The sequence below is a fragment of the Motacilla alba genome, chromosome 2 (genome assembly GCF_015832195.1).
Source record: "Motacilla alba alba isolate MOTALB_02 chromosome 2, Motacilla_alba_V1.0_pri, whole genome shotgun sequence".
NCBI classification, from domain to species: domain Eukaryota; kingdom Metazoa; phylum Chordata; class Aves; order Passeriformes; family Motacillidae; genus Motacilla; species Motacilla alba.
The window spans coordinates 151945048-152195414 of record NC_052017.1 but is presented as its reverse complement, the minus strand read 5'-3'; the positions used below and the strand labels follow the sequence as shown (position 1 = coordinate 152195414).

The 250367-nt window shown below is 52.3% G+C and overlaps 15 protein-coding genes across 55 annotated transcripts; 8 read left to right on the top strand and 7 right to left on the bottom strand.

Annotated features, from left to right (window-relative positions):
- Positions 1 to 11565: 11565 nt before the first annotated feature.
- On the bottom strand, positions 11566 to 28836 carry THUMPD2 (THUMP domain containing 2). Of its 9 annotated transcripts, XM_038128699.1 has the most exons (13): positions 28781 to 28836; positions 26283 to 26456; positions 25635 to 25767; positions 24064 to 24479; positions 22835 to 22912; positions 21259 to 21311; positions 20866 to 20953; positions 20639 to 20753; positions 20444 to 20550; positions 20241 to 20312; positions 19380 to 19494; positions 16535 to 16652; positions 11566 to 15007 (listed from the first exon to the last, which is right to left on the bottom strand). In XM_038128699.1, the coding sequence occupies exons 2-13, from the start codon at positions 26379 to 26381 to the stop codon at positions 14557 to 14559; spliced, it is 1845 nt and encodes a 614-aa protein (XP_037984627.1). In that variant the 5' UTR covers positions 26382 to 26456; positions 28781 to 28836; the 3' UTR covers positions 11566 to 14556. The 9 variants fall into 9 exon arrangements, 8 of the variants coding, with proteins under 8 accessions (XP_037984627.1, XP_037984628.1, XP_037984631.1 ...); XM_038128700.1 differs by lacking the exon at positions 28781 to 28836 and having other exon boundaries at positions 26283 to 27508; XM_038128703.1 differs by lacking the exon at positions 28781 to 28836 and having other exon boundaries at positions 25635 to 25735; positions 26283 to 27508.
- Positions 28837 to 29211: 375 nt separating this feature from the next.
- MAPK15 (mitogen-activated protein kinase 15) lies at positions 29212 to 41578 on the top strand. The gene is made up of 13 exons (XM_038128707.1): positions 29212 to 29333; positions 31981 to 32079; positions 32342 to 32371; positions 34487 to 34577; positions 34700 to 34830; positions 35443 to 35606; positions 36535 to 36674; positions 37082 to 37139; positions 37913 to 38050; positions 38272 to 38377; positions 38792 to 39095; positions 39347 to 39489; positions 40805 to 41578. Exons 1-13 carry the CDS (start codon positions 29265 to 29267, stop codon positions 41009 to 41011), a joined length of 1680 nt encoding a protein of 559 aa, XP_037984635.1. The 5' UTR covers positions 29212 to 29264; the 3' UTR covers positions 41012 to 41578.
- A 49-nt stretch (positions 41579 to 41627) lies between these two features.
- On the bottom strand, positions 41628 to 68292 carry FAM83H (family with sequence similarity 83 member H). 7 transcript variants are annotated; one of them, XM_038129139.1, is made up of 7 exons: positions 67462 to 68292; positions 66487 to 66670; positions 63732 to 63858; positions 49951 to 50411; positions 48420 to 48584; positions 47993 to 48117; positions 41628 to 45856 (listed from the first exon to the last, which is right to left on the bottom strand). In XM_038129139.1, the coding sequence occupies exons 4-7, from the start codon at positions 50395 to 50397 to the stop codon at positions 43204 to 43206; spliced, it is 3390 nt and encodes a 1129-aa protein (XP_037985067.1). In that variant the 5' UTR covers positions 50398 to 50411; positions 63732 to 63858; positions 66487 to 66670; positions 67462 to 68292; the 3' UTR covers positions 41628 to 43203. The 7 variants fall into 7 exon arrangements, with proteins under 7 accessions (XP_037985067.1, XP_037985066.1, XP_037985064.1 ...); XM_038129138.1 differs by lacking the exon at positions 63732 to 63858 and having other exon boundaries at positions 67462 to 67612; positions 68040 to 68292; XM_038129136.1 differs by lacking the exon at positions 63732 to 63858 and having other exon boundaries at positions 67462 to 67600; positions 68040 to 68292.
- Positions 68293 to 70293: 2001 nt separating this feature from the next.
- SCRIB (scribble planar cell polarity protein) lies at positions 70294 to 184614 on the bottom strand. Of its 23 annotated transcripts, XM_038126351.1 has the most exons (47): positions 184259 to 184613; positions 164920 to 165037; positions 164658 to 164736; positions 163169 to 163258; positions 162442 to 162498; positions 158937 to 159000; positions 157339 to 157413; positions 156992 to 157136; positions 156564 to 156682; positions 155448 to 155647; positions 152627 to 152793; positions 151953 to 152077; positions 149396 to 149521; positions 148599 to 148823; positions 147505 to 147822; positions 144870 to 144932; positions 128237 to 128326; positions 127040 to 127117; positions 125289 to 125603; positions 124550 to 124630; positions 119724 to 119972; positions 119059 to 119169; positions 116183 to 116359; positions 115286 to 115402; positions 113512 to 113700; positions 110428 to 110547; positions 110137 to 110193; positions 106190 to 106246; positions 105434 to 105517; positions 99664 to 100050; positions 98063 to 98131; positions 95987 to 96037; positions 94026 to 94067; positions 93094 to 93222; positions 90896 to 91009; positions 89469 to 89516; positions 88818 to 88983; positions 87261 to 87426; positions 85779 to 85868; positions 84880 to 85053; positions 80190 to 80354; positions 79359 to 79498; positions 78738 to 78775; positions 77655 to 77729; positions 75478 to 75529; positions 75300 to 75333; positions 72344 to 72481 (listed from the first exon to the last, which is right to left on the bottom strand). In XM_038126351.1, exons 1-46 carry the CDS (start codon positions 184418 to 184420, stop codon positions 75329 to 75331), a joined length of 5769 nt encoding a protein of 1922 aa, XP_037982279.1. In that variant the 5' UTR covers positions 184421 to 184613; the 3' UTR covers positions 72344 to 72481; positions 75300 to 75328. The 23 variants fall into 23 exon arrangements, with proteins under 23 accessions (XP_037982213.1, XP_037982270.1, XP_037982252.1 ...); XM_038126285.1 differs by lacking the exon at positions 75300 to 75333 and having other exon boundaries at positions 70294 to 72481; positions 184259 to 184420; XM_038126378.1 differs by lacking the exon at positions 77655 to 77729 and having other exon boundaries at positions 184259 to 184612.
- Positions 184615 to 187951: 3337 nt separating this feature from the next.
- On the top strand, positions 187952 to 190698 carry CCDC166 (coiled-coil domain containing 166). The gene is made up of 3 exons (XM_038128517.1): positions 187952 to 188205; positions 188347 to 188637; positions 189252 to 190698. Exon 3 carries the CDS (start codon positions 189272 to 189274, stop codon positions 190112 to 190114), a length of 843 nt encoding a protein of 280 aa, XP_037984445.1. The 5' UTR covers positions 187952 to 188205; positions 188347 to 188637; positions 189252 to 189271; the 3' UTR covers positions 190115 to 190698.
- A 4555-nt stretch (positions 190699 to 195253) lies between these two features.
- On the top strand, positions 195254 to 197728 carry LOC119697494 (erythroblast NAD(P)(+)--arginine ADP-ribosyltransferase-like). The gene is made up of 3 exons (XM_038128323.1): positions 195254 to 195351; positions 195961 to 196740; positions 197311 to 197728. The coding sequence occupies exons 2-3, from the start codon at positions 195996 to 195998 to the stop codon at positions 197394 to 197396; spliced, it is 831 nt and encodes a 276-aa protein (XP_037984251.1). The 5' UTR covers positions 195254 to 195351; positions 195961 to 195995; the 3' UTR covers positions 197397 to 197728.
- A 3471-nt stretch (positions 197729 to 201199) lies between these two features.
- Positions 201200 to 203989, top strand: LOC119697489 (NAD(P)(+)--arginine ADP-ribosyltransferase 2-like). Of its 2 annotated transcripts, none has more exons than XM_038128312.1 (3): positions 201200 to 201275; positions 201979 to 202763; positions 203572 to 203989. In XM_038128312.1, the coding sequence occupies exons 2-3, from the start codon at positions 202013 to 202015 to the stop codon at positions 203655 to 203657; spliced, it is 837 nt and encodes a 278-aa protein (XP_037984240.1). In that variant the 5' UTR covers positions 201200 to 201275; positions 201979 to 202012; the 3' UTR covers positions 203658 to 203989. The 2 variants fall into 2 exon arrangements, with proteins under 2 accessions (XP_037984240.1, XP_037984238.1); XM_038128310.1 differs by having other exon boundaries at positions 201226 to 201352.
- Positions 203990 to 205978: 1989 nt separating this feature from the next.
- LOC119697328 (NAD(P)(+)--arginine ADP-ribosyltransferase 2-like) lies at positions 205979 to 208975 on the top strand. 2 transcript variants are annotated; one of them, XM_038127998.1, is made up of 3 exons: positions 205979 to 206116; positions 206872 to 207645; positions 208055 to 208975. In XM_038127998.1, the coding sequence occupies exons 2-3, from the start codon at positions 206904 to 206906 to the stop codon at positions 208138 to 208140; spliced, it is 828 nt and encodes a 275-aa protein (XP_037983926.1). In that variant the 5' UTR covers positions 205979 to 206116; positions 206872 to 206903; the 3' UTR covers positions 208141 to 208975. The 2 variants fall into 2 exon arrangements, with proteins under 2 accessions (XP_037983926.1, XP_037983925.1); XM_038127997.1 differs by having other exon boundaries at positions 206064 to 206193.
- A 3883-nt stretch (positions 208976 to 212858) lies between these two features.
- LOC119697001 (NAD(P)(+)--arginine ADP-ribosyltransferase 2-like) lies at positions 212859 to 214375 on the bottom strand. The gene is made up of 3 exons (XM_038126972.1): positions 214180 to 214375; positions 213625 to 214119; positions 212859 to 212932 (listed from the first exon to the last, which is right to left on the bottom strand). The coding sequence occupies exons 1-3, from the start codon at positions 214373 to 214375 to the stop codon at positions 212859 to 212861; spliced, it is 765 nt and encodes a 254-aa protein (XP_037982900.1).
- Positions 214376 to 217656: 3281 nt separating this feature from the next.
- Positions 217657 to 219232, bottom strand: LOC119697763 (NAD(P)(+)--arginine ADP-ribosyltransferase 2-like). The gene is made up of 2 exons (XM_038128963.1): positions 218482 to 219232; positions 217657 to 217716 (listed from the first exon to the last, which is right to left on the bottom strand). Exon 1 carries the CDS (start codon positions 219230 to 219232, stop codon positions 218483 to 218485), a length of 750 nt encoding a protein of 249 aa, XP_037984891.1. The 3' UTR covers positions 217657 to 217716; position 218482.
- Positions 219233 to 224461: 5229 nt separating this feature from the next.
- On the top strand, positions 224462 to 226240 carry LOC119697852 (NAD(P)(+)--arginine ADP-ribosyltransferase 2-like). The gene is made up of 2 exons (XM_038129190.1): positions 224462 to 225221; positions 225921 to 226240. The coding sequence occupies exon 1, from the start codon at positions 224462 to 224464 to the stop codon at positions 225218 to 225220; it is 759 nt and encodes a 252-aa protein (XP_037985118.1). The 3' UTR covers position 225221; positions 225921 to 226240.
- A 4955-nt stretch (positions 226241 to 231195) lies between these two features.
- On the bottom strand, positions 231196 to 233226 carry LOC119698235 (NAD(P)(+)--arginine ADP-ribosyltransferase 2-like). The gene is made up of 2 exons (XM_038129926.1): positions 232803 to 233226; positions 231196 to 231979 (listed from the first exon to the last, which is right to left on the bottom strand). Exon 2 carries the CDS (start codon positions 231943 to 231945, stop codon positions 231196 to 231198), a length of 750 nt encoding a protein of 249 aa, XP_037985854.1. The 5' UTR covers positions 231946 to 231979; positions 232803 to 233226.
- A 1427-nt stretch (positions 233227 to 234653) lies between these two features.
- LOC119698231 (erythroblast NAD(P)(+)--arginine ADP-ribosyltransferase-like) lies at positions 234654 to 237177 on the top strand. 3 transcript variants are annotated; one of them, XM_038129923.1, is made up of 3 exons: positions 234654 to 234773; positions 235633 to 236407; positions 237116 to 237177. In XM_038129923.1, exons 2-3 carry the CDS (start codon positions 235667 to 235669, stop codon positions 237146 to 237148), a joined length of 774 nt encoding a protein of 257 aa, XP_037985851.1. In that variant the 5' UTR covers positions 234654 to 234773; positions 235633 to 235666; the 3' UTR covers positions 237149 to 237177. The 3 variants fall into 3 exon arrangements, with proteins under 3 accessions (XP_037985851.1, XP_037985849.1, XP_037985850.1); XM_038129921.1 differs by having other exon boundaries at positions 234683 to 234773; positions 235368 to 236407; XM_038129922.1 differs by having other exon boundaries at positions 234684 to 234773; positions 235383 to 236407.
- Positions 237178 to 240965: 3788 nt separating this feature from the next.
- Positions 240966 to 241715, bottom strand: LOC119697000 (NAD(P)(+)--arginine ADP-ribosyltransferase 2-like). The gene has a single exon (XM_038126971.1). It carries the CDS (start codon positions 241713 to 241715, stop codon positions 240966 to 240968), a length of 750 nt encoding a protein of 249 aa, XP_037982899.1.
- A 5163-nt stretch (positions 241716 to 246878) lies between these two features.
- On the top strand, positions 246879 to 247637 carry LOC119696999 (NAD(P)(+)--arginine ADP-ribosyltransferase 2-like). Its single transcript, XM_038126970.1, has one exon. It carries the CDS (start codon positions 246879 to 246881, stop codon positions 247635 to 247637), a length of 759 nt encoding a protein of 252 aa, XP_037982898.1.
- The last annotated feature ends 2730 nt before the right edge of the window (positions 247638 to 250367 follow it).

Genomic DNA, 250367 nt, shown 5'->3' with positions numbered 1-250367 from the left:
CCTCCCCTCCCTCGGCAGCCGTCCTTCCCCCGCCCCCCCGGCGCCCAGCTGCGAGGGGCGGGGCGCTGGCTCGGGGGGCTGCAGTACCGCGCTGTGTCCACAGGGCGGCAGCACTCCCGCCGGCCGCAGCCGGGGGCTGCCGCTCGCCTGGAGGGAAGGGGGGGCAAGAACAACAGGTGCGATCCCCTTCGAAAACTCATCAAAAATAAATGCCCCAAAAAAACCCGCACGAAAACTAAAAACACCCTGCCTTTAACCAAATAAAACCTCAAAACACCCTTTCCTTAAAATTATATTTAACTATTTTTTACATTTTTCAGATTCACATTTACATTTATAGTGTATATAAAAGTACAAATTATTTCTATTCTATATTACACCTATTGCTCATACTTATTTATATTTAAACTTTTGTATATATATCTATACATTTGTATATTTAGATTTAAATATATTTAGATTAGATTTATATATATATATTTCTAAATTTAGATTTCTATTCCTAAAATACATATGTTCTTTAAAACGAAACCCCTGCCTCTAACCAAAATCTGTACATATTTTTAATATTAATTATAAATGATAAAAAAACCCTGCCTCTAAACAAATAAGAACAAAAACCCATTTTATTTAAAAATATACTTAGTTTTATATTTATATTTTCCATAATTATACTCACACTTACATTTCTTTAATATTCATATATTTGATTTATAGATACATATATATCATAATGTAATACTATAGCTACAGTATGATTTACATTATGTATTTTATCAATTTCTAAGACTTAGAATTTTCTCCCTTTTATATTTTTCTATATCTTTATATATTTATGATACAGGTCTATATTTGGATTTATATTTTTAATCAGTATTTCTTTTTTTATTATTTATAGTAAAAGCCCTGCCTATAACCAAACTTTTTTTAAAAATCCCACCGTTATTTAAAAAAAAATAATTATTTTTATATTTCTATTTTTTCATATTTCTATTCACATTTATATTTTATAGTGATGTATTACATTTGCAGACGTAAATAGCATATAGCAAAATATAATTATATATATTCTAAAGAATATATCTATTTTTAATACTTATAATATCTAATTTTATTACTTATATTAACTTAGATTTTATATATGTATTTGTTCTATATTTCTATACTTAGATTTCAAGTTTTATAATTGTTATACATGTAAAATTAAAAAGCTGCCTAAAACCATAAAAAAAACAAAAAACAAAGCCTTCATTTTTATCCCTATTTAATTATTTTTATATTATATTCTTCATATTTATATTCAATTTACAATTTGTTATATATCTTATACGGATATACTATAGTTATCGATCTATTATATATTACACATAATATATTACAATATAAGAAGATATATAGAGTATTATTGGTAATATGAAGTGTATCTAGTTCTGTTATTTTGTATTTATTTCTATTTTATGCTTTTCTATATATCTTTATATATTTATAATATATTCCTATTTTTACATCGTTGACGTTGCTGTTTATAATCTGTATTTCTATATTTTACATAAACATCTAATGGACATAAAACATTATAATATCTTCCTGATATAATACAAAGTTATTTATGTTGCATGTTCTCTTTATTTATATTTATTTTATTTCAATTTTATATCTTATATTTATATTCCCATTTCCATATTTATATCTCTGTTTTGCTTATTTACACTGGTATGGCTGGGAGGCGGGGAGACGGGACAGGACGAAAGGGGACGAAACGGGAGAGGCACGGCATTACTATTATGATTTAAATAACACCCCTGCCTCTACCCAAATGCAAGCCAAAAAGAACCCCTTTCTTTTAAACAGCATTTTAGTTTGAAAACATGCCCTATTTTTACATTGCCATTCCCATTTCAAATGTCTATGGATGGGTAGTGCTGTCTGTAGTCTATATTAGGTCTCTTCGGCTACACTCGGCTGTTCTCGACAACACTCGGCTATGCCCCGCTCTTCGGCTGCACTCGGCTACGGTCGGCTATTATCGGCTCTTCGGCTAAAGCCGGCTATTATCAGCTGCACTCGCTCTTCGGCTGCACTCGGCTACCGTCGGCTACACTCGGCTCTTCGGCTGCATTCGGCTGCACTCGGCTCAGCTGGATTTGCGCGCCCTTTTTGCCGCCATCTTGAGAAGGTCAAACCAGTCCGCGACACGCCACGCTCAACAGGGCGGCTAGGAGGGGACCTCGGCAGGGAGATAGGCGTTTTTCGCCAATGCCTGTCACAAACCCGCCGAAATACGCCCGCCCGCGGCGCCGCTGAGCTCACAGCCCGTCTCCAAGGTACCCGAAGCGCCACAGAAAATCCCGCTCGCGCCGCGCCGAAGCCGGTGTTCCGTTCCGGCAGTCTAGTAGACGGACCGCGGTCCTCCGATTTGCGCGCCTTTTTTTTGCCGCCATCTTGAGAAGGTCAAACCAGTCCGCGACACGTCACACTCAACAGGGCGGCGGGGAGGGGACCTCGGCAGGGAGATAGGCGTTTTTCGCCAATGCCTGTCACAAACCCGCCGAAATACGCGCGCCCGCGGCGCCGCTGAGCCCACAGCCCGTCTCCACGGTACCCGAAGCGCCACAGAAAATCCCGCTCACGCCGCGCCGGCGCCGGTGGTCCGTTCCGGCAGTCCAGTAGACGGACCGCGGTCCTCCGATTTGCGCGCCTTTTTTGCCGCCATCTTGAGAAGGTCAAGCCCGTCCGCGACACGCCGCGACCGCCCTGCCGCCCGCCGCCGCACACAGGCGTGCCCGCCTAGCGCCGCTCGGCCGCCGAGCGCCGCTCGCCTGCACTACCGCGCTCTGCCCACAGGGTGGCAGCACCGCCGCCCGCCCCACCCCACGCCGCGGCGCTGCCGCCGGGGAAGGCGGCAAAAACCGGCAGCTGCCACCGCAACGGGAGCCGCCCCCGGCAAAAAATCCCTCCAGAATCAATGCCCCCCCGACAACGCGAAAGGAGAAAAAGAAAAAAAAAACAAAACCCTGCCTCTACCCAAATGAAAGCCAAAAAGAACCCCTTTCTTTTCAACTGCATTTAAGTTTGAAAAAACGCCAAATTTTTATATTTACATTCCCATTTCCATTTAAAATGTCTATTGATGTGTAGTGCTATCTGTATTCTATATTACATCTCTTCCTATCCCTTCTATTTATTTATATTTTATATTTCTGGAAATATTTTTTAAATCGTGATTATATGTCTCTCTATGTAGAACTGTGTAACACTATCAATATCTGTATTATTTAAAATAAAATAATTAAAATAATCAATTAAAATAAAAAACCCCGCCTCAAACCAAATAAAAAGCAACCCCCCCCCCCCTTGATTTAAACCATATTTTTTAGAGTATTACATTCAAGGTATTACTTGTAGTATAGTGGAAATTTTTTAGGCTATTACATTTTTCATAATTATATATTCATATTTCCATTTATATTTTTTATTTATTATGTAGATTATACATGTTATATAAAATACCTTTTAATATATTTTTATATATACATAAATATATATACATATATATGTACATACTATTCTTAGATATCTCTCTTACTTCTATTAATTCATAGGTAATATTTATAGATATCATTATAGATATATTTGGATCTTTGGATTTGTATTTTTAGATTATTTCTATTTATGTTACTGAGTAAAAAACCTGCCTATCAACTAATAAAAACCAAAAAAACGCCCCGTTTATTTTAAACTGTATGTCATTATTTTTATATTTACGATCTATAGTTAGATATTTTTGCGTATATAGAATAGACTGTGTTTTGTATATGTTATACCAGGTTACAAGAACATACTATATATTACAGTTTGATTTGTTTCGATTCTTATGTTTACCCTTATAATGTGATCTTTTTAAATGGATATTTCTTTCTATTTTAAACTAGATATCGAACCCCATAAATTCACTAACCTAACACATCAGAACCACAAAAATACTGCACCCTCCTCGGCACCGCCACGCGCTCATCCCAGCACAACACATAAAAACAGAGCCTGCTCCTGTTGCCAACAGAGCAGAGATCCCACAAGGCTTCCCCCGATTAGAAACTCAAACAAACCCATCTATAAAGAAATGTAAAAATCCCATTAGAGCTAGCCCAAAACCTCCGTGCTTCCTCATCATAAACTTCCTCCTCAATCAATTTCTCAGAAACCCAAAAAACTCCAATACACATCCAAAAGGAAAGAACTGCTAAGAAAAACAAAAACCTGTACAAAATAAATCAAACCAGCTCCCTAAACTCCAGACTGTACAACTGACCCTAAACATTACTAAAAAGACCCCCGAAGCTCTACCTTTATGCTAACTCACAAGTAATGAACAATAATCTGTAGAAATAATTTTAAATTTAAAAAAAACTAATGAAAAGCATAAAAAAAATTCTAAGCTATTAAAATGTCAAAAAATATCACTGCTAAAATTTTAAAAAAATATATACTGCCTATAAACACCCACCATATAAATGCTCCTGTCCCCAAAAAGAAAACTAAACCCCCCCCCCACCCCGCCCATCGAACCAGAAATAAATCGAAACGTGCGAGCAGTAAAACCCTAACGTTCAAGAAGCACGCCCTATCCCTTACCATACACCGGCTACACACAACATGAAGCAAGACAATTAATTCTAAAAACCACCTTAAGCCACTACGTAAAAAAACCTTTCAAAAATTAAAAACTGCAGGTAACAAAAGCCATCCAATCACTTAAACACCCAAAACTCCAGCAGCCGAGCTGCCCCTACCAAATCTCTGTGTTTATACCTACGATAAACAAAGCCAAAATCCCAGCAATACATCTCAGAAGTCTATTAAAGAAACCTGTTGAAATTAATTCAAATACAAACCAAGCCATCCACAGAGTTATCTTCACTCAAAAAACAAATGACACAGAGTTAACAACACCAAAAAAGAAGACAACACACCGTACACCACCAAAGAGTATCACGTTGAAGGAAAAAAAAATAAATTATTTGGCTTTTTTTCAAACTAACTTCTTTTATTAGCTAGAACTAAAGCTTTCAAAACTCCATACGTATCGCAAGCAACGTGCAGTTCTGGTTTCTCCCCGTACACTCTTTGTACAAAGGGCCTGGGCACAGCACAGGGCCGGGATTCAATGGAATGAATGCATCCCCCACGACCTTTCAAAGGCTCTGGCTCCGGCACCGCGGCTCGCAGATCCGGACTGCCGTGCTCAGCTACCCTCGCGGCCACGTTCAAGCACAATCCACCAGATTGCTCAGAGAATTCCCACTAAAACTCAGCTATAATCACTGAGCAGAAAGTCCTTTGGGGTGCTGCTCCATCTCTCAGCTGCTCCGGGCAGAGGGAAGACGGCTTCTCGTCACGCACGGCAGCAGCAGCGATGGATCCTGGAGGTGGGGGGGGGAGGGGGGGGGGGGGGGGGGGGGGGGAGGGTTGGGGTTTTTTTGTGGATGTAAAAAAAAGGGTAATGAAATTAAACCAGGTCTGATATAAATGTCTTGAAGCGCCATTCGAGCTTCTTAAACCCAAGAAAACCGTTCCGATTCCTGAGTCCGGTCTTCCGCTGCCTCCTCGCTCTTTGCGCTCGCAGCCCGTTGCAGGAAGCTCTGCAGCCTTTCTTCCCCATCCTGTGTTAGAGAGGGGACAGCTATTAGGGGCACGCACACGCACAAACGGTCTTCAAAAAGATCAAATGCCTGCAGTAAAAATTACATAAGTAATATCCTCTCTCAAACTGCTCAAGAAAAGGGAAACTGGAGGTTTAATGTCCCTCTGAGGGATATGGGATAAAATCTTCCCCCTGAGTGTGCACACAGTAATAAAATACTGATTTTTTGGACCAAACGAGGTAGGTCTGTATGAGACCTACAGCTCAGGGGGCTTTCACGGCTCCCGGCGATGAGGACTGAGCACAGAAGAAAGTTAAAGATGAAGTGTTAGTCCCCTGAATTATTGCCCTGATGTAGGGGGTTTTTTTGTTGTTTTTTTTTTTGTTTTGTTTTGTTTTGGTTTTTTTTTTTTGGTTTTTTGGGGTTTTTTTGGTGGGTTTTTTTTTTTTTTTTTCCCCTGCTAAGAGACATACCAGCTTCTTCCCTTTGTTTCTGGGTTTCCAAGTCACCCTGTAATTCGTAACCTGCACCAAGCTGACACGGCTAAGTGAGGAATCCGGCTGCTGTGCTCCAAGCCACGTGTCCCTGGCGTGACGGGAAGTCAGGAGTACAGAAACAGCTGTGGAAGAAAGGTGAGAGGAAGATCAGAACAGATATGCTCCTAGTTCCCCACAGCATTACCGAGCCAAGCTGCTCGGTACCTCCAGGACTATGCTTTAAAAGAGCTCCCTAACTCTTTTCCCACCTGGAGTAGTGGAAAAACAACATCTCTACTCGCAAGAAGGAATGAACCATTTTCCTGAAATTGGACCCCTCAGATGCTCTCGCTGACCAGCAACAGGGATCAGCAGCCAGGCTCAAGTGGAGCTGGCTTTTAAATAGCACACATAAACTTAAATTAACAACAAGCAAAAAAAATATCCCTAACACAATAAACCCCAAAAGGCCTCAAACTACCAAAATAAAAATACCACCTAGTAAGAAACGTGAAGGCAAAAGAGAAACGTAACCAGAAACACTATCTCCCAAAGGATCCGTAACAATCAAACATACGCTCCGATCAAACAATCCAAAGAAATAAAAGCCCTGTAAGATAATAAACAAGAATGCGACTATAAAGATTAAAAACCCCTCACCAAGTAACTACACGACACTACCTCGAACCCACCGAAACAAACGCTGCATACTCAAGCTAACAAAAGGCACCACCACAGAATCCAAAACCTAACTTCTACTTCATGCTACGACCCATAAAACCCACGGTAAACCCTAGAAAACGTCATAGCGGGGGGGGGGGGGGGGGGGGGGGGAATTAAAAAAAAAAAAAAAAATCCGACCACAAAACTGAATTCAAAACAACCTACTCATCAACACCTGACCCGAGAACCATAACATTCGAGAAGTGCAGCACATCCCGTACCATCCACCAGCTGCAAACAAAACAAAACGATACAATAAATTCCTAAAAGCCGCGTCAAAAGCAGGACATCAAAGACCTTTCCAAATCGCTCCCCGCGCTCCCGGCGCCGGACGGAGCGCGGCTCCCGGCAGGAAAGCGGCTCCTCCGGCGGCTCCTCCGGCGGCTCCTCGGGCGCGCAGGGGCGGCGCCGCGCCGGGAGAGCCCCGGCCGCTGCGCCCTGCCCGGCAGGAGCCGGCCCCTCATCACGCTCGCGGCTCCCACCTGGGTCGGCTCTCGGCGTGAAGTCGTTTCATTTCGGCTTTTGGTCTGAACCGGTCTCGTTTCGGCTCCTGGGCTGAAGCGGGCTCGGTTCGGCGAAAGTCGGGGACGATCGGCTTTGAGGGGAAACTCGGCTGCGCGCGGCCACCCGGGGCTACCGCCGGCTCTCGGGCTGCACTCGGCTGCGGCGGGCTGCACTCGGCTGTTCGGCTGCACTCGGCTGTTCGGTTGCACTCGGCTGTTCGGCTGCAGTCAGCTGTTCGGCGACGCTCGGCAATCATTGGCCAAGCTGCAGTGTCCCGCCCTTTCTGCCGCCATCTTGAGGAGGTCAAGCCCGTCCGCGACACGCCGCGCCCGCCCTGCCGCCCACCACCGCACACAGGCGTGCCCGCCTAGCGCCGCTCGGCCGCCGAGCGCCGCTCGCCTGCACTACCGCGCTCTGCCCACAAGGTGGCAGCACCGCCGCCCGCCCCACCAGGGGGCTGCCGCGCGCCGCGGCGCTGCCGCCGGGGAAGGCGGCAAAAACCGGCAGCTGCCACCGCAACAGGAGCCGCCCCCGGCAAAAAACCCTCCAGAATCAATGCCCCCCCGACAACGCGAAAGGAGAAAAAGAAAAAAAAAAAAAAAAAAAAAACAACCCTGCCTCGAACCCAATAAGAACAGACAGAAAACCCCAAACGCCTTCTTTCAAAGACTATTGAAATGGATTCTATTTCAATATTTTTTTCAACTTTATATTCACAACTATATTTATAATGTACACTGAGGAATAATGTTTATTTATACATTTATATGTATAGATTCCTATTTATATAAAAACTGGTATTTTATCTTACATCTATTCCTATTCCTTATATATATTTATATACTTTATACCTACCTCTATATATTGATCTTATATTTCCGTATTGAGATTTTTATGTCTGAGGCCCTTCTGTTATGATTTCAAATAAAACCCCTGCCTCTACCCAAATGCAAGCCAAAAAGAACCCCTTTCTTTTAAACAGCATTTTAGTTTGAAAACATGCCCTAATTTTACATTGCCATTCCCTTTCAAATGTCTATGGATGGGTAGTGCTGTCTGTAGTCTATATTAGGTCTCTTCGGCTACACTCGGCTGTTCTCGACAACACTCGGCTATGCCCCGCTCTTCGGCTGCACTCGGCTACGGTCGGCTACACTCGGCTCTTCGGCTAAAGCCGGCTATTATCGGCTGCACTCGGCTCTTCGGCTGCACTCGGCTACCGTCGGCTACACTCGGCTCTTCGGCTAAAGCCGGCTATTATCGGCTGCACTCGGCTCTTCGGCTGCACTCGGCTACGGTCGGCTATTATCGGCTCTTCGGCTAAAGCCGGCTATTATCGGCTGCACTCGCTCTTCGGCTGCACTCGGCTACCGTCGGCTACACTCGGCTCTTCGGCTATTATCGGCTCCTCTCGGCTACGCCCGGCAACGCTCGGCTCTTCGGCTGCATTCGGCTACGCCCGGCTACTCTCGGCTCTTCGGCTGCACTCGGCTGCACTCGGCTCAGCTGGATTTGCGCGCCCTTTTTGCCGCCATCTTGAGAAGGTCAAACCAGTCCGCGACACGCCACGCTCAACAGGGCGGCTAGGAGGGGACCTCGGCAGGGAGATAGGCGTTTTTCGCCAATGCCTGTCACAAACCCGCCGAAATACGCCGCGCCCGCGGCGCCGCTGAGCCCACAGCCCGTCTCCACGGTACTCGAAGCGCCACAGAAAATCCCGCTCGCGCCGCGCCGGCGGTCCGTTCCGGCAGTCCAGTAGACGGACTGCGGTCCTCCGATTTGCGCGCCCTTTTTGCCGCCATGTTGAGAAGGTCAAGCCCGTCCGCGACACGCCGCGCCCGCCCTGCCGCCCGCCGCCACACAGAGGCGTGCCCGCCTAGCGCCGCTCGGCCGCCGAGCGCCGCTCGCCTGCACTACCGCGCTCTGCCCACAAGGTGGCAGCACCGCCGCCCGCCCCACCAGGGGGCTGCCGCGCGCCGCGGCGCTGCCGCCGGGGAAGGCGGCAAAAACCGGCAGCTGCCACCGCAACGGGAGCCGCCCCCGGCAAAAAACCCTCCAGAATCAATGCCCCCCCGACAACGCGAAAGAAAAATAAAAAATCGGCCTCTAACCCCATAAGAACCAAAACAAAACCCCCGTTTTTTAAAACAATATTTAAATGTATGTTGGTTTTATATTTTTCATATTTATATTCACATTTATACTCACAATGTATATGGATGTATACTGTTTATTTATATTCCACATGACATCTGTTCCTATGACGCTATTTATATTTATATTTTTATACATATCTCTATATATTGATTATATATTTCTATATTTAGATTGATATTTATATAATGCTTATATTATTTAAAATAAAACCCCTGCCTCTACCCAAATAAAAACCAAAAAAGTCCTTTTAAACTGTATTTAAATTTTTCATATTTTTATTCACATTTGCATTTAAAATGTATATTGATGCATAGTATTACTTATAGTCTATATTACATCTCTTCCTATTACTTATAATTATTTATATTTTATAATTCTATTATATCTTTATATATTGTTAGAATATTGTTATATTTAGAATTCTATCAAAATATGTCTATTCCTAATTTTTAAAATAAAACCCCTTCCTTTAACCACATTAAAAAAAGACCTTTCTTTTAACCTATAATAATTTTTAATACTATATTCACATTTGCATTTAGTTTTAATTAATATATTTATAAATATATAATATATATCAAAATGTAATAATATAAATTATTATTTATAGTATAGATAATATGTACTAATACTTATATTTACTTAGTTTTACAATTTTTATCTATACCTTTATTTATATTTCTATACTTAGATTTCTACCTTTATTTATACTTATAATTTTTATAATTAAACTCCTGCCTATTACCAAATTTTTTAAAAAACCCTTTATTTTAAACTACATTTAAATGTTTTTATATTAATATTTTTGATATTTACATTCACATTTACAACTGGTTATTTATTATAATATATTAATGTACTATATTTAGATAGACAATATCTATGACATGTTATTATAAGATACATATAGTATAATTTGTATTATGCATTGCATCGATAGAAAGGAAAACAAAGTTAGAAATAGTGTTAGAGATAAAAAGAAGGAGAAAAAATAAGAAATACAGTTAGAGAGAAACAGAGTTAAAGAGGAAAGGAAATAACATAAAAGTTAAATGGAAAAAGAAACAGTTAAAAAAACAAGTTAGAGAGAAAAATAAACAGAGTTAAATATAAAGTATATAGAGAAAAAATAGGGAAACAGAGTTAGAGAAACAATATATAGAGGAAAAGAAATAGAAGGAAGTAGGGAAATAGTCATAGAGCTAGAGAAGCAGAGAGTTAGAAACAGTAAGAAACAGAAACAGACTTAGAGATGCAGTTAGAGACAGACAGAAATAATGTGCGAAATAGAAAAGTGAAGTGAGGAATAGACTGAAAAGTAAGGTGAGAAGCAAAGCAAGAAATACAGTGAAAAAAATGACTGAACCACACGAGGCTCAGGCAGGCAGGCAAAGGAGAGGCCCTGCCGCGACGCCGCTTCGTCCTCCTCAAAGCACGTGCGTAACCGGCCGCCATCTTGGGAAGGACGGCGTCACCCGCGCGCCTGGGCCGCCATCTTGAGTGTGGCATTTCCCGTGGGAAACGTACACGGCGCTCATCATCAGGCAGCAGCAGCGATTGCAGTCCCAGCCAAGATCTCCAGCTGTCAGACAGAAAACCCTCTGAACACTGATAGTTATTTCTATTGCCTTCACAGAGATACTTTCTTCCATTTTCAAGCCTTTAAATTATATACATAAAAGTTATATTTACATTTTTAAACCTTCTGTATCAATAATTACAATTTCTTATAGTCCAAGATCCTTGTATACAATTCAGTAGATACAGGCTTGTAGTTTCAAATCAATTTTTTAAAAAAATCTTTTTATATAGAGATAAGGAAGTTTAAATATTTTTTTGCACTAACACAGTCCCTAAACTTCCAAGCATTTTTGGGCTGTAACCTCCTTTTTTGGGAGGACCCCACCTAACCCCTCTCACACTCTACTCACCTTCTCCTCCACTGCATCTTCACTCTCCCAGTGACACTGGGGTGCCCCAAATTACATCATCACCCCCCAGACTCCCTCTCCTACCCTTTTTACTCACCCACAAAGGAGGCACAAAATGAATGAAACCAGTCCAAACAGCAGGGTGTTGCTTTAATACTGCCATTTACATACATACAGCCCCCCTCCAGAAGGGGTCTCCATATAATTTCTTATATTCTAAAATCTTGTATAGAACAGATTTTAAAATCCATCTATATACAAATTAGTGTTTTTTTCTGTATATAAAAATGAGAAACGTTACAGGTTTTAATACATAAATGAGTATGAGCAGAAATTCTGTATTTCAGACACGCTGATGTTGACAGTTACAAAAGCACAGTGTGCCAGTGATAACATGACTAGCTATATTTAATAATAGGATATTTTGAGTGGCAATATGTAACAAACCAAGTGTGTGCCATAATCTGTTATTAAAAGAAGACTAATTATAATCTGGTAACATGCAGCTTGGGATCTAATTACCTCACTTCAGGTTAAATTACAGTTCCTGACTGTAAAATCCCTGATAAATCAGTTTTAATCTATTACTCTCCTCAAGCTAAAAGAATTGTGACAATATAATGGCATTAACATTTAAAATTATATTATTGCATATATAACACAGAACTTTATCCAATACCAAAATGTATTGAGAATCTATTAACATTTAAAATTATATTCTTGCATATATAACACAGAACTTTATCCAATACCAAAATGTATTGAGGATCTATTTAGTCTGCTTTTATATATTCAGTGAATACAGCGCATTACCATAACTGTACTGTTGCTAAAATATAATTGTAATGTATCCAGTTTCTAGAGAGTGTATATCATACAAGAACAAATATTTGCAAAGGTCCGGGTTCACTTTTAATTTCTTCCAAAGAGCTGCATATATTTTAGTATTTTGAATACTGATGTAAAAGTACGAATTTCTTTGTATTTGTAGTTGACTCGCTTTGATAAAATATAGAAAACTTTGCTTGTCATTCCTCAGAAAAAGCGTTTTGTGGAGAACAGCTCTATTATTTTTGTATGACTTCGATATATGATAACGTGTGATCCAGGTGATTACAGAAGAATTCATCTATACTTACAGCAAGTCTCAGAATTTCACACATACATGCTTCTTTAGGACGTGTTTTTCCACAGAACGGGGTTTTTTTGGTAGTTTTTAAATGTGTCTGTAGTTCAGCACCAAAGAAACTTAGAGGGAACACTTGGAAAATTTTCAGTGTTGATATGACTACAGGGCACACATCACTATGTTCAGGTTTCGTAAGTGTAAACCCCAAAACATCCAACAACTTCAAAAAGCAACAGACTGAAGACATCACTTCATTGCCTCAAAAAATGCAGTACATACAAACACAATGAGAGTCGATGTGACATTAGCACTGCAAGTGCCATTTACATTCCTTTTTTGTTGGTGTTGCAAGACTAGAAAAATCAGCTTTCATACAAAAAAAAACAAGAAGGGACCAAGAACAGCCATAGGACATCAGTAAAGGCACTACAATACACAAACAGAACTTGGCAGGACAACACAAAACCATCCGTCCACGTCTCATGGGCAAGGTAACAAAGGTCTCACAGCTGCAGGTGGGCAGCACAACATGGCCTAAGCTGCTTTCTTCTAAAATACCAAAGCAAAAATTCTCACCAAGACATTTCTAAATGTTTTTTGGAAGCACAATGGTTGAAGAATACTGAACCACACTAGATAAATACAGTTAACCAGAGTTCAAAGTAATTGTTTGTAAAAAAAGTAACAATTTCAAACTACAATTACACATTATTCTTTGATTTCTTCCATACGCTCAGTGTTAAAAAAAGGCAAGCCAAGTGAAACAAAAACAAAACTAGAAACTAGAACAAACAAAAACAAACCTCCCCCCAAACCCTACCCTTACATAACAAAGTTTGCTTTAGTCGAAAATGCTGCTGAGTTTCAAAAGAAAGTCTTTATCATATACTGCATGGCCACAAAAATACACATTAACAACTGCAAAAATACACATTAACAATTTAAAGACAGAAAAGTGTGTTTTAAAATGCAAATATAGTCCCACTTTATACTTTTCTCAGTAAAAAAACTGGAGAGAAACAGTGTTGAAGTCAACAGAATAACATTATTAAACCAAACTCTGCTCTTTTAAGGTGATCTTCAGTCAAAAGCTTGACACAGAAACATACAGAAATTTATTTTATTCTAATTGTCCCTTCCCAAAAGGCCTCCAGTGTTCCTGCAGATTGACATGGCTTACGACAGCAGTGAGAAATCTTTATGTTTAGTTCTCACATAAAATATGCAGTGATTTTTGGGTTTTGCTCTCTCAGCCTTTGTACAAAGACTGCTAAAACCCAAAGGAGAGAGTGATTTCAGTATTGCCTTGGGCCCTTTCTTTAGTGCTGGTACAGTTCTAAAAGCCCTATTTTGATGAGAGAGAAGAACCAATAGAAAAGGTACAGGAAAGAATAAAAGGTGTCACAAAAGTCCAGGAGAGAGGGTGAGAGGCAGGGCAGGGAGGACGGACCCAAGACACACAAACCAGAATTGGGGCCCACGGCCTGGGACTGGCTGCAACTCCAGCTGCCACTGCTGCTTCTTCTCCTTCTGGCCTCCCTTCCTGCTCAGCATCTCTGGAGGCTCACCTATCCTCCACCTAAGAACAACCTGAACACTAAGAGTAGTTAGAATAGGCAAAGCTATAGCTTAAATATTACTTTAAAATGAATAGCTGGAGTGCACAGCCCAAAAATCATGGGCTATCACATCTGGGTTTGCAGTTCTGCAAATCATGACTTTCTCTCCTACCGAAACGCCTCCAAATACTGAGCAGCTTTGCCTAAACAAGGATTTGAGGACTCTGCCACATTACAATACACTATATCCTCTTTCACTGTATCCAATACAGTAGAACTGGCATCTTCCACCTCTCCTAAAAAAGAGACACAACAGCACAGTGCCTTAGGACATCCCAAGAACGTGAGGCAATCTAAGGATGGCAGTGGGTGTGTCTGCATCAGCAGAGCCCCACTGAGGCCTGCTCTGCTGCTCCTTAAGCACTGAAGTTCCCTTCAGGCCAGGGCCAGACAGCTCCCAGTTCCAGGGAGTGTCCCAGTACTGGGACAGTTCCTAGCCGCAGTTCTGCTGCTCCCAGCAGCAGACACCTTCCTGTATTTGTGTATGAAAGCATCAGTCTTGCCCAGGCTAACGGCATAGACACCCTCTGGCAGCAGAGACCCGAAATGTCTGCTGAGAACAGGTTCTCCACCCCCGTGGGCCAAGGAGGAGGAATTCCCATCCACATTCGGGGCTGCTCCACTGTCACCATCAGCACAGGCCTCAGCAGGGTCACCTCCAGGACACCTGGTCAATCCATCCATGGCTTGTGCAGGGGCTCCTTTGCTGTCACCGTCAGCAGAGGCCTCAGCACAGCCACCTCCAGCACACCTGGTCAAACCATCCACGCGTCTGTGGAGCTCCTGGCTCAGCAGCAACACCAGGGTCCCTCCAACACGAAGCACTCTGGCAATCACAGGAAAAAGAAAGGTTAGGTGTTGATCCCTCCTGGTATCCCTTTGCCAGTGCAGAACTTTGCCACTGCTGACGCTTCATATGCCACCTGTGTACAGTGAAACACCTGAGTGTGTCACGACTCAACTCAGTGAGCTGCACCTCCAGGAGGAATTTAAATCCCCGATCTTCTTACCTCTTTCTAAATGGGAGAACAGGGCTCTGTCCTGACTCCAAAACATTTCTGATGTTCTTTAGCAGTTCTTTCCATTGGGTTAGCAGGGAAGAAGGACTCATTTTTTACCCTCCTCAGCATTCTTTCAAGGATCAAGGCCACCATCAAGCCCAGGGTTTTGGAGATTGCAAAGGAACAATGTCCCAGTGCAGCAAGGGCTGCTCAGATTAGCATGGTAATTGTGAAACTGTCCATTCCTTTTGGAAACTTCAAAAAACAGCCTTTTGGAACTTTTCCTGTTTCACTGATCCTTAATGGCTTTCAAACTCAGGAAGCAGAAGAAAATTCATCAATGTTTGCAATTAATTTTTCTAGGTATATGTCCAAACATTACACGTGGTTTTGAAAGAAGGGAAAAAGAAATACTCTCCTGACACAGTTTACAACAAGTAGTTTGAACAGCTTTACTGGTGGGGCCCTCATGGCCTCTTCCTCGTCTCCACTTTCTTAAGGGAATATTTTACTTAGGATGGACCAATAGAGCAAGTAAGGCCAGAAAACAAGCACAGTAAGGTTGCCACACCATTCTGTGGAGCCACGCAACCTTCTCCATCACCTTCTCACCACATTCCTGCATTGGCTGAGTGAGACCGACACCTGCTGAAGAGCAGTCCTAGAGAAAGGGCTTCTTTTCAGGCAAGAAGTAGAGAGAAAGATGGCTTGACCTGTCTGTTAGCAGCAGTCCAGCTATCAGCTTGGGCCAACTCTGCCACCAAATGACACGGTGAGAGATGAAAGGACACACCTAAAACCAGTCCAGGCTGCTAGTAAGGCATTCCTGGATACCAAGGACAATGCATGCCCCTTCTTCTAGTCTGAGATCCTTCCTGCCAAGGCAGGCTGGTCAAAACTTGGCTGTGACCTCAAAAAGGAGGCTGTGAATTTATACAAGCAGGCCTCAACTGGAAAAGGATTACACTTTTATTTGCCTGGCCATGCTTTGACTTTGTCCAGGTACGTCTCTCCTCTTCTCTCCTCTTTCTCTTTTCTGCCACACTGAAGTGTGGCTCAGCAACATTTCCCCATCGTGCCTTGCAAAGAGCATTTGTGAGCATAGCTCCTCCCTTGTGAGCATGGGATCCTCCCTTGGCAGCTGTGCTGCCGTTGGCACTCACAGCTGGTGAGACACAACACAACAGCCTCCAAGGGACAAGTAACGGGCTGAGACCTCCACAGCCTGCACAGGGTCACACTACAGAGCTGGAGACTACGGAATAAAGCAGATCTGAAGCTGGCTGAATGCTCAGATCACAAACCACGAGGCACTTGCATCAAACCCCGAGTGTGCCAAAGGCCACACGTACCTCTCAGTTTCCTGGAGAAGAGCTGGTAGGAGCTGGGCATCACTCGTGGTCTTGAACTTCTTCCCAAATGGAATATCTGAAATAATGCTGTCAAAGCTTTCTGAAGGCAATGGCAGTGCTGCAGAATAAAGGCAGGTCTTTATTTATCTCTCACTGTGTGAAAAATGCACAGCAGCTCTGCCCCTGTTCCCCCTTCAACACTGCCTGCCAGCTCTTTTTGGGCTAGGCACATTCACATAATCCACATTTTGGATTATGCAGATTCACAGCTCCTTATGCACTTGCCCTCACAAACTTCATCATGGAGACACCACCCCTCTGCAGACTGGGAGGAGACAAATGTGTGGCAGCACCGTTCAGTCTGCAAAGTCTCTGCTCCGGAGGATGTCTGCCCTTGCAGCAAGACTCTCCTAGGGCACTACATGGTCCCAATTAACTGCTGCCTCTCAACACCCAGTACATCTTAAACATGAAAATCATTGAGGAAAACACAAAAGAGCTATGTTTGTGAGCACTTTACTCAGTGCAAATGTTCAAGTGCACGTGTATGAATGGCAAGGAGCCACCTTCAATTCCTCCCCATGCCCATTTTCTCCCCCCAGGAATCTGGTTACAGCCAGAATCACTTGGACCCTGTCAGAGCTCATGCCTTTGAAGGGTCACCTTAGAGCTTCCGCATCCCAGCTGAAGTCAGCTCCCCTAAGGAAGATGCAGCACTGTACCTGTGGTAATGAAGGCTGGCCGTGTGCTAGGCTGTGCAGGCCAGCTGAGACCCCTCCTGAGACCCTGGGGGTCCTCCATCCCATGCCAGGCTGTGCAGCCAGGCTGGGATCCCTCCTCAGACCGTGGGAGTCCCTCCATTCCGTGCCAGGCTGTGCAGGCCAGCCCATGCTAGGCTGTGCAGCCAGGCTGAGATCCTGGGGGTCCTCCATCCTGTGCCAGGCTGGGATCCCTCCTGAGACCCTGGGGGTCCTCCATCCTGTGCCAGGCTGGGATCCCTCCTGAGACCCTGGGGGTCCTCCCTCCCGTGCCAAGCTGTGCAGGCCAGCAGGCCTGGGCCCTGCACAGACCCTGGGGTCCTCCATCCCTCAGGGCGCTCGGAACTCACTGCACACAGCCTTGGGCAGACAGCAGGACTAAAGACTTCCAACAGTCCCTCCTCACCTAAACTCTGCTGAGATTCTATGCCAACTGTTTCTACAACTAGCTGTGTCGGAACCCAGGACTCTCCTCTGCGTGTCCTGGATGGCCAGAGCCGCTGGCAGGGGGCTCAGAGACCCTGGTATGCAGCCAAAGACACACGTGGGGTTTTGATCTTAGCCCGTGGAGCAAATTACCAACTCTGTATGAAGAATTACAAGCCACACACACAAAAGTTTAGATAGTATAGTAGAAGTAGTCACGAAGTAAAGGGTAGGATTTCTGAGTGCTGTACAGGGGGGTTTTAAGCCTTGTACGCAGGGGTCCAAGTTTTGTACATGGGGGTCAGGAGATCTAAGATGGAGGGACTTGGGTGTGCCTTGTCCTCTTTCTTTCTCCTTCCTAACCTCCATGTCTTTGGTGATGTTGGCACTCACAGATTGGTTTAGAGTAGAAAGTCACCATTCAATATAGATAGTAGGTATTGGAGAAAAAGCATAAACATGTAGTACGTAATATATGATATAAAAGATAGCACCAGCCCCCTGAGAGGGCAGTGTGCCTTTGTCTGAGCTGCTGAACGGGCCACAGCAGTTCAGGGAGAAGAATCTTTTAGATAACCAACAATAAACTACCTTGAGAACGGACAACAGAAGACTACTGAGTCTTTCTTCGAAGGCACGGGTTGGAGGAGGGACTTTTCCATCTTTTGGGGTCATCCCAATCCGGGGGTGAAACCCCACATAGCTGGAGATGTTTCCTGAACCATTCTTGGGTCAACACTTGCAGCACAACAACTATTTGTTGTTGTGTATCAATTTTATCTGCAAATGAAAGGACATGCCACCTACAGCCCTGCTCAAGACATGCAGAAGTAACAGCTTCTGATCAGTGAGAGAGACACCAACTTGCTCAGTTTAGAAAACCTGACAGCTAAGTACCTTTCATTATCCTAGAAACCAAAGTAAAACACAGCTTTTAAGTGGGAAATAAACCTACATTTTTATAAAAAAATCAATATAGTTTCTTACCATTCCAGTAAGAAATAAATACTTCAAAGTAAAAAAATATGCTAACTTCATCACTCATATACAGGGAAACTCAGCCAGTTTGCCTGTCATGGATTTCATACAGGCATAATTTAGCCTCAGACTCTGAGGTCCAGAATAAGGTAATGAAATTATTTCCTTCTCTACAGAATAGCTTGTAAATCAAGAGCAAACAGACTCCCTCTTACAGGAGAAAGGAACCATCATTCAAAATACTCCTACTGGAAAACATGAACAATTCAGCTCAGCTTAATGTGTCCTAACCAATACTCACCTGGTAAATCTAACTTACAGGCTGCATTTCATTTAGATTTGTCCTGGCTGTGTTCCACTAAGATACAAAGAACTCTCACATGGTACATATTTTTTATGGTATGGTGGAGGAAAATCACATATTTACCATGAAGAGAGACCACTACTGTTCATGGCAGACAATTGTAATTTTTATTGTCTTCTGCTGACTTCATTCTTACCAAAGTTCCAGGTGCAGGCAGCAGGGAGGAAGTACAAATAATTATCCCTCCACTAGCACTAGCACCAGAGTCACCACCCAGCTATTTGTTGGGAGTTAGCTCTGCAACATATCACCTCAGGAGAACCTACCTGTACAATCCCAGAAACACAAAAAAATCCACCTGGAAATCCCACAAACATACCTTTCACAGAAGCTTTCAGCAGCTCAATCTTATCCACTAAGCCTGCAGTTCTGATATTGCCATCTGCACCCTCTAACTGCGAGTCACTTATATCAGCACCCCAGTAACAGGCTTCCTGTCCAGAGAGAGAGAAAAGTAGTTTTGTGAACACTCCAGTTCTTTACTTCATAAACCCTTCTCAAACTGCCTTGTTGCACAGCTCTGGCAAGACAACTCCCTTCCTGGGACATCTGCTGTTGTTACACAAAGCAATTCACAATTCAGAGAGTGGAGGAACAGAGGCAGTATGTGCTGTTTCCACTCCTTTAATGTTCAGAAATATTAATGTTCAGAAGCATATGTTGTTTCCACTCTTTAAATGTTCAGAAATATTAATGTTCAGAAGCACATGCTGTTTCCACTCTTTAAATGTTCAGAAATATTTATGTTCAGAAGTATGTGCTGTCTCCATTCCTTTAATGTTCTGGTCTGCTCAAGACACTTGAAATGACAGAAATTCCAAGAGCATGTCCTAACAGCACGACCCCAGCTAGGTACAGCCAGGCCCACTGCCCCTAATGCTGATGATTGTCCCATGACACCAACTCCTCTGACCCCAGAACAAGCCCAGGAAGCTTCACAAGCTTGTGGCTGCTTCACACAAACCCTGCAGTGGGAATCACCAGCTGCATCAGCCTGCAGTACATATTCATCTAGGGGAACCTTTGTACTAAAACGCTTCTAGCAGCTGCCTAGAAAGATTGGTTTGGTTTCACCTTTCCAAGCAGCAATGGGCTGTGGCCTAACAGGCAGAGAGAAAACCCTGTCGCAAAAGTACCAGTTTCCCTGCAGAGGTCCAGCAGCTGGGACTGGGATACTCACAGGCCACTCCTTGGCAGCCTCCAGCAGGATGGTTCCTAGCCCACACATAGGATCCAGCACAAGGGCACCAGCCTACAAAAACAGAGGGGTTACTGCATCCCCAGCAAGATAGACTCCTCATCCCTCCTCAAAGGGATGTACATAGTCCCACTGAACACAGCACAGGTTAACAAGAATCTCTGGTAATCCCTGGCCAAACTCACTGGTAAGGGAATATAGTGAAAAGCACCAATAGCTTCACTGCAGACAGCCCTGAGGAGACATTCAGGAGGAAATATTACAAGTGGACTGCAGACAGATATTGGTACCACTGTGAAAAGAGATCACATTTCCTTGGAAAACAACACCAAACAATGTTTCTTTTTTTCACTGTCACAGAACAGCAGAAAAAATCTTACCACTTAGACTTGTATCTGTACAAGGATTATCAGCTCTGTTGAGAAGCAGCTGACACCTGGCTGAACTGCAGGTGACAGCACACTCATCACAGGCATGGCAGACCGTCCACAGGCACCAGTAAATGGAGCACTGAAATCACCCCACTCCTCCCCAGCCCCAGACCCTGTGAGCAGCACCCCATTCCCTTAACTCAGGGCCCATTTCTTCGCAAGGAACATTCACTGACCCTGATTTCAGCCAGAGATGCCATGGCCCATGCCACTGTTGACCGCAGTCCTGCTGTTCTGATATACTCTCTGTTTGCTAATGGAAGCCTGCAGACAGCAAAAAACCAAACAAGTTAACTAAAACAGCAGCAGAACCACCCAGAAAAGCCCGTGTAATGTCAAAGAACAAATGAACTGGACAGATCTCTGAGAGACAGAGAAGTCTGCTTTTAACCATAACTCACTGCAAAGTCTGGTCTGTGTGTTCATTTAAAACCCAGGCAAGATTACAAGACTAATCTGACAACAGTCGTTATCAAAACAAAAGATAAATACTCATGGTGGACAGCAAGAATTACAAATGCTATCTGTTTTGATACTGCCACGACAAATCCAGTGGGGAGAGCACTTACCTGAAAAGAGGAATGCCCACGACAGAGTGAATGTCATTAAGATGTACAAAGATCTAGAAGAGGAAAAAAAACCAACCCCAACATTTTAAAGTCTCAAACTGACACAACAATAGCTTTAACTCATTTAAACCAGACATAGATGCTTCCACAAACTTCTGATTTCAGTTTTTAAGAATAAAAATGGATACTACAAACAATAACGATTAATTGGAAAAAATCCTACTAGATTATCTGAATGCTGCTTTACAGATGATTTAATGCTTAATCAAGCTGAGGGGTATTTTGTCAGCCAGGAATCCATCAGCAAGCACTTGAATTTATAAGGGGGCTTATTTTTCCTTACCACAGCACAGGAATTTTTAGTTATAAATCCATTTACTACAAGTGGGAGAATATTATTCACTGTATACTAGCAACAAAATAATAAACATTTTAAAAACACCAGCTAAACAAAAAACCCCAAACCAAACCCCACCAAACAAAAAAAACCCCAAAACAAACAACAACAAGCAGCTGTAGGCAGCTACAAGAAATTGTTCTGCTGTCCCATAGAGAACATGCCAGAAGACTGAGCTCCCCAGCACATATTGCATGACTGCAATCCCTGCCCCCAGGAAGCATAAAGGGAAACACAACACTGCTGGAAAATCCCAGTCCTCAGCACTCGAACAGCTTCAGAGCAAAAATCTGGGCAAGAGCAGGACGTGCACGTGAGCCTCACCAAAGCTGTACATAGTACATAGTGCTCAGTGTGGGCACCAGTGCCAGGAAATGAGCTCCAGAGTTTCTGCAGGTCTGGGATCTCTCAGCATCAGAGCTGACAGCAGCTTCCACACACCAAGGGCAGGGATGGACAAACATCCCTGGAGAAACACTCCTTGTCAGGATCAAGGAGTCCTCTGGGAGGCCTCCAGGCAGCTGCACCAGCAAGGGTGCACAAAGGGAGCTGTTTGCTATTTGTGGAGGAGCCTTCCCCCAGGCCTTGTCTGTGATATTCTCAAGTCCAGCTCCTTGAGAACAGCCCGTGCCGCCTGCGCCCTTCCCCTCCAGAGGCAAACAGACACCCCATGGCTCAGGTGAGTTCCATTGTCACAGACAGAGTCTAGCAGTCTGCGAGGGTGCTGGATCCGGAAACTCCTCCTCTGGAGATCCTTTCACAGACATCCCATAGCTCAGGTGAGTTCCACTGTCACAGACAGAGTCTAGCAGTCTGCGAGGGTGCTGGATCCGGAAACTCCTCCTCTGGAGATCCTTTCACAGACACCCCATGGCTCAGGTGAGTTCCATTTTCATATAGTCAGAGCCCAGCAGTCTGCGAGGGTAATGGATCCTGCAACTCCTCCTCTAGGGAGCCTTCCCCTCCCATGCAGGCAGACCCAGCCAGGCTGGGGTTCACACCAGAGCTCTGGAAGGCACACACACACCAGGGCCACACACATGCTGATTTTCAGGTAAATTCAGCAGCAGGAAGACCAGCAGGGACCGGCCATGTTCCGATGTGCAAAGGGAGCAGAGAACCAAACCAAAGCTGTCAGGGTGAGTCTGGAAGCATCCTCAGGCACACAAGCAGCCCTACCTCCAGGTCAGGGTCCCGCAGATCAGCATGCCACCCGCATTGCTTCACCAGTGCCATGCCAATGGCTCTTCCGACCTCCTACGAGGGGGAGAACAGTCACAGGTATGAAAAAACACAGAACTGGGGAAACTGCAGAGCACAGCCTCAGATGCACAACCCTCAGAAATCCCGGGGAAGAGTCTACGCCTGAGAGAGTAACTCACACAACTCACAGCAAAAGAAGTACAAGAGGGCAGAGCAGGTGAGTGAGGAGCAAAGCAAACACAGCACAAGGCAAACAACCAACACTCAGCTGCAGCAAGAGAGGAGAGGCTGAAGTTCCAGTCCTGACCTAGTCACAATAAAACATTCACTTGAGCTGGACTTGATCCTTGTGGGTCCCTTCCAACTCAGAATATTCTGTGACTGCCAATATTTTGGAATTCTTAATCACACACACAAAATACTTCCAATGGCTCTAAGGCAGATTACCCAACAGAAAACCTGCAAATGCACAACTACAGCTCACAGTTTTAATGCTTTCATTACATATAGAAAGCTCTGATTACCTTCAGAGTATAGGTTCAAACATAGCACAAATTTAGGCAAACAACCTCACAGAGAAGGTCATGTGCCTTACCTCACCAAGGTACTAGCTTTAGTAGGAAAAAAAATCTAAACTACTGACACCTTCCAGTAACCTGCCCAGATGGGAAGAGGGCTGAATGCAACAGACCCCTGGAGGACTGCATGCCACTATTCTTTCCCAAGGACCAAGCTTCATCTCTCCCAAGACACCTAGGGCTGTATTCCTGAAGAACAAATTCTCCCCAATACCCAACCAGAGGCAACTGAGGCTGTGAGTTCTGGCTTCTACCCCTTTGTCCAGACTGCACAGCTGAGAGGTGTCTGGCCCAATGGTCCTTGCAATGGCCCTTCAAGTAGCTGTAAATTATCCAATCACTCCTCAGCCTCCATGGGCCCAGAACCTCAAACTCTCATCTTTGCTTTTCCTCAACAAAAGGTATTGATTAGAAAAACATGAAGGTAATAGTGCACAGAAATCAAAAACAGCATTTGTATTTCCACTTGCTTAAGGTGAATGCAGGTTAAGGGCGTTTTGAGAAAATGCAGAAAAAGCTTACATCAGTTTACTATTCCAGAAGACACAACTCAACTGGAATGACAAACAAAGTACACATCTCTGTTCACCCTTGGTGAATTCTTTTAAAGGAGGTACCTCAGCATACCTGTGAAGTCAGTATTCTGGCAATGGCTCCACTGCAGCGACATGACACTCTGAAGCTGAGGCCAAACTCATCATTGGCAGCAGGACCTTCTCCACTGCCTCTGGAAGGCAATTCTGAGGAAGTCCTGCTCTCAGTCCAGCACTCCTGTTTGCTCATTCTGTCTGGTGCCTCACAGGTCTCTCCAGCTCCCACCTGACACTCCTCAGAGACAACTGCCCTCACTTGTTCTGTTTTCTGCCTTTTACTTGCAGTATTTGTCTCTTCTTCTGACTTTCTCTTCAGAGCCAACGTGTTTTCTTGAGAGCCATCTTCTGTTTTCCCCTCGTGTCCATGAAGCTTTCTCCAAACAGAGATAATATCCAGCCAGTATTTTGGGTCCTCAATGACAAGGCTTTTAATCTCATGAAGCATTTTCCCTGGAAGAAAAAAAAAAAAGAAGTTTTGGGTTAAGTACCTCAGCCTCAGCCTTTCACTTCCCTAGGGACTGAGAACAGCTGTTTACAGGAGCTGTGTTCAGATTTCATTCACGTGTGAATCCAGAATCACGGGCACAGCTGAGCTGTGAGCACCCACCAGGAGCCACAGAGGCACCCCTCTGACTACCAGCTCTGCACAACCAAGACTAAATTACACAAGGGTTGAATTCTGCACAAGAACTCAGCAGCTGTAGAAAACCAGAGCACGTGTGAGAGTCATTCCCAGGGACAGAGCACCAGCCTACCATGCCACCCTCCCCAGAAAGCACTTGGCCCAGATTTAAGCGATGCAGAACACTCTCCAGAACTGAAAGACAGATACAAACATTAATTACTTTGAGTCATCTCAGGCACAACCAAGTTTATTCTTTCAGAAAGAAAATTTCTGCTTCCCATTCATCACTGTGCCTTCAATCCTGCAACACACACCTACACTTGTGGGCAGTCCCAAGCTAGCCACAAGAGAGGCATGAGGAACAGAGAGGCCAATTCACTTAAATACATCAAAGCTGGTCAAGGAAAAAAAAATAAAGGTCTTCCTAGTTTTCACTTAAAATCTCAGAATCATGACCAAATTTCATCCTCACAGCTGAAAGTAATCTCCCAAATAAAAATCCAGAAGCAGGCAGATATCAATCCATCTAACTTGAAATTCTCACTCCAACACTGACAGAGAGCATGACTCAAGCAGCTGAGACTTAGAAGGAAACTGCGTACTTAGGAGTAAATTGACACAATATAGAGGTCAAGATTCACTTAGTTTAACAGAAAATAAGACTTGTTAAAATAAACACAAGAGATCCAGGACTGAACTTGGGTTTTTGGGTGGGGTATTCTTCTCTTTTTTGGGGCTGGGTGGGGGAGAAAGTCTCTAAAACACACATATACACTCAGTGCTGGCAGAATACAGGCTACAAGGTAGCTATTGAAAACAATTTAAAAGCCCTTTTCAGGTCAAAAACATGTTGAAAACACACGTGGGTGAAAGACGCTAAAGAATCGGTAACTGCCAATCAGAACTACAGCCACCAGTAAAAAAATAAACACTTCAGATGCTATAACCAGGACTCAAATCAAGGCTTCCCGCGTCCGTACCTCTGTTTCCGGACACCGGCAGCGGGCTGTGCTTCTTCAGCAGCAGGAACAGGCGCTCCCCCGACCGCAGCTGCCGCAGCTCTCCGGGCCCCGCCGCCGCCCTGAAGAACACTTTTCCCGAGACGCAGTCCACCTCCGGGGACAAAACCCGTCGGACCCGGCCGGGCGGCTCCGGGCGAGCCCGCCTGCAGCCCCGCGGGCAGCGCAGTCCCGGCTCCCTGCGGATGAGCCCCTCCGACCCCGGCCAGCCCCACGCGGGAGGCGGCATAGCCCGAGCCGTGCTCGCCGGGCTCCGGGCGCGGAGCTCCCTGCTGAGCCGAGCCGGACCGGACCAGACCGCCCGGCTGGTCACTGGCTCCGGGCCCCGCTCACCCGCACCGGGCCGCCGCGGTGGTCACTGGCTCCGGGCCCCGCTCACCCGCACCGGACCGCCGCGGTGGTCACTGGCTCCGGGCCCCGCTCACCCGCACCGGGCCGCCGCGGTGGTCACTGGCTCCGGGCCCCGCTCACCCGCACCGGACCGCCGCGGTGGTCACTGGCTCCGGGCCCCGCTCACCCGCACCGGGCCGCCGCGGTGGTCACTGGCTCCGGGCCCCGCTCACCCGCACCGGACCGCCGCGGTGGTCACTGGCTCCGGGCCCCGCTCACCTCGGTGGCGCCGAGCCGCGCCCGCACCTCCCGCGCCAGGAAGGGCTCCATCCCGCGGCCCGCCGTGCAGAAGAACCGCTCGGGCTCCGCCGACGACATCTTGGCGAGGCGGGGCCTGCTGGGGGCTACCGGGGGCGTGGGCTAATTCAGTCAGTAGATTAAATTAAAAATTAACTTAAAAAAATAAAATTAATTTAAAATTAATTAAAAATTCCTAGTTCGCTTCCTACACAAATCCATGCTGTTATTTGAGTAACTCCCCTTTCACTCAAACAGGACAGTGCAGACTTGAACAGCTTTCTGCTTTTGAGAAGTTGCTTTTGCCGTGATTGACAGCTAAATCTGTGTGAGTTTTGGGAATTACTAATGGAGAACAGAGTTTTCATCTGGAGTCTGCAAATGCAATATGCAATCAGAAGGAACTGAAGCATTTGGAGAAGACAGAAACACAAGATTCCCACGGAAAATTGTCAGCATAAATGTCTGACAATTACTCATTTAATATTTTCGTGCAGTTGTGTGTATTATTCAACACACAGGACTCAAATAATGTAAAGTGAATGAAAAAAAGGTAATGAAAGTGTAAATTAGCACCCACTCCCTCTCCACAATAGTATTTAATAAACAGCCAACAGGTGTGAAAACATTAGATTGTATTGTTCTTACTAAGTTCAGTATATTCAAATACAGAAATATTTTCTGGACTGTTTAAAAGCTTACCCAGGAGAAAAAAACCAGAAAAATCACCATGCAAATCCTCCTTTAAAATTCATCATCTTTAACAATCCATAAATTTTCACTACAGTAGGTTAAAGTTTCTTCTTGAAATAAAATTTAAACATCAAGTTAAGAAAGAATTAGAAGCTTGAGCAGAAGCTCATACAATACAAGGGTTCTTCTCATCACCACCATCCACAGGACAGCACAACTAAGTCACTACTGTCCACAATCTAATCCACAATTGTCACAACTCAGACCTGAGCTTTGGAGTCTGCTGCTAAGTGCACACACAGCTTTATGTCTCTATGAGCAGGATAAGGCAGATAAATGTATCCCAGTAGACAGAAACAATACAGCCTAAAGGAATTAGTGAGGCCCTTCAGGAATCCTAAATGAACATTTAAAACTAAACCAAATGCAATTTCTTAGAAATCATGGGCTGAGAGTGTGAGATACAAAGCTGTGTTTCGTGTCAGGTACACACAGGCAGCATGTGTGCTTGTGATTGTAATATGTGTGGAAACTGATCATGGGACAATTAAAGGATGAATTCCAAAAAAATAACTGAGGGAGTAAAGCATGGAAGAAGGCCTTTGAACTTATCCTTTGTTTGCAATTAACTTTTATAGCATCTGAATTAAAGCTTTAAGGATGTTGCTGCTGGACAGGAACTTTTTGCACGTAGCTAAGCATTAAACAGCTTTGCAATAATAACCTTTTGAAGTATAATTTTAGAATATTGCTTGTAGTAAGGAGCTTTGAAAATATAAGTTTAGAATATATGTAAAGGAAACATGCTTATCTCAACACCTTAGCAAAACAGTAAAAAGCAGCTTGAGAAAGGAAGATGAACATCAACCCAAGGATTGATGGCTTCGACCAAGGGAAGCTGGACATCACTGTTATGAGATTTATAGTCTTTGCAATTAAAAGGTGGACACACATCTGGAGTCTGGACCGCACCAGCTGGGAGGCCTCTTTCTTCTTTCGGAAGTCGGACCCCACCATCTGGGAATACTCCTTTCTGGGGTACATCCTGAGAAAAACTAACTCACAATAGTGTATAGAATTGTGACGTAAAAATTTGGAATAGAAACTGCTGAAAAAAGCTTATGTGCACCCCTATAAATATCTGTACGCCCCAACCATCGGTGTGCAGCTGGAGGGAAAACTTCCCCCACTGTACCCAGCGCTGTTTTGCTCATACTTTACCACATTAATTAATAAATTGATTGCTGCTTGAATATTGGCCTAGTCAAGCTTCTTATTTATAACAAGAGGAATAAGCCTCTTTGTAAAGAGTCAGAATTCATTATTATATAAAGGACACCTGCACACAAAATGAATGATGTCAGTGATGGAAGCATACACCAGCAATTTCAAATCCCTGCATGACTGAAGATGCCAGTTCACGAACAAATCTGAAGATATATCTCAAATAAACATTTACAGTCAATGCAAATCCATTGCACTAAATCCTCATTCATAATATCCTCGTTAAAAAAAAGTCACAACATAGTATCTAGTGAGTGCATTCAGCTTGGCAATTTTAATTTCAACCCTCTGATTCGGACATGGATCAGAAATCTTCTCTACCTGCTACAAAACACAAGGAAAAAAAGCAAAACTCTAGAGAATATGACAAGTGTTAACTCTTAATGAAAAGTGACATTAAATAAACTTTAGCCTGCCTCATCAGAAAAGTTGGAATTGGGTGGGAGTAGGGAGGAAAAATCAAAATTGAGGGGGAAAAAAATCAAAGAAGTATCACGGTTTACCTTGGAAAGGACCTTAAAAGTCCAGTCCCATCAGCCACGGCAGGGACACTTCCCACTGTCCCGGGCTGCTCCAAGCCCCATCCAGCCAGGCCTTGGACACTTCCACGGGTCCAGGGGAAGCCACAGCTGCTCTGGGCACTCTGTGCCAGGGCCTGCCCACCCTCACAGGGAGGAATTCCCGCTCAATACCCCATCCATCTCTGCTATCTGGCAGTGGGAAGCCGTTCCCCTTTGTTCTGTCACTCCAGGCCCGTGCCCCAAGCCGCTCTCCGGCCCTCCCGGAGCCCTGCGAGGGCCTCCCCTCGCCTTTTCTTCTTTTCTTCTCCTCCTCTCTTCTCCTCTCCTCCACCTCCTCCCCTCTGCCCACGCCTCTGCCCTCAGCGCCCGGTCTCTCGGCGCCCCCTGCCGGGCCCCGCGCGGTGCGCGCGTGCGCGGTGCGCGGGGCCGTTGCCATAGCAGCGGGAGCCAACAGGGAGGCGCCGCCATGAGCCCGCCCGAGGTGGAGCCGCTCGTGGGCCGCAAGTACGAGATCAAAAGGCGCCTGGGCAAGGGGGTGAGTGCCTGGCGGGGGCTGGCCTGGGGGAGCTGCGGTGGCCTGGGGGAGCTGCGGTGGTCGCGGGAGCTCCGAGGGCCCAAGAGAGCTCTGGCGGCCCGCGTGGAGTTCAGGGCGCTGTAGAGCTCCAGGCGGCCCGGGGGAGCTGAGGGCGGGTTTGGGAGTTCAGGCGCCCTTGGGAACTCTGTCTGTCGCTCAGGGCCCGCTGGGACCCAGGGGAACTCCGAGAGACCCTAAAAAGTAAATAGTAAAATACATCTGAGTCTCAAAGTACATTCTCTTTGTGCCTGCCAAATCCTTCTACATTTACTGTAACCCCATCACTTCAGATCATGCTGCATCAAGTAATATCTTCTTCATAAAATGTATTTTTATGCGTAAGCCAATGGCAATTTCTAAGATTTATTTCCTCAGACAGTCTCTAAACCCTCCCGAGTTATCTGCTTTACTATTCTGGCAGCTCTTTGCTACCATTTGCGTTGATATGAGTAGTTAAGTATTTCCCTCATTATGTTCACAGAGTCAAGGAGTCACTGAGGTGGAAAAGCCCCCTGAGCCTGTGGAGTCCAGCTGCTCCCTCAGCAGTGGCAAGGGCACCACTGACCCCTGTCCCCTAGCGCACATCCACGTGGCTGTTAAATCCCCCCAGGGATGGGGACTCCCCTCTGCCCTGAGGCAGTCTGTGCCAGGGCTGCACAGCCCTTTGCAGAAGAGTTTTTTCCAATGTCCAACCTAAACCTCCCCTGGCACAACTCGAGGCTGTTTCCCAGTAGCCAGCAGGGTAGTACTGTACCACTTACCTGAGGTACTTGTACAACTGTTTGCACTGCCTGATGCGTGGGAAGGGTCCTGGTGTCATGCTCCAGGACCAGACAAGTTACTGGGACACCTCCTTGATGTCCTTACATGAGCGTTTAATCACTAGAATCATACATTGCTGCTCTTTTGCTTTGTACAAGTATTTAAACAGTAAATGGGCATTTCTGAGCAGGATGTGATCCCTTTGTGCAAAGGTAAAGCAGCTCCTAGGCTGTGGAAAGTCCAGATTCAAATATATGGCCTAAAATAAAAAAACTGGATCTGTACCACAAGTGAGACTAATCATCATTTGCAAGTATCACAGTCATGCAGAATAAGGAAAAGTCAAGTAGAAGTTCCTGTTCCCTTAACAGACAACACAGCTTTTAGTTGAAAAAAAAGGTTTAGTGTTGGACCTGACAGTGCTGTGTTAGTGGTTGGGCCCAGTGGTTTTGAAGGGCTTTTCCAACCTCAGCAATTCTGGGTTGCTGTCACTACAGACTTTGGTAAAAAGTCTCTCTCCATCTTTCTTACTGCCCCCCTTTCAGTTCTGAAAGAGCACAGTAAGGTGTCCTTGAAGCCTCTTCTCCAGACTTAGCACCCCAGGTGTCCCAGCCTGGCTGCAGAGCAGAGGCCTCCAGCCCTGGGGGCATCTCCATGGCCCTTCTCTGCAGCTGCTTCTCTGCAAACTGCTCCGTGTCCTTCTTGTACTGAGCAGCTCCGAGCTGGATGCATTGCTCCAGGTGGGAATCTCACAAAAGTCAAATGCAGGGAAGAATGATCTCTCTCGACCTGCCAGCCACAGCATGGCTGGTACAAGCCAGGTGCCATTGGCATCTTGCCACCTGGACACACCTGGGCTCATGTTCAGCCACTGTCACCAGCACCACCAGATCCTTTCCAGCTTCCCCAAGCCTGGCATGTTTCATGGGGTTGTTGTGACCCAAGAGCAAGACCCTGGGCCTGTTGACCGGTGTACCACTGGCCTCAGCCTATCCATCCCATCCCATCCCATCCCATCCCATCCCATCCCATCACATCCCATCCCATCCCATCCATCAGTGCAGCCCTTCGAGGTGACACTGTCACAGAGGGAGATCAGACTGGTCAGGCAGGACCTGCTGTCACAGCCTCGCTCCAGCTGGGCCCGATGCCCTGGTTTGTGGGATCCTGGCTGTCCCCCTTTTGGTGCATCCCAGGACTTGGTTGGCTGTCTGGGCTGCTAGTGCCCATTGTCAGCTCATGGCCAGGTTTTCGTCCAGCAGCACCCCCAAGTCCTCCTCAGGGCTGCTCTCCATACAGAGTCCTGGAAACCACAGAACATTCTGGGTTGGAAGAGACTTTAAAGCCTGCTCATTCCCACCCCCTGCCATGGGCAGGGACGCCTTCCACTAGCCCAGCTTGCTCCAAGCCCCATCCAGCCTGGCCTTGGACACTTCCAGCAATGGGGCAGCCACAGCTTCTTGGGGCAACTGGTGCCAGGGACTCACCACCCTCATGGGGAAGGATTTATTCCCAGTATCCCATCTAAACCCTGCCCTCTGGCAGTGAGAAGCCCTTCCAAGTTGTGTTGTCCCTCTTGGCCCTTGTCCAAAGTCCTTGCTGAGCTCTCTTGGAGTCCTTTCAGGAGCTGGAAGGAGCTCTGAAGTCTCCCTGCAGCCTTCTCTTCTCTAGGCCGAGCAACTCCACGCCTCTCAGTGTGTCTCCTGAGTCTCTCTCTTGGCCTAATCTCTCTGTCTTCCATGTGGCTCCCATCACCCCTGCTCCAGTCAGTCCATCCCTGAGCACCTTCTGGTCCGGGCTGCGTGCAGGTGTCAGCACTCTGCTGACCTGTCCTGCTTCTCCACAGGCCTACGGCATCGTCTGGAGAGCAACTGACCGCCAGACAGGAGAAACAGTTGCTGTTAAAAAGATTTTTGATGCTTTCAGGAACAGAACAGATGCTCAGGTGAGAAATTACTGTCCTGATGTGTTCCGAGACGTGGTGGGATTCCATAGGTATTTTCAAGACTTTTGTCTCTGGAAAATGATAATTATGGACATAAAAATACAGTCTGCAGCTATTTTGGGATAAAAACAAACAATAAATATCAAGCTTTGTGTATCATGGCATGTACAAAAGAAGAGTGGATTTAACCCTCTCATTGAACTACATCTCTGTTCTGCTGTTCTCTTGAGGTTATAATAAACTGTTTTTTCTTTATTTCTAGAGAACATTTCGAGAGATTATGTTCCTGCAGGTAATGTCCATGTTCCCCCTCTTCTCTGATTTGTTATTATCTCTGATGTCTAAGTATTTTCTTCCCACTGGTTTCCAAAATGCAGCAATCACTGATTAGTGTTGATAAGTCTTTAATTTCTTTTCTGCACCGTCTTGGCAAAGAGCTTTTCAGGGTGAATCCATCTGAATAAAACACTCTCCATTTGGGCTTGTTTTTACTGTTTCCCCATTTTTAGCGATGTGTCTGCTGCACAGCACATCAGCACCTTGTGTCACTTATTGCTGCTTTGTGGATATAAACTGTTTGCTCTTACATTTCAACTGCCATGATTGAAGGATGGCTGGGGTGGGAGGGGGATTTACACTCCCCCTCCCACCAAAATTGTTTTTCTCCATCATGCAGTAAGCAATGTAATAACTTAAAATAATCTAACCAAAAGAAAAAGGGAAGTTCTGCAAGGAATAACTTAAGACTACTCTTGTTTTGATATAATTGACCTAATCAGTGGCATTCCAGTTATCTGTCCACTCCTCCTTAGACTTACCATGTAGAAACATCAATATTTTGGAATAATGTTGTTATAACTTGTGATCTTCTAAGGACACAAGTGAGGCAGGGCTCATAGAGGAGGTATTTCCTAAGACTGCCAAGTTTAAGTAGGAAAGAGATGATTCCTTTTTACTTTTTAGTCATTCTTGAAGCCTGAAATAGAAGCTGAAAACTTTAAAGCTAAAAATATTAACAGTTCCTTAGAAATTAAGTACCTTAGAAGTTTGATAATCTCTGAAGGTGCGGCACTCCTGGAATGGGTGGATGGAGTAGGAGCAGGGGAAAAAAGGATATTTCTTCTGAAGGAAAGGAGGAGTCACTTGGCAGAGGAGGGCAGGCAGAGGGAAGTTAATGTGCTGCTCAGCCCATACTTCCATAACTTCTGGTGCTCAGTAGACTTTAGGAATTTTAGTTTCCCCTCCTATTTTAAACCTCTTACTTGAGGTTCAAGACTGAGGGCTCAGAAAGGACAATATGTGAAAAAATACTCTGTTATTAATAACTGCATGTTTGTCTTAATTTGTTTGTCTGTGCATAATAATTGTTTTGTTTAATCTTGATGTTGATCACAAGGTCACTTGATGGACTAGGTTATTGTTTAATGTTGTGTGTCTCAATTATTCTAATTGAGAAGTTGCTGTAGAACCTGGGGTGTGAATGATTCCCTGATGCTCTGGTCATTGCTTGTAGGTTTTGTGTTTGCTCTTCGGTATAGTTGTAGACCTATGGGTTTATTTTACGCCAATTTTAGAATGTAATTTTTGTAAGTGTGTTAGTGGCATTATTATTCTTTAAGCAAAGATTAATAGAACTGGCCCTGACAAGGTTTTTTTCAAGGTAAGGTGGTTTTCTAGTACAGATTGTAGTTTTGTCATGACTTTCTGTTACCAGTTCCAGGGCAAGGCAGTGTGAGACAGTGGAATTTTCCTTCTTGAATAGTACTTAAGTAACACTGTCCAGATTTAGCTGCATCTCTAGAACAGTATCTCCTTTCGGGTAATAACCTTCTTTAGATCATTTGGATGGGTATTGTGGCTATGCTCAGAATGAAAACAAAGTGTGTGATGGGGCTGGCTCTGTTTCACTGCCTTGTGAGTGTGTTTTCACAGGTTGCTGCAGGTGAATGTGTTGTTCTGGGAGCTTTCCTGGACGTTACACATTATAAAATGTCACAGTATTATGAAGTGTTTACAGTCTCCCTGGCTGCACAGAAGTGGGAAATAAAAGCTGTTAAAGCTGGGGATGAACTTAATGATCCCATGATATCAGTCATGGGAAATGTCAGTCTGTCAAATGTCAGTCATGGGAAATGTCAATGTCAGTCTGCAGAAATGTGAGGATGGCCTCCACCTGCAGTGTGATACCTGTGGTACCTGTGTTCAGGTATCTCTGTCTGGTCTCCATGCAGTCAGTTCCTCAGTGCAGCCTGTGAGTGTCTGAGCCAGCCCTCAGATCAACGTGTTCTGATTGTTTGGGGTTTTAACTGTGAATGTTGATGACAGCTATGATCTATTTTCATGCTACAATAATTCTCATTCACAATAAAACACATGATTTTGACAGCTGGGTCTCTTCCCTGTGCAGGAATTTGGAGAGCATCCAAATATCATCAAGCTGCTCGATGTTATCCCAGCAGAGAATGACAAGGACATCTACCTCATCTTCGAGTCCATGGGTGAGACTCAGCACTGCAGCAGCCAGCCTCTCTCAGGAGTTATCTTTGTTATCACTTTGATAGTGAATGCTCATAATACTATTGATATTTACTGATGTCAGTATATTACTGTTGTATTACAGAGACTGATTTACATGCTGTGATTAAGAAGGGAAATTTGCTGAAAGACATCCACAAGTGTTACATTCTCTACCAACTCCTGAAGGCAACTAAATTCATCCACTCAGGGAATGTTATTCACAGGGATCAGAAGGTACATTTCAGTCATGGTCTGTATCCTTTACTCCAGTTTTCTGTTGAACACTAAATAAAATCACAGATTGATTTGGGATGGGAGGAACCTTCAAAGCTCATCCATTCCCACCCCCTGCCATTGACAGGTCCACCTTCCACTATCCCAGGTTGCTCCAAGCCCTGTCCAGCTTGGACACTGCGAGGGATGGGGCAGCCAAAGCTTCCCTGGGCAACCTGTGCCAGGGCCTCACCACTCTCACAGGGCTGAATTCCTTCCCAATATCCCATTTAACCCTGCCCTGTGCCAGTTCCCAGTATCCCATCTAACCCTGCCCTGTGCCAGTTCCCAATATCCCATCTAACCCTGCCCTCTGTCAGTGGGAAGCCGTTCTCCCTGGTGCTATCCAGGCTGTTTTCAAAGTCCCTCTCGTGCTCTCTTGGCACCCCTTTAGGCACTTGAAGGGGCTCTAAGGTCTCCCTGGAGCCTTTTCTACCCATAGCCCCAGCTGTCCCAGCCTGTGTCTATAGGAAAAGTATGAAGAAATGTACAAGCATGAGACTAGTAAAAGAACCTTGATAATCTGCTATTCAGAGAGTGAAAGGCTCATTAGTTGTGCTGTGTCCCGTGCAGCCTTCCAACGTGCTGCTGGATGCCCAGTGCAGCGTGAAGCTGTGTGACTTCGGGCTGGCGCGCTCGCTGTGCCAGCGGGGCGAGCCGCAGCCCGGCCCCGCGCTCACCGAGTACGTGGCCACGCGCTGGTACCGAGCGCCCGAGATCCTGCTGGCCTCCCGCCGGTGAGTCAGGGAGGTCAGGGGAGCCTGCCTCTTCATCACCTGCACATTTCTTTGTCTAAAAGTCTTGAGTCTTTCCATTCTCAGTGTCACCAGATGCAGTGTCATGTCAGCAGTCTGTTTTCTCGGTGTACAAATAAACTTCTGCAACACAAAAACATTTTAAGAACATGTACATGTCCTTCCTGTGTTCTTAGTGTCAATGGACATACATGAGCAGCTCATCTACTTGTCACCCTTTCTCCCACCAGACTTATGTCCTCTCCCTTCAACCCACAACTTTACAAAATCTGCTTGAGAACATGAATCCTCTTTTCCAAATTGAAGCAGTGTTTTTTGATAGACCTTCACAAAATATTCCCTAATCAAATGTTAAACCAGCTGTCTGTTTGTTTGGCTTAGTCCTTTTTTAAAAAATTAAATATGAAAAACCAGAAAAGTCAATAAATAGATGTGGGGTAGTATCCTGAATTTTAAATGTGGGTGTTTTGCAAACTGTCCTATACCCACTGTTTGGCATTTACTTTGCTTAAAAATGTAATTCTTAAGTAATTGTAACTACTTTGTATGTGCAGTATGACCAAAGAACAATGTGTATCTTCATTCTTGGTCATATGAAAAGGATATAATACCTTGTTTTGGCATTACCTTTAATATATTACCTTGTTCTAGCATTTCCCTGTAATATATTTCCTTTTATGGTTTCTTAGACTAGACTTAGAGTAGGATAAATCTCCTTTCTGTTTCATGCTTGCCAGTCTCATGATTCCCAAATGTTATTCAATTTATAGTTCAAACCTGTGAGCATTTATATTTGAGAAGTCACCAAGCACACTTTCTAGCTAATAAATCAATGTAGGTGATGTGAATACCAGGTACAGGAAAATATTTGCTTGATTTAATCCTACCTCTGTTCTGTTCCTGTTTGTAGTTACACTAAGGGTGTGGACATGTGGAGCATTGGCTGTATTCTTGGCGAGATGCTGCTTGGAAAGCCTCTTTTTCCTGGAACATCAACAATGAACCAAATAGAGCAGATCCTGAGGGTCATCCCTGCTCCGTCCCCAGAAGGTAGGATCCTGCTGTGGGGAAAGGGATCTAGAGAAGGGGTTCAGTGGAAGAAAGCAGCCTGGCTGGGTCAGGGAAGAAGGTATCTCCTTCATTCTGGCACCTTTCCAAAGGAATTAAAATCCTCATCTTGAATGTTAGTGTTAGAGAAAAATCAGAAAATCAGATATTGTGGTGCTCTGCATATGTTGCTATGAGAATGCAAGTTTATGAAGTGTATGATTAATATATAGTAATTCAAAAATCAGTGTTGAAAATTCGTAAGTATTCCATCCCCCTTCCATAGATCTCTGACTGAGTTGTGTGTGGATAATTTCCTACGGTAATACCAAATATTGGCTTTCTTTCATAAACTGTGCAGCTCTGCTAATCCTCATCTTGGCAGTAACAGTATGTTTTTATTCTTGCAGATATTTTGGCTCTGCAGTCGGAGTACAAGGCCTCAGTTATTAAGCACATGAGTTCCAGGTAAGCCTGAGGTGTTCGTGTGTCTCAGATCATCTAATGTAGGACCCTGGAATCATGGAACCACAGAACATTTTGGGTGGGAAGGGACTCAAAGCTCATCTCATTCCACCCCCTGACATGGACAGGGACACCTTTCACAATACCAGGCTGCTCCAAGCCCCATCCAACCTGGCCTTCCAGGGATGGGGCAGCCGCAGCTTCTCCAGGAAACCATTCCAGTCCCTCAGTACCCTCACAAGCAACAATTCCTTCCTAGTACCTCATCTAACCCTACCCTCTGGCAGTGGGAAGCCTTTCCCACTTGTGCTGTCACTACACAACCTTGTCCAAAGTGCCTCTCCACCTGCCTTTGAGCCTCTTACAGCACTGGAAGGGGCTCTAAGTTGTGTCCTTAAAAAAAAACTATTTAAAATATTAGTAAAATTTTGTGCTTAAAACTGATTTTTTTCAAGATACTTTCTTCTTCATTATGTTCACAATTGTATTTAGGATTTCAAAATGCAAAACCAGATTTTTAAATTTTATTTTCTCTGTAAATTACAGAGAAGTATGTTTCTATAATCTCAGGTCTAGATTTGTGGGATCATGGAGCTGGGAAGTGATGAGCTTTAAGGTCCCTTCCTGGCCAAACCATTCTAGGATTCAGTGATTATGGCACATTTGGTGAGTGAACTTGTGCCTGGTCTCACCTTTACATGATCGTGGAACTGTCACTCCTGCCTTCGCTGGAAATTAGACACTGAAAACTTGTATAATTTTTTTCTAACTTCTAGGCAGCGAGTAGCATTTGAGGAGATTTTCCCATCCTCCACTCCTCTGCCTGCCTTGGATCTGCTGAAGAAACTTCTGGTCTTTAACCCTGACAAACGGCTCACAGCAGAGGAGGCTCTGCAGCATCCTTACGTGAGCAGGTGAGAGTGACACCAGTGTGCAGCTTCCCCTGATGTCTTCTGAGACATTACGAACCTGCTCTTGGTACAAATTTTCTTTAAATGCGTTACAGAAAAAAATGGCAAAGCTAATTCTTTATTTTCTTTAACCCTATTTACACGAGATTGTTTAACAATCCTGTTTAAATTTTACTAATCTGTTTCCAGTCAGTGAATTACATGATGTGTTCTCATTCCCTCAGATTCCACTGTCCTTCCAGGGAGCCCTCTTTGGATTTTGATGTTATACTTCCTTTGGGTGATGATGTCCAGCTGTCTGTGGCAGAATATAGAAATAAATTATATGAGGTACTTTCATCCTATTTTCCCAAATCCTAATCCTCCAACATAACCTGCCATAATTCTTGCACACACTTAACAAATTCTGTCATTGTCTTGTCTCTGTGTTCCTCTGGGCTTTCTGTACCTGTTGGCACAGTTACACCTGGGTGTTTGATCAGTTCCATACTGTCCTAATCTTTGAGAGACCTTTACATGTAAAATTCCCACAGGGCAAAGAAAAATCCCTGAAGCATGATGTCTGAGAGTCACAGAATGGTTTGGGTTGAAAGGTACTTTAAAGATCATCTAGTTCCAAAATTATACTTGTTACTTACCCTGTAAAATAAATTGCAGATATTTATAAGTATTCCTCTTTGTTTTGATGTTTTATTTTTCTGCTGTATTGCTGTGTTAAGTCTAACTAGCTTTTCTGTTCTGCAGATGATCCTTGAAAAGAAGTCAGATAACCTTTCAAAGGAGCAAGGGCAGAGAGAAAACATTCAGCTGAGCCAGTCTGAGTCCAGCACACCTCTGCCAGGTTTCAGCTCAGTGGCTGCACCCACCAGGAAAGGGCAGCAAGAGCCAGCACCCCCTCTGCTAAACCCTTCACATGTGCACCCTGGAGCCACAGCTGGGGCCCAGCCAGCAGGGTCCAGCCAGAGCAAGGATTTGGCCAGAACTCTGGCTCAGAGGTCGCAGATTAGTGTGATGGTGTACAACCCCATCACACACACCACTGTGCAGAGTGGGTACCATCCTTCTAGACCAGGGTGTAACCTACCTTGGGGTGTCGGTGTGGGGAAGAGAGCATGAGTGCTGTAAAAGAAATGAAGGGAATTTGCATGGTAAAATGAGGGGCTGGAAGTGTGGGAGGGAAATGACATAAGAACAAAACACTGTTGAATGAGTGTTGAGTATGGGACTGTCCCTGCCTCAGTCAATGTGTTCTGTGTTCTTCTGATTTTCCTACTTTCTCTCATGTTTTTCCTTCTGCAGGAAATGCAAATCCTGGTGCTGGGATCAGGAACTGTTCTGCACCACCTCAACAGTCCAGAATCTCCAACAATGAGAAACTAGGGAGACAAATCACATGGCCAAACACTCGGCTCTCTCCTACAACTGTGCAGAACCTTTACAATGTGAGTAGCTTAACTTCTATCCCTTACCTGTGGTAACCTGGGTCACAGCAACTCCCTGTAGTGCTGCAGGCAGAGTGGCTGGAAAGCTGGAAAAGGTCACCTGCTGGTGCTGACGACAGCAGCTGAACATGAGCCCAGGTGTGCCAAGGTGGGCTAGAGGCCAGTGGCACCTGGCCCGAGAAAGGAACAGAGCTGGGGGTGGGTCTGGAGCTGCAGCAGCAGCTGTGGAGAGAAGGAGGCACAGGGAGGACCTTCTCACTCTGCAGCTCCCTGACAGGAGGGTGCAGCCAGGTGGGGGTCGGGGGGTCAGGGTCTGCTCAGAAAACAAGTGACAGGATGAGAGGAAATGGCCTCAAGTGGTTCCAGGAGAGGTTTAGGTTGGATACTGGAAAAAACCCATCTGCAAAGGGCTGTGCAGCCCTGGCACAGACTGCCTCAGGGCAGTGGTGGAGTCCCCATCCCTGGGGGGTTTAACAGATTTAATGGCACTTGGGGACAGGAGTCAGTGGTGGCCTTGGCAGAGCTGGGGGAGCAGCTGGACTCAGTGAGCCCAAAGGGCTTTTCCAACATTAGCGATTCTCTGATTTCATGATTCTGTGGATCTAATGGGTTGCAGTTGCTGAGCTGTGAAGGTGTCAGTCCTGTCCTCTCTGCTCCTCCCTCTTCCCTGATTTTGGCCATGCTTCCTTGGAAAAGTCCTCCCCCTCACTGGGTTCTTTAATGACCTCTTGCTCCTGCTCTTTTCCTTCCTGAGCTGGCTGTCTGCTGCCTGGTGACTGCTGGCACCTGCAGAGGTGATGGAGCAAGCTTGTGACAAAGGAAGAGAGTATGGAAGGAGGCAGCACAGATTCACTGAATCACAGACTGCCTGGGTTGGAAGAGACCTAAAAACTCATCTGGTTCCACCCCTCTGCCATGGTCAGGAACAGCTTCCACTAGTCCAGGTTGTCAGAAACTTTCAAGCATTTCCAGTGGCACACTTGTAGCCCACCTTTCAGCCCCTCTGATTTGGAATCCCTTCCAAAACGTTTTCAGAGAAAGACAAGCCCTTAATTCCCCAGGAGGGGATTGTGGAGCTTGCTGCACATACAGGTGTAGACATGACCAATACATTTGGAAGGATATTTAGGGAATTCTAACCAATTTTCTGTGACAAGAAGAGCAGAAGAGGGAGAAGCTCAGCCTACATATGCCCTGAGTTTGTGTTTGTTTCCTGAGAGGATAGTGCTGACCAAAGCCAAACCTGTGTCCTGTTTGCACTCCAGAAAGTTGATTCCAGCTTATTAACTTTTCTTGGCTTTTCTTTCTCACACAGAACCCCAGAAACTCTCAGTGTCCCAGCAAAGATGTTCGCCCCCTTCTGAAGCCCAGTAAGAAGATGTTCCAGATCACTGCAAATGTGGGAGCTGCGGGTGATCCAAGGGCATCCATGGGCAGCTACTCCCAGGCCTATGGAACCATCAGTAAATCTGCACTGCAGAGTCTTCCAATAGCAAAGGCCTCCAAAAACCCTGAGCAGTGACTGTGCAGATATTCCAGACAGGTGAAGTACAGCTCAGCCCTCAGCCCCTGACAGGGCAAGAGCAGCAGGGGAGAGCAAACTATGAGGAAATGCTTTATTCACTGCTTAGGACAATGTCCTCCTCTCCTCTGGACAAGCTCATGGGAAAGGGAATCCCACTCCTCTGCCTTCTAGACTCAGCAGGCAAGGACACAGCGTGTTTGTTCTCACACCCTGAGAACAGTGGATGCTGTCACTTTACACTCCTTGTTTGAATTACTGCAAAAAACACAGAAAACTGCATTATTCTGATACTTGAATGGTTTTTAGACATATTCAGGATCTGGGGAACCTCCTGAAGTTCAACAAGGCCTAGTGCAAGGCCAAGAAAATACTCTGAAGGCTTGAGTCCTTCTGCTCTGGAGATAGGCTGGGAGAACTGGAGGTGTCCAGCCTGGAAGAAAGAAGGCTCCAGGAAGACCTCAGAGCCCCTTCCAGTGCCTGCAGGGGCGCCAGGAGAGCTGGAGAGAGACTTTGTGCACGGGCCTGGAGTGACAGGACAAGGGGAATGGCTCCCCACTGCCAGAGGGCAGGGATGGAGGGGGTGTGGGGAAGAAATCCTTCCCTCTGAGGGTGGGGAGGCCCTGGCACAGGGAGCCCAGAGAAACTGTGGCTGCCTCGTCCTTGGAACTGTCCAAGGCCAGGTTGGACAGGGCTTGGAGAAGCCTGGGACAGTGGAAGGTGTCTCTGCCATGGTAGGCAGGGGTTGGGACTGAGTGACCTTTAAAAGGTCCTTTCCAACCCATTCCAGGATTCTTCAGCAGTCTGCCTAAATGGTGGATATTTTTGAGCAGAACAGGTAACTGTTCTCTGAAGACCATGAAGACCTAACTCTTCACAGATAATCTTACAGCCCTTCACTAATTTCTATGACTGTTCTAGGCTAGATGAACAGAATTCATTATAGTCTGGGTTTGTTAAAATCAAGTAGAAAAACATTTGAAATACAGGTGGGTTCTTCTATAATAATTAACAGCTTCTCTAGTATGTAATATTGTAATAATAAATCCTTTATATTGCACTGCAGAAAATCTTTGTCTTTCAAGCAGCATTTGCTGTGTTGAGAGGGAAACTGCCTATTGGTAGGGCTGTCTTCTTCAATGAATAATTGGTCATTTTTATTGGTTTTGCTTTCAGAAAGCAAAGTTTCACAAGATACTATTGCTAAGACATTGTAAAGGTGTTGCCAGTCTACAGTGGGACTACAGGAAACTTTATATTCCTGTTTCAGTGATGATTTTGGATACATTTTCCTCATTAACTTGAAGCTCTTGTCTCTGTCCCTGAGGTTTTACTCCACCTGTGATGAATGATTGTTATTCCCCCCAGCTCTGTCAGCTGCTCCAGACCCGTCACCTCATGAACTGCAGTTACACTCTCAAGGAAGTCACTGCTTGGCCAAGGCATGACTTTGGGTGCTTATTTAAACTCAGACTCACCTGAAAAGGCCTCCTAAAACCAAGCCCTTCTCCATCAATAGCACCTCAGCAGCTTCTCTGAGCTCAGCCCTAAAGCAGGTAATTCCCTTTACACAAGGGAACAAACCAAACCCCACAGGATCAGGAACTGGTAAACACAAAAGTTGGAGAAGATCAGAACCACAGATTAGGCCAAAACATTGATTACAACTATTTTTTTGTATGTAAACCTTCAAAAAGGCACCTCCTGTGTCTGATTCATTGTGAGATACAGAAAAAGTGTAACTGCACCTGAGAACACACTGAGCTTTAAATAATTTTTCCAGTTAATACCTTTGTGTGCGTCTGTATGTGTTTATCTTTCCTGGCCCAAACTCAAGTACTGAATTTTCTGGTTTTCATTTTTTTTTTCTGAAATCTGAATGGTTTTGTCTGCTGAAAATATTCCTTGGGTTTAACAGAGACTATCACTTAGTTTTGTACAGTAACAGAGACTTGTTTTTTAACCATGTTGGCATTTTAATTGTTTTATTTGGAACATACTGTGATAAGGTTGTTTGATACCACCTGACTTTATTGAGCAAACTGTGCCATGGGAGGCTCATGCTGGATACATTTCTGCTCACTAATCAAGAAGAGCATTGCCATTGGAGTTTGTAGCCATCATAGACAAGTTTCTTCCTCATTTCCCTGTGACAGTCAGTGATTAAGCGGAATTAAATAGGATTTCTAGGATCATTTTTTGGTCTTGAAGGTCCCCAGGATTTTGGGCATGAATTTTCCCATTTTCTTGTCTTTGGCATCTGTGTCATATTCCTCTTCACTGGGACTCGTGTGCTCATCCTTCTTGCAGAACACCTCAAACCTGCTGTAGACTCGCTTCTCCTTCCGCATGTTCTCCATCTTCTTCAGGAGGGTGTCTCTGTCCTCTGACGGCTGCCGCTGCAGGTTCCGTTTCTGGCTCCCAAAGCTCTCAGACCTGTGGATGTTGCAGCTTTTCTCCTTTTCCCCTTTTCTTTCCAAGCTTGTGGTCGACCTGGAGAGGTCAGGGTTGCTGGTGGATGGCAGCTGCTTGGCCAGCTCAGCTCTGTTCTTCTGGCTGTTGGCAGAGATCTGCTCCAGGATCACTTTGGTGTCGTCACGCAGGTTGCTGCTGTACAGGATGTTGGCTGTGGAGGATGGGAACCTCCCTTGCGTTGTCTGGCTGCTCTTGGCAGGGAGTGGTGCTGCAAATTTGTGGGGTTTTTCTTCCTCCATTGCTTCCTGGCAGTCCCCTATGGACGAGCGTTTGAGCACCACTGCCTGCTTGTCACATTTCCCACTCTCAGAAGCAGGTTCCTCCTCCAATTTCTTTTCACCTTTTGGGTTCAAAAGCTGCTTCAGCCGTAGTGACCCTTTTCTTAAAAACTCCATGGGATTTTGCTCTTGTTTTGAACAGTCTTCCTCAGATTTGTTGAGAGAGCTGTCAGACCCTTGACTTCTAGACAGGCTTTCTAGAACTGAGGACGTAGTACTCGTCCTCACCTGTGGTTTCTTCATTTCTGTGTTGACTAATTTTGGAGAGTCTTCTCTGAAGGTCACTCTGTCCTTCTTCTCTGGAAGAGCCAATTTTTGAGTGTCTCCGACAAATATCAGGCTCTCCTTCTCTGGAAGAGGAAGTTTGTTCTCGATGGGGTAAAACCGGGATGACAGCTTGTCCACCTTAGTGCTAAGATGTGCCAGGGGATCTTTACTCAATGCATCCCCAAGCTGGGGGGTGGATGAGGCCATTCCAAATGCTCTGTCCAACTCTCCATGCATTTTGTAAGTACTGCAGGAGTCTTTGGAGTCCAGCACCCTGCTCTCCAGAATCTTATACTGCACAGATTTGGTACATTTCTTCTCCGTATTCTGAGATTCCTCCTGTAGGTAACCCGAAACAGCTTTGGTGTGGGTGACCGTGCCCCGTTCCATGTCCTTGCCCACGGCTTTGTACTTCTCCAGCAGCTCAGCCACTTTGGAGGAGGCAGCTGTCTTGATGGTTTCATTGTCCTTTGTTAACTCACTGGACATTTGCTCTTTTTGGATCATCTGCACCTTTTCTATTGTGGTGTTGGGCTGATCTAATTTGGCAGCACTGAAAATCAGAGAGGACCTGAGCCTGGAGCTCCTCTGGATCAAGGGATTTATCCTGGACCTGAAGGCATCTGGTTTCATGATCGAGGTTTCTTCACCTGCTCTATCAGAATCTGCAGATTCCTTGGCACTGTCAATTCCCAGTGGCTTGCTATTGAAGGGCGGGGGGGGTTTGAAGGCCGGGACAAGGTCAGTGGGGTGCTTTGTGAGGGGATCCCCAAGAGCATCGTTATACGCCTCGGACTCCATCGGCATCGGGAGCCCTTCATCTGGTTCAGACTGGTATGCACTGAGGTACGAAGAAATCCTCCAGTTCCGTAACCCTGTTCTGTTTTCCTGCGTGTTCTTGTCGTCATCCTGCTCTTCATCCTTGTCCTGTAGGAACAGGCGCTGCTCCAGGCTCTGCTTCTGCGTGGGAGAAGTCTGGCAAATGAATTTCTGTCCTATGTTCTGCCTCCGTAACATCATTCCCATGGGGCCATTGCCCGCAGGGTTCAGCTGGTCGGAGCCGTGTCTCACCTCCCTGGAAGAATTTGAGGGCACGTAATCCAGCCGCAGTGGGGGGAAACCCTCCTGTGGGAAACTGGGCTCCAGTTCAGGGTATCGGGGTCCCTCTCCATAGTCTTCCAGTTCATTGAATCCCGGCCTCCCCCCTCGAATCCTCTCAAAGAATCCCTGAGGTCTGCCAGGAAGATGGGGATGTTCAAACTGGTACTGGTAGAACTGGTCCTTCTGGAAATGACTGGATTGGATTTTGAACTCGTCCATGTTGTTCATGAACATCTGCCGGGTGTACTGCTTGGCAGAAGCAAAATTTTCAAACGTTCCTTCTGCAAAACTGTGTCTCTTAAAAGCGTCCAGCTCCAGCTGCTTGGAACGGAGGAAGCCCCTGACGGGATCCATCTGGGAATTCTCCATTTCCACCTTTTTGTACATCCGCAGGGCCGACCCCTCCACCGTGTGCCGCAGCATGTCGTCCCGCCGGAAATTGGACAGGAAGTACCTGTCCGGATCCACCCGGTCCATGAAGGAGGGGAAGAGACTCTCGTCCCTCTGGAACATCAGGGGGCCTTTCTTGGGGAAAAAAGGCATGTTATTGCCAAAGGGAGCCATGGCGAACGTGTTCTCTGCCTTTGCCAGGACGTTGGCTGGAGGAACCAGAGGTTCTGACTGTGCAAACAAAATGCGGAATTCTTCATCAAAGCTGGCCACCAGCTCACCCTGGAAGATGTGTGCAATGCTCCTGTGAATCTTCTCAAAGGACCACATGAAACTGAAGAGAGAACAGAAGTGATGGAGTAACTCAGCTGTACCTGTTTTCATTAAAACATTTGCTCACCTGAAGCAAATTCTAAATTTTCTGGTTGTGCAGAAATAGGGCAAAATAATGGCAGACAATTCCCCTGCAGCTACGTGTTACACATGACTGTTCCAAACCTTGACTGATTGTTCCAAAGCTTGATTGATTTGGGATCACATCTTTGCAGAGAATTTTACAAGGCAATAAATGATTTGTGTTCTAAAAAGCCAGTGAGTCATGTCACCAAGAGTGAGCTGATGATAATCCTTGTCTTTAGCACTGTCAGTAATGACCTGGACAACAGGCAGTGTGTCCCCTCAGCACCTGGCAGGTGACACCAGTCAGGGGGACCCCAAAGGCTGGGAAGTGTGCCAGCAGGAACCTCCGAAAAGACAAACCCAAGATCTTACTCCTGCGGTGGCACAGCCCTTCCACCCAAACAGTTTGAGGGGACTGAACAGAAGGAGCTGGGCTGGAAATGGGGAAGGGGGATGTTCACTGTTAAGGCGTTCATCTTTCCAAGTCAGCTCTGCTTTTTTTTCACTGTCTGCTGAGCGATGGGAAGCAGGGAAGGGATCCCTTACTTTGCCTTGCCTGTGTGTGCAGGTTTTCTGCAGCTGTTAAAACTGTATCACAACCCAGGAGTGCTCTCACCTTTACAGTTCTCCACCACATCCAGCTGGGAATCATGAGGGACACCTTTGTGAGGCCTGGCTGCCTGCTGGGCTTAACCAAAACCCTTAGAATTACTGTCTTCTTTCTTTTTTTTTTTTTTTTTTTTCCCCACAGATTTTTTAATTCTTAATGTGAAGGAAGCTTGGTTTGGGGTTGTCTGATCTCAAGGCCTTCTTCAGTTGGTGTATCTACCTAACCTGCAAAATGGAGTATTTTTCCCAAAAAATTGCTACTCAGTGTCCTTCAGTGAGCAAAACTTTTGTCCCTGATATCCATGTGGAAGTACCAGAATGCTGCTTTACCAATTCACCGGCCTGTGTCTCAGAATCCCAGACTGGTTTGGGTTGGAAGGGACCATCACATCTTGTTTCACCCCCCTGCCATGTGCAGAGACACCTCCCACTAGCTCAGGCTGCTCCAAGCCTTGTTGAGCCTCATCTTGAACACTTCCACAACTTTCAGAAATGATACAATATTGGAAAGCCCAAAGCACATGGGAGTGTGGCAGAAGTAGTCCTGAACAATTTACTTGATGCTCTCATAAACAAGAAATTATCCAATTGGAACAGTTAATTGTTAGGTACAGCATCAAAACTGAGTAATTATTTTCAAACATCAGGGAAAAAAAACAAAGTGAAATCTTATTATCATGGAATGTGCACTTTAATCAGATTCTTACAAATTTTTCTTCATATACTGTGTTTTTAAATACCCTTAATTCTATTTGCTTAACTTCCACCATGAGAAGCAACTCATGGTAGGCTTCGATCAACCTGGCCTAGAAGGTTTCCCTGCCAACAGCATGGGGAGAAACTGTATGAGCTTTAGGGTCTGTCCAACCCAAACCATTCTGTGATTCTATTATTACATTCTCAGAGCATGATAGGTGTTTATCCCATCACCCTTTTAATATGTGAAGGAGAAATTCTTCTACTGCAACTCACTAAAAACATTTATTCTGCCAGAAATGAATGCCTTAGCTGGTAAGATTGTTATTCCCAAAAGGATGGTAATGTGTTAATGGCTGATCTCAATCCTAACGAAAACCACCCACCACTAAATCTACCCACCTCTCTGTTGCCCAGAGAAGCTGTGGCTGCCCCATATCTGGAAGTGTCCAAGGCCAGGCTGCATGGGGCTGGGAGCAGCCTGGGCTAGTGGAAGGTGTCCCTGCCCATGTGGGGTTGTGGGGGTGTGCCCTAGGACAGGGTGGAACAAGATGAGCTTTAAAGTCCCTTCCCACACAAACCATGCTGTGATTTGATGATTCTGTGAGTGGAGGTCAAAGTTCATTTAGTCCAGGCTAAGATGCAAATCTTAGACTCCTTATGCTATGGCAAATTCTCCCTGGGAATCAGATGGGAGCTGAGCTCCTCTGCAGCCAGCCTGTGCACAAAGCACCTGAGTCTCTCTGAGCTGGACAGGGTTCCTCACCTGTAGTTGCCACTCAGCACCACCATGCAGTCCACCAGCAGGAACTTCTCCTTCAGGTGCCCCTTGAAGGACATCCCTGTGCGGCAGTAGTAGGTTGGGCCAGACACTGTCCTCACCCTCAGGAACTGCAAACCAGAAAGGCACTGACTCAGATGGGACCCTCATTCCATCCCCTGCCTTCTTCTAACCTCCATCCACCCCCACTGGGATCCAGCTCCAGTGGTTCTGCCTGCACACACCGATGTACAAACCCCTTTCTCAGTACATCTCCAGCCCTCTCCCCGTCATGCCAGCTCTCCTCACTTTCTTCACACTCATCTTTCACCAGGTTCTCCTCCTTCTCAGGTGTCTCCTGCCATACTGGCCCTCTGTGTGGCAGGACACACCCCCTCAGGACACCAATCAGGTAGGGCAGGTCTTTGCTCACCTCCACATAGTTCAGGTTGACTCTGCACTTGGCAGCTGTGTCGAGGAAGAGCTGGGAGTTCATTTCATCCAGCAGGATGTAGACAGGCACCCGGCGAGAAGCAGCATCCAGCACCTCAAACAGCAGATCCACATCGGTGAAAACGTCCATCACGATGGCCACCACCTGGGGAAGGGACGCAGGACACATGAGCCACTGTGCTCCTCATGCCCTGACCAACTGTGTATCCCAGCTTCTCACACCCCAAAGCTGCACTGTCCCCACCTCAGCTTCCTTTTGAAAAGGAAACGTCCCAATTAAAGGTCCCGTTAAGCACTGTGGGCCCCGAACTGGAAGGAGAATTTCTGTCCAGGAAGGTGCATGTTCTGTGTATGAACATGGTTTTGCTTTCTGTGAGGGGAAACCTCCCTGCGTGTCTCCTGACTCATCAATCCAATAATTCCATGAATTTTTTGGCCATGTAATCACACTGGATGGTGTATGGAGTATGTACGGTCCCCCCCCTCCAACATCCCCGTGCCATTTTTAGGTAACTTCCTGGCCAGCATTCAGGCAGCCATTACTCAGCTGCATCCATGTGCTGATTTTATGGGAAGCAGCTTCACGGGTCTACCTTCCTGTCCTTCCCAGCTCTCTTGAGTGTAAATACTTGATGGAAAGGGCACAAGGAAGGAGTAAAACTCTTCTCAGTGGTGCCCAGGGAGAGGACAAGGACAAACTGAAACACAGGAAATTACAGTTCAGTTACAGAAAAGCCTCTGGGACTGTAAGGAGACCATCAACACGGGAACAGGCTGTCCAGAAAGGTTTAGTCTCCACCCTTGTAGACACTCAAGGACACATCCTGAGTGACCCTCTCTAACTGACCTCCTCTGAGCGGGGGGTGGACAGGACCCTCTAGAGGCCCCTTCCAATCTCTAATGTTTTGGGATTCTGTGAACTCTTGGTGTGTTTTAGCAAGGCCTAGGACACAGTGCCATGACAGCAGAGCCGAGACAAGCTTTGGTGCACTCAACGGTGGATTTGAATCATCCTGCTCCTCTGTCAGGTTCTAGAGGCAAAGTTCAGGGAATTAGCAGAGGACCTCATGTTGCTCAGCCTGGAGAAGAGAAGGCTCCAGGAAAACCTTACAGCCCCTTCCAGTGCCTAAAGAGGCTCTGAGAGCTCAGGAGGAACTTTGGACAAGGGCCTGGAGTGACAAAACAAGGGGAGTGGCTTTACACTGCCAGAGGGCAGAGTGAGATGAGATATTGGGAAGAAATTGTTCCCTGTGAGGGGGATAAGGCCCTGGTACAGCATGCCCTGAGCAGCTCTAGCTGCCCCATTCCTGAAAGTGTCCAAGACCAGGTTGGACAGGGCTTGGAGCAACCTGGGCTAGTGGAAGGTGTCCATCCCCATGGCAGGGGGGTGGAACTGGATGAGCTTTAAGGTCCCTCTGACCCAAACCACTGCACTGTGGTTCTCTATCCTGCTGCTTCTCTGGCACATGTGTGGTTTTACCTCCACTCTAGCTGGACTCTCCCTGTCTCACCTGCTGAGCTGCTCGAATCATCCTGCGAGCCTCCTCCTTAATGCTGGGGTTGTCTGGCGGGGGTGGCTGCACCAGCGTTGTCACCTCTGTTCCCCTGAAGCCAAAGACCATTGGCCAGCCCAGGTCAAGCTCAGGAACGGCCAGATCTGAGTTCATGGGCCAGTAAGTCCCGGAGGATCCGTCCATGTCATTGTCCCCCGCTGTGTCCGTGCTGCCCTCCTGGTGGGCATACTGGGGCTTCTGGAGGTTCTGGATTATGTGATCCACCTCGGAGCCACAGAGGAAATCAGGGGCCGCCTCCTCGGCCAGGAAGCGCTGGTAGCTCTCCTTGCCCTCCTCTGTGAGCACATCCAGGGCCAGGCGGTAGTACTCCTTGTAGTGGGGGGGAAGGTAGTTGGGGTCCAGGGGGTTGTCCCCCTGTGAGGAGCTTTGGGATCGACGAGCCATCAGGGGAGGGAGAGCTGGAGGGAAACAAAGAACATCCATGAGATACAGCAGTGTCATGACAGCAACACATCCAACACATCCTCCTCAGGGAGCAAAGGCACAGATTAAAAGAATATGGAGCAATGCTGGAGAAAGTTCAATCCAAAGGCATGGCAGCCTAAAATTAGGCAAAGGTGTGAGTCACTTAACCATTACCTTCACACAGTTAACTGTTTTGGGCCAAAATATGGAACAAATCAGCCAGGCAGCCCTGGGATAAGCAAGGCCAAAGCATCCAACAAAATGATCAACTTTCTCTTTTAGGCTGCTGGTTGCTAAGCTTCAATTTATCGTTTGTTTAAAAGTCAAGAGCAAAGCTGTAGGTGGTTATTATCTACACCCCATTAAAATTAATTTCCAAATGCTACAGAAGTTATTTACTATGTGTAATGTGGCCCTACACCAAAAGCACCTGCCTGAACACAAGGGCACCCTCTGGACCCTTACACCACCTCAGCACATGAACAGAAGCAGGTGATGTGTGGGTGCAGGGGTGTCCTGCTGGTGTAACACAGTCAGAAGGCAGAGGAGCATCCATGAGATGAACGAAGAAATAAAAAACAAGGGATGTGATCACTTCTTCAGTCTCCTCATGTTAAGAAAAAACAGAGCTGAAAGGGGCTCACATGCAATATTTGGAAACTGTCTATAGAGGACAATTATTTGAGACTAGAGACAAATCTGATTTTAACTCATATTTGACAGAAAAGTTTGTTGTATCACAACAGTAATATCTGACTGATCCACAAAATGCTCAAAGCACTTTGGCTTTAGACACTGAACTAATGTCAGTGCTGGAATGTTCTTTTCCTGCACCCCACCACTGAGGTGCCAGCAGAGACTTCCTCCTGATCCCCAAAATAGTGGGTGACTCCTGCTGAGTGGCGTTACTGAGTGAGCACAGGAGGTGAGGGTCGCTGCTGCCACTGCCATCCAACACATCTGCTCCCAAAACAGGAGGGACTGCCATGGACTGGGAGAAGATAAAACCTCACACTCAGACTATCACTCGTTAGGAGCTGTAAGGATAAACCAGTTTCAAGTTCTTACCCAACCACCTGCCCAGCACACAGTAGTGCTGTGTTACTCCTGCCTCAACCTCCCACAAATTACTCCTGCTCCAAACTGGAACTCCTGTAAAGCTGCATGATACAATAGGAAAAATTATAGTCTTAACGTAAGGATAAGAAAATCCAACAGCTCCATATGTGAGGTACTGCAACAGATACTCATCTCTATAGTTCTCACGTGCAGCTGCCTATACAGTCTGAATTGTCTGCATTTATCTTCCCACTCTAATTCTGTCTTATTTTCTCTGTGTAAGAGAAGAAAGTACACAGCACTCCAGTATGTATCTCTGGTGGAAGGTGCCCCTGCCCATTGCAGGGGTGTGGAACAAAATGGGCTTTAAGGTTCTTTCCCACTCAGACCATCCTGGGATTCTGTGATTTTAGGATGCTCAAGTCACCAATGTTCCTGCTTTTAACTATTTCAGCAGTGTCATTTTAAGGACTTGCTCCCACATTCCATCAATCTTGGACAGAAGAACAACATATCCAACTCATTCATACATTACCCAAGAAGGGGACAGAGGTCCCACAGCAAACTGCTCACAGTGCTCAGAGATGGGAGTGTGAGAGACAAAGGACCAAGTCCAGCATTAAAAGGAAGAACTATCAGAAGAACCCGCTGCTACTGCTGGGCAATCAAAACAGCAAAGGTTATGCTGCTGAAGTGGCAAAGCAATTTTATATTGATTAATATAATTTCACTACAGTTATAAATGAAGAGGGAGAAGACTGAGCTTTAAATAAGCATCAGGCAACACTGACTGTTAGTGGGCAGGCCCACAGAAAACAGCAGCACTACACAGGTTCAGGAGGAACTCGCAGCTGGAGTTGTCTGGGGATATGGTATTTTATTCCTCAACTCCCAAAAATGCAGGCTTATGCCTGAACTCTGATTCCTCAGGCTAGAGGAGACATCTACAAACGGTGACCAGGGCATCTCTGCTGCCAGCACAAGGACCAAAAGGACAGAAGATGAACCTTGCAGGTGGCAGGTTCAGAGGGATACCAGGAAACCCCTGTGTTCAGCTGGGCTGATCTGGGAGAGCTCTCATTGCTCTGCAGCTCCCTGGCAGCAGGGTGCAGCAAGGTGGAGGTCAGGCTCTGCTCCCAGAGTTTACAGTGAGGAGTCATCTGAGCTCCCCAAGTAGCACTGAGTACATTTGTGAATAAGCAGGGAAAATGGCACCAGTGAAGAGGTAAATTTGATGTGAAAGCAAACTGCTCCTCACAGGCTTCCCTGAGACACTGGGAGAACATAGACACAGAAGACACGGAGCTAGGGGTGTCCTGGTATTCCTGAACCCAGCAGTGGTGGGGGGCTGCTGGTCTGGATGATCAGGGATGATCAGGGGGAGCCTGCAGGGGATTTTGAAGGGGCCTGGAAAAGACCCATGGCTCATAACTGTGAAATAAAACCCAGAAGTTGTGTTTGTGCCCCAAGGGTGTCTGCCCCAGCTCTTCACGTGTTCCATGGCCTGGAGCCCCCTGGTCTGGTGAAAGGTCTCCTCGCACAGGGTGGAACAAGACAAGTCCCTTCCAACCCAAACCATCCTGTGCTTCCATTATGCCATAAATTGTTGGAATCCTTTAATTCCCTGGGTTGCAACAATGAAAACACCATGTTGATTAATTCTCAGTTTGCATGAAAAACGCTGGTTTATGCATATAAGTAAGTATGTAAATAAATAAATAAATAAATAGCTACACACACACACACACACACACAAAATTCTGGGTATTTATTTATCTTCCAAAATCCTTCCCTGTCAGGTAAAGCAGAAGGGAAGAAAGTACCTGGAACCCCAAAGGATATTTATGACCTTTTGTCACTTTGGTGGGTGTGAGCTGAGTTCAGGTCAAAGAATAAATAAAATTTCTCCTGCTACAGCCCATCTTGCTGACTTCAGATGGATTCTGCACTTAGTTCATGGATTTTTATAATTTTGTTTTGCACTGTTCCAGCCCCTGGGATGACCTGTTTGCAGCTGGCAGAGCTCTGAGGCCCTGGGTCAGATTTGGCATCACGAAGCTGCTGACTGCCAGGCCAGTTCTCCAGTTCTGGATCAAACCATCCACTATTTGGAAAACAATTCCTCTCCAAATCAGATGCAAGCAATCACATGCCACTTCTGACTGATATTTGCGTGCCAGAGGGAGGTTTCTAAGACAGAACTGGCTTTTAATCTCCTACCTTTTCACTTCTCTCTTAACTAGTCTTGCTCCATTCCAAGTGTGTCCATTATCCCAGTGCAAAGCTGGATTTGGTGGAGGAGCAGATCACATGCCTCAGGAAATAGGAGATGGATTACTGTGCCACATTGCCCTGCTGTTTTTTACTCCAGAACTGTGTATTCCATGTATTTTGTAGGGCATTCTATGCTTTAAGCCTTGGTGCCTTTTCATCAGAGTTCAGGGAGCACAAGGTCAGGTTTCCCCTCAGAGAGACAGGAGCCTGGACACATCAGTTATTAGAGTTACCAGCTCTCTTCTTCGCTGGGGCCTGGATTCTCCTTGATCAGGAGCACCTAAAACAACCTGCAGGAGACTGAGGGGAGACATCAGTGCACTCCACAGCTTCCTCGTGAGAGGAAGAGGAGGAGCAGACTCCGATCTCCTCTCTGGGGTGACCAGTGACAGAGCCCGAGGGAGCAGCTGCAGCTGGATCAGGGGAGGGTGAGGCTGGAAATTAAAGAAAGCTTTTCCCTCCAGAGAGTGGTTGGGCACTGGAACAGGTTCCCTGGCAGAGTTCAAAAAGCATTTGGACAACACTCTCAGGCACAGGGTGGGACTCCTGGGGGTGGTCCTGTGCAGGGCCAGCAGCTGGACTCGATGTGTGGCCTCTTCCAACTCAGCTTACTCTGTGATTCTGTGACTCCAAGCAGGGGTTGGCTCCTTGTTTGAACTTCACCTGCAGATCTATTTCCTGCATCTTCTTTCACCCCAGAAAAAGACAAATGTTGTATTTCTGGAATTCTGAACCATCAAAACTGTCAAAGAAACCAAGCCACAAACTGAAAATACCCCAAATGTAGATTTTCAGCCTGTAACTACTGATTAATAGAGAGTTTTACCAACTTGCATGCTTGTTTATTTTATTTAATTAGGAATTTCATTTTATTTTAATTGCTGTTCCCAGTTTACAAAATCTTCTGACATGAGTAATGAGGATTTAAGGAAGAAATGAGAATGCTAAAAAGAATAAGGTGTGGCAATTTGCTTGGGGGTCTTTATAATGGGTAACAAAATATGTTTTTATACTGGGTAACAAGATATTCTGTGTGCAGTTACAGCTCAGTCCCTGAACTGTCAGTGGGTACAGGAGGACAGGAGCTCATGCCAACCCAGCACCTGCAGCTGTGAGCAGCTGTGAGATGTGTTCAGCCAGAGGGAACCCTGAACATCCCTCCTTCCATTCCCATGACAATATGGGAAAACTAAGGCCCTGAAGTCCCCTAGTCCAAAAACCCTGCAGTGCACCTCCAGAAGGGAAGAGGAAAGCTCAAGCACATCACCAATGTCCTCCACACCTTCAATAGCCACAATTTTACCAGGAAAAGCTTCCCAGGAAGAGTGGGAGAGAACTGCCCCAGCATTGGACAGGAAAGGAAATGAATCCTGCTACATCCTGACAATATGACCTGGGAAAAAATTCCAGCAATTGTTTGAAGCTGGATGTTTTGAGCAGAAAACACTGATAACAGGACCTGAGAGGTTCTTCAGACCACTGAGCACACTGGCAACATCCCTACTGATCCTGCAGCCAAGCCCCTGGTGCTTCAAGGAAAGAAAAATTCCAGAAGGTAAATTAGGCAGCAAGGGGAGAAATCTACTTCTCCCCATCATCGAGCCCTTAGGCCTTGGGAAAGTCACTATAAATAAAGTGCAAACAAGCCATAGCCAGGGCAGCAATTGAGGTGCTCACACACAGGCTCTCCATGTCACCCGGGATGCCCGAAGGGACCTGGCCTGGCCTCCAGCTGCTGCCAAGGAGGCTGTGGGTCTCTGCACGGCAGGTGTCACACCTGTTGAGCTTTATTCAGAACCAGGGTTCCTCCTCCAGGATCAGTGACCCAATGCTTATGTACAATGCGCCTATCTGCACCCCCTTACAGATAATACCCAAGAAACATGAAATAGAATTCATCTTCTAACAGACAGGCTCATGTTTGGCCAAATATTCTCTTAATTTTTCTCCCAGACATTAACAAATCAGCCTGCTAAAGCCTCAGTGCTCAGACCTCAACTGTTTTAACTCTGAGATTCCCCCTCACACAATCCATCCTGACAAGATCCTGCTTGCAACTGTCAGTGCTTTATACCAGAATTTACCTAGAGGATGGGAGGCAGCTTTGACAGGAGGATGACTCAGATACTGGGGACATACTCCTCCCTGTGAGGGTGGCCAGGCCCTGGCGCAGGCTGCCCCATCCCTGGCAGCATTCAAAGCCAGGCTGGATGGGGCTTGGAGCAGCCTGGGATAGTGGAAGGTGTCCCCACCCATGGCAGGGGTGGGGGACTGGATGAGATTTAAGGTACTTCTGACCCAAAACATTCCATGATTCCTTCCTAATATCCCATCTAAACCCTGTCCTTTGGTAGTGGGAAGCCATTCCCTCTCGTCCTGTCACTCCAGGGCCTTGTCCAAAGTCCCCCTCCAGCTCTCCTGGAGCCCCTTTAGGCACTGGAAGGGGCTCTGAGGCATCGCCAGAGCTTTCTCTTCTCCAGGCTGAACAGTCCCAGCTGTCCCAGCCTGGCTCCAGAGCAGCAGGATTCCAGCCCGCGCTTACATGTCACAGTGTTACTTCTTCAGACAGACATTCTAGAGGTCTGTTACTATTATTTGGCATTTCGTGCACTTCTCTGCTATCCTAAGTGATCATTCTAGGAAATTATGTCCATACATTTAGAAGTATCACCACTCATTATCAGAACCTTTAGAACCAAACCTGCAAAATTTCATTTCCCCCCAAGAAATCCTTCTCCTAATGCAACGGCTGGGACAAGCACGAGCACAGACAGGTACACAGAACAGTGTGGAAAGAACCACAGAATCTCCTGAGCTGGAGGGGACACACAAGGGCCACCAAGCCAAACCCCTGGCCCTGCACAGGAAGACCCAAGAAGCCCACAGAAAGAAGGTGGTATGAGTACTGCTGGCACTCTCCTCCGCACACGATCTGGGCCGGTGGCTGGCTTTGGCAGGAGGAAGCTGCAGGAGAACAGAAGGCAGCTCTGTGGCTGTTTGCAGCAACTCCTCCCATGCTCGGGGGCAGTGGATATAGGAGAGCACGAAGCAGCTTGCTGGAAACCCAACAAGTGGGAGATGAAGGCTGATGGAATGGGCTGAGGAGAAGCAGGATCCAGGTCTGCTCCGCCCGTCTGCCTGGGCTGTGCCAAAGACGCTGCACTGCTGCTGCTGCAGCTGTGGCTGCTGCTGCAGCTGTGCATGGGGAGTCCCAGTGGAGTCACTCCCCTCCATGGCCAAAAGACCATCAGGAGGGGAGGAACAGGTGGAAAGGAAGGAGCAGGCAGGTCTCAGCCATCCCTATGCTATGACCAAGGAGGGAGTTTCCGAGGGAAATTTCCCTTCCGCTTGGCCTGAGATCTGCCTCTGTTCCCACTGGTATAAATGAGAGTGATTTTACTGGCTGTGATACCTGTCACATGCATTTGGTTTTGAGATTCCCTAGAGCTGTCAGACCCCCTTAATAAAGGCAAGAGTCAGATGTGATCACAGCCTGCAGATTCCTCCACACTGAAAAACACTCAACCACATGGAATATTTAATGTAAGGAAAAGTGGCTGACAGAAGAAGCTGGAGGTAAAAACTTTCCCTTTACCTCTGGATTCATTGTAGGAGCAAAAACTGGGAAAAGCATAGACCTGTTGACGTGGGCAGCATTTGGTGCCTGTCCATATTATGTTCCATTTCAACAGACTTTCACTGTTTTTTCCTAACAGAGCAGCAGGAAATCACAGATTCAGACATGCTGTGATCACGACAAAGCCCTACAGATTAAAATAATAAATAAAAGGACCTGCCTTTCTCCAGAGCCTTTGTGCCAGGTGTGAATCAAGGCGCTGGACCGTGTTTGCCCAGTCTAAGCAAAAGGGAACCGGCTCAGTGCTCCCTTTGTCTCTCATCTGCTGTGCCTGGTGCCAGCTCTGCTGATGCCTCAGCACCTGGGGCTGGCTCCATCTGCCTCCCTGTGCTGACTCCAGTGCTTGTTGTTACGTGTTCTGCCTGCACAGCCAGTTCCCAGGCTGCCTCGCTCAGGTGATCCCTTCCCTGGCTGGACCTGCTCCGCTGCTTTGGGACACTCCCAGGAGCCGAGGCTGCCTGGAGCACCCAGGAAGGAACTGCCTGCAAGGAAGCAGGGCTGGATCCCAGAGCCTGCAAAGGGCTGGGAAGACCCAAGCTGTTCCCCAGACCCCTTGCGTGCAAGTGCCTGGGCTCAACCAGGTACTCAAAAGTTCCTCGGCTCAACCACCTCACCTTCTCACTGCCCTAGACAGCACCAAGAAGAGAAAGGCAGCACAGACAGACTGTTCTTTAGCCACACTCTGCACAGCCAGCCACAAACCCGTCTTTGCTATCAACACTCGAAGGACTTCCGAACTATGGGCAAGAAATGAATCAAGGCACTTTTGATGCTTGTGATGGGCCTCACCTGGCCTGTACACCACATTCAGTGGCATCACTGACATCTCTTAGGGTGGGCTGTGAAAAAAATGTTTCCAAAATGGCTCTATACACAAAGTTTACAAATCAATTCTTTAAAAGAAAGTATCTGGCCTCAAAAAAATAGGAAAGATCTTATGCAAACAAACTGCTGATGTTCTGGGAGGGTTGGGTTTAGGAGAGGACAGCAATGCCTGAGGGAAAATGACTGGAGCAGACATGGTGACAATGAGACATGGAAAGTGTTAGCTTGCTCTCAAGAAAATGTTGTACTTGGTAAATGATCTGGGAAGGGACCTGTCTCCTCGAACATGGTTTAAGGTGTGGGGTTTTTAATTCTGCACTGTGTGATGGAAGGACAAGCCAGTGCCTTCTGATCTTGCTGCAGAGGAAGAACCTGTATGAACAGCAGGACATGCTTGTCCTCTCCAGAAGCTGCTTCTGCATGTGCTCATTTTCTGTCCCAAGGGCTGGACTTCTCCTGAAAAGGATCCTGCCAGTCTTACAGGGGTGCAGGATCCATAGTTTGAAGTGTAGCCCAGAATTTCCTACTTCGGTCAGAACATGGAATAGTACAAGAGCTGGGGCAAAGAAGAAGCTGCCCAGAGAAGCTGTGGCTGCCCCATCCCTGGAAGTGTCCCAGGCCAGGCTGGATGAGGCTTGGAGCACCCTGGGCTAAGTGTAAGGTGTCCAGGGCAGGGGGAGGAGATGGTCTTGAAGGAGATGGTCTTGGAGGAGATGGTCTTGAAGGTCCCTTCTAACCCAAACCATTCCATGGCTGCATGACAATGGATGCTGACACCTTCCCATGAACTGCTCTTCTCACCAAGCAGGGCTCAGGCACATTCCTCACAACAGGACAGGCAAATATGGCAAATAACCTGCACTAGGCACTTTTTTTCTAGCTACAACTGCCTCTGCCAAGTCCTGTATCTTATTTTTTCTCTTTCCATTCTTCTCTCTGCATTTCCTACTGAGTATTACCATGTTCTCCTTCTCAATGTCCTCTTCAGGCAGTAGGCTCAAAGCCTGGGTTACTGTCAGAATTTCTGGCTGGAATTTGTTATTCCTATTACAATGCCATATAATGCTCCCAGACCTTCTCCTTTGGGCATCTGAATAGCTGATCACTCCATGTTAATCATCTGAGAGAATGTCACCCCATTCTTCACTCTGGATGGCCTTACGTGGATCTCAGTCATCATTAAAAAAACAGACAGTACCTCTGCCTGCTGCTGGGAGTTTCACTGCAGGAGTTCTGGCCATCAGATGACAAATTGCTTCAATTAATCAACTTTTCACTGAGTTTCCAGAGATGGCAGCTGCACTTTTTGTGTTTATACCTGTGGCATCTGACCCTGATAAACGGCTCCAAGAACACTTTCTGTGTCTCAGGTGAGCAGTGAATGCCCTGAATGCTGCAGGCATGTGGCAGAGTAGAACTGGTGCCTGGTCTCCAAAACCCACTGGACTCTCATCTCTGCTTACTAGGGCAAGGGATCCCTCAGAACATTCTTTGCTGGAGAATCAGAAAGTGGCCAGACATTTGGAATATCCAGGGGATCTTTCTGCAGGCCAGAGGAAGGGAAAAGTGGCAGAAGAATTACTTGTTGTAATTTGTTTTGTGAAGTGGTTACTGAGACACTTGTCAACGTGTCCCACAGTGGCAGCATGTGAACCTGTCAGCCTTAACTGTCCCATGCAGCAAGGGTACAGAATGGACAGGGAAATCTGAGCTGTTGGGAGTCACCAGCACAAAACCTGATGTTTACAGCAGCTGGAAATGAAATGTCATCCTGCAGGCAAAAGGCATCTCTTAGCAGATTATCTGAATCACCATGGAATCCTTTGGATTGGAAAAGCCCCCGAGACCCTCGAGTCCAACTCCCAGCACTGCCAAGGCCACCACTAACCCACGTCCCAGTGCCACATCTACGACAGCCATGCTCATGTCACACTCGCTATCCCGCAGCTAATCCCTTCCCCTGGGTTTTTATTCAAAAGGTAGCAAGTATAAGGAAGTCTAAAACGGAGAACTTAAAGAAAAAGGACAATCAGTGTAAGGTCTAATTTGGGGGAGAACCATGTGCTGCACTCGACTTTTACTTCCCCCACACACTGATTTTAGAAATGCACTCATCAATCTCCTCTTCCTCATTAAGACTACAAAAATCCAGCACATGGGGCCTAATAAGCAGTCCAGACGTGTCCCATGTAACTGTAAAATGCAAAGAATTCCAATCCTGCAGGGTTTGGAGGTGAATTTCCATTGCCTGGAAAGTTTTGGTTGCCAGAAAAATTATGTCTAGAACATGGGTGATCTGTCCTGAGCCACAACCCTGCTCTGACACAAGCACACAGACATTTCCACAGTTACAGAACCTCAGAATCAGAGACTGGTTAGAGTTGGAAAGAACCTTCAAACCCATCTTGTTTCACCCCCCTGCCATGGGCAGGAATACCTTCCAATAGACCAGGTTGCTCCCAGCCCCATTCCAGTCTTGAACCTTCCAGGGACAGGGGAACAACAACTTTTTCCTTTGGCATGCAATTTCCTGTAAACCATATGAAGACCAAGACTTCTTTCCCCCCTCAGAATACTCCTATTGCCAGGTCACAGCAAATCCAACTCTCTTTTTACCTCTCAAATGCAACCATAAAGTCCCTCAGGTAAATAGGAGTGAAATGAAAACAAAATGAAAACAACTTTTTCTCCCTAAAATGCAGCTCCCATGTGTCCATTTAATGGGGTTGGGACACACTGTGCTCTCCTGCCTTCTGATCCAGGGAGAACATCTGAACAGCGAACTGGGAACCGGTGCTTAGCCCTGCTGCCACTGTCACTGCTCCGGTTTGGGGTAGTTTGCTGTTACTGACCTATTTTTGGCCTCTCTTGCAGCTGAGCTTATTGCAGCTTCCACAAATCAGATGTTTTCAGCAGCAGAAGGATGTGATCAGTACTTCTGTTCCTTCACAGGTGCCTCTTCCCTTTCTAACTGTTCTAGAGGGAGAACCCAATCCTCAGGCCAGGCAAGATCCACAATTGACCCCTATTGACCCTGGCCAATTTAGAGTGAGCAACACGGAACCATCCCCTTCCTGTCCTCACTCACAATCCTGAGGTCTGTCAGGCTCACACCTATGGAAAACTCAGCAAGTGCTAGCCCGTGTGCCTGTGCACGCCTGTCCACACGCATCTGTCCATGCTCCTGCCTGTACGTGCACGGCTGTGCCAGGGCTCGTGGGCCGTGTCAGCACTCAGTGCACACCCAATCCCTGTGTGAGGAATGCAGGGGCCTCGGGAGCTGCTTCCCAGCTCCTTGCCCACCGTAGACCTCGGCCCTCACAGCACATCCCCTGTGTCCCAATCTCCTGACCATACATCCCTACAGCCTTCCTGGTCCAAACAGGAGACTGGCTTGGGCTTTGTTAGGGGGAGCTCAATCAGGCTGCAAGACTCTTCTCAAAGAATGAGGCTGAGTTTGGGAATATCCACTCCTGAGGGATTTCTCAAAGGGGAACAGACACAACTGTGTGAAGTATTCGATAAGCAATTTTGATCTGAGGACAGAAGGGTCCCTTCCCTTGCCATCCCCGACACAGCTGGGACATTCCAGGTCCCTTCCCTCACCATCTCCAATCCCTGCTGCCTGTACTGGGACGTTCTGGGTCCATTCCTTTCCCATGTCCCTGCTGCCAGCACTGGGACATTCTCTCACCCCCCTTGCCTCTCTCATCTCCTTCTGTCTTTCTCCCTTCCCGCCATCATGGCGTGACTGGGAGCTCCTGCCACTGGAGCCTTCCCGCATAGAAGCAGCAACCTCCTGCCTATGGAATTCCCTGTCCCAGATGCTCAGTCCAAAGCAGAGGAGCAGGGCAGGCCCTCCCCACCCCTTGCCCTCCACCTCAGGCAGCCATACAGGTACCCCAAGAGGTACCTGCCCTTCTCCTACCTTACCAGGGCAGCCGGGCAGGTGGTGGGTAGGTAGTGGGTCGCTCTCTGGCTCAGGCGGCCATGCAGGTACCCACTAGGTCTCCACCCTTCTCTACCTTCCCAGGTGAGCTGGGGCAGGTGGTGGGTCACTGTCTGCTCACTTGGACGTGCCTGCAACCTGATTCACCTGGGAGCCAGGCGAGCGAGGCTCCACCCAGGGCAGAGCGGGGGTGAGTAAGAGCGAGAGAAAGGCAAACTCCGGAGAGCTGTTCCCTCCCCAGGCGCGCAGAGAGCCAGAGATAAGGGCTGCGCATTCCTGAGCCGCCGGAGGCCTCTCCCTTCCGTCTGCCCCGAGCCTGTCAGACCAGCTCGGGACTGGCAGCGGGGCAGGGCTCGCCGCAGCCCCGGCCCTGTCCCGGCCCGTGACACGGACCCCAGCCCAGCCCCCGGCCCCCAGTCCCCAGCCCTGGGCAGGGCCCCCGGGCGCTGGCCCCAGCGCGGTCGTGGCCCTGCGGCTCCCAGGAAGGGGGATTTGGGTTCCTCGGGCACTCCTGGTGCTCTGGGCCGGCTGGGGACAGACGAGCAGCAGCTCCTGGGCAGCGGCACCGTGGAACAGGAGGGGCCGGGGGCAGCGCCCTGTCCCCTGCGGCGGGACCGTGGCCCCGGGGGTGCTGGGGAAGGGGCTCCGAGGAGACAGCCGTGGCCTCCTGTCTACCCCCATCACCGTCCCCGCTCCCGCAGCCGGGGCCCCGCAGGCAGGGAAGGGTTAAGCGAGATTCCCCGCAGCCCCGGGCGTGGCAGCGCCTGTTCCACCTTTCGTGTCCCAGCTCGTCCCGCCCGGCCGCCGCCGCCGTGAGGGCCGGGCCGGCGCTGACTCAGGCGGGGCGAGGGAGGCTGAGGGGTCCCGGCGTGAGGGAGGGACGGAGGCCGAGCGCCCCGGGCCGGGCACGGCTGGGGGTCTGCAGCGCGGGGACAGGTTCGGGCTCCTCACGGAATCGACACTGAGCGCGTCCAAGGAGGGAACCGAGCTGCGGAAGAGTCTGCAGCACCGGGCTGAGGGAGCTGGGGGCTCAGCCTGGAGAAAACGGGTTCAGGAGGGACCTTCTCGCTCTCTACAACTCCACAACAGGAGGGTAGAGCCAGGCGGGGGTCAGGCTCTGCTCCCAGTTAATAAATGACAGGATGAGAGGTCATGGCCTCAAGCTGCACCAAAGAGGTTTGGGTGGGATATTTGGAAAATTCCTCCTGGAAAGGGCTGTCCAGCCCTGGCACGGCTGCCCAGCCCCATCCCTGAGGAGACTGAACAGTGGTGTGAATGTGGCACCTGGGCACATGGGCTAGTGCTAGTCCTGGGAGTGCTGGGGGAGCAATTGGACTCAGTGATCATTGAATCACGGAATGGATTGGGTTGAAGGGACCTTACACCTCATCCAGTTCCACCTCCCTGCCATGGACACCTTCCACTATCCCAGGCTGCTCCAAGCCGTGTCCAGCCTGGCCTGGGACACTTCCAGGGATGGGGCAGCCACAGCTTCTCTGGGCACACACTGCCAGGGCTTCACCACCCTTACAAGGAAGGATTTCTTCCCAACATCTGAACTAAACTCACCTCTGGCAGTGGGAATCCATTCCCTTCTGTCCTGTCACTCCAGGCCCTTGTCTAAAGTCCAGATCTCTTGGAGCCCCTTCAGTCACTGGAATCGAGGTGACGATTCATCAACTGCTTGTCTTCTCTTCTGTGGACAGAACACTTCTGCTCTCTAATGGAATGTAGTGTTGTCTTTGTTTACATCTTTGATATAATCCCTCTTCTGTCGCAGGAAACTGCAGAGGATCTGTTTTGAGACCCCCATAATGATGGCGTTGCTGGAAGTGTCATGGTTATGATATGGCTGTTTAAGGCAGGACCTATCAGACTGAACACTGGTGACTGCTGCAGAGGTGGCTGTATCAGCACCAGCCATCCCAGACACCTTGGAATGATGCCACTATGTACACGGGGCAAATGCAGACCTTCCAGGCCAAAAAGATGAACTATAGCTGGACCCCACTGGATACAACGGAGCTACACCATCTATCTGGTATCTCAGATATAAACTTAGATTGGATAAGCAGTGCCCCTGTCTGAAGCTGTGATTCAGAACGAGCTGAACCAATCCCTCCTGTAAGGAAAGCCAGTTTCAATATGAGTTTGGAGCTTTTCCCTGTAAGATACTGAAATATCAATTGGTGAAATCCCTCAGAAAGTAAGGTTTAAACTGTTTAATTACTTTTTCTGCAAGGTTTCAGTGTGTGGTTTTACAAACCTTTTATCCTTAAATAATGATGACTTGTAGTAAGAGTCTGGAATTATCCATAAAGGAACTTAAAATCTTTGTGAACTTTGGCTTTTAGATTCTATCAGCCAGCAAGTGTGAGTTATTCCAAGATGTTATTAAATCCCAGTGAAAACACACTGGCCTTCCCAGAGCTTGTGGTCAGAACTACCCCCTGCACTTTTGTTTCAGCCTTTATCTCACACCAGTTTAATCTAATTCATTAAGTCTCATAACCTGTATTTGAGTAAAGTACTTCTCAGTAATGTAAATACAATTATCACCTTTCAATCTTCTCAATATTAAATAGAAAATATTTTAAACCTCTCATTTTCTCTTTTCCCCATCACTTAAATGGTATTGGTGGACCTTTTCTGTTCCAGCTTTTCAAAACTAACTTTCAAATCTGAGTATCAAACAGGATGCTTTTACTTTCAGTTTCACTACTGCTGTATACACAAACACGTCACCAACATTTTATTGGAGTAGGTTTGAGTTCTCCTGAGCCAATTTCTTTTGCACTCCAGAGTGAATATTACCTGGAATTGCTGATTTTAAAGCTATTTCTCATGGAATAAAAAGGCCTTATCCTTCCACTTGGGAATTAGTAATAAAGTTTTGCTGCTTTTCTATTCTGAATATTGGTTGTGTTTATCTTCTTGTATTATTTCCAAGATAATATTGGTTATTTTAGAGAATCTTCTCTCCCCGTAAATGCAATGTACATGTGTAAGTGGTGTTTGGTTGGTTTTCATGAATTACAATGTGTTTGCATTGTTACACTGGATTAGTGCAGTAATCCCAGCTGGGTAATTACTGTTTGTCACCAGTGTCTCACCAGGCTCCCTCTGCCAACGGCCTTCAAACAAGGGACACTCGTGTCCCAGATCGATGATGTCTGGATTAACCACACGGGGTAAAACAAAGCGTGTGGAATGAGGTGAGACCTAATTCCAGATTGTGGTAGCTGCTTCTGCTGGGACTGCAGCTCTCAGAGCCAGCAGAGCAGGCAGGGAACAGCCTGAGCAGGGGGGAGAACACCCTGAACAGGCGGGGAGCAGGGAGAACACCCTGAGCAGGGGGGCAGCAGGGAGAACACCCTGAACAGCTGGGAGAACACCCTGAGCAGGGGGCAGCAGCAGAGAGAACACCCTGAGCAGGGGTAGCAGGGAGAACACCCTGAGCAGGTGGGAGAACACCCTGAGCAGGGGGCAGCAGCAGAGAGAACACCCTGAGCAGGGGTAGCAGGGAGAACACCCTGAGCAGGTGGGAGAACACCCTGAGCAGGGGGCAGCAGGGAGAACACCCTGAGCAGGTGGGAGAACACCCTGAGCAGGGGGCAGGAGCAGGGAGAACACCCTGAGCAGGGGGCAGCAGCAGGGAGAGCTCTGCTGCACTGTTCTCCCCAGGAACCAACACAGCCCATGTGTGTCGGTCAGGTCATGCTGGGGTACTGCTCCAGCCCTCAGTTTTGGCAACAGCCTGAACAGGAGCACTGTGAGGGGTCTCAGCACTGCTCAAGAGGGGATTGCTCAAGTTTGTGTCCTCAAGTGCCACAGAATTCAGAACACATGGGGAGATGGCACTCAAGCACATGGTTTAGTGGTGAACATGGTGGTGGTGCTGGGCTGGCGCTTGGTCTTGGTGCTCTCACAGGTCTGTTGTGACTGTAATGATTCTGTGATTCCATTATTTTAAAACTGAAATCCTGGAAACCTGACCTGATGGGAGCTTGGCTTCTGGCAGGGTTAGATGGGATACTGGGAGGAAGTTCTCCCCTGTGAGGGTGTGAGGCCCTGGCACAGGGTGCCCAGAGCAGCTGTGGCTGCCCCTGGATCCCTGGCAGTGCCCAAGGCCAGGCTGGGAGCAGCCTGGGACAGTGGAAGGTGTCCCTGCCATGGCAGGGGGTGGGATTAGATGGGCTTTGAGGTCCCTTCCCACCCAAAACATCCCAGGATTCTGTGATTACCACGTGGCCCCTGGCTCCATCCACCAGTGAGCCGCTGGCCACTGAGATCACGGACAGGGTGTGAGGAACAGACACATTACCTGCCCCAGAGGCACCACGAGCACAGACAAGGTAAGCTGGAGAGCAGGAACTCATTCCAGAGCCGCTTCTCCAGCAGTGCAGATCCACGGGCTCTTTGATAGTGGAGAAGGAGGTGAATCTTCCCCTTGACTCCACAGGGGTGACTCATCCCAGCTGCCGCTCTGGGTTTGATCTGCTCAGGCTCTGCATGTGTACATATCAGATTATCTGGGTTAAGTGCAGCTTTGCTTTTGCCCTTTATCTGTCTGCTCTGAAGCTGTTTAACATGATCTGCCTGTTTTTATGCCAGCTCAGTTTCAGGAGTCCCAGGCACTGACTGGCACTGAGCTGATTTTTCTGCAGTGACCGCAGGCTTGGTCACTCATCTCACAGGTCCCTAATGCAATTCCCACCCCTGCTGTGCTGACAGAATTGGGAAAGTCTTTTTAGTGGTTGCAGAAGTCATCCCTCTCTAGTTCTTCTCAGTGACTTCTTTAATGTGGAGAAATCCCCCATTATTCTAACAAGCAGAACCAACATCTGCATGGAACCCTGGGCATGGGAACAGAAATGTGGTCTTGCACAATTTCACTGTTATAAGTTGTTTGCTTTTTTAAAGAAAACTGCCTTCAATTAAAGGGACTGATGGGGAATCATCTGTGAAGAATCAGTATTGTATTTATACAGCAGCACTGTTTGGTACCGGGGCAGAAAGCTGTTGTGAGGGTTTGCTGTTTTGTTGTTTCCCAGTGCTCAGCCCTGATGGCTGTCCTTTCCTTCTGGGCAAAACCCAGGAAGGGTCCTTGACCTAAGGAAGGAAGGTCCCTGGGACCAGGTCACCTGGCCTTAACCACCACCCCACTGGAGGGTCCCCCGTGCAGACAGGGGGATTCAGAACATCCAGTATGACCTGAGTAAGAGAAAATCCAGACCGGCTTGGCTGGGCCAGTCCCCACTCCCCCTCAGGAACAAGGATATCCAGAACCAGAGCTCACCCTGCACTGGCAGAGTCTCTGTCTTCAGTAGTCACAGGAGACACATTTTAATTCCCAGTCCAGACTGGTCGCAGTTTGAACCTTCCTTGTGAGGGGACGAGGTGCAGACACTGATCTCTGTGGTCACCAGGGACAGGACCTGCGGGAATGGCTGGAGTTGTGTCAGGCGAGAGTTAGGCTGGATATCAGAAAAAGGCTGGGCCCCCAGAGGGTGGCTGAGCACTGGGATGGGCTCCGCAGAGCAGCGGTCACAGCACCAAGAGGTGTTCGGCCACTAAATCCTGTTTGGCACACGTTGGGGCTGGCCCTGCGCAGGGCCGGGAGCCGGGCTCGATGGCGCCCGTGGGTCCCGTCAGCTCCGCTCCCCGTGACTCCGAGACTCACCCACAGAGCTGCGGGAGCGCAGAGCGGGCACACGGCCGGGCAGTCAGGGGCTCTGTGTGCCTGCTCCGGCCTCCCTGAGGGGAAACGGCCTCGCTGCACAGCGGCTCCTGATCTAAATGCTGCTTTAGGGTTACTAAATAAATGAGGATCAGCACAACTGCAGGTCCATGGTTTCTGCAGGCACAGAACTGCACCTTTTCACAGGCGGCGAGCAGCGCGGGCCCTGAGCCGCTCCCGGAGCCGTTCACTCCCCGCTCCAGGATCCTCTCCCGGGCTCCGCTCGGCCCTCACCGGGCTCGGCCCGGGCCCTCCGCTGTCGCGTCACCGCGGCGTCACCGGGAGCGGCAGCGCGCGGCGTCACGTGACCGCGGCACGGGGCAGGGCCGCGCCCCCGCTGCTCCTGTCCCGTCCCATTATCCCATCCCATTATCCCATCCCGGCCCGGCCCAGCCCGTTATCCCATCCCATCCCCGCCGGTACCTCCGCTGCTCCTGTCCCGTCCCATTATCCCATTATCCCATTATCCCATTATCCCATCCCATCCCGGCCCATCTCGTTATCCCATCCCATCCCCGCCGGTACCTCCGCTGCTCCCGTCCCGTCCCATCCCATCATCCCATCCCATTCCATCCCCGCCGGTACCGCCGCTGCTCCCGGCCCGGCCCGGCCCGGTGGCAGACCCGCAGCCGCCGTTGTTGGGCCAGACGCGGCCGGGCCGGAGCCGCCGGTCCCTCTCTGCCCCCCGGGGAGCTGCGGTTCGCCCGCAGCACGGGCGGTGCACACGGAGATGGGAGGCACCGGGACAGCCGAGCCCGAGCCGGGGAGAGGCCTTGCCCAGGGCCCGGAGATGGGAGCAAACGGCGGCGGGGCAGTGGGAGCTGTGCCGTGGCAGGTCCTGCAGGGCTGCGGCTCTGCTGGTGCTCCAGGTGTGTCACTGATGGTGACTGAAACACAGAATCAACCAAACTTGCACCTAGCAGGACCAAAGCGGCACTGAGCTACGAGCAGAGCTCCATCTCCTGCAGCTGCTGGTCTCCAGGAGCAGCTGGTGGCTCGTGGGCAAGGCTGGGGATCAGCATTCCCCAGCCTCCGGTTATCCTGGGTGTTCAAGGCCAGAGTGACAAACAGGTGAATTCGCTGTGGTTTGCAGCTTCCAGGACAGCCCCTCCTGCCTGAGGGCAGGCAGTTCTTGAGCAGAATCCCAGTTATTCCAGACTCTTCTGTATGGGGGAAGTGCAGAGAAGGACCAGCAATGCCACCCTCCCCTCACAGACCAACAGGCAGGACTGACTCCTGGAACCAGGAGAGCTTGCATCTGGCAGGATCAGAGGGGTGGGCAGTGCAGGTTTACAGCTGGAGTTGTGTCCAGATGTGACGTTTCCTACCCTCTATCTCCCAGAGCCCGGCTGTGAATCACTGCTGCTGCTCAAGGCAGTCAGCTGCAGGAGTTTCCTGCAAACCTGCAGCCCAGCCAGCTGGGCTCTGCTCTCTGCCTGTGCCACCTAGCAGATCATTCTCCCCATGTGTTGAACTGGGTTGTTTCTCTTCCTATTTATATATAAACAATAGAATCAGCATGGTTTGGCTTTGAAGGGGTCTTACAGACCATTTAGTTCCAACCCTACATGAATCATGCCTAAATAAATATCCCTAAATAAACAATTCCCATTGATGATGTTTCTGTGTTTACAAAAGTAAAGTCTGAAGGGGTAGACTACTTCCCATTACCTAATCAGGGTCCAGTTGTGGGGGGACTAATGATACAGGCTGAGAGGAGCCTGGCAGTAAGCCTGGCCCAAGGCACAGAGCAGATAAATAAATAAATAAACACAGCACAGGACCCGAGCACAGAGCCTGTGCGAGGCTGGCAAGTGCAGCTCTGAGCCCTCACTGACCAAGGAGCAGGCTGTGCCTCAGGTACCACGGGCCACGGCCAAGGCCCCTTTTCCAGCTGTACCTGTCACACAGGTGGAGCACTGAGGCTGAGGTCTGGCACCACCCTGGCTGTAGGAAAAGGAAATCCACCCTTTTGTGAGACTGCTCCTGCTTCCCTGGGGTGGCACAGCATGGTGCCCATCCACTGAACCACTCAGGAAAACCTGACTGAGCTACAGGAAGTGGTGTTGGTTTTTACCAGTCAAATTATTTTTTTTAAACTTTAATAATATAAACAAAATAGTGTTGGAGCTTTTTGCTTGTTTTTGTGTTGTTGTTTTTTTAACACAGCCATATAAGGAAAGCCAAGAGACTGAAGATCTCATTGGTATCACTGTGTTTCATATTCGGTTTTTTTTTTTCCCATCCCTGAATATTGATATTCTCAGCTGGCAGTGACTGGGGTGGGCATTAATTCCTACTCCAAAAGCAGGAACACCAGGAGCATCTTTGCTGGATTATGCAATGAGTAACAACCACCAGCAGACTTGACACAGGGTAAACCACTGTGACTAAAGGCTCTAAAATGTAAAGTAAACTTTATTATCCTTGAACCACAAAATAGATTTCTTTGGTTGTACAAATTTCACTAGTTACAGTCTTGATGCGCTAATTTTCCCTCGGAGTCTCGTGGGAGAGAACGGGAGAGAATCCAGAGCCTGGCACCAGGTACCGCACAGGAAAGGAGAGAAGAATCACAAGTTAGTCACCAAAACCCAGCCAGGATTGTTTCCAAAACTGCTCTTGTTAAAAAGCAAATGCTAAAATTAGATTTAAAAAGGAAAAGCTCAAATTGCTGATGATGGAGGCAGCTGCAGCTGCAGCGTGAGATTATCAGAGTTCCCCTTCACAAGTCTGTAAAATCAAAACAGAGTCAGTTAAAATGATCCGCTGGATTTTGGCATGAAAGGAGAGGCTCAACTAAAAAACTGCACCCAAGAAACTGCATCCAGCTCTGTCCTTCAGCAAATGTACAAGCAGATGTGCCTGTCAGTGCCCAGCCACTGTGAGGCTCAAGGTCCAACCCTGGTCTTACTGGGGAGTCAGAGAGCACCAATGGAAGGGAACGGGGTTGTGCCGAGCTCGGACCTTCCTCACGGCGAGAGGCAGTGATAAAAAAAGAAAAAGAAAAGGGTTGTTTCCCCTCACTAGTGGCAGCAGAGGCTGATGGCAGAGTTGGGAGCAGCAGCTGTGACCTCCACATCTGGAGAGCTCACATAATTCAGAACTTGCTCACAGCCCTTGTTCCACGTGTGGAAACCAAGGCTCACACCCCCACTCATCTCTCATTTTCCTTTTCCCCTCTTGTGTGGGCAAACGTGCATTTTCCCTGTCCTCCATGGGAAGGGGCCTGATGCCAATGAGCTGGCAAAGTGGAACTGTGTGGTTATTGCAAGGCACAGGCCAGCCCCATCCTGCTCCTGGTGCTCCCTGCCAGCCCACACCACACCAGGCACCCGTGACATCCCACCCCACCCTACAGCCAGCGTGGGCACTGTGGACTCCCCACCAGCATCTCTATGTGCAGGATCCTGTAACTCCCAACCTGACCCCAGCAACTCCACATTCTACCCATCCCCAGTTCCTGAACTCTACCCACTAAGGTACCTGCTGTCACACCTCCCACCTCTGCCACTGTGTCCTGCTCCCACTGCTGTCACACACCCCTACACCTCTACTCTGGCTGTCGGCCCCGTCCCATTCCTGCCCCAGCTGACCAGTTCAGCCCCAGTGCCACGGGAGAGACTCCTCCCCTCGTGTGCTCTGGAGTGGCTCCCGCCGTGGTGACAAAGGGGGACCGTGCCCATCCGTGGAGGGAGCTGTCCCAGGACAGCACAAAGCCCCAGCAGGAGCAGTGTCCCACCAGGACAGAGGCAGGTGGCAGAGAGCTGGCTCTGTTTTCCTTGAGCACAGAGTGCCAGTGGCAGAGGGAGGCACTTTGCTGGAATTCTGGTGGTTTTTCTCTTTTTTTTCCTTCTTTTTGCCTCCAAGCTTCCCATTCCCAAACACTCCCAAAGGGAAGTGAGGTGACACAGTGCGGGAGCTGGGAGGAGATGCTTTTTGGCAAAAGACTGGAAATTAAGTAGGAGTAAAGGCAGGTTGGACCTTCCTCCTGATTCCCACCAGAGGAGAAACTCCTTTTAACCACTACAAAACCCAAGCTGAGGCAGTAACAGCTGGAGCCCAACACACTCTCACACTCCTAACATTCTCCCTGTCCTACTCTTCCCCACACACAATATTTACAGGCTAAAAAGCTGCCCACTGTCCTGGCCACCCTTCCTCGCCATCTGCCAGCAGTCAGTCCAGTGTTGTCCCAGTTTTGGGATGTGCCCCAGTGCACTGTTGGGTGAGAGACGAGGGCGCTTCACAGCCCCAGAGGAGTCAGTTGGCCACAGAGCTCACGGGGAGCTCAGTCCCATCCAGAGTCTGTAGGCAGGGGGGCAGCCTGCTGCTGTCCCTGGAGCTCCCGGAGGGCTGTGCCAGGCCAGTCCAGTGCCCAGGCTGTGCCAGGCCAGTCCAGTGCCCAGGGTCACCTATGTGGGGACAGCGGTCTCCAGGCTGCGCCGGCTGTGCCGGAGCTTCCGCTTGCTGCTGTACAGGGCCATGTCCTCCAGGGCTGAGGGAGCTGCTGCTGCTGGATCCCCTGCTCCCAGTGCCTCCTCCTCCTCCTCTGGCTGCCCGTCCTGCTCCCGAGGAACTGCAACGACAAGAGGGGTTCGGATCTGAAGACAAAGCCCTGGGTTAAGTCAGGGGAGATCCTGAGATGAAATCCTTCCCTGTGAGGTGGTGAGGCACAGGCTGCCCAAGGAGCAGCTCACAGCAATCTGGTCTGATGGAAGGTGTCCTGACTCAGGGCAGGGGTAGTACTGGGTAGTCTGAAAAGTCCTTTCCCATCCAAACCATGCCCTGATTCTGGCAGCACACAGCTGGCACAGTTAATGCAGATGTCAAGGCTATCATAGGATGACAGAATGGTTTGTGTAGGAAAGAACCTTAAAGCTCATCCCATCCCACCCCTGCCGCAGGCAGAGACACCTTCCACTGTCCCAGGTTGCTCCAAGCCCTGTCCAGCCTGGCCTGGAACACTTTCAGGGAGTGTTCCAGGGTAGTCCCATGTGCTGGATTTGGGACAGCACTGGTCTCAGTCACTCACAGTAACTCCCTGGTGACCTGCAGCCATGCAGGGAGCACTGTGGGTGCTGGGAAGGAAGAGCCACAGCTGAGAGGACACCTGCCTGTAACACCCCTCGTTCATGGAACGTGACTCAAGTGCCAAGCTGCATGGAACATCATCGAGTGTCCTGAAATGCTTCTGCTCTCCAGAGCAGGGATCCACCCTGGCCCGGGTCTGCAGGAGTTGAGGGGTCCCTCTGTCACAGAGCAGGAGCAGAGTCTGGGTCACACTGGCCCAGCTGGCCAGGAGGCCTTTAAACTCAGGGGCACCACAGACATGGTGGGACAGCTGCTGTGCCTCAGGTGTTGGAATGGGAGGATCCAGACCCTTAGGGAAGGACAGGGGCAACGAGGTGAGGGTCACCCCCTGTGTCATGCCCAGCTGCATGCAGGGAGCTGCTCTGAGGAGCTGACCAGAGCTCACAGATCAGGACTGCAGAGACAGCTGACATCCTGAGGATGAGAGAAAACAGGAACTACTGGAGGAAAGCACAGGCATTGCCACTGGTATGAATCCAGAGTTTCCAGTTTTGTGTTGGCATTTTGGTGGGAAAGAACCTGTGAAATGCAAGTCTGGAGAAGAACAGGATGGATGCAAGTCCTTGGAGTAGTGATGTGGCTAAAAAGGCTGGACAGGGATAAATTAAAACCACAGGAGGGCAGAGAGATTTAAATTAAAGCCACAAGAGGGCAGAGAGAACACGTGTGGTTCCTGAGCGTCAGAGCTGCAGAGTTCATTAGCCAACAGCAATTAGGGCAGGTGCAGGATGGGGAGGCAGCTGCTGCCAACAGGAGACAGCCCAGGTGGGCAAGGAGCACACGGAAAAAGCAGCTCCTCACATCCCACAGGCAGGTTTCCTGTAACAGGAGCAGCACACAGGTTTCTGCAACCTGAGGGTTACAGGACTGGGAAGCAAAAGTCACCAGATGATCTGGAAAAGTCAGGCCACAACAAAGGGAACACTGCTTGGTTCCACTCTGAAAATGCTGCTCTGCAGTTCAGTAAGTCCATGGTCTCATGGAAACCTTGGAATAAAGGTTTTTAAATCTATTTAAGAGATGATGACCATGAAGTCAGACCAGAGAATGGAAGGAACTGTTTCTGTATGGGCAACAGGACAAGGGTGTGCTGGGAGGAGGGAGATGCCAACACTTTCCTGCAGTTGGATTTCCTCAGAGTTCCTGATGTAATGGCTTGCTAGCACGAAGTTTCAGAATTGCTGTGAGTCAAAAAGCCCTAATTCCATGATTCAGGACCATTCTGATTATGCTGGCTGGAATGCTGCACTGCCCGGGAGAGTGGGATGGGATGGGGGGCTCTGAAAAAGCCAGGAGAACTTGGTCCCATGCCAGGAGAGCTGACTGGCATCCTCACCTCCATCCCTTCCAGATGATGTGGGAAAAACCTGCTTCTTGTTTGTGTGCCTCACACACATCACAGGTGATTTAAGCATTACTTCAGGACTGAGGGCTGGGTCTCCCAAGGAGCACCACATTTTCTTTCTGGTTTTCATCCCATTTTAGGGCCAGCAGAGCAGTGACAGGCAACAGAGAGCTCTGGATGCCCTAAGCAGCAGCTGCTATTCCCCAGACCTTCCGTGAGCTCCCTGCATTGCCTGAACAAACAACCTCAAGAGAATAACCCAGAGCTTAGAGGATGACTCTGAGGGATGAAGAACAGCTCCTGTTCTCAGGAAAGTAAGTTTGTGTGGAGTCCTGCAGCAGAACCTCCTTCTGGAAACTGCTCAGCTGTCTGGGATGCAGCCTGGACTCAGAGGAATTTGTCAAGATAAAAGGAACTGTTGTTTTTTTTTTTTTTTTTTTTTTTGGTTTTTTTTTTTGTGTGTTTGTTTTTTTTTTTTTTTTTTTTTAAATAAAGGGGTGAGACATGCAAAAAGGGTAGAAGCAAACCAACTGTTAGAGGTTACACAGCAGGCAGGTTCTGCCCAGCTCCACGGTGCTGCTGCAGCCCCTGGAATCAGCTGGGTGAGTCTCAACTGTCTGTGACAGGTGGGACAGGCAGACACAGCCCAGCTGGACAGCCCAGAGGCCCAGCTGCACACCTTTAACTCCTGCTGCCTGAGGTGGCCACAGCCCACGAGTGTACCTCGGATGAATTCACCTGCAGGATTCCCTGTTCCAGGAAAAGGGGCACAAGGCAGCCCCTGCATGAGGGACACCATGCACCTGCAGCAGGTGGCAGAGGCCAAAACCTCCCTGCCACATCCTACTGCCACTCTACTCCAGGACACAAACTGGAGCACACCAGGCATGCTTGTGACACAGCACACTGGGAAAATTAGTCATCACTGAAAATGATGCAAATATGATAAATATCCTACCCAAAATGAACGTGGTGAGCGTGGAGCTGTCATTCTAAAACAGACAAAACATGGCATTGCTTCAAGCAACAGAAGCTGAGCTCCTCAGGGGGGATCCACAAGGCAGGAGAACCCTCCAGGCCCAGAGCAGGGAGTGAGCAGGACAGCCAGGACTCCCTGGAACTGGAACTGGGCTTACCTGAGTTACTCCGCTCATCGGCGTATCTGAGGTCATCAGCTGCATCAGGGGACTGCAAGAGAAATGTCATCATTCACACCTGGGACACCTGTGCCCAGGGTCCCCACCCCCCCGAGGGGACACTGCCACAGAGGGGACACTGTCACAGCAGGGACACTGCCCAGAGGGGACACTGCCACACAGGGGACATGGCCACAGTGGGGACACTGCCACAGAAGGACACTGACACAGCAGGGACACTGCCCAGAGGGGACACTGCCACAGAGGGGACATGGCCACAGTGGGGACACTGCCATAGAGGGACACTGACACAGCAGGGACACTGACCAGAGGGGACACTGTCACACAGGGGCACTGCCCTCGCAGGGACTGGCACTGCTCAGAGGGGACACTGCCCAGGGGGGACACTGCCACAGAAGGGACATGGCCACAGTGGGGACACTGCCATAGAGGGGCACTGACACAGCAGGGACTGGCACTGCTCAGAGGGGACACTGCCCAGAGGGGACAGTGCCACAGAGGGGACACTGACACAGAGGGGACATGGCCACAGTGGGGACACTGCCACAGAGGGACACTGACACAGCAGGGACACTGCCCAGAGGGGACAGTGCCACAGAGGGGATACTGCCATAGAGGGACACTGCCCTCGCAGGGACTGGCACTGCTCAGAGGGGACACTGCCCAGAGGGGACAGTGCCACAGAGGGGAGAGTGCCACAGAGGGGACACTGCCCAGAGGGGACACTGCCACAGAGACTGTAGCTGGAATCCCTCGTGCCTGGGGCAGGCACCCTGGCCTGGCCTGTGTGCAGGAAGGAGAGGAAGAAACACAAAAGGCACAAAGTGCAGAGAGTGAAGAGAAAGGCTGTAAGCTGAAAGAGGGGAGGGAGATTTGTGTAGGATATGAGAGAGAAATCCTTCCCCATGCAGGGGCAGCCCTGGCACAGGGTGCCCAGAGCAGCTGGGGCTGCCCCTGGATGGGGCTGGGAGCAGCTGGGGCAGGGGAAGGTGTCCCTGCCATGGCAGGGGTGGGATGGAATGGGATTTAAGGTCCCTTCCCACCCAAACCATCCCAGGGTTCTATTGCACCCAGAGACACTGCCTGAGGATTTGGAGGTGCAGCCCTCCTTTGGAGGCACCTTCTCAGCTGCATGCAGACCCAGAGCTGTACCTGGGGACATTTGGGTGGTCTGGAGCTGCCACAGGGCTCAAGCAGCCAGTCCCCAACTCACCTGGGACAGAACTGGAGAGGGGCATGTCCCAAAGGAACGCGCCCCAGGAAAATGAGGAATCACTTCCAGGAGCAGAGCAGCACCACACGGGACAGGTGTCAGGGAAGAACAGACACCAAATAAAGCAGAAGTGCCTGAAAAGACTCACACTGCAGCTCTGCCACAGCCAGCCTGTCTGCAGTGACACCTTTGTGTGCCACAGTGAGGTGAAGCCCAGTGTGGCTGTGCTTGCTGGCTCTCCACGCACAGAATCTGCTTCATGCTCTGTATACAGAACTGAAAAACCCACCTAAAACCCTTCAGACACAGGGAATCTGCTCACTTCAGCTGTCACAAATGCCAACAGGGACTGGCTGATCCAGGCTCCCAGCCCCACAAGATTGGTTCCAGTGGCCCCCAGAGCAGGGGCCAGGGGTCAGGATCACCTCCAGAGCTGGCAATCCATGACAAAACAGCTCAAAACAGAAGCACCTGCCTATGGCTGTCACTCTCAGAACCAGGTGTTGACTCCACAGCTCACTGCCAGCAGAACTACAGCTTGAGAACAGGCACCCCAGCTGCTCCTGGGCAGGACACCAGGCACAGCTCAGCTAGGTCACATCTGCTCCAATTTGGCATTTGCTAGCCATAATTTCTGTCACTTTTTCTTCCCTTTTAGTTCTCATCTTTCACTTAGAAAACATTTGCATCTTCACCAGAATGGCTCCTGAAATATTTTTATCTGCAAAGCTTTTGTCATTCATTTTAAAACCATCTGTACCAACTTTCTCCTAATTCCTCTTGGCTGGAGCCTCCAACAAGCCCTCTGTTTTCAGCAGGACTGGTGTCCCTGCCCCTGCACAGGCAAGACCTCTGCAGAGGGTTTCCACAGACCCCTCAGCCTCAGCTCCTCCACCAAACCAAGGCCTGAGCTATGCAGGGGGGGTCAGCATGCAGTTTATACCTGGATTTCGTAAACAGGTTTGGAGGAAGGAATAGCAGCAAATTCCCGGTAGTCAAACTTCTTTTCAGACATTGACTAGAAGGGACAGGAGAAGGGAAGAAACAGAGAAGAGAGAGTGAGGGAGAGGAAGGGCTGGAGAGGCAGCAGCAAGCTGAGCAGTCCAAGCAGAGATCCCAGCAGGAGCAGAGGGTCATGCTCAGGGAGAGGCAGGAGTGCCTGGACAGAGCCTGGGACACCCCTGGGACACCCCTGGGACACCCCTGGGACACTGCTTTGGAGCTCTCCTGGTGGCAGGAGGGGTTTGAGCCACAGAGGAAACATCACCTGCTCCAGTGAAATGCTAATGCACACCAAGTCAGGCAGGAAAGCTGGTTCTGGGGAAAGTCCTGGCAAGATTTCTGATAGCCAGAGCAGAGTCAGAATCTCCACCCAGGGCTGTATTATGGGATGACCTGGCAGGACAAGGCTCCCTCTGTGCAGCTGCTCCCCCCTGCTCTCCCTGGCCTGTCTCACCAGCTCTTACAGTGCTGTGCAACAATGGCCCATGGCTTTTACTCAGGGCTAGGAAAAGGAAAATGTTGATTGCAGCTGCAGGTCTGCCTTGTGCTCTTGAGGAAACACAGGGCCAAAGTCCCTGAAGTGAACTGAAAGGCTTTCTGAACCCAGGCAAAGGTTTTCTGAACCCAGGCAAAGCCTTCTGAACCTAGGGAAAGGCTTTCTGAATTGGGGAAAGGCCTTCTGAATGTGGGGAAAGGCTTTCTGAACCTGGGGAAAGGCTTTCTGGACCTGGGGAAAGGCTTTCTGAGCTGGTGGAAAACTTTCTGAACAAGGAGGTGAAGCACCATGGAAAGGATGGCATCATGAAATAGGGAACAGAAAGCAGATGTCCCCTGGGAGCTGCAATAAAGGGGGGTACCTCTGGCCAGGAGTTTGGCCAAGTTCCATCCATGGACCTCCCACCCTTCCCTGCACATGCAGCCAGGCCTGGCTCAAGAGGGGACCCACAGCTCCCAGCACACCCGAGCAACCAGGGAATGCCAGGATTGAGGAAAGGTGACAAAAGCAAGCAGGAAAACACCATACCAGCCTTCCTGGGGAAGTGACGTTCCTGGGGCTGCAATCTGCGGGAGGTGACAGAAGAGCAGAGTTAGTGACAGGCTGGCTGTGTGACAGTCACCCCTCAGCCATGTCAGAGAGGTGACACCATGCTGAGGGCAGGCCCTGCCTGCTGCCCTCCCAACCAACACCTCTTCACTGCTTTTTCAGCAAATCAGGGTGCTGGCTGTGTTCCCACCCTGGTTCCCTGGAACCTCAGCTCTGCTCCAGGTGCTGTCAAGTGTCCTACAGCTGAGGCCCCGCCCTGTGCTGTCCCCATGTGCCCCAAGGAGCTTCCAGCCAGGAAGAAGGAGGGAATTGCCCCCCAGAGCCCTGCCTGTGAGCAGGCTGAGCTGCAGGAGCCCTGCCTGTGTCCCCTGCAGGCAGCGGCAGGTGCTCTGTACCTTCCAGTGGCATGGAAGGAGGGAATTGCCCCCCAGAGCCCTGCCTGCCCCTGCTCTGTACCTTCCAGCCAGGAAGAAGGAGGGAACTGCCCCCAGAAGGAGGGAATTGCCCCCCAGAAGGAGGGAACTGCCCCCCAGAAGGAGGGAATTGCCCCCCAGAAGCAGGGAGCTGCCCCCCAGAGCCCTGCCTGCCCCTGCTCCATACCTTCCAGCGGCGTGGGTGACGGCGTGGGCGCGGGCGAGGGGGACTCTGCCAGCTGCTCCAGGGTGCTGCGCTTCTTCCCCTCCTTGGACTTGGCAATGACCATCTGGGCCTTGAGGGCATCCTGCTCCAGGGATTTCATCCTGCCTCGGGAACGGGGTGGGGAGGAGAAGCCATCAGTGCTGGTGAGGGGACAGGTGCCACCCATGCGGGCAGGGCAGGGACAGAGCCCTGGGCCAAGCATGGCTGGGTGCAACAAAGCCCCCAGGGTCCCCGAGGCAGACAGGGGGACAGCTGGGCTGGCTGCCATCCCAAAACACACATGGGAATGCATGTGCCAAACACACGGAGCCTGAAGCTATGGATCAACACACTGAGAAGCTGCGGGCAGCCCCAGAGTGCCACACAACGGGACAGTGACCTGAGCTGGGGACAGAACTGCAAGGATCACACGAGCAGGATCAGTCCTGGGGGCTTTACCCTCCTCTGTGCTCAGTGTGCTGCACCTTAACCCTCTCAGCCAGCAGGAGATCATGAAGGCCAGGCTGGATGGGGCCCTGAGCACCCTGCTCTAGTGGAAGGTGCTCCTTGGCAGGGGGTGGAACTGGGTGATCTCTAAGGTACCTTCCAACCCCACTGGGACTCTGTGACACAGCTGTGAAAAAGTGGGTCCAGCCCTCAGAGGTGTCTGTTCCTTCCTCCCCATCAGACAGCCCCAGCATCCCCCCTTGTTCTCTGGGCAGTGGACACCAGGGCCACCCCCTGTCCTCCTGCCCCAGAGGGGCACAGGGACACAGACAGGAGCATGCAGCTGTGGGGAGGGGCAGTGCACACCTGGATTGGCCTCCTGACCCAGGGATTCTCGAGGTGTGGCTCTGCACTGGGCTGGCCAGGTGAGCTGGCCTGGCCCCGGGAGCAGGAGCCCACTGCCGGGACTGGTACAGCCTCCTGGCCAGGTCCTGCTCGTACTGCTTAACACTGTCTTCAAGAGCTGAGCATCTGAGGAGGAGCAGCAGCAGAAGGAAGAGGAGGAGGAGGAGGAGGGAGAGGAAGAGATGATGGTGATGAACATTGCAGCAGACAAGAACAGGAAAAGAAAGAAACAGATACAGGAACATACCCTGGGGAGGGAAATAGGGGTCTGACACGGGGCAGCCTGGGCTGCACTGGTCCCAGATGTGATCCCACCCAACCCTGGCCACTGCTGAGGCAGCAGGAGCCCCTGGGGCAGTCTGGGATTGTGCCCAGGAACACCAGCCTCCATCAGTCCCACATCCAGGGCTGCATTCCCGTGTGCTGGGAGGGACCAGGAACAGCTCCAGCCCCAGGGGAAAGGCTGTGGGGTGGTCAGAGGCTGTGTGAGAGGGGGTCAGACTGAACAGCTCCAGCCCCAGGGGAAAGGCTGTGGGGTGGTCAGAGGCTGTGTGAGTGTGGGTCAGGCTGAGTGTGGGTCAGACTGAACACTGGAAAGGCTGTGGGGTGGTCGGAGGCTGTGTGAGTGTGGGTCAGGCTGAGGCTGTGGGCACACGTGGGACAGCCTCTCAGCTACACTGACCACGTGCTCCATGCACCTCAGCTGGACCATGGGAAAGGGGAACACAAGGCCAAGCACAGGACACACATTTTGTCCTGGACACTGAGGGTGTGTCCCTCAGTGTGTGCCAAAAATGCTCATGGGCCTGGCTAGGGACCTGCCCCAGGGTGTGCACCAGAGCCCCTGAACCTCCCTCTTCCCATGGGACAAGGGCCTGGAGGGACAGGACACAGGGAATGACCTCCCACTGCCAGAGGCAGGGTTAGATGGGATATGCAAAAAAATTCTTCCCTGTGAGGGTGGGCAGGCCTGGCACAGCGTGCCCAGAGCAGCTGGGGCTGCCCCTGGATCCCTGGCAGTGCCCAAGGCCAGGCTGGACACTGGGGCTTGGAGCACCTGGGACAGGGGAAGGTGTCCCTGCCATGGCAGGAGTGGAACCAGACGAGCCCTAAGGTCCCTTCCACCCCAAACTGCTCCATGATTCCATGACTGTGCCAGGGGCTGTGTGTGCCCAGAACCTGTGGGTAAGGAGGGTCTCTGTGTGTCTGCACAGAGCACAGGGGGTGCTGGGGGAAAGGGGCATCACACATCCTGGAGGGCACTGATGGCACAGGGAGAGCAAGGAAAGCCCAAGGAGGTGCAAACTGAGGGGTCGTGAGTGACAGCACAGAGCAGAGAACTGGAAAGAAGCAGAAGACAGGAGATCAGAATAGGGTGAAAAAACCCAGTGGCACTTGGAGAGAATGTGGGTTGGTGGGGCTGAGCCCCCTGGGTGGGGCAGTGCAGAACTTCCCCTGCAGCACAGGGGCCTCTGGAGACAGGACCTGACCACATCCAGAGCTGGAAATGGGGGCTCTGAGAGCACTGGATCCTCCTGGAGATGTGTGGCAGCAGGGAACACTCCCTCCTTGTCTCACAGAAAGGAGCACATGGCAGTGACTGACTGATTACTGCCCAGAGCACCAGCCAGGCCCTTCTCCAGGACCTGCACAGAAAGCTGGCCCTTGGCACTGGAAGCCAAGTGGAGCCAAAGTCCTGTTCTGCCAAAATTAAACCCAGAGGGGCTGGATCTGACAGCTCAGGCAGCTGAAGCCCTGGTCTGCCACAGTTAAACCCAGAGAGGCTGGATCTGACAGCTCAGGCAGCTTCTCCTTGACAGACACTCCCTCCTCAGGAAGGCTCTTTTGCTAGCCTCATTTCCCATGGACAAAACACACTGGAAAGAGTGAAGGTTTGGGATGAGAGATCCCTCTTGTGCCCACAGTGGGCAAAGCCCTGGTGCTCCACACTCACTACCCCTCCTGAAGTGTCATGTGAAACTCTAACTGTGCCCTGAGCAGCTCCAGCCAAATCCCAGCTGCCCCATGACCACGGGCAGCTAAACAGCAACAGTACAGCAGCAAATCACATCATCCCATCACCTAACAGCATCCCCTCCCCTCCCAGCATTTCCAGGTTTATCTGCTGGCAACACCAAGCTCCTGGAAGAGCAGAGTGCCCAGGCTGGAGCAGCACAGCTGGGACAGCAGCATGGGCTCTGCTTCCCAAAGGCTGCACGGGCAACATCCTGTTTCTCCTTGTGACACCCACCCCAAACAAAGCTCCTATCACAGCATTCCTTGGATTCAATCATGCTTGGACATGACCCAGAGCTGACAGAGCTCAGAGAGCCCTCCCCAGCGTGTGAGGAATGATGGGGAACTGGAGGCACCAGGGAGTGAAACCTGCATGTCTCCTGGGAAGGCATGGCAGACTGGGCAGTGCCCTCTGGAGCTCAGGGATTGCATTCCCAGGAGAGGCTGGCGGGAGGCCTGAGGACTAAGAGTAAGGAGGTCTGAGGACCACATCCTGTGCACGATGTGCGACACTGTGGTGCTCGCACAGTGCCACATTGATGGCTGCTTTTGGCACAATTTCACACTGACAGATGTGATTCCAGCCCTGACAGCTCCTCCTGAGACAGAGATGTGATTCCAGCCCTCTCCAAGCACCTGCAGCACAAGGACTTGGTGGTGTCTCCAATCTCATAAGGAAGGATATGGCAGAGCAAGGCAGTCCCTAAAGAGGCTCCAAGACAGCTGGAGGGAGACTTTGGACAAAGACCTGGAGTGCCGGGACAAGGGGGAATGGCTTCCCACTGCCAGAGGGCAGGGTTAGAGGGGATCTAGGAAAATCCTTCCCTCTGAGGGTGTGAGGCCCTGGCACAGGGTGCCCAGAGCAGCTGTGGCTGCCCCTGGATCTCTGGCAGTGTCCAAGGCCAGGCTGGGCAGGGCTTGGAGCAGCTTGGGATAGGGGAATGTGTCCCTATGGCAGGGGTGGGATGGATGGCCTTGATGGTCCCTCTCCCCGAACCACCCTGGGATTCTGTGAAAACCAATCTCAGAGAAAATGTGCTCAAAGCCCCAGAACATGAGTCCACCTCTCATTGCTTTGCAGTTCTCCACTCCTGGAACCTCCCTGGGAGCAACAGCCCCATGATCCCCCATGACAAGCACCAACACTGGAACTGCTCCCAGTGATCCCTCCAGTCTTTTCTAAAACCCTGCTCTCTCCAGGCCTCATCCAAACCCCGAAAGAGACAGCTCAGACTGTTCTCTGAATGTCTCCTACAGGAATATCAGGAGAAGAAAAACCATCAATAGGAGTAGCCTGAGTAATTTTTGGAAGGAATTCATTGATGGAGTAAACATGTAGACTAGCTTCTTAAGTTCTGAATTAGGAAGTTCTCTTTCTTCCAGAACAACCTTTAGTCACTCTTTCATGGCTGATGGAACAGCTCACGTGGGTAAGAATGGGAATGGCCAGATCCTGCCAGTGTCTTGGCTGCAGCAGGATTTCCAGCCCAGCAACACTGGAAATGTGAAATTCCATTTTTCCTTTTGGACGTGTGACCTTGCAGCTCCAGTGACACCATTCCAAAAGGGTTACAAATAAGGTGGGAATGGTGTGTGAGGGAAGGACACAGCCACAACACTCAGCTGGGCTCATGCTCATGGTGAGCTCCCCGTGGCCAGGGCTGGGCAGGCACTGGGGGAATCTGGAGCCCTGCCCCTGCCCCTGCCCTGTGCTGACAGAAGGGGACAGGCTCAGCCAGGCCACCAGTGCCTGGCACTGCTTGAACAGATCCTGCACAACCTCCCTCAACATCTGCCCTTGAAAGGGTCCCCCATTCCCTGGTTTTACTCCCTTTGGGTCTCAGATGTGCAGGAGCTGCCCTGCTCTATGAAAAGATCCCTCATTCCCTGGTTTTACTTCTTTAGGAGCTACCCTGCTGTGTGAAAGGATCCCCCATTCCCTGGTTTAGGTCCCTTTAGGAGCTGCCCTGCTGTGTGAAAGGATCTCTCATTCCCTGGTTTTACTCCTTTAGGCACCTTTAGGAGCTGCCCTGCTGTGTGAAAGGATCCCCCATTCCCTGGTTTAGGTCCCTTTAGGAGCTGCCCTGCTGTGTGAAAGGATCTCTCATTCCCTGGTTTTACTCCTTTAGGCACCTTTAGGAGCTGCCCTGCTGTGTGAAAGGATCCCCCATTCCCTGGTTTACGTCCCTTTAGGAGCTGCCCTGCCCTGTGAAAGGATCTCTCATTCCCTGGTTTTACTCCTTTAGGAGCTGTCCTGCCCTGTGAAAGGATCCCCACTCCCTGGTTTCACTTCTTTAGGAGCTGTCCTGCCCTGTGAAAGGATCCCCATTCCCTGGTTTTACTTCTTTAGGAGACGTCCTGCCCTGTGAAAGGATCCCCACTCCCTGGTTTCACTTTTTTAGGAGCTGTCCTGCCCTGTGAAAGGATCCCCATTCCCTGGTTTTACTCCTTTAGGAGTTGTCCCGCCCTGTGAAAGGATCCCCATTCCCCACTCCCTGGTTTTATTCCTTTAGGTCCCTTTAGGAGCTGCCCTGCTGTGTGAAAGGATCCCCACTCCCTGGTTTTACTCCTGTAAGCCCCCACACGCAGGAGCTGCCCCGCTCTGTCCCAGAGGGGCAGGGCAGCTCTGGCTCACCGTGCTGCCCTCCACATGGCCCGTTTCTCCGCCTCCAGGGCCCGGCGTTCAGCTGGGGACAGCTCCTTGTCCTGCTGGGCCAGCAGCTCGGGGCTCTGCATCCGCAGGCGCTCCTGGTGCCGCCGCTCCGCCTTGGCCGTGCGCACGGGAGCGCCGGGATCCACGGGGCTCAGCCTGCAGAGAGGGGCACGGGGGGCTGTGGGGCTGCACGGCTCACCTCTGGGGCTCAGCCTGCAGAGAGGGGCACGGGGGGCTGTGGGGCTGCACGGCTCACCTCTGGGGCTCAGCCTGCAGAGAGGGACACGGGGGGCTGCACAGCTCACCTCTGGGGCTCAGCCTGCAGAGAGGGGCACAGGGGGCTGTGGGGCTGCACGGCTCACCTCTGGGGCTCAGCCTGCAGAGAGGGGCACGGGGGGCTGTGGGGCTGCACGGCTCACCTCTGGGGCTCAGCCTGCAGAGAGGGGCACCGGGGGCTGCACGGCTCACCTCTGGGGCTCAGCCTGCAGAGAGGGGCACGGGGGGCTGTGGGGCTGCACGGCTCACCTGCCCAGCAGTGCCAGCTCTGCTCACCTGCCAGCAGTGCCAGCTCTGCTCACCTGTCCCGTGTCACTGGCTGCTCTGCTCACCTGCCCAGTGCCACTGGCACAGGCTGCCGTGGATGGGGAGGACACAGGAAAGCTCCTTGTAAGGAGTTTCTGGCTGGATGGGGCTTGGACTGCCCTTGGAGCAACCCCCAAGGGCAGGGGTTGGAACCAGAGGGTCTTGAAGGTCCCTCCAAGCCAACCCCTGCTGGGTTCTATAAAGATGGCTCTGCTCAGCTCCCCTTCCTCCCCCAGATCCTTCCTCTGCAGCCCCTGGCTGCTGAAAAGGAGGAACTCTGCAGCCCCTGCCCCACTCACCCTGACATGGAGTTGGTTCTGTGCTCAGGCTTCATGCCCTCCTCCAGGGAATTCCTCTGTGAGCTGTTGTTCTCACTGAGCTCCAAGGGCCTGGAAAAAAACCCCTGTGAGCTGCAGCACCACAGGCTGCACACCCAGCCAAGGGTGGCACAAGGCCACGCCAGGAAAGCAACAACTGCTCCAGGGTGAAGTCACAGTCCTCCGTGACCACTGCTGTGAACATTCCTGTGGGGATCTCCTTAACATCCACAGGAATATCAGATATCAGATCTCATTTCCTGCAGCTGCAGGTCAGCCAGCTACTAACACACATTCACACACAAAAATTTATCCTCAGTTTTCCTAATAAAAATATTTGTTGGGCTTTCTTTTCCTCTGGATCTTACCCTTCAGTCCTGGGAACCAGGACCTCACACTTGGCTTTGTTAGATGTGGCACAAAGGGATTCCAAACAGAGGAGCCCAAAAAAGATTCCCTTTAGAAACACTTGTCACCTGATCCTGATTCTACACCCTCATTAACAGATTAATTTGATTATTTTAAGTTCTTCCACGAGATGGGCTATGGAGCTGCTCTGAGGGCTGGAACCTGGCTGGGAGAGCTGGGGGTGTTCAGTTTATAGTGACACTCAGCTCTGATTTTTACTGCTCAAGTTTATTTTAATTAAATTTCAGTTTCTCTTCCAGCATGAGGAAGATTATTTCAAGACACACAACTTCAGTCTCTTCCACTGCCTTCCCTCCATTCAAGCATAAATAATAAGCAACTGAAAGTCATCGGATGGATCCAGGCTTCCTGTTCTTCAGCATCCCATGTTTCAGGATGAGAACAGGAGGGATCAGTGGGGCTTCCCAGAGAACCAAAGAGCTGTGTATGACTCCTTTCCTCCTTGGAGCTGCCTCAGCTCAGGAGGGGCAGGGGAAGTCTCAGGGCACCATTGTGTGAGAAGCTCCTCCACTGAGACTGGGCACAAACAACAGAAAGAAATGGATTGCACGTGCCAGGGTGTGTTCTGCCACTGTGACTGAGAAGTGTTTCTGGAGAGGAGACTGTCTGTCCCAGAGATTTCAAAGGCAGATAAGGACAGCTTCAGCTTCACTCCAGTGCATTCTGAATTTATCTGGAGCCTTTGAGAACCCTGTTCTCATTAATCTGTTCTCTGCCCAAGAATTAGAAAAAAAATCAAGGTAACCTGGAGGCCAAGCCCCAGAGAATGGGGAAACAAAAGCCTAAAAAAACCCCAAATCTGTTTTAGCATCACTTTATCATTCAGCTTATCTTGAAGCATCCATCTCTAAAAATCCAGCTCTCTCCACCCCCTGGGGCACAGCTGAAGGAGCTGCTCCCTGGGAAGAGAGAGATGCGAAACTTGGCCTTTTCTGTGCTGAAGAAGAAATCTCTGCCAGCCCTCTCCCCTGAGAGCTCCGGGGCCACTCTGACCTGTGGGAGGTGCAGGGCTGCCTGCCCAGGCTGCTGTCTTACCGAGCTGCTGGAGCCTGGCTGCTCCTTCCATTCAGCCTCTCCACCTTGTACTCCACGCCCTCGATGATGACGCTGGACTGCACGGCCTCGGGCACCTGCCTGCCCTCCTCATCCTCCTCAGCTTCCTCCTCCAGCAGAAGGGCTCGCTGCTGCTGCAGCTTGCGGGCTGCCAGGGAGACAGGAGACAGCTCACACCAGAGAGCACTGGCTGAACCCTCCAGGATGGGACCTCTGGGCAGGTCCTGACATTGAACCCCCAGGAAGGGACCTGTGGGCAGGTTCTGACACTCTGACAATGAACCCTCCAGGATGGGACCTGTGGGCAGGTCCTGACACTGAACCCCCAAGAGACTGAGTCCTGACATTGAACCCCCCGATGGGACCTCTGGGCAGATCCTTATGCTTCTCATCCCGGCAAGTCTGGGCTGGTTTCAGTTCATCCCCTCTCCATGAACACCTTTGTTCCTCCACACTTCCACCAATGATAAAACAAACTTTGCATTTTTTCCCCAGTCCCTTCCTCCTTATCCACCAGACTTCTATCCCTGGACACCCAATGGGCAGACTTCCATATTTCCCAGTGTTCTCATGCTCACACTGGAAAGTGGGCACAGTGTCTCCTGCCCTTTTCCCAGAGGGAAGGAAGAGCCCTGGGAGTGTGCATCTCCCCCTGGCCTCCTGCAGGAGCCAAGGCTGGGTGCTGCTGCTGGCCCCACGCGTGGCAGTGGCCCTGGGGACAGTTCTGCTGGTGGGCACACACCAGAGTGTGTTCTGCTGGTGGTCACCAGAGGGTCAGGGACACAGTAGACAGGAGCAGGCAGCTCTCTGGGGCAGGTGTCCTGCAGGTCACCCAGGGGTGTTCCTCAGGGCTCAGGCTGGGGGCCAGCTCTGGGCAAGATTTTTATTAATAATAAAACTCTGCTGCTGGTGCTAAACTGGGAGCTGCTGGTGACTCTCTCAAGGGCCATGAAGCCTTACAGGAAGGTCCAAACAGGCTGGAACACTGGGCAACCATTAACGGCATGAAACTGAACCACAGCAAATGCCAGGTTCAGGTAGGATTTGGAGAGGAGTGGCTGGAGAGCTCAGTAAAAACGCTTTTTTCCACTTCACATTGTTCCTTATCATCTCCTAAAGCAACTATGGCTTGGACTTGATGATCTTTAAGGTTTCTTCCAACCTAGTCATTCTGTGAATTCTGTGAACTCTCAAGCAAGAGGGAATAGCATCAAAAAGGAGAGCAGCAAAAAAAGAGGGGCTTGGAGCCACTGGTCTGAGGCAAGGTGTCCTTGCCCATGGCAGGGGTGGCACTGAGTGGGTTAAAAGTCCCTCCAACCCAAACCATTTTGTGATTCCATGATACAGGACACCTGAAACTACAGCACTTCACCAACCCAGAGATATCAGCGCAGCATCCACAGAATTCTTCAGCATTCACTTACTTCAAATTACTCCCAGGCCTTACAATAACCACCCATGGGGTTCTGGAAGTGCTGCATTTCCGTGGGAAAGGAATCACTAAACAGGACAAACCTCTGTGCACACATTCCTACGTACCCTCCTCCTCTTTCATTTTCTTCAGGTCATCCTCCCCCACCAGGGACACGCGCTTGGGAGGCTTGTCCAGGTGCTGCTGCTTCACCTCAATCTCAAAATACTTCTGCCTCTCACGGAAGGACCTCTGCTCAGGGCTGTGCTGTCCCCCAGGGCTGTGTGCGGCCACCTGCAAGAGCCACACTGCTGCCCACGGGCCACCCAGGCACATGGGCCACCCAGCCACACCACTGCTCACCCAGGCACAGCACTGCCCACCCAGGCACAGCACTGCCCACCCAGGCACATGGGCAACTCAGACACACCACTGCCCACCCAGGCACACCACTGCTCACCCAGCCACAGCACTGCCCACCCAGGCACATGGGCAACTCAGACACACCACTGCCCACCCAGGCACACCACTGCTCACCCAGCCACAGCACTGCCCACCCAGGCACAGCACTGCCCACCCAGGCACATGGGCAACTCAGGCACACCACTGCCCACCCAGGCACAGCACTGCCGACGGGCACCTTCCCCATGCCACCCCATGCCTTGCTCTGCCAGCTGCCCCATCCTCTCCTCCTCCCCATCCCCAGCCCTCCCACAGCATGACCCCACCTCCCCATCCACACCCCCATGACTCCCGCCCTTCCCAGCCTCAGCACTCACCTCCGAGGCCAGTTTGGTGTTTTCTGTGCTGCTCTGACCAGACAATTCCTAAGAACAGAGAGAAACAAGCATGTTTCAAAAGGAGAGTTTCCAGCCATGTGCCCCCAAGGCCAGACAGCTGACACAGGTCCCCAAACTGTCCCAGAATTCACACAGATTTAACAAGGCTTAGCAATGGTCAGGAATGAGGATTTTTGTTAAACTGAGGGTTAAACAGAACCAGGTGTGACAACTCCTGAAAGGGAGAAACTGAAAATCATGGGAAACAGGCACCAAACAGGAGCAGGGGCTGGAGGAGGGTCACAGGAGCTGGCAGGAGCCACTCACACTTTGCTTACATCAAAGACAAAACCACCCAAAATTTACTTTAAAGAAGCAGAGATGCCATCAGAAAGAACTCAATCTGTTTTTACTGGGATGCATAACAGAATATTGGATGAACAGAACTACAGGAGGAGGAAACTGATCCACAAAAATCCATCTGTTAACCAGGAATCCATAGGGGCTAACTGAGAACTGCAAACTAGCTATGGAAAAGAAGGAAGTTTTATCATTAGACAAACTGAAATGACCCACAAAGAGAGAGCAAGATGATCTCTGGCTTTATCCAAACACTCCAAAAACTAATTCAGAATTCAGAACTTGACTGGATCTGCCTGAGCAACCTCCTACAATTCTGGAGATGTTTGACCAATGCTCTTAGGCCCATGGTGGGATTCCTGGGGGTGTCCTGAGCTGGACCTGATGATCCTTGTGGGTTCCTTCCAACTCAGGACGTCCCAGGAATCTGTGATTCCAGGATTCTAACACCCAAGGCTGCCCCATTCTGCAGGGGGAACTGAGGCAACGACCTGCAAGGCCTGAGCTAGCCTGGACTGTTCCAGGATTCAACTAGATGGCAGGGAAAAGGAAGAGTCCCAATGAAGATTAAATCTATCCAAAAATGTCTCAGCACAGGTTTAGCCTGGCCCTGGAGTCTGGAATTTCAGAATTCCTTTGCATGGTTGTACATCAGTATCCCAGTGCCCGGAGAGAACAACAATGTGTGAGATTCCATGAGCTTCCAGGACCTGACAGACAGGATCTGGCCAGGATGAACATCTCATCACCAACACAGGACCCTGCCAGGATGAACATCTGCATCCCCAACACACTCCAGTTGGACCTGGCACAGAGAGGAGCCTGCCAGGGTGAACATCTCATCACCACACACTCCAACAGGACCTGGCACAGACAGGACCCTCCCAGGGTGACCATCTCATCACCCACACGGGACCCTGCCAGGGTGACCATCTCATCCCCAAGCCACTCCAGCTCCCACAGGACCTTGCCGTGTCCCTGCTGTGCAGCAGCTCTCCCTGGAGGGCACATATTCCCCCGTGCTGGCCTGTTCAGCCCTGGGCTGGTGTCCCCAGCAGCTGGCTTACCTGTGTCCCCAGCAGGGGCTGGGACAGGGGCACTGCTGCGAAGGTCTTGTAGGCCTGCTTGACGTTGATGGGCACCTCGTCAGGGGAGGGTGGCGACGGTGGCGATGGCTTTGGCTGCGGGGACAGACAGACAGACAGACAAGAGGCAAAGGTGAACACAGGTGGGGGGAAAACCCACATACATGGGGGAAACACAGCCTGACTCTTGGCCTGCAGAGCCTGGCGAGGGGAATATGGAAGGAATAGGTCAGGGAACACGTAAGGAATCTGTAAGGCTTGGGAAGGCTGCTGCTGAGCCCTGGGCAGGACCACCAGGAGCAGAGCACGGCACACACACTGCACACAGCAGCACCAGGGTCACAGCCCGTTCTGTTCCATGGAATGGCACTTCTGGTGGCACAAATCTCCACTGACCTGATAGGAATGTTGTGACAGATCCTCTGGCCAAGGGCACGTTGCTGTCCCAGTCCTTGAGGATTTACACCCAATTCAACCAGCAAGTGCCCACCTGAATGAGGGTTTTTTGGGCTAGAACAGGACAGCTACACATTGACTTCTATTTAGGGCTGAACAAGAGTCCCTCCAGTGGAAGGTGTCCCTGTCTTTAAGGTCCCTCCCAAAACAAAGCACCCTGTGATTCCATGATCTGATCCAGGGATCTGTGATGGGGAGGAGATCTGCCTTTTATCTCAAATTTTCCTTTTTCAGAATTACACTTACTGGGGAACATCTGACAAGGTCTGAGGGGGCCTTCCTAGTGCTTGTCACTGTCTTTGCTGGTCTCTTCCTCAGCCACCTTCCCTGGAGCCCTCCTGCAGCACTGGGGGGCCTGCTCAAAGCATCACAGGAATGGAAGGGGTGGGGGGCAATGGCACCACAACCTTCTTGCTCCTGGAAAGTAAATCCCCTTCAGCTGCTCATCCCTCCAGCTGCACTAATCCAGTTCCAGGCCTTCTGGTTTTTCTTAGTCCTGGACTAGGGCTAAACAATGCTGTTTGATGATGCTCCTGCATGGGCTGAAGGAAGCACAGTGAGATCAGGAGAGCCTGTGAGGTGTGAACCACGCCCAGTTCCATGGGCTCTGTACAGCTGTTTGCCTGCAAATCAGGTCTCTGCTTTGGTATCCCACTGTACCAGCTCCAGCAGGGAGAGAAGGGCTGGATTCATGGAATATCACCCAGCATGGTTTGTGTGGGAAGGGACTGAAATCCCATCTACTCCCTCCCTCTGTCATGGGCAGGGACACCTTCCACTTCTAAACTGAAAGGACCCAGGTCTTCCCTCATGACAAAGACCAAAGACCAAAACACCTGAATTTTTTCCCCCATCAAACACAGCCCCAGGAACACGAACCTTTCAAAACCAATCACTTGCAAGCCATAAAACCCATCAGCAGGATGGTACAGGCTTCTGCTCCGAGGTGCCAGACACCAACCCAGGTTCTGTAAGATTTATGTCTACACAGACCTCAACACCTCACAAATAGGGCTCTAAACCTGTATCTGCTCTGGGGATTTTGGCCACAAAAGCTTCAGCAGTGCTGACTCCTAGGACAGGGCCATGGGACATGGGGCAGCTGGGGAGAAACAGGAGGGATGCACTGGCCTGGCCCTGCCTGTGAGGAGTGTGGGTCCCTCTCAGGGAGCCCAGGCTGGTCATGGACAGCACCAGGCACGTGGTCACCAAACCAGAGTGAACAGGACATATGGTCACCAAACCAGAGTGACCAGGACACCTGGTCACCAAACCAGAGTGACCAGGCACGTGGTCACCAAACCAGAGTGACCAGGACATGCGGTCACCAAACCAGGGTGACCAGGACACGTGGTCACCAAACCAGAGTGATCAGGCCCATGGTCACCAAACCAGAGTGACCAGGTATGTGGTCACCAAACTAGGGTGACCAGGACGTATGGTCACCAAACATGGGTGACCAGGTATGTGGTCACCAAACCAGAGTGACCAGGACATGCGGTCACCAAACCAGAGTGACCAGGACACATGGTCACCAAACCAGAGTGACCAGGACACGTGGTCACCAAACATGGGTGACCAGGACACGTGGTCACCAAACCAGGGTGACCAGGAATGTGGTCACCAACCAGAGCCACCTCTGGGAGGGTTCTTGCCCCAGGACACAGCACTGCAGCCACCTGGGGCAGACACAGGGCTCTGGGGAGGGATCCCTGGCCACTTACAGAGCTGTGGGTCCTGAAGCAGGGCTGGGGCTGCTGGAAGGGGTTGGGGCTGTCCCCCTCCTCGGCCCTGTGTGCCACAGCAGCGCTCGGTCGCACGCGGGAGAGAGGCTGAATGACGCCAGGCTTGGTCTGCTCGTGGGGAACAGCGAGGGGAAGGCAGAGGGGGACAAGGTGGGGAGAAAGAGAAGAGAACGAGCAGTTAGGGCAGTGAGGTGTCTGCCATGCAGGTGAATAAACAAATCCATGCAAATCCATGCACCCCCACTTCTCTCCTCAGCTGTGCTGCCTGCTCCAGCTGCAGGACTGGCAGGGAGAGCTCCTGGAGCCAACACCAAAGGAGACTCAGCCAAGGGAGGGTTACACAGCCCCAGTGGACTGCAGAGAAGGCCAGGACAAAAGGAAGCACCTGCCATAACAGCAGCAGCTACAAGGGATGGCAGGGTATGGTAAATGTGACCAAGGTCAGCATATGTGAGCACCAGGGATGGAAGGAGGGAAACATCAGCCAGGAATGGGAACTGGCAGAAACTGTGGATAGAAGTGAACCAGACTGAATCAGAGCTCTGATGAGAAATGCAGTTACTGCAGCAGAGGCAAGAGGCTAAAACTTCTCCTAGGTGTCACCATCACTGCTGGATGCTGTGTGAAAGTGAGCAAAGCACCTGCAAGTGGAGAGAGTGGAAGCAGGAACTGGGTAAGCCAGCAAAACCTGCAGGAGGGGAAGCTGCGAGGGGAAACAGCAATGAAAGCTGCAAAAACAGGCTGGGTTTTCAGATGGACCATATTTAAGACCTGATGCACTTGTACAAACTCGAGGCATAGTGGAGGACTGGAGGAGACAGAATAGGAGCCAAGAGGAGGAAGAAACAAGCTCCATGTGCTGGAGGATGCACAGGGACAGCACAGACAGGTCTCACAGCAGCTGTACTCACTGATTTACTGTCATCCTGCGATGTAATGAAGTTAATGGAAGCCTGCAAACAGAAATACAGTGATTAATCTGGAGTCTGAAAGCCTTTAGTTTACCCCTGCCCCACTCCCCTGTGTGGGGAGTTCCAGGTCCCACAGAACCCCTGCCGCCAGTACCTGCCTCTTCAAGCGAGGACAGCCCACCTGCAGGAGCCTCTCCCAGCCCCTGTGCTGTGTGAGGAGGCCCTCACAGCTCTCTGCACATCTCTGAACTCTGAGCCCAACTCTGGGACTGTCCTGGCTCGTGGGCACAGCCCCTGCTCCTGCTCCCTGGGCACATCCCCTGCTCCTGGCCCGTGGCATATTCCCTGGGCACATCCCCTGGGCACAGCCCCTGCTCCTGCTCCCTGGGCACGTCCCCTGCTCCTGGCCCGTGGCATATTCCCTGGGCACATCCCCTGCTCCTGGCCCGTGGCATATTCCCTGGGCACATCCCCTGCTCCTGGCCCGTGGCATATTCCCTGGGTACATCCCCTGGGCATAGCCCCTGCTCCTGCTCCCTGGGAACATCCCCTGCTCCTGGCCCTTGGCATATTCCCTGGGCACATCCCCTGGGCATAGCCCCTGCTCCTCTCCCTGGGCACATCTCCACTTTCTGGCCCATGGTCACAGTCCCTGTTCCTATCTCCTGCTCACACCCCCAGGTCCTGGTCCCTGAGCACATCCCCTGCTCCTGGCCCACGGCACATTCCCTGGCACATCCCCTACTCCTGGTCCATGGCACATTCCCTAGGCACATTGCCTGCTCCTAGACCATGGCACATTCCCTGGGCACATTCCCTGCTCCTAGCCCATGGCACATTCCCTGGGCACATCCCCTGCTCTTGAGCACATCCCCTGGGCACATCCCCTGCTCCTGGTCCCTGGCACATCCCCACCCTGCACACTTGCCCCAGCCCAGCAAAGCCGTCCCCCCGCAGCTGCTCCCCAAGCACTGGCGGGTGCCACCACAGCAGCAGCTGACAGGGAGCAGCCCCTCGTGCCTCGGGTGCCACCGGGGTGCTGCTCCCCTGGGGAGCCCCAGGGGATGCCAGGATACCGTGGGGATGCCAGGACACCGTGGGGATGCTGGGACCCCTGTGGGGATGCTGAGCCCCTGTGGGGATGCCAGGACACCCTGGGGCCCCTGTGGGAATACTGGGTCCCCATGGGGAGGCCAGGCACCCATGCAGATCCCAAGCCCCTGTAGGGATCCTGAGCCCCCGAGGGGATACAGGGTCCCTGTGGGGATACTGGGTCCCTGCGGGGATTCTGAGCCCCCATGGGGATGCCATGCCCCCTGTGGGGATCCCGTGGGGATGCCAGGTCCCCATGGTGTCCTCATGGGCCGTGTGGCCAGCGCAGGGCAGCGCGGCAGCCGGGCAGTGCAGCAGCGGGCAGAGCACACACCGCACACCAGGAGCACTCACAAAGCCCTGCACGGCACCAGCAGCACTTACACAGCGCCGCAAACCATGAGCAGCACTCACAAAGAGCAGCTCTTACAAAGCCCTGCACACCATGAGCAGCACTCACGAAGAGCAGCTCTTACACAGCGCCGCACACCATGAGCAGCTCTTACAAAGAGCAGCTCTTAAAAAGCCCTGTGCACTATGAGCAGCTCTTACAAAGCGCCGCACACTACAAGCAGCACTTACAAAGAGCAGCTTTTACAAAGCCCTGCACACCACGAGCAGCACTTACAAAGCCCTGCACACTACAAGCAGCTCTTACACAGCGCTGCACACCACAAGCAGCTCTTACAAAGCCCTGCACACCACGAGCAGCACTTACAAAGCCCTGCACACCACAAGCAGCTCTTACAAAGCCCTGCACACCTCGAGCAGCACTTACAAAGCCCTGCACACTACAAGCAGCTCTTACACAGCGCTGCACACCACAAGCAGCTCTTACAAAAGCCCTGCACACCTCGAGCAGCACTTACAAAGCGCGTCTCCCTGCCGGCCAGGTGAGGGGCTCGGGGGGCTGTGGGCACCTGCAGGGAGGGGCAGCAGCAGGGAGAGAACGGGAGAGAAAACGGAGAGACTGGGTTTTCCACGGGAGAGGAGCAGAGAGGCTGCAGCAGCCCTGCCTGGCACACACACCTCCTGCCTCCCCCAGCCCCGTGCAGAGCTCAGGCCAGGCAGGACCCTCACGGTGCCTGCTCAGGATAAAGGATTCCATTTCCCTCAAGGAATTCTCTGAAATCAGCCAGTCAATTCTGGCTGGAGTACAAGCGTTGAAACCAAAGAATTAACACTAAAAATAGATGGAGACAGAAAATAAGAGACAAAATTCCTCGGAGCTTCTGCTCTGCAGCAACAACCTGAAAGTCAAGACTCCTGAATCCCTAGAACAGGAGAGATCTGGGACTGCTCAGCCTGGAGAAGAGAAGGCTGCAGGGAGACCTTAGAGCCCCTTCTACTGCCCTAAAGGGCTCCAGGAGAGCTGGGGAGGGACCTTGGGCAAGGGCCTGGAGGGACAGGACAGGGGGGAATGGCTTCCCACTGACAGAGGCAGGGTTAGATGGGAGTTTGGGAAGAATTTTTTTCCTTCAAGGGTGGTGAGGCCCTGGCACAGGGTGCCCAGAGAAGCTGTGGCTGCCCCATCCCTGGAAATGTCCAAGCCTGTTTAGACAGGGCTTGGAGCAGCCTGGGACAGTGGAAGGTGTCCCTGCCCGTGGCAGGGGGCTGGAATGAAATTGTTTTAAAGGTCCCTTCCCACCCAAACCATCCTGGCATTCCGTGAAAACTGATCTCAAAGAAATAAAGAAAATTGGCATCTGTGATAAAAAGAAAACTTACAAAAACACAGCTGCTGTGAGAAATGTAAACAGGGAGACACAGCTGGAACAAAATGCATTGGAATAGTTCAGCTGTAACACTACCTTCCAATTGTGCTGGGTTCCTGATGAACACTCAATTCTAAATGATCCAGAACTGAGGGAGATGTGGGACAGGCTGAGAAGGAACAGAGGCTGGACTCAAGTGGTGCTCCTGCTGCTCCCTGCAGGTCCTGACCCTGCTCCTCAGCCTGTCTCAGCAGCCACCTCACCCCCAGGTGGCTCTGTCCACCTCCAGAGCTCCTGTCCAGCCCCAAAAGCTGAAATGGTTCACTGAAGAGCAGGGAAGTGCCAGAACTGTGGGGAGAGCAGCTGGAGAACAGCTGGACTCCAAAAGGAACCAACAGACCCAAAATGACCAAGAACAACTGGCAATTCACTCCAGCCTCCAGTATAAAACCCAGTAACAGGCAATGACTGTAAAGGGAAAATTTAAAAATCTCTTAAAGTTCATTTAACTTCAAAAGGCTCAAGTGAGCTGTGACACCTCCTGTTGTGGGATGGACAGGGGGGTCAAAGACTCAGATATGGAAAAGTTCAGAGATAAATAAGGAATACGAGGTAATGGTAAAAAAAGGAATAAGAGGTAATGCTTATAAAGAAAAAATCATCAGAAGTTACAAAAACAAAGATACTTCCCATTGCAGAGGGAAAGCCTCTAGCAAGGAGCTGCAGCAAATCCCTCCCTGAGGGCAGGGTCACCCAGAAGTGGCTGCAGCAGGATCTTTCCACCTCCTGCCCAGCAGCTCTCCAGGCTCACACAGAGAACCAGGCATCCTCTGCAGGCCTGGGCAGCCCTGGTTTACAGACCCAGATCCCGACTCCTCCATTTCCTACCACACACCAGTTGCCAGAATTAAAGAATCTCTGTGCAAGGCACTGGTCCAAAAAGACCATTCCCAAAAAACTCACAACTACATGTTGTAGCTCCTCCTCATCACCCTGCAACTAAGCCACCCCTCAGAGCTCATTTCTGACCAGCTAATTACGCTCCTGGCTCTCTGGGACACTCTGAAGGAGGGAGTTGTTCTCTTGCTCTCTGGTTGCGTGCTGTGATGGATCCCCTCCATCCTGACAGGGTCATTCCAGGATAGAAATTGCCCTCAGCTACCTCTGTCCTTCACCCCTGGAAGTGCCTCCCTGCCCTTCCCACACCACATGTCCTGGGGGCAGTCTCACCTGCGGATTACTGGGAGAATAGGGGGATTCACGCCTGGAATTTCCTGTCCCAGACTCGCCCACGGGAGCCTGAAAGAGAGAAGACAAAGCTCAGGACAAAGCTCCAGTGTTACTCCACAGCAGGAGGGGGTCTGGACAGCCCAGGGGCATGGGGCTCCCTGCACATCCAGGGAGCAAGGCTAGCAGGGCCCAGCAGCAGCTGGCACATGCCAAAAAGCGCCAGGAACAGCGAGGGAGCGAGTTAAACACCGGGACCACATCCCAGGCCCAGCGAGGCCAGCTGGATCAGGTTACAGCCTCGGCATGTCCCAGGAATCCTCCTCCCTGACTGCCCCAGCCCTCACAGGCAGGGTCACGCTCCACCCAAACCTCCTGTGCACACACACTGAGCAAAGCAAGCCTGGCTGCAGGGACACAGGGCTCTCCTGGCTCCCAGAGCAACCTCTGGCACCGAGGCTCAGCTGCCAGCAGCTGAACAGAGAGCAGTGTCCCAGGAACCACCTGCACTGCAGAGAGCAGAGCCCCAGGAACCACCTGCACTGCAGAGAGCAGTGTCCCAGGAACCACCTGCACTGCAGAGAGCAGAACCCCAGGAACCACCTGCACTGCAGAGAGCAGAGCCCCAGGAACCACCTGCACTCCCACTGCAGCATCAGCAGTACCTTTCACAAGGATTTCTAATGCCTCAAGGCAGAGGCAGGTCATTTGGGATTTAGGGAACTATTAAGGCAAACCTACAGCTCCCTGTCACTGATACCACAGCCACACACATAGCCAGTTGATTCAAGTCAGTATTTTGACACACCAAGCCTGAAGTGACCTGAAGTTTATACTGGAGCACGGATTCCTTTGCTCTAAGCTCACCTGGCTACAGACCTGTGAAATTCCTAGCAAGGAACTAAACCACCTCCAAGATCACAAGAGCTGAGGACTGGGTTTGGTGGTTGGTTGATCTGCTCTGTATGGGGCTGTTTATGTGGGGCTGCTTCGATTTTCAGACCTCCTAAAAGGCTTGAAAAAGAAGAAGGGGAGAGAAATGTGGTGCTCATCTGGAGGATGGTATCTTTGCGTCCAGTCCCTGCTCCACCACGGGTTCCCTGTGCAACAGCAGGAATGTCAAATACAGATTTCCCAGAACAGAAAGCAAAATTCTCCCTTGGAATTCCCAAGTCTTGATCTAGTGAATGGTGTCACTGGGGAGAAGCAGCTCCTGGGCTGAGGATCTACTGTGTTTTGCAGATGTCTGACAAGGGCTGTGCTCAGGGCCAGGGCCAGAAGTGTGGCACCAGCACTGATCCCCACCAGTGCTGCCAGCTCCTGGCTGCCAGCCGGGAGGGCAGGGACAGCACTGCTCCCAGCCAGACCCCGAGGGACAGCAGGGAGGTCACAGATGCCATCCTGTCCCCGCATCCCCAGCACCAGGGTGTGTTAGTGGCCGGAGGATGACACAGTGACCCTGGGGTGGCCCCACATGTGGCACAGGGTGGGGGCACACGGGGTGGGGACCGGCCCTCGGGCGCCGTGCTGCCCGGTGCCAGGGTTTAGTAGGGTGCAGTGGCCTGGGCTGTGTCAGTGCATGCCACACACCACACGCTGCTTGCCTTGGAGTACAGGCTGGTCTTCAGCACGCCCCCCCTGCCATAGCCCAGGGGAGGCCCCCCCAGGCTGGCCGTGCCCGTGGCCTTGCCCCTGCGGTTGGCCACCACAAAGGGGTTCTCACTGAAGGGGATGGGCTGCGAGTCGATCAAACACTCTGGCGTCTCTGGCAGCTGCTCCTGGGACAAGGGACACCCCTCGGGGTCCTGCTGGTCTCTCTGGGGCTGCTGTGCCCCGCTCATGTGCTGCTGGGGAGGCACGGGGAGCTGGGGCGGCCCGGCCGTGCCCGCTGCCGGCTCCGGGGACGCCTCCCGGCCGTGCCACGCCGCGGGTGGGGACAGCAGGGCACAGTCACCCTCCATGCTGCAGCTGGGCTTAGAGCACTCAACAGGCTGAGAGGAAACAGAAGGTTCAGAGAGAAACGAGGAGAACAGAGTAAGGAAGAGGAGGGAGAAAATACAGAGCAGCTGCTGAAGGACAGGGGAGAGAATTCCAGTGCTAACGCCCGCACAGCATCCCAACCATGTCTCCTGCTCTGCCACCGATCTGTGACCCTCAGTGTCACTCCCAGGAGAGGACCCTGCAGTGCACACACAGCCCAGGGGGCTGACAGGCTGCCCTCCTCCAGCTCACACACTTTCCTGCAGCTGCTCCCCAGCCAAACCCACCTCCAACACCTGTACAAGCACATGCTCCCCCCTCACCTCAGCACACAGAATCTGAGAACTGCTGGGCTTGGAAGGCACCCCTGGGGATCCTCCAGTTCAACCCCCCCTTCACTGAACCCCTCCACCTACTGCCCAGCCTGTGCTGTCACCCCAATGCTGCCAGAGTCACACCACACCCACCACACCTGCACAGGTGAACATGCTTTAAGGGCCCCACAGCTCTCAACACACCCCAAACACCAGAGCTCAGTGAGCACAGACCCTTTGGGTGGCTCTTGCTGCTGGCAGGACTGAGGCAGCCCCAGCTGCCTCAGGCTCAGTGCACACAGCCCCAGTGAAGCCCTGACCCTTCCCCTTAATGCCACAGAAGAGAGTTTGTTACCCCAGCCAGAGCCTTCCTCAGGGGAGCAGGGACAGCCAGAGAGCAAAGACCAAAGCTGCCATCCAAGTGCCTCCAGGGAGCAGAAAGACCTCTCCTGCTCACAGCAAATTCTTCAGCTCCTGTGTCATGGCAGTGGTCACCAAAATAGCTCTCAGGGGTGGGCTGGTGACTACAATGGCAGCTGGGAGGCTCAGGAATTTCGGAGGCCCTCCCCTAACCCCCAACCCAACCTCTGTGGTTGGCAGAGCCCTGGCTCATATCGTGTTTCCTCACCAGAGAAGCCTGTGCTATCCTGGGACACTGTGCTGTGTGTGGTTTTTCAGGGTAAAACCCTACTTTTAGCCCTTTTTCCCCGGAGTGCCACCATGCCTGATGGTCAGTGGGCAGCCTCAGTCCCTGTTTTGTTCTTGGGCCCAGCTGGACCTGGGCTGGGTCTGTGTCTGTCCCTGTAAGCTCCAGCTCCTGCTGGAGCACGTCCTGGTGAGGGATTCCTCACTCCTGGCCTCACCAGGGCTATTCCTGTCAGACAAGCCACAATTTCTATTTTGGGTAAGCAAGAATTTGGGCAATGCAGCAAGCTTTCCCAGCTTGCAGACAGAACAGACTCGTGCTACTCTGCATCCTCCCTGGCACTGAAAGAAACCCAATCTGAAATCTGTGAACAAGTGGAAAAAAGAAATCAATGGCAAGAAACTGAAGACAAATAGATTCAGAACAGAAAGTACAGGTTGCTAATTAACTAATCATGGTGACCTGGTATTGAGACATGCCAAGTCTTCTCCATCTCTCATAGCCCAGAAAGCAAAACTAGACTTTGATGGTTTTGCTGTGATCAGTGCCTCAGGAGTCTGGCTTTCATTCCTGCTCAATGCAGAAGACAGAGGCTGCAGCAGCTCTTTGACCTCTGTAAGGGAAATCAGAGTCACAGAATCCCAGGATGGTTGGGGTGGGAAGGAACCTGAAAGCTCATCTTGTTCCACTCCCTGCCATGGCAGGGACACCTTCCACTGGACCAGGCTGCTCCAAGTCCCATCCAGCGTGGCCTTGGGCACTTCCAGGGATCCAGGGCCAGCCACAGTTTCTCTTCAGAGCTGCAGTGCACTGCATGGCCAAAGAGCATCCCCCAAACAAGCAGTTCCATGCTGCTTACAAAGGGAATTTTCAGTTTGGCTTGTAACAGCGGATGAAGAGAAAGGGCATCTCGTCAGCCTTTGTTAAATCCTGCTCACAAAGGGCCCCAGATGCAGCAACACAGATGGATCCAAGACAGACAACCACTGCTCCCTTCCCCGGTGGCTGTTCTGGGGGAAGTCTCCTGCCCAACTCCACCCATAGCTACAGTGGTCAGGGGAGAGATCTACGCCTCCTGTTCCACAGGGGACAGATGGACCTGCACCTCCTCCTGCTCCACAGCAAGAACAGCTCCCTACAGATCCCTGTGTGGCATGAGGAGGACAGGAATAGTTCCCTGCAGCTCCCTCATGGGAACTATGCAGCAGCAAAAGACACCCAGTCACTGTTCAGAGGAGAACACCTGTGGTAAGCACTGGCCTGGAGACATGAAAGAGGAGGAAACCACGATGGGAACAGGGCAGGAGCACCAGTCACCTGGAGGAGGCTGCCCAGAGACAGGCAATCTGCCACTGGCCTGGAAACATGAAAGAGGAGGAAACCACGATGGGAACAGGGCAGGAGCACCAGTCACCTGGAGGAGGCTGCCCAGAGACAGGCAATCTGCCACTGACCTGCTTGCTCTTCCACTGGCTGCACTGACCCTGGCTGAATATTCCAGTGGCCTCCCAACAGGCCAGGGCAGCTCCTGAAGGACCACCAGAACCTCCCTTCCCCAGGACCCAGGCAGATGTACTTTTCCAACCAGAGCAAAGACAGGGCTGGTGACAGCTGGACCAGCACAGGGGGTGTTGGTCCCTTGGGGCCCCCCTGCAATGGGACATTTATAGAAGCACCCAGGGCCCCGTGCCCAGCCCCACATTCCCGTGCCTGGCATTCCCAGGCTGACCCCCCTGCCAGGCACAGCCCCAGAGCTGCTCTGCACCACACCGGGCTGTCCTGCACAGAGCCAGCTGCTGCCTGGGGCTCTCCCCTCTTCCAGCTCCTGAGTTACACTCAGAGGTGCTAAAAATAAACCTTTTCCTGATACTGCTTTGCCGTGTGAACAGCAAGAGGGAAAATCCCAAAGCTGGGAAGGGTGGGAGGAAAAGGAGGCACAGCTGGAGCCAAGGCAGAGCTGTCACTGGAGTAAGGCCTGGAGTAACAGAGGAAAGAGAACTGGAGAGGAGACCTGTTTGCATGAAATGAGATGGAGACAGGAAGGGTAAAAGATGATTCTGAAACCAGAATGTGAATGCAGAATGGGATGATGACAGCAAAGTGAGATCTTGCTACAACAGGGGGAAAGGAGGAAGACTGAGGATGTGTCAAGGAGCAGGCAGAAACCCAGCAGAATGGGTGTGATGCAGGAAAGATAAAAGAAAGAAAAGATGGAGAGGTGAGATTTAAACAAGACAGGAGAGAGGTAAGTCTGTAATCTGTGAAATTTGTGAGATCTGGAATTTCTCTTCCACTACCAGTGAGGGACTGCCAGGCAGGGCACAGGACAGGAATGTGCAGGGCAGGGATGCACAGCAGGATATAGGAGCCACAGGGCTCAGCCACGACACAACCACAGCCACTTCACTTCCGCAGGCCTGGGGGAAGCTGGGCTTTAACAGAACCTCAGGGCAGCTTGGGTTGGAAGGGACCCTGAGAGCAGCCAGTCCCACCCCTGCCATGGTCAGGGACATTTCCACTAGAGCATCAGGGGCAGGCACTTCCACTGAATGGATGGCTCCAAGCACTGTCCAACCTGGGCTTAAACTTTTTCTGTGTTCAATACTTTCTGTTTCAGCACCCTCATCCCTCCCCTCTCCTAAACACCATCCCACAATGGATTCACAACAGAGCTGTGCACACAACACTGTCATCACTGTGTTGGGAAGGATCTTTCTCTCCCTCCTTGGCAGCTCTCTGGAGCTCTTCCTTCCACAACAAATTCCTGCACGCTCTCACTCATATCCCCTTCCCTCCCACCAGGCTGTTCTTCCTGCCTTGTTCCCAACTCAGCTTTTTGCAGGCTCTCAAACTTTGCGATTTCTCTTCCCAAAAGGCAAAGCTGCCTGGCTCCTGCTCTCCTCATTTTCTCATTCCCATCTTTCTTTTGCAGCTCCTGGTTCAGTGCCTGAGCTTCCCACAGCTCTGCTGGCCAGTTTTCCTTTGCCACCTCCCAAACCATGGCACATGGTGGAAGGAAGGTGATGGAAGGACCACGGCCTTCTGTTATAGACATATTTTATGAAAATCCTTTTGTCAGGATTTACTTCTCCTGAGAAGCTGAGGAGCCTCAGGAAAGAAATGTAAACAATGACTGTGTGCTGCTGTGGAGTGCAACAGGTGCTTCCTTGATTGGTCCATGTTAAGTGTTTCTACTTAATAACCAATCAAGGATGCAGCTGGGTCAGACTCTCTGGTCAGTCACCAGCCTTTGTTATTCATACCTTTCTATTCCTATCCAGCCTTCTGATGAATCCTTTATCTCTATTATTTTAGTATAGTTTAATATAGCATTTTAATATAATAGATATCATAATATAATAAATCAACCTTCTAAAACATAGAGTCAAGATTCTCATCTCCTCCCTCGTCCTGGAATCCCTGCAAATCTCACAACAGCCTCCCCTGCAGGGAATCACACCCACAGCCCCTCAGTGCCTCTCCTGCTGCAGGGAATCACACCCACAGCCCCTCAGTGCCTCTCCTGCAGGGAATCACACCCACAGCCCCTCAGTGCCTCTCCTGCAGGGAATAACACCCACAGCCCCTCAGTGCCTCTCCTGCAGGAATCACACCCACAGCCCCTCAGTGCCTTCCCTGCAGGGAATCACACCCACAGCCCCTCAGTGCCTTCCCTGCAGGGAATCACACCCACAGCCCCTCAGTGCCTCTCCTGCTCCAGGGAATCACACCCACAGCCCCTCAGTGCCTCTCCTGCTGGGAATCACACCCACAGCCCCTCAGTGCCTCTCCTGCTGCAGGAATCACACCCACAGCCCCTCAGTGCCTCTCCTGCAGGAATCACACCCACAGCCCCTCAGTGCCTCTCCTGCAGGAATCACACCCACAGCCCCTCAGTGCCTTCCCTGCAGGGAATAACACCCACAGCCCCTCAGTGCCTCTCCTGCTGCAGGGAATCACACCCACAGCCCCTCAGTGCCTCTCCTGTTGGGAATCACACCCACAGCCCCTCACTGCCTCTCCTGCTGCAGGGAATCACACCCACAGCCCCTCAGTGCCTCTCCTGCTGCAGGAATCACACCCACAGCCCCTCACTGCCTCTCCTGCTGCAGGGAATCACACCCACAGCCCCTCAGTGCCTCTCCTGCTGCAGGGAATCACACCCACAGCCCCTCAGTGCCTCTCCTGCTGCAGGGAATCACACCCACAGCCCCTCAGTGCCTCTCCTGCTGCAGGGAATCACACCCACAGCCCCTCAGTGCCTCTCCTGCTGCAGGGAATCACACCCACAGCCCCTCAGTGCCTCTCCTGCTGCAGGGAATCACACCCACAGCCCCTCAGTGCCTCCCTGCTGCAGGGAATCACACCCACAGCCCCTCAGTGCCTCCTCTGCACGGACCCCCCCCTCCTCAGCCCCCCAGGACCCCCACTCACAGCACGGTTGCCTCTCTGCAGGCCACTGCTGGGCAGCGCTGCCAGGGTCCGGTAGTCCAGGCGCAGGGGTTCACTGGGGACGTTCTGGAGAGGGTGAGAAAACCAGGAACAGGTCAGGCACAGAGTCAATTAAATCAATGAGAAAGGGCAATGAAAAGGGAACCACCCCGGTAATAACCCAGGTCTTATCTCCAAACTCATCAGAGTTCCCACTACCTGGAAAAAGAGCTTGAATTGTTCAAAGCACAACAACGTGAACTCGTGGCAGGAGCCAGGCTTGAGAAACCCCACAGAGAACTGTGCACCCCTGGGCACCCACTGCTGCTCAGATCCTTGCACTCCTCCTGCCCCATTTCCACCTCCTGATGGAGCAGAGAACGTGCCATACCCACCTGTTTGCTCCAAGAGCACCGGGAATGACTGGATGTGGACATGTGTGAGAATGCAAGTCTGCAGCTCCTCTACAGCTCCTTTTTCCAGCCTTAACTCACTGTACAACTTCACTCCATTTTGCTTCCCACATATTGCCTTTCTAACCCTAAAGAGAAGCCAAGGTTTCTAACCCAGCCCATTTTCCTCAATCCCTTACACATTTCTTCAGTTCTGATCTCTAATCCCCAAAGCCACATCCTCTTGGGGAGGGAGTGGAGAACACAAGTTTTGGGGAATAACTCTTGTTGGGGATTCCTCCAGCCTTCCCACTCTTATGTGTAGCCCTTTTCTGGGCCTCTCCAGCCCTTCCCCTGTGCTGCTCACCTCTGCTTCCTCCTCAAGCTGCTGCGTGGCTGCCTCCCGCTCCCTACGCATCCGCTCCTTCCGTGGGACAGACAGAGCCAGAGCCAGAGCCAGAGCAGAGAGACAAGAGAGAGGCACAGAGGTCACACCAGCTGAGCAGGACACTGGGGCACTGCCAGCACCAGGAGAGGGGCAGCAGAAACCCAGCACCAACACTGGACTGGCGAAGGAGGAGCTGGAATTGGGCACTGTTACTGCCAGAGGAAAGGACAGGAACAGAACAGGAACATCTGGGTGCAGGAGGAGAGGAGAACAGAGGAGACAGGAACAGAGGAGAGGGAGAGGTGTCCCCGAGATCCTCAGCAGGGACAATCCTGGGAAAGTGAGAGAGCTACTGTGCCCCCAAGCATAACCACACCAAGGGAGAGGAGGAGTTTGCTCACTGCTGGAAGAGACACCTTGATGGAGCACAGACAGGGCAGGCTGGGAGGGAATGGAAAAGCAAATCTACAGAGCACAGGCCTTGCTGGCTTATAGCACTGTCACTGTCATATTTTCTGGAAACATCCCTTCACCAGGATTTCTCTCCTGGGAAGCTGAGAAGCCTCAGAGAAAAAGGAAAACAATATTATCTCATTTGCCTCCTGTGTTTTGCTGCTTTGGAATGTGGTTTGGAGATTGTTTATCCAACAGGTGGTTGTTTCATTGGTTTCATGTGAATTGTTTTTACTTATTGGTCAATCAGGGGCCAAGCTGTGTCATTCTCTGAGGAGAGAGTCACGAGTTTCTCATTAGTATCTTTCTAGCCTTCTGTCAGTATCCTTTCTGTATTCTTTAGTATAGTATTCTTTAGTATATTATAGATCCAAAAATAATAAATTAGCCTTCTAAGAACATGGAGTCAGATTCATCATTCCTTCCTGCCACGGGGCACCTCATAAATACGACACAGCACCACAGACACAATGATGCAAACACATACAAAGGGACAGAAAGGTCTTGGCACGAGGTCAGCTCAGCACCAGCTGCCACTCAGCACTGCAGGGGCATTAGAGTGACCAGTGGCTCATCCCCAAAGCCCCAGCCCCGGGACTGCTCCAGGCTGCAAGAGGAAGGGAATGGGGCAGGACTCGTCCCAAGGACTGATTCTGGGCACTGGTATTTCTGTGACTTGTCACCTGACAGCTCTGGGCAGAGCCAGGCCTGGGCACAGCACAGCAGCATCCTCCTCTTGTCTATGGAACCCTCCCAGCTGCTCTCCCCAAGCAGGAACCAGATGGTCCAGAAGTCCTGGGAGGATGGGAGGTGGAAGCAGCTCAGAGGGATCAACCAAAAATTCTGCTGAGCACCTAGGCCCTGTTTTTAACAGATTCCATGCACTACAGATTCCCACTGCCCCACACCACCCCATGAGCTCCAAGCAAGGACAAGCAGCCTGAGAAAGTCACTAATGCTCTGGAGGATCACAACTCCCAAAAGGATATTGAGGGATATTTAAGGTAAAGTTTCTTCTGAATCTGGTTATGCTTATTCTGGCCAAGAGTCCTCTGTAGGGTGAGGGTTCCAGGTGACACTAATGTGGTGTGTGACTCTTCTCTGAGGTCATACTCTGAGGAGTGACAGGAGCAGCAGTCAGCCCAGATGGAGCTGTGGCTCCAAATTGCCACAAATTTGTGGCTCCAAATTCTGCTCCAAATCCACCACTGACAATAGCTGGGGGGGGATCTGGATTAAGACTAGAAAAATAACTACAGCCACAGAGGCAGGAGAGAACACCAGGAATCAGTCCACAGAGACTCAGAGTTACTGACACTTGTACTAGAAACTGAATTATCAGAGAACTGGAGGCAGGAGGTGTCAGCAGTGAATGAGTTTGAAAACTTCTACCACGAGTACAGCAAAGGCATAATTCCTCCCAGTTACTCAGTTCACAGCTTGCTGTGGGCTGGAGACACATTTGGTCTCTATTGCTCTTATGCAAGAATGAACATGAAACATTGAAGGGTAAGAAAAACATCCCAAAATGGTGACAGAAATTAGCAGGGATCTGGCACTGGAACAGGAACTTCCTCCAGTATTCCAACAGCCACCACGGAGTGCTGGCTCCATCACTGGGACAAATTTAATCATCAAAACCAGTTTTAGAGACATAATCCCAGATTCAAGGTTTAAGAGGCCCAGCAGAAAAACATGTCTCTGCTCAGGGGCCTCAGAATGCCAGGAGGTCCAGGGAGCCTGGAGCATCCATTGCTGCCTCCTCCTGGCACAACAAGGGAAGGGGCACCAAAATACATCAGCTTTTTTTAAAATGACATATGGCCAAGGCTACTTCAGCAGTCATAAAGGTTTCTCTGGGTTTTTTGTTTTTTTTTTTTTTTTTTTTTTTTTTTTTTTTTTTTTTTGACCCAAGTATTTTTAAGTAATCTCAGTATAAATTTTGGCAATCTTTCTCTACCTGAGCCTGGACAAATAGCACCTGCTCAGCCCCAGCAGCATCATTTGGGGCCACACTTGCTATATTCACAGGTGTTAGGAATGCTGATACTGGCCACAGTACCTGAACTCTCCTGGAACATATTCCAATCCATATATCCATATTCAAATCCATATATTGCCCACGTTAAAACTGGCAGGAATATCCTTTGCTCAGACAGAAACACAATGAAATCAGGTTTGCTGAAACCACACCAAACCACACAGAGTTCCTTCCCAGGCAAGGAATGAGACATTTTACAGGAAAAACCTAAATCTGATCTGAACTGCCTTTGCTCTGGGTGAGGTCCCTCCCACCCAAATTAGTCAGGATGGTTTGGGTGGGAAGACACCTTCCAGGGCCATCCTGTCCAAGCCCTGCAATGAGGGACATCTTCAAGTGGATCAGGTTGAAGATCATTCTGTAAGGTCATTCCACTTCCACCCAGCACTGCCAACCTCACCCTGCTCCTGTGGGGCAGCAAATGTGAACAAGCTCAGGAACTGCAGCTGCAGAGAGAGCCCACGGAAACTTCAGGAGTATCTGAACCAGAAACCTGACAAACACCTGAAAAATGTGCACACACCTCTGCCAGGAGAGCAGATTCCCCACTGACAACACTGAAGAATTCTGTTTTCCCTCTTCTTCCAGTGACTCTGACTGGATAAATTACTGTTTTAAGAGGGATGACTGGAAACTTTAAGTCCTCAAGAGGCTTGAATCTGCTGATCCATTTCTGTGAAATTCTCTTTCTGTGCAGGGCTGAGCCAGTGGGCAGAGACACAAAACACTCACAACAAAGCAGAGAAATGACCATGTGAACTGAGGAGCACAAAGCTGTGACTGACCAACAGCATCACTTCTCCACTCAGGGCAGCTCAGAGCTGCGTGTTCTCATCTTTGCTCACAAATCCTCTGTCAGTCACAGAGTGACTGATTAAACCTGGGACTTGTAAGCTCATTGGCCATTTTTCTGGAAGCTGCAGCTTGGCCAGGAGGTACCAGCAAGTAATAAGAGTGGTCTTTTTGAATGCCACAGGAACATCACCAGAGAGGTGCACAGGGAGGTGCAGCACAGCCTAAGAGCAGCCAGGGCAACAGAGCAGAGCACTACAGAGAGGGAATGCCCAGAGCTCCACCCCATGGTACTGCCAATGGGGCAGAGACCCAGAACTGCCATGGCACTGACACCAGGGCAGAGCTCCAGAGCTCCCCATGGCACTGCCAAAGGGCAGAGACCCAGAACTGCCATGGTGCTGACAATGGGGCAGAGATCCATGGCACTGCCAAAGGGGCAGAGATCTAGAGCTCCCCATGGCACTGACACCAGGGCAGAGATCTAGAGCTCCCCATGGCACTGACAATGCATCAGAGCTCCAGAGCTCTCCATGGCACTACAGTGGAGCAGAGATAACCTGTGACACCTTCCTTGGGACTCACAGGCTCAGCAGAGCCACTGCCACAAACACATTCTGCCACACAAATGATCTCTCACCACTTTCTCCATTTCTTCTCTCTCCCACTGAGTGGCTTCTCTCACCATTTCCATCTCCTAGGAGAGAGCAGAGTTAGAGCCACCTCACCCCGTGCTCTCTCACACCTGCAGCATCTAGAACCTCACGAAGGTGTCACAGTCCCCTCCTAGCGTGTTCCTGATCCACGTGCTAGGCCCTGCTGATCTCATGCCAGGGCCACTGCACAGCACACTGCAGGCTGCATGCACCAAGGGAGACACTGGATACTTCCACAAGCTGCTACCACTCTGCCAGCTCAGGCACACACCCACCTTCTGCAGGATCTCCAGCTCCTCGGGGCTCAAATCCCGGTCGATGGAGGAGATGCTCTCCAGGCTGTTCTTGCGCCCGATGCCAGCAGCAAAAGGGTTGGCAATGATTCCTGGGGACATCTGCAGAGCAAACAGCACATCACACCTGGTGGAAGCCTGTTGTTTTGATTTTTTAAGTTTTTTTAAAGTTTTGATGTTTACATTCTTGTAATGAACTTTCTCACGCACTTTATGTAAGTAACTTATTGTTTTGCATTCATTTCTGGAAGAGGAGAAATTTGATAGACTGTTGATTTGTCCAGTGTCATTGGAGAGGTGGCACTGTCACCCTCCAATCCACTGCCACTTTTAGAAATCTATAAATGTTAGAGTCAGAAATTAAAAGTCCCTCCTTTTCACCTTGCAAAGCTGCGTGTCTGCGTAGTTTTATTTCGTGTCCTACAGCAACAAAAGCCCACAGAATTCATTCCAGAAACTCCTATCCCAGGCTCCCACACACCGAGCACCAGGACAATCCAAGCAAGTCAGACACAGAACTCTTCCAACAGCTTGAAGCCTTATTCCATAGAATCCCAGACTGGTTTGTGTTGTAAGGGACGTAAAGAGCATCCAGCTTCATCCCTGCCATTTAGGCTGACGATTGTTAGAGGAACCCAAGGTCTAAGTAAGCTGAATTTAAATTGATCCAGGTGCAAGAAGGGGATAAGGTGAGCAGGGACTGGCCTAATGTTCTACTGGAGATTACAAAAGCTCACTAGCTAAGCCTTGGAAACAGAAATGTGAGAGGGCATGGGATTGCTCCAGGAAGTTCTATCCTGTGGGGAAAGATGAACACCAATAAAGAGCCAGACCATTTATTATAAATGTAACCCTGGCCAAGGAAAAATGGGCATAAATAGTTCAGTGAAAATAAGCTTGAAAAGTTATTTTTTTTTCAGTGCAGTGCTATTGTGGAACAGTTCTAGAACCAGCAGGAGAAAGACAGTCCTGAGGGACCACTGCTTTTCTGGACTGGACACCCCCTCCAGTTCATATCATAGGTCAGACTTTGAAACCTGGGACCTCAAAAAAACCAAACAAATCTACAGCAGAAGGTCGGGAAAATCAGCATTCTGTGAAGCGTACAATCTCCTGGATCCTTCCCCCTCAGGGAAATCCCCAGGGCATTGCCTGGAAAGATGCACCACAGAGTTCTCCCCACCTAGGTGAACAGAAAGGACTCCCCCATGGAGCCTTGCATCCACCCCAATTCCTCTCCCCATATGTCCCAAATTCTCGTGGTTTCTCCTTTCCCTGTTCCCTCACTGGTTGTGGTATCCCTGGTGGCCAGCCCTGTCCTCCCTGTAGGCCAATGCCCTTTGTACTGCCCTTATACCCCTACTTAAACCTGTGGATGCTGGCAGTCTGCTCAGAGAGAAAGTCAGATAAACTTTCCCAGGAATTGCTCTGGGAAGTTTTGAGAAAGCCCAGAGAAAGAACTGAAGCAATCCTTAATCTTTGCAGCTGGTATTTTGAATGCATTGTTCACTTGTGAGATGTGTACAAGAAGGGTGTTGTTCCTAATTAGCCAATGAGGCGAGGGGTGTTGATTGAGGACCAGCCAGGTCCAGCTTTATCAGAACTGTCTATAAAAGAACGTGTGGTGTCTAATAAACTGGGCATTTGCTTTCTGAGAACACAGGTGTCAATGTTGCTTCATTTGCCCATCCCTAATACAACAGCAACATAAACCTTATGCAGAGCTCATGGTCTTGTCTTTTGCCTCTGATTTCCCTTCTGTGTGCTGCAATAAACCTTTGCTGGAACTGACCCTACAAAAGTCCCTTCTGCCTCTCTTTGCTGAGCCAGCCGTGGTGAGTGTGGTGTGTGGACCTGCCTGCCTTGCCTGAACGTTAGTCCTAGCAACTTTTCCACAGGAGAGATGCTTACTGGGGAATAGGTGTGGCATTCACAGTCTCTGAACAGAGAGAGACATAATTCTCTTTCTCAGGTTTTTTTCCTGGAGAAGCACAGAGGGAAATAAATTTTTATCTCTGCTTGCTGCTCCTGGTGTTTTGCACGTGTGCAATGTTTTGGGAAGGTTGTTCACCTGAAGGAATCTGGTAATTGGATTCTGGTGATGATTGTTTATATTAATTGGCATATTAGGTCAAAGCTGGGTCCTGGCTGTTGGCAGACAGTCACTGCTGGAACCCAGGACATTCCTCTGACTGCCTTGGATGGCTCAAGACCTTGGCAGGGGGCTCAGAGACCTTGATATGGAGTCAAAAACACCTGTGCCTTCGATTTTAACCCATGGAAAAAATTACCAGCTTTGTGTGAAGATTTACAGCCATGAGAGTTTAAGCGGAATGATAGTTAATTTATCACAGGGTAAAAAAGTAAAATTTTGGGGTTTTAGAATGAGGGTTCAAGAGGCAAGATGAAGGAATCTGGGCATGTTCTGCCTTTCTCCTTCTTCTTCTTGTCCTCTATCTTCTGCTGTGATGGCAACACTTTTGGATTGGTTCAGAGTAGAAATAGACTGTCTAACATAGGTGATAGGTATTGGAAAATTATTGTAAATAAAGTACATGTAGTTCTTAGTATAAAAAACTAACACCGCCCCAAGGGTGGTCAGTGTGCCATGGACTGACCTGCCAGATGGACCTCCGCAGGTCAGAGAAAGAATGTTATAGATAAGGAAAAATAACCTTGAAAAGCATCTTGGCTTCTTTGGTCTTGGGGCTGGGAAAAAGAGACTTTCTACCACCTCGGGGTCATCTCGACCTCAGAGACCCCGACAGTCACGAGTTTTCCAGTAGTTAGCAGTAAGTATGATGTAGTATAGTACAGTATAGTATAGTATCTCTCTTTAATACAGTTGTAATGTAATATACTATAGTTTTAACAAAGCGAGTGTTCAGCATTCCAAACCCTTGCAGTCAGATGCCAATCACTCCCTGGTCGGGGTCGCCTTGTTTCACTATAAATAGGTACCAGCATCCCCCATGTAAACCCCACGCTGCTACAGCTGGTGCCCAGCCTCGCTGGGATCCCCGTTGGGGACTGTGGTGACCCCGAGACCCTGCCCTGCAGCCTCACCTCGATGGCAGCAGCAGCCTTGGGGTCGAAGCCGTCGCAGACCAGCACGAGCAGTGCGTCGCCCACGGCGCGCAGCACCTGCACGGCCTCGGTGTGCGTCATGCCCAGCAGGCTCTGGTGGTTCACCTCCAGGATCCTCATCCCCACCTGCAGCCGGCCGTCCCGGGCAGCAGCCCCCGAGGAGCTCACCTGCAACACACCAAGGGCCACTGGAGCAGCTCTGAGGGGACAGGAGGGCCTGGGGACAGGAAGGGGTGGACAGCACACACAGGGAACGGGGACAACAGCCTGCAGCTGTAAGGCGGGGGAAGGATCTGCAAGTACCATGGAGAGGGCAGAGCAGGAAGAACCTTTGCAGGCTGGTGGAGGGAACAGGTGTGGAAGAATCTTTTGTGTGAGATAAAAGAACGCGAATTTGAAATTTGTTGTCCCAAGGAAAGAAGCGGGTGAGGAGGAAAAGCTGTCACATCATGAAAAGAGGAATCATTTTGTGGTGGGACAGAGACACAATGGGAATGCAAATGAAGACAAACTAAGAAGGAAGGAGGCAGGGATCAGACATGCAAAGAGGAAGAGGAGGAAAAGCACCACTCTGTTATCCTGGTTACCACAAATATCCAGGGAAAATCAGAGGCAGGAAAACCCCTCCAGACAGGACAGGTAGGAGAGGCTGAGAAGAGTAACATAGCTCAAGGGAGAGCAGGGAAGTTCAGGATTTTGGTTCTCTGCAGGCTAAAACAACAAGTATTGGGAAAAATAGGGAGGGGAGATGGAGTAAACTAACTCTGTGCCAAGGCTAAACTGTGAACCTTCCACTCCCAAATCCTGTAATGCTGCAGGGAGAAAACCAGACCCAACTACTCAAAATAACTGTCAGTTAGAATAGTCCCAGTTTTTATTTTCCTGCAGTTACAAATGTCCCAGGTGAGCGTGCAACTGTCACTCTGAAAGAGTGACTTTATTCTTTTACCTTTAGAACTCAGATAAAACAGTTATAGCCACATAAGAACAAATGCTGAATGTTCCCTTGCCTTAGCAGCAACCAATTATCAACTGTCAGGGCTGACTGCCAATTATGGAGTGTCTCCAGGCATGAGGATAACTCACATCAGTTCCTACCCCCAAAAAACCAGCTAAAGAGGGAATCAGTGACAATAAGGTGAACACCCAGAGTCCTCTTTGTCAGCAGCCAGACCAAAATGACACCACTCGTTGCTGTGCTCTGCTGCCAGCGAAGAAAAGCAATAAAAACTTTTTGGAAAGGGTTGGGAAGAGCATAAAATGATAACCATAAGTTGAACGAGAAAAGGTGTAATTTCTGGAGGAAAACTGAGGTGAGAATTTTGTGTGACACAAGCAGTCACCTAAAAAGGAACAAAGTCACACAGACAGTGCATGGCACAGGAGAAAAGGTTAGGAATTCCCAATGCTTTCCATGGAAGGAGGAAAGAGCTTGCATGTTTAAGTGGGCAGGAAGGGACAGGCACAGGGGGACCAACAGGAATGTGGGTACAAGGAAAGGTGTGTGGGTTTGCATTATAGAAAAAAACACAAGAGAAGAAACACAAAGCAAAAGAAAGGCAAGCAGGAAATAAAATGAGAAACTGAGAAGCTGCTGTAGAGGAGGAAATATGCAAGGACAAGGACTTGTCTGCTTTGCTGGAGGGAGAATCTGCAGAACTGATGCACCAGTGAAGGCTGGGAGCACATTCCAGCAGCTCCCCAGGGTTCACCCTTCTCCCTGGAAGTGCCTGCAGAGGTGGTGCTCTGGTACCTTGGAGATGAAGATGCCTTCATCCGTGGGATCAAACGGATTGCCAGCATGGCCCTTGGCTCCACCCCGAATGCTGATGCCCAGCTTCTCTCCTGGAGCTTTTTCAATGCATATTTCCTGGAAACACAGAAGAGTCTCCTTGTTTGTGGGCCAAGTTCAGCTGAGGGAACACTCCTTGGAGTGACCACAGCTCTGAATGCCCTGAAAAGGGCCTGAATTAGCCCCATCCCTCATTTGGCAGTTTATTCCTGTTGGTGAGGACCTGCCCTTTTCTGTTTCCTGATGAGAGAGTCACCACAGCCATGGCAAGAGATCCTCACCATGCCCCAGCTGGAGACACACTTAAAAGTGACTGGATTCTGCCAAAGCAGTGGTGCCTCAGGTTTTGGCTTTTATATTTTTCAGATTCTGTGCTGCTTTAGTGTGTGGGTCTGGGCTTCATATTAGGGGATGGTGAGCTCTCTGCACAGAGTAGGGAGACAAAACAATTCCTTCTCTAGCTAGGACCAAGGACAAATGATCCAAATCTCAGCACCAAGAGCATAAACAATGGTGGACTGAAGAGAGAAAAACAAGAAGGATGGGACTTCATGGGCTAAAGCTGTAATTGGACAATTAGCTCAAATATGCTAATGGACCAAAACTCATAGAAGTGTGAGGACCGGTCATCCATTTTTGTAACCATTTTGGGCTCCTGTGCTGCCCAAGGTGGATCTACTGAGGTCTCCAAATAAATCCCTACTTTATTCTTTAGCTCCATCTAGCCTCTGTTCTAGGCCAGCCTTCACAAGGCATCAGGAGCAGGAGATTCCAGGAGTCTGGCTGTATCCTAGTCCAGGTAAGAAGTGCCCCAGAAGCCCCGCTGTGACCGCCCCAGCGCCCTGACTCAGAGCCCACCTGCATGCCAGGGGGAGGGGGGTCCCTGCGGACCAGCATGGTGAGCTCCTGGGCGTTGGAGAGCAGGGCATTGACGGCCTCCTGGTGCGTGGCGTGGCGCAGGTCGATGCCGTTCACCTCCAGAATCCTGTCCCCGACGCGGAGCCCGCTGCGCGACGCCAGCCCCCGCGGGATCACCTGCAGGGACAACAATGCCACCAGAGAAGGGAAGTCCACTCTGGAGGAGGTTTTACAGCGACTTCTGTGAGCCAGAGAGAAGTCTGATAACAGGATCCGTGGGTACCCCTGAAAGAATTTCCTACCAAGGTCATTGACACAGAAATCAAGAAGGAAAGAAGGATAAATAAGAGAAACATGCAACTGCCTGTTCCAATGAGCACTTTGTTTGTCTCTTGTGATCAGTGAGTAAATGTCGGGACCCAGGACATTCCTCTGACTGCTCAGGATGGCTCCAGCCCTGCCAGGGGGCTCTGAGAGCCTGGCACGCAGCCGAAGGCACCTGTGACTTTGATTTCGACCCGCGGAACAAACTACCAACTCTGTATGAAGAATTACAAGTCACAACAGTTTAAGAAGCATAATAGTAGTTGTCACAGGGTGAAAAATTGAATTTTGGGGATTTTTAGAACGGAGGGATTTGGGCGTGCCCTGTCCTTCTGCTTTCTTCCTTCTAGCCTCCACGATTTGGGTGATGTTGGCACTTTTAGATTGGTTTAGAGTAGAGACTGACTGTCTAACATAGGTGATAGGTATTGGAACGTGAGTATAAATATAGTACAGGTAGTTTTTAGTATAAAAGACAACAGCAGCCCGGGAGGCGGGCAGCGTGCCTCTGGCTGACCTGCTGAACAGATCACGGCAGGCCAGAGAAAGAATGTAAGAGATAAGAAATAATAAACAACCTTGAGAACTGCAGCCGAAGAGTCCTGACTCCCTCTTTGACAGCTTGGTTGGGAAAAAAGACTTCCTAACACATCTCGGGGTCATCCTGACTGGAGGAGATCCCGACAAGTAAAGTGTAAATTTATGAGTTTTGTAAGAATGTTGTGGAAACCCAGAGCACCCAGTGCACCACAGCACACTCTGTCTGCTCTGGGGTGCCCTGACCCCCAGGGGAGCACTGACTTTGACCCTCATTCATGGAAGAAGTTTCCTAGACTTCAAGACAGACTAGAATCCACTAAAGTGTGAAATAGATTATAGAGAGTAATGTAGGTGTACCACTTGGTGAGAAATTTAGGTTTTGGGATTTTAGCATGTTGTGGATGGAAGCAAGATGTTGGGCACAGGCTGTTGACCTGGGTTTGTTCTTCATGCTTCTTCTCCCTTCTTCTCCTTCGGTTTGGGTGGCATTTTGTAATTGGGCAGAAAAGTCCACATTGCGGGCTCTTTGGGATCAGTTATTGGGTTAAAAGGGAAAATAATCTAGGTGTCAGCTCTTAACTGGTTAGTTTAGTCTTAAAAGACCTTGTAACAAGAGATTGTTGGCCATTTTGTGCTTTGCTAATGAAAAGCTGCCAAACTCACAGTAGTGAGACTGTTTCACTGCTAAGAAAAAATAAACACCTGAGTCCAAACATGAACTACCATCTCAAGTGCCTTCAATCCAGACCCAGAGAAACCCACAACTGGTACCCTGACAGGATGTATAAAAAGCATGGATGCTGTAATAAAAACAGTTTGAAGCCTCCTGAGAATGGAGTGTGTTGCTTTGTATTGTGACTGTATCAACCACTACAGTCCATCTCTCCTTGGAGATGTCACTGTGTCCCCAGGCATCCTCCAACACCCTACAGGCCTGTTCTGACTCCTCTGTCTGCAGGCAAAACTTCCCAAGAGGTGACACATCTGGGAGCACTGGCAAAGAATGAAGTGGGATGTGCTTTGAAGTGCTGTTCCATATGTTATTCTCATATTCCCAATTTAATCTGAGCCAATCCTGTGCCAGTGTTGCCATTATTTTGCCTGTGAGCGTATCCAGGACTGACAGCACCAGTACTGCTCCAGTCCTCACCCAGTGCTCTACAGGGGCTCCTGAGAGCTGAACACATAACCAAACCTGTGTTCCTGGTGAAACAAAGGAGTCAGCAAGGAAATCTGTGAGCACAGGGGAAGCAGGAACAGTGGGAAAGAGTCAGGCTTTGAGAAGAGCAAACCCTGCCTCACTGACCTGCTGATGCACTGCAAGAAAAACCATGGGCACATGAAGGAAGAGCCTGGCAGGCATCACTCCTAGAATTCCAAACAGCCCTTAACAAGGTGTGAACCCAGCCACAGGTGTCAGAGGAGTCAGGTTCAGCACCTCCAAGTGACAAGAGAAGCCAGGAAGCAGAAAGGGCTCCACAGGGATGTCCTCTCCAGCATCCCTATTCCCATGAGTGTTGATGTGCAGGACTGTGAGGGAATGGGCTGCAGCCAGTGGCCAGGTGTGTGCTGCCCCTGAATGGCATGAGCTGATGTCACCACTGGAATGGGAATGTGGGATCAAAGGACACTGGTCTGAGTGCAGCAGAGCACCTCTGGGTGCCCCAGCCCACACACTGTCCCACCAGCACCTTCCCAGTAACAGCTGGCTTTCTGCAATGCCAGCATCTTCCCAGGACTCACTAAAGCCAATGTGAACCCAGCAATTTCAAAAGCTGACTGGGATCCCTCCAAAGGATTCAGCATGGATTATAGAGGTTTGAGGCTTTTACATGCCCTCAGATGGCTCCAGCAGCAGCACATGCAGTACAAACAACCCTCCACACATCCCCCTCCTATGCCCTTACTTCACAAATCCATCCTGTACAGCTGGACTCACATCAAAATCCTTCACCTTAATCCCAATAGCCAACAGCTCAGGAACAGCCAGAGCAGCTCTCCTGGGACTCTACCTTGGAGATGAAGACACCTGGCTCATGAATCCCAAAGGGATGGCTGGAGTGGTCACTGCCTCCGACGATGCTGAGGCCCAGGGGACCACCTGCTTTCACCAGGTGGATTTCCTTAAGGGAACAAGAAGCAGTGTCAAAGGCAATGAAGGATATCACATACAGACCACAAACACTGACAAACACGGAGTCAGGGGTGTTTTGCATGGCTAAGAACAAGGTGAACACTCATGGGACAAGGGGGTTGCCCGTGTGGGATTCTACCACCTGGAGAAGAGCTGGAATGGGGCTCCAAGAGAGCTGCAGAGCGATTTTGGACAAGGGCCTGGAGTGACACAAGGGAGAACAGGTTCTCCCTGAGAGTGGGCAGGGTTAGATGGGATACTGGGGAGAAATCCTTCCCTGTGTGGGTGGGAGACCTTGGCAGTGGCTGCCCCGAGAAGCTGTGGCTGCCCCATCCCTGGAAGTTTTCAAGGCCAGCTGGACAGAGCTTGGAGCAAGCTGGGCTAGTGGAAGGTGTCCCTGCCCATGGCAGGGGATGGGCTTTCAGGTCCCTCCACCCCAAGCCTTTCCACGATGACACCTCCAGGCCCCAATAACCTGGCAGGCCGGTCCCCACCACAACACCTATTTTTCACGATTGCACTATCCCCCAAAGCCAAGCTCACCTCGACAGGGTACTGATCCTCCATCCCTCTGCACAGGTGGTTGCGGGGCGGCGCGGGCGTCTCCTCGGGCGGGCTGTCCCCGGGGCCGGAGGGCGGCGGGGGGGAGTGCATGCGCGCGCGGGGCGAGCCCCCCTCGCTGGGCTGCTCCGCGCCCTCTCTCTCCACCAGCAGCACGATGGTGGGGGAGGCCGCGGTAAGCAGTGCTACGGCCTGATCATGCCTGGCTTCTGTCATGTCTACCCCATTGATCTGGAACAAACCCGGCGTCAGCGCGGCGCTCAGCCGAGCCCTGGGGAGCCCTGTCCTGCTGGCGCCCGGCCCCCTGCAAATGCCTGTGCCCCAGAGCACCTCGTGGTCTGACCAGCTCCCTCCCTCCACAGGCACCTGTGCATTCCCACTGATCCCAGTTCCCTTCCTACTCGGCTCTCCTGCCCGTTCCCTGCACACCTGGTGCCCTGCAGCGCTGCTGACACAGTGCTCCAGGGCACCACACAGGCCAGGGGTGATGTTCCACCTCCCACAGCCAAATGTCTTCACGTGGGAGAAGCAAAACCAGCCATTTCCAGCAGCAGTGCCACGACACAGGCACATGCAGAAGCACCTGGTGCCGTGTCACTGAGCCACCTGCCCTCATCGGTCACCCAAAGCCCCGACACAGACACTGCGGGCAGGACTCGATGGCTGACAGGACCTGTCACTGGTCACTGCCCCACTGGCTGCCCATGCTGGGCAAGGTCATGGTAGCCAGCTCTAAGGCATCAAAAGTGACCCCAGGTACAGGGAGATTCGAAAGAACAGAAAGCCTTTCCTACAAAATTAAGATTTAAAACTGCCTCCCTAGAGACTCAAAGGACGGGAAAGGACATGACTGTTTTCCATGGATGTAAAAGGGGCAGAAACCTGAGGAGAGCCAAGCTGGGAGAACACAGCCAGAACAACAAAACTAGACAGGAAAAAGCTGAAAATTAAAAGGTTTCTAGTCATTAGGTTCTGGAAAAGCTTTCCAAAATGAACACAGAGGACATGAAAAAGGAGCTGCCAGGATGGGCTTTGATCAGCTCATGAAATAACAACATGACTGTAACAATCGCAGCAACTGGGCCTTGTAGGCCAACTCCCCAGTGCCTGATTCCCAGAAATATTATTGTAACTCCCCAGCTCCTTCCCAGAGAGCAGTTTCTGGACTAAGCTGGCATGCAGGGCTTTGTCCAGACCCCCTGTGACCCTCCCAGCACCTGCTCCACCTGCCCTGTCCCACCCATAGCTGTGGGTACTGCTCTCCTTAGGACAGCCCTGTGCTGCCCTGGGAGCTGCCCAGTGTCACCTCTGCCCAGAGCACTGTCCCCAGAGGACACCTCTGGCAGGAACCAGGAGGATGTCAGGATGGGCAGCAGCTGGCACGTGACGGCAGGAAGAGGAAGGATGAGAGGGACCTGGGCAATGGCTGCTGAGCACAGGGCAGGGCACCAAGCAGGAAAGGTGACAAATTAACCACACAGGTGCACAGCCCCTAAGGGAGTGCAGGTAACAGACACACGGCTCAGACACCCCTGGATGGATCCTCAAAGAGTCACCAAAAGCAATCACACAAAGGAATCACCACGTTAGAGAAGCGTGACCAAACCTGGCAACCAGTCTGCAGAAGAAATGGAGATTATAAGGGGCTGTCTCAGCAATCTCTTGTAGGAAAGGGACAAGTGGCTGCAAGAAGCTTGAAGGAGGTGTTGTGGGAAGATGCAGCGCTTATTATGGGATGTTTAGCAGAACAGAAAGAGGACTGGAGGTGAGAAACAAGCACGGGGAAATACAGGGGAGAACAAGAGGCTGCTGGTCAGCGCTGGTCTGGCCAAGCCCTGGGCCTGAGGGCACATCTGCTCTGCCTTCTCCCCACATTCTGTATTTACTGGGCCAGTTCACTCTGTTCTGGGTATGTGGGGAGAGCTGCTGGTAAAACTCAAGCTGGACTAGCCAGCAAGCAGGAATCCAAAACGTGGGAAGACTCAAGAGGTGGCCCAGAGGCTGGATGAAAGGCTTGGCTGTGACCAAAGAGCCTGGAAGACCAGAGGCTGGAGAGCTGCAGGCAGGAGCCCTGCCTGGGCAGAGTGAGGGAGAACGTGTGCCATTCCCCCAGCAAGATAACCTGATGCGCCAGAGGGCAGCACCAGGGAGAAGCTGGCTGTGCTCCTGCCCTGTGAGCACCACCTGTGCTCAGGTGTGCACCTGTAAGGGTACTGCCCCCTCCTGCCCCTGTGACCTGGGACCAGCTGAGTCTGCCCCATGTTCCACACCATGTTTCCCCTGCTGGTGGCTCAGCTGGGAGCAGGGAAAGCAGCAGCCCTGTGTGCAGGGGACTGGGAAGGGAGGATTCCTCGGGTCCTCTGATGGTTAACAAAGGCAACACCCAGGACAGACTTGGCTCTTTGCACAGGACTCCAGGAGTCAGGGCTGTCTCAAATGTAACAGCCCCTGGAGCATTTCACCCACTAACTCTCCCCTGCCTGGAATCCTGGTGGCTACCCAGCTTTTGGGGCAGCTAATTTTCCATGGCCCTTATCTAGCTGGAGAGCAAGGCCAGGCATGCAGCATGGCTCTCTGAGTGCCATGGGGAAGGGACAGTGCCTGCCCTTTCCCTGCTCAACATGTTTCTCTGTGTGCCAGGGAATTATCTTATCCTGGAAAATCTCTAAGGGGTCACACTGCATCACTAGCACTCCACATGTCACCCACCACTATCCTACAGTCAGTTTTCTTCCCAGTCGCGTCCCAAAAAAATCAGCTGCCCTTAGCAACTGCTCCCAAACCTGCTCCCTCCCTGCTGGATTCCCATCCCACAGCTCCAGCTCTCCAGCACCCCCCAGCAGGTCCTTGCCCAGTGTCTTCCCCCCAGAATGACTCCCAAGAGACACAGGAGCACAGGGAATGAGTGACAGTCACTGGGGAATGTTGAGGGGCATTAACTCAGGGGAGACCTAGCTGGGATCTTCAACCCATGAGCTCGAAGCTCCCCTAAGAAAGTCAAAGGAGCAACCCCAGTTCTCCTGAGGAGAAGTCCGGGAAGATTTAGAGCACAGGGGAAGAAAGAGCAGCAAGCTGTGCAGTATTTATTTTCTTAAGAAAACAGAATTCTTTGGCAAAGTGAGAGCTGAGCATGACCAGGAGAGCGTGGCTATGGAAATGGGCCCTGTACCCAGCCAAGGTCCTCCCCTTCCCCATGCAGATACAGGCAACCTGCACCCACATCCTAGAAACCATGGCATCGTGGAAGATTTCCAATAAAAATGGGCAATTGCTGCTTCCAAAGAGTGTGGTAAGCAGGCCTAGAAATCCTGGGAGTGTTCTCCTGAAAGGTGACATGTTCCTGCATTCCTCAGAGGTGAGCACGGGATCTGAGCTTCAGCTGGTGCTCAGCACCAACCCTCTATGATAGTGACACACACCTCAGCACAGGGAACTGAGGGGACCCCGCTGGGGGTGTCAGGGATAATGACCAAAGCTCCATGGTCACACACACCTCAGCACAGGGAACTGAGGGGACCCTGTTGGGGTGTCAGGAATAATGACCAAAGCTCCATGGTCACACCTCAGCACAGGGAACTGAGGGGACTCCGCTGGGGGTGTCAGGGATAATGACCAAAGCTCCATGGTCACACACACCTCAGCACAGGTAGCCAACGGGACCCCGCTGGGGGTGTCAGGAATAATGACAGCAACACCTCAGCCACATCAAAATCCAGCAGAGGCCCCAGCTCTGTAAGCCCTGAACTCACACATCCCATATGGAATCCACTGCAAGCTATTACTAGGGAATTAGATCTGCTTTTCCTACGAAGCTGCCCATGGATATAAATAGAGCTGCTGAAGCAGGGTGGAGGCAGGTTTGACTTTTGAATCTGTTCTAAGGTTCTGTGTCTCCTTTTTCCACAGGCTGAGCAAACCAACCCCAAATGATGGACCTCAGTACCATGCCTCTGTACCATGGAGCATCAAAACATGAGCAAATCCAAAATAATCCAGTCTGTGGCATTAATCAGGGTCAGGGCCCGATTCTGGGCAGTGGGGAGCACTACAAGGGAGTGAGAGATGCCACACCAGTTCAAGCTTCCTGCCAAGACACCAGTGTCAGACCTGGGCCCGAGCTCTGCTAAAATGTTGTGCCTGAGCAAATCCGAGCCAACCCCAGCCCAGGGATAGAGCAGACAGAAGCCAGCACTGACAAGGCTGTATCAGTGCTTACTCACGCCAGCCCTGCGGTAACACGTGCTCTTACCACAGCAGCTGGGCCAGAAACCCACCACCAGCACCTGGAGGTTTCCCAGAGGCAGCATGCGAGCGTGGGAGGAGGGTCAGGAGGCTGAGGAGAGGCTCCCGCAGGAGGGGAGTGAGGACCAGGAGGCAGAGACACGAGGTGAGAGCAGTGAGATCCGCAGGGACAGCACGGCAGGCCGAGGCCAGAGCTCCACGGGAAGCAGGGAAGCACTGGGGTACCCCTGCCCTGCTCCACAGCACCCCTGGGCAGCTCCTTCTGCTCCAGCCCACCCCACTGTGCCCCAAGGGGCTCCCCCTCCTGGTGGCCGAGCCCCCCAGGCTGGGCAGTGCTGCCGCGTTCCCTCCCTCCATGCCATTCCTTGCATAAAGCATCTGGGGAAAGGGCAGGTGTAACTGCACCCACCCCCAGACAGGGCAGAACCACCCAAATTAAACGCTCTCCCAGAGGGCTCAGGAGCTGAAAAAAGGACCCCCAAAGTGCAGCTCCAGTAACAGGGAAGCAGCCCCTGCGTGAGGAGGGCAGGGAGCCGGGCCAGCCCCTTCCCTGCACCCGCACTCACCGAGATGACTCGGTCTCCGACGCGCAGGATCCCGTCCCGGTGGGCTGCCCCACCCTCTGCGATCCGGGAGATGAAGATGCCCTGCAGCACAGGCAGGAGGGTCAGAGCAACCCGGGCTGTCCCCGCCTGAGCCTGGCTCTCCAAACCCAGTCCTCTCCCCTGCACAGACCTTTCCCCTGCCCTGAACCTTCCCGTCTGTTCCCCACTCCACACAAACCCTCTGCTCCCAAAGCCCCTGGCAGCAGAGTCCTCCCGTGGCCCAGAGCCTGGAATCTGTGCCAAGAGGGCAGCAGTGGGATTAGATGTCACTGGCAGGGACTGGGAGCCCCAGCCATCCTCCTTCTATAAAAAAGAGGGAGAGGGACTTTGGACAAGGGCCTGGAGTGACAGCACAAGGGGGATGGCTTCCCACTGGCAGAGGGCAGGGATGGATATGGATGGGATATTGGGAAGGAACTGTTCCCTCTGAGGGTGGTTTGGCCCTGGCACAGGGTACCCAGAGCAGCTGTGGCTGCCTCTGGATCCCTTCAAGTGTTGAAGGCCATGGTGGGCAGGGCTTGGAGCAACCCAGGACAGTGGAAAGTGCCCACCACAAGGTGAGGTTTAAGGTCCCTCCAAACGCAAACCATCCCAGAGTTCCGTGATTCCCTGACTTTAGAGCACCCAGCCCAGCAGCCCATGGCCAGGCTGCACTGCTGCACGCTCAGGTATGATTCGGGGTCTCAGGGGTCAGACTGACCGTGTCCCCAGCCCGGTAAGGAGTGGAGCCCTTGCCCCCCGCGATGCTGAAGCCCAGGCCCTTCTCGTTGCGCATGAGGCAGGTGGAGAAGCGCTCGGTGGCCGGGGCGGCCTCGGGGCCCTCGGGGAAGCGCAGCCCCCCGCGCCGCTCCCGCGGGCTGTAGTCGTCCTCGGGCCGCAGCGGGGTGACGGTGATGGCGTTCTCGGGCTCCACCATCCGCTCCCGCAGCACCGTCATAGACACCGAGCTGCCCGAGCCCCGCAGCGCCTCCACGGCCACGTGGTGCTCGGCACAGTGCAGGGACACACCGTTCACCTGGGCAGGGACAGCGACAGCGACAGGGTGCCGTGACACAGAGCCCAGCAAACAGAGCCCCGACCTCACACCCAGCCCCAGCCTTACACACAGCCTGCCCTGACACAGAGCCCAGCAAACACAGAGCCCAGCCAACACAGAACCCCGACCTCACACCCGGTGTCCCCTCACACGCAGTGTCCCCTCACACAGCCCCAGCCTCACACCCAGTGTCCCCTCACACCTAGCCTCCCCTCACACCCAGTGTCCCCTCACATAGCCCCAGCCTCACACCCAATGTCCCCTCACACCCAGTGTCCCCTCACACAGCCCCAGCCTCATACCCAGTGTCCCCTCACACAGCCCCAGCCTCACACCCAGTGTCCCCTCACACCCAGCCCAACCTCACACAGCCCCAGTCTCACACCCAGTGCCCCCTCACACCTCACACAGCCCCAGCCTCACACCTGGTGTCCCCTCACACGCAGTGTCCCCTCACACAGCCCCAGTCTCACACCCAGTGCCCCCTCACACGCAGTGTCCCCTCACACCCAATGTCCCCTCACACCCAGTGTCCCCTCACACAGCCCGTCTCACACCTAGCCTCCCCTCACACCCAGCCCAACCCCAACCACTGCTGCCCGAGGGAACCGGCTCAGCCCCTCACACCCCACCCGGGCCCTGCTCCCACAGGTGTGCCCAGACCTCTGGGAGTTTTCCCAGCATTCTCACAGCACCTGCTACCTGTCCCAGGCCAGGGCAACCAAGGAAAGGCCCTTTCAGAGGAATTCCTTCCCCTGAATTCCCAACACCTGTATCATCCCTACAGGTAACATCCCAGGCAGCTAATCCCCCCACAGAACCATCTCCACCAACAAAATTCAGCACAATTCAACACAACTCAGGTCAACCCCTGTCCATCTTCCAGGAGGAACAGGCAGCTGCTCACACCCCTGGAACACCCGGAGCTGTCAGTGTGACAGTCCCCAGGTGTGGGGAATGTCACGGAGCAGATCATCCCGAGAGTGGCACACAAGGGAGAACCAGGGGAACAGGCCCAGGCAGCCTGGGCTGGTGGAAGGTGTTCCTGCCCATGGCAGGGGGTGAAATGAGATGAGCATTAAGGTCCTCTCCCACCCAAACAATCCCCATGGCTGGCTCCCTGGGTAAGAAGTTATTTACAGGGCTCACTTTTGCTCTGCCCAGGTATGTGTTCTTGTATTGTATTTCTTCCCACCTGGGCCAGAGCAAATGCAGGAGCTTATAAAGCAACAAAAGATTGATGATAACATAAATCAAACAACTATCTCTGAGCCAAAGGGATCTTGTTTAGCTCTTACACATCTCTAATGCTCAATTTAGTCTAAAACCTGTGTGATGCAAACCCCTTCCCAATCATCTCACACCTCCCCTCCAAGCTATCAGAAGCATTTGCTTTGGCAGGAGTCAGTCCTTACCTCCAGGAGCTTGTCACCAACACGGACCCCTGCCCGAGCTGCAGGACCCTCCTCAGACACACGGGAAATGAAGATGCCCTGGAAACAAAACCCTCTGTTCTATGGAGAGCCCATTCCTCACCCCTCCACAGTGCAGAGACCCCTCAGCCCTCAGCTCTAGCCCCTGGCCAGCCCTGAACCCAGAGTGACGGGACCTGGCAGCTCAGGAGCTGGGAAGGGGGGGACAGAAACCCCAAGGTGACAAGGGGAACAGGAACCCCACTGCAGGGCTGCCCCAAGGTGACAAGAGGGGGACAGAAACCCCACTGCAGGGCTACCCCAAGGTGAGGAGGGTAACAGGAACCCCACTGCAGGGCTGCCCCAAGGTGACAAGAGGGGAACAGGAACCCCACTGCAGGGCTGCCCCAAGGTGACAAGGGGGACAAGAACCCCACTGCAGGGCTGCCCCAAGGTGACAAGGGGGACAAGAACCCCACTGCAGGGCTGCCCCAAGGTGAGGAGGGGAACAGGAACCCCACTGCAGGGCTGCCCCAAGGTGAGGAGGGGGACAGGAACCTCACTGCAGGGCTACCCCAAGGTGACAAGAGGGGGACAGAAACCCCACTGCAGGGCTGCCCCAAGGTGAGGAGGGGGACAGGAACCTCACTGCAGGGCTACCCCAAGGTGAAAAGAGAAACAGAAACCCCACTGCACGGCTACCCCAAGGTGAGGAGGGGGACAGGAACCCCACTGCAGGGCTGCCCCAAGGTGAGGAGGGGGACAGGAACCCCACTGCAGGGCTGCCCCAAGGTGACAAGGGGGACGAGAACCCCACTGCAGGGCTGCCCCAAGGTGACAAGAGGAACAGGAACCCCACTGCAGGGCTGCCCCAAGGTGAGGAGGGGACAGGAACCCCCAGGTGAGACACAAGACCAGGGAATGACGCCGTAACCCTCTTCCAGTGGAACTGGAATCACACGATGCAGCTGATGCCACCAGGTGGGGAACTGCCCCACAGCTGGGGAGGAAGCCCTGCTCCCACGGCTGCTCCAGCTCAGCCCATCCTGTCTCAGGAGTCTGCTCCACCCCACCACCTCCCTCTGGGGGCATCCAGGGCTGCTCCCACCCAGCCCCACGGCCGCCGCGGAGGGGAGGGACCCCAGGCTGCAGCTGGGAGGAGCAGGAGCTGGCCCAGCAGTGGCAGGGCCCAGGCCTTACCTCGTCGTCCCCCTTATAGGGCGTGGAGCCCTTGCCCCCCGCGATGCTGATGCCCAGCCCCCCCGTCTGCCGCACGATGGTCAGCGTCAGCTGCAACACAAGGGACACGCATGGTCAGGCCACCAAGGGCAGGGGACAACTCTGCTCAGGGGAAACGGCAGCTCCGAGGTGTCTCCTGGCACTGGGGGAGCTGTGGCACCTCTGGGGGGGCTGTGACACCTGTGAGACACACTGGGGGAGCTGTGGCACCTGTGGGACACACTGGGGGGGCTGTGGCACCTCTGGGGGGGCTGTGACACCTGTGAGACACACTGGGGGAGCTGTGGCACCTGTGGGACACACTGGGGGGGCTGTGGCACCTCTGGGGGGGCTGTGACACCTGTGAGACACACTGGAGGAGCTGTGGCACCTCTGGGGGAGCTGTGACACCTGTGGGACACACTGGGGGGACTGTGACACCTGTGGGACACACTGCAGGAGCTGTGACACCTCTGGGGGGGCTGTGACACCTGTGAGACACACTGGGGGGACTGTGGTGCCTGTGGGGGAGCTGTGGCACCTGTGGTGCACACTGGGGGAGATGTGACACCTGTGGGACACACTGGGGGGACTGTGGTGCCTGTGGGGGAGCTGTGGCACCTGTGGTGCACACTGGGGGAGATGTGACACCTGTGGGACACACTGGGGGGGGCGTGGCACCTGTGGGACACACTGGGGGAGCTCTGACACCTGTGGGAGAGCTGTGGCACCTGTGGAACACACTGAGGGGGCTGTGGCACCTGTGGGACACACTGGGGGAGCCATGGCACCTGAGGGTGACCCGTGGCACCTGTGGATGAGCCATGGCAGCTGTGGGTGACCCGTGGCACCTGTATATGAGCCATGGCAGCTGTGGGTGAGCCGTGGCACTCATGCCTCAGAGGCAGCAGCCCCACAACGCAGGGAACACACAAACCCCTTCCCAGAGCTGAGCCTTGACCCAACAGTCAGCTTGCCCACAGTGGACACAGCAGAGCAGGGGGATTCCAGCACAAGGCAAAATGGGCAGCCACGGGCTGGAACTGGATCACAGGACAGGGACAGTGCGTGCACCACAGCCTGGCTCTGCCATGGCTCCCTGTGAGTGTTATTCCAGCAGCCACTGGGGCACTCCAGCTCACCCCAGCGCAGTGTGCAGTGACAAGGATGGCACCTTGTCCAGAAGACTCTGGATGGATGCTTGGCTTTGTTGTATTGATAGAAATCAACACACAACTCCAAAACCCCATCTGCTCTGCCCAGATGCTCTGCTTCCCTCTGCCCCAGCTGCTCAGGATCACAGCTGAGCAATTCACAGGTCTTCTTCTTCCTACCTCCCACCTCCACATACCCAGTCATGCCCACTGCCAACAGCTGATCTGCCTGGAGCTGAAGCTGTTTCTCTTAAGGACACCAGCATGAACCATTCCCAATGCCACAGTCAGGAGAAGGAAGACAGGGAGCACGTGGTAGGACACAGGGAAAGGAACAGGACAGACAGGAATCTCTCAGGGCCAAGGACCAAGGAGCTGGGGAGCTAAGTGACAGAAATGAGCACAGACTCCTCCAGAGAACCAAACTGGCTGTCCTCCACGTCACCTCTTTGGAAACAAAGCCCAGGATGGAGAGAGGCTGCTGCAGAGATGTCAAGTGTCAGTGTCAGCTGCACATGGCCACAGCATGGGCAGCAAAGGAAGCAGGAGATGACCTTCCTTAACACTTCCCTTCCAACCCTCATTCACTTCTCCAATGTCTTGTGGAGCTCCACATTCTGCTAAGGTTAAACCAAAAACCAAACCAAAACCCCCCTGCAGGAAATGTGAAACAAGCTGAGGTGCTCTGCTCTGCCAGTTCCTCTGGTGCCCAGCTAACAGCACAGCAGAATGCCCAGGGATCTTCCCAGGGAAATCCCTGATTCCAGACCTGCCATCAGCTCACTGTCTCTGCTGCAGGAGCTAGAAACTGAGTAAAATACCAAGTTCTGGAATACCCAAGTAAGACACAAATGGGGCAGTGAGGAGACAGCACCAAGACAGCCCAACTCAAACCAGCTCCTGACCAGACAATTCTTCTTGCATGACCATGTCTATCAGGAACCAACTACAAAACCCATGTTTTTCCACCCAGACTCACTGGACTCTAGAAATGCTCCGAAGACTCACATCTGTACTGTCCAGGGAGTGCTCAGACCATGCTCTCAGGCACATGGGAGGATTTTTGGGGCTGTTCTGTGCAGGGCCAGAAGCTGGACTTGATAATCCTGATGATCAGGAAATTGTGTAATTATACGTTCAACACAAAAGTTTCTAAGAATGACAGCAAACCAGGGATTCAGGCAGGGATACAGGGATGACAGCAAACCAGCGTTTAGGGCAGGGATTACAGGAATGACAGCAAACCAGGGCTTCAGGCAGGGATTACAGGAATGACAGGAAACTAGGGATTCAGGCAGGGATACAGGGATGACAGCAATCCAGGGCTTCAGGCAGGGATTGCAGGAATGACAGCAAACCAGGGCTTCAGGCAGGGATTGCAGGAATGACAGCAAACCAGGGCTTCAGGCAGGGATTACAGGAATGACAGCATCCAGGGATTCAGGCAGGGATTACAGGAATGACAGGAAACTAGGGATTCAGGCAGGGATTACAGGAATGACAGCAATCCAGGGCTTCAGGCAGGGATTACAGGAATGACAGCAAACCAGGGATTCAGGCAGGGATTACAGGAATGACAGGAAACTAGGGATTCAGGCAGGGATTACAGGAATGACAGCATCCAGGGCTTCAGGCAGGGATTGCAGGAATGACAGCATCCAGGGATTCAGGCAGGGATTACAGGAATGACAGCATCCAGGGATTCAGGCAGGGATTACAGGAATGACAGGAAACTAGGGATTCAGGCAGGGATTACAGGAATGACAGCATCCAGGGATTCAGGCAGGGATTACAGGAATGACAGCAATCCAGGGCTTCAGGCAGGGATTGCAGGAATGACAGCAATCCAGGGCTTCAGGATGGGATTACAGGAATGACAGCAATCCAGGGCTTCAGGCAGGGATTACAGGAATGACAGCATCCAGGGATTCAGGCAGGGATTACAGGAATGACAGCATCCAGGGATTCAGGCAGGGATTACAGGAATGACAGCAATCCAGGGCTTCAGGCAGGGATTACAGGAATGACAGGAAACTAGGGATTCAGGCAGGGATTACAGGAATGACAGCAAACCAGGGCTTCAGGCAGGGATTACAGGAATGACAGCAAACCAGGGATTCAGGCAGGGATTACAGGAATGACAGGAAACTAGGGATTCAGGCAGGGATTACAGGAATGACAGCAAACCAGGGATTCAGGCAGGGATTACAGGAATGACAGGAAACTAGGGATTCAGGCAGGGATTACAGGAATGACAGCAAACCAGGGATTCAGGCAGGGATTACAGGAATGACAGGAAACTAGGGATTCAGGCAGGGATTACAGGAATGACAGCATCCAGGGCTTCAGGCAGGGATTGCAGAAATGACAGCATCCAGGGATTCAGGCAGGGATTACAGGAATGACAGGAAACTAGGGATTCAGGCAGGGATTACAGGAATGACAGCATCCAGGGATTCAGGCAGGGATTACAGGAATGACAGCAATCCAGGGCTTCAGGCAGGGATTGCAGGAATGACAGCAATCCAGGGCTTCAGGATGGGATTACAGGAATGACAGCAATCCAGGGCTTCAGGCAGGGATTACAGGAATGACAGCAAACCAGGGCTTCAGGCAGGGATTACAGGAATGACAGCAATCCAGGGATTCAGGCAGGGATTACAGGAATGACAGCATCCAGGGCTTCAGGCAGGGATTGCAGGAATGACAGCATCCAGGGATTCAGGCAGGGATTACAGGAATGACAGCATCCAGGGATTCAGGCAGGGATTACAGGAATGACAGGAAACTAGGGATTCAGGCAGGGATTACAGGAATGACAGCATCCAGGGATTCAGGCAGGGATTACAGGAATGACAGCAATCCAGGGCTTCAGGCAGGGATTGCAGGAATGACAGCAATCCAGGGCTTCAGGATGGGATTACAGGAATGACAGCAATCCAGGGCTTCAGGCAGGGATTACAGGAATGACAGCATCCAGGGATTCAGGCAGGGATTACAGGAATGACAGCATCCAGGGATTCAGGCAGGGATTACAGGAATGACAGCAATCCAGGGCTTCAGGCAGGGATTACAGGAATGACAGGAAACTAGGGATTCAGGCAGGGATTACAGGAATGACAGCAAACCAGGGCTTCAGGCAGGGATTACAGGAATGACAGCAAACCAGGGCTTCAGGCAGGGATTACAGGAATGACAGGAAACTAGGGATTCAGGCAGGGATTGCAGGAATGACAGCAAACCAGGGATTCAGGCAGGGATTACAGGAATGACAGGAAACTAGGGATTCAGGCAGGGATTACAGGAATGACAGCATCCAGGGCTTCAGGCAGGGATTACAGGAATGACAGGAAACTAGGGATTCAGGCAGGGATTACAGGAATGACAGGAAACTAGGGATTCAGGCAGGGATTACAGGAATGACAGCATCCAGGGATTCAGGCAGGGATTACAGGAATGACAGCAAACCAGGGCTTCAGGCAGGGATTGCAGGAATGACAGCAATCCAGGGCTTCAGGATGGGATTACAGGAATGACAGCAATCCAGGGCTTCAGGCAGGGATTACAGGAATGACAGCATCCAGGGATTCAGGCAGGGATTACAGGAATGACAGCAATCCAGGGCTTCAGGCAGGGATTACAGGAATGACAGGAAACTAGGGATTCAGGCAGGGATACAGGGATGACAGCAATCCAGGGCTTCAGGCAGGGATTACAGGAATGACAGGAAACTAGGGATTCAGGCAGGGATACAGGAATGACAGCAATCCAGGGCTTCAGGCAGGGATTGCAGGAATGACAGCAAACCAGGGCTTCAGGCAGGGATTGCAGGAATGACAGCAATCCAGGGCTTCAGGCACGGATTACAGGAATGACAGCAAACCAGGGCTTCAGGCAGGGATTACAGGAATGACAGCAATCCAGGGCTTCAGGCAGGGATTACAGGAATGACAGCAAACCAGGGCTTCAGGCAGGGATTACAGGAATGACAGCATCCAGGGATTCAGGCAGGGATTACAGGAATGACAGGAAACTAGGGATTCAGGCAGGGATTACAGGAATGACAGCAATCCAGGGCTTCAGGCAGGGATTACAGGAATGACAGCAAACCAGGGATTCAGGCAGGGATTACAGGAATGACAGGAAACTAGGGATTCAGGCAGGGATTACAGGAATGACAGGAAACTAGGGATTCAGGCAGGGATTACAGGAATGACAGCATCCAGGGCTTCAGGCAGGGATTGCAGGAATGACAGCATCCAGGGATTCAGGCAGGGATTACAGGAATGACAGCATCCAGGGATTCAGGCAGGGATTACAGGAATGACAGGAAACTAGGGATTCAGGCAGGGATTACAGGAATGACAGCATCCAGGGATTCAGGCAGGGATTACAGGAATGACAGCAATCCAGGGCTTCAGGCAGGGATTGCAGGAATGACAGCAATCCAGGGCTTCAGGATGGGATTACAGGAATGACAGCAATCCAGGGCTTCAGGCAGGGATTACAGGAATGACAGCATCCAGGGATTCAGGCAGGGATTACAGGAATGACAGCATCCAGGGATTCAGGCAGGGATTACAGGAATGACAGCAATCCAGGGCTTCAGGCAGGGATTACAGGAATGACAGGAAACTAGGGATTCAGGCAGGGATTACAGGAATGACAGCAAACCAGGGCTTCAGGCAGGGATTACAGGAATGACAGCAAACCAGGGATTCAGGCAGGGATTACAGGAATGACAGGAAACTAGGGATTCAGGCAGGGATTACAGGAATGACAGCATCCAGGGCTTCAGGCAGGGATTGCAGGAATGACAGGAAACTAGGGATTCAGGCAGGGATTACAGGAATGACAGCATCCAGGGATTCAGGCAGGGATTACAGGAATGACAGCAATCCAGGGCTTCAGGCAGGGATTACAGGAATGACAGCAAACCAGGGCTTCAGGCAGGGATTACAGGAATGACAGCAATCCAGGGCTTCAGGCAGGGATTACAGGAATGACAGCAAACCAGGGCTTCAGGCAGGGATTACAGGAATGACAGCAAACCAGGGATTCAGGCAGGGATTACAGGAATGACAGGAAACTAGGGATTCAGGCAGGGATTACAGGAATGACAGCATCCAGGGCTTCAGGCAGGGATTGCAGGAATGACAGGAAACTAGGGATTCAGGCAGGGATTACAGGAATGACAGCATCCAGGGATTCAGGCAGGGATTACAGGAATGACAGCAATCCAGGGCTTCAGGCAGGGATTACAGGAATGACAGCAAACCAGGGATTCAGGCAGGGATTACAGGAATGACAGCAATCCAGGGCTTCAGGCAGGGATTACAGGAATGACAGCAAACCAGGGCTTCAGGCAGGGATTACAGGAATGACAGCATCCAGGGATTCAGGCAGGGATTACAGGAATGACAGCAATCCAGGGATTCAGGCAGGGATTACAGGGATGACAGCAAACCAGGGCTTCAGGCAGGGATTACAGGAATGACAGCATCCAGGGATTCAGGCAGGGATTACAGGAATGACAGCAAACCAGGGCTTCAGGCAGGGATTACAGGAATGACAGCATCCAGGGATTCAGGCAGGGATTACAGGAATGACAGCAATCCAGGGATTCAGGCAGGGATTACAGGGATGACAGCAAACCAGGGCTTCAGGCAGGGATTACAGGAATGACAGCAATCCAGGGCTTCAGGCAGGGATTACAGGAATGACAGGAAACTAGGGATTCAGGCAGGGATTACAGGAATGACAGCAATCCAGGGCTTCAGGCAGGGATTGCAGACTGGTCTAAGAGCAGCATCCTGGTGTTTCCCAGGTTTGCTTAGTGCCCAAATCCATTGGACAGGATCATGATTTTGGACAATGACTGAGGACTGTTTGATGCCACTGGTAACAGAAAGTCACTTCCAGCTGCATGGTAAGCTGATGCTGTAAACTAAGAGAAAGGTATGCCACAAACCCCCTGGATTTCACAAATTCATCAAACCACTCTAAAAACACGGGGAAACCTGCCAGAAAAGCCAACTGGCCTGAGGGGCATGAACCTTCTATCCATCAATATGAAAAGCAAAACCCCAAGGAGAAAGATTAAAAATACTGAGACAACTGCAGCAATGGGGCTTGAATTAGATATAAATACATGTAGGCTGAAAAGATTTCAAACTCCCAAGAAAATCACACAAAAACCAGTGTGGTGAGATTGGTGGACGTTTGTTTGAGGTCTATGCAAAGAGTAACTGATGTGAACATGAATCTCAAGAGGAAGGACCTGGATCCAGGAGCCTGGAATGGCCCTTCATGTTCATGCAGCTCAGGCTGTTTCTGGCTCTAAACCCTGAAGCTGTTCCCCCAAGCTCCTCTCTCCTGAGGCAGCTTTGGGACTGCCTGGACTGCCACAAAACCACACTGAAACCACTGAAACCACAGCACAGAGCTGCCCCCAGCAGGGACAGCTCGGCTCTCTCCTTGCCATTGCTCCTGCCATGGGCTTCACTGGCCATTTTACCCCTTGTGTATTTTCCCCCAAAGGCAGGGATCCACCCACAGCCCATCTCAGATGATCTGATCTGTGCTGCTTCTCACCAAAACTCGCTGCTTCTCCCTCTGCAGAAAGCACAAACTTTCATGGAGAGCACACCACACTCCCAGTTCCTCAGAGGGAACAGCCCTGCAGGAAAATGCTGCAGTGCCAGGGAAAAGAGGGGAGATTGGAAAAGCTGCCACACTTTGAGCTGCCATCCTTAGCCCCGGGATCCCACTGGGAACCCGTTCACCATCACTGGCACCAAACACGACCCAGGGAAGCAGTTCCACCTCGTGCCCTCAGTCCTGCCTCTGGCCCTGCCTGTGCCTCTTTGGGACACACCAAACACAACCTGGGGCCACCTTAACCCAGTTCTCATATGGCTTTTGGTGTAACTGTCTTTTAACGTGGAATCATGGAATGGTTTGGGTGGAAGGGACCTCAAAGCCCATCCACCCACCCTTCTCTGTGAACACTCACGTGCTCCTGCAGGAATTCCCAGCTTTGAGCAGTAACTGCACACACCAGAGCTGCTGCACACCTGGACAGACTTCCTTTCAGGCAGCAGCCAGGGACATCTGGGCACTGCCCAGCAGATTTGGGGCAGTCTGAATTTGCTGCTGTGCCGAGCAACTCACCACTGAGATTTGAGACTGTCATACTGACACAGGAGATGCACACTGCAGTAAGTGATTTGGATTTATGTTGGGACAGATGTGTGACAAGGGACAGGTGAACAGCAGCTAAAGAATCCATTAAATATCATCAATAACCTTTTCAAAAGTCAAAAGGGCTGGACAACTTGTGTCCAAGAGTCCAACATTTGCCTGAGACCTTGGAGGTGCTTATAGAGCATTTCCAAAATTCTGGGCTTTTTGTATCCCGAGACCCCTGACATTGTACTGATGGATTGAGAGACCCAGAAGAATTCCTGTGACCATCAGCTCCTCACCCAGACACCACTCCAGGAGTAACTGAGGAACACATGTGGCTCTTAGCAGGCACACAAATGGCTCTCATGAGGAACAGCTGAATTCTGTGAAAACCAGGTCCCTCAAAAGCCGAACTATTTCATTCTGAGAAGATTCCAGACTTGGCTAAAAAAGTGAAGGTGTTTTTGGAAGTGCTCCAAGATGTGGCATTGGCCTCAGCCAAGGCTGGTGCAGGTGTGTGGTGTACAAGCCAAGAACCAGGTAAGACCATCAGGAGAGAAACAAGAATTTGGGTTCAGTCAAGATCTGTCAGGCATGGCTTTACTCTAAAGCAGAGACATTGAAATAATTCCATATGAGGGGAGGCTGGGGGCCTTCCAATTCAGGAGGGGGAGGATAAACCCTTTTTATCTTTTCATGCCATTAATAACCTTATAGAAGATGATTATTCCATGTTTGTAATCACAAAAGAATTAGGGATATTCAGTGGAACTCAGTAAGATTCCAAATGAAGTATCAATGGCAGGCTTAAAAAATGCTTTTGGATATAAAGCTCAAGTAAACTAATAATTGATTGCCACTAGATTCTGTGGAACTGAAATGTATAAAAGGAATAGAAGAGGAATCCTGATCCACAGCGTGCCAGGAGCTGAGTACCCACCAGTGGAAGGATCCCTTTGTCCTGCTGAGGTCTGGGGCCCTCAACTCCTGTCACTTTGCTCTGACACACGTCAGTCAGTGTAATATGACACCACACATCAGTTTGCAACTGTCACAGTAGAGCCTCAAGGTTTAGGCTGGACATCAGGAACAATTTCTTCCCAGAAAGGGTCACCAGGCACTGGCAGGGGCTGCTCAGGGAGGTGCCAGAGTCACCATCCCTGGAGGCGTTCAAGGCATGATTGGATGTGGCACTCAGGGCTCTGGGCTGGTGACAAGGCGTGGATCAGTCAGAGTTTGAACTTGATGGTCTTGGAGGTCTTTTCTAACCTAAATAACTCTGGGATTCTGCTCACCTTGGGTGCACCCAGCTGGGACAGGGAAGAGCAGGAGCTGGAGGCACCAATTCACCAGGAAAGATGAGAAGAGCTAAATCTGTCTGGCTTTGGTCAGTGACAGCTCATGGGGACGAGGAGACAGGCTGAAAATAACCATGAGCAAAAGGGAGATGGCATTGACTGCTGAGAGCTAAATTAACCCCAGACAGAAAAGGACCACAAAGGAAAAGCAGCCCTGGCAGGAGAGCAGCCCCTGGACATGGGCTGGAGGTTTCCTGGCTCTGATATTATTCCCTCCTCTGTTCCCGTGGGTTCAGCTCTGAAAGGAAAGGGCATCAGGAGGGCAGAGATGGGGGGCACAGGGCAGAGGAGTTTGAGCACTCCACTGACTTCCCACTGAGCACCTCCACAAAACCAGTGCAAAGCAAAACACAGTGCAAAACAGAACCAAAAATGAGACCTTTGACAGCAGCACTGGGAGCAGATGGGACTGGTGACAGCAGCACTGGGAGCAGGGACCTGCCACAGCTCCACTGGGGACAGCAGCACTGGGAACAGGGACCTGCCACAGCTCCACTGGTGACAGCAGCACTGGGAGCAGGGACAGTGAACTGCCACAGCTCCACTGGGGACAGCAGCACTGGGAACAGGGACAGGGACCTGCCACAGCTCCACTGGGGACAGGGACCTGCCATGCTCAGGGTGCTGCTCTGCTCCTGCACACTCCTTCCCCAGGAGTCTTGAGGACAGTGAACACATTTCCCAAAGAAAGAAGGAAGCCAGGATGCCTTTTTGAACCATGGAACATGGTCACATTTGAAGCGTCAATAAAACCCAAGGCTCCTCCACCTACGTGAATATTCACACATCATATGAGACCCCATCTGACAGCTGTGAGCCAGGGCTGCAGATCCAGATCCAGATCAGAGTCCTGCTCTATATAAAGGTCTGATTTCATCTTGGGGCATGGAAGAAATGTCTGCAGTGACAACAAGCCTTCACTGGGACAAACTCCACGGGGAGGTGCTGAGTCATATCTCTGGATGTGACAGGCTGGGGGCTGAGAGCCTCACCAAGGCTCCTTCCCCTCAAACTGTGGGCCTGACGAGGCCCCTGGGCTGCTTTATGATTCCAGGATTAGTTACTTCATTAATGAACTACACAAAGTGGGACTTAGGAAGCTGGCACTTCCTTCTTATCACAGCTGTGAGCCAGCTTTGTCACGGACTCAGAGACAGAAAAAGAAGGGAATCCTGCAAGGATCTGGCCTGGCCAAACTATGGAATGCAGCAGGACAGGGTTTCCCTGGAAATTAAAACACTCAAAGGCTTAAAGAGAAGGAAAAAGCACTGTCCAAAGCTACCAATCCTCAAACCATTTCAGAACCAGAAACAGGACAAAAACCTACACCCAGGCTCAGCTGGGACAGGTAACACTAGAACACATTCCATTTCATCTCTTCAGCAGCACAGAATGTTTATTCCTGTTCCCACTGACCCTTCTTCTGTGGTGAAATCCTTGGAGCAGTCATTTTTCTTCACTATATTTTCCACTATAAGATTCCACTGGAGACTCTTCTCAGCCCAGCAGTTTCAGACTGTTCAAAAGGTCCTTTTACCCATCATTTAATACACAATTACAAGGCTATAAAGAGTGGGGAGTTCACAACTCTCCTAAAACCTACTTCAATGCTGTGCTGCTAAGGGCAGGCCTTGCAGGAGGAGAGCATTTATCCAAGGAGCAGTGGAACATATGGAAAACTTCCAGTAAACCTGGCATCACCTGCCTCAGAACAGAGACATCTCTAAGTGCATCTTGTTTGGAGGCCAAACCACCCCAAGTCCTGAAGGATACAGGAAGAAGAGCTAAAGGTGTAATAAAGGTAAGAATAAAGAGAAATTCCCATCCAGGAGCAGGAACTGCCATGCCTGAAATGGAAAAACCAATATGGAATTCAGTGGACCAAGGTCTGGGTACACTCTCTCATGCTGTCTATAGTCACCAAAACTGAGCTCAGGTAGGTCAGGTGAAAGAAAAGGCAGAGAATAAATGGAAATGCCTCTTACTAGAGAAACTTGGTTTCTCTAATCCAGCAAAAGGAAGGCTGGAAGATGTCAGGACTGGTGTCCATAGAATTACACCAAAGACAAGCAGGCAGTGGGTCAGACAGCAGGGAAGAGATTGCACAAGATAAAATACAATGAAAACAATGATCTAACAAATGACAGATCAAAAGTAAGTTTTCTAATCACTCCAGAAGCAGAAATATGGAGAAGTTTTGGGGTTCTCCCTGGAGGAGGGATCTGTGTGTGTGCACACACTGCTAACAGGATGAAACAATCTGTATTTAATGAAAAGTCTGACTGACTTATTAACCAGAGCATACTGTTGGGTTGCCAGTCCTGGTAGGAGACTTGACTTCAGCACTTCTTCTAAATCATGTTATCTTCCTTGCAAACTTAGCTTTGCTGCTCCTGAGTTGAGCACAGCCCTTTTTCAGCTAAACTCTATCTTCCAGAAATGCCAGCCTGTCCCAGCCTGGCCTCACTCCAGGGCCCAGCCTGGGGACTGTGTCCCACTGCAGGGTCTGGAACTGGCTGGGAGCTCCTGCTCTCCTGCAGTGACACTCAGAGCACACTGCAGCAAACAGGGACCAGCTTTAAGGCAGGTAAATGCCTCAGCCCCTGTGATTTCTGTGGGGGTTGTTGTAATTCCTGACTCTTGTACATAACCCCGGCCCCAAGCAGCAAAGCCCCCTGTCTGTTACACACAGGGCACCTGCCTAGTGCAGAAGGGAGAACTGGATTTGCTGCAGCACTGCTTAAACATGCAATTTCCACTCCATCAGTCCCTTTTCTGCTCTCTCTGTGAAGGCCAACAAGATGATTGCGTGGCAGAACAGGACCAAAATGATCCTGCCCCACTTTGGAGCAGGGAAAGGGAACTGCATTTGTGTGAGAATCATTCCACACTTTGCTCCTCGGTCCCCAGAGAACGCTGGATCAGACAAAACTTGCAGCTGAGCAGGGATCAGTGATGAGGAACAAGCAGCAGTCACATAAATCAATCCTCAATCTCCGACACTTTGCGGGGGACTCGTGTCCCTGTCCTTGACACAGGTCCATGGGTGAGGCTGCACGTTTACAGGAACAGATCACAAACCCACCTGGAGGCCACAAAGCCACCTCCAAACCAGAGGGTCCTGGCCTGGAAAGGTGGCAGAACACTGGCCCAGAGAAGCTGTGGCTGCCCCATCCCTGGAAGTGTTTAAAGCCAGGTTGGACAGGGCTTGGAGCAGCCTGGGATAGTGTAAGGTGTCCCTGCCCACAGCAGGGGGTGGCACTGGGTGGCATTTGAAAGCTCCCTTCTAATCCAAGCCATTCTATGATTCCATGAAAAATACTGAGGACCCTTCAACCCAGTAGGAAAAGGTAATAAAAACACTTTGATGGCAATAAATTAAAAGCCAGACAAATTAAAGAAGAAAATATAGCACATTTTTCTTTGCTCAATAGGAACTTCTATAACCTTAAAAATTAAACTAGAGAAATGAGAGTGTTGTATTGTTTTTTTAACATCAAAAAGAGTCCACTCTGTCATATTCCAGTCAAGCCAGGTGAGCAAACACAGGTAATGCCACCTCTCCTGCCCTACACAAGAGGTTTATTAAACGTTTCTGGGTTTAAAATTTATGGGTGACATTATGAGAAAATCTAATTTGCTATGTAAGAATTCCAAGTCTGACAATGCCCTGATGAAGCACACACTCACCCCATAAATGCAAAACCAGAGCAAGGGGAAAACCTCCATGTGTGCAGCAGCAAAGAGCAGCCCCAGGCAGAGAGCCAGGATGGCTCCCAGCACATCCCAGGGCTCCTCAGTCCCTGTGCTGGCCTTTCCAGAGCTGAGTCCTGACCTCGGGATGGCTCCCAGTACATCCCAGTGCTCCCCAGTCCCTGTGCTGAGCTCAGGATACTGCAGGAGGCCCAGGATGGCTCCCAGCACATCCCAGTGCTGCCCAGTCCCTGTGGAGCCTTTCCAAAACTGAACCCTTTGAGCACAGGATGCTCCAGGACCAGGCTGTGCTGTGACATCTGCTGCTGGCAAATCCTAGCTGGTGCCAGGCTTGAGGCTGGCATTCCAACACAAATGGTGACATTCCTGAGCAGTTTCCACAGGATCAGGTTCCTTCCCTGACTGCAGAGCAACAGGATGTGACACCTGAGCAGCAGCAGCAGCAGCAAAGAAGACATCCAGCACCTTTGGAAACCTTCTGTCCTTCCCAGGGAGTGGAATGGCAGCTCCTTCTGTCCCTGGGCAGAGTGAGACACAAAATCCTGTCCATGTCCCCCAGCAGCAGAAGCTTTGGCAGCACAGAGCCCTCTGCAGCTCCTACACCTGCAGGGGCTCTGCAGGACACAGGTTAAGGCTGGGCACACCCAAGGATGTGGATGGCACCAGCCTTTGCTACAGCAGAGCAGCCCTGGGCACTGGAACACAATTTGGGACCCTCCTTCCACTGTTCTGCCGCCTTGGGACCCTCCTTCCCCTGTTCTGCAACCTTGGGACCCTCCTTCCCCTGTTCTGCAACCCTGGGACCCTCTTTCCACTGTTCTGCAACCCTGGGACCCTCCTTCCACTGTCTCTGCAACCTTGGGACCCTCCTTCCACTGTCTCTGCAACCTTGGGACCCTCCTTCCACTGTTTCTGCAACCCTGGGACCCTCCTTCCACTGTTTCTGCAACCCTGGGACCCTCCTTCCCCTGTTCTGCCACTTTGGGACCCTCCTTCCCCTGTTCTGCCACTTTGGGACCCTCCTTCCCCTGTTCTGCAACCCTGGGACCTTCCTTCCACTGTTCTGCCACCTTGGGACCCTCCTTCCCCTGTTCTGCAACCCTGGGACCCTCTTTCCCCTGTTCTGCAACCCTGGGACCCTCCTTCTACTGTTTCTGCAACCTTGGGACCTTCCTTCCACTGTTCTGCCACCTTTGGACCCTCCTTCCACTGTTCCTGCAACCTGCCCAGCAGCCTTCCAGGCTATTCCATCAGAACCACCTGAAATCAGAGCTCAGGTCTAACCTTGTGCCATCAAACAGGTGCTCAACACGCTGCCTTCCTCCTCTCAGAGCCTCTCTACACCCCAGCACAGCTATCTCCAGGGGGATGGAGACCAAACCCTGGGACCAAACCACCTCCCAAAAACCCACTTCCTCTCAAACCACGACATTGAGCCAGCCCTGGAACCCAGATATGCACCACGTTTAACAAAGCTATTCTGCTGCAGCAGCAGATCCCCCTTGGCAGCTCTGGGTGTGCCCCACAAGGGGGCTGGCACACTCTGGGTGTGTCTCTCCAGTTCTGCTCCAACAAGATCAGTCCCCAGCTCACAACCATGGTTTAGGGTCAAGGAACACCCAGTCAGGAATCAGCAGTCCCTCTTCTCCCAGGGCTGTATTACATTACATAAGCAATGTGACAGCAGTATCCTGAACTTCAAACCCTGCTGCTCAAGAGCTCCAGGCTCTGCTCAGCTCCATGATTCTTCTCAAGGAATCATCCCTGAACCAGCAGGCAGATGCCATTTGGAAGTGTTAAGGACAGGCTGGTCAGGCTTGGAGCAACCTGGTCTCATGCAAGGTTCCTTGCTGTGCACTCCCCAGAGCTGCAGGACCATATCAAGTATTCCCAATCAACTTCCCAAAGCTGGTCTGCTCTTGGGTGACTCCAGCTCCCACCACCGGTCTGGGAGATGACCTCCAGCTCCTTGTGAGCTGCACAGCCATGCTTTCCTCAGTATAGGAACAGATCTGTGCACACAGGACTGTGCTGAGAGCCAGCCTGGGGCCTCACACCAGCAACACCCAGGAATCACAGCATCACTGAGGCTGGAAAAGACCTCCAGGATCAGAAGATTACACAGAAGAGAAATGCAAGAAATACTGATGTGGTTTTCAGGGACCTAGAGATGGAGAAAGATGGAGAAATCTTCAGGCTCCACTAACAGGGGACCACACCGGAGCCAGCTCATGCTCTGCCTGAAGGGAAAGGATTTGTCATCTCCCTCCTGGAAAGCCTTACTCCAAACCCAAGAAAAATCTCTGTTTCACACCTGAGGGAAGAGCAGAGCCAAGATCTCAGAGACACCCTGGCCAACACTCCCAGGTATCACACAGCTCTGGTGGCCCTGTACTGCCTGTCCCAGGGGAGAAATCCCCGTGCAAGCTGTCAGCAGGGAGGCTGCTCCTGCCTCTCGTCAGTGGCAGCAGCACTCTGCTTCCAGCAGCTCCTGGGAAACCTTCCTGCAGAAAGGTCCTGACCCATGGGTCAGGCACTGACCAGGCCCTGAAAACCTGGAGACAGAGGCAGGAAGCTGGTCACAGCCAGAGGAGGAGCAGGCAGGCAGCCACAGGATTTTTACCCTGAGCACACTCACCATCCCCATGCCAGGCCCCTCAGATGCCACCTGCCCCTTCCTGACACCTCAAGGTGCTGCATGCTGAGCCTTGAAGGGATTCGGGGGAGGCTGCAGGAGATGCACAAATCATTGCCTCCAGTCCTTTCCCCAGGCAGGGGCACAGTGCCCTGAGTGGGACCCTCCTCCTTTTATCAAAAGGTCAACACACAGCACTCAGCTGATTCTTGATGTCTCTGCTCCTCCAGGGTTACCCACACGTCCAGAAATATCCATAAATATCCCCACTTCTCCATCAACACACAGCAAATAGGAACTGAACTTCCCACCTCAGCCCCTTTGGTTTTCACATCATTTCCACCTCACTCCTGCTCTGCAGCAGCCACTCTCACCTCAAGGATGGGAAAGGAGGAAAAGGGGAAAGCAAGGAGGAAACAATCATTGTGTTTGTGATCAGCCAGGTCCAGAAGCCACTTGACCCAGAGAGATCAGAGGTCCCCCTACAACAACGGGTGAGGCTGGGAAGCAAATCAAGCAGGCTGGATGATTTTTGGCAGAGAGAGAACAGTAGGAGTGGTACAGACCTCTTCCTCCTCAATGCGAGCAGGTTCAATCAGCAGATTATTGGCTTGATCAAACGACACCCCCTGTTAGGACAGGAACCAGCAAAGAGGCATGCGGATTAGTGGAGCATCAACCAAACCCACCACCACGACCACCACACCACCACCACCACCCAACACACGCACGGCACGCCGGAGCTGGGCCGACTCCCGAGTCACTGCTGAGCTCAGGAGCTCCTGGAGTCACTGCTCAGCTCCAGAGCTCCCAGAGTCACTGCTCAGCTCCAGAGGAGTCACTGCGGAGCTCCAGAGGAGTCACTGCTGAGCTCCAGAGCTCCCGGAGTCACTGCTCAGCTCCGGAGGAGTCACTGCTGAGCTCCAGAGCTCCCGGAGTCACTGCTCAGCTCCAGAGCTCCCGGAGTCACTGCTCAGCTCCAGAGCTCCCGGAGTCACTGCTCAGCTCCGGAGGAGTCACTGCTCAGCTCCGGAGGAGTCACTGCTCAGCTCCGGAGGAGTCACTGCTCAGCTCCGGAGGAGTCACTGCTCAGCTCCAGAGGAGTCACTGCTCAGCTCCGGAGGAGTCACTGCTGAGCTCCAGAGCTCCTGGAGTCACTGCTGAGCTCCAGAGCTCTGGGGCTGATCCAGCTCCTGAAGTCACTGCTGACCTCCAGAGCTCCTGGGGTCACTGCTGAGCTCCAGAGCTCTGGGGCTGATCCAGCTCCTGAAGTCACTGCTGAGCTCCAGAGCTCCCAGAGGAGTCACTGCTGAGCTCCAGAGCTCTGAGGCTGATCCAGCTCCTGGAGTCACTGCTGAGCTCCATCTCTCCCAGAGGAGTCACTGCTGAGCTCCAGAGCTCTGGGGCTGATCCAGCTCCTGGAATCACTGCTGAGCTCCATCTCTCCCAGAGGAGTCACGGCTGAGCTCCAGAGCTCCACAGCTGAGCTCACTCACAGCACAGCTCCAGATCTGACCCCTGGACCACAGAGCAGCCCCCAGCCCTGCTCAGCACCCCAGCAGGGTTGCTCACGGGCTCCCAGAGTGCCAAGTGCCAGCACCCTCCTGCCAGGGAGCACCCCTAAGGCCAGGCTTTGTCCATGCTGGCACCCTGAGGCCCTGACCCTGAGCTGACCACCACTAGCTGACCTCATCCCTCCACACCAGGTCACTCTGGGAAGGAGGAAGGGTTAAACACAGGAGGAAGCACTGAGGAGCCTGTGGTGCCACAAGCTGCTGCACAGGAACGAGCAATCCCAAACACAACTGAAAAAAAGCAGTCCCAAACACAACTGCAGTTCCAAACACAACTGGAAAAAAAGAAAAAAAAGCTATCCCAAACACAACTGCAGTTCCAAACACAACTTCACCAATCCTTTCCTCTGGTGAAAAAGCACACCCTGACAGGCACCTGGGATCCTGCTCTCAAGTGCAGGAAACCTCAGGATTTCTTCTGAAAACCAACTGTCCTTGCAACAAAACCCTCTGGTTCCAGGCTTCAGCCTCCTGCACAGCCTGTGCTGCCTCCTCCTTCAGTGCCCAGGGACCTCCTGCCCAGGGACACTGCTCCCTGCATCCATGCCCACTGCTGGCACACAGCTCATAAATGTCTTCATGGAGCAGGCATCCAACCCAGCCCCACAGAGAGGAGCACTGAGCCCCAGGCTGAGGAACTTCACCAGCAGTGGGAAAACTGTCCTCACTCCTAGGGAGCACAAGATGAGCTGCACTGGCTCAAACAGAGCAAGGCAAGCACCCACTGAGGGAAAGGACATTTCCCTGGGCAACCCAAGCTCCAGCAGGGATGGGAATGATCCCAACACCCTGGAGCATGTGCAGTTACAGCAGAAGCAGGTTTTTCTCCAGCACCTTCCAGAGACCCACATCTCACCCGTGAGATCTGCTGATGTCAGACTGTGATGGAGACTCAGCCACATCCTGACCTCTGCTCACCAAATATAACTCAAAATGCTCAAATCCTTGGGTGGGAACTGGGCTGATCTCATGAGGCCTCCCTCACCCTTGTATTCCCATTGCACTGTGAGGAACCTCCTCAGGCAGGAACCTCTGTGTCCCCAGCCAAACGCGGGGGTTCAGCTGAAGAGAGCCAAGGACCCCCATCTCTTAAGCCCCAGTATAAGCAGTAAGGCCAAAACTTCAGAGCACAAGCTGCTAAATCCCAAAGCAGCCTCCATCAGGCCGTGTCTGGGTGGAAGCACAGGGAAGGGCACACTCCTGGCTGCACTCACACGCTCCAGGAAGCAATGTGCCAACAAGTGTCAGTGGCCCAAGTGCCAGTCTAAGACTGAATCCACACAGGGACAAAGCTCATCCTCCTGTGAACCAGCAGCAACAACCAGCAGTGAGGAGGAGGCTGGAAGGAACAGCAGAACCCGCCAGTGATGAGACAGAACTGTCCCTGCAGCACGTGGAATGGGGCTGGTGCAAGGACCTGGGTGCAGTGAAGGTGTCAGACACAGCCACGCAGCACAGCTCTAGGACAGCCCCAGTGACATCCAGCTCTGCCACCCTCAGCACATCCCCAAGTGCTGCAGCCTCCTGCCAGTGCCTTCCCCAGCACCACATCAACCTGGCTGCTGGGTCACAGGAGCAGAGGGCAGGTCTGCACCCCTCTGAGCTCCCCATCCCCACAAGACCTTACCTTCACGGATGGCTGAGCAGACAGAGCTCCATTCTTTCTGTCATCCTCCTCCCATGCTTCCTCCTGATCCCGGGGCTCTGTGTTATTATTGCAGCCTCCCAACTCCTCTTCCTCTTTGGGGACCCCGTCACTGTTCAGCCCCTGCAGAAGTGCCACCACTGCCTCTGGCTTGGGCAGTTTAGTGATCTTAAAGTGTTTCTTATAATGGGGCGTGTCCTTGCGGATAAGCCTCTGCTTCTCCACTGGAAACGGCCGCTCTTCGTCCTCATCCTCATCCTCACTGCGGATCAGCGTGTCCTCGGCGAAGTGCACGGTGGGCTGGGAGAGCAAAGCCCAGACACACGTGAGCCTCGGGGAACAGAGGGCTGGCAGCACAGACCCTGCTGTCCCTGTGACCCCTCTGCTGCACAGGCAGAGCTGGTGTCACTGCTGGTGTGCCAGGACAATGCAGGAATGCATTCCCATTTCCCATCCTAGCCTTTTCCCACAAGCACACCTTCCCCAGGCCAGTGTCACTGCTGGTGTGCCAGTGCCACTGCTGCTGTGCCAGGACAATGCAGGAATGCATTCCCATTTCCCATCCTTGCCTTTTCCCCACAAGCACACCTTCCCCAGGCCAGTGTCACTGCTGGTGTGCCAGTGCCACTGCTGCTGTGCCAGGACAATGCAGGAATGCATTCCCATTTCACATCCTTGCCTTTTCCCACAAGCACACCTTCCCCAGGCCAGTGTCACTGCTGGTGTGCCAGGACAATGCAGGAATGCATTCCCATTTCACATCCTTGCCTTTTCCCACAAGCACACCTTCCCCAGGCACACTTCTGTCAGCTCCAGGGATGGAGGGCATTCAAACCCCTCACAGGCACCCCAGCTTTCCCACAGCCTGCCTGGCTCCCACACTATCCAGCCCAGGCTCCCACAAGCTGCCTCAGCCTCTGCTTGCACTGCTTTCCACGGCCTGGATCTGCCTCCAGCGATGCCCAAATCCCACATCCAGTGGGGATTGTACCTGTACCTCAATTTCCCACTTCCTCTGAAACTTCCATCTCCTTTCACTTTTTCTCACGACCCTGCTGCAGTTCCCAGGCTCCTACCTCATTGTATTCCACTTCCACATCTTCGTCCTCCTGGTCAGCAGCTTCCTTGTGCTCCTCCTGGGCCCTGGGCTTGCCCTCCCTGTGCAGCTCCCTGTGCAGGTCAGGCAGCTGCCCGTTGGGCCAGCCCTGCTCTCTCTCCTCTGCCCTGCAGTCCACAGAGGCCGTGCTGGTGGACAGGTGCGAGTCCTCGCTGCGATTGGACGTGGCACTCAGCCTCTTCTCCTGAGGAAAGGGTTGTGGTGGTCAGGATGGAGCCCGGAGCAGCCGTGCAGTGGGACTGCTGTGAGGTGGGAATGCAGCACCAACAGAACCAGCTTTTCCTCAGGGTGCCCACAGCTTCCCCTCCTGAGCTCCCTCCATGTGACTGGGTGCACCTGCTCCACCTCCTATGTGGGGATTTATTTCCAGCTCCCACCAGGGCAGCAAGGTTCCTCCTCAAGCACTCCATTCCCACCACTCTTTACCGGGAATATCAGAGCCTTCTCTCCCTCTCCCTGTGCTATAAAAGCGGTACTGACACACACAATTCCATCTCCTGCTCTATTTCACAAATCCCCCCCCCATGACATCTCAAGGCAGATTCCCAACCTTCCCAGGCAATCCATTCCCAATCTTTCCCCAAAATCAGTCCTTTCCACCTCATTTCCTAGATACGCTACACGTTCCTAATGGAAGATGTCTCTGTCCGTGGCATGGAGGCGGAACCTGGTGATGTGTAAGATTCCTCCCAACCCAAACCATTCCATGACCCCCTGTTCTCTGTGGTCATCCCCTCCCCAGGGAGCAGCACTCACCTCTGAGTTGGGAGAGCTGGGGTTGGCATCAGCCTTGGCAGCGTTCACCTCGCTGCGCCGCACCTCAATCACCTTCTTCATCACCTTCAGCTCGCTGGGGTGAGGCGTGGCTCTGCGCTGCAGGCCCTGCCAAAGAGAGACCCTCAGGAAGGGATTCCAGCCTGGCAGCACTGCCAGGTGTCCTGGGATGTCAGATATGTGTGCATTCTATCACCATCTGTCAGAGGTGGGGCAGTTATCTTCTGTTCATTGGGCAGTTTTCTTCATCTCTTCCAAAACCAATCCTCCTTCCAGGAGATACCTTCTGTTCATGGGCCATTAATTATTAATTATCTTCTGTTAATGGGCCATTGCTGATAAAATTCCATCATCCCACTGGGAGATGCTCCACCCAGGGGGAGGAGTCAAGCATTCCTACCTGGATGCAATCTGAGCCTGGCAACACCACAGCAACCTTTGCCCACTGCAACCCCAGAGGAGCAGCTTTCTGCTCCCCTGCATTCCCAGAGGAGCAGCTTTCTGCTCCCCTGCATTCCCAGAGGAATCCAGGCCCATCTCCAGCAGCCCTGGAGCTCCAGAGGGAAACTCCCCCCTTCCCCAGGATCCCTGCTCCAGCAGAAGCACAGCTGGCCCTGCAGGAGGGCTGAGCCACCATGGAATGGCACTGCTGCCACCACCCTGACCCACAGGGGGACAGGGCCTGTTCTGCCAGGGCAGCGTTTTGGGGTTTTTTAGTACTATTGCATTTGCATTTTTAATTTTCCTAGTAAAGAACTGTTATTCCCGCTCCCACATCTTTGCCTGAGAGCCTCTTAATTTCAAAATGATAATAATAAGGAGGGAGGGGGTTTACATTTTCCATTTCAGGGGAGGCCCCTGCCTTCCTCAGCAGACACCTGTCTGTTCAAACCCAGACACCAGGCCTTGCCCACGACCCTCTGCAGGTGACTAACACCTTTATCAGAGCCAGAGCCCCAAGGGGACACCACCAACACCTCCTGCTGCAGGACCTGCTCCAGGCCCTCCCCAGCCTGCAGCTGGGAAGGGGAAAGAACAGAGGCAGGAGCTCTGACAGCTCTCTCTGGACATCAGCCTGCTCTCCAGCTGATAGGGGCTTTGGGAAGAATGATGGAGCTGGGAAGTTAAAGGGGTGTTTCAGGTTTAGTAAATTAAAAACTCTCGACACAGGAACTCCTCCTGAACAAGGTGAGAAATCTTGGGATGTCCTCCTAACTCCTCTGGACTAAACAGGTCTGCCAAGCCCAAATGCAGCAGAATTGGTGCTGCTTAGTGAGTTCCACCCCAGGTAGAGAGCCAAGAAAACCAGCATCCTAAAACTAGTCACAATGTTGAAAACAATTCCAAAAAACCCCAAAGCTCCCAATGCCAGGAGCACACACACTGCCAGGACAGCTGCCAACACCATTCATTGGAAGGATTCAGATCTCAAGGATGGCTTCCCATAAACTAAAAAGGAATAAAGTCCTTCAGAAGACTGAAACCCTCAGAGCACTTGCTGAGAATTTCTGTCCCGGCCTTTGCACCTGCCCTGGAAGCACAACCATCTCTTGCAGGTTTTGAGGCTGCCTACAGTGTTTAGTACTTTACCAAGAGGACACCCACAGCATGGGCTGCTGGAACCCTGGCTGCTGAGAATTTCAGACTTTCTGCACAAACAGACTCTGAACCCCATGAGAACACTGGACTGAGGCCCTGGAGAAGGCTTCCAAAATGGAATGATAGAACTGGGACTGTGGGTGTGGAGCTTGAACAGGAGTGTGTCATATCACAGGGTGGAAAACTTAAGAGTTTAAGGTTTTAGAATATAGTAATACATATAAAGCAAGATGGAGGTCTTAGGGCAGAGGCTGGTCCTTCTTCCCCTTCTCCATGGGTTTGGTGGTTTTGTGCAATTGGACAGAAAAGTCCACATTGCAGGGCACAGATGGTTGGTTATTGGGTTAAAAGTAAAAATAATTTACGTGTCATTTCTTAATTGGACAGTTTATCCTTAAAAGGCCTTGTAGAGAGAGAGATAGGGCTCCGTTTTTTAGTTAGTTAGAGAGAAGTGCTGCAGAACTCATGGTTTGTGAGACTGTAGCACAGATAAGAACTAATAAATGTCTGAGTCCCAACAAGAAATCCCATCTCACACATTTAATCCTGACCCTGGCAAAAAAAACCCTGACAATGGGCTGCACTGCCTGCATGCTTGGAGGGATGGGGATGGCCTGGGTTTGGCTGGGCAGCCTTTCCCCTTGGTGGGGGTGAAAGAAACCCTACCCTGACAGTGCTCTACTGGGATCTCTGGACATTTTGAGTGCTCCACTCCCACAGAAGAGCCTCAAACTGTGACTCTGCACCACAGCTCCCAGGGAATTCATTCCCTTCCACTCCTGCTTGGGTCCTCAGGGCTCCAAAGAGCCTTCAGACTGTGGAAATCACACACCTACAGCAGTGTCAAACATGGACACCACACACAGTGGCCCCATCTCTGGAAACTCAGCTTGTCCCTGTGCTTCCACAGGGAGCCAACAAGCCTCCAGGAATGCCTCACCCGTCTCTCAGCTCCAGCCTCCTCGTCCTCATCTCCTTTGGGCTCATCCAGGAACTGGATCACACTGACTCTGTTCAAGTTGGTGTCTGTCCAGCTCTCATCCACGCTGTTCTGCAGCAGGTTCTCTGGGGAGGAAGAGAACACAGTGGGAGCTCCTTTTGGGAAGGGCAGGGCTGTAGATGTGGATGAAGTCAGTTCTTATCCCATTAGGATGCTTCTGTTGTATCTGCCCATGGCATCAGAGGCCTTGAGGACAAAGGCTGTGGCCTCACCATCCTGTCACCTTCTGTACATCTCCCACCAGACCTACAGCAGCCTCCACAGCAGTGGATGGTGCTTCAGCTCTAGCACTCCTCACCCAAGGAGTGCAGGAAAAGGCAGAATTCAGGCAGGATACCATGCTGACAGCACAATGAAAATTAACTGCTTGGTCAGCAGACCCAAGCAGAACACTCTAAGATGAGGCTGCAGGGCCTTGTCACCTGTCAGAAAGCAATTCCTCAGTTTGAACAATCACTGCCTGGGAAAGGCGCCCCAGATCCATCCATACAAGAGCCTGGAGCTGCCACAGGAATCACAGCAAGGGACAGCCCAATCCAGCAGAGAGATTCAAAGCCTCAGCCCCCTCCAGAACACAAGGCTCTGCAGGCAGTGTTTGAGGTGCAGATTCTTACCCAGGCTGGGAGAGGGCTGCTGGGGGAGCAGGTAGCAAGTGAGAACCTTTTCTCCTGTCTTCTCATCATCCTCAGTCTGGAATTTCAGCATGGGCTGGGACTGGTTTTCTGCCAGCCACAGGGCCTTCAGATTAAGATTTGTCAAAGCAAAGGGCAAGTTCTGCAGCCTGCAAAAGAGAAGAGCAACTGCTTGTTAAACTTCCTGGTCAGGAAGGAGCTTCGCCTCAGCTCCAGAGTGCCCCAGCTGAACAGAGAGGGACAGAGCCAAGCTGCTGTGGGTCCCCCAGTCCTGTTCCCAGCTGGTTTTGTCCCTGGCTGTTGACTGGGCTCCAGTACCCCATCCTCACCAGCCTTCAGCAGAGGACAACTCCCTCCAACAGTGTGGAGGGGTTCACAAAGACAAAAACAGTGCTCTTACAGACCAGTGCACAGAATGCTCCCCACAAAACCTCTGCTCAGTGTCCAGCTGCTCCCAAACCCACGAACAGAACCACAGGAGGAGCTCCAGGCACCCACACACCACGGACAAGGCTTTGGCACCTGAGCACTAATGACACGAACCCAAAAATCTGCAGGGAGGAGGGAAGCCAGGAGCCAGGGGTCTCCCCTGGTCCCCGTTTCACACAGGATACAATGCCCTCACATTGTGCCACCCCGTGATTTGGGGACTCAGAGCAGGGGGTCATGGGCAAAGCTCAAGCCCTCAGCAACCACAGGCCCCAGGATCCACACAGCTCCAGCCCCTCCCTCTCAGCAGCTGTTACAGCCTAGATACCAAGGGTTTTATAATTTCTACACCAACAAACTCTAACTCCCGAGAGAACACTGCATCTGACCTGAGGCCATAGAAAAGACTTCCAAAATTAATTAGTAACACTGAGATTACAAGTATGTAGTTGATTAAAAGTATTTAATATCACCAAGTAGAAAATTTAGAATTAAGTAATTTAGTTTTATTTACTATTATATAATTTTTATAATTTATATAGTTTTATATAAAATAATATAATTTAATAATAATGAAATATTAAACATATAAGAGTTTAATTATATATTTTTAAAAATTAGTTTTAGAACATAGTAATATATAAAGCTGAAATAGAAGTTTTAAAACAGCAACTAGTCCTTCTTCTTCACCTTCCACCTCCTGAGTTTAAGTAATACTTTATATTAAACAAAAACCCACTTACAAACTATAAGTCATTAGTTATTAAATTAAAAGTAAAATAATTAAAATATAATTTCTTAATTAGATAATTTAACCTTAAAAGACCTTATCTAGAAAAATAATTAACCATTTTGCAACTTGTTAGTAAAATACTACAGAACTCACAACTTATATTATAAATAAAAACAATAAACAACTAATCCTAAACACAAAATACGATCTCTAACACTTCAATCCCAACTTTAACAAAAATTTTAAAAAACCCAGTGTCCTAGATTGCAAGGCAATGTGTATTCTATTTGCCATCTGTTAGAGGTGGGGCAGTTATCTTCTGTTAACTGGGCAGTTTTCCTTATCTCTTCCACAAACCAATGCTCCCTGGGGGAGACACCTGCTGTTCACTGGCTACTGAATGAACTGCATGAATGACAAAAATTCCATCAGCCCCTTGTGAGGTGCTCTGCCCAGGAGGAGGAGCCAAGCATTCCCAACTGGATATAATCCGAGATTTTGGGACACCAGAACAGCCCTTCCACTGGATTCCCAGAGGAACAGCTGCCTTTCCCCTGGAGCTTCAGAGGAAAACTACACCTTTCTACAGGATCCCTGCTCCAACACCTGACACTCCAGGGGCACTGCAGCCACCACTCCAATGGGACTGCTACAGGATCCCTGCTCCAACAGAACCACACCTGACACTCCAGGAGCACTGCAGCCACCATCCCAATGGGACTGCTACAGGATCCCTGCTCCAACAGAACCACACCTGACACTCCAGGAGCACTGCAGCCACCATCCCAATGGGACTGCTACAGGATCCCTGCTCCAACAGAACCACACCTGACACTCCAGGAGCACTGCAGCCACCATTGGACTACTACAGGATCCCTGCTCCAACAGAACCACACCTGACACTGCAGGAGCACTGCAGCCACCATCCCAACGGGACTGCTACAGGATCCCTGCTCCAACAGAACCACACCTGACACTCCAGGGGCACTGCAGCAACCATCCCAATGGGACTGCTACAGGATCCCTGCTCCAACAGAACCACCCCTGACACTCCAGGAGCACTACAGCCACCATCCCAATGGGACTGCTACAGGATCCCTGCTCCAACAGAACCACCCCTGGCACTCCAGGAGCACTGCAGCCACCATCCCAGTGGGACTGCTACAGGATCCCTGCTCCAACAGAACCACACCTGACACTCCAGCCACCATCCCAATGGGATGGCTACAGGATCCCTGCTCCAACAGAACCACACCTGACACTCCAGGAGCACTGCAGCCACCATCCCAATGGGACTGCTGCCAACACCCTGACCCACAGGGTGTCAGGCTGTGTTCTGACTCTGTCAGTGTTGTTTTGTATTACTGCATTGTTTATTTAATTTTTATTTTCTTCCCTAATAAAGAACGGCTATTCCTGCTCCCATATTTTGTGCTTGAGAGCCCCTTAATTTAATATTTATGACAATTTGGAGGGAGAGGGTTTACATTTTCCAGGAGGGAAGGGGTTTACAGTTTCCAGGAGGGAAGGGGTTTACATTTCCTCCCATTTCAGGGGAGGCTCCTGCCATCCTCAGCACACCTGTCTGTTCAAATCCAGACACCCAAAACCCACCAGCAGCCTGGCAGCCGTGCTGCTCACCTGTTGCCAGCCACGTCCAGCACGTGCAGCTCGGTGGTGTTGGCCAGCTCGGGGGGCAGCAGGGCCAGCCGGTTGTCGCGCAGGGACAGGACGTTGAGGTTGGCACAGCCTCCGATCTCTGCTGGCAGAGCTGTCAGCCGGTTCCGGTCCACGTTCAGGTTCGTCAGCTTGGCCAGCTTGCCCAGGGACTTGGGCAAGGCCTGTGGAGGAGCCCAGTCAGTGGTTGCAAGAGGAAAGGGTAAACACACACACAGGTAAAAGGCTCAGAACCCTCGGCCTGGGGAACAAGCTGCCTTCTGTCCCAACAGACACATTTGGGATAACATTCTTGGGACAGGTTTTCCCTCAGGCTCATAGACTGATCCATGCCCACTCTTCCCCTCAACACAGCACACTCCAAGCACCACTGGTCAAGACTTCCCTTCTGTTTATCTGCCTGTTCCCAATCCTCATGTTTTTTCCAGGCAAATCGCAGGCAGTCTGGAGCAGGGCCATTTTCAATCACAGCATCCCAAACCCCTCAGCAATGCAGCCTGGGATGGGGTCTTGCACCTGTCAGCTACGATGGGCTACAACAATCCCAGCATCCCAGAGAGTGATTTAGGGGAAGAAAGTCAGTGAGAGAAAGCAGCTCCCAAACACGTGTGAGTTTGGTGACGCTGTGTAGAAGCAGCTGGAGCATGCTCAGGAATTCAGCTGGGAGGGCAGAAGAAGGGAAGGGACCACTGCAGCTGGCTGCAGAGAACAGCATGGGAGAGGCTTCTCACTCTCTACGGCTCCCTGAAAGGTGGCTGTAGTCAGGTGGGGTTGGTCTCTTTCTCCAGGAACTGGCAGAACCAGAGCACACAGTCTTAAGCTGTGTCAAAGGAAATTTAGGGTGGATATTAGGAAAGTTTTTCATGGAAAGAGTGATAAAGTTCTGGAATGGCCTGCCCGGGGAGGTGGTGGAGTCACCATCCCTGGGTGTGTTTAAAAAGAGGCTGGACGTGGCAGTGGGTGCTATGGTTTAATTGAGGCGTTAGGGCTGGGTTGGACTCCATGATCTTGAAGGTCTCTCCCAACCTGGTGATTCTGGAATTCTGTGATTCTGTGAGGCAGGTGGCTGCTGTCACTCACCGTCAGCATGTTCTCAGTCAGGATGAGCTCAGACAGGTTCTCACAGTCCCCAATGGACTCGGTCATGTCTGTCAGCCGGTTCTGGTCCACCTTGAGGATGGAGAGCTGCTTCAGCTGACCTGGCCAGGGTGACAAGTTAGGTGTGAGCATCCAGAGAGAAGGATGCTGCTCTGCACTCACCTGGCTGTGATCCCATCAAGGATCACACAACCCAACTACGCAGGCTCTGCTTTTCCTCCCACCAGGCCTGGTCACAGCCTCACACAGGCCTGATGCAGATGATGCACCTGGACTGCCCTGCAGAGCTCTGCTCACCTGTCCCCCCACAGATCCTGCCCTCGATGGCTGTGCCTGAATCCCTGATTCCCTGGCACAGACAAGTTTCTGGCCAAGGAAGTGCTGCAGCACCCCCAGCTGACAGCACTCACCGATCCCATCGGGAATGCGTTCCAGCAGGTTCTGTGACAGCAGCAGGTCCGTCAGTGCCACCAGCCCGCTGACCTCGTTGGGCAGCTGCTCCAGCTTGTTCTCAGACACGTCCAGACAGACCAGGCGGCGCAGGTTGCCCAGCTCCTGGAGAGAGAGGAGAGCCCACGGCTCAGGGAGAGGCAGGGCAGAGCGGGGGGTGTGTGCTGATGGCTCAGGGAGCAGCAGGGCAGGGCAGGGGGGGAGGCTGTGTGCTCAGGGAGCGGCAGGGCAGGGCAGGGGGGTGTGTGCTGATGGCTCAGGGAGCAGCAGGGCAGGGCAGGGGGGTGTGTGCTGAGCAGACACTCACCGGTGGCAGGGCTGACAGCTGGTTCCGGTCCAGCCACAGCTCGCGCAGGTTCGGGAGCGCGCCCAGAGTGTCCGGCTGCAGAGACAGGACAGTGAGGACATCAGCCAGGACATCAGCCCCTTCCAGGGACAGGGAGAGGCTGCTTGAGGATGTGCAAACACACCACTCTACAAAGCCAGGCACTGCTCTGCCTCTCACCCCTGGGAGCACACTGGGAATGTCTGGGAATGTCTGGGATGGCTGCAGGAGCTCCAGTGGCAAACGCGGACTGCAGCAGCAGGACTGTGTCAGCAGGCAAGGCAGAACTGAGCCTGCAGCACAGCTCTGATGGAGAGCAGCTGAGGGAGTTGGGGCACAAGGGGGGGTCAGGGCAGATCTTGCTTTCTGCAGCTCCCTGGCAGGAGGGTGCAGCCAGGTGGGGGTCAGGCTCTGCTCCCAGGGAACAAGTGACAGGACAAAAGGTCTCAAGTTGTGCCAGGGGAGGTTTAGGTTGGGTATTGGGAAAATTCCTCCTAGGAAGGGCTGTCCAGCCCTTGCACAGGCTGCCCTGGGCAGAGGTGGAGTCCTCACCCCTGGGGCACCTTAACAGCTGTGTGGATGTGGCACTTGGGGACACGGGTTAGTGGTGGCCTCAGCAATGCTGGGAGAGTGGCTGAACTCAGTGGTCTCAGATGGTTTTTCCAACCTAAATGATTCCATGATTCTAGGGGGCTGGAAATTCTGGCCTTACAGAAGGAATACATCTTCCTCCTCTCAGACATGAAAACAAACATTTGGGTACCACTGGCCAGCTCAAGATGACCCAGTGGCACCATCAGCTGTGACAGACCCATGTTCACATCCCACAGCCCCCCAAGCAATCAGTATTTGGGTTTGGAGTTTGCCCCACTGGAGCATGGCTCAAGTGTCACACACCTGCTCTCACAGGTGAGCTCAGCCTGTGCACAGCTTAGCTGCATGAGCCCCTTTGCCTCCCAGCTTTGAAGGGTTTCTGCCAAAACCCATTCCAGAACACAAAGAGGAAGATCCAGAAATAGCTTAATCCACAGCTGCAAACTGCAGAATATCCCAGGGCGGCCCCAAATGCCCAGATAACCTGAACTCTGTGCCCTTGCTCTCCACATGCTGAGCCCTCCATGGAGAGAGCCCCCACACTGGGCTACCCTCACTGCCATGGACAACATGGAAAGGCCCAGCACTCTGTGGGGCAGAAATCACATCAGAGAGCAGAAAGGCAGGAAGCTGGATGAGAAGAAAAACAGCTGGGGGCAGTGCAGGACAGAGAAGGGAAGCACCAGAGCCTTGCTGGAAAGGAAAGATCCTTGGCAGCCAGACAGGAAGAATTACCATCCCAGAGCCTGGAAAGGACAGGGCAGGCAATGTGTGAGTCCAGCAGGACACAAGACACAAGGGCTGACACACGAAGAGAAAATTCATCTGGGAATGGTGACTGGGCCATGCTGGGCAGACCAGAATCTCCCCAAATAACCTGAGGGTCTATCTCTTTGCATTCCAGGTGGAAAGGCACTTGCTTGCAGCGAGGTGCAGGATCTGCCCCTGCCAACCACCCAAACACCTCCCCAGCAGCCCTCACCTACCAGCACTTCCAGGTCATTGCCACCGAGATCCAACTGCTCTAACTTGACAAGGAAGGAGAGTGAGCTGCAAGGCACAGGGACAGAGAGATAAAACAAGAAATAAAGAGCGGAAGGTTAGCATCTGGGACACACATTGCACAAATCACATGATCTCCAGTAACTCCTAAAGCAGGTGGGGCAGTGCTGACCTCTCTCACGGTCCCTCTGAGCCCAGCACTTTGTGGAGCTGGTCCCGTCCCCAGGCCAGACCGTTCACCCCAGGGGATGGATTCAGAGGCTCCGGAAGTCCCACTGGTACCAGTTTGCCTCCTGCCCCTCCCACCATAACACACCCTTTGATCAAAAGCACAGCAGGTGAGCAGCCACACCTTCTCACGGCTGCCTGCTCCACAGCAAGGACAGGGACCTGGGCACGGACTGACAGGCAACAGGAGGGGCTCAGCAGAGGACAGGACATGTGTGGGGGGCAAGGGGAGCACACAGCTGCAGGGACAGGGAGGAATGACAACTTCCACAGCCTCGGCTTCCCCAAACAGAATGCTCATGCTACTGAAGAGGAAGGGAAGACAACAGCGGCCTGATGTCTTGGGAGCGTGTACAGACAGAAGCTCACGATGAAGGCACTGCACAGGACCTGCCCACACCCACACCAGCAGCCCTGAGCACCCCACACAGCACACCTGGGGTGGGCAAGGCCTGCAGCCCCACAAACCCAGTGCTGGGTTCTCACAACATGGTCCAGGTGCTCATTTGTCCCCACACCTGAGTCTGACCCATCTACTCCAGCTCCACCTCCCCAGAGGGCTGCTGCCCCTCACTGTGTGCCAGGGTGCAGCTGCCAGCCCTGCCCACTCCCCCAGCAGGGAACAGCTTCATTCTCTTCTTCAGCAACTGTTCCAATAGAGAAATCCCCATATTTCTCTGGGAACAGGTCCACCTCTCAAGGCCACCCAAACCAAGGCTGTTGAGGCTGCAGTAAAAGGGAGCTGTATTGCCTGGGCCAGGCTGTAAAAACATCTGGGTTACTCAGGAAAATGAATTTCCTGCTGCATGCAGTGGTGGATTTTGATATAAACTCCAGCAAAGGTTTACCAATAGTTTCATCCAGAGGATCCTGCCGCACAGCACTCCTTCACCATGAAAGTACACCAACTCTAACTCCTCTGGAGGTGATGCAGCCCTGACTGTCCCTTTGCACCTTCACAGCCTGAATCCCCAAAACAGGAATGAATGAGCTGGGGATCCACACTGATGACATCTGGCAAAAGGTCTCAGTGTAGACCACCCTCCACTATTTCACAAGAATCCAGGAGAGCTGCCCTTCCCAAGTCCCTGGCTGCATCCCAGCTGCATGGGAGAAACAAGGGGTGATCACCAGCTGCACAAGCTGAACCATTCCAGAACTCAGTCAACATCAGAAGACTGACCAATTACACGGAATTTTGGCAAACAAAGGCCACTGCAAGCTGGATCTTTCAAGAAGCTCTACAACAACAAAATACCAAAAGGACTTTGATGCATTATGCTGCCCCAAACTCTCAGCACTGAAGCCCACCTATCTATCCACTGAGCTCAGGAACCCTGGGAACAAAGCACCAGCCATTTCTTGCTTAAGTCATTCTCCTCTTTGGCAAGGTCACCTGATCTCATTCAGAGCTGCTCTTATGCACAGTGTGCAGCCAGAGTAAGCCCCAGGGCCTCAGGCAGAGAACCCCACAGCATCACTGAAATGGGTTTGGTCATTGACTGCCATCTTGTATTTGACTTGTTCTTCATCAGAACTACCTGGGCCTTCAAGATCCACATTATTCTACATCTGGAAATCATCCCAAAACAGAATTTGGGGAATTGGGGAAAGATGAAAAGAAGCTGAGTTTGCATTACAGAAAGAGTATCAAGCCTGGATTAACCTTCCAGTGAAAACACCAAAACCTCATAGCACACTACCAGCATCCTGCTGGATGGCACCCAGAACTACCAAAGGGCAACAAGGGAGCACTGGGCGAGAGAGATCTCCCCAAAAACCCCAGGGCTGTGGTTACAGACTGAATTCTCAAGACTCCAGAGACTTGGGGGTTCTGAGATGGCCAAAAGCTATTTGGGCTATCTTCTCTGCAGTTTGGAAGCCCAGCCCTGGATGAAGCTGCTGCACCTCTTTGCTGACATGGTTTAAGCCAGCTGTGGAACCTGCCTGTGTGAGCACCCAGGGCAGGAACAGACACAAGAGCAGCCCAACAGCAGCACCCCAACTCCTCCTGCTTGCCAGTTCTCAGCCCAGAGTAAGTGTCCAAGGCCAGGCTGGATGAGGCTTGGAGCACCCTGCTCTAGTGGAAGGTGTCCCTGCCCCAGGCAACGGGCTGGAACGTGATGAGCCTTGAGGTCCCTTCCAACCCAAACCACCCTGGGGTTCCATGATAAGGAGCTCTAACCCAGACTGTCCTCTGTGGTGACACTCCACATGGGACCATCTCAGCTGCCCCCTCCTGACACCTTTCTGTGACAGGGTCACTGCTGGGCACAAGGGACCTGCTGACTGGCATCAGACAAGGCCACTGTGGGATCCTGATCTGTGCTCCACGGGCTGTAACCACGGGGGGAAATGCCAGCAGACAAACTGAGCTCCTGCCAGGAACTGAAAGAGAGCTCTGAGGACAGGTGACAACAGCTGCACACCTCACACCTTCACTGAGGAGTTCAGGTGGCCCCAAAAGAACTGCTGCTCAAAAAGGAGTCAGCAGAATCCTTTCAGTGACATCCAAGGAAAGCTGGGGGAATCATCAGTGGGATGCATAAGCAGGCAGGAAACGAGCTGACAGAGCTGCTGGAGGGTAGAAAACTCAACAAACTCTGATGGGCCAGAGCAAAGACTAAACCAGCAACTGGGCAATTCACATCCATCCACCTGAGAGCAATACCTCCACCAGCCAGGTTCCCTGCCAGGAGCTCATCCCTATCCCTGACTCCAGAACATGGAACAACACTTACCTCTTCTCCCTTGCTGGCTTAGTTTTGTCTGCTGCAGGGGAGGCAGTTATCCCATCCAGAACAACCAGGAGGGATATCCAACAGAACAGATGTCAGAAGCAAAATGGACCCTTCAGCTGTATCCTGCTGCTCCTCAAATCCTGAACCTTACTGTGCACAGAGCTCCTCCTACACCCCCATCCACAGTTTTCTCTTTCTTTCCAAAAGAATCCACCACCTGCTCCACCTCTTCAGGAAAAATGGGGTTCTCACTATTTCCAGCAGCTTTTTTTGGAAATCCTGCCTATTCTAAATCAATCCTTACACAGGCTGAGTACGGGCTCTGAACATCCTTTGCTGCTCTCCAGCCCTGCACCATCCTCTCCCTCCTCACCCCAACTGATGGAAATCCAGCAAGATGCAGCCTATTTGTGCCCAGCCTGAGCCCTCCCAAGCCAAGTGATGGTGCCTGCACTGGTCCCTGAGGGAGCAGTCAAAGGACCAGGCAGGAGACTCCTACAGCCCCCAGACAGACACTCACGTGGGGAGAGTCTTTAGCAGGTTCTCACGCAGCTCCAAAGTCACCAGGTTTGCCAAACTGCAAGAGAAAAGGGAGCAAGAAAGCCAGGTTCACTGGACAGGGCTCAGGGATACAAGGGGCTGCTCATCTCCCTTCCCTTGGAACCACCCCTCGTGTCCTGTGCAATGCAGGGATGTGCACACGTGGATGGAGATGGGGAACAGAAACACGATGGGAATGGCTCTGCTGGACACGGGTGCTTGCTGCAGTCACAAGGAACAACACTGTGCCCACACTCAGGACAAGGAACACGCTGCCACAACAGGACTGTCTGCCCAAAAAGGTCAAACCCCTCACATGGGGAAAGCCAAACCCCATGGGAGAGGCACTGCACACCACAAGGCCATTGGCCAGCAGCATAAATCTGAATCAGACATCATCAGGCAGCCCACACCTGCTTGGAAAGGGGCAGATGGGCACTCAGAACACAGGGGAAGACTGGATTTGAGAAGACTGGATCAATCCTTGCTGTGCCACAACCACAGCAGGAGAAGCAGCTGGGAGCAGGACAGGAACCTCAGCAGGAAGGTCTTTTAACAAACCAAGGCTCAGAGGTGCTCTCTGTCAGCACCAGGGCAAAGCTGCCCCTGGCTGGTGCCTCCAGGTCCTGCCCCTGTCCTCGTGCCAGCAGCAAGGTGTCCCCAGCCCAGCCCCTCCCCAGGGGGCTGCCACAACAGGCCATACTCACTTCCCAATGTCAGTGGGGAGGCTCTGCAGGGACACATCGTTCAAGGCCAGGTGGCCCAGGCTCCGGAGCTGGGTGAAGCCCTCAGGCAGCCTGTGAGAACATGAACAGAACTCCATTAATCCTCTGTACAAAGCACAGAATCCCCCAAAACACTCAAATCCACCAAAGCCAATCTCATCCCAGTTGGCATCAATGTGTAGAAAGGAGAACAGGAACCATCACCAACCCTGGCTGCTGGTCCACGACAAGTTCTGCTTCCCAGACCACAAAGCCCCCTTGCACCAGACATCACCTGTCCAGGATGGCAAACTCAGCCCTGCAGTACTTGAGCACAAATCCCAGACTAAACCACGCCATGGGATCATTTACACTTGAGGAAAGGAGGGCTCCCAAGCATTCCAAGTGCCCAAAACAAAGGATACCTCTGCAGATGACATTGCACCAGGACCAAGCACCATCACAACACACCTGAGGTGTGACAGAACAGGGAAAAACCCTGGAAGGAAATTCCTGGAGGAAATTCCTCTGCTTCCACAGGCAGCTATTAGAGCCCCCTCAGCACCCACCCCCCAACTCATCTGAACCCTGAGCAGAAAAAGCTCTGACAAGTAACACCTGGTGCAGAAGTGCTGGTCACTCCTGTGGTACAGGGATTGTCACCAGCAGGGAAGCTTGTCCCACTCCAGCAGGGCCTGGGACCAGGAGAGGGAGCAGAGTCAAATGTGCCTCAAACCTGGGCAGCAGGTGAGCACAAAGGCACGTGGACACCTGGGGCCACACTGGCACCTGCAGGGACCCCTGCAGCAAGACACCGGTGCCTGGAAACGTGGCTCACCGAGGCAGGGGAGCCACACTGCATCCCAACTTTATGTACTAAATACAGAGACAGAGTACTGACAGACAAATCAGAGATTCCTGCTTGGGCACAGTTCTGGGCACTGAGGTAAGAGGGACACAAACAAACACGGGGTACAAAGCATGGCTGTCCTCAGTTCTGAATAAAAGAGAGGTGGAAAAGGGGCTAAGAGGGGGCAAAAAGGGCTGAGGGTGGGGCCCAGAAGGGGCTCTGGGGTGCAGAGGATGGCATGCAGGCTTTTTCTGCTCTGCAGCACAAGCCCTTATCCACTCTGGTTTGTGACCAGTGCAAAGGGAGCAATAAACTCATTGCAAGAGGACAAAAGTCCTCACTGTTGGCACCAGTACCAACAGCAGTCCATCACTCACAGCCCAGGCCCCGAGGATGGAGCTCACACCAGCTCCTCCAGCAACAAGTGTTCCACTGCCAGAAGAGTGCCAGAAACAGTTCCAGTGCCAGGAACCTCTCCAGTGCCAGGACAGCAGACACTGCAGCTTTGGAAGAGGCAGGGCAACCCCAGCCTTGGCTTCACAGGGAGTCAATTACAAGATGAAGATCAGAGAAAGCCAGGGAGGATGTGCAATTCCAGTTCTCCTTCTCAGCTGGACCAATGGGGTGCGTGTGCCTTCCTACCTGGAGAGAGGATTCCCACTGAAGTCTGCGATTTCCAGGGATTTGCAGAATTTGATGCTTTCGGGAATTTCTGGAATGTCTGGAAAAAACAGGTGAAAGAACAGAAGAGGCCTGAGAAAATGGGACAGCAGGTAGTGGTGGCAGCACAAGCCCCTGTCAGAGCTGAGGAGCGCTGAGGGCGAGGGAAGGCTCAGCTTCTCCCAGCGCGAGGGCAGGGAGCACTGTGGGCTTGGGGCACTGCTCCTGCCCAGCTCTGCCTCACCGTTGCGGGAGATGTCCAGCTCCACCAGCTGCATGAAGTTGGCCACCTCGGGGGGAAGCCTCTGGATCTCATTGTCGCTCAGGCCCAGCTTGCGCAGGTTCAGGAGCCTGAAGAAAGGCTGGGACACAAGTGACACAAGGGGGTCAGCAGCAGCTCTGGGGAACAGCATCTCCTCATCTCAGAGCAGCCTGAGCATCCATCCTGAGACCCTGCCTGCTCCCACCACCCCATCCCAGCCAGGGGCAGTCACTGATTGATCAGAATCCCCACGAAGGGCTACCAGGGATTCCTGTATTTGCGGGGTGCCCCGATGAAGGCGGGAATGATGAATCTGACTCCATGTTCTTAGAAGGCTAATTTATTATTTTATGATCTATATTATATTAAAGAATGCTATACTAAACTATACAGAAAGGATACTGACAGAAGGCCAAAAGATACCAATGAAAAACTCACGACTCTCTCCAGAGTCCAACACAGCTTGGCCATAATTGGCCAATAAGTAAAAACAATTCACACAAAGCCAATGAAACAACCACCTGCTGGTAAACAATGTCCAAACACATTCCAAAGCAGCAAAACACAGGAGAACCAAATCAGATAATTACTGTTTTCATTTTTTCTCTGAGGCTTCTCAGCTTCCCAGGAGAAGAATCCTGGGCAAGGGGATTTTTCAGAAAATATGACGGTGACAAGGGATGAGTACTCAAGAAAAAAGGCATGAATGAGTTTAGGCTGACCCCTCATTTAGCATCTGGTAACCCCAGTGCTCTCCTCCCTCCTTGCACAGGATACAGAGCAGACATTCCCTGTTTCCTACAATAACAGCTCCCCTCAGGCTCTGAAGCCCAGCACCACTGGGAGGTCACCTAGAGCAGCTTGCAGCAGACACTTGAGTTTGTGAGGCAGGTCCAGAAGGGCCAACAAAGGAGAAACACAAGGAGAGGAGCTGCCCAGAGAGCTGTCCCTGCTGCTGCACACACCTGCTGTGCAGCATGTTTGGTCAGGACATCAGTGGCAGGTCCCCACACCACCAGGGACAGGCTTGTGCCCCTTGTGCCAGGTGGAAAAGGCACAGGTGAGCTGTCAGCACGGCCCCAGGTAACACTGAGCTAGACAAGGCACAAAAATTCCTTTCTAGAAACACCATAGCCATAGGAATGGTGGCTGGAAGGGCCCTCACGACATCTGAATTTTTCACAAAACCCCTTGGGGCTGCCAGAAGTCCATCAGCTGCAGATGGCAAATTCCAGGATCCACCAATCCCTCCTCCAAGTCACCAGCAGCCCCAGCGAGTTCAGTAAACACAATGTACTGTAACTATCAACTGACCACACACTGCAGCTGATTCTAACCACTGCCAGAGGTCAGCTCCTGGACAGGATGGGAAACAGGGCTGGGGTGTTTGCTGCATTTCCTGCATTGTTTCGGAGCACTGGGAATAACAAACAACAATGTGGGGCCACTGCAGAAAACCTCACAGTGACCGAGAACGAACTCGGGTCTGTGCAGCGACAAGCACAGGCCACGTCTAAATCACATCACCCCGAGTTTGTCCTCGGCAGAGGCAGGGAGGGGTCACAGCAGCACAGGAGAGGCAACCCTGGGGTCATCCAGAGGTCCCAGAGCACGGCCAGAGCCGGGGCTCCTCCTGCAGCCTACACTGACAGGGACCAAACCAGAGCAGGCTCTGAACCTCCCTCCTCAGGTGCCTTCCCAGGTGCCCACCTGCACAAGAGCTGCTGGGCAGACCTCCCCAGGAACTCCAGGTGCCTTTCCAGGTGCCATTCCAGGTGCCCACCTGCACAAGAGCTGCTGGGCAGACCTCCCCAGGAACTCCTGGTGCCTTCCCAGGTGCCCACCTGCACAAGAGCTGCTGGGCAGTCCTCCCCAGGAACTCCTGGTGGCATTCCAGGTGGCATTCCAGGTGCCACCTGCACAAGAGCTGCCGGACAGACCTCCCCAGGAACTCCTGGTGCCTTTCCAGGTGCCATTCCAGGTGCCCACCTGCACAAGAGCTGCCGAGCAGACCTGCCCAGGAACTCCAGGTGCCTTTCCAGGTGCCACCTGCACAAGAGCTGCCAGGCAGACCTCCCCAGGAACTCCTGCAGGTACCTTCAGGTGTGGGACCCCCCCGACACCGTGGAACACGAGAGCACAGAGCAGACAAGGGAGGAGCAAACGTAACCCTGAGAAGATGCACAGGGCACAGGCGAGCTGCTCCCCCTGCTGCAGTGACAACCACGAGCTCTGCAGGTGTAACTGGAGCAGTTTCTGCACAGACCCGAGGCTCTGCAGCTCCCAGGCCCCAGCCAGGACACACTGCTGGGCACAGGCGTGTGTCAGAGGGGCACAAACCCCAGCACAGCCCCTGCTGCTGTCCTGCTTCCACTCTGCACAGGGATGAACAGCACTGATGGGAAATTCACACCTTGGATGTCCCAAAGGACCATAACCATTGTGTAATGAGTAAATAAATTTTAAAAAAATAACGCCTCTCACCAGCTCATCACTGGCCCTGTTTAACTCTGTTTATCAAATGCAGGCCAGCTGGGTGAAAAGGAAGAGGGTGAAAGTCTAAGTGACAACAAAGGTCCAGGGGAGCAGCAGTCTAGAGACTTGATTTGCTATTGTTTCTTAGAGCCTTCTCCTAATTTTAGAACGCAAGGAAATTCCAGACAAGACATGGTGCTGGCCTGCCAGAGTCTGCACACTGGAAAATCACCACAGGGGCTGAGCACCCACAGCCCAGGCTGCAGCAGGGCACAGGTAGCCTCAGAACACACGACCACACTTTTAAATGACATTAGGTTTATTAAATTACTAAACCCAGGCTGTGCGTGGTGCAGCAGCTCCCAGCTCCTTCTTTTTTCTTAGAAAGAAAATGAGAAGGTTTCTAAACCCCCTGGCACTGCCAGAGCTGGGCACGGCCCACGTGCAAAACTGCAGGAGCTGCGTCCCACGTGGCAGAATCACTTACACTGGACCTGAATAAAACATTTAGATGTGACAAAAAGTGAAATCAGCCACCAGCCATCAGTGGTAGCCAGAAAAAACAAACGTGAGACTTACAGAGCTTTCGTGCCTGAATGCAGGTTTTATATTTACATTTATGAAAGATGGCAAGAGGATGTGACCAAGAGCTGCAAACGCTGCCTCTGACATGAATTTCCAGGTCATTCCCAGCTCAGCATTCAGGGAGCTGAAGACTTCAGCTCAACAACTCAAGGCTAAGGCTGCACAGGAGATTCACTTGTGACACTTGAAAGTGAGGACAAACTGATTTAAAAATTCTTACCAGAACTAAGAGTGAAACCTTGATTACACGTCTCTGGAGACTGGCAATTATCCCTTTTGCTAATCAAAGCTTACCCCAATTCCCAGAGCTGACAAAGCAAACTCCTGGATTTGGCACCACATTTAATATCTCCAATAAAGGGAAACTCCCCCAACTTCAACGTTTTCTGATTTATAAAATAAAACACCACCAAAACTGCCCAACCCAGATCCCTCAATGTCCAGACTGGACTCGGAGTACACTAAAAATAGAAGTTTGAAGAAGAAAAAAAGGTAAGCCCAATCTCTCCCTGTTTCCTGGCAGCCCAAAGCCCACAAGGGCCAGCACAGATATATTCCACACACAGGAATCCAGAATCAGCACAGGAAGATTCCAGCACATGGGAACCCAGCAGCTCAGAATGTGATGGAAGTTATCACAAACAAACAAACAAAAAAGCTAAAGATTAGGGGGTACCAACGTAATAGCAGCTGGGTGTAACTGGGGGGAAAAGCCTTTGCAAAGCAGGGTGCATTTCAAAGATATTCTCTGTTGAAGCATGGGAGTGTTCACAGGGTAGATAAGGCAGAAAACAGCTACAAAACTGTCCTACAATTCAAATTCAGGGACATAAGCTCTTACAATGTCCAGAGCAGCCACAGTGCAGCCAACTGGACATATATTAAATAGCCATTAATTAGGGACAGGTATAAAGAGTTTGTAAAGAACCATATGCCAAAAAATAAGAAATGCCCCACAAAATGACAACATTGCAAAAAAAAGGCAGAAAACTGTGAAATTCAGGCTCTTCAGCAGGTTTTCAGATGTAACATCCTCCCTCAGCAGGCCCCTGAGAGCCAAAAGCACGCAAGCACATCCAAGTGTTTTCACTAAGTTCTGAAACTAAATTCAGGTACTTCAATTTCAAAAAAGTCAAAAAAGGCAACCTAGACCCATGGATTTTTTCAGCAAAAAGGGACTGAGCTATAACCTGATACAATATCCTTCCAATCCTTTGTATATCACATGAAATAATTCATGTTGGAAGGTACCTGGGAGATCTCCAGCCCAGCCTCCAGCTCAGGACAGGGTCAGGATGAGGCCAGAGCAGGCTGCTCAAACCTTCAACCATAGGGGGATGGCCCAAAACTCCTCTGGGCCCCTGGGGCTCCACCAAATAATGATCCTCCCAGGGCAGCCTCTTGGCTCCAGTGGTTCACAGGCCTCTGTGAAAGCAGTAAAACCCCTCAAACATCCCTCGCTGCTGCTGCCAGTCACATACTGAGTGTGGTAAACATCACTCATCAGACAGAACCAGCAGAATCTGGGGGGCTCCTCATGAGCCAAACCCTGCCCACAATCCCTACACATCCACAAGTCCCACAGCTCCCCTCTGCAGACCTGCCTCTTCCTTTTTGCATCCTGTCCTTGTCCCAGGGTGGGTTTTTCCCCCCTTGACTGGAGAATGGAGACAGCTGGTACTGCGTTTTCAGTGCTGAACTCTGTTTTGACTGGAAGTTATGCGATGGCAGTTTTGGGATGCCAAACCATAGAAAGGTTTGGGTAGAAGGGGACCTTCAAGACCACCCAATCCCACTCCCTGCCATGGGCAGGGACAATTTCCACTATCCCAGGTTGCTGCAAACCCCATCCAACCCAGCCTTGGACACTTCCAGGGATGAGGCAGCCACAGCTGCTCTGGGCACACTATGCCAGGGAACAATTGCCCACCCTCCTAGGGAACAATTCCTTCCCAATATCCCATCCAGCCTTGCCCCCTGGCAGTGGGAAGACATTCCCCTTGTGCTGTCACTCCAAGCTCTTGTGCAAAGTCCCTCTCCAGTTTTCCTGCAGCCCCTGTAGGTACTGAAAGCTTGCACTAAGGTCTCCCAGCGCCCTCTCTTCTCCCAGCTGAACAATCCCAAGTCTCTCAGCCTTTCATCACTGGAGAGGTGCTCCAGCCCTCTAATCATCTCTGTGGCCTCCTCTGGGCCCGTTCCAACTGGCTGATCTACGCCGGAGTGAGAAAGGATGAAAGCCCCACGCAATTATTAGTGAGCCTCTTGATCCAGAGCACTGCATTTGGCACCAGCTTATGGACGAGAAATACCCAGTGCTGACAGCAGCATCACACGGTGACAGCCAAAGCTGAGCCCAAAATGAGCCCTCCCAGGTCAGACCTGCAGCAGCCAAGCAGAGCTCACCCTCAGAGGGGAGGCCAGTCCTGCCCAGGAACATTCCCACACCCCACACCGGGGCTGGGCTGGGCTTACCCACAGAAACAGGAACAGGCTCAGCCGGTTTGGGAAACCGGCCACACTGGGAGCAGCACACACAGCCTCCCCTGGCAGACTCACCCCTGGCTCCTGCTGAGCAGGGGAACACCTGGGCAGCGGGGCAGCCCCAGGCACCGATGGCTGACCCTGCACACGATTCTCCCTGACAACACCGGGATGCCCAACACCCACTGGCAGAGCTTTCCAGCCAGCAAGAGGCACAAGCAGCAAAGTCCCTGCCCCGGGGGAATCACGAGGTGTGCCTGTACCTCAGCCAGGGCAGGGCACAGCTCCAGCCCCACAGGAAAGCAGAGTGCTCCCAGAAGGAAGGAGATGCCCACCTGAGCCAGGAACAACCCTCCACCCTCATAACCCCAGCGTGGCACGGTGGGCCAGCAGCAGCACAGACGGGTGGCGCTGGAGGAGGCACTGGCCAACACCAGGAGAAGGAGATGAGCCACTCCTGAGCAGGGACAAAGGACCCCTGCACCCCTTCCTCATTCCCTGCATGGGGAAAAGACTGTCCTGCTCCAAACCAGCCACCTCCTGCCCTGCCCAGAGACCTGCACCTGTCCTCAGAGCCTGGAGCAGCACCAGGCAGGCGTCCCAGACCCCTGCACCCCTTCCTCATTCCCTGCATGGGGAAACAACCTGTCCTGCTCCAAACCAGCCACCTCCTGCCCTGCCCAGAGACCTGCACCTGTCCTCAGAGCCTGGAGCAGCACCAGGCAGGCGCCCCAGGCCCTGCAGACTCCAGAACAGAGCTGCCAGGCACGTCCAGACAGCAGGGGAGGTTCTGGAGAGCCAACAGCTCCAGAACTGCAAAGGTGCAGGTGGAGGAGGGACAGGCTGTCAGGGACAGCAGATCCATGCAGATCCATGCAGGGGGTGAGGCTGGAAGGGCCCTCTTGTCCCAGGCAGTCCAAGCTCTGCTCAGAGAAAGGTCAGCTACAGCACCTGGGGCAGTATGTGCACCCACAGTCATGTCTTGTGACATGCACACACAGCAGTCACACACATGTACACACACAGCAGAGTCACATGTGACATGTGTACACACAGCAGAATCTCTAAGGGCCTTCTAAGCCCATTCTCTGTCTTTAAGGAACCATCTGGAGCAGCTTCCACCCCCTCTCTGCCATGACCAAGCCTTCAGTTGTGTTTCTCCAGCTGATGTGACATGTCTGTGAAGCTCCCAGCAAGAGTGCTGAGGCTGCAGCAGAGCCCCAGGACACGAACAAAGGGCTGCTGGAGCTGTTAGGTGATCTAAGAGAACCACAGTGTCTAGTGATGCCAGGAATTCAGACACCACCCCCACGTCTCCCTCCTGCTGCAGCGTGATGCTTGGCAGAGCCTTGGTCCGCCCCCCACTCACTCATTCAGTCAGACCAAGAGGTGGAAAATGAAAAAAGGAGAAAGGACAATGGATAAAAGGCTCAGGACAAACCCTGTGAGCCACCACTCAGCTATGCCGTTTCCCAGAAATGGCAAAATCCCAAGGGCGGGCCTGGAAAGCCAACCATTAGGATTAGGGACAGAGAGGCAGCCTGGCTCTGGGGGTGACAGTGCTGGGCCACCACAGCCACCCCCACGCTGGCCCAGGGGGCTGCTGGAGCTGCTCAGGCAGGAGGGGAGAACAGGCTGCAGTCCTGGAACACCCTGGGCAGACTGATGGAGTACGGCAGGGTCAGAGCCACTGAGCTCCCCTGGCAGCCTGCACAGAGCCCTGTATCCATCCCCTGTGCCCACAATGGCACCACGAGCCCCGGGTGCTCCTGTCCCACCTGCAGGAGATGCATCTGCACTGCCAGGGAAACAGAGAAAGAGTCTGGCACCTGGAAAACACCTAGTGTGTCTGCATGCGGGCTGATCCCCCCTCCCAGGTCAGCACCACCACTCTTTTCCTAACCTTTGTTTTCTTGAAGCTGCACAAAAAAGGGTTTCTGGCTTAACCAAGGCTAAGCTCCAGCTGTCCCTTCACCTGTGCCTAATCTCATAATGCCATGGGAGGGGAGCCAGGACATGGGGGGGCCTTTGCTCCCTAGCATCACCTCATGCTCCCCATCTTCTCACCTGTCCCAGAGCCATCCCCATCCGTCAGGACACAGAGAGGAGGACAGACAGACAGCTGGGCTCTCCACCAGTTTCCATGGAGAAGGAGCCATGCTGTCCTCTGCACAGACAGCTCATAGAGCTGCCTTGGCCCCAGGACCCTCCTGCCAACAGCAGACAGGAAGGGGGGGCTGCCCCGTGGCCCCAGAGGCTCTGGGGACACTCTTCCCCTCAGCCCAGCAGGCTTCGGGCAGGTTTCAGTGCAGCACCTCAGAACCTCTCCAGGTAACAAACAGCAGCACTACTGGAGCAGAGCAGGACACGTGCCAGGGGAAGAGGAGTCAAGCACCAGCTTAACCACAGAGCCACAGCAATGTCACACTCAGGCCAAGGGCTCTGAAAGCAGGTGGTGACAGTTTACACAGCTGGAATCAGGAACAGGCTCTACACCACAAGCACAGTCTTGGCTCTGGAATGGGACAGAGACTCTGCTTTTGCAGCCAAAACCACTGTGGTTATCCCGGCTCTGCTGCCCAAACAGCAGAGCTCAGACACCTCCTCTCTTGAAGGTGTTCTCTCCTCACAAGGGGCACTATTTATCAGTGTTGGTGCTTGGCACCAATCAACAGTGGACTCAAACTGACTGCCACCATCAGTTTGTTATCCTACAGTGCAAAAACCTCTCATACCTTCTCTGTAAACTTCCCGGGCAGCTCCACACAACATTGCCTCCTTCTCTCCTTCCCTCTTCCTTCTGCAGGACCAGCTAACTCCTTCCTGTCCCTTACAGCACATCCTGACCCTTCCTCCTCACAGCACAGCCAGCAAACTCTGACTCTGATGGACTCTCAACCAGCTAACCCCCTCTTTTCTAACACCCATCCTTACTGGACATAGCTGTGACCTATTAAGGGCCAGGCTGCTCCCCCTCTTTGCTAATTAGCACAGCTGCAATTCATCAGGGGTGAGACTGCCTTCAGCACCATCTCTATTCTTTCACAACCCGTTCTCCCACACTCCTCTTCCTCAAAAACAACCTGTGACAACCCCAGACACCAGCCCTGGGCCAGCAGTGCTGGTAACAGGTGATTTTCTTCAGGGACCAAGCACCCCAGCAGTGCCTGCTGTGTGACCACTCCTCTAGCACGAGCTAAGGGGCTCCAAGGCAGAGGTTTTCCAATTCTTCCAACCCTGGAAGTACCCATGCTAAGGTGCTCCTCGGTCTCCTCACCTCTCATTTCTCTTAAGAGAATTTACAGTCCACCTGTCCAGCCCTGCTAGAGCAGTCCCTGCCTCCAGCAGGACAGCACATGTTTAATTAAAGGCAGGATCAGACCGTGCAGCAGGAAAATAATTACAATGCTCCTCGTGATTCACGAGCAAGAGGGCCTGCTCCCCATGCCACCACAGGCTGGGCTCCTAGATGAGTTCTGAGTTTGTCTCCAGGCTGGATGAACGCATGGGACCCTGCACTGCAGGCAGGAGGTGTCTGTCCATCCATCTCTCAGCAGTGCAACACAGCAGCTCCTCAAATGCTGGCAGCAAAACCAGCTCATGTACTTGAGCCCTGTGTTTCATTCCCATTTTCCTGGTTAAACATGGGCTTGACATCTTCCTCCCGTCCCTCAGGAAGCAGAGCTGCTGCATGCTCCACAGCTGGGCACTGGGACACCCAGCCTGCCTCAGGCACCTACAGGCAGGTCAAGTGTGAAGAGACCTGGGGCCCCTCCTTCCACAGGTGTGCTGAGACATCTCACACCTGTGCCAGTGGCTTGTCTCTGGGGGAATCCAGCCTGGGACAGAGTCAGGAGCTGGAAGCAGCAACTGCAAAGCAGAACAGCCAGGAGCTGATCAGCTGTGAGGTTAAACCTGGCACTGCTCAAAGGCAGCATGGCACAGGTGAGGCCACAGAATCAGCCAGACCTGTGTGCCATGGCTGGGCAGCACAGGCCCAGCTCCAGAGGCTGCACAGCTCCCCCAGCAGAGCAGGACTCACATCCAGCAGAGCCCAGTGCCTCCAGGTAACACCAGCGCAGCAAACCCAGGAGACACCTCTCCCTACAGACAGAAACCAGGAAGGCAATGGCCGTTCCCAGAATAGCTCAGTTCAAGAAGAATCACGGAAATCTGATGAGGATAACTGAGTTAACATGAGCTGAGGTCAAACAAGCTGTCACACTGCTGAAGGGTGGGAACATCAGTGCGGAAGAGCAGCCACTACCCAGCCCCAGGGGCACCCTGGTGGCACAGGGAGGACACCACAGCCACCGTGCAGGTGCCCTTTACCCGGGGACTTGGTCTGAGCCACCTCAGGCAGTGGACACAGACCAGCTACCCCCCACCACATCTTCCCAGCTGCCTCCCACCCCGGCAGGGCTTCCTTCTCCCCTCTTTACAGTCTTTACAGCCAGATCCTGAACTAGCTCCAGGCTAGTGAACTCTGGCTGCAGGCACGTGGTCACCAACACCTGAAAGGTGGCAATTCAGGCAGTTCAGTCCCAAAGAGACACTCTGGCATGGCAGCCACGCTCAGCTCTGCAGTCAGAGCCACAGCATGGCATGGAGGAGAGGATGGAGAGGACACTCCTTGTGTGCCCACAGCAGGAGAGGCACGGAGGGGCTGGCGAGGCGGGGCAGGGGGCACCCACAGGAGTGGCCCCACATGCTCCTGCCCACACCGGAGGCAGCAGGAGGAGCAGGGCAGCCCCAGCAGGCTGCTCCCTGCCAGCCTGACACAGCCCCACACAGCCCTCCCCTGCAGCCCGGCGGATTTCCGACTATTTAACCCCGTATCGGGCCCTGAGGAATGCACTGCGAATATCCAGAAGTACTCAAGGGCTGGGAATGCATTCCAGCAAAGACAAAGCGAGCTGTCTGGGAGCCAAGCCTCGGCAGCTGCTGCTGCTCAGGCACTGCAGCAGGCCTGAGGAATGCTGTCCCCTTCAGAGGGGCCAGGGCAGCAGCTGCTGGGCACACAGCACACAGCCAGGAGCAGGGAGCAGCCCCTGCTCCAGGTGAAACAACAAATCGGCCCCAGAAAGGCAGTCCTGAGCCAGAATTCAACCCAGACACCACAATCAGCATCCCACTGCTGCCGCGGCTGGGAAGTGATGGATGCTCCCACGCTGATCTGATCCTCCACACAAGGCAGCAGCAGACTCTGGCTGTGTGAAGAGGGGCCCCCAGCACCACCCCAGCACTCACAGCCTCCACCTTGGTCTGTGCAGTGGGATGGGGCAAGAAAGGAAGAACCAGAACTGCCTGTGGCAGGCACAGGGCATTCAGGGGCACTTTCCATTGAAATACTGGAATATATGAAATAATCACGGCACTGAGTGCTGTGGTTTAGTTGACAAAATGGTGTTCAGTCAAAGGCAGGACTCGATCTTGAAGGTGTTTTCCAGCCTCAATGATTCTGTGACTACTGCAAATCATTACTCTGGAGAGAGCCGTGGAGATCATCTCAAGGAGAACATCCTGGGTGTGGGTGAAGCAGCCAAACCCAGCACACCCCAGGTACTACCCAAGCACCTCTGCCCCTTTCTGATTTGCCTGATCTGCCTTCCCTGGCACCCCGGCACCTCAGGAATCACCTCCTCCCATTCAGCCAAGGGACACCATCCACTTCTACACCACCCTCTCAGCAAAGAAGGGTCAACTTGCAATTACAAAAAGCAATTGACTGATCTGTAATGCTATTAGCAAAGGGAAAAATGCCAGAAGTTGTATTATACAAGAACCTGTTGCAATTGTTTCCAATCAGATTGTGTTTTCCAGAGGCAGAAATCAAAAGTAGGTTTATCCAATAGATACATTTCCAGCACAGCGAGGCACCTTAAACCACCAAAAAACCCCAACAAACCAGGTCTAACCCTGAAACCAGGCATCCAAAACAAGGCAATGAGACCAAGCCCAGCAACTGGTGCAAAGTGGGGGACACAAGGGTAGCCTGTATCCTGGGGGTGCAGGAAAGCACATCTGGGGGACTGGAGAAGTCTTGAGAAGGAGTTAAGTGTCCTGAAACACCTCCCCTGAGCAGGAAGAGGACAAGGAAGAAAGTGCTGGAGCAGCTCCCAGGGGAACAGCTCAGACATACACCAGTAAATGTCCTGAACCAGGAACAGAACGAGGAGCCAGAGCCCACAGAGGTGCTGTGATGCCACATCCCCCTGCTCAGACACCAGTAAATGTCCTGAACCAGGAACAGAACGAGGAGCCAGAGCCCACAGAGGTGCTGTGATGCCACATCCCCCTGCTCAGACACCAGTAAATGTCCTGAACCAGGAACAGAACGAGGAGCCAGAGCCCACAGAGGTGCTGTGATGCCACATCCCCCTGCTCAGACACCAGTAAATGTCCTGAACCAGGAACAGAACGAGGAGCCAGAGCCCACAGAGGTGCTGTGATGCCACATCCCCCTGCTCAGACACCAGTAAATGTCCTGAACCAGGAACAGAACGAGGAGCCAGAGCCCACAGAGGTGCTGTAATGCCACATCCCCCTGCTCAGACACCAGTAAATGCCCTGAACCAGGAACAGAATGAGGAGCCAGAGCCCACAGAGGTGCTGTGATGCCACATCCCCCTGCCCAGCACACAGCACCCCTTCCACCCACCACGCTCCCACCTCTGCCTCAGCCAAGCTCCTGCCAGGGAGATGCCAGAACAGGGCCCCAAAATGCAGGAAACACACAGAACAGGTCAGAGCAGAGCTGAAGAGGTTAACCCAGCCCTGCCCCTACCTCCAGCCATCAATGAACTAATTCTCCCTGGCAGATACTCAGCAGCAGCCAAAGAGAACCCGAGACACCTGGGAGGAGCAGGCAGGGCCTCTGCAATGGCACATCCAGGCTTTAGAGAGAGCCCTGGGAACGGAAGCTGGGGCTGGGGACCTGACCCAGGCAGCAACCACCCCCAAGAGCAGCAGGAATCCAGAGGGGCACACCAAACCCAGCTGGCAGCAACACACACGGGGCAGGTGGTACATCACCCAGCAGAGACCTACAGAGAGGTTTGTAACAACCTGGGATGGACTGAGCAGGTGCTTCCACCTCTGACCTCCCTGCTGCAGGTATCAAACCAGTGCCAAGGAAGGGCTGGTGAGAGGCAGAGCCATTCCAACCACGGCCACCTGAATTTCCATCCACTTTTTACTCCACTAAACCTCTCCACTGCCCAGCTGCCTCTGCACCTCCTATTCCATGCACCTGAACCCCCTCCAAGGCCCGAGCTGGTGGGGAGACAGGCTGGCAGCACACCCACACCTGTCCCACAGAGCTGAACACACCTCAGAGAACTGAATGTTAACAGTCACTTCCCTTTCACACACCTCAAGCATAAAATCCACCTGCGTGCCTCCTTCCTGTTAGTATATCCAAGAACTGCACGTCCAAGAGTTTTATCAGCTATTTTATCCATGACTGAGCCTGTGTGTGGCTGCTGCCAGCCCAGCACAGATCCCACGCCTCTGCTGTCACCAGGGGAGGGTGCAGGGGAGATGGCCTGCACTTACTCTAGCTCCTGGGCAGTAGCAATGCAGAATACATGGCTTTTGGAGAGACAGACACACATCCAGCTGTCCCAGTAACCCACAGGGCTCCTGAGCTCCTGCAAAGCACCGAGAGCTGTGCTGGCTGAACACGAGTCCCACAGCCAAGTGAAACCAGTTTGTTGGCTGGTTTTGTTAAACAAATGCAGCTGCAGCTCTGACACAGCCTGGGATGGAAAGAGCCACATCCAAAGCAAGAGGAGGTGCCCACCCCACATCAAGCCTTGGCAGGCTCCAAGGCTGGCTCCACGGAGCATTCCTGGCTCCCTGACTTTCTCAGGGAAGGGCTATTAATACAGAGGGATTAGAAAGAGAAGCTTTACTCTTCCATGGAAGTAAATAAACCCCAAGATCCTCCTTACAGCCTTCACATGCCAGGAAATTAAAAGCTGCTCTTAATTAGCTTTGCGAGGCCCCTTTTTGCTTTGGGAGAGTGGCAAGCATGGCCTTGAGCTTCTCCTGGGTGCAGTGGGATCCTGATTCCCGAGGGGAACCTGGCTGCCAGTGGGATCCTGGCTGCCAGTGGGATCCTGGCTCCCGGCTGCAGCGGGATCCTGGTTCCTGGTGGGATTCTGGCTCCCAATGGGATCCTGATTCCCAGTGGGATCCTGGCTCCCAGTAGATCCCGGCTCCTGGGTGCAGTCGGATCCTGGCCCCGGTGGGATCCCAGCTCCCAGTGGGATCCCGGCTCTGGACATGGCACGGGGACGCTCTCACCCCAGGCCACGGCAGCCAAACAGGAGGAACTGCTGAAACCCGGCCAGTTTCAAAGGGCCTTGCCACGATGCAAACGGCAACAAGCCCCAACAGGGCAGGGCCTGTCCTGGACACAAATGGGCTCCTCTCCCCAGTGCCTCCCACAGTTTCCAGTGCAAGGGGGTATCAGCTCACTGGGCAGTGAGAAGAGTGTTTTCTGCACTGGGCTCAGTTTATCATGGGAGCTGCAGTGAGGAACTGCAGCCCCTACATGAGAAAAGCCTGATGCTTTTCTCTTCAGCACCACCGCTGCCAAAAGCCCTGGGACCACAGCCAGCCCTGGGGACTCCCCTCTGCAGAGCCCACAGCCCCAGACACTTCCAGCCCAGCACGGCCCCGGAAGGTGTCCAGCAGCCTGTCCCTGGGCACACTCAGGCTGACACACCAGAGCTCCGAGGTCTCCTCCCTCTGCTCAGACTTGTTCAGGATTTCAGCTCCTACTCAGCTCCACCCTCTTGTCCTCCTACACCAGCTCTGCTCCACCTAGGCTTCCTCCAGCCTCCCTCTTGCCTGCCCATACTCCAAACTGGAGCACTCCTCCAAAAGCACACAAGAGTCTCTGGATCCTTCTGGGCTGTGACCGGCTCCGTCTGCTGCCTCCGAGTGCTCCAAATTCCATGGAATGCGTTCATTCCTTCCTGGTGAGTGAGACCTGTGCTTCTCAAGTGCTCAGGAGTGGCCTGCATGACTGAGGTGTTACACAGCTGTACTTCCAAAACCCTCACCACCAAAACTGCTCTCCACTCCGCTCCTGCAGAGAACCCGCAGGCACCACTCTCTGCAAGATGGGCACAGCAGAAGTCAGCACAGAGCTGGTCTTTTCCACCTCTGGAATTCAGACACCCTCGTGGAAAGCACAGGGGAATTTATCATTTTCCATTAAATAGTGTGGTATCGCCCTGGCAGCAAAACCCTGCAACGGGGCAGCAGATGCTCCCACACGGATTTAATCCATCCCTTCAAACTGCCCAAGCACAGCCACCCTGAGGGGAAGTTTAGGCTCAAAACAGGCAAGTTCCCACAAGGGACAGGTGGCAAAGAAGCAAGAACAGCCAGAAGAGGAGCTGGCACTGCAGGATGGAGAGAAAAAGAGGCCGAGTCCTGCAGCTGGGAAGGGAGAAGCGAGGAAGGCACAGCAGTGTCGCTCAGAAATCCCAGAGATGGGCAGAGCATCCCATGGGATCTGGAGCACAGCAGCAGCACAAAGGGCACTGGAAATCCTGCAGAGGAAAACGGTGCCACAGAAACGATCCCATGTTTCTGAAACAGGTGAAATAAGGACACAGAAAAGCCTGTCTGAAACACCCAGCTGGTGCTGGCTAAGAATCCCTCAGAAGAGGAACCATATAAACTCAGATAAACCAAATAAACTCAGGGATTTTCAAGAGAGCTGCTTGACCTTCCCAAGCCACCTCTCCAATCCTTTCACCTCAAAAATCACCTCCACAGGGAAGTCTTTCCCTAAAAGCCCTGCCTGTGCCCTCAAACACAACCTTGCTGCCCAGGGCTGTGCGTGCTCTCTCATTCCCACTTTTGTGACAGATCTTCACAGGCACATCCCTGTGTCCTTCATTCCTTCTCCCAGGGAATGGGCATGTGCAGCCCCTCCTGTGAAACAAGCACGCTGCCCTTTCCCCACCTCAGGGTAAGCACAAACCCTCCTCCCAGGGTCTCTTTCCCAAAAAAGCCTTGTTTCCATCAAGGGCTCCTCACCTGGAGAGCATCCCCCTGACCCAGCCAAAGAGCTTTCCCACCACCATCCTTCAGGGACAGCGTCTGCCTACACCCAGTGCTCCCACCTTCCCTCCTCCTGGTGGAAGGACAGCTTATTTTCAATTTCCATCACCATATTAACCTCATACCACACAGATTCCTCCTCCTGCCTTAGGTGTCTGTCCCTGCCAACAGGAATATCCTCAAAAAACGCCCTTCCTGCAGTGACCTGTGTGCCTGGGACCAAAGGCACCTCGGCACAGCGCAGGGAACCTTCAGGACACACACTGGGTCACACCTAAGCTGGGTCAAGCCTGCTTCCTTGTTCCACCACCTGCAGATCTCCCTCACGTGCCTCTGGAGCAGCCACAGGGAACCTGGAGGGGCTGGGAAGGGCAGGGACAGTGGGGACTCTGTTCTCTCTGCCCAGCGTGTCTCCAACCTCTGGCATCCCCAGCTCCCTGGCTGCTCTCAGGAGCATTCAGGGCTGCTCTGCTTGTCTCCCTTCAGGTGATGCTCACCTGCCTTGGGAGGGCACTTAGGCCTGGCTGGGGACGGGCTGACACCTGGATGGCCACAGAAAGCCCTGGGCAGCTCCAGACAGGGCTTGGGAGGAAGACAGTGAGTACAGCAAAGCCACACTCCCTCCAAGCCTCTCCCAGGAGGGAGTGCAAACACACAGTGGGGTCGCTGCAGACCCTCATGTTCGGCTGTTTTCTCCTTCCTGAACTGCTCCAGCTCTCTCCTGAGCTCTTGTTAACCCACAGCACTGTTATGCTATGTGCCAAGTGGTTCTGCAGCTCAGTTAAACTACACTTTGCATGAAAAATGATGTCATTAGCTCTGAACTGAGCCCTCTTTGGTTCCACTGAGAGCTCTCCTGCAAGCAGCAGCAGCATCAGCTGCTCCCTGTCCACTCTGGGCCACCATTCACCCTCCAGGCCCTGCCATGGGATGGGGAGTGGCTCCACATTTCACCACCTTTCCCAGACAGATGGAGACACCCTGGAAGCCTTCACCTCCCTTGTGCAAAGCTGTTATACACCGGGTCTGGTCACAGCCCTTGCTGCTCCCCATCCTCTGTCCTTCTCCTGACTCACTCCATCTCCTGAGACCAGGGGACCAGGGTCCCACTGCTCTGTTCCATTTGTTCCTCTCACAATTCTTTGCCAGGAGGGTCCAGAAGGGGAGCTGACAGGCCAGAGAGGCGCCTGTGAGCCCAGGACAGGAGCTCAGATGCTCCAGGCTGAACAGACGCCACAGCTCTGTGGCACAGAAGCTCTTTGGGAAGCTCAGGAGGGCACTGAGGGCTCGCACACAGCGCCTGCCATCACAGGCACGATTGCACCCACACCATTAGAGTATAAAATCTGCATTTATAATCCAAAAGATGCTCTTGCAAGCTCACAAACCCCAGTGTGTCGCCGTTCCAGGGGTCCAGTGCAGCACGAGGCCAGGCTGTGGCTGTTCAGCAGGGTACACAGAGCTGAGAGCACAGGTTCTCCATCAGCAGAACCTTCACAGCAGGTTCTCCTCCATGGGTGTGTCACAATCACCTCCTCTGCAGACAGACTTACACCCAGTCCCAGCCTGCCCACAACACACATTTTCCAGCGGTTCGGGAGATCTCCCTGCCTAAAGCACAACAAGATGCTGAGCTACCTGAGAGAAGGGCTGGGAGTCTCTCACTGGTGTCTCCACACCTGAACAAGCTCACACTGAATCCCACAGGCAGCCCAGCTCACCAGGAAGAGATGAGCAGGAAAGACAAAACAGAACCCAAAAACACCTGAGCAGGAACTGCTGCTTCCACACAGGAGAACCTTCTCAGGTGTGGATGCACCAACTGTGTGTTTGTATGCTCGAACAAAACTGAACCAAACCACTCTGGCCTGAATCTAAACTGAGTTTCTGCTTTGTAAGGGTTTATTTTATCTAGATTTGATGGCAAAATCCATAACGTGTCAGTACTCAATAAAAACCTTGAAAGCTAATGACCCACTTCTCATTTTTTTTTAATAAACACACAACTCAGTCAGTATTCCCTGAGGAGCATCTCTCCAAACACAGGGCAGCCCAACACCTTCTCTGTCTGGCACAGGCAGAACTTCAATAACTTTCAAAAATCACAGTTTCCAAAGGGGATACACAATAAAACTTCCTCTGGAGTATCCCACGGCCCGGTTACTGTCTCCAGGCCTTTTCCTTCCCCAGAGGCAGGCTCAAATTCCCAGCTGCAGGACTCCAGGCAGAATGGGAACACCGTGGCTTGGCTTCCTGCTGGATGGTACTCCAGGACGAGCCACGAGAGCTCCCCTGTCCCAGTGCCCTGCCCTGCAAAGCAAACCCTGGGCAGGCACCTGATGCTGGCCCCAGCTGGCAGCAGCAGATCTCCACTCCTGTGCCCCTGCAGGGATCACGGCGGCACGGAGCAGCACACGGGGGCTTATCCTGGCGCTCCTGTGGGCAGAGCTCTGTGCTGAACAGAACAGAAGCTGCAAGTGCAGGCTGCAGCCCCAGATCACGGAATGGGCTGGGATGGAAGGGATCTTAAAGATCACCCAGTTCCACCCCTCTTCCACAAGGGGAAGTGCATATGGACAGGTGTCCCTGGCCATGGGCAGGGCCACCTTCCACTGTTCCAGGCTGCTCCAAGCCCTGTCCAACCTGGCCTTGGACACTTCCAGGAACGGGGCAGCCTGGGTAGCCTGTGCCAGGGCCTCACCACCCTTCAGGAAATAATCTTTGCCCAGTAATGCCTTGAACCCTGCCTTCTGGCAGTGGGAAACCATTCCCCCTTGTCCCGAGTTCCCCTCCAGCTCTCCTGGAGCTCCTTTAGGCACTGCAAGGGGCTCCAAGGTCTCCCCAGGGATCCTCTTTGTGAGGCCAAACACCCCCAGCCTGTCCTCATGGCAGAGGTGCTCCAGCTCTTGGAGCATATCTGTACCCCTATGATCATAACTATAAAGCAGTTCTATCACTTTTCATAAATTTAGGTGACACTTTTAGCAGCTTACTGCCTAGACCAGAGTATTTTAATTCACGCCGTGCTTGGCTTGGCAGCGGCTGTGACTGTCACAGGGCTGATGAGCCGGGTACAGGATCACCCCAGCAGGCAAGGGACCCCTTAATCCCAATAAGCCGGGTACAAGATCTCCCAGGAGAGCAGGGGACCCCTTCATCCCGCTGACCCGGGTACAGGATCTCCCAGGAGAGCAGGGGACCCCTTCATCCCGCTGACCCGGGTACAGGATCTCCCAGGAGAGCAGGGGACCCCTTTATCCCGCTGAGCCGGGTACAGGATCTCCCAGGAGAGCAGGGGACCCCTTCATCCCGCTGACCCGGGTGCAGGATCTCCCCGGCGGGCAGGGGACCCCTTCATCCCGCTGACCCGGGTGCAGGATCTCCCCGGCGGGCAGGGGACCCCTTCATCCCGCTGACCCGGCTGCAGGATCTCCCCGGCGGGCAGGGGACCCCCTCATTCCGCTGACCCGGCTGCAGGATCTCCCCGGCGGGCAGGGGACCCCTTCATCCCGCCGGCCGGCAGCCCGGGGCCGCTCCCAGCGGAGGGGCTCTTCCCCGGCCGCGGGGGCCGCACGGAGCCCCCGGCCCAAGCGCTCGGTGCCGGCCGCGGAGCACGGGGAGGGCTGGGCCGGGCCCGGCGGGGCGGCGCAGGCCGGAGCGGCCCCGGGCGGCGCTCGGGAGCGGCGGGGCTCACCTTGGGCAGCTCGCGGAGCTGGTTGGCGTCCAGCAGCAGCTCCTCGAGCGAGCGGCTGTAGCGGTAGATCTCCTCGGGCACGGCCTGCAGCGAGCAGTGCCGCCGGTCCAGCGCCTCCACGTGCCGGTTGCAGCGCCAGAGCGGCGGCATGCAGCGCAGCATCGCGCCGGGCCGCGCCGCCACAGCACGGGCCGGGCCGGCCGGGACCGCCCGGGCCGCGCCGCCACGGGACGCGCCGGGCCTGCGGCAGCGCCCGGATGTGCGGGGGCCGCGCCGGGCCGCGCCGGGCCGGGCTGCTCCCGCTGCGGCTGCGGCAGCGCCCCCGCCCCGCTGCGCTCCGCTCCGCTCCGCCGGCCTGGCCTGCAGCCGCTCCCGGCCGCTCCCGGGCCGCGCCGCCCTCCGCGGGTGCGCCTGGGAAACGGAGTCCCGGGAAACGGGGTCCCGGGAAACGGAATGCTGGGAAATGGAGTCCTGGGAAATGGAGTCCTGGGGAACGGGAAAGGGAGTCCCGGGAAAGGGAATGCTGGGAAATGGAGTCCTGGGAAATGGAGTCCTGGGGAACGGGAAATGGAGTCTCGGGAAAGGGAATGCTGGGAAATGGAGTCCTGGGGAACGGGAAATGGAGTCCTGGGAAACGGAATGCTGGGAAATGGGAGTCCTGGGAAATGGAGTCCTGGGGAACGGGAAACGAGGTCCCGGGAAAGGGAATGCTGGGAAATAGAGTCCTGGGAGACGGGAAAGGGAGTCCTGGGAAAGGGAATTCTGGGAAACGGGAATAGGAGTCCTGGGAGACGGGAAAGGAAGTCCTGGGAGCGGAATGCTGGGAAATGGAGTCCCGGGAAATGGAGTCGGCTCCGCCCCGCGGCACCGGCGGCGCTGGGCGGGACCCGCGGCGGGCGACGGCGGCTCCGACCACGGCAGCTGTGGCCGCACCGCCTCTGGCTGCTGTATTAATGTTTTATGTGTTATGTTAGAAAGTTATGCTGTGTAAATTTTCTTAAGTAGGGTGTTAAATACAGTTTTAAGTTATAACATAATGTTAAAATAGACACTGTGCTATGTAAGATACTTTTTTTTAAAGAAAGGACTTGCACCAAACAGCAGCCACAGGACGCCCGAAATCTGTCAGAGAAAGAGAATTTATTGCTCCATTATCAGAAGAAAGGAACTTCTTCCCGCCTCGCTCAGCCCTGAAGACGCCATCAGGATTCAGAGGAAGAAGCTGACACTGCCCAGAGAGAATCCTTTGTTGGAATGGAATTCATGCATCATGTGTGAGGTGTATGAATATGCAACAGGCTGCTGCTTTTAAGGGTTAATCCTCTGTTCACTGTGTCCTTTTTCGAGCTTATTTTGCCCAGAAAAGGCACCCGGACTGTCAGTAACTCTTTGTTCTTATTGCCTCTTATTGTCCTGATCCCAGTTACCCAAATTTTTATTACTCTAATTATATTGCTATTTTTATAGCCATTTCATTACGATTAAACTTTCAAAATTTTGAAAACAAGTGACTGGCGCTTTTCACAAAATCCTTGCCTCTGAGCTGCTGCAGGGCCTGCAGTCCTCCCTGTTCCATGCCCACTGCTTTCACAGCCTCCTGGTTGCTGGTGAGGAACTGGTGGGGAACTGTGAAGAACTGGTGAGGAACTGGTGAGGAACTGGTGAAGGTCTGGGGGAACTGGTGAAGAACTGGTGAGGAACTGGTGAGGAACTGATGGGGCACTGCTGAGGAGCTGGCGAAGCATTGGCGAGGCACTGGCAAGGAACTGGTGGGGAACTGGTGAAGAACTGGTGAGGAGCTGGAGAAGCACTGGTGAGGAGCTGGTGGGGAACTGGTGAGGAGCTGGAGAGGCACTGGTGAGGAACTGGTGAGGAGCTGGAGAGGCACTGGTGAGGAACTGGTGAGGAGCTGGACAGGCACTGGTGAGGAACTGGTGAGGACAGGGATGAAGCCACCGGTGTCACCAGAACTGGCTGGGGACATGGATAGCCCCGCAGGGGGGACACTGGACAAGTCCCGTGGACACTGGACACACCCTGTGGACAGTGGACAAGCCCCGTGGACACTGGCCAAGCCCTGGACACCCTCCCGAGCCATGTTGGGGTGTCAGCACTCACCTTCACGGGCTGGGGAGGGAGGAGCACACTGGAGATTTTCTTCTCTTTTTGTTGTTTTTTTTTTTTTTTTCTCCCTTCCTGTACTTTTCCTTCAAATTATGAAAATGGTTCTTCCTCAATCCATGAATTTCCTTTGCATATCTCTCCCCCTGATCCTGCTCTGGCGACTTTGGGGCCAGGCCTGCAGTGACAGCACAGGGGGATGGTTTCCCCCTGCCAAGGGGCAGGGATGGGTGGGATTGGGGAAGGAATTGTTCCCTGGGAGGGTGGGCAGGCCTGGCAGCTGGGGCTGCCCCGGATCCCTGGCAGTGCCCAAGGCCAGGCTGGACGGGGCTGGGAGCAGCCTGGGACAGTGTGAGGTGTCCCTGCCATGGCATGGAGTAGAATGAGGTGAGCTTTAAAGTCCCTCCACCCCAGCACTATCCCAGGATCCCATGGTGATGTGGAATGAGAAGTCCATTTCAGCTTTTTGCCACATTCTGCCTGCCTCTTCCATCCTTTTTTTTTTTCCCTACCTCTCTTAGCTTTTATTTCCCAGTTTTCCACCTCATGTTACAAGACTCCTCTTCATTCCTGCTGATTTTTTGCCACCATCTCTATGAAACTGCAAAGAGCTTCTTTTTATTTCAATGCCCACCTTTCCACACATCCAGTTCCCCAGGTTTTCAAAGAAATAAAATAATAAATAATAAAATAATCCTTAGCTGTTCCAGGTACGTGAATTCCACAAAGCCTGCTAAACTCAGCCCAGCTCGCTGCCCTGGAGCTGGCATCCCAGGAGAAGCTGCAGGCTGGGAGACCCAGCTGAGTGACCTTCAGGAGCTGCACAGCCCCTGCCTCCTGCCTGGACCAAACTCACCCTGGATCCCTGCAGGGGGATCTGGCCAGGCTGGACGGGTGGGATGGGATCCCTGGGATCCATGGGATCCGTGGGATCTGTGGCATCCCTGGGATCTGTGTGATCCATATGGGATCCATGGGGTCCGTGGGATCTGTGAGATCTGTGGGACCAGTGGGATCTGTGGGATCCACGGGATCCCTGGGATTCGTGGGATCTGTGGGATCTATGGGGTCTATGGGATCTGTTTGAGCTATGGGATCCATGGGATCCATGGGATCGGTGGGATCTGTGGGGTCTGTGGGATCCCTGGCATCCCTGGGATCTGTGGGATCCCTCGGACCTGTGGGGATCCATGGGATCCGTGGAATCTGTGGGATCCATAGGGCCCCTGGGACCTGTGGGATCCCTGGGATCCCTGGGATCCCTGGCCCAGGTCAGTGGTGTGGGGGTCAGCCTGGCCGAGAGCTGCCTCCTGCCCTGGCCTCACGAGGACCCCTGGGAGGCTCCAGGCTTGGGACAGTGGCTGGGAATCTGGGAAGGGCTCTGGGGTGCTGCTGGCAGTTTGCCAGGGGATTCAGAGTTTGCCAGGGAATCCAGTCAGCCCCGAGCCGAGTGGGGGCGGCTGGGACCGGCAGGAATGGCAGGGAAACTGGCACTGGCGGAGCAGAAACGGGCAGTGAGAGAGCTGGGGCTGCTCCAGGAGCCCGGACAGTTTGGGAGCATGGACAGGGGGATCCCTGCTACCCCAGGACCCTGAAACAGGGACCCTGGACAGTGCTGACCCCTGGGACGCCAGGAGTGCCAAAGTGGGGAGCACAGAGAAGGGGAACCTGCGGGATTGCCAGGAGCCCCAGCAGCCCAGAGAGAGGGAACACCAACACAAACTTGACCCGCAGCCACCCAGACTGGGGGGGCGTCCAGGAGCCCAAAGTGGAGCGACCAGAGAGGGGAAAGCCAGGGCTGGGTGTTTTTGCTGCATCTTGGTCATGTGTGTATTTTGGGGGACTGAATCTCGGTGTTTTGGAGGTTTTTATGGGCAGCAGGTGCCCAGTGACTTCTAGAAATGGGCTTGGGCAGGAGGCACCCCCTAACCCAATGTGCTCATACATTGTATTTTTCCCCAGACCAGGATTTCTCATTCCCAAATCCTGGCTGGATGGAGGAGGAAGCTGTGAGGAAGAGGAAGGAGCCCAGGGACACTCAGGCAGGCGAGGAGGAAGTCACTGCCCCTCTCCCCCTCCCTCCTGCTCCATCTCCCAGCCCCCATGTGGAACCTGGCTGGGGGGATCCCCCTGCAGGGCCCCCCCGCCGCCCTCCCCTGTGACCTCAGCTCATCTCCATGGACACAGCTCAAACACACGGAGCCAGCCAGCAGCACGCCGGGAGCCGTGGGGCCTGGGAAAACCTGGGAGCAGGGAAGGTCAGTGCCCTAAAATACCTCATTTTATAATCCCAACTTCGTCCTTTTCCCATGGGGACGTGGGAATTCTCTGAGCCTCACACATCCCCTGCACCAGCCCCCTGAAATTCCCCACATCGCTGCAGCCTGGGCTGGGATTTTAGTGGATTCATTCTGTTTTTCACTCATCTTCTGGCCAATCCTGAAATTATTGCTTTAAAAGTGTTTAAAAACCTGAATCTCATTAAATTAATGCTGAAAAATATTTTTTCAAAAGAGAATCTACTGAAATTGGGGTGTGAGATACTGGTTTTGGACAGGAGATGCTGGTTTGGGATGCAGCTGCCTCTTCAAACACTGGAATCAGTGAGGGAGGAATGGGGCAGAATTGTACTTTTTTGTCCAAACTGCAGGAATATCCCAACACTATATGGCAAAAAAAGAGAAATCTTTAAAAATGTGCAGCTTTGTTTTTCTCCTGAGGCAAATCAGGATGGGAAATGCAAATCCAGGAATGGCACCAAATAATTTTGGGTCAAAAATTTGAGCTGCTGGAGGAACCATTTGGAAACTCAAGGGCAGGACTGGGGCAAAAATGTTCACTTTGAGCCGGTTCTTTTTCCCCTCTGTTTCAGTTTCACAGTTTGATTGGGATATGGCATCCAAAACAAAGAAGAGCAAGGATGAGGAGGCACCCCAAGAAAGCAGTGAGACAGAGGACCCTGTCCGGGAGAGGAAGCTGTACCTGCAGGAGGAATGCAGGATCCTCACAGAACACCTGGACACCTACCTGGGAAGGGCGGAGCAGCTCCTGCAGGGCAGCAAACGCCTGGAGAAGGAAGCCCAGCGCACTCAGGAGCAGAGCCAGTCCTACCTGTGCTGCGGAGCAAAGCTCAGCCAGGACCCCCCGGGCATGGTCATCACCCTGAACGACCAGAACTGCCGAGACCTGGCCCAAATCCAGGCGCAGAAGGAGGAGCTGGTGCCGCGCTACGCTGGCAAGGAGCAGGAGGTGCGGAGCGCCCTGGAGGACACGGAGGCCGAGGCCTCGCGCCTGGACACGGAGCTGGAGCAGCTGGAGCCCTACAAGGAGCAGAAGGTGCAGGCGGAGCAGAGGGTGAAGGCGCTGGAGAAGGAGCTGCGGGTGACCAGGATCCGCTGTGCTGAGGAGACCCACGCCGTCAGGAGCAGGTTCCTGCAGGAAAAGGCCGACTGCGAGCAGGAGCTCCACCGGAGGATGCAGCAGCTCACCTGGGGAGCGCAGGAGGTGGCACTGAAGGCTCTGATCCAGCACGTGGAACAGGTGAAAGCTGAGAACAGGCTCCTGCGCCATGAGCTGCTGGGGCTCCTCCAGCACTGCCAGCTCCTCAGGAACGCCAGGATCCAGCTGCAGGACCAGCAGGAGCAGCTGCTCCGGGAGAACCGCTGCGCCCAGCTCTCGCCAGCGCGGCGCCGCAGGGACAGCCTGCCCTGCTTGCCCGTGAGGGCAGGCCACTGACCCCAAACCACCCCAAACCACCCCAAACCCTGGCCTGCAGGAACCAACAGGGAAGCAACCAAAGCCTTCTGGCTGTGGGAGCACTGAGGGCTTTGAGCTCTTGTCACAAGGATCCATCAAATACATTTATTGACTAGATCCATACTGATGTTCTCCCTCTGTCCCAGGGAGGAGGTAGCTGCCCCAGCCCTGGGAGGGCTCAAGGCCAGGGTGGGATGGGGTTTGGAGTAGCCTGGTCTGGTGGAAGGTGTCCCTGCTCATGGCACTGGGGTGAGACAGGGTGGAATTTTCTGGAATTTTCCAGAATTCCATGAAATTATGGTTCTCAGTGCAAATGGCTCCTGTGGGAGAGACCTGTGCCCACAGCAGCAGCAGCTCTTGGGCTCTGCAGGAGGGAGGTCCCAGGGACCCTCCCCGGGAGCTCTGATGCCACTGGGAACAGGTAGGATGGAGCTGGAGCTCTGCTCCTGGCCCTGGCTGAGCTCCAGGTGTGAACTGGCAGACCAACAGAGGCTTTCCTGCTCAGTCCCCACGCAACTGCCAGGGAAAAGCCTGGTGATCTACTCACACACACAAAAACCCTAAAAACCCTAAACTCACACACACAAAAACCCACAGCTGTAAACTGAGGTGATTTCAGCCATCTCCAGATTTGGCTGCAGGTGAAGTACTCTGGAGCACAGAATCCCAAAATCCCTGCATCCCAAAATCCCTGCATCCCAAACCCCAGCTGCTGCAGACACAGCATCCCAAAATCTTGCATCCCAAAATCCCTGCATACCCAAATCCCAGCTGCTGTAGGCACAGCACCCCAAAATTGCAGCATCCCAAAATCCCTGCATCCCAAACTCCACCATCCCAAAATCCCTGCATCCCAAAATCCTGGCATACCAACATCCCAGCATCCCCAAATCCCAGCTGCTGTAGACACAGCATCCCAAAACCCCTGCATCCCCAAATCCCAGCATCCCCAAATCCCTGCATCCCTAATCCCTGCATCCCAAAATCCCAGCATCCCCAAATCCCTGCATCCCTAATCCCTGCATCCCTAATCCCAGCTGCTGCAGACACAGCATCCCAGCATCCCTCATCTGTCCTGCCAGGGACACAAGCTGGAACTATCAGGTTGGAATATTTCATGTGCAGTGATGAAAAACCCCAGAACTACGTTTTGTTCAAAATTCCTTCACTGAAATAACCCCAAGTGCTTTTCAGGGAAAACCAGGCCCTGCCTGCTGACAAAACTTCTAGTAATTTAAAATATTTAAATGCCAGTAGTTTAAAATACTTAAGAGATAAAGACAAGGTGATTCCACAACTCCTTCGGCCACAGCCTTTGTTACCACAGCTGTAATTTGTGTAATTTGAATAGAAGAATTTGAATAGAAGATGCATAATTTGAATAGAACTCTGTAATATCACGTGATGGAAAACTTAGAATTTAAGGTTTAAAGTTTTTAAAGTTTGCCCAGCTGCAATGAAGAACTAAAGCTCAGCAGCACAGCTAAGGAATCCTTCTCACGCTTCACAAAAAACCTGCATGGATTTTAAAATCTGCAGAAAATGAGGCAAATTCTAAACATTTTCTTCTCACTAGTGCTTGCTGCCACACAGAGCTCCCTGCCCTGCTGAGGGCCAGGATCAGCTGCACCCACAACTCACAGGAATACCATTTTAGCTCCATCATAACTCAGGAATTCCCTTATGGCTGAAATTTTTAACCCCCCCAATAATGAAAAGAGACAATTTACAAAAACAATTCAATTATCTAGCACGTGCTGACATATTCCCAGATGTGAACTGCTGGCACTGCCACTAACAGTTTAGTGGTTTTGTTTTGCCATTTAACATTTTGTGGCACATGAGAGGCTTGAGGTCACTTAAAGAATCACCAGCAAAGGCATCAGCAAAAGCAGGCTTGAAATAAAAGCAAAAGCACGACGAGGTTCGTGGGCAAAGCTCGCTCTGCTGCTCCCTCAGTGGTTAAAGCACACTGAGACAAAAATCTAATACTGATTTTAAAATCACCCCAGCCTGACTCAGACCAGATCTAAAGGGCAAAGGACCCCAGGGGAACATCCCCGGTGCGTTTGGTGCAGCACAGTCACACCCCGAACAGAGAGCTGAGCAGCTGGCAGGGATAGTAAAGGGATAAAATGTTTCTAAAATCATGGAATATTCAGGAGAGTTAGAAAGGAAGGAGAAGCCCTGGGAAAATGTTTGTCTGCACCTGTATAATCATTTAATGACTATGATAAACGATATGATTGTTAGATGCGATGATTGTTTGGTAATTTAATATAATTATTGTTTAATCGTAACAAGAATCATGAGAAATGATCTTTGGGGGGTTTGATGGAAATTACAAAAATCCATGCTCGGATGAAATCAATGTATGCAATAGAACAATACAAGTTTAACATTTAATATGTATTATTAATATGTAGTTATATAATGATAAGGGTATAAAAATGTGTTCATCCCAAACCCACATCAGAGTCTGTACCCCTGACACCCGGAGCTCTTCAATAAAGGCACCTGGATATAATAATTCTGTAATTATGTGTTTCTGAATGCCAACAGCAGCAGGCAGGGGCAGGTGCTGCCTGCACAGGAGGGCACGGGGGATGCACAGGTGCAGGGACAGGGTCACACCTGTGAAAAACGCCAATCACTCGGGTTTTAAATTTTTTAAAGTTTAATCATAATGAAATGGTAAAAAAATAGTAATATAATTAGCGTAATAAGAATTTGAACAATTAGGATTTAGGACAATATGAGACAATAAGAACAAAGAGTACAGTCTGGGTACCACTTTCTGGGCAAAATATGCCCCAAAAAGGACACACGTGAACGGAAAATTAACTCTTAAAAGCAACAGCCTGTTGCATATTCATGATGCATAAATTCCATTCAAACAAAGGATTCTGCCTGGTCAGTGTCAACTTATTCCTCTGAATCCTGACGGTGTCTTCATGGCTGAGCAAAGTGGGAAGAAGTTTGTTTCTTGTGATAATGGAGCAATAAATTCTCTTTCTCGGAAAGATACAGGTGTCCTGTGGCTGCTATCTCGCTGCGAGTACCTCATTCCTTTCTCAAAAAAATATCCCACATACATAGTTTCTATTTTAACATTATGTTATAACCTGAAACTATATTTAACACACTATTTAAGAAAATTAATAGAGCATAACTTTCTAACATAACACATAAAATATTCATTTGAATTTTTTTTTAATATTTGCGAAAAGACAATCATATAATACGCATTTTTTCACACCTGTGAGAAATGCCCCGGGAGCTCCGAGGAAAGCTCAGGGAAGGGTTAGGGAAGGGTCGGTGCCTCTGCTCCTCTGCAGGGGCTGAGGGCTGAGTCCCGAGGGGCCGGGAGCAGCCCAGGCTCCGAGCACAGCGAAGGTGAGGGCCCCTCCCAGTGAAGGCCAAACACAGCCCAGGGGCAGGAGAGCTCCAAGGCTCCCAGGAGGTGTTTGCAGGTCACAGGAGAGAGGGTGGACTTTGGCCATGGTAATTTTCCATCCCGGCTGCAGTTCGTGCTAGGAGTTCTCTCTGAAAATTTCACAGTGAAAATATTCCACTTGGGTTGTTCTTCAGGCAAGAAAAATGAGCTCTCAAGGCTCTTTGTTAAAGGAGGAGCTCGTTATCAAGCAGAAATTCCTGGGAGCAGACTGTGTTCCTGATAAGCTCAGGAGGACCTCAGCAGAGGTGCTGCTCCTTGGGGTCTGATGGCATTTCTGAGATTATGGAACAGCCCAGGGCTCCGCAAGAAAGGCAGCACGACCCATTTATTTATGAAAAGAACCATGATGTTTCGCTCAGGAAACTTTTTCCTTTCAAATCAGGGATTTTCCCTCTTTACCCGCTCATCTCCTGGAGTTGCGGTTCAGGAATTGTCCACCGGAGGGCAGCAGCGAGCGCGGGAAATCAGCGGCACTGCGCATGCACCGCCCCCAGCTGCAGTTCCGGGTGCCAACAGCAGGCGGCAGCACGAGCTGCTGGCGCCTGCCTGAGCGCCCGCCCTGCCCCATCCTGGCCCCGGGGGCTCTGCCATGGTTTGGGATGGAGCCACCTTCAAGCCCGTCCGGTGCCAGCCCTGCCATGGGCAGGGACATCTTGCCCTGGGCCAGGGTGCTCCAGGCCCTGCCCAGCCTGGCCTTGGACATGACCAGGGTCAGAGCAGCCACAGCTTCTCTGGGCAGCCTGTGCCAAGGCATCACCACCATCACAGGGAGAGATTTTATAGGAAAGATGGGTGGGGATGTCTTTGAAAAACGACTCAGAGGGTTGGGAGTCTTTAGGAGAAATGGTTGTCAGTGGTTCTTGTCATCTCTGCATGAGAAGACATGAAGTTTGTCACAGAACCCTGGTGGTTTGACCAGAAAGTTTGAAGTCCTGAACATTTGGCTAATAAGAGAAATGTGTCCCTACAAATTCTACTCCATAAGCCTGAAAGCCTGAGCTTCTGAACTTTGGGAGAAAATGAGAGCTTCAAGGGGGATGTGGGGTAGGTGGTTTGGGACAGCTGCACCTTCCCAGTTCCACAGCCAATGGGGAAAGGGAGAAGGCAACTTGCAGCTGGGAGTTTGGGATAAAGGAGACTGCGCCCTCTGAAACTTTGAGAGAGAGAAACCCCACGGGGGTGTGGCTGTGGAAACTCTCTCCCTTTATTTGAATCAAGTTTCAGGACTGCTTTGTGAACACTTGGCTTTTTCATATTGTGGCTTTTCCCCTACATGCTGAAGGCGCTAGGTAGAGCTTAAATTTTGGCAGGAACAAATGATAAACAGATGTAAAAGTGTTTACAGAGGACAATAAAAGTGGATTGAGCCAGTGGAGAAAGAGATAAAGCAAACTCAAATAAGGTTTTTGAGAAGTTCTGTAACACAGAAGGAGCAGCACCTCATGAAAGTTTGAGGCGAGGTCTTATGGGGTATTGGGGCACTCATTGAAAATGGCTTTCTGATTGCTGCTCAGGAATTCTCCAGGACAATAAGAGGATTTCCAGAGAGAGGTGGATCCATGCCACCTATTTACAGGAAATGTGCTATTTCTGTACTAGGTAGGAAACAACACATTTTAATTCTCCTGGATAAATACCCCATGGCAATTCCCCCCTGACCTACAGGACCAGGAGAGATCCTCTGTGAGTCTGAGCTGAGAAAGAACTCCGGCTTTCTGATACCTCCAGTTCCATCAGGAGTTCACTCCGGCTGATTTCGGTATCAGGGGCTGGTGGGACTCCAAGGGAACCCCTGGGGGGAGGAGGGGGACATGGAATGGTGGGATTGGGATTGGGATTGCTGTCCTGCAGGGACACTGTGGGAGTCACAGGACTGGGTCTGGGATCATGGGCAGCTCTGAGGGAAAATGAGGGGGGCACACAAGAGGTGGTGGGAGTGGGATTGTGGTCATAGAGGCCTGGGAGACACGGTGGGGGCAGGGCCTGATGCCAGGATTCATGCTGAGGTTCTGGGGTGACACTGAAGAAATTGGGGACTGGGAGTGGAGTCTGGAGACTCTGGGGACAATGGGAGTGACCCCAGGATTTGGGTTGGTGGCCCATGGGGCTGAGGGACTTGTAGTCATGGGAGTAGGATTGGGCTTCTGGGGGCCATGGTACTGTGGGATTGGGATTGGGGTCCCTGGGGCCTGGGGGACATTGGGGAGGCATAAGTAACCCCAGGATTTGGGATCAGGGACCCCAGACGTGTAGAGGTCTGCTGGCCCGGTGTGCCTCCCTTCCCCCTGGGCTGACCCCACTCCCCTCCCCAATCTCTCACTGAGGAACCCTCTCCGTGTCTCCCCTGTGTCCCCTTTGTGTCCCCCAGTGTCCCACCCTGCTCCCTGTGGACTTCTCCCCTACATGGCCCCCCTGGCTCAGACCCTGGCACTGCTGGCAATGGCCATGGCCACCACGGCCGAGGATGTGGTGACCCTGGACATGGCCCCAGACTCCTTTGATGACCAGTACCGGGACTGCGGCCCTGCCATGACTGCAGCTTTGCCATCCCTCAACCACTCCGAGTTCCAGCAGAACAAGAAGTTTGCCGAGGTTTGGGTAAAGGCTGTGGCCAAGTGGCAGAGGCGGGGGCCCCCTGACTCCCCTCTGTCCCCAGACCAGGCCACCGCCATCATGGCCTTCTCAATGGATGGCCTCCACAGCAGGTTCAATGATGCCATGCGTGCGGCTGGGCGCTCCCGCCAGGAATACCGGGACAACTTCCACTTCAAAACACTGCATTTCCTGCTGACTGATGCCCTTGCCACGCTGAGGGACACGCAGAAAGGGCAGTGTCTCGACGTGTTCCAGAGGGTGTGTAGGATCCAGTTCAACACACAGCAGGGTGACACCGTCCGGCTCGGTGAATTCGTGCCAGCGTTCCTGAGCAAACCCACTGGCGAGTGTTCCAATGACACGGTGGTCAAGCTGCGTACGTGCCATGGTGTGGAAATCCAGTTTTTCATTGAATATCTGGAAGAGAAGGTGGTGCTGATCCCACCCTTTGAGACCTTCAGGGTCACTGAAGTCACCCGGGAAGGGGACAAGACACAGATCAAGCTCCAGTCCACTGGGACCTTCAGCAAATACAACTGCGAGTGGCTGCGAGGTGATGCTACAGGGGACAGCCTGGGGGGATGGGGACACCCATGATAAGGCACAGGGGACAATGACACTCACAGGGGATGGGGGACAAGGACACGCACAGTGTGTGGGGGGACAAAGACACCCTGGGCTGGGGACAGCTAGTCTGGGGACACTCTTTGAGGGCACAGGGACAGGAACACCCGTGCCAGGGGACAACGGGAACAGGAAAATGACAGAGACAGGGGTCCCCCATAGCGACCTTGTCCCTCCCCACAAAATGCAGAGCTGTAGGGATGGGGCCCTGTGTGCTGGACGTGGGTGGGCTGGGACCCCCCATGGCACTCCCTGAATCCCTATCACCACCTGTCACCCAACATGGCACCCTCTGACTCCTCCTGACCTCTGTCACCCCTCAGCCCACCATGATCCTCCTGAACTACCTAGCCCCTCTACCCCCATACCCCCCCACCCACGACACCCTGTCACCTCATGGCCCCCATCTCTCCTGCCACCCCTTACCCCCCGTTATGTCCATCCCCCACCCCCTCACTCCCCCCATGATTCCCCTGATGTCCCTCTCTTTGTCCTGCAGGTGGGAGTGCCCCCAGGGCCACCTTCCACTTTGGAGGACTCCTCCTGGCCACCACAGCCCTGGCAGTGGCCACCGGGATCCTCTGAGCCACGAGACCACCATGGCCTCCAAGGTAACTGTGGTCACTGCGGCAACCATGGCCACCATGGCACCAAGGTCACTGTCATCACTGTGGCCACCCTGATCATGAAGACCCCCAGGACGCCCAGAGAAACGAGGCCACCAAGGTTGCCAAGGCCACCACAGCCACTCTGGCCAACATGGTCACAATAACCACCAAGTCCACTGTGGCCACCATGATCACCTAGAATCCCTCAGCCACAAGGCTACCACAGCCACCGTGGCTACCAATACCATTTAGCAAAGCAACTGCAATAAATAATTCTATCAAAACACTTCAGTTAAATAAATCTAACAAAGCCAGCAAAAAGTGGCAATTCTTAAGCCGGGCTGATGTCACTCCCCACACCAACACTCGTGGGAATGTCTCTTTCTCTCAGCCTCAAGGAGGATCCTTGGTGCGCAACCCCGTCCTGAGGGAGGAATCTCTCACACATTTCATTCCAAGCAGGAATAGGGAACGGGAATCTCTGTCTGTCTGAGAGGGGACTGGACGTTCCCAGGGTCAGCTGATGGATGGCCAGGCTCAGTTCTGGTGCTTCATCCTCAGTTGTCAATTTGGGTTAGAAATTTGGGCTGATTTTGGCCCAATTCAGCACCAAAATCAGCACAAGACCCCTCTCAATGCAGCCCCAATGGCTCCACAGGGGGCATTGTCCCTTGACCACGTTTCATGCAGAGCATCCTGCCACATCCTGTCTCATCCCCCCTCCCTTAAAGGCTGGAAATTGGGAGGTTCAAGAGGGCAAGGACAGGTCCTGCCCCAGGGGGAGGGACAGTCCCCAGGGCCAGTCCAGGCTGGGGGGAGGATATGTTTAAGCAGCTCTGGAGAAGGATATGGGCATGCTGGTGGGTGACCAGTGGAACTGGCTGTGTGGCCTGGGACCAGGAGGGATCCAGGGGGCATCGGGAAGAGCAGGGCCAAGAGGTCAGGGATTGATCATTCCCCTCTGCTCTACACAGTGAGGCACATCAGGAGTGCCGTGTCCAGCTCGTTCCAGTGCCATGGCCAGATCTTCCCAATGCTGTGTCCAGTTATGAGCTGCTCTGGACTCAATCCTGTGCTCAGGGATGACGCTGCCTGAGCTGGGAGGTTGGGCCAGGTGCCCACTCTGGGTCCTTCCAGCCTGTCCCATTCTGGGATTTGGGGATTCTGTCAGTTGTGGTTCGGGAATTGTCCTGAGCGCCTGCCCGAGCGCCCGCCCCGCCCCATCCCGGCCCCGGGGGCTCTGCCATGGTTTGGGATGGAGCCACCTTCAAGCCCGTCCGGTGCCCGCCCTGCCATGGGCAGGGACATCTTCCCCTGGGCCAGGCTGCTCCAGGACCCGCCCAGCCTGGCCTTGGACACAGCCAAGGGTGGGGCAGCCACAGCTTCCCTGGGCAGCCTGTGCTAAGGCAACGCCACTGTCACAGGGAAGGATTTTATAGGAAAGATGGGTGGTGGTGTCTTTGGAAAATGACTCAGAGGGTTGGGAGTTGTCATGGTTTGATGCTGGCATAATGCCAGTGCCCCCATGAAAACATACTCTCCCCAGTGGCTGCTGTGAGATGTGACCAAAAATAGAGCAAGGCAGGCTGCAACTTAGGAATAAAGGGAAGAAAAAACTTTATTAACTACAATATTTTAAAAGGAACAGACACAGGACTCAGAATGAAAACCTTCCAAATACGTTCTTCCTCCTCCCCCCAGTTTCTGCCACAGCATGAAAGAGAACCCTAGGTTTTCAATCCAGTCACCATCCCTCAAAAAATCAACTCTCAGTTCATCACCACCCCTCAAATAATCAACTCTCAGCTCATCAGGGAGAGAGGAGTCCCTCTGGTTCCATAGGCTTCCCCCGGAAACACAGTGGAAACCTCTTGTGTTTCCATGTCACTCGTGGCACTGCCTGGAGATCATTTGCCCTCGTGACCTCTTCCTTCAATGTCCAGTGCTCTCACCACTGTGCATGGACCAGAGCTGCTTCTAGAGTTCCCCTTCTAAGGGTACTTTGCCCAAAAAAGCAACTGTCTCTCAATTTCAGGACACCAGTCCCCCCCAAATTCACCCCCTGAGGCTGAGGGGTCTCGAGAACAGAGATCTTCCTCTTCACTGAAGACAGAGGGCACCACCACACCCTCCTCACCTGTCTCTGTTCATGCCACTGCTTCACATAACATCACTGCCCTCTCTTGGCGCCGAGCCATTGCCTCCCCCTAAATGCAGTTTCTGTGTTACAGGAAAAAATAGGTCTGTCCACGGCTATGCAAGAAAAGAGTCCAGCCAAAGGCCACTCCATCATCTCCTCCTACCTAGGATTCTTCTCAACTTCTTTTGACATCTTTCACTTGCAACAACTTTCATCACACGTGCCCATTTCCTCCTGTTTCATCTCTCTCTCTCTCTCTCCTCATTCAGATCCAGGAGGATCACTATTTGTAAGGTTTCCATTATCCAAGAGAAGGGTTAAAATCTCGGGCTCTGTCTGCCCAGAACTCCAACGGTGGCCAGGCACCTTCTCGCCGTACCCCGCCACCCCCCCGCTTCCTCTTCTCCTTCTTGGCTGGCCCGTGCTGCCAGCACAAGATACCAAATTTCAAGGTAGCACAGGCACAGTCTCTCTCTCTCTCTCTCTCTCTCTTTTTCATTCCCAGCGGCAGGGCGGTGCTGCCTGGTGCCTCTCAGTATTCCTTCACCCTTCCATCCTGCAGGGGCCTTCACCCCCCTTCTCTGTCCAAGGCTCCGGCCTACCTCACCCAGGCCACATGGCTTTCCCTCCCCCGCCCAGCCTGGCTGGGCAGGGGAGGCCTGACCTCTTTCAGGGACTGGAACCATGAGAGAGTTCCCCTGGGAGTTCTCTGCTTTTTTAACCCCCTGTGTTCTCAGAGGCGGTCCATGTCTTCAGTGGCCACACTGGGCGGCAATATTCAAATCTGAACACTGATTGGTTTTGACCACAACTTCCCAAAAAACCTCATTTCCTTCTCAACCTAGGACAGGGGTCGTTAGGAGACATGGTTGTCAATGTCTTCAAAATTGTTCTTGACATCTCTACAGACATTAAGTTTGTCACAGAACCCTGGTGGTTTGACCAGGAAGTTTGAAGTCCTGAGCATTCGGCTAATAAGAGAAATGGATCCCCACAAAGTCTAGTCCATACTCCAGACAGGCTGAACTTCAGAACTTTGGGAGAAAATGACAGCTTCAAGGGGGATGTGGGGTGGGTGGTTTGGGACAGCTGCACCTTCCCAGTTCCACAGCCAATGGGGAAAGGGAGAGGGCAACTTGCGGCTGGAAGTTTGGGATAAAAGCAGGCTGCGCCCTCCAAAACATCAAGAGAGAAACCCCATGGGGGTATGGCTGTGGAAACTCTGTCCTTTTATTCAAATCCAGTTTCAAGACAGCTGTATGAACACTTGGCTTTTCACAGTGTGGCTTTTTCTCACATGCTGAAGGCGCTGATTAGAGCTTAAATTTTGGCAGGAAAAAATGATAAACGGATGTAAAAGTATTTACACAGGATAATAAAAATGTCTCGAGGCAGTGGAGAAAGAGATAAAGGGAACTCCAATGGGGTTTTTGAGAAGTTCTGTAACACAGAAGGAGCAGCGCCTGTGAAAGTTTGAGGTGAGGACTTATGGGGTATTGGAGCACTCATTGAAAATGGCTTCCTGATTGCTTTTCAGGAATTCTCCAGGACAAGAAGGGAATTTCCAGAGAGAGGCGGAGCCATGCAAATTATTTACAGGAAAAGTGCTATTTCTGTATTAGATAGAAAACACATTTTCAGGAATATTTATAGTTTTGCTGGATAAGCTCTGTGTGGCAAAGTCCCCCTGAGCTGCAGGACCAGGAGACATCTGCTGTGAGTCTGAGCTGATAAAGAATTCTGGCTTTCTGATACCTCCAGTTCCATCAGGGAGTTCACTCCGGCTGATTTTGGTATCGGGACTGGTGGGACTCCAGGGGACCCCTGGGGGAGTGTGGGGACATGTGACGGTGGGATTGGGATTGGTATTGGGATTGCTGTCCTGCAGGGACACTGTGGGAGTCACAGGACTGGGACTGGGGTCATGGGCTTCTCTGGAGGAAAATGAGGGGTCACACAAGAGGTGGTGTGGATGGGATTATGGTCATGGGGGGCTGGGAGACACGGTGGGGGCCGGGCGTGATGCCAGGATTTGTGCTGAGGTTCTGGGGTGACACTGAAGAAATTGGGTAGTGGGAGTGGGAGTGGAGTCTGGAGACAGGCCAAGGGGGACAGTGGGGGGCTCAAGGAGTGACCCTAGGATTTGGGTCCAGATCCTGCTGGGGCTGAGGGACTTGTAGTCATGGGAGTAGGATTGGGCTTCTGGGGGTGCCATGGTACTGTGGGATTGGGATTGGGGTCCCTGGGGCCTGGGGGACACTGGGGAGGCATAAGTAACCCCAGGATTTGGGATCAGGGACCCTGGACATGTCCAGGGGTCTGCTGGCTAGGAGTGCCTCCCTTCCTCCTGGGCTGACCCCACTCCCCTCCTCAGTCTCTCACTGAGGTACCCTCCCTGTGTCTCCTCTGTTTCCCCCAGTGTCTACCCTGCTCCCTGTGGACTTCTCCCCTCCATGGCCCTCCTGGCTCACACCCTGGCACTGCTGGCAATGGCCGTGGCCACCACGGCCAAGGAGGTGGTGACCCTGGACATGGCCCAGGACTCCTTTGATGACCAGTACTGGGACTGCAGCCCTGCCATGACTGCGGCCTTGCCAGCCCTCAACCGCTCCGAGTTCCAGCAGAACCCTCTCTTTGCCCAGGCCTGGCCAGAGGCCACAGCCGAGTGGCAGAAGCGGGGGTCCCCTCTGTTCCCTCTGTCATCCCCAGCCCAGGCCATCGCCCTCATGGCCTACACGATGGATGACCTGTACAAGGAGTTCAACGAGGCCGTGCGCGCAGCCGGGCGCTCCAGCCAGGAATACCGGGACAACTTCCACTTCAAAACACTGCATTTCTTGCTGACCCAGGCACTGGTGACATTGAGGAACACTCAGGGGCCAGAATGTCACTATGTGTACCGGGGAGTGCGCTGGGTCCGGTTCAAGGCCGAGTACGGTGACATCGTCCGGTTCAGTCAATTCACGTCAGCGTCACAGAGTGCAACAGCTGCCGAGAAGTTTGGGAATGACACGTTGTTCCATGTGCAGACATGCCACGGCGTGGAAATCCAGCATTTCTCCTACTATCCTCACGAGAAGGAGGTGCTGATCCCACCCTTTGAGACCTTTGAGGTCGTCGAAGTCAGCCAGGAAGAAGACCAGGCGTGGATCCAGCTCCGCTCCACTGGGACCTTCAGCAACTACAACTGCGAGTGGCTGCGAGGTGACAGCATAGGGGACAGCCTGGGCAGATGGGGACACCAACTGTGGCCTTGGGGACACCCATGATAAGGCACAGGGGACAATGACACTCACTGGGGATGGGGGACAGGGACATAGGTACCTACTGTGTGGATTGGACAAGGACACCCATGGCTGGGGACAAGGACAGGGTTGCCCTATGCTGGGGACACTCACTGGGGGGTGGGGGTGCAGCAACATCCAGTGCCGGGGAGACCCACAGTGTACAGGGGACACCCATGACAGGGCACAGGGGATGGGGACACTCACTGAGAGTTTGGGGAAAGGCACACCCCATAATGGGGACACCACATCTGGGGGCAACCATTCTGGGCACAGGGACAGGAACGCCCATGACAGGGCACAGGAATGGGGACCCCCACATCTGGGAGGGGACAAGGACAGCTGTGCCAGGGGACAACAAGGAGAAGGACAGAGACAGGGATGTCCCCATTCCCATCCTATCCCTCCCCACCAAAGGCAGCGCTGTGGGGATGATCCCTTTGTGCTGGACATGGGTAGGCTGGGATCCCCCATGTCACTCCCTGAATCCCTGTCACCACCTGTCACCCACTGTGGCACCCTCTGACTCCCCCGGACCCCTGTCACCCCTCAGCCCACCATGATCCTCCCGAACTACCTAGCCCCTCTACCCCCATACCCCCCACCCACGACACCCTGTCACCTCACGGCCCCCATCTCTCCTGCCACCCCTTACCCCCCGTTATGTCCATCCCCCACCCCCTCACTCCCCCCATGATTCCCCTGATGTCCCTCTCTTTGTCCTGCAGGTGGGAGTGCCCCCAGGGCCACCTTCCACTTTGGAGGACTCCTCCTGGCCACCACAGCCCTGGCAGTGGCCACCGGGATCCTCTGAGCCACGAGACCACCATGGCCTCCAAGGTAACTGTGGTCACTGCGGCAACCATGGCCACCATGGCACCAAGGTCACTGTCATCACTGTGGCCACCCTGATCATGAAGACCCCCAGGACGCCCAGAGAAACGAGGCCACCAAGGTTGCCAAGGCCACCACAGCCACTCTGGCCAACATGGTCACAATAACCACCAAGTCCACTGTGGCCACCATGATCACCTAGAATCCCTCAGCCACAAGGCTACCACAGCCACCGTGGCTACCAATACCATTTAGCAAAGCAACTGCAATAAATAATTCTATCAAAACACTTCAGTTAAATAAATCTAACAAAGCCAGCAAAAAGTGGCAATTCTTAAGCCGGGCTGATGTCACTCCCCACACCAACACTCGTGGGAATGTCTCTTTCTCTGTGTCTTGAGGAGGATCCTTGGGGAGCATCCCCTTCCAGAAAAAGGAACCTCTCACACATTTCATTCCAAGCAGGAATAGGGAACGGGAATCTCTGTCTGTCTGAGGGGGGACTGGACGTTCCCAGGGTCAGCTGATGGATGGCCAGGCTCAGCTCAGGTGCTTCATCCTCAGTTGTCAATTTGGGTTAGAAATTTGGGCTGATTTTGGCCCAATTCAGCACCAAAATCAGCACAAGACCCCTCTCAATGCAGCCCCAATGGCTCCACAGGGGGCATTGTCCCTTGACCATGTTTCATGCAGAGCATCCTGCCTCATCCTGCAGTTCAGGAGGACCTAAAAGGCTGGAAATTGTTAGGCTCAAGAGGGAAAGGGCAGGACCTGTCCATGGGGAGGGACTGTCCCCAGTGCTAGTTTAGGCTGGGTGAGGGAGCTGCTCCTGCTGGGGCAGCTCTGGAGAAGGATATGGGGCATGCATGTGGGCAACTAGTGGAGCTGGCTGTGTGCCCTGTGGCCAGGAGGGATCCAGGGGGTGTTGGAAAGAGTGGGGCCAGGAGGTCAGGGATTGATTGTAGCCCTCTGCCCTGCCCAATGACACACATCATGAGTGCCGTGTCCACCTCTGCCCAGTGCCATGGCCAGTTCTGGGCTGCTCTGGACCCAGGTCTGTGCTCAGTGATGACACTGCCTGAGCTGGGAGGTTGGGCCAGGTGCCCACTCTGGGTCCTTCCAGCCTGACCCATTCTGGGATTTGGGGATTCTGGCAGTTGTGGTTTGGGAATTGTCCACCGGAGGGCAGCAGCGAGCGCAGGAAATCAGCGGCACTGCGCATGCGCCGCCCCCAGCTGCAGTTCCGGGTGCCAACAGCAGGCGGCAGCACGAGCTGCTGGCGTTGCCAAGCGCCCGCCCCGCCCCATCCCGGCCCCGGGGGCTCTGCCATGCTTTGGGATGGAGCCACCTTCAAGCCCGTCCGGTGCCAGCCCTGCCATGGGCAGGGACATCTTGCCCTGGGCCAGGGTGCTCCAGGCCCTGCCCAACCAGGACATGGACACAGCCAGGGGTGGGGCAGGCCCAGCTTCTCTGGGCAGCCTGTGCCAAGGCATCACCACCATCACAGGGAGAGATTTTATAGGAAAGATGGGTGATGATGTCTTTGAAAAACGACTCACAGGGTCAGGGGTCTGAAAAAGAAATCATTGTCAGTGTCTTCAAAATGGTTCTTGACATCTCTGCATGAGAAGACAATAAATTTGTCACAAATCCTTGGTGGTTGAACTGGAAAGTTTGAAGTCCTGAACATTTGACTAATAAGAAAAATTGGTCCCCCCAAAGTCTATTCCATAACCCAGAGAGCCTGAACTTCAGAACTTTGGGAGAAAATGACAGCTTCAAGGGGGATGTGGGGTAGGTGGTTTGGGAAGGCTGCACCTTCTCAGTACCTCAGCCAATGAGGAAAGGAAGAGGGCTACTTTCAGCCAGGTGTTTGGGAATAAAAAGGAGGCTGCGCCCTCCAAAATGTCCTTGAGAAAGAAACCCCACGGGGGTATGGCTGTGGAAACTCAGTCCCTGTATTCAAATAAAGTTTCAAGACTGCTTTGTGAACACTTGGCTTCTTCATAGAGTGACTTTTTCCCACATACTGAAGGTGCTGGATAAAGTCTGACAGGCAAAAATGATAAGCAGATGTAAAAGTATTTACACAGGATAATTAAAGTGGCACAAAGCAGTGGAGAAAGAGATAAAGGGAAGTCCAGTAAAGTTTTTGAGAAGTTCTGTAACACAGAAGGAGCAGCGCCTGCCAAAAGCGGAAGTTTGGGTGACGTCATCTGCTATTGAAGCAGTCAGTGAAAATGACCTCCAGATGACTTTTTTGGAGTTCTCCAGAAACAGAAAAGAATTCTCGGAGGGAGGCGGAGCCATGCCACTTATTTACAGGAAATGTTCTGGTTTTGTATTAGCTAAGAAGCCCATTTTAATAAATATTTTTTTATGTACAGTGGATAGGAGTGGCAAAGTCCCCCTGAGCTGCAGGACGAGGAGAGATCTGCTGTGAGTCTGAGCTGATAAAGAATTCTGGCTTTCTGATACCTCCAGTTCCATCAGGGAGTTTACTCTGGCTGATTTCGGTATCAGGCACACTGGGGACACTTGGAGTGGGGGAGAGGGGACCTTGGCACCAGGACTGGGGCCCTGGGGCTCTCTGGGGGGACCCTGGGGGGGAAATGTGAAATGGAACTGGTGTCCAGGGTGAACTGGGGGACACTAGGGGACATGGGACTGGGGTTCACTGAGCTTTGGGGGGCAGCAGAGGGGCCTGGGAGTGTGACTGGGGCCATGGGAAGGCTGGGGAACACTGCAGGGGCAGGGGGTGATCTGGGGATTTGGCTTGGCGTCCTGGGGTGTATCATTTCTAATAATCCCAAAACAGACACCAGACTGGGAGTGGGACTGGGGTCTGGGGGTGGGCAGAGAGGGACACTGGGGGGTCAGAGAGTGACCCCAGATTTGGGTGGGGGTCCTGGGGGGGCTGAGGGGACCTCAGGGGAATGGCAAAAAAACTGTGGGAGGGGGATTAGGATCCCTGGGATGACTGGAAGACACTGGGGCATCCAGGAATGAACCCAGGATTTGGGATCAGGGTCCCAGGACACCTCCAGGGGTCTCCTGGCCAGGCCTGCCCCCCTCCCCCAGCTGACCCCACTGTCCCACCCCAGCCCCTCCCCAAGGAAGCCTCCCCATGCCCCCTCATGTCCCCCACTGTCTCCTGTCCCATCAGTGTCCACTCTCTCCTCTCTGTCCCCCAGGGTCCCACAGTGGTCACTTTGGACTCTTCTCCATGGTGCCCCTGGCTCACACCCTGGCACTGCTGGCAATGACCGTGGCCACTGTGGCCATCAAGGTGGTGCCCCTGGACATGGCCCAGAACTCCTTTGATGACCAGTACCTCAACTGTGGCCCTGCCATGACTGAGGCCTTGCTGGCCCTCAACAGCTCCGAGTTCCAGGAGAACCAGGAGTTTTCCCAGGCCTGGGTGAAGGCCACGGCCGAGTGGCAGAAGCGGGGCTCCCATTCATCCCCTCTGTCCCCAGCCCAGGCCATCGCCCTCATGGCCTACACGATGACAGGTGTGCACAAGCAGTTCAACCCAGCTGTGCGCGAGGCTGGACGCTCCAGCCAGGAATACCGGAACAACTTCCACTTCAAAACGCTGCATTTCCTGCTGACCCAGGCCCTCCAGAAGCTGAGGCACCCTGATGAGTGTCCAGATGTGTTCCGTGGGGTAAGGACGATCCAGTTCAATGCGAAACCTGGCGATAAAGTCCGCCTCAGTCAATTTGCTTCGTCATCACTGGACAAAAAGGTGGCTCAGGGTTATGGGAACATGACGATGTTCGAGGTGCACACGTGCCACGGCGCAGACATCCAGAAGTTCTCCTTCAATCAAAGCGAGAAGGAGGTGCTGATCCCGCCCTTCGAGACCTTTGAGGTGACCAAAGTCACCAGGGAAGGGGAGAAGGTGCAGATTGAGCTTCGCTCCACTGGGACCTTCAGCAACTACAACTGCGAGTGGCTGCGAGGTGACATCATGGGAACAACCTGGAGGCATGGGGACACTCAGTGTGGGTTGGGGACAAGGACATACAGTGCTGGGGACACCCATGGCCCAGAGGAGACAGGGACACCCACTGTGGCTGGGAGGCAGGGCAGCCAGTGCTGGGGACAAGGTCAGGGACAGCATTGCTTGGGCAAGGGGGATGGGGACACGCAGTGCCAGGTGAGGGGGACAGGGCCTCCAGTGCTGGGGACACCCACTGGGGTTTGGAGGACAAGGCCAGCCATGGTTGGGCACAGGGGAAAGGGACCTCATTATGGCCCCCTCTGACATCCCACACTCTCAGGACCCCCCATCAGCCCTGTCCCTCTCCCCCTGACCCCCCTGACCCCTTCACCCCATGGTCCCCCTGACCCCTCTCTTTGTCCCCACAGGTGGGAGCCTCCCCAGGAACTCCCCCCACCTTGGGGGGCTTCTCCTGGCCGCCATGGCTGTGGCAGTGGTCACCAGAACCCTCTGAGCCACACAGCCACCAAGGTCACTGTGGTCTTGGGGGCCACTGTGGCCACCATGATCATGAAGGTCACCAGGACGCCAGAAGAAATGAGGCCACCAAGGCTATCAAGGCCACTGGGTACTCTCTGGCCACTGTGACCACTGTGGCCACTGTGACCACTGTTGTCACTGTGGCCACTGTGGCCACGGTCACAGTAACAAGGCGTCCATCCTGGAAATGCCCTTCCAAGAGCTGCTCAGTGAGGGAGCAGCGCCAGGGCAGCAGGACCAGCACAAGGGGGGCTGCCTCACCTGCTGTAGCAAAAAATGCCGCTTAGTCACCTGCCGTTTAAGAAATGTATCAAAAACTTGATCTTTGCTTGCCTGGCATATCAAATGTTTATCAGAAATTTGCTGCTGGCTGGCCTGATGTATCTGCTACAGCTCCTTTAATGCTTTTCCTGCAGGGCGCTACATTTCATAAAATAAAGCACTTCCTGGAGTTTTTGTTAGAGGCAAGTTAAAGGTTTATTTTTCAAACCTTGATCTACAAAGAGGTGCTGGAGAAATGTTCCTCCGTTTTTCCTCCTTCACTTCAGCCCCTCAGAAAGAACCTGGAGGGGCTAGCACATGTCTGGGGAAGGGATGGAGCTGGGAAAGGGTCTGGAGCACCAGGAAGGGCTGAGGGATCTGGCGGGAGCTGCTAAGTGCAGTTAAAAAAGGATGAATGATCAGTTCGGGGCCAGTTCCAAAGTTCCTGATTTGAGGTAACACTTCAGAAGAAGCATTGGGAGGAAAAAAAGAAAAACAAACAGAATGAAGAAAGATGAAAAATAAAATGGAGAAATGGGGACAGAGGCCGCACCACCCATTTGTTTATGAAAAAACCCTGATGTTTCCCTCTGGAAACTCTTTTTTCCTTCAAATCAGGGATTTTCCCTCTTTACCAGCTCATCTCCTGGAGTTGCAGTTTGGGAATTGTCCACCGGAGGACAGCAGCGCACGCGCAGGCAATAAGCGGCACTGCGCACATGCCGCCCCGAGCTGCAGTTCCGGGTGCCAACAGCAGGCGGCAGCACCAGCTGCTGGCTCTGCTGAGCGCCCGCCCCGCCCCATCCTGGCCCCGAGGGCTCTGCCATGGTTTGGGATGGAGCCACCTTCAAGCCTGTGCGGTGCCAGCCCTGCCATGGGCAGGGACATCTTGCCCTGGGCCAGGCTGCTCCAGGTCCTGCCCAGCCTGGCCTTGAACCCTTCCTGGAGTGGGGTGGCCACAGCTTTGTTATAGATGGGTAATGTGATGATCGGCTCTCGCAATTGAGGGATGAATATTATGTGTGTGTTAAGAAAAGTTTTGTTGATATGTGGTTATGTGATTGCAGTTTGTTGTTTGGGCACTCTCTGTTCTCCCCATAGTCCTCTTCCCACCTCTCATATTGTTGTCACCAGATGGCCCTGGTTGTCAGCGTTGTCAGGGACATATGGCAGGAGGGTGTGTCCCTGTGGGCGAAGCTGTTGCTGGGGAGGCGTGGCATGACAACACCTAACATCCAATCAGACTGCAGGGAGGTCTTCACCAATGGACGGCAAGGAAGTGTCAACTGGCAGACTTTGGGAGGGGCCAGGGATTTATAAGGAAAATGTTTGAATATATATGACGGCTTACGAGTATGTTTTTAGCTGATGCAACACCAGAGGTATAAAAGGTAGAGCTGTCATTTTGTGCATGAGACTCTGGCTGCAGCTAAGCTTAACACTTAGCATTCAAGTGCAACATTTTTGCTACCTACCTTTTGAGCAGAATAATTCATCTTGCCAGAGGTTTACCTGCAGAAAGGAGACAGAAGGGCCCTGTAATTTTATTCGCGATCAAAGGAAGAGACCATGGGCAATTTCCCCATGGGCTGTCTCAAGTTGCTGGATGATGCAGCCTCCTTTTTATCCATATTTTCTGGCCATTTCTCCCTCTCTCTTTCCCCATTGGCTGAGGTACTTGGAAGGTGCAGACTTCCCAATCCAGCCACTGCACATCCCCCTTCCTACACAAGCCACCCTTCTGTAACACAGACACATCACCATTAAAATGAGCTTTAACTCCAGCCTGGGTGGGGAAATTAATATTCATAAGCCTGTTAAGTCTTTGTTCTTTTTCTTGAAGTTCAGGAATTTCACAGGACCTTGGCTGAGACGAAGTCCATGTCAATGAGGATCATTTTCTGAAACGGATAGTTTCTCCTGTCATTTCCTTATCAACACTCCCTGGTCCCATCTACCACCAGATCCACACAATCTGTTTGTGAAGAAACATTCGTCGTATACCTTTCAGGGCTGAATTTACTGTGGTGCAGACATAGAGTTTGCTTGAGTATAAATCCTGAATACGTGGGAAAGCACAGAATTTGGGCAAGAATGCAAATGAATGAATTTCTAAAGAAGTAATGGGCAGTCAGGAGAGGTTGGGGGAGAGAGGGGGTGGGGAAGATTTTTGTTTTTCTTCTTCTCTTCCTCTACTCTTCTCCCTTTTTCCTGTTTTCCTCCATTGAAAATGGTGGAGGGGGCCTTGGTGACCACTTGTTTTTCTGGGGGTCGCAGTGCCCCTGGTGATTGTGGAGACCATGGTGATGGTGAGAAACAACTGCTCACTTTAAAATTTTAAAGGTTTACTAAACCACAACAAACACAACAAAGGGACTGAATAAGGAAAATAGGCAGCGCTGGAAGCGTGGATGACTTCCAGCAGCTCATCCACAAAATGGCGGCTTTGCCTTTTATACCCTCGGTGTTGCGTCAGCCAACCCTGGCTCTCCCAAAGTCTGCCATTCAACCCTTCTTCCCTGTCCACTGGTGGAGACCTTCTTGTAACTTGACTGGAGGGGAGGTCAGGTGAGGTGAGGCAGGCTGTGCCTACCCAGCAACAGGCTTTCCTCATTGCCAACTGCCCCATGCAAGGGACACAGGCACATGCCCAGCCCCCACATGTCCCTGACAACTCCCACAACCAGGGTCATCCTGTGGGAACAATAAAAAGCAGGGGAATGGGGACTGTGGAGAGAGCAAAGGGTGTCGGAAAACCAAACTACAATCACATAACCATGCATCAACAAAACTTCTCTTCACATACACACAATATTCATCCATTAATTGTGAGACCCGATCATCACATTACCCATCTATAAGAAAGCTGTGGCTGCCCCATCCCTGGCCGTGTCCAAGGCCAGACTGGGCTCTGGAGCAGCCTGGCCCAGGGGAAGATGTCCCTGCCCATGGCAGGGCTGGCACCGCACAGGCTTGAAGGTGGCTCCATCCCAAAGCATGGCAGAGCCCCCGGGGCCGGGATGGGGCGGGGCGGGCGCTCGGCAGCGCCAGCAGCTGGTGCTGCCGCCTGCTGTTGGCACCCGGAACTGCAGCTGGGGGCGGCGCATGCGCAGTGCTGCTGATTTCCCGCGCTCGCTGCTGCCCTCCGGTGGACAATTCCCAAACCACAACTGCCAGAATCCCCAAATCCCAGAATGGGTCAGGCTGGAAGGACCCAGAGTGGGCATCTGGCCCAACCTCCCAGCTCAGTCAGCATGATCCCTGAGCACAGCATTGGGTCCAGAGCAGCCCAGAACTGGATACAGCACTGGACAGAGCTGGACACAGCACTCTTGATGTATCTCACTGGGCAGGACAGAGAGGCACAATCACTCCCTGACCTCCTGGCCCCTGTTCTTCCCAATGTCCCCTGCTTCCCCCCTGCCACAGGCCACACAGCCAGCTCCACTGGTCACACACCAGCATGCCCAGGTCCTTCTCCAGACCTGCTCCAGAAGGTCAAACCCAGCCTGGACTGCTGACTGGAGACAGTCCCTCCCCAGGGGACCTCCTGCCCTTGCTCTCTTGAACCTTTAGTTTTCCAGGCTTTAATGCCCTGTGAACTGCAGGATGTGGCAGGATGCCCTGCCTGGAATGTGCCCAAGTGACAATGCCCCATTTGTGGCCATTGGGGCTGCATTGGGAGGGGTCTTGTGATGATTTTGGTGCTGAATTGGGCTAAAACCACTACAAATCCCCTACCCCGATCTGACATCAGAGAACTGGGCCTGATGGCTGTCCATCACCTGACCCTGGGAATGCCCAGTCCCCTCTCAGAGATTCCCGTCCCCTTTTCCTGCTGGGAGTGAAATGTGTGTGAGGTTCCTCATTTGAGAAGGGGATGCTCCCCAATGATTCTCCTTGAGGCAAAGAGAAAGAGACATTCCCATGAGCATTGGTGTGGGGAGTGACATTGAGCTCCGCTTAAGAATTGTCACATTTTGCTGGCTTTGTCAAATTTATTTAATGGAATTGTTTTGATAGAATTATTTAATACAATTGCTTTGGATAGAAATATTTAATACAATTGCTTTGCACAATGGTATTGGTCGCCACGGTGGCTGTGGTAGCCTTGTGGCTGAAGGATTCTAGGTGATCCTAGTGGCCACAGTGGCCTTGGTGGTTACTGGGACCATGGTGGCCAGAGTGGCTGTGGTGGCCGCAGTGCCACAGTGACAGCGGTGGTCCCAGGGACCTCATGGTGGCAGTAGCTGCCAAGGTGGCCAGAGTGGCAGTGGTGGCCTTGGTAGCCTTGGTGGCCTCGTTTCTCTGGGGGTCCTGGTGCTCTGGGTGATCGGGGTGGCCGCAGTGACAATAGTTACACCGGGGCTAGGGTGGCCATGGTTGCCACAGTGACCACAGTGACCTCGGTGGCCATGGTGGTCTCATGGGTCAGAGGATCCCAGTGGCTGTGGTGCCCAGGAGGAGTCCTCTGAGTTGGAAGGGAGCCCTGGGGACGCTCCCACCTGAGGGACAAAGAGAGGGACATCAGGGGGATCATGGGGGGAGTGAGGGGGTCAGTTACAGCCATAATGGGGGCTTAGGGGTGACAGGTGAGATGGGGGCCATGAGGTGACAGGTGGCAGCTGAGGGTGTCTGGGGGGCATGGGGTGTACAGGCACCAGGGAGACCACAGGGGTATTGGTGGTCTTTGGGGTGAGGGGGGTCAGGGGGAGTCAGAGGGTGCCATGGGGGTGGCAGAGGGTGACAGGGGTTCACGCAGTGACATGGGGGATCCCAGCCCACCCATGTCCAGCACACAGGACCCATCCCCACAGTGCTGTCTTTGGTGGGGATGCACAGGATTGGAATAGGGACATCCCTGTCTCTGTCCCTGCCCCTCTTGTCCCCTGGCCAGGGTGTCCCTGTACCTGTCCCCTCCCAGAGAAAGGGGTCTCCATCCCTGTGCCCTGTCATGGGTGTGCCCTGTACACTGTGGGTCTCCCCAGCACTTGGTGTCACTGTCCCCCCATCCCCAGCACAGAGTATCCCTGTCCTTGTTCCCAGCCATGGGTGTCCTTGTCCAATCCACACAGTAGGTGCCTATGTCCCTGTCCCCCATGCCCAGTGAATGTCATTGTCCATGTACCCTCTTATGGGTGTCCCCAAGGCCACAGTTGGTGTCCCCATCCGCCCAGGCTGTCCCCTATGCTGTCACCTCGCAGCCACTCGCAGTTGTAGTTGCTGAAGGTCCCAGTGGAGCGGAGCTGGATCCACGCACTCTCTCCTTCCTGGCTGACTTTGATGACCTCAAAGGTCTCAAAGAGTGGGATCAGCACCTCCTTCTCGTGAGGATAGTAGGAGAAATTCTGGATTTCCACGCTGTGCCACGTGTGCACATGGAACACGGTGTCAGTCCCAAAGACCTTGGCAGTTCCTTCACTTTGCGACGCCGACGTGAATTGACCGAACCCGACGATGTCACCGTGCTCTGCCTTGAACCAGACCCAGCGCACTCCCCGGTACACATAGTGACACCCTGGTCCCCAAGTGTTCCTCAGCATCACCAGGATGTCAGTCAGCAGGAAATGCAGTGTTTTGAAGTGGAAGTTGTTCTGGTATTCCTGGCTGGAGCTCCCGGCCGTGCGTACAGCTTTGTTGAACTCCTTGTACAGGTCATCCATCATGTAGTCCATGACGGCGATGGCCTGGGCTGGGGATGACAGCGGGGACAGAGGGGTCTCCCTCCTCCTCCATTTGTCTGTGGCCTTACGCCAGGCCTGGGCAAAGAGAGGGTTCTGCTGGGACTCAGACCAGTGGAGGGCCGGCAATTTTGCAATCATGGCAGGGCTGCAGTCCCAGTGCTGGTCATTGAAGGAGTCATGGGCCATGTCCAGGGGCACCACCTTGACTGCCACGGTGACCACGGTCATTGCCAGCAGTGCCAGGGTCTGAGCCAGGAGGGTCATGGAGTGGAGAGACCACCGAGACCAGTGTGGGACACTGGCGACACAGAGGGGACATGGAGGAGACACTGGGGGACACTGAGGGGACACGGAGGACACAATGGAGGACACAGAGGGGACACAGAGGAGACACGAGGAGGGTTCCTCAGTGAGGGACTGGGCAGGGGAGTGGGGTCAGCCCAGGGGGAAGGGAGGCACTCCTGGCCAGCAGACCCCTGGGCGTGTCTGGGGTCCCTGATCCTGAATCTTGGGGTTACCTATGCCTCCCCTGTGGATGCAACAGTTTTGTCAGAGAGAGAAACAGATAGCTTTCCCAGGCGTCCTCCTTGAGAAAGCTGTGAGAAGGCCCAGAGTAGGACTTAAAAGAATGCTTATCTCAGTCTGTGCACCTGGCATTTGTGGGTATGTGGAATGTTGTACATGATGTTTATAGAAAGATATCCTACCAAAAGGTGCTGTTCCTAATTAGCCAGTGGAGTGAGAGGTGTTGTTAAGAACCAGTCAGGTTCTGGGGGAATGATCCTGCCTATACGTATGTGAAGTTTCTAGTAAAGCTTGCTTTTATCCCTCTGAGAATTGGAGTCAAATGTCGCTCTTCAGTCATACCTAAGTCAAAAGTGACACTCCCCAGTGTCCCCCTGCCTCCCAGGGACCCCAGTCCCAATCCCACAGTGCCATGGCACCCCCAGAAGCCAAATCCTACTCCCATGATTATAACTCCCCCAGCCCCCCCTGGACCCTGACCCAAATCCTGGGGTCACTCTCTGAGATCCCCAGTGTCCCACTCAGCCCAACCCCAGACCCCAATCCCACTTCCAGTCCTCAATTTCTTTGGTGTCACTCCAGGACCTCAACACAAATCCTGGCATCACCACCTGCCCCCACAGTGTCTCCCAGCCACCCCATGACCCCAATCCCAGCCCTGTGACTCCCCCATGTCCCCCCATCTCCACAATCCCAATCCCACAGTCCTGTGTCCCCCTCCAAGTGTCCCCAGTGCCCCCTAGCCTCTGATACCAAAATCAGCTGGAGTGAACTCCCGATGGAAATGGAGGTATCAGAAAGCCAGAATTCTTTATCAGCTTGGACTCAGCAGATCTCTCAGCAGATCTCTCCTGTTCCTGCAGGTCAGGGAAGACTTTGCTATGGGGTATTTATCCCTCATAATTATACATATTCATTAAAATGTGTCACTTAGTACAGAAACTTCACTTTTCCTAGAAAAAAATTGCATGGCTCCGCCTCCTCCTGGAAGTCCTGTTATTGTCCTGCAGAGTCCTAAAAGTAGGGGTTCTCGGTGTGGATTTCACTGAGTGCCCATATATCCCAGATGACCTCAGCTTGAACTTTCACTTTCGGCAGGCACTGCTCCTCCTGTGTTACAGAACTTGCCAAAAAGCCCTCACAGGAGTGCCCGTATCTGATTCTCCACAGCTTCCAGCCACCTTTGCCCTGCTGTGTCCACACTTCTACATCCTTTGATGATTTTCTACTAGTTCATCTTTAAGCCCTGTCCAGCACCTTCAGGGGAACTGAATCTTTCTATTCTCTCTCTTATGGCTCACCCCCCTCGACCCCAATCCCACCGTCCCATGTTCCCCCAGTGCCCCCCAGTCCCCCTCTGCATTGCTCACTGAGTTGCTGTCACACCTCAGATACCACTTGGGGTCCCCTATCAGATGACGTTCCAGTCGGCACCTTCAGCCTGGGGATGATCTCTTGGGGCAGTACCTGGATGACTTCCCTGGCCTTGTTGGTGTGAGAGAAGTTCTGGACCCCAAAAAAAGGATCCACCCACACCAGGAGATACCTGAACCCTTCCTGGCATGGTAGCTCTGAATATACATTTGCCAGTAATTCTTGGGAGTGTTTCCTCTTCCAGTGATGGTTTTGAATTCAAAGAGCTTTTTAAAACACATCAGGCATTGCTCTGTAACAGACCTGACAGTTTTGTCTATGGACACTTAGTGTGGAAAACACGTTCACTCTCCTGTTAAAAGTTTAAAAGTTTAATAAAGGACAATAAAAGACAAAGACAAAGCAAAGATGACAGCCAGGTGTATCTTGGCACTCAGCCAAGAGCACACCTTCACCATCAGGGAAACCCCTTAAATACCTTTTCCATTACATCAGCCTGTTGCGTATTCATAGATCCTTACCCACAGTAAGCTTGTTCCACAAACTCGTTTACATCTTCCAAGAATTGTTTTGCATGGCTCTTCCTTAGGTCTGCCTTTTTGGAGCACGTGGATTCCTTGGTTGTGGTTTTAGCCCTTTTTTCATCACCTCCAGTTTTTGGGCACAGGTACACGCCCTCCCTCCACATGTCCCTGGCAAGCCGAACAACCAGGGTTGCCCGACGGCAAGGACACAGAGGGAGGAGAAGGGGATTATAGGGACAACAGAGGGAGTCCAAAAACAACATCACAATAAAAAAGTTACATATCAAAAGAAATTAAAATCTCAACAAAACTTTCTGTAACATACACACAATAATCATCTCTTAGTTGTGGGAGGCAATCATCATTCTACCCATCTACAACACCCACCATCACCTTCTGGTCCTTCTCCAGAGCTGCTCCAGCAGGTCCCCCCAGCCAGGACTGGTATTGGGAACTGTCCCTCCCCTGGGGCAGAACCTGCCCTTGCCCTCTTGAACCTCCCAATTTCCAGCCTTTAAGGTCTCCCTGAGCAGCAGGATGTGGCAGGATGCTCTGCCTGGAATGTGCCCAAGGGACGATGCCCCATTTGTGGCCATCGGGGCTGCATTGGGAGGGGTCTTGTGCTGATTTTGGTGCTGAATTGGGCTAAAACCAGCCCAAATCACCAACCCCGAATTGACCACTGTGAGTGAAGCACCAGAGCTGGGCCTGGCTCTCTATCATGTGACCCTGGGAATGTCCAGTCCCCTCTGAGACAGAGATTCCCATCCCCTATTCCTGCTGGGAAGGAAATGTGTGTGAGATTGTTCCCTTAGGAAGGGGATGCTCCCCAAGGATCCTCCCTAAGGTTGAGAGAAAGAGATGTTCCCCGGAGTCTTAGTGTGGGGAGTGACATCAAACCCTGCTGAAGAATTATATCTTCTCACCAGCTTTGTCAGAATTATTTAATGGAATTGTTTTGTTTCAAATTGTTTAATAGAATTGCTGTGCACAATGGCTTTGGTGGGATCAGTGATCACAGTGGCTGTGGTAGCCTTGTGGCTGAGGGTGCCACAGTGACCACAGTGACCTCAGTGGCCTTGGTGGCCTCGTGGCTCAGAGGATTCCGGTGACAACTGCCAGGGCTGTGGTGGCCAGGAAGAGTCCTCTGAGTTGGATGGGGGCCTCTGGGAATTCTCCCACCTGGGGGACAAAAATAGGAGTGAGAGGGAGCATGTGGGGAGTGAAGGGGTCAATTACAGCCATAATGGGGGGGTTGAGGTGACAAGTGAGTTGGGGGCCATGAGGTGACAGAGTGTCTGGGGGGTGATGGGGTGAAGCAGGGACTAGGGAGGTCAGGGGGGTCATGGTGAGCTTAGGGATGACAGGGGACAGAGGGAATCAGGGAGTGCCAAGGGGATAAGAGGGTGTGCCATGGGGGGGTTCAGGGATTGCCATGAGGGGTCCTGGCCCACCTGTACCAAGCACACAGGGCCCATCCTCACAGCACTGCATTTGGTTGGGAGGGAGAGGGTTGGTATGGGGGGGGTCCCCGTCTGTGTCCCTGTCCCATTCCTGTTGTCCCCTGGCAGAGGCGTCCTGTCCATGTTCCCTCCCAGAAGTGGGGATCCACATCGCTGTGCCCCATCATGGGCGTTCCTGTTGTCATTCCCACAATGGGTGTCCCCAGACTTGGTGTCCCCAGCATGTGGTGTCCCTGATCCCAAACTCTCAGTGAGTGTCCCCACTCCCTGTGCCCGGTCATGGGTGTGCCCTGTACACTGTGGGGGTCCCCAGCACTGGGTATCCCTGTCCTTGTTTCCAGCTGCGGCTGTCCGTGTCCCCACACACAGTGGATGCCACTGACCCCCATGCCCAGTGAGTGTCATGGTCTCCTGTGCCTTATCATGGGAGTCCCCAAAGCCACGGTGGGGGTCACCATCTCCCCTGGTTGTCCCCTGTGGTCACCTCAGTGCCACTCGCAGTTGTGTTTGCTGAAGGTCCCGGTGGAGCGGAGAGTGATCCATGTCCTCTTCCCATCCCACATGACTTTGGTGACCTCAAAGGTCTCGAATGGTGGGATCAGCACCTCCTCCTCCCCTGGATACTTGGAGAACTGACGGATGTCCACACCATGGCACGTTTGCATCTCGAATAGCGTGTCTTTCCCAAAGAGCAGAGCAACCTCTTTACGCGGCGTTGTTGATGTGAATTGACCAAACCGGACCTTCTGGCCACTCCGTGCCTGGAAATGAACATCACGCACGCCCCGGAACACGTGGCGACACTGCCCGTTCTGAGACTGCCTCAGTGTCACCAGTGCCTGGGTCAGCAGGAAATGCAGCGTTTTGAAGTGAAAGTTGTTCCGGTATGCCTGGCTGGAGCGCCCGGCCACATGCACAGCCGCGTTGAAGTCCTTGTAAAGGCCGTTCATTGTGTAGGCCATGAGTGCGACGGCCTGGGCTGGGGACGCCAGAGGGGACACAGGGGAGCCCCGCTTGCGCCACTCAGTCTCGGCCTTCACCCAGGTCTTGGCAAAGAGAGGATTCTTCTGGAGCTCAAATTTGTAGATGGACGGCAATGCCTTGGTCATGGCAGGGCCACAGCCCCGGTACTGGTCATCGAAGGAGTCCTTGGCCATGTCCAGGGGGATCACCTTGATGGCCACAGTAGCCATGGTCATTGCCAGCAGTGCCAGGGTGTGAGCCAGGAGGGCCATGGCGGGATGAGGTCACCAGGAGCAGCGTGGGACACTGGGGGACCAAGAGGAACATGCTCAGGGGACAATAAGGGCACATGGGTGTACATGGGAAGGGTTCCTCTATGACGGGCTGAGGAGGGGCCCTGGTGTCAGCCTGGGGTAGAGCTGAGGGGCAGTTCAGGCCAGAAGACCTGCGGAAACATCCTGGCTTGCTGATCCCAAATCCTGGGGTTATTCCTGGACTCCCCAATGTCCCTCAGAACCCCAGCACAATAATCCCACTCCCATGATCACAAGTCCCCAACCACTGGTGTCCCCCTGGTGACCCCCAAGAACTTGATCCAAATTCTAGGCTCACTCCCAGTCCTCCCAGCATTTTCCCCCATTACCCCCACCCCACTCACACTATGCCTCCCCTGGACCAGAATTTTGTGTGCCCGCCTGTGTCGTCCCTGAGCCCCCCAGACCCACAACCCCTCTCCAAGCCCCATGTCCCTCCCCCCCAGTGTCAGCAAGCCTCTCTGCAGTTCCCCAAGCCAAACGCTGGGGACAATCCCTGACCTCCCCAATCTCCCCTCAGTGCTCCACCAGCCCCCCTCCCAATCCTAGTCCAGTGCTAAATCTTCCATTGTCCCCCCGGTGCTCCCCAGGAACTCAATCCCTCCTCCACACCTCTTAGACCTCTTGTGACCCAGGCCCCTCAGGAAACTCGCCCAAATTCCCAAATCCTCTGCCTCACCCACCCCACTGTCCCCCTCAGTCTTCCCCCAGACCTAAGAAAAGCTCCCAGTCCTGTGACAGTTTTGGTGTCACCCCAGGACCCCAACCCAAATCTGGGGATCACCCCCTGTCTCCACAAAGTCCCCCGGGAGCCCCCCACAGCCAAACTCCACAATCCGAATCCCATGTCCCTCCCTCAAATGTCCCCAGGGCTCCCCCCAAGACCTGATACCAAAATTGGCTGGAGTGAACTCCCTGATGGAACTGGAAGTATCAGAAAGCCGGAATTCTTTCTCAGCCCGCACTCACAGCAGATCTCTCCTGGTCCTGCAGCTCAGGGGGTACTTTGCCACAGGGTATTTATCCACCACAATGATAAATATTCATTACAATCATCTTCTTATCTAATACAGAATCAGCACTTTCTCAAGAAATAATTTGCATGGCTCCACCTCTTACTCAAAGATCTTTTATTGTCCTGGAGGGCCATAAAAATGGGGTCTCTGGGGGCCAATTCTACTGAGTGCCCCAATAGCCCAGATGACCTCACCTGCACCTTTTGCTCTGGGCAGGGGCTGCTCATCCTGTGGTACAGAACTTGCCAAAAAACCCTCACTGGGGTTCTCTTTACCTGGTTCTGCACAGGCTCCAGCCACGTTCACCCTGTCTATCCACACTTTTACATCCTTTTCATGCTTTGGCCAGGCAGTCTTTAAGCTCTATCCAGCTCCTTCAGGGGAACTGAAACTTTCTATTTGATTTCTTTCAACTGGCACTTCAGAGGAGACCTGTGGGGTGCTTTTCCAAACAACTCAATCAGCCAGGATTGGCCCAGATGAATGTGGGTCATAGCAGCGACAGTTCTCCTCATCCAAGAGGCCAGGAAATCCAATGTGGGACAAAAGTTTATGGCATATACTCTGCTCGCCATAGCTGCAAGAAGATGTGGAACAAGGGGCGGAGCTCAATGTGTTACAACGAGCTCTGGAATTGGCAGTGAGAAAAAGAGCAAACACAGGAACTCACTTGCCATCTGCTTTGAGCATTGCTCATGCCCATGGAGCCATATGCAAAAAAAGAAGTCAACAAACAGCACAGGGATCTCCAATTAAATATAAATAACAAATATTGTCCCTACTTGATTCCACCTAGTGGACCAAAGGAGTGGCCATAGTAAAATCAAGGGCACAGCAGCTTGGAGATTGACAAATCTGTGTGGGAAATCGACTTGCAAAAAAGCTGCACAAGAGTTTCCGCAACAAAGCATCCTGGTGTCAATTCCTGAGAAAGGAATTTCACCCCCAGAGGTGAGGTCTGGACAGGGTTGGGCAGGGTGAAAATTGAATGTCCATAGGACAAAATTGTCATGTCTGTTACAGAGCAATGCCCAATATGTTTTCAAAAGAACCCTTGGAATTCAAAACCATCACCTCCAGGCATCACTGAAAGAGGGAACACTACTGGGGATTACTGGCTGTGGGGAATAAAAAGACAGAAACTTCTCCCCATTCAGGAGGGTTTGATCTGTAGCCTTGAAAGGAGCTTGAATTGATGTAAGAATAAAGTACACAGGCATTTTGTGGAAACATCCTAACCTTATGTTTCCATGGTTATGAGTAAGAATATGCCTTAAGTAAGTAAGAAACTGTATTGGGTAAGATTGTGAGGGGTCTATAGCACAGCAATGTGATTGCACAGTGTAAGTGAAGAGTTTAGGAGTTATAATAGAGACATAAGTGTGTACGTGAGTTAGAAGCCCAGTGGGTAAAAACATCTGCAGTGCAGTAGAAGTGAATAAAGGTGATCGTTGATAGAAAAGCAAAAGAACAGTCCATCGGATTAGAAAGTTATCTAGTATCCTGCAACAAAGAACTTGTGACTACTTTGTGCTATGGCCAACTGCCTGCTCCTCTAAAATCTCATGGCCTCTGAGACTGCTGTTTATCTGAGCTATGAATCCAATGGTAGCCCATCAGTAGTCCCATCTCTTCATTAAAAGTGGCGGCAATGATAACTGGCAAATGGATTTTTTGAGTTACCATGCCAACATGGGCTCAGGTATCTCCTGGTAGTGGTGGATTCCTTCTTGGGGAGTCCAGAACTTCTCCCATTACACCAAGGTGACTTCCTACCCTCGCCTCCAAGAGATCATCCCTAGGTTCAAGGTGCCTACTGGGATGTCATCTGATAGGAGATCCCATTTGGAATCTGAGGTGTGACAGCAACTCAGTGAGCAGCTAGGAGTGGGAATGGGGGGAATTGGGGGGATGTGGGACAGTGGGAGCAGGATTGGGGTGCTGGGGGTTGTGAAAGAGGAGAAAGGAAAGAAAGTGTCTGTACCCCTGAAGGCGCAGGGTGGAGTTTAAAGACTAACAGGCAAAAGCTTGAAAAGGACGTGAAAGTGGGGAGATGTGGAGTGATTGTGGCAGCAAATGGGAGTAACCATCCTCTTTATTGTGGGCTTTTAGATAAGGAGCAAAATTTCAACCTGCCCAACTCTATCCAGGCCTCACCTCTGGGGGTGAAATTCCTTTCTCAGGAATTGACACCAGGATGCTTTGTTGCGGAAACTCTTGTGCAGCTTTTTTGCAAGTCGATTTCCCACACAGATTTGTCAATCTCCAAGCTGCTGTGCCCTTGATTTTACTACGGCCACTCCTTTGGGCAGCTAGGTGGAATCAAGTAGGATCAATATTTGTTCTTTGTTTTTAATTGGAGATCCCTGTGCTGTTTGTTGACTTCTTTTTTTTGCCTATGGCTCCATGGGCATGAGCAATGCTCAAAGCAGATGGCAAGTGAGTTCCTGTGTTTGCTCTTTTTCTCACTGCCAATTCCAGAGCTCGTTGTAACACATTGAGGTCCGCCCCTTGTTCCACATCTTCTTGCAGCTACGGCGAGCAGAGTATATGCCATAAACTTTTGTCCCACATTGGATTTCCTGGCCTCTTGGATGAGGAGAACTGTCGCTGCTATGACCCACATTCATCTGGGCCAATCCTGGCTGATTGAGTTGTTTGGAAAAGCACCCCACAGGTCTCCTCTGAAGTGTCAGTTGATAGAAATCAAATAGAAAGTTTCAGTTCCCCTGAAGGCGCTAGATAGAGCTTAAAGACTGCCTGGCCAAAGCATGAAAAGGATGTAAAAGTGTGGATAGACAGGGTGAACGTGGCTGGAGCCTGTGCAGAACCAGATAAAGAGAACCCCAGTGAGGGTTTTTTGGCAAGTTCTGTACCACAGGATGAGCAGCCCCTGCCCAGAGCAAAAGGTGCAGGTGAGGTCATCTGGGCTATTGGGGCACTCAGTAGAATTGGCTCCCAGAGACCCCATTTTTATGGCCCTCCAGGACAATAAAAAGATCTTTGAGTAAGAGGTGGAGCCATGCAAATTATTTCTTGAGAAAGTGCTGATTCTGTATTAGATAAGAAGATGATTGTAATGAATATTTATCACTGAGGTGGATAAATACCCTGTGGCAAAGTACCCCCTGAGCTGCAGGACCAGGAGAGATCTGCTGTGAGTGCGGGCTGAGAAAGAATTCCAGCTTTCTGATACTTCCAGTTCCATCAGGGAGTTCACTCCAGCCAATTTTGGTATCAGGGTCTTGGGGGGAGCCCTTGGGGACATTTGAGGGAGGGACATGGGACTGGGGTGGCAGACTGGGGCCATGGGGGGCTCCAGGGGGACTTTGTGGGGATAGGAGGTGATGCCCAGATTTGGGTTGGGGTCCCGGGGTGATGCTTAAGGGGTCATGGGACTGGGAGCAGCATTGGGTTGTGGGACAGGGCTGAGGGGCACACTGGGGTGGGTGAGGGAGTAGCTTTAAGATTTTCAGTGAGTTTCATGAAGGGCCTAGGTCACAAGAGGTCTAAGAGGTGTGGGAGCAGGATTGAGTTCCTGGGGAGCACTGGGGGGACCCCAGAAGGGTAAACACAGGACTTGGATTGGGAGTGGAGACTGGTGGAACACTGAGAGGACATTGGGGAGGTCAGGGATTGTCCCCAGCGTTTGGCTTGGGGAACAGCAGAGGGTATAGGGTGACACAAGGGAGGAAGGGACATGGTACTGGCAATGGGGTTGTGGGGCTCGTGTGCACTGGGACAACACTAGGGAGACACAAAAGATAAGCCCAGAGGGAGCATTTTCGGAGTGAGATTGGGGTCATGGTGGGAAATGTTGGGGGACAGAGAGTGAGCCCAGAATTTGGATCAAGTTCTTGGAGGTCACCAGGGGGACACCAGTGGTTGGGGACTTGTGATCATGGGAGTGGGATTATTGTGCTGGGGTTCTGAGGGACATTGGGGAGTCCAGGAATAACCCCAGGATTTGGGCTCAGCATGCCAGGATGTTTCCGCAGGTCTTCTGGCCTGAACTGCCCCTCAGCTCTACCCCAGGCTGACACCAGGGCCCCTCCTCAGCCCGTCATAGAGGAACCCTTCCCATGTACACCCATGTGCCCTTATTGTCCCCTGAGCATGTTCCTCTTGGTCCCCCAGTGTCCCACGCTGCTCCTGGTGGCCCCTCCCCGCCATGGCCCTCCTGGCTCACACCCTGGCACTGCTGGCAATGACCGTGGCCACCATAGCCACCGTGGCCATCAAGGTGGTGCCCCTGGACATGGCCCAGGACTCCTTTGATGATCAGTACCAGGGCTGTGGCCCTGCCATGACCAAGGCATTGCCATCTATCTACAAATTTGAGCTCCAGAAGAATCCTCTCTTTGCCAAGACCTGGGTGAAGGCCGAGACTGAGTGGCGCAAGCGGGGCTCCCATGTGTCCCCTCTGGCGTCCTCAGCCCAGGCCATTGCTGTCATGGCTTACTCAACAAAGGACATTTACAAGGACTTCAACGCGGCCGTGCGTGCAGCTGGGCACTCTCGCCAGGAATACCGGAAAAACTTCCACTTCAAAACGCTGCATTTCCTGCTGACCCAGGCACTGGTGACACTGAGGCAGGCTCAGAACGGGCAGTGTCGCCACGTGTTCCGGGGTGTGCATGATGTCCAGTTCCAGGCACGGAGTGGCCAGAAGGTCCGGTTCGGTCAATTCACATCAACGTCCCTGAGCAGAGAGGTTGCCAAGAAGTACGGGACGAACACCCTGTTCGAGATTCACACGTGCCATGGTGTGGACATCCAGGCTTTTTCCTTCTATCTGAGCAACCAAGAGGTGCTGATCCCTCCATACGAAACCTTTGAGGTCACCAAAGTCATCCGGATTGGGAAGAGGACATGGATCAGTCTCCGCTCCGCCGGGACCTTCAGCAAACACAACTGCGCGTGGCTGTGAGGTGACAGCACAGGGGACATCCTGGGGGGATGGGGACACCCATAATAAGGCACAGGGGACAGTGTCTTTCACTGGGGATGTGGGAACATGGGCATTCACTGTAGGTGGGGAGACATGGAAGTCCACAGGTGGAGACACTAACTGTGGACAGGGGACACCCATGACAGGGCACAAGGAGTGGGGACAGTCACTGTGAGTTGGGGGACATGCCATGCTAGGGACACCAAATCTGGCGACACTGATTGAGGGCATGGGGATAGGAAGTCCCATGACAGGGCACAAGGATGGAGATCCCCACATCTGAAGGGAGACAGGGGCAGGGACACCACTTCCAGGGGTGGACAGGGAGAAAGTCAGGGAACCCTCTGTACCGATCCTGTCCCTCCACACCAAAGGCAGTGCTGTTGGGATGGGTCCTGTGTGCTGAATGCAGGTGGGCCAGGACCCTCCCTGGTACTCCCTCTCTGAACCCCTGTCACCCCCTGTCAACCCCATGGCAACCCCTGACCCCTAACATCCCTAAGCCCACAATGATCCCAGGACCTTCCTGCCCCCAACCCCCCTGTGGCTCCCCTGATACCCTGTCACCTGTCCCATCATGGCCCCCATCTCTCCTGTCACCCCTAACCCCCCATTATGGCCATCTCCGACCCCCTCACTCCCCACATGGTCTTCCATAATGCCCCTCTTTATCCCCCAGGTGGGAGCATCCCCATGGCCCCTTTCCACCACAGAGGACGCCTCCAGACCACGGTGGTCCCAGCAGTGGCCACCAGCATCCTCTGAGCCACAAGGCCACCAAGGTCACCAAGGTCACTGTGGTCACTGTGGCAGCCATGGCCACCATGATCATCAAGACTACCGCATCCTCAAGGCTACCACAGCCACCCTGGCCAGTGTGGCCATGAAGGTCATTGGGCAAAGCCATTTTATTCAATCAAATCAAATCTATCACAATAATTCTATTAAATAAATCTGTTACAGCCAGCAAAGCGTCAAAATTCTTAAGCAGGGCTCGAGGTCACTCCCCACATCAACACTCGTGGGAATGTCTCTTTCTCTCAACCTCCTCTCTTGAGGAGCATCCCCATCCAGGGGCAAGAACCTCACACATATTTCATTCCAAGCAGGAACAGGGGAGAGGAATCTCTGTCTGACAGGGGACTGGACATTCCCAGGGTCAGATAATGGACAGCCAGGCCCAGCTCTGGTGCTTCACTCACAGTGGTCAATTCAGGGTTGGTGATTTGGGCAGGTTTTAGCCAAATTCAGCACACAAATCAGCACCTGTCAATGCAGCCCCGATGGCCGCAAATGGGGCACTGACCCTTGGCCACATTCCAGGCAGAGCATCCTTCCACATCCTGCACTTCAGAAAGACATTAAAGGCTGGAAACTGGGAGGTTCAAGAGGACAAAGGCAGGTCCTGGCCCCAGGGAGGGACAGTCCTCAGTGGCAGTCCTTTTGGGGATGACCTACTGGAGCTGCTCTGGAGAAGGACCAGAGGGTGCTGGTGGGTGACCAGTGGAGCTGGCTGTGTGGCCTGGGGCAGGAGGGACCCAGGAGATGTTGGAAAGAGTGGGGCCAATAGGTCAGGGATTGATCGTGCCCCTCTGACGTACCCAGTGGCACACATCATGAGTGCCGTGTCCAGCTCTGCCCAGTGCTGTGTCCAGTTCCAGGCTGCTCTGGAGCCAATCATGTGCTCAAGGATGATGCTGCCTGAGCTGGGAGGTTAGGCCAGGTGGCCACTCTGGGTTTTTCCAGCCTGACCCATTCTGGGATTTGGGGATTCTGGCAGTTGTGGTTCAGGAATTGTCCACCGGAGGGCAGCAGCGAGCGCGGGAAATCAGCGGCACTGCGCATGCGCCGCCCCCAGCTGCAGTTCTGGCTTCCAACAGCAGGCGGCAGCACGAGCTGCTGGTGCTGCCGAGCGCCTGCCCTGCCCCATCCCGGCCCCGGGGGCTCTGCCATGGTTTGGGATGGAGCCACCTTCAAGCCCGTCCGGTGCCAGCCCTGCCATGGGCAGGGACATCTTGCCCTGGGCCAGGCTGCTCCATGTCCTGTCCCAGCCTGGCCTTGGACACGGCCAGGGATCGGGCAGCCACTGTTTTGGTATAGATGGGTAATGTGATCATTGGCTTTCACATCTGAGGGATGTATTTGTAGTTTCTTGTTTCGACACCCTCTGTTCTCCTCACAGTCCCCTTTCCCCTCTTCTTTATTGTTCCCGCAGGATGACCCTGGTTGTGGGGGTTGTCAGGGACATGTGGGGGCTGGGCATGTACATGCGCCCCCTGCATGGGGGAGTTTGGAATTGAAAAAGCCTGTTGCTGGAGAGGCGTAGCATGACAACGCCTCCAGTCATGTTACATGAAGGTCTCCACCAATGGACGGTGAAGAAGGGTTGAATGGCAGACTCTGGGAGAGCCAGGGTTGGCTGATGCAATTCTGGGGCTATAAAAGGAGAAGCTGCCACCTTGTGGATGATCCACTGGAAGTTGTCCATGCTCCCAGTGCTGCCTGTTTTCCTTATGCGGTCCATTTGTTGTGTTTGTTGTGGTTTAATAAACCTTTAAAATATTAAGGTGAGCAGTTGTTTCTTACATTCACCAGGGTCTCTATGATCACCATGGCCACCATGACCCCCAGAAATATGTGGTGACCAAGGCCCCCACCAACATTTTCAGTGGAGGAAAAGGGAAAAATGGGAGAAGAGTAGAGGAAGAGAGGAGGAAAACCAAAAATCTCCCCCACCCCCTCTCTCCCTCAACATCTCCCTGACTGCCTTTTACTTTAGAAATACATTCATTTGCCTTCTTGCCCAAAGTCTGTGCTTTCCCACATATTCAGGATTTAAACCCAAGCAAAATCTATTTACGCACCACAATTAATTCTTCTCTGAAAGGAATAAGATGAATGTTTTTTCACAAAGAGAATGTGTGAAACTGGTGGTGGTTTGGGCCTAGGACTTGTAGAGAAGGAAGTGTCCAGAAAAAGTGTCAAAAAATGTTTCTTTTTGATGCGCACTGCCTCTCAGCCAAGGTGCTGTGAAATTCCTGAACTTCAAGAAGACGAGCAAAGACTTAACAGGCTTATGAATAATGATTTCCCTGGCCAGGGTGGAGATAAAACTCATTCTAGTGGTCATGTGTCTGTGTTACAGAAAGGCAGGCTGTGTAGCAAGGGGGACGTGCAGTAGCTGGATTGGGAAGTCTGCACCTTCCAAGTACCTCCGGGGAAAGGGAGAGGGAGATATGGCCAGGAAATGGGGATGAAAAGGAGGCTGCGTCATCCAGCAACTTGAGACTGCCCATGGGGAAATTCCACATGGTCTCTTCCTTTGATCACGAATAAAATTACTGGGCTCCTCTGTCTCCTTTGTGCAAGTAAACCTCTGGCAAGGCGAATTTTTCGGCCCAAAAAGTAGATGGTGAAAATGTTCCACATGAATCCTAGGCGGTATGCTTAGCTGCAGCCAGAGTCTCATCCACAAAATGGCGGCTCTGCCTTTTATACCCCTGGTGTTGCATACGCCAAATACATATTCGTAGGCAGTCATACATGTTCAAACATTTTCCTTATAAATCCATGGTTCCTCCCAAAGTCTGCCAGTTGACTCTTCCATGCTGTCCATTGGTGGAGACCTTCCTGCAGTCTGATTGGTAGGTGAGGCGTTGCCCTGCCACGCCTCCCCAGCAACAGCTCCTCCCATTCCCAACTGTCCCATGCAAGGGGCACAGGTACACGCTCTCCTGCCACATGTCCCTGACAACCCTGAAAGCCAATGCTGTCGGTAGCAACAATATGGGTGGGGGAAAGGGAACTATGGGGAGAACAGAGGGTGTCCAAACAGCAAACTTCAAAACCATACGCATAAATTAAGAAAATTTCTCTTTACATACACACAGTACTCATCCCGTGATTGTGAGAGCCAATCATCACATTACCCATCTATAACAATGCTGTTGCTGACCCATCCCTGGAAGGGTTCAAGGCCAGGCTGGGACAGGGCCTGGAGCAGCCTGGCCCAGGGGAAGATGTCCCTGCCCATGGCAGGGCTGGCACCGGACGGGCTTGAAGGTGGCTCCATCCCAAATCATGGCAGAGCCCCCGGGGCCAGGATGGGGCGGGGCGGGCGCTCGGCAGCGCCAGCAGCTCGTGCTGCCGCCTGCTGTTGGCACCCGGAACTGCAGCTGGAGGCGGTGCATGCGCAGTGCCGCTGATTGCTGGCGCTCGCTGCTGCCCTCCGGTGGACAATTTCCAATCTGCAACTGCCAGAATCCCCAAATCCCACAATGGGTCAGGCTGGAAGGACCCAGAGGGGGCATCTGGCCCAACCTCCCAGATCAGACAATGGCATCCCTGAGCACAGGATTGGCCCCAGAGCAGACCAGAACTGGACATGGCACATGACACAACTGGACACAGCACTCCCGATGTGTCTTCCTGGGCAGGACAGAGGGCACGATCACTCCCTGAACTCCTGGCCCTATTCTTCCCAATGCCTCCTGGATCCCTCCTTGCCACAGACCACACAGCCAGCTCCACTGGTAACCCAGCAGCACCCCCAGGTGCTCTTCCCCAGAGCTGTTCCAGCTGCTTCCCACCAGCCTGAACAGACACTGGGACTGTCACCCCAGGGACAGGACCTACCCTTATCCTTATGAGCCCCCCAATTTCCAGGCTTTAAGGTCCCCTGAAGTGCAGGATGTGGCAGGATTCTCTGCCAGGAATGTGCCCATGGGACAATGCCCCATTTGTGGCCACTGGGGGGCCACCCCATTGGGAGGGGTCTTGTGCTGATTTTGTTGCTGAATTGGGCAAAAAGCAGCCCAAATCACCAACCCTGAAGTGACAACATATAGTAAACCACCAGAGCTAGGCCTGGCCGTCCATCATGTGACATTGGGAATGTCCTGTCCCCTCTCAGACATGGATTACACTCACCAATTCCTGCTGGAATTGAAATGTGCATGTGGTTCCTCCCTTGTGAAGTTCCTCCCTCAACAAGGGGATGCTCCCCCAGGATCCTCTTAGAGGCTGAGAGAATGAGATGTGCCCACGAGTGTTGGTGTGGGGAGTGACATCGAGCCCTGCTCAGGAATTGTCAGTTTTGCTGGCTTTGTCAGATTTATTCAATGGAATTATTATGATTGAAATATTTATTAGAATTGCTTTGCACAATGACCTTGGTGTGCACAGTGGTCCCAGTGGTAGCCTTGGGGCTGAGGGAGTCTTGGTGATCATGGTGGCCACGGCTGCCACAGTGACCACAGAGACCTCGGTGACCTTGGTGGCCTAGACCTCAGAAGATCCCGGGGACGCTCCCACCTGTGGAAAAAAAGAGGGGTAAAATGGGAGACCATGTGGAGAGTGAGGGCATCGAGAATGGTCAAAATGGGGTATTAGGGGTGGCCGGAGAGATGGTGGCCAAGAGGTGACAGGTGACAGGATGTCATGGATAGGGGGTATGGGGGGGTAGAGGGGCGAGGTACGTCAGCAGGGTCATGGTGGGCTTAGGGATGACAGGGGTCAGGGGTAGTCAGGGGGTACCATGGGGGGTGACATGGGGTTACAGGGGTTCAGGGAGTGCTGTAGGGGGTCATAGATCACCCATGTCCAGCACATGAGTCCCATCCCCACAGCACTGTTTTGGCGGGGAGGGACAGGGTCAGAATGTGTGTGGCCCAGTCTCTGTCCTCCCCCGGCAGAGGTGCTCCTGCCCTTGTCCCCTCCCAGAGGTGAGAATCCCCATCTCTGTGCCCTGTCATGGATGTTCTTGCCCTCATGCCCACAAAGGAACCCCCCAAATTTGATGTCACCAGCACTGGGTGTTCTTTTCCGAGAAACACAGTGGGTGTCTCTGTCCATCATGCCCAGTGAGTGTCATTGTCCCCTGTGCCTTATCATGGGTGTCCCCAGGGCTGCAGTGGGTGTACCCATCGCCCCAGACTGTCCCCTGTGCTGTCACCTCACTGTAACTCGCAGTTGTATTTGCTGAAGGTTCCGGTGGAGCGGAGACTGATCCATGTAATCTTCCTATTCTGCAGGACTTTGGTGACCTTGAAGGTCTCGAATGGTGGGATCAGCACCTCCTCCTCCCCTGGAAACATGGAGAACTGACGGATGTCCGCGCCATGGCATGTGTACACCTCAAAAATTGTGTTTATCCCAAATTGCGCAGCAATCTGTCTGCTCAATGATGTCGATGTGAATTGACCAAAGCGGACCCTCTGGCCTTCCTGCGCCTGGAAACTAACATTACTCACACCCCGGAACACGCGGTAACACTGGGCATTCTGAGCGTGCCTCAGTGTCACCAGTGCCTGGGTCAGCAGGAAATGCAGCGTTTTGAAGTGGAAGTTGTTCCGGTATTCCTGGCGGGAATGCCCAGCCCTGTGCACAGCCACATTGAACTCTTTGTGCAAGTCCTGTGACGTGTAGGTCAGGAGAGCGATGGCATGCCATGGGGATGCCAGAGGGGACACAGGAGAGCCCCGCCTGCGCCACTCAGCATCAGCATGATACCAGCCATTGGCAAAGAGATAATTCATCTGGTGCTCGAAGCTGTAGAGGTCCAGCAACTTTGCATTCATGGCAGGGACACAGCCCTCATACTGGTCATCGAAGGAGTCCTCGGCCATGTCCAGCGGCAGCACCTCGATGGCCACGGTGGCCACGGTCATTGCCAGCAGTGCCAGGGTGCCAGCCAGGAGGGCCATGATAGGGAGAAGCCACCAGAAGCAGTGTGGGACACTGAAGGACAAAGAGGAACACACTGAGGGGACACTAAGGGCAGAAAGCAACACATGAGAGAAGTTACTCTGTGAGGGGTTGAGATGGGGAAGTGCGGTCAGGCATGGGGTGGGGGGCCAGCATCAGCTAGAAGCCCCCTAGAAACATCCTGGGATTCTGAGCCCAGATCCTAGGATCATTCCTGGACTCCCCTCAAGATGGAATGCCACTCCCACTCCCATGATACCTAGTCCTCAACTCTTAGTGTCCACCAAGAACCCCAGGCACTTAGATCAAATTCTGGGCCACTCCCTATCCCCCCAGCAGTGCCCACCAGGACCCCACTTCTGTTTCCCAACCAGTCCTGTCCCTGCTCCCACCAGCCCCACCCCCTACTCCCAGTCCCTTGACCCTTCTCCCCATTGTGTCACCCCAGCCCAAACCCTGGGAACAATTCCTGACCTCCCCAGCGTCCCCTCGGTGCCCCACCAGCTCCCCATTCACTGTGTTTACGCTCTCAATATCCCCCTGGTGCTTCCCAGGAACTCAATCCTGTTCCCAATCCTCTGCAACCCTCTTGTGTCCCCAGCCCTCTCTGGGACTTCACCCAAACTCCTAAAGCTGCTCCCTCACCCTCCCCAGTGTCCTCCAGGTCCTTCTCCCTGACCGAAGTCCCGGCCCCAGTCCCATTACCCATTTCGTGTCACTCCAGGACCCCAAACCAAATCCAGAGGTTGCCCCCACCCACTAGAATGTGCCCCTGGAACCCTCCATGGCCCCACTCCACAATCCCAGTCCCATGCCCCTCCCACAAGTGTCCCCCTATGTCCCCCAGCCCCGATACCGAAATCAGCCGGAGTGAACTCCCTGATGGAACTGCAGGTATCAGAAAGCCGGAATTCTTTCTCAGCTCACACTCACAGCAGATCTCTCCTGGCCCTGCAGGTCAGGGGGGGATTTGGCCATGGGCTATTTATCCACCACAATGATAAATATTCATTAGAAGGGGCTTCTTAGCTAATGCAGATACATCACTTTCTCTGGAAATAATTTGCATGGTTCTGCCTCTTTCTGGAAGTCCTTTTATGGCACTGGAGGGTCACCCAAAGGGGTTTCTGGGTGTGGGTTTCCCTGAGTGCCCCAAGATGCCAGATGACCTTTCCTGCAACTTCTGCTTTTTGCAGGCGCTGCTCCTTCTGTGGCCAAGAACTTGCAAAAGACCCTCACTGGAGTCTCCTTTATCTGTTTCTCCAGGGATTCCATTGACGTTCATCCTGGTATCCACACTTCTACCTCCCTTTCTTGCTTTTGCCCATTCATCTGTAAACTCAACCCAGCACCATTAAGGGAACTGAAACTTTCTATTCTGTCTCTTATTGCTCACCCGCGAGGACCTCAGATACCAGTTGGGGTTCCCTATCACATGACCTCCTGTAGGCACCTTCAGCCTGGGGATGATCTCTTGGGGAGTGCCTGACGGACTTCCCTGGCCTTGTTGGTGTGGCAGGAGAAGTTCTGGACCCCAGAAAAGGGATCCACCAACACCAGGAGATACCTGAGCCCATGTTGGCGTGGTAGCTCAGAAAATCAATTTGCCAGTAATCCCTGGGAGTGATTCCTCTTTCAGTGATGCCTGGAGGTGATGGTTTTGAATTCAAAGGGTTCTTTTGAAAACACATCAGGCATTGCTCTGTAACAGACCTGACAATTTTGCCCTATGGGACTCTGAGGATCTGAGGCCACAGACCAGTCCCCATTGCAGCAATTCCCCAGAGCTTTGCTGCTGCTTTTCTCCTTTACAAATTGCAGCATCAGCTGGGAAGGGCCTGACCTGGTTATTAGGAGTTACCCCACGATCAACCACCCACCCACCCAGCCACCCTGTTTATTGTGGGCTTTTAGATAAGCAGCCAATTTTCAACCTGCCCAACCCTATCCACACCTCACATCTGGCAGAGAAATTCCTTTCTCAGGAATTAACACCAGGATGCTTTGTTGCAGAACCTCTCATGCAGCTTTATTGCAAGTCTATTTCCCACAGGGATTTGTCAATCCCCAAGCTGGTGTGCCCTTGATTTTAGTGCGGCCACTTCTTTGGGCAGCTGGGTGGTATCGAGGAGGGACAATATTTGTTGTTTATATTTAATTGGAGATCCCTGTGCTGTTTATTCTATCTCTCCATATGGCTCCATGGGCATAAGCAATTCTCAAAGTCGATTTCAAGTGAGTTCCTACGTTTGCATGGGACTGTGGGAGTGGGATTGGGGATCTGGGCTGTGAGCAATAAGAGAGAGAAAAAAAATTCCAGATCCCTCAGTAGTGCTGGATGGAGCTTAAAGATGAACAGACTAAAGCAAGAAAAGGAGGTAGAAGTGTGGATACCCAGGATGAACGTGGATGGAATTCCTGGAGAAACAGATAAAGGAACTCCAGTGAGGGTCTTTTGCACGTTCTTGGCCACAGAAGGAGCAGCACCTGCAAAAAGCAGAAGTTGCAGGAAAGGTCATCTGGCATCTTGGGGCACTCAGGGAAACCCACACCCAGAAACCCCTTTGGGTGACCCTCCAGTGCCATAAAAGGACTTCCAGAAAGAGGCAGAACCATGCAAATTATTTCCAGAGAAAGTGATGTATCTGCATTAGCTAAGAAGCCCCTTCTAATGAATATTTATCATTGTGGCGGATAAATAGCCGATGGCAAATTCCCCCCCTGAGCTGGAGGACCAGGAGAGATCTGCTGTGAGTGTGAGCTGAGAAAGAATTCCGGCTTTCTGATACCTGCAGTTCCATCAGGGAGTTCACTCTGGCTGATTTCGGTATCAGGGGCTGGGGGACTCTTGTGGGAGGGGCATGGGACTGGGATTGTGGAGTGGGGCCATGGGGGAATTCTAGGGGGATGTTGTGGGAGCAGGGAGTGACCTCTGGATTTGGTTTGGGGTCCTGGAGTGACATGAAATGGGTAATGGTACTGGGGCCAGGACTTGGGTCAGGGAGAGAGACCTGGGGAACTCTGAGGTCAGTGAGAGAGTGGCTTTAGGAATTTGGGTGAAGTGCCAGAGAGGGCTGGGGTCACAAGAGGGTCGCAGAGGATTAGGAGCAGCATTGAGTTCCTGGGGATCACAGGGGGGACATCAGAAGGGTAAACACAGGACTGGGATTGGCTTGGGAGGGTTGGTGGGGCACCGCGGGGACACTGGGGAGGTCGGGGATTGTTCCCAGGGTTTGGGCTGGGGTGACACAATGGGGAGAAGGGACAAGGGACTGGGAGTAGGGGGTGGGGCTGGTGTGTCAAGGAACAACACTGGGTGGGACACAGAAGTGGGGTCCAGGGGGAACCTTGTCGGAGTGGGATTGAGGTCCTGGTGGACGCTGCTGGGGGGACAGGGAGTGACCCCAGAATTTGAATTCAGTTCCTGGGGTTCTAGGAGGACATTAAACATTGGGAACATGGGATCATGGGAGTGAGATCGTTGTCCTGCAGTTCTGAGGGGAGTCCAGGAATGACCCCAGGATTTGGGATCAGCATCCCAGGATGTTTCCAGAGATCTTCCAGCTGAAGCTGCCCCCTGCACAGCTGACCGCAGTTCCCCTCCTCAGCCCCTCACAGAAGAACTTTTCCCATGTGTTGCTTTGTGCCCTAAGTGTCCCCTCAGTGTGTCTCTCTTTGTCCCCCAGTGTCCCACACTGCTCCTGGTGGCCCCTCCCCACCATGGCCCTCCTGGCTCACACCCTGGCACTGCTGGCAATGACTGTGGCCACTGTGGCCATCGAGGTGGTGCCGCTGGACATGGCCGAGGACTCCTTCGATGACCAGTATGAGGGCTGTGTCCCTGCCATGAATGCAAAGTTGGCGGACCTCTACAACTCCGAGTTTCAGATGAATCCTGTGTTTGCCTGGGGCTGGTTAACTGCTGGTGCTGAGTGGCACAGGAGGGGCTCTCCTGTGTCCCCTCTGACATCCCATTGGCAGGCCGTGGCTCTCCTGGCCTACACGTCAGAGGACGTGTACAAGGAGTTCAACGCGGCCATGCGCACGGCAGGGCGCTCCCGCCAGGAATACCGGAACAACTTCCACTTCAAAACACTGCATTTCCTACTGACCGATGCTGTGATGACGCTGAGGCACGCTCAGAACGGGCAGTGTCACCACGTGTTCCGGGGTGTGCATGACATTCGTTTCAAGGCATGGCAAGGCCAGAGGGTCCGGTTTGGTCAATTCACATCGACGTCACAGAGCAGAGAGGTTGCTCTGAAATTTGGGACAGACACGATATTCGAGGTGCACACGTGCCATGGTGTGGACATCCGTCAGTTCTCCATGTTTCCAGGGGAGGAGGAGGTGCTGATCCCGCCATACGAGATGTTTGAGGTCACCAAAGTCATCTGGGACGGGATGAGGACATGGATCACTCTCTACTCCGTGGGGACTTACAGCAAATACAACTGCGAGGTCAGTGAGGTGACCACAGGGGGCAACCTGGGGCGATGGGGACACACGCTGTGGCCCTGGGGACTCCCATGATAATGGCAAAGGGGACAATGATACTCACTGGGCATGGGGGACAGGGACACCCACTGTGGAGAGAAGGGGGTGCAGGAGAAGAGCAACCACTTCAGGTGCCATCAAATTCTTCTCCTTCTTCTGGGGAGAAGGACACTCAGTGCTGGTGCCATCAAATTTGGGGGCACCCATTGTGGGCACAAGGGCAAGTAGATCCATGACAGGGCACAGGGATGGGGTTTCCCCTTTCTGGGAGGGGATAGGGACAGGAACACCCTTGCAAGGGGAGGACAGAGGCTGAGCCTCACACATTCTGACCCTGTCCCTCCCCGCCAAAACAGTGCCATTGGGATGGGCCCCATGTGCCGGACGTGGGTGGGCCATGACCACCCACAGCACTCCCTGAATCCCTGTCACCCCCTGTCACCCCCCATGGCACCCTGTGACTACCCCTGACCCATGTCATCCCTAAGCCCACCATGACCCTGCTGACCTACCTTGCCCCTCTTCCCCCCATACCCCATTAACCACAACATCCTGTCACCGGTCCCCTCATGGCCCCCATCTCTCCTGCCACCCCTAAGCCCCCATCTTGGCCATTCCTGACCCCCTCACTCTCCACATGGTGTCCCATTTTACGCCTCTTTTTTTCCACAGGTGGGAGCATCCCTGGGATCTTCTGAGCTCTAGGCCACCAAGATCACCGAGGTCACTGAGGTCACTGTGGCAGCCGTGGCCACCATGGTCACCAAGACTCCCTCAGCCCCAAGGCTACCAATGGGACTACTGTGCACACCAAGGTCATTGTGCAAAGCAATTCTATTAAATATTTCAATCATAATAATTCCATTGAATAAATCAGACAAAGCCAGCAAAACTGACAATTCGTAAGCAGGGCTCAATGTCACTCTCCACACCAACACTCGTGAGCACATCTCTTTCTCTCTGCCTCGAGAAGGATCCTGTGGGAGCATCCCCTTCCTGAGGGAGGAACTTCACACACATTTCATTTCCAGGAGGAGCAGGGGAGAAGAATCTCTGTCTGAGAGGGCACTGGATGTACCTAGGGTCACATGATGGACAGCCAGGCCCAGCTCTGGTGCTTCATCCTCAGTTGTCAATTCAGGATTGGGGATTTGGGCTGCTTTTATCCAATTCAGCAACAAAATCAGCACCAGACCCTTCCCAATGCAGCCCCAATGGCCACAAATGGGGCATTGTCCCTTGGCCACATTCCTGGCGGAGCATCCTGCCGCACCCAGGACTTTAGGGGGACCTTAAAGGCTGGAAATTGGGAGGTTCAAGAGGGCAAGGGCAGGTCCTGTCCCTGGGGAGGGAGAGTCCCCAGTGTCTGTTCAGGCTGGTGGGAAGCTGCTGCAGCAGCTCTGTAGAAGAACCTGAGGTTGCTGGTGGGTGACCAGTAGAGCTGGCCATGTGTCCTGGGACCAGAGGGATCCAGGGGGCATGGGGAGGAGCAGAGCCAGGACGTCAGGGAGTGGCTGTACCCCTCTGCACTTCCTGGTGAGGCACATCAGGATTGCTGTGTCCAGCTCTGTCCAGTGCTGTATCCAGTTCTGTCCAGTGCTGTGTCCCTTTCTGGGCTGCTCTGGAACCAATCCTGTGCTCAGCGATGGCGCTGCCTGAACTGGGATGTTGGGCCAGGTGCCCCCTCTGGGTCCTTCCAGCCTGACCCATTCTGGGATTTGGGGATTCTGGCAGTTGTGGTTCGGGAATTGTCCACCGGAGGGCAGCATCGAGCGCAGGCAATCAGCGGCACTGCGCATGCGCCGCTCCCAGCTGCAGTTCCGCGTGCCAACAGCAGGCGGCAGCACGAGCTGCTGGCGCTGCCGAGCGCCCGCCCCGCCCCATCCCGGCCCCGGGGGCTCTGCCATGGTTTGGGATGGAGCCACCTTCAAGCCCGTCCGGTGCCAGCCCTGCCATGGGCAGGGACATCTTCCCCTGGGCCAGGCTGCTCCAGGCCCTGCCCAACCTGGCCTTGGACTTGGCCAGGGATGGGGCAGCCACAGCATTGGTTACAGACCAGCCCAGAACAAGACATGGCACTCACTGGGCAGGACTGGATACAGCAGTGGGCAGAGCTGGACACAGCAATCCTGATGTACCTCAATGGGAAGGGCAGAGGGGTACAAACGTTTCCTGAATTCCTGGGCCTGCTCCTCCTGATGCCCCCTGGATCCCTCCTGGTCCAAGGACATAGGGCCAGCTCTACTGGTCACCCACCAGCAACCCCAGGTTCTTCTACAGAGCTGTTGCAGCAGGTTCCCCCCAGCCTGCACGGACACTGGGGACTGTCCCTCTCCAGGGACTAGACCTGCTCTTGGCCTTATGAGCCTCCAAATTTCCAGCTTTTACGGTCTCCCTGAAGTGTAGGATGTGGCAGGATGTTCTGCCTGGAATGTGCCCAAGGGACAATGCCCCATTTGTGGCCTTTGGGGCTGCATTGGGAGGGGTCTGGTGCTGAGTTGTGTGCTGAATTGGGCTAAAATCAGCTGAAATCCCCAATCCTGAATTGACAACTTGTCAGAATCTAGGACAACCCTCTGTGTGCCCTGGATGGCCCGAGCTGCTACCAGGGGACTCTGAGAGCCTGGCATGCAGCTTAGGACACGTGGGGTTTTGATCTTAGCCCATGGAACAAATTACCAACTGTGTATGAAGAATTACAAGTCACAAAAGTTTAGATAGCACAACAGTGATAATCGCAGGGTGAAGGAAAAGTTTTGAGGTTTTGTACATGGGGGTTTTGACCTCTGTACATGAGGGTCTGGGTTTTGTACAGGGAGGCCAGGAGTTCCAAGATGGAGGGATTTGGGTGTGCCCTGTCCTTCTTCTTTCTTCTTCCTAACCTCCATGTTCCGGGTGACGTTGGCATTCACAGATTGGTTTAGAGTAGAAAGTCACTGTCTAACATGGGTGATAGGTATTGGGACAAAACTGTGAATATCATGTAAGTGGCGTATAGTAATAAAGACAACACCAGCCCCGTGGGAGGGCAATGTGCCTCTGGCTGACCTGCTGAGCGGACCTCAGCAGCTCAGGAAGAAAATCTTTTAGATAACATTCAATAAACAACCTTCAGACTGACAGCCGAAGACTCCCGAGTCTTTCTTCGGAAGCGTGGGTTGGGAAAGAGACTTTTCCACCTTTTGAGGTCACCCTGACCTGGGGGAGACCCCGACAACAACTGAGGCTGAAGCACCAGAATTGGGTCTGACCATTCATCATCTGACCCTGGGAACATCCAGTCCCTTCTCAGACAGAGATTCCTCTCCCCTATTCCTGCTGGGAATGAAATATGTGTGTGGTTCCTCCCTCAGGAAGGGAATGCTCCCCAAGGATCCTCCTTGAGGCAGAGAAAAAGAGACGTTCCCATGAGTGTTGGTGTGGGGAGTGACATCGAGCCCCCATTAGAATTGACCACTTTTTGCTGGCTTTGACAGATTTTCTTAATAGAAGTGTTTTGATTGAATCATTTAATGAAATGGCTTTGCACAATGGCCTTTGTGTGCACAGTGGAGAAAGCCTTGTGGTAGCCTTGTGGCGCAGGGAGTCTTGGTGATCGTGGTAGCCACAGTGACCTTGGTGACCTTGGTGACCTTGTTGGCCTCGTGGCTTAGAGGGTCCCGGTGGCCACTGCCAGGGCTGCGGTGACCAAGAGGAGTCCTCTGTGGCGCAAGGGCGCCCTGGGGATGCTCCCATCTGGAGGAAAAAGAGGCAAGTCAGGAAGACCATATGGGGAGTGAGGAGGTTGGCCATAATGTGGGGTAAGGGGTGAAAGCAGACATCGGGCCATGAGGTGACATGTGACAGAGTGTCAAGGTAGGCACAGAGGGGTACGGGGACTAGGGAGGTCAGGGAAGGTCATGGTGGGTTTGAGGGTGACAGGGGTTTGGGGAAGTCATGGGGTGACATGGCGGATGACAGAGGGTGACAGGGATTCAAGGAGTGCCATGAGGGGTCTTGGCCCACTGATGTCCAGCACACAGAGCCTGTCCCCACAGCACTGGCTTTGGTGGTGTCATAGCTTGACACTGAAGGAATTTAGGGCAGCAAGGCAAAAGTTTTTATGTAAGTGATAGTTTGTTAAACCATTAAGAAGTCGGATGCACCTCTGTCAAAAAGACACATCTGTCCCTGTCCCTTTCCCTGTCCCTGTCCCTGTCCCTGTCCCTGTCCCTGTCCCTGTCCCTGACCCCATCCCTATCTCATCCGAGATGTGAGGGTCTCCATCCCTCTGCCCTGTCATGGGTGTCCCCTGTCCACAGTGGGTGTCCCCAGTGCTGAGTGTCCCAGTCCCCACATTCTCACGGGGTGTTCCCTGTCTTTGTCCCCAGCTGTGGGTGTCCTTGTCCACTGAAATACCGGGGGTGCCCATGTCCCTGTCCCCAATCCCCAGGGTCTGCATTGTCCTCTGAGCCTCATGATGGATGTCCCCATGCCCTCAGTGGGTATCCCCACGCCCCAGGCTGTCCCCTGTGGCATCACCTCACAGCAACGCGCAGTTGTGTTTGCTGAAGGTCCCGGTGGAGCGGAGACTGATCCGTGCCTTCTTAAAAATCCGGATGACTTTGGTGACCTCAAAGGTTTCGTATGGTGGGATCAACACCTCACGGTTGCTAGGATCATAGGAAAAAGCCTGGATGTCCACACCGTGGCATGTCTCAATCTCAAATATTGTGTCTGTCCCGTAATGCTGGACAACCTCTTTGCTCAGTGACGTCGATGTGAATTGACCAAACCGGACCTTCTGGCCACGCTGTGCCTTGAAACGAACGTCACGCACGCCCCGGAAGACATGGCGACACTGCCCATTCTGAGACTGCCTCAGTGTCACCAGGGCATTGGTCAACAGGAAATGCAATGATTTGAAGTGGAAGTTGTTCCGGTATTCTTGGCGGGAGTGCCCGGCCGTGTGCACGGCCGCGTTGAACTCCTTGTATAGGTACTTCATTGTGTAGGCCATGACAGCGATGGCCTGGGCTGGGGACGCCAGAGGGGCCACAGGGGAGCCCCGCTTGCGCCACTCAGCCTCGGCCTTCACCCAGGTCTTGGCAAAGAGAGGATTCTTCTCAAGCTCAAACTTGTAGATGGACGGCAATGCCTTGGTCATGGCAGGGCCGCAGCCCCGGTACTGGTCATCGAAGGAGTCCTGGGCCATGTCCAGTGGTACCACCTCGATGGCCACAGTGGCCATGGTCATTGCCAGCAGTGCCAGGGTGCGAGCCAGGAGGACCATGGTGGAGAGGGGCCACCAGGAGCAGTGTGGGACACTGGGGGACAAAGAGGGACACACTGAGGGGACAATTGAGGGGCTGAGGAGGGGCCGTGGTGTCAGCCTAGAGCAGGGCTGAGGGGCAACTCAGGCGAGAAGACCTGTGGGCACATCCTGGGATGCTGATCCCAAAACATGGGGTTACTCCTGGACTCCCCAGTGTCCCTCAGAACCCCAGGACAGCAATCCCTCTCCCATGGTCACATGTCCCTAACCACGAATGTCCCCCTGGTGACCCCCAGGAACTTGATCCAAATTCTGGGATCATGCCCTTTCCCCTTTGTAGTGACTCCCAGAATCAGACCTCTATGCCCCCTCCAGTGTCGTCCCTGTGTCCACCAGACCCACAACCCAAATCCCAGTACCATGTCCCTTCGTCCCTTGTGTCACCCAAGCCCCTCTGCAGGTCCCCAGCCCAAACCCTGGGAACAATCCCTGACCCCCCCAGTGTCCCCTCAGTGCCCCACCTGCCCCCCTCCCAATCCCAGTCCAGTGCTTAACCTTCCATTGTCCCCCCCGTTGCTCCCCAGGAACCCAGTCCTGATCCTACTCCTCTTTAGACCTCTTGTGAATCCAGGCCCCCCAAGAACCTCACCCAAATTCTTAAAGCCACTGTCTACCCCACCCCAGTGTGCCCCTCAGCCCTCTCCCACACCCCAGTCAAGCTCCCAGTCCCATGACCCCTTTCGCATCAACCCAGGACCGCAACCCATATCTGGGCATCACCTCCTGTCCCCACAATGTCCCGCTGAGGCCACCTATGGACCCACTCTGCAACCCCAGTCCCACATCCCTCCCTCAAATGTCCCCAGGGCTCCCCCCAAGACCCTGATACCAAAATCAGCCGGAGTGAACTCCCTGATGGAACTGGAGGTGTCAGAAAGCCGGAATTATTTATCAGCTCACACTCACAGCAGATCTCTCCTGGTCCTGCAGCTCAAGGGGTACTTTGCCACAGGGTATTTATCCACCACAATGATAAATATTCATTACAATCAGCTTCTTATCTAATACAGAATCAACACTTTCTCAAGAAATAATTTGCATGGCTCCACCTCTTTCTGGAAGTTCTTTTATTGTCCTGGAGGGCCATAAAAATGGGGTCTCTGGGGGCCAATTCCACTGAGTGCCCCAATAGCCCAGATGACCTCACCTGCAACTTTTGCTCTGGGCAGGTGCTGCTCATCCTGTGGTACAGAACTTGCCAAAAAACCCTCACTGGGGTTCTCTTTACCTGGTTCTGCACAGGCTCCAGCCACGTTCATCCTGTCTATACACACTTTTACATCCTTTTCATGCCTTTGCCAGGCAGTCTTTAAGCTCTATCCAGCGCCTCCAGGGGAACTGAAACTTTCTATTTGATTTCTTTCAACTGACACTTCAGAGGAGACCTGTGGGGTGCTTTTCCAAACAACTCAATCAGCCAGGATTGGCCCAGATGAATGTGGGTCATAGCAGGGACAGTTCTCCTCATCCAAGAGGCCAGGAAATCCAATGTGGGACAAAAGTTTATGGCATATACTCTGCTTGCCATAGCTGCAAGAAGATGTGGAACAAGGGGCGGAGCTCAACGTGTTACAAAGAGCTCTGGAATTGGCAGTGAGAAGAAGAGCAACCATAGGAACTCACTTGCCATCTGCTTTGAGCATTGCTTATGCCCATGGAGCCATATGCAAAGAAAGAAGTCAACAAACAGCACAGAGATTTCCAATTAAAAACAAAGAACAAATATTGATCCTACTTGATTCCACTTAGTGGACCAAAGGAGTGGCCATAGTAAAATCAAGGGCACAGCAGCTTGGAGATTGACAAATCTGTGTGGGAAATAGACTTGCAAAAAAGCTGCACGAGAGTTTCCACAACAAAGCATCCTGGTGTCAATTCCTGAGAAAGGAATTTCACCCCCAGAGGTGAGGTCTGGATAGGGTTGGGCAGGTTGAAAATTGACTGTCCATAAGACAAAATTGTCATGTCTGTTACAGAGCAATGCCCAATATATTTTCAAAAGAGTCCTTTGAATTCAAAACCATCACCTCCAGGCATCACTGAAAGAGGGAACATTACCGGGGATTACTGACTGTGGGAATAGAAAGACAGAAACTTCTCCCCATTCAGGAGGGTTTGATCTGCAGCCTTGAAAGGAGCTTGAATTGGTGTAAGAATAAAGTACACAGGCATTTTGTGGAAACATCCTAACCTTATGTTTCTATGGTTGTGAGTAAGAATATGCCTTAAGTAAGTAAGAAACTGTATTGGATAAGATGGTGAAGGGTCTGTAGTGCAGCAATGTGATTGCACAGTGTAAGTGAAGAGTTTAGGAGTTACAATAGAGACATCTGTGTGCACGTGATTTAGAAGCCCAGTGGGTAAAAACATCTGCAGTGCAGTAGAAGTGAATAAAGGTGATCGGTAATAGAAAAGCAAAAGAACAGTCCATCGGATTAGAAAGTTATCTAGTATCCTGCAACAAAGAACTTGTGACTACTTTGTGCTATGGCCAACTGCCTGCTCCTCTAAAATCTCATGGCCTCTGAGACTGCTGTTTATCTGAGCAATGAATCCAATGGTAGCCCATCAGTAGTCCCATCTCTTCATTAAAAGTGGCGGCAATGACAACTGGCAAATGGATTTTTTGAGTTACCATGCCAACATGGGCTCAGGTATCTCCTGGTATTGGTGGATTCCTTCTTGGGGAGCCCAGAACTTCTCCCATCACACCAAGGTGACTTCCCACTCACTCCTCCAAGAGATCATCTCCAGGCTGAAGGTGCCTACAGGGATGTCATCTGATAGGAGATCCCATTTGGAATCTGAGGTGTGACAGCAACTCAGTGAGCAGCTGGGAGTGGGACTGGGGGGAACTGGGGGGGATGTGGGACAGTGGGAGTAGGATTGGGGTGCTGGGGGTTGTGAAAGAGGAGAAAGGAAAGAAAGTGTCTGTACCCCTGAAGGCGCTGGGTGGAGTTTAAAGACTAACAGGCAAAAGCTTGAAAAGGACGTGAAAGTGGGGAGATGTGGAGTGATTGTGGCAGCAAATGGGAGTAACCATCCTCTTTATTGTGGGCTTTTAGATAAGGAGCAAAATTTCAACCTGCCAAACCCTATCCAGACCTCACCTCTGGGGGTGAAATTCCTTTCTCAGGAATTGACACCAGGATGCTTTGTTGCGGAAACTCTTGTGCAGCTTTATTGCAAGTCGATTTCCCACACAGATTTGTCAATCTCCAAGCTGCTGTGCCCTTGATTTTACTATGACCACTCCTTTGGGCAGCTGGGTGGAATCAAGTTGGATCAATATTTGTTCTTTGTTTCTATATGGAGATCCCTGTGCTGTTTGTTGACTTCTTTTTTTGCATATGGCTCCATGGGCATGAGCAATGCTCAAAGCAGATGGCAAGTGAGTTCCTGTGTTTGCTCTTCTTCTCACTGCCAATTCCAGAGCTCTTTGTAACACATTGAGCTCCGCCCCATGTTCCACATCTTCTTGCAGCTATGGCGATCAGAGTTTATGTCATAAACTTTTATCTCACATTGGATTTCCTGGCCTCTTGGATGAGGAGAACTGTCCCTGCTATGACCCACATTCATCTGGGCCAACCCTGGCTGATTAAGTTGTTTGGAAAAGCACCCCACAGGTCTCCTCTGAAGTGTCAGTTGATAGAAATCAAATAGAAAGTTTCAGTTCCCCTGGAGGCGCCGGACAGAGCTTAAAGACTGCCTGGCAAAAGCATGAAAAGGATGTAAAAGTGTGGATAGACAGGGTGAACGTGGCTGGAGCCTGTGCAGAACCAGGTAAAGAGAACCCCAGTGAGGGTTTTTTGGCAAGTTCTGTACCACAGGATGAGCAGCACCTGCCCAGAGCAAAAGTTGCAGGTGAGGTCATCTGGGCTATTGGGGCACTCAGTGGAATTGGCTCCCAGAGACCCCATTTTTATGGCCCTCCAGGACAAGAAAAGAACTTCCAGAAAGAGGTGGAGCCATGCAAATTATTTCTTGAGAAAGGGCTGATTCTGTATTAGATAAGAAGCTGATTGTAATGAATATTTATCATTGTGGTGGATAAATACCCTGTGGCAAAGTACCCCTTGAGCTGCAGGACCAGGAGAGATCTGCTGTGAGTGCGGGCTGAGAAAGAATTCCAGCTTTCTGACACCTCCAGTTCCATCAGGGAATTCACTCCGGCTGATTTTGGTATCAGGGTCTTGGGGGGAGCCCTGGGGACATTTGAGGGAGGGACATGGGACTGGGGTGGCAGACTGGGGTCATGGGGGGCTCCAGGGGGACCTTGTGGGGACCGGGAGTGATCCCCAGATTTGGGTTGGGGTCCCGGAGTGACGCTAAAGGGGTCATGGGACTGGGAGCAGCATTGGGTTGTGGGACAGGGCTGAGGGGCACACTGAGGTGGGTGAGGGAGTAGCTTTAAAATTTTCATTGAGTTTTCATGAAGGGCCTGGGTCACAAGAGGTCTAAGAGGTGTGGGAGCAGGATTGAGTTCCTGGGGAGCACTGGGGGGACCCCAGAAGGGTAAACACAGGACTGGGTTTGGGAGTGGAGAGTGGTGGAACACTGAGAGGACATTGGGGAGGTCAGGCATAGTTCCCAGGGTTTGGCTTGGGGAACATCAGAGGGTATAGGGTTACACAAGGGAGGAAGGGACATGGTACTGGGAATGGGGTTGTGGGTCTTGTGTGCACTGGGACAACACTGGAAGACACAAAAGATAAGCCCAGAGGGAGCATTGTCGGAGTGGGATGGGGGTCATGGTGGGAAATGTTGGGGGATAGAGAGTGACCCCAGAATTTGGATCAAGTTCTTGGGGGTCACCAGGGGGACACCAGTGGTTGGGGACTTGTGATCATGGGAGTGGGATTATTGTGCTGGGGTTCTGAGGGACATTGGGGAGTCCAGGAATAACCCCAGGATTTGGGCTCAGCATGCCAGGATGTGTCCGCAGGTCTTCTGGCCTGAACTGCCCCTCAGCTCTACCTCAGGCTGACACCAGGGCCCCTCCTCAGCCCGTCATAGAGAAACCCTTCCCATGTACACCCATGTGCCCTTATTGTCCCCTGAGCATGTCCCTCTTGGTCCCCCAGTGTCCCACGCTGCTCCTGGTGGCCCCTCCCCGCCATGGCCCTCCTGGCTCACACCCTGGCACTGCTGGCAATGACCGTGGCCACCATGGCCACCGTGGCCATCAAGGTGGTGCCCCTGGACATGGCCCAGGACTCCTTCGATGACCAGTACCGGGGCTGTGGCCCTGCCATGACCAAGGCATTGCCATCCATCTACAAATTTGAGCTCCAGAAGAATCCTCTCTTTGCCAAGACCTGGGTGAAGGCCGAGACTGAGTGGCGCAAGCGGGGCTCCCATGTGTCCCCTCTGGCGTCCTCAGCCCAGGCCATTGCTGTCATGGCTTACTCAACAAAGGACATTTACAAGGACTTCAACGCGGCCGTGCGTGCAGCTGGGCACTCTCGCCAGGAATACCGGAAAAACTTCCACTTCAAAACGCTGCATTTCCTGCTGACCCAGGCACTGGTGACACTGAGGCAGGCTCAGAACGGGCAGTGTCGCCACGTGTTTCGGGGTGTGCATGATGTCCAGTTCCAGGCACGGAGTGGCCAGAAGGTCCGGTTTGGTCAATTCACATCAACGTCCCGGAGCAGAGAGGTTGCCAAGAAGTACGGGACGAACACCCTGTTTGAGATTCACACGTGCCATGGTGTGGACATCCAGGCTTTTTCCTTCTATCTGAGCAACCAAGAGGTGCTGATCCCTCCATACGAAACCTTTGAGGTCACCAAAGTCATCCGGATTGGGAAGAGGACATGGATCAGTCTCCGCTCCACCGGGACCTTCAGCAAACACAACTGCGCGTGGCTGTGAGGTGACAGCACAGGGGACATCCTGGGGGAATGGTGACACCCATAATAAGGCACAGGGGACAATGACTTTCACTGGGGATGTGGGAACAGGGGCATTCACTGTAGGTGGGGGGACAAGGAAGTCCACAGGTGGAGACACTAACTGTGGACAGGGGACACCCATGACAGGGCACAGGGAGCGGAGACACTCACTGAGAGTTAGGGGACAGAGACATGCCATGCTAGGGACACCAAATCTGGTGATACTGATTGCGGGCATGGGGATAGGAAGGCCCATGACAGGGCACAAGGATGGAGATCTCCACATCTGAAGGGAGACAGGGACAGGGACACCACTGCCAGGGGTGGACTGGGACAAAGTCAGGGAACCCTCTGTACTGATCCTGTCCCTCCACACCAAAGGCAGTGCTGTTGGGACGGGCCCTGTGTGCTGAATGCAGGTGGGCCAGGACCCTCCCTGGTACTCCCTCTCTGAACCTGTGTCACCCCCTGTCAACCCCATGGCAACCCCTGACCCCTAACATCCCTAAGCCCACCATGATCCCTGGACCTTCCTGGCCCCCAACCTCCCTGTGGCCCCCTTGACACCCTGTCACCTATCCCCTCATGGCCCCCATCTCTCCTGTCACCCCTAACCCCCCATTATGGCCATCTCCGACCCCCTCACTCCCCACATGGCCTCCCATTATGCCCCTCTTTACCCCCCAAGTGGGAGCATCCCCACGGCCCCTTTCCACCACAGAGGACGCCTCCAGACCACGGTGGTCCCAGCAGTGGCCACCAGCATCCTCTGAGCCACAAGGCCACCAAGGTCACCAAGGTCACTGTGGTCACTGTGGCAGCCATGGCCACCATGATCATCAAGACTACCGCAGCCACAAGGCTACCACAGCCACCCTGGCCAGTGTGGCCACGAAGGTCATTGTGCAAAGCCATTTTATTAAATCAAATCAAATCTATCACAATAATTCTATTAAATAAATCTGTTACAGCCAGCAAAGCGTCAAAATTCTTAAGCAGGGCTTGAGGTCACTCCCCACATCAACCCTCGTGGGAATGTCTCTTTCTCTCAACCTCCTCTCTTGAGGAGCATCCCCATCCAGGGGCAAGAACCTCACACACGTTTCATTCCAAGCAGGAACAGGGGAGAGGAATCTCTGTCTGACAGGGGACTGGACATTCCCAGGGTCAGATAATGGACAGCCAGGCCCAGCTCTGGTGCTTCACCCTCAGTTGCCAATTCGGCATTGGTGATTTGGGCAGGTTTTAGCCAAATTCAGCACCAAAATCAGCACCTGTCAATGCAGTCCCAATGGCCGCAAATGGGGCACTGACCCTTGGCCACATTCCAGGCAGAGCATCCTTCCACATCCTGCACTTCAGAAAGACATTAAAGGCTGGAAACTGGGATGTTCTAGAGGACAAAGGCAGGTCCTGGCTCCAGGGAGGGACTGTCCTCAGTGGCAGTCCTTTTGGGGTTGACCTGCTGGAGCTGCTCTGCAGAAGGACCAGAGGGTGCTGGTGGGTGACCAGTGGAGCTGGCTGTGTGGCCTGGGGCAGGAGGGACCCAGGGGATGTTGGAAAGAGTGGGGCCAATAGGTCAGGGATTGATCGTGCCCCTCTGACGTATCCAGTGGCACACATCATGAGTGCCATGTCCAGCTCTGTCCAGTGCTGTGTCCAGGTCCAGGCTGCTCTGGAGCCAATCCTGTGCTCAGCAATGACACTGCCTGAGCTGGGAGGTTGGGCCAGGTGCCCACTCTAGGTCCTTCCAGCCTGACCCATTCTGGGAGTTGAGGATTCTGGCAGTTGCGGTTTGGGAATTGTCCACCGGAGGGCAGCAGCGAGCGCGGGCAATCAGCGGCACTGCGCATGCGCCGCCCCCAGCTGCAGTTCCTGGTGCCAACAGCAGGCGGCAGCACGAGCTGCTGGCGCTGCCGAGCGCCCGCCCCGCCCCATCCCGGCCCCGGGGGCTCTGCCAGGGTTTGGGATGAAGCCACCTTCAAGCCTGTGCGGTGCCAGCCCTGCCATGGGCAGGGACATCTTCCCCTGGGCCAGGCTGCTCCAGGTCCTGCCCAGCCTGGCCTTGGACTCGGCCAGGGATGGGGCAGCCACTGTTTTGGTATAGATGGGTAATGTGATGATCGGCTCTCACAATTAATGGATGAGTATTGTGTGTATGTGAAGAGAAGTTTTGTTGATTTATGGGTATGTTATGGTGGCTTGTTTTTCAGACCCCCTCTGTTCTCCCTATAGTTCCCTTTCCCGCCTCTGTACTGTTGCCACGAGATGGCCCTAGTTGTTGGGGTTGTCAGGGACATGTGGAGGGTGGGTGTGTACCTGTGCCCCTGACTTTGGGCAGCTTGGTAAGGGGCAAAGCCTGTTGCTGGGGAGGCATGGCAGGGCAACACCTCACCTACCAATCAGACTGCAGGAAGGTCTCCACCAATGGACAGCATGGAAGTGTCAAATGGTAGACTTTGGAGGGATCTAGGGATTTATGAGGAAAATGTTTGAATATGTATAACTGCTTATGAATATGTATTTGGCTGATGCAACACCAGGGGTGTAAAAGGCAGAGCCGCCATTTTGTGGATGAGACTCTGGCTGCAGCTAAGCATACCGCCTAGGATTCAAGTGGAACATTTTGGCGATCTGTCTTTCTGCGCAGAAAAATTCACCTTGCCAGTGGTTCACTTTCAGGAAGGAGACAGAGGAGCCCTGTTATTTT

Coding starts and splice junctions, on each gene's coding strand:
- THUMPD2 (XM_038128698.1), bottom strand. CDS start 25,902: ATGCCGCCTCCCGCGTGGGGCTGGCCGGGGTCGGAGGGGCTCATCCGC. Junction 24,480..25,634: donor GCCGGTGTCCGGAAACAGAG/GTACGGACGCGG, acceptor TTTTTCTTCCAG/GGAAAATGCTTCATGAGATT. Junction 20,954..21,258: donor GTGGGCATTCCTCTTTTCAG/GTAAGTGCTCTC, acceptor TGCTGTCTGCAG/GCTTCCATTAGCAAACAGAG.
- MAPK15 (XM_038128707.1), top strand. CDS start 29,265: ATGAGCCCGCCCGAGGTGGAGCCGCTCGTGGGCCGCAAGTACGAGATC. Junction 29,334..31,980: donor AAAGGCGCCTGGGCAAGGGG/GTGAGTGCCTGG, acceptor GCTTCTCCACAG/GCCTACGGCATCGTCTGGAG. Junction 38,378..38,791: donor ATAGAAATAAATTATATGAG/GTACTTTCATCC, acceptor TCTGTTCTGCAG/ATGATCCTTGAAAAGAAGTC.
- FAM83H (XM_038129135.1), bottom strand. CDS start 66,541: ATGAGTTCCTGCTCTCCAGCTTACCTTGTCTGTGCTCGTGGTGCCTCT. Junction 50,412..66,486: donor TCGTGGTGCCTCTGGGGCAG/GTAATGTGTCTG, acceptor GTTTCCCTCCAG/CTCTCCCTCCCCTGATGGCT. Junction 45,857..47,992: donor GTGCTGAGTGGCAACTACAG/GTGAGGAACCCT, acceptor TTCTCTCTTCAG/TTTCATGTGGTCCTTTGAGA.
- SCRIB (XM_038126285.1), bottom strand. CDS start 184,420: ATGCTGCGCTGCATGCCGCCGCTCTGGCGCTGCAACCGGCACGTGGAG. Junction 163,259..164,657: donor AGTGGGAATCCTCTCTCCAG/GTAGGAAGGCAC, acceptor ATGTTCTCACAG/GCTGCCTGAGGGCTTCACCC. Junction 149,522..151,952: donor AGGCTGGAGCTGAGAGACGG/GTGAGGCATTCC, acceptor TCTCTTTGGCAG/GGCCTGCAGCGCAGAGCCAC.
- CCDC166 (XM_038128517.1), top strand. CDS start 189,272: ATGGCATCCAAAACAAAGAAGAGCAAGGATGAGGAGGCACCCCAAGAA.
- LOC119697494 (XM_038128323.1), top strand. CDS start 195,996: ATGGCCCCCCTGGCTCAGACCCTGGCACTGCTGGCAATGGCCATGGCC. Junction 196,741..197,310: donor CAACTGCGAGTGGCTGCGAG/GTGATGCTACAG, acceptor TTTGTCCTGCAG/GTGGGAGTGCCCCCAGGGCC.
- LOC119697489 (XM_038128312.1), top strand. CDS start 202,013: ATGGCCCTCCTGGCTCACACCCTGGCACTGCTGGCAATGGCCGTGGCC. Junction 202,764..203,571: donor CAACTGCGAGTGGCTGCGAG/GTGACAGCATAG, acceptor TTTGTCCTGCAG/GTGGGAGTGCCCCCAGGGCC.
- LOC119697328 (XM_038127998.1), top strand. CDS start 206,904: ATGGTGCCCCTGGCTCACACCCTGGCACTGCTGGCAATGACCGTGGCC. Junction 207,646..208,054: donor CAACTGCGAGTGGCTGCGAG/GTGACATCATGG, acceptor TTGTCCCCACAG/GTGGGAGCCTCCCCAGGAAC.
- LOC119697001 (XM_038126972.1), bottom strand. CDS start 214,375: ATGACCCTCCTGGCTCAGACCCTGGCACTGCTGGCAATGACCGTGGTC. Junction 214,120..214,179: donor TCTCTTTGCCCAGGCCTGGC/GTAAGGCCACAG, acceptor TGTCATCCCCAG/CCCAGGCCATCGCCGTCATG. Junction 212,933..213,624: donor CAACTGCGAGTGGCTGCGAG/GTGACAGCATAG, acceptor TTTGTCCCTCAG/GTGGGAGCGTCCCCAGGGCT.
- LOC119697763 (XM_038128963.1), bottom strand. CDS start 219,232: ATGGCCCTCCTGGCTCACACCCTGGCACTGCTGGCAATGACCATGGCT.
- LOC119697852 (XM_038129190.1), top strand. CDS start 224,462: ATGGCCCTCCTGGCTCACACCCTGGCACTGCTGGCAATGACCGTGGCC.
- LOC119698235 (XM_038129926.1), bottom strand. CDS start 231,945: ATGGCCCTCCTGGCTGGCACCCTGGCACTGCTGGCAATGACCGTGGCC.
- LOC119698231 (XM_038129921.1), top strand. CDS start 235,490: ATGTTTCCAGAGATCTTCCAGCTGAAGCTGCCCCCTGCACAGCTGACC. Junction 236,408..237,115: donor ACAGCAAATACAACTGCGAG/GTCAGTGAGGTG, acceptor TTTTTTCCACAG/GTGGGAGCATCCCTGGGATC.
- LOC119697000 (XM_038126971.1), bottom strand. CDS start 241,715: ATGGTCCTCCTGGCTCGCACCCTGGCACTGCTGGCAATGACCATGGCC.
- LOC119696999 (XM_038126970.1), top strand. CDS start 246,879: ATGGCCCTCCTGGCTCACACCCTGGCACTGCTGGCAATGACCGTGGCC.